Source organism: Bos indicus x Bos taurus, chromosome 2, assembly GCF_003369695.1.
Source record: "Bos indicus x Bos taurus breed Angus x Brahman F1 hybrid chromosome 2, Bos_hybrid_MaternalHap_v2.0, whole genome shotgun sequence".
Classification (NCBI taxonomy): Eukaryota; Metazoa; Chordata; class Mammalia; order Artiodactyla; family Bovidae; genus Bos; species Bos indicus x Bos taurus.
In genome coordinates, this window is record NC_040077.1 from 5304962 (window position 1) to 5542809 (window position 237848).

At 41.7% G+C, this 237848-nt stretch overlaps 2 protein-coding genes and 2 long non-coding RNA genes across 7 annotated transcripts; 2 read left to right on the top strand and 2 right to left on the bottom strand.

The window, feature by feature from the left end:
- The first annotated feature begins 31625 nt into the window (after positions 1 to 31625).
- LOC113880719 (anionic trypsin-2-like) lies at positions 31626 to 34581 on the top strand. Its single transcript, XM_027523241.1, has 5 exons — positions 31626 to 31697; positions 32405 to 32582; positions 32809 to 33058; positions 33678 to 33826; positions 34196 to 34581. Exons 3-5 carry the CDS (start codon positions 32857 to 32859, stop codon positions 34343 to 34345), a joined length of 501 nt encoding a protein of 166 aa, XP_027379042.1. The 5' UTR covers positions 31626 to 31697; positions 32405 to 32582; positions 32809 to 32856; the 3' UTR covers positions 34346 to 34581.
- Positions 34582 to 86506: 51925 nt separating this feature from the next.
- NAB1 (NGFI-A binding protein 1) lies at positions 86507 to 135966 on the bottom strand. 4 transcript variants are annotated; one of them, XM_027555218.1, is made up of 8 exons: positions 135684 to 135958; positions 122481 to 123318; positions 107242 to 107375; positions 104626 to 104677; positions 94950 to 95039; positions 93120 to 93282; positions 90554 to 90678; positions 86507 to 89058 (listed from the first exon to the last, which is right to left on the bottom strand). In XM_027555218.1, the coding sequence occupies exons 2-8, from the start codon at positions 123297 to 123299 to the stop codon at positions 89041 to 89043; spliced, it is 1401 nt and encodes a 466-aa protein (XP_027411019.1). In that variant the 5' UTR covers positions 123300 to 123318; positions 135684 to 135958; the 3' UTR covers positions 86507 to 89040. The 4 variants fall into 4 exon arrangements, with proteins under 4 accessions (XP_027411019.1, XP_027411009.1, XP_027411029.1 ...); XM_027555208.1 differs by having other exon boundaries at positions 90562 to 90678; positions 93120 to 93279; positions 135684 to 135957; XM_027555199.1 differs by having other exon boundaries at positions 86625 to 89058; positions 90562 to 90678; positions 135684 to 135966.
- Positions 134420 to 225888, top strand: LOC113901194. Its single transcript, XR_003513344.1, has 3 exons — positions 134420 to 135675; positions 140923 to 141035; positions 225796 to 225888. It is a non-coding gene; the product is annotated as an uncharacterized LOC113901194 (long non-coding RNA).
- LOC113901192 lies at positions 183164 to 204453 on the bottom strand. Its single transcript, XR_003513343.1, has 3 exons — positions 204334 to 204453; positions 192516 to 192589; positions 183164 to 184203 (listed from the first exon to the last, which is right to left on the bottom strand). It is a non-coding gene; the product is annotated as an uncharacterized LOC113901192 (long non-coding RNA).
- Positions 225889 to 237848: the final 11960 nt, after the last annotated feature.

The window sequence follows — 237848 nt, forward strand, 5'->3', positions numbered from 1 at the left end:
AGGGGAGCTTCCCCAGCTTCCTGGGGAGACCAGGGGAGGCTGGGAAGGATGTCCTCTGAAGGAAGGACATGTAGCTTCTGCTCCCTAACTTACCTCTTTTTCTCTAGCATTCGAAACCCCTTTGCTCCTCAAATAGGAAAACACAGGTCAGTGGATGACATGAAATTGGATTCATTGTTGCCTTCAACTTCCTGCGACTGTCTCTGCCTTCGGTTCAGTTCAGTCTCTGCCTTAGGCTTTTTCATTTCCAGGGTTTTTCTCTAGTCCCTATTTCAGTATTTCCCATTTTATCATTGCGATGTATTTGTTCCTTGACTCATTTAAAGGAGATTTACAGAAGCTTTCTAATTTCCAAGTGAAATCCTAGGCTGTGAGAACCCTAAGTCACGAGGAGAGTTAATGTGCTCTGACGGAGCCTGAAGGCCCCAAGATTCTCCTTCAAAAAACTGAAGGGGTTGTCTTCTCTGTCAAATCCCTTTCTCTCTTCTTGGATTCCCTGTGCGCAGCACATTCTGGAAGTACCTTGACCTAGAGTCTTCCTTGGGAAAGCCGCTCCCTGCATGTGTTTACATCTGGGGCAGCTGCCGGAGCTGCCTGCATTTCCCTCAGTGATGCGAGAGCACTCGTCCTGGGAAAGGGAGTGGGGCGAGGCAGGACGCTCATCAGAGCCTGGGGCGGTACCTGGTGCTAGGTCTGTTTCTCTGTTGCTCACACATTCCTCAGCCTCACCTTACCGATTTTGGTGGTTGTCAATTATTTGACTGATTGACTTCCACTCTCTGTGCCAGGACTCCCCTCCTCTGCTATTCCTGAGTGACATGCTCTTCCTTCATAATTCTTTGCCTCATCCTAAAGCCTTGGATCCAGCTCCTCCCTCCTGACCAACCCTAAAGTCTACACTAGGTGTCTCTTCTTTGAGCTTCCCTAAGATCTTTTGTTTGGGCTTACCCCGAGGCTCGAGGCTTGTTGGTAAAGAATCCGCCTGCAGTGCAGGAGCAGCAGGAGATGCGGGTTTGATTCCTGGGTCGGGAAGATCCCCTGGAGGAGAGTATGGCAACCCACTCCAGTATTCTTGCCTGGAGAAGCCCATGGACAGAGGAGCCTGGTGGGCTACAGTCCATAGGGTCCACTAAAATTTGGATATGACTGAAGACTCTTGAGAGTCCCTTGGCCTGCAAGGAGATCCAACCAGTCCATTCTAAAGGAGATCAGCCCTGGGTGTTCTTTGGAAGGAATGATGCTAAGGCTGAAACTCCAGTACTTTGGCCACCTAATGCGAAGAGTTGACTCATTGGAAAAGACTGTGATGCTGGAAGGGACTGGGAGCAGGAGGAAAAGGGGACGACAGAGGATGAGATGGCTGGATGGCATCACCGACTCGATGGATGTGAGTTTGAGTGAACTCCGGGAGTTGGTGATGGACAGGGAGGCCTGGCGTGCTGCAATTCATGGGGTCGCAAAGAGTCGGACACGACTGAGCGACTGAACTGAACTGAACTGAAGTGACTTAGCATGCATGCAAGACCTTTTGCTTATACTTATCATAGCCTAGTCATTCTGTATTTTAATTGTATCCTGACTACCTTTCCTCACCTTTTCCCCCACCACCTCTCCCCCTACACTAGGCTACAAGCCTATAGAAGGCAAAATTTTTTTTAATTTCTGGTGCTTCTTTCTTTTACTATCTGTAACATTATAGATTCCTTATAAAAGTTTGCCAGTGAATAAATAATATACTCATGCTGGTTTTGGAAGTCTGTTTTATCAGTTGGAAATGATTTCGACTACAAGTAAAAGAAAAGCTTTCTAATTCGTATTGGCTTATATAAATAGACATTTCTTTTTCTGGTATAGAAGTTTTCTTGGAGAAAAGCAGCTGCTGATTGTGGCTTAGAGGTGCAAGAGGTCAGGGGCTCTGTGATTCACTTGGCTTTTCCTTTATGATCACAAGATGGTTTTCGTAAGTGCCCAGCTTTTGCGATTAAGTGGAAAGGGGTTGTTTCATTTTCTATTGCTTTATAACAAGGAGCTGCAAACATTGCAAGTTAACACAAGTTGATCCTGGAGCTCCGACGTGTCAGGAGTCTGGCCATGGTTCATTGAATTCTCTGCTTGAGAAGGCAGGCTGCTGCCAAGGTGTCAGCTGGGACTGCGCATCGTCTGAACCCTAGGGTCCCTTTCAAGCTCGCCAGCTGTTGGTAGAACGCAGTTGTTAGGGCTGAGCTCTTAGCGGCTTCTGGAGGCCGCCCCAAGGCAGTTTGCAACCGTTTGTTTTCCTGACAGGAAGCTGTGTCTCTTTTTAAAGGCTCATCTGATTATGTCAGGCCCACACAGAATAATCTCCCTTTGATTGACTCCAAGACAACTGATTAGTAACCTAATCGTGGGGGTGATAGCTCACGATTCTGCCCATACCCTAAGGCAGGAGATTATACAGGGCCATATATCATATATCAGGGGGCCATCTGAGAAGTCTGCCTGCCACAGGAGTCACGTCAGCTGTGCCTTTCTCTTCCATCTGGAAAGCAACGGCTTCCCAGAATTCCCTTTAGTAGAGTTCTGCTTCCATCTCATTGGTTAGAACTATATCACACGACCACTTCTAGCTGTAAGAAAAGCTGCCAAGAGGCTGTCTAGCTTTTCCAACTTCTATAGAGAAGGCAAGGAAAGGAAAAAGTCTGGCAACGGGTAGAATCAGTCTATCAGTAGGTGAAATCACCCCGTCAAATCCCCTAGAAAACTTAGTTATAGACTGTTAGATCTAGAGAACTAGAATCTTCAGAAGCTTAAGATCATTCAGTACAACTTTCTGTTTTCTAGATAGGGAAGCTGCTGCTGCTGCTAAGTCGCTTCAGTTGTGTCTGACTCTGTGCGACCCCATAGACGGCAGCCCACCAGGCTCCCCTGTCCCTGGGATTCTCCAGGCAAGAACACTGGAGTGGGCTGCCATTTCCTTCTCCAATGCATGAAAGTGAAAAGTGAAAGTGAAGTTGCTCAGTCATGTCCGACTCTTAGCGACCCCATGAACTGCAGCCTACCAGGCTCCTCCATCCATGGGATTTTCCAGGCAAGAGTACTGGAGTGGGGTGCCGTTGCCTTCTCCATAGGGAAGCTGAGGTCCCCAGAACTCATGTGACTTTTTAAAAGTTATGTAATATTTCCTTTGAAGCCCCAAACAGAATTTAGTAACCGTAGTATATTCAGCCGGAGAAGGCAATGGCACCCCACTCCAGTACTCTTGCCTGGAAAATCCCATGGATGGAGGAGCCTGGTGGGCTGCAGTCCATGGGGTCGCTAAGAGTCAGACACGACTGAGCGACTTCACTTTCACTTTTCACTTCCATGCATTGGAGAAGGAAATGGCAGCCCACTCCAGTGTTCTTGCCTGGAGAATCCCAGGGATGGGGGAGCCTGGTAGGCTGCCGTCTATGGGGTCACACAGAGTCAGACACGACTGAAGTGACTTAGCAGCAGCATATTCAGCTTCTTCAGGAATTGAGTTTATTAAATCTCCAGGGGAAAAAGGTACACAAATTAGCTGATGATAGAATAATCTCTCCTGAAGTTGATCATGGAGCCACTTTCCTATCACATAAAACTGGATTCCACCATCATTCTAATCATGATTTGTGAAGCAACTAGCTTGGGCAGGAGGGATGGCTGATAAAGCAGGGGTGAAGAGGGCAAATCTGATAAATTCAGGGAAAGAAGCCACACTCTTGGCCTGGGAAGTCAGGGAAAGCATCAGAGAGGACTGGCATTTGAGATGGGCCTTAAAGGACAGATACAGTATAGTATGAGGAGATGAGAGGAGGGAATTCCAGGAGGAGGGAAACCCAGAGACAGCAACAAATGTGTTACCGTACAAAGCGTGCAAGGAGGGCTTCGCTGGCGGCTCAGTGGCAGAGAATCCACATGCAGTGCAGGAGATGGGAGTTTGATCCCTGGGTCAAGAATATCCCCTGGAAAAGGAAATGGCAACCCACTCCAGTATCCTTGCCTGGGAAAATCCCACGGACAGAGGAGCCTGGTGGGATACAGCCCATGGGGTCACAAAAGAGTTGGACATGACTGAGCAACTGAACAACAACAACAGTTATAAAATGTGCGAGGAGAAAAGACATCAGCTCCGTTTGAACAGGCTGGCTTCAAACAAATCTCACAAAGCGCTGATTTATCAGTCTAGGAACGAGGCAATGCTGACTTGAACCTGGAGGGTGACAGTGTGAATGAAAAGTGGGATGGAAGGAAACCTGTGCAGGACTTTTCACTGAATCTGTAAGTTCAGTGTAGAGAGTGGGTCTTGTCAATGGCCTGTGCCCACACACACTAGGTACTCAGTGTTTTCAGTTAGATTTATGAATGATTTGGGAGAGAAGATAAAGGAAAGGATGGTATCAAGGATCATTTGACCTTGGTTTGGAGATTGGGAGGAGATGCAGACTTGAAAAGAGGTTGCGGAATTCAGCTTTAGACATGTTGAGCTCCAGGTGCCTCCTGAAACCCAGGCGTGACATCTAGGGAGGCACCCAAGAAGCAGATGTGCCTGGATGTGTGTATTTGTGGTTTGCAGCTATGAGTGCAGAAGGTAGTAGAGACCTTTGGTGGGATACCTCCACTGAAGAGGGAAGAGAACAACCCAGAACAAGAGAATGAATAGCTGTGGGACTGACCGGAGGAAAAAGACTGTGGCTCCAAGAAGACAAAGAATAAGGGTGTTTAAAGATGGTAGCCAACAGTTTCTGAAAATGACGTTTTCAGAGAGGATGAAGGGGGAAACAGCGAGAGCTTTGGGAATGAGTGGGAAGGAAAAGAGGCAGCTCGTGTAACATACTTCTAAGTTTGATAAGAGGAGAATCAGAGATTTAAACATTACTGCATGCCTCAGAGACCCCACTAGGGTAAATTCTGGAAAGCTACACGGCAAGGAAATCATTTGACTGTAAGAATCAGGGAAGGTGGTTTGGTTTATTTGCATTTTAGCATTCTAGAATGAGAGTGACTTACACAGAGCTTCTGTCTGGGGGAATTTGTCAGAAGGAAAGGGGAGGGTGAATTATAAAGAGGTCCTGCTAAGAGGGGAGTCATAGCATCTGGAGGGCGTTGCAGGCTGATTCAGAGAGGAGGCATTCGTTGTCTTTTCAAGCAGTAAGAAAAGAGGCGAGGGAAGGAAAGAAGGCTTTCTCCATTGGCCACTGTGTTACCTCCCTGAATCTCAGTCTTCTTGTCTGCAAAGCCAAGTCTTTGGCCTAGGTGGACACACAGTATGACAAATTCCTTCACTTTTTGCCCCAGATGCGTTATTTGAGATTCTCTCCTCTCCCTCACTGCCCCCGACCAGTCAATTGCCAATAACAGTGATGGCAGCAATCACAGCCAGACACTGTTTACTGCATGCCTCAAAGATCAGACCCAGTGAGGATAAATTCTGAACAGCTACATAGTGAAGAAATCATTTGACTGTAACTTGGAGGATAACAGGCATATATATCAGTCAGTTCAGTTCAGTTGCTCAGTCGTGTCCTACTCTTTGTGAGAATCGCAGCATGCCAGGCCTCCCTGTCCATCACCAACTCCCGGAGTTCACTCAGACTCATGTCCATCGAGTCAGTGATGCCATCCAGCCATCTCATCCTCTGTCGGCCCCTTCTCCTCCTGCCCCCAATCCCTCCCAGCATCACAGTCTTTTCCAATGAGTCAACTCTTCCCATGAGGTGGCCAAAGTACTGGAGTCTCAGCTTTAGCATCATTCCTTCCAAAGAAATCCCAGCACTGATCTCCTTCAGAATGGACTGGTTGGATCTCCTTGCAGTGCAAGGGACTCTCAAGAGTCTTCTCCAACACCACAGTTCAAAAGCATCAATTCTTCGGCGCTCAGCTTTCTTCACAGTCCAACTCTCACATCCATACATGACCACAGGAAAAACCATAGCCTGGACTAGACGAACCTTTGTTGGCAAAGTAATTTCTCTGCTTTTGAATATGCTATCTAGGTTGGTCATAACTTTCCTCCCAAGGAGTAAGAGTCTTTTAATTTCATGGCCGCAGTCACCATCTGCAGTGATTTTGGAGCCCAGAAAAATAAAGTCTGACACTGTTTCCCCATCTATTTCCCAGGTATTTAAAATGTGGTAGTATGTATTACCTAAAATGTTACAGCCAATGCAGTACAATGTTTATTTTATTGTTTTTTTCTATTTTTTTCTGAATTCAATCAACTTTCATTTTATTTCTTCCTAGGTTTTTTTTTTCCTTTCCGGTCCATTTCTCTACTTAGCTTTTAAATTTGTTATTCAAAGTGTTGAAGATATATGACTCAGTTTAGACAGTAGTGTTACTTAGTAGTGTTAGGGAGTTTTCTTCTACTTTGCCATTATTGGGGGTAGAAATTTTATTAGTTGAATGGTTCTGGATTCTTTTCTGTTCTAGTTAATTGTGCTTAGATGGAGACGGGGCTGGAGAGGTAGGGGTTGCAGGATTCCTAGATCAAGAGCGCCCTCTTCTGTCAGTGTAGCCAAGTATGGCTTTGGAGGAAGAGAAGGTCTGGCAGATTTCAAAGTTCCCCCCAAGTTCCCCCGAACCCAGTCCCCACCCGCCTCCCCCGACTGATTTTCAGAAGAACCCTCTGGACCCCTTTCCTTTGGACATTTTTCACTCAGAAGCTTTATCTTTCCAAGACCGCCTCCTCACCCCCTGCACACAGGTAAGTGCCTTCCATGTAGTAAGGGCTCCGCTTAGACGCAGGCGCAGACTTTATCTTTCTGGTAGTTTTAACTCAACCCTGAGTTCGCCATCATGGTTTTTCCCAAACTTTGTTTACCTGAAAGGCTTCATCCACAATGTGGGAGGCAGCTTTCTGGGATTTATAGTTTTCTATTTGCAGTTAATTTGAAATTTGGATTTCTGTTTTCTAGTTCTGGTGAGGACACGGGTTTTATGTAGTTTTACTTGATTTCTTGCTCTGTGTGTGTTTTACAGGGGAGGGCAGTATGTCAGGAAATTTAGATTTATGCCGCCACCATTATCTTGACTACCTAGAATTCCTCCATAATGTTTAAGTTTCTCTAATTTGGCAACGAGATACAATAGGAGTCCACTGACTCAAATTATCTCATTCAGCTTTTTAAGCTCCAATATGAGTTAAGAATTAAATTGGGCTGCTAGTGAAGAGACCCAGAAAACAGTGGTTTAAACTGATCAGGGGTTTTTCTTGTGAAACAAGAGGTAGGTGGTAGTGGGCTGTGGTTGGGCAGCATGGTGATCTCAGTGTGGATATCTCTGTGACATCTTAACCTTTCCCTCATGGTTGCCATGGTTACGAGGGCTGCTACACCTTCATCATTACATCTAGAATCCAGCTGGGAAAAGGCAGAATGAGAAGGGCAAAAGGCATTTTTCAGCTATCAGTTCCATTTTAAAGATCTTTCCTGAAAACCCCATGCAAAAGCGTTATGCCTGATTGTCCAGAGCTAGGCTAATGACAACCTCTAGCTGCAAAGGAGAGTGAGAAATGCAGGGTGGTGGGTTTTGTTTTGGGTTTTTTTACAATTTTTTTGTTTTGTTTTCCCTAAGTACATTCGTGCCCACAAGCAAATTGGAGGAGTTGAGAGAGTGAGGGGATATTGAGTAGGCAGTTCTCAATTCTCTTATTCAGCCTGCCAAATTCCAGAGTCAGAGAGTTGCTGATCTCTCACTGTTGACTCAGAGATGATTCCTAGACTGATGGTTCCTGGCCATCTTTGGGAGGCCCCGGGAGAAGCCTAGATCAGGAGAAAGAAGAGAATGGCCCGGGGACTGACCAGCTGTGGAACGGAGCCCGCATCAGGCAGCACTGAGCCTCTGTCCCGGCCGGCTGACCCTACTTCAGGAAAAAGCAAAACGTAAGAACAGCGAGTGATTGTTCTTGAAGCACACTACGGAATGTCTCAGCTTGTAAGCAAGGATACACTTCTGTTTTTCTCCACTCATTCTCTTAATGGAAGTAATTCTATAATGAAACAAGTTCTTTAGGCAGTAAAGTCTAGTGAAGGGTCATCTGCTGTGAGTGAGGAAAGATCTGAAGGGCTAAATTTATTTCCACAATGACACTCAGCCATCTCATCTAACACAGATACACAGACACACACACACACTCCTAGAAACTTCCATTTATGATGCCCTCATAGATACATATCTCCAGATAGTCCATTTTAATAACCTTATTTGCTGAAGTATATACACTTTTGTGTTCACATTGGATACTTTTGTAAGTATACTAAACCTTTGTATAATCCTATGATTCATTTGAATCCTAAATGAACCCTAAGATTCATTTAAAAGTATAAGAAATCAGATTCTGAAAAAATTCCCACACCCAAAGAAAAGCATCCAAGTTTACAGACACATTCACTTATTCCAGCAGGCAGAATCTTGGCATATAATGACCACATTTTGATCCACAGAAAACTCTTAGTGATGTGAACTTCTGGTTCTGCTACTGGCTAAGTGCTGTTTGGAACAATTCACTTACCCAGTCTGAACACCCTCTTTGTTGTTGCTAAGTTGATGCTCTTGCAAGGCCATGGACTACAGCTTGCTAGACCTATCTGTCCACGGGACTTCCCAGACAAGAATACTGGCTGATGTTCCCTTCTCCAGGGGATCTTCCTGACCCGGGGATCAAACCCGCATCTCCTGTTGGCAAGTAGATTCCTTACCAGTGAACCACTAGGGAAGTCCCTGAACAACCTTACTTCATCCTTAGAAGAAAAGAATTGGTAGGAGTGTTTCCTCAAAGTTCTAAGATCCTATGATTTTGGAGATTCTTTTATTCAATTAGCATTTGTTCAGTGTCTGCTATGTGCCAAGCACTGTTCTGTGCGCTATGGACACATTATTGTCTAGTAATTACAGTGGAGGATTTCAAGTCAATTAAAAGGAAAGGGTAAAAAAAAAATACCTAGGAATAAATTTAACCAAAAAGATGAAAGACTTGTACACTGAAAGCTACAAAACATTGTTGAAAGAACTTAAAGACCTGAATAAGTGAAAAGACATGCCATGTTCGTGGGGAGTAAAACTTACCATTGTGAGCATGGTAATCATATCCAAAGCAATCTACAGATTCAACACAATCTCTAGCAAAACTCCAACATCCCTTTTTGCAGACCTGAAAAAGCCAATCTTAAATTTCATATAGGATTGCAAGAGGCTCTGAGTAGACAAAGCAGTCTTAAAAAGAAAACCAGAGAACCCACATGTCCTGATTTCAAAGCTTATGACAAGCCCATAGTAGTCAAAACAGCGTGGTTCATGCAAGTCAGCAAAATAAGATTGATAGTTCACAAACAAACAAACACTATGATCAGTGTTTGGCAAGGGTATTATGCTGGGCTTTGTCGCTCAGTTGTGTCTGACTCTTTGGTACCCTGTGGACTGTACCAGGCTTCTCTGTCCATGGGATTCTCCAGGCAAGAATACTGGAGTGGTTTGCCTCCTCCAGGGGATCTTCCCAACCTAGGAATTGAACCTGCGTCTCTTTCGTCTCCAGCATTGGCAGGTGGGTGCTTTACCACTAACACCACCTGGGAAGCATTTGACAAGGGTACCAAGTCCATTTAATTGGAAAAGAGCAGTCTCTTCTACAAATAGTTCTGGTAGAGGTGGGCCACTACCTCACACAATATACAACAATTAACTCAGAATGAGTCAGTAATCTAAATATAAGAGCTGAAATGATAAATATCTTGGGAGAAAACATAGTGGAAATCTTCATGACCTTAGATTTGGCAATAAATTCTTAGATATGACACCTAAAGCATGAGCAACAAAAGAAAAAATCGATAAATTGGATTTCATCGAAAGTAGAAACTTTTGTGCCTCAAAGGATATTATCAGGAAAGTGAGAAGTAAACCTACAGACTGGGAGAATATATTTGCAAATCATATATCTGATAAAGAATTGATGTCCAGAGTATATAAAGAATTCCAATGCAACAACAATGAGCAAACAACCCACTTAAAAACAGGGCAAGGACTTGAACAGACATTTCTCTAAAGATAGGTGGTGCTGGTGGTAAAGAACCCACCTGCCAATGCAGGAGACATGAGACTGGTTCGATCCCTGGGGTTGGGAAGATCCCCTGGAGGAGGGCATGGGGACCCACTCCAGTATTCTTGCCTGGAGAATCCCATGGACAGAGGAGCCTGGTGGGCTATGGTCCATAAGGTCTCAAAGAGTTGGACATGACTGAAGTGACTTAGCAGTAAAAGCAACAGGCACATTAAAAGATGCTTAACATTACTAATCATTAGAGAAATGCAAGTCAAAATCATTAGAGAAATGCAAGTCAAAATCACAGTTAGTTACCACTTCAAGCCCATTAGCAAGCTTATTATTTTTTAAAAAAGAAGAAAACAACAAATGCTGGCAAGGATGTAGAGAAATTGGAACCCTCATCCATTGCTCATGGTACTGTGAAGCCACTGCGGGAACAATCTGGAGGTTCCTCAAAAAGCTAGACATAAAATCACCGTATGACTCAGCCATTCATCTTGTAGGTATATACCCAAAAGGATTAAAAACAGGAACTTGAACAGGTACTCAGACGCATGTGCTAATTTCAGCATTATTCACAATGATGAAAAGGTAGAAACAATGCAAGTGTGTCCACAATGAATAAACAGAAATAAAATGCAGTGTATCCATGTAACAGAAGTTCCCATACATGCTCCAACAAGAATGAGCCTTGAAAACATTAGGCAAAATCATAGAGGTAGAGAGTAGATTAGAAGGTCCCAGGGGTTGAGAGAAGGGGAACTGGGAGTTACTGGTTACAGTTTCTTTTTGAGTGATGAAAAATCTGGGGACTAGACAGCGGTGACTGTGTGCCCAGCACTGTGAATGTGGTTAGTGCCACCGGATCATATACTCAAAATGGGTTAAAATGGTAAATTGTTTGTTACGTATGTTTTACCACAGTAAAAATAAAGTTAAAAAAAAATCCAAGAGGATAGCTCTGCTAGATATCGAAATGTGGAAGCAAATGGCCATACTTTACAGGATGCTATTGACTGGGCCGTAAGACACGCATACAACTGTATACAGATGTGGACTCACACTCACGTAAACACAGCACAGGTGCCTAAGCACAGGTACCCAGAGAGACACAGGGGTTTATACCTCTCGGAACGTACAAATCTACAGACACGCAACGTGCATTTTATACGCACCGATGGTTGATTTAAACCGCCATCAGGATTTAAGCATCTGCTGATGGCTGAGATGCACACCCCTATGCATTATTATGTAACAGTACACAGGTTAACAGAGAACCTGTTCAACTAAGGAAAGTCGTGTTCTAGATGTGAAAGGAAGCAAAAGCCGACACATACAGAAGGGCATTCCACAGAGTTCCCTGGCGCCTGTGTAACAGTGAAAGGGTTCAAGGGCATGTAAATGGGTTCACTGCTGGGTCGGTGGGAGACGCAGGGTAGTCAAGTGTCGGAGGCTAAGTGTTATAAGGAAGGGAGGATGGCTGATACGTGTGAATGGGAATTAGGAAAACATCACACAGCTTCTTTGTCAAAGAGATTTAACACAATACGCTTGAGTTGCCAAATTTTACTTTTTCTTATTATCTGATGCCTGGGTATCAGAGAACAAGCCATACACTTAGTTACCTTTATAATTTCACGGGTCCCTTCCACTGGTCCCAACACTATTTCAGGATAGTTCTCAGGTGAAGTAAGTGAGCTGCTTTATATTCTTCCTGCCCAATACAGTGAACCCTCCTCACACACTGTCTGAGTTCAGCAGTGGAAAAGCGCCATGACCACGTGGAGAGGAGGGATGACCCAGCCTGACTAAGGTCTTTTTAACAAGGCTCCAACTGAGGAGGTCAGAGGCTGGGAACAGTGTTCTCAGTCTCTGTCGTGACTGACGCTCTGCAACCCCATGTACTGTAGCCCGCCAGGCTCCTCTGTCCATGGGATTTCCCCAGCAAGAATACTGGCGTGGGTTGCCATTTCCTCCTCCAGGAGGGAATGGTGAGTCAGGAGCAAATGATCGGCATTTACGGCTGGTGCTCAATGGGAGTAGCCAATAAGGGAAGACAGACAAGGTCTCCAGAGGAGCAGTAACACTGAGGTATGAGTGTAAGTCCTCCTTCCAGAACACACCTTTTATGCTGGTTCATGTCCTTTGTGGTAGCAAAAGCTGTACCTTAGCAAGAGAGTTATTTATGGCAATTCTTAGCTGGATCCTTTCAGGAAATCTTGAAAGAGGCAAAGGGCCCTGCCAAAGTCTGTTTCCCTTGCCTTTTCAGCTCAGCACTGGCACTTTATTTCCTTACCCCTCAAGGACTAATTCCCTTCTTACTATTGTGCAGTTGCTAAGTCGTGTTCAACTTTTGTGACCTCATAGACTGTACAAGCCAGGTTCCTCTGTCCTCCATTATCTCCCGGAATTTGCTCAAACTCATGTCCATTGAGTCAATGATGCTATCCAACCTTCTCATCCTCTGTCATCCCCTTCTCCTCCTGCCCTCAATCTTTCCCAGCATCAAGGTCTTTTCTAATGAGTCGGCTCTTTGCATCAGGTGGCCAAGGTATTGGAGTTTCAGCTTCAGCATCAGTCTTTCCAATGAATATTCAGGGTTGATTTTTTTTTTTAGGATAGACTGGATTGATCTCCTTGCTGTTCAAGGGACTCTCAAGAGTCTTCTCCAGCCTATTAAAATCCTGAATGCTTATGAAAATTAACATCTTATCCTTCTCTGTTAGGAAAGAGAATTCTTAATTTACTGCTAATCAATAAAGGACAGAAATGGTATGGACCTAACAGAAACAGAAGATATTAAGAACAGGTGGCAAGAATACACAGAAGAACTATATTAAAAATATCTTCATGACCCAGAGAACCATGATGGTGTGATCACTCACCTAGAGCCAGATATCCTGGAATGCAAAGTCAAGTGGCCTTTAGGAAGCATCACTACGAACAAAGCTAGTGGAGGTGATGGAATTCCAGTTGAGCTCTTTCAAATCCTGAAAGATGATGCTGTGAAAGTGCTACACTCAATATGCCAGGAAATTTGGAAAACTCAGTAGTGGCCACAGGACTGGAAAAGGTCAGTTTTCATTCCAATCCCAAAGAAAGGCAATGCCAAAGAATGCTCAAACTACCACACAATTGCATTCATCTCACATGCTAGTAAAGTAATGCTCAAAATTCTCCAAGCCAGGCTTCAGCAGTATGTAAACCGAGAACTTCTAGATGTTCAAGCTGGATTTAGAAAACGCAGAGGAACCAGAGAACAAATTGCCAACATCTGTTGGATCATTGGGAAAGCAAGAGAGTTCCAGAAAAACATCTTTTCTGCTTTATTGATTACACCAAAGTCATTGACTGTGTGAATCACAACAAACTGTGGAAAATTCTTCAAGAGATGGAAATAGACCACTTTACCTGCCTCCTGAGAAACCTGTATGCAGGTCAGGAAGTAACAGAACTGGACATGGAACAACAGACTGGTTCCAAATCGTGAAAGGAGTACATCAAGTCTGTATATTGTCACCCTGCTTATTTAACTTATATGCAGAGTACATCATGAGAAATGCCAGGCTGGATGAAGCACAAGCTGGAATCAAGATTGTCGGGAGAAATATCAATAACCTCAGATATGCAGATGACACTACCCTTATGGCAGAAAGTGAAGAAGAACTAAAGAGCCTCTTGATGAAAGTGAAAGAGGAGAGTGAAAAAGCTTAAAACTCAACATTCAGAAAACTAAGATCATGGCATCCAGGCCCATCACTTGATGGCAAAGAAATGGGGAAACAATGGAAACAGTGAGACTTTATTTTTGGGGGCTCCAAAATCACTGCAGATGGTGACTACAGCCATGAAATTAACAGATGCTTGCTTCTTGGAAGAAAAGCTATGACTAACCTAGACAGCATGCTGAAAAGCAAAGACATTACTTTGCCAACAAAGGTCTGTCTAGTCAAAGCTATGGTTTTTCCAGTAGTCATATATGGATGTGAGAGCTGGACTATAAAGAAAGCTGAGCGCTGAAAAATTGATGCTTTTGAACTGTGGTGTTGGAGAAGAGTCTTGAGAGTCCCTTGGACTGCAAGGAGATTTAACCAGTCAATCCTAAAGGAAATTAGCCCTGATTATTCATTGGAAGGACTGATGCTGAAGCTGAAACTCCAATATTTTGGCCACCTGATGTGAAGAACTGACTCATTGGAAAAGACCCTGATGCTGGGAAAGATTGAAGGCAGGAGGAGAAAGGGAAACCAGAGGATGAGATGATTGGATGGCATCACTGACTCGATGGACATGAGTTTGAGCAATCTCCAGGAATTGATGATGGACAGGGAATCCTGGCGTGCTGCAGTCCATGGGGCAGAAAAGATTTGGGCACAACTGAGCAACTGAACTGTGCCGGGGTCCAGCCCCATTGGATCCAGGGAATTCGAAGGGGAGATGGCTTCGGCAATCAGGTTACAATAGAATTAAAGATATAAAGAGTGGTTAAATAAGGATATCTCAGTGAGAAAATTCAGTGGAGAAAAGAGGCTGAATAACTTGGTTTACATGGAAGGCTAATAAAATTCCAAAATAAGGAATTTACGTCACTTACGTAGGCTACAGGGGTCCTCCCGTTCTCCCGAAGGAGAAAAGATACTAAGGCCTCCCCGGTCAGACCTTAGAAGCCCAGGCAAAATTAGTAGGCTTGACGAGCCTCCACGCTCATGATGGGAATTCAGCCAGAAGGTGAGAGAAAGAACGACATGGGGAAGCCAAGTTTTGGTGAACAAGGCTGGCACTTTATTTTCCAAAGTAGTTTTTATACCTTAAGTTGTGCATAGAGGAAAATGGAGGAAGGGGTAGAGTTAGCAGTAAGCCAGGCTTTCTTCCTGCAAACGTATCATATGCAAAAGTTTAGGTGAATTACATCATCTTCTGGCCAAGAGGCCTGTTAACATTTTAAGATCCTTTCTTCAGAAAACTTATTTTTTTCTAAAGGTGATTATTCTAAAGTCAGGCGCCACCCTCCAAAAGTATTAGATAAAGTTGCATTCCTATAGGGCAAAGGTGTGGTGGGCTATAACAAGAACAGAATTAACTCAAGGGTCCAAGGTTACAAACATTAAAGGTACTACTTTCATTCCTATACACCAATTATATTAATCAATACACTGCCAGGGACACAGTAGGTAAGGGATATGGAAACTTAGCAGCAAACATTGGCCCAACAAGTGAAAAACCCTTCACCAATACAATTTCTAATCAATCTTTTAACTGCTCAAAGGAATCTGTATTTAGACAGTTTAGAACATCTCATGCTTATCACAGTTGGGAGGCTGTGAACAATCACATGTGGCCGGAATAACTTTCAGAGGAGTTTGTAGGTTAAAACACTCTTGTCACACCCAGGAACTTTATCAACTGGAGCTGTAAGTTAACTCTTTTTCAGAGAGAGATGGTGGGGGACAGCCCCCCATAAAGTCAGAGGTGTAGGTGAGAGCACAAAGCAGTAAAGTAGGCAGACTCTGGTTTTGGGGGTAGATGCTCGAAAATTTCCAGGGGGACTCCTGAGGCTCGATCCCGCCTTTGCGTATGCTGAGCCTCCTTCCTCATGACCTTTTCCACAGGCGGAATTCCTCACGCTGGCTCCTGGCATCTGGACTGAATCAGTAAAATCAGAATGAGTTACATATAATTATCAGTAGTTCTTTTTTTTCAACCTGCTTCCAAATACCAAAACAATGGCCTAGGCTAATATAGGCTAATTATAAATCAGCAAACAAAGTGTTTGGTGTTGTCTTTTTTTTTTTCCCTCAGTTTCATAATTTTCAGAAGGGAATATACTGATTGAATAAAAGTGAGTCTTTAATATAAAAGCAAGATTGGCTTTGACTTTTAAGTGTAGGTGTTATCTTTTTAAAAAGTACACCTCTTTGAATTAATTTTGAATTGAATATAGCTGCTATAATTTTAACAGATAGTAATAAAATTTGGGATGTGTGTTTATATGTATAAATAAGAGATGTATGATTTTGCTGAGTGAAGTCTACGGTTCATATAATCACTATTCTCAATACTGAAAGTAGTTAAAAATGTTTTCCTCTTTGGGCTGTTATAAATTCATATTACATTATTCAAACTGTAAAGGATGTTGATTCTTGGATAAAACTATTACGTTCTGGCTCTTCACTTTGAATTCAACTGTGGTAGAATTTCTTTGAAAATGATTTAATGTTTATAAGCATGCATGCATGGATAACTTCAAAATGAATAGTGAACTGGAAAAGCCAAACCTCTCCTGACAGTGGCTTGATTTATTCTGGAAGAAATTAAGAGAAATATCAGAAGTATGTGCTCTCTTTTAGGTGTAACACAAACTCAAGGCAAATATTCTTGACTTGCGCCATCTGAGAAACGATTCTTAGTGTCTGGGCATGTGATTTACATATAACTCACATGCCTACACAAAATATCCCAAGCCAGCTGCCTCTGCAGGTTTCCTACTCAGAGGAAAGAAAGCAGACCATTGTCAGAGTGAGGGAGGTAAGGAATGAAGAGCAGCAGCTATGTATGGGCTCCGCAGTTAGCTCAAGCCGGGCACTGAGACAAGGGCCTACCAAGAACTTGGCTCCCCACCCCCTCCACCCACCCATCCGCACCACGATGGCTGGGGCTCCATCAAGGTGCTCCGGCAGGGGCTGTCCGGAAGAAAGAGCCAGTGTGGGTAACCAGGTGGTATTCTGTTTTTTCTTTGAGATGTCTATGGATTAAAACTCTTGAGTTTTTGTTTTAAACATCAAGCGTTTTCTTTTTTTGCTTTAAAATAAAAAATAAATTTCTTTTTTTTTAAAGAAAAACATCACTTTAAGCAAAAATTATATATATACAAACCTTCTATGTCTAGAATATTCTCATTTTATTTGATATATATATTGTGTGTATGCGTATATACATGTATTTGTTGTTGCTGTTGTTTTAATTCGCTAAGTTGTATCCAACTCTTTTCAACCCCGTGAACTCTAGCCCATCAGACTCCTCTGTCCATGGGATTTTGCAGATAAGAATACTGTAGTGGGTTGCCATTTCCTTCTTCGGGGATCTTCCTGACCCAGGGATTGAACCTGCATCTTCTGCATTGGCAGGTGGGTTCTTTACCACTGAGCCACCAGGGAAGCCAAAAATACAAATGAGAATATTCTAGACATAGAGATTTATAAACAGGTATTTTTACTTAAGGGCTTCCTGGTGACTCAGCTGGTAAAGAATCTGCCTGCAATGCAGGAGATCTGGGTTCACCCCCTGGGTTGGGAAGATCCCTTGGAGGGGGAATTGGCAATCCACTCCAGTATTTTTGCCTGGAGAATTCCATGGACAGAGGAGCCTGATGGGCTACACTGCAGGGGTCACAAAGAGTTGGAGGCAACTGATTAATTTTACCTTCACTTTTCATTTTAACTTAATGTATAAGGAACATTGTTCATCATTACTGAAGACATCTATGGCATCATTCATGATATTTTATTAGAATTACCATTATTAATTTACCTTCAATTGCTGGAGGTATGAAGTGTCATGAAAGTGTTTCCCCTTATTAACAATGTGTGTGTTAGTCGAGTCGTGTCCAACTCATTGTGATCCCATGGACTATATAGCCCACCAGGCTCCTCTGTCCATGGATTTCTCCAGGCAAGAATACTGGAGTGGGTTGTCAATCCCTTTTCCAGAGAATCTTCCTGACCCAGAGATTGAACCGGGTCTCCTGCATTGCAGGCAGATTGTTTACTGTCTGAACCACCTTGGAAGCCCCATACTATAATAAATATACTTGTGCATGCATTTGTTTATATTCAGTTCAGTTCAGTTCAGTCGCTCAGTCGCGTCCGACTCTTTGCGACCCCATGGATCGCAGCATGCCAGGCCTCCCTGTCCATCACCAACTCCCAGAGTTCACTCAGACTCATGTCCATCAAGTCAGTGATGCCATCCAACCATCTCATCCTCTGTCGTCCCCTTCTCCTTCTGCCCCCAATCCCACCCAGCATCAGAGTCTTTTCCAATGAGTCAACTCTTTGCATGAGGTGGCCAAATGTTTATATTAGCTGTTTATTTTCCCAGGATAAAATTCTAGAAATAGAATCACTGGAAGGCCACTCATCAAACACCTACACAGAACTGTCACATATGCAATAATAAATTCCGTTGTCTTAACCAGGGAAATTATAGGAAAATTAAAAAATTCAGATACACAAAAGAAAAAAAATTTCCGGAATTCCAAAGATCAGAGATAACTAATTGTTGCAGAAATCAGTCCACCCTTACGAATCCAAGCTTGCTGCTGCTTTCAGTTAACCCAAATTGGAATTAGTGGCTAAAAATGAGGGTTTGGCAATGGTTTTCTCTTTCACAATCATCATCTTCCTTCTCGAATACCTGTTATAGAAAATAAAATGCTATTATGTATACAGTAATTATCTTATATATATAAAAAACTGTTTATGTGTACAATATATTCTTCTTTACCTTCTTCTCACTCTCAAATATTCATGTCAAAAGGAGTAGAAAACTGACATAAGTAGATATCACTTACTTGATTTTGGATAATGTCAGCCTGTGTCAAAAACGTACACTTAGGTTTAAGTGTGGGACAGTTTAGGTGAGAGACAGTTTTAGCTAATCATTTCATCTGTTCTCCAAATTCCTCAGCTCCTTTGAAGTTTGGAAGACCATGTGATTAGCTATGGCCAATGAAATGTGAGCAGAAGCCACAGGCAGTCCTTCTGGGCAGAGGCAGTGGAAAGCCCACTGAGAATCCCTTCTCTCTCTTTCTACAGGGACCAAGGAGCTGTTGCAGCCACAAGATGGCAGAAACTCCATCATCCTGGTCTTTGAATAAGACGGCCTTCCCATCTGCAATGGGTATGTAACAAGAGCAAGAATTAAATCTTTCTTGGGTTAAGCCACTGGGATTTCAGATTAATTGGGTAACTGCAATGTTAGCCTGTCTTGTCCTGACATACAGGAGGCTCACACATTCTGTATCTGTTCACCCTCTGCATTAAAGGTTCCGAACCTCAAGGAGACTCAAAGCCACCACTCATCATTCTCAGACTGCTTACGTGGAATTTGACTTCCTAGCTCGGCTCTAAGGGTAAAGAATCAGGACTTTAGAGCAGAGAGAGGTGAGTGCTCCCTTCTTGTGAGTGCAGGAGTGATATTAATGCGAATAAGAGGCAGATACAGTTTTGGATGTTTCCAGGCCTGAAGTACAGTATGAAATAAATGTGTATTATGCTTCCATTATGTGAGAAACAATAATAGTATATAGACAGATTGCCCTGCTAGGCAAGTATGTTGTATCACTTGCTCTCCATTAATTAATCATGAAAAGTGATGCGTGGCAAGGAGTGGAGAAGTGAGTTTACAAAGAAGGAGTATGAGATGAAGCACAGACCCTTTATACTCCTTTGGTATCTAATGACTTTAAATGAATTCTCCAAAACTCATTGAATGCTGCTTTTCTCTTCTACCTGAATTTGTTAATAATGATCATGCATTATTTTTATAATTAGGAAAAGGTTTTTGTTTTGAAAAAAAGTCACTGTTGATGAATGAAGAATTAGTTATGGTTTCCTCCATTGACCTGGCACAAACAGTGCCTATGAGCTAGTGCCTTGAGGGCAGATGCAGGGTGTCATTCTACAGGCAAGCACCACAGGGAGGCACATCACAGAGGCTCTGATATGGGAGCTGTGTACCGAGTGGCTACCTATCCTGTGCCTGTTGATCCATCATCTCTGTCATTCTGGGATTATTTCCTTTAGTCTCCAGTGATGTTCTTTGCAGCTTTTGTGAGTTGTGGACTTGCCCATAGATTCACACTTGCCAGGATCTAGAAACGTCATCATGGAATTGCCCCAAACAGTGAACATCTGTGAATTTTTTGTTAAATGAAGTCTCTGTGCATAGATTTCACTTCACCATTATTATTATTCTCCAGTAAAAGCAGGCAAGAAATCACATTGCCTATTCCATGTCTTTTTACTTCTTGTATCACCTGTTTATTTCATGCAGATAAGTATATCAGAAACCATCTTGTCACAGCTGTAAATAAATAAAATCCTTCTTCTTTAGCTCCTATTTCTGTGGAAGTTATTTGCTATCATTTCTTGGTCTGTGAACAGCTGAAGGTCACTTTCTAGATAAGAAATGCAGCCCAACTATCTCAATTTTCCCGTTTTTAAATGGTTTGGACTACTAGCAATGTAAGTTAGGGTAATTTGTGATAATCACCAAATTTCAAGTAAGTGGTAAATGAAAATTGTCTGGTATTGTGTAAGGAGGGAGTAATTTAAAGTCTTTGTGGGAAGCAATTGGTATTTTAAATAAGCCTGTCTGTAGACATCATGTGTCTAAAACTATTTTAAAGGGCTCCGTGGAGCTCTATGCTTTTAAATTTATCTTACTATTATAGTCATTTTACTAGCTAGGGAACTGCAGCCATCTATCCGTGGCTGTCTCTTTCTGACACCCACAGATGTATCCACCCACATGCTCACCCACTCAAACCTACACTCTGACTCACATTCAAAACGATTGTCAAAAAATCCCCACTCCTTGTCTAACTAAAGTGTTCCTTTCAAACACATGCTACTTGTTTGATCTATTTCCACGTATCTGTGAGTCAGCTGAGTCTTGTCTGATCTACCCAGTAGACGAGAACCTACATGTATGTTTTTTCATATGGATTTGGCAAACCTGATACATATTCTAGCTTACTGAAATCATAAAAGCACAGTGAACTGTTTTTTGCTAACAATACTTCTGACACCAAATCTGTGGGTTTTTTCCCTCACACTAGCCAATTTTCCAACCCTCCAGATATCAACGAGGTGCCCCACAGTTTAGTTCTGACAGTATCGAGCGGTCAGTGCAGACCCCACAGGTTAAGGACTCATTCCTACAAGACTACCCCCTCTTTGGGCAACCGTCTCAAGTCCCGGGGCATCTATACTTCTGACTGACAGGCTATAAATCGAGCGTTCCCATTGCCTCCCCCTCAGGTTTCATAATTTGTTTGAACAGCTTACAGAAATCATAAATGGTTGACTTGCTACGACCAGTTTATGACAAAGGAGACAACTCAGGAACAACCAATTGGAAGAAGTGGAAGAAGACAAGGTCTAGGATTGTCTCAGGGGGCTGATGGCACAGAGCCCTCTAGGAATACCACCCTCCCAGCACCTCAATGTGCTCACTCTTCAGGGAGCTCCCTGAGCTTTATCATTTAGGGAATTTAATGGGTTCACTCATCAGGGAGCTCCCTGAACTTTATCATTTAGGGAATTTGATGGCGGTTCCATACATGGTTATGACTGATTAAATCATGCCTACCAAGAGTCACCTTATTAACATATACAACACAGGTATAATTGAAAGGAGTTGTTATTGATTTCTTGGATACAAGACAAAGTGGTTTTTTTTTTTTCACTTTAATACTACAGCTTTATTTATTTATTCCTTCTCCGATATACTTCCTTTTGTTATATAGACTGAGTTTTTGACCCATAAACGAGACAAAATTCTAAAAAAAGTGCTGCTGCTAACTTCAGTGGGCTTCCCTTGTGGCTCAGCTGGTAAGGAATCCGCCTGCAATGTGGGAGATCTGGGTTTGCTCCCTGGGTTGGGATGGTCCCCTGGAGAAGGGAAAGGCTACCCACTCCAGTATTCAGGCCTGGAGAATTCCATGGACTGTAGAGTCCATGGGGTCGCAAACAGCTGGACACGACTGAGGGACTTTCACTTCACTAAGTTCAGTGAGTTCAACTGTCACAGCTGGCTGACTCAATGTCCTTTTTGAAATGTGCCAACAGACCTAGGAACCCTAGTAGGGGCCTTGGGAAAGGGCAGGTAGTTGGGCTTTGCAGGAGGACTGGCCTCTTGGCCTGATCGCCTCTTCATTCCTTGGTTCCTTTTCAAGTCAGGACTAGACAGAAAAGCACCACGCTTCCACCACTTCCATCGCCTTCTCTTCAGAGCTTTTCTAACAGGAGCTGACTTCCCACGGACCCAGGTCGTCTGAGTCATGGGTTCTAGGGCCTAAGTGTAACAGGAAACTGGTATGTACCAAAAATATCTATCAGAATAAAAACAATTTTTTAAATTTGTTTGAGAGGGTGGACAAGGGCATTTAATACAACAGTCAACATCATGGTGTAGAATTTAAATATACAATTTGAGGTAAATATTTGCTCAACAAGAAATACGTTTCCATTTTTAATCACTCCTTTCTTGCGACCCCTGGGTAGATTGCAACTGAGAGACCTATCTATAGGAAACTGAACATTTTCACAAGTAGCATATGAATTTTTCAACGCATTCAAAATACAGATTGGGCTGAGGTTATCAAAATAGAATCATATTTCAAAATAAGAAGTACTGTGAGTCAGGACAGTCACACCAATTATAGCAACCTTGTGTCTGAAAGGCGTAAGGCTTGGGCCAGCCTCCATTGTAGCAAAGCAGTGTTTTATCAAAATGGTGTAATTAGGAATGTGTGACAATATTTTAACCCCTCCTCCCAAGGGTTCCACAATGCTTTTGTAACATGTTTATAAATATTTGCTTTCATGCCATTTTAGGGGGAGCTTTCCATATGAACATTTGGCTTCCAGTGAGTCATCCCCAGTCTGGTTCACACCCAAAAGCTGCTGCTTGGCTATCAGTGAATATTGGGCTCAGTGACTCCTTTATCTTTAAAATTGATTTAAATGAAAATGGAAAAAGTGATAGAAGGAGAAAGACATATTCAGATAGATATAAGAACACTCTTGTTTCCTTACAAGAGTTTGACACCTATGCACCATAATCTAATTACTATTTAAGCTTAGCTAAATGTCCGTATTATGATAGATTTGTGTTTGGCCTTTTAATAAAACATCTAAATAATTTTACCTGATGTTGTTACATTTTTCTAGTCATCATGCATATTTTCTAGCTAAAAACATCTCAGAATTCAAACTATTAACCTGAAATTTAATTTTATTGTTGCAATTACGGTTATTGGATCCTAAAACCATCAACTAAAAAGCAACTAGAAGGATAAATCCCTTCCTACCTGCCCCCCATCTGAGCCACCAGGCAAGCTGTCTTGAGAAACCTGCATGCAGATCAGGAAGCAACAGTTAGAACTGGACATGGAACAAGGAACTGGTTCCAGATAGGAAAAGGAGTACATCAAAGCTGTATATTGTCACCCTGTTTATTTAACTTAATACGCAGAGTACATCATGAGAAACGCTGGGCTGGAGGAAGCACAAGCTGGAATTAAGATTGCCAGGAGAAATATCAATAATCTCAGATATGCAGATGACACCACCCTTATGGCAGAAAGTGAAGAAGAACTAAAGAGCCTCTTGATGAAGGTGAAAGAGGAGAGTGAAAAAGTTGGCTGAAAGCTCAACATTCAGAAAAGTAAGATCATGGCATCCGGTCCCATCACTTCATGGCAAATAGATGGGGAAACAGTAGAAACAGTGGCTGACTTTATTTTTCTGGGCTCCAAAATCACTGCAGTTGGTGATTGCAGCCATGAAATTAAAAGACACTTACTCCTTGGAAGGAAAGTTATGACCAACCTAGATAGCATATTAAAAAGCAGAGACATTACTTTGTCAACAAAGGTCTATCTAGTCAAGGCTATGGTTTTTCCAGTGGTCATGTATGGATGTGAGAGCTGGACTGTGAAGAAAGCTGAGCGCCGAAGAATTGATGCTTTTGAACTGTGGTGTTGGAGAAGACTCTTGAGAGTCCCTTGACCTGCAAGGAGATCCAACCAGTCCATTCTAAAGGAGATCAGTCCTAAGTGTTCATTGGTAGGACTGATGTTGAAGCTGAAGTTCCCAATACTTTGGCCACCTGATGCAAAGAGTTGACTCATTGGAAAAGACTGTGATGCTGGGAGGGATTGGGGGCAGGAGGAGAAGGGGATGACAGAGGATGAGATGGTTGGATGGCATCACCGACTCGATGGACATGGGTTTGCGTGGACTCCGGGAGTTGGTGATGGACAGGGAGGCCTGTCGTGCTGCGATTCATGGGTTGCAAAGAGTTGCAAAGACACGACTGAGCGACTGAACTGAACCCGCCCCCCCCCATATTAGAATTGAAGAAAATAAAGGTCCTTGGGTGAGATTAACTCTCTTTTGAACTAGAATAGCAAAACTTTTCTTTATGTAAATAAGGAAGCTACCGTTATTAAGCATATGAACTAGCACTGAATTCCCTCTGTAGTTCCATTTCCAAAGGGCAAAATTTGGGAGTTGGAGTGAGACAGTACAGATCTTGGGGGGTTGATATCGACATGGAAAGTAAAGAAATTAAAAATTGCTGTGCATAATAATCGGAGAAGGCAATGGCACCCCACTCCAGTACTCTTGCCTGGAAAATCCCATGGATGGAAGAGCCTGGTGGGCTGCAGTCCATGGGGTTGCTAAGAGTCCACTTTCACTTTTCACTTTCATGCATTGGAGAAGGAAATGGCAACCCACTCCAGTGTTCTTGCCTGGAGAAGCCCAGGGACGGGGGAGCCTGGTGGGCTGCCGTCTATGTGGTCGCACAGAGTCGGACACAACTGAAGAGACTTAGCAGCAGTGCATAATAATGGGAATTATAGGTTTTCTTTTAAAAACAATGAAATACCTTACAAATTAAGTAGAATATACTATTTATTCTCTCTTATTGGACTAAGAAGGAGTGCAGACACTAGCCCCCTGTACCTTGAATTGCATGCTGTGTTCCCACCTGTTTGCATGTTATGTAGTAAATGCTCAGGAATGATCTTTGTGCTCTCTTACCTCCTACAAACATCCTTCCATTTTTCTTGAAATGTATACTTCTCCTTGTCTACATTTCATTTTCCCCAGTTTTTATATGGACTTGGATATAAGACTATATCACTTTCTTCTTTAAGAAAAATGATCCTATTCATATATTGATGAATGACAACAGTCATTTAACCTTAGTATCAAAGAGACAAAAGGAGTGATGAGAACTGTGATAAAATACAAAAGTATATGCCCCATCTGAAATGAGTCTCTAATTCTAAACATCAGAAAAAATGGCAATAGGCAGGTCTTCCAAGTTTTCAAAAGAAGGCCTGAAAGTATTTAAAATTTTACGACTAATTCAATTCTTTAAAAACAAGAAATTCCATTTTAAGAGGCTCAAAACACCAATAATCACCATGGGAAAACATGGGACATTAAATATGTATACTTCAACCCACACTAGGGGAAGAGAGATATAGAAGGTCCTGAGAACCTTGGTGTCCTTCACGGCCCATCTTCCACCTTTCAGTTCATCACCAACACATACTCTGTTCCAAGGGACCGTTGAGGGGCCAGTGGTCATCTCTGGTCCTCCTGTAGGAGCCTTTCCCTAATTTGCTCCAAAGTGAACACTTCACATTTGAATTCATTCTTACTGGAAGAGATGGGAAAATCTTAGGAGCAATTATAAGAATAGCAAAAAATAAACTCATATTGAGAGTCACTATTCTTTCACCCAGCAAATATTTACAGACTGTCTGCTACGTGCTAGAACTATAAAGTTTCTGTGACATATTAGGCACGATGTAGGCACTGGAAATGTATCAGTTTTTAAAAAAGCAAAAGAGCCTTCCCTTGCAGAAATTATATCCATTGGGAAGATAGACGATAAATAAAAATGAGTAAGTGTGATATGTGCTAGGTTAGATGGTGATAAATGCCATGGAAGAGTTCATTTCTCTGGGTCCCGCATGTGTAGTTGGAATGGACGTGCTTGGTAACTGGCAGAACCTCCAGTACAAGATCCCTTGTACTATGGGATAAAAGCTGTATTAGTTGGGAAGACCAAGTGAAATATCTAACATTTGCTCCCTCACTGAGATAGTAAATTAAAAACGGTATCACATCTTGGGGAAAGTGGCAAAGATTAGTGCTACCCTTTAAGATCTGAAGAATATAGGATGATATTCCCCATTTATCCCCATTTAATTCACCAGTCTTGCCCTGACAAAACTGTCTGATCCTGGAGAACACTAAACTCAACCGAATAGTTGCCCTAGTTACAGTTGCTATGCCAGATGTAATATCTCTGCTGGAACACATTAATATGGCCTCGTGTACCTCGTGTTGACTTGCAAATGCCTTCATTTCATTTCCACCCCCCAAGAAAAGGGGGGCTTCCCTGGAAGCTCAGCTGGTAAAGGATCTGGCTGCAATACAGGACACCCCACTTCAATTCCTGGGTTGGGAAGACTCCCTGGAGAAAGAATAGACTACCCACTCCAGTATTCTTGGGCTTCCCTGGTGGCTCAGACGGTAAAGAATCTGCTTGCAATGTGGGAGACCTGGGTCTGATCCCTGGATTGGCAAGATACCCTGGAGGAGGGCATGGCAACCCACTTCAGTATTCTTGCCTGGAGAATCCCCATGGACAGAGGAGCCTGGTGGACTACAGTATACAGGGTCACAAAGAGTCGGACACAACTGAGCAGGACTAAGGACAGCAGAGCACAAGAAAAGGTAACAGATGCCCATTAATAATGCAGGCGTTTTCTTTTTCCTTCTGTCATGAGAGAGCCCTAAGAAACCTGGACCACCTGGATATCCTGCATATCATCACAGAGATCCACTATAGTAGAGATACCACGCGTGGTGGTTTGCAAGTATGCCCACAAATCCTTTGGTGTCTCTTCCTTCAAGAGGTGGAGCTTAATTTCTCTTCCCTTGAGTGTGGACTGGACTTAGTGACTAACAAATAAAGTGGTGCAGCGTGATGATGTGTGACTTCTGAGACATCCAGCTCCGTTCCTTGCTCTCTCTTGGGTCACCTGCTATGAGCGAAGTCAGGTTCCGTGTGATAAGGACTCTGAAGTAGCCCTACAGAGAGATTCATGTGCAAAGGAACTAAGTCCTGCTGCCAAATGCCGTTTAAGTGAGCCATTGTATTAAATAAAAGCATATCCTCTAGTCCAGTCAAGCCTTCAGATGACTCAGCATCTTGCCTGTAACCTCACGGGAGACCTTGAGCCAGAATCACTCAAGTACACCACTCCTGAATTCCTGACCTACAAAAACTGTGAGATAATAAACATTTACTGTTTTATCCTGATGTGTAATTTCAAAGAGAGCAACAGATAACTACTCCATCAGGTTAATCAGAACAAGTGATTAAGCTGTGGTGAGAATGTTAGAGGCCTTGTCAAGAAGCATGTGCTCTAGAGGGTAAAAGATACATCAGATTCAGCGGTTCTCCTTATCACTGTTCAGGGGACGGGGACACACCAGACACCCCAGCACTGAGAAGAAGCGTCGTACCCAGTGGGCTCTTGGGGTTCTGGAGTTGGCGTCTTCAACACTTGGAAATACTGCATTGAACCATTTCCTGAGTGGGGTCCAGGATAGGAAAAAGCTCCGAAGAAGTCTCAGGTTATGGTGCGAGGAGTCCTGCTCCTTGAATCTTACAGCCTAGCAGAACTATGCTATTAGAGATATCTGTGATGGGGAAAGAAATTTTGTGGCCCTAGTAAGAGAATACCACATAGACTGTAGAGTTCTGGAACAATGTTATGCCATCTGCAGCAGAGACCATTCAGAAAGTAGTCCCTAATGTGCTACCATGCCCTGGTAGAGACAGAGAACGGATCTTGGAATATCCAGTGACGATGACACCAGAATTGTTCATCATAAGGTGTGTTCTATCAGCTCCACTGAATCATAATGTCATGTGGGCCCCGGCAGAATTCTAGCAGGACAGAAGGGATACACGTAGGATCGGTCCTGGGCAGGGCCAGAGGACAAGGAAGCTGCATGAGCAGATGGCTCAGATGCCTGTGCCACCCGCCACCATGGCACTGTTGCCCCTTCCTCCGTTTACACGTATGCTCGTTTTAGGGGTGGGAGGCAGGGAGATTCCCTGCCTTCCCTTATGACAAGCTCTTGGAAAAGGAAAAACCTGTGCTTGGTATACAGATGGGTCTGCCTGGTATGTGTAAAGTCAGAAATGGACTGCTACCTTATAACCCCATTCAAACATGGCCCTAGAAGACAGTAGTGAAAGAAAGACATCTGTGGTATACCTGGTCATCTACCTTGTGTGGAAAGAAAAGCAGCTGAAATAAAAATATATATGGGACACATGTCAGTGATGAAGACTGTGGCTGCTTACTTTGGAGTTTGGAAAGAGAAAGATTAGGAAATTGAAAATAATTGATTCTAGGGACGAGGCATGTGGATGGACCTGGAGGAAGGAGTCCATTTCTCCAGCTTCTGGAAGTATTGAAGGATTCCCATCTAGAAGATATTTTTTAAAACCTTCATATCTCAATTATAAGAATCGAATTTTTAGTGGATTTGAACATACTATCGAAAAAAGATACATGAATGACAAGTTCGTGTAAAGATGTTCATCATCATTAGTCATTAGGGAATTGCAAATTAGAACAAAAATGAAACACTATTTCACAGTTATGAGGACAGCTGAAATTAAAAGACTGAGCACACTGTATATGTAAAATGAATACAATGTTATCTGTCAATTATATCTCAATTAAAAAAACTTTTTTAAAAGACTGAGCACATCAAGTGTTTGTGATGATATAGAGGAACTGGAACTCTCATACACTTCTGGTGAGAATGTAAAATACTTTGGAAAATAATTTGGCCATTCCGTTAAAAGTTAAACCATCACCTACTATACATAATCCAGCCCTTTCCACCTCTAGTTATTTACCCAAGAGAAAAGGAAGCATATATCTACATAAAGACATACATGTATAGTGATTTCACGCAAGTTTTATTTGTAGCAGCCCCAAACTGGAAACAACCCAAATGTTCATCAATGGGTAAATAAATTAGCAAATTTTGGTATACCAATACAATGGAATATCACTCAGCAGTGAAAATAAATGAATTCTATAGTTACACAATAGCATCTATGAATCTCAAATTAATTATGCTGAGTGAAAGTAGCCAGATTTTAAAAAAAGAAAACATACTGCGTGATTTATCTAAAATTCTAGAAAGTGTAACTGAACCTATAGTGACAGAAACCAGATTAGTAGTTGCCTGGTGAAAAGGTGGTGGTTGAGAGGGACAAAAGAAGGCATTACAAAGGGACAGAAGGAATCTTTTGGGAATATGCTCATTAATTTACCAAATTTTACGCTTGAAACATGTGTAGTTACTGTATGTCATTATACTTCAATTAAACTTTTAAAAGAAGAAAAGATTAAATCTCAAGTCAATGATGTCCAGTACCTCATCGGTGGTTTAATCAAAGACCGTGATCTGGGAATACTGTTCCCAATACAACTCACAGGGCAATGGCCTAAATCAAGTCAGAGAGCATAGATTCCCTGGAGTCAGGTCAGTGTTGCAGGCTGTTGAGGGCTTTAAGTCAAAAGATAAATAAAAAGTGGTATTCACTCATTCATCTAAAAAAGTTGTGTGTGTGTAAAATCTGTGTGGTGCCAGGTACCGTGCTAGGGTCTGGAGGCACATTGTTAAATCAGATATAAATCCTGTCCTTAAGGACGTCAAGGTGTTATGAACCAGGTAAGTAGAGCTGCTTGAGTCTGAGACCTTCCAGAAGTATGTGAGGGTCTGGCAGGATGAGCTATGAGTGTGCAAGTGTCAGACCCAGGTTAGGAAGAACCAGGATTGGGCACCAAAGCAGAGCTACTTTGACCCAGGAGGACCTCTAAGGATTCGGTTTCTGGCCTTCTGACATCCAATCTTGAGCCATGCAGCGGGGGTTTTGGGCAGGGGCAGATCCCCTGACAAAGAGTAGGTAAAGTAACTGCCCCCAAGTATGTCTGTACAATGAGCCAAAGAATGCAAGGAAGCATGCTCAGTAATGGCCAAAGGAAAAAGCACTGAGGAAACTGGCTGGCCTATAGTAGAAAGTCCAAAATAGAGGAAAAAGAAAAAGAATGCTCCAGGAAACCGTTTGGGGATTGGAGGTGATTGTTGATCAGTCCCTCTGTCATGTTCCACTCTTTGTGACCCCATGACCTGCAGCACACCAGACTTCCCTGTCCTTCACTATCTCCCAGAGCTTGCTAAAATTCATATTCATTGATTCCGTGATGCCATCCAACCATCTCATCATCCCCTTCTCCTTCTGCCTTCAATCTTTCCCAGTATCAGGGCCTTTTCCAATGAGTTGGCTCTTCTCCAATACTCTGGAGCTTCATCTTCAGCATCAGTCTTTCCAACTAATATTCTAGGTTGAGGGTTGAAGGGATTGGAGGAGTGGACTCAAATTGGAATCTGAGAGCTCTTAAAATCCAGTCTGAATAAGTGGAGCTCAGTGAGTATCAGACAAGAATCAGCGCAGATAGAGAGCAGAGAGGCAGTGTTCCTCAGTGTGGTTAGTGGTGCGGCCAGATCAGAGAGTGAGTGGGAAACCTCACTTATGGCTATGAACTCAGAAAGCACAGCTAAACATTCACAGCCAATCAGAGGAATGCATTCAAGAGTCAGGACCACTATGAACTCAGAAAAGTGAAAAGTGAAAGTGAAGTCGCTCAGTCGTGTCCAACTCTGCGACCCCGTGGACTGTAGCCCGCCAGGCTCCTCTGTCCATGGGATTCTCCAGGCAAGAATACTGAAGTGGGTTGCCATTTCCTTTTCCAGGGGATCTTCTCAACCCAGTGATCGAACCCGGGTCTCCTGCATTGCAGGCAGACGCTTTATCCTCTGAGCCACCAACTCAGAAAGCACAGCTAAACATTCACAGCCAATCAGAGGGATACATTCAAGAGTCAGGACCACCATTTGACTAAATGCTGGAGGAGGAGCCAGTGCTTGCTTGCCAGCCAGGGTGTGTATAGATGACCTTGAGGAAGGAAGTCAAGGGGCATTTGACAGGAGAAGAAGGTATTCAGATCAGGGCAGAAGTAGGTGCCTGCAGGTTACTGATGGGAGATGCTCAGGTGTGTGTGGGAGCCAAAGCAAGAGGCCTAAAAGCCTGTGATTTCAGGAGATGAGGACAGTGTGACATGAGGAGAGGATGACAGGGGGGTAGGGCCAGTGTGACACGAGGGCAAAGGTCCTCACATGACAAGGATCAGTGTGACATGTGAGAGGGCTCAGCGGGCTAGGTGAAGGGGGCCTGCACCTCACAGAGGAGGGAGTTTATTTTTAAGTTAAGTGCTGGTAAATGTCACACAGAGAGGAAGCGATCAGCCACGCTGACTGAGGACAGGTGAGTAAACCTAAGGGCAACAGAGGGCTGAAGTATCACCAGTAGATGAGGGCAGACAGGACTGGCCAGCTGAGATTTCTCTTTTCCAATAAAGGAGAGCAAAGTTCTTGGCTTACAGCACCTCCCTCTGGGGGTCAGACATCTCACCTTGGATAAATTGCCCATACTGCAGTGGAGTATGGGCAATGTCTCTCTAGAGAGACAGGGACTGTCTTTCTTCCTTCTGATGCCATCCTCCCTTAGTTCAGAGTCACTTGCTCCCTTGAATCTCCCCACCCCTTTGTGTAATTTCTCCCCTTGCAAAGCTTCCTGAGCCTCAGGCTGGTTGGTAATTTACTCCCTTCCCAGGTCTTCTTGCTGGAAGAGGGTATGGAGACAGCAGACATGAACAGCTTCCTTCTAGTCTTCACTATTCTGACAGTGGCTGGTGAGTGCAGATTCCTATTTTGGCTTAAAATTTTGAAAAGGTCATATTGGAAGAAAGAGTAGGAAATGGGTATAGATAACAGAGGTAGCTCAGCTGGGAAAGAATCCGCCTGCAATGCAGGAGACCTGAGTTCAATCCCTGGGTTGGGAAGACACCCTGGAGAAGGGAAAGGCTACCCACTCCAGTATTCCGGCCTGGAGAATTCCATTGACTGTATAGTCCATGGGGTCGCAAAGAGTTGGACACAACTGAGTGACTTTCACAAGTGATCATCAGAAGGTTAAGAGCTCAGGACCCCAGGGATTGGTAGTTTCCTAGAACTCTCAGAGGTAACTGGATTCCACTGACTTTTCCCCTGGCTCCATGACCACAAGAGAAGATTCAGACTGAGATGAGACTTTATGCAATAGAGGGTGGATATTGGCATCAAAAAAAATGTGATTTTGCTATATAGCTAAGAAGGATGTTTGAGGAGAAGAAGGAAGAAAGGAAGGGAGAGGAAGTGTGAGCGAGAGGGAGGACACAAACACAGAGGGGGGTCCAGGGGGAAATTAACAGAAGGGTTCTGAAATAGTTTAACAGTCCCTGATACACCAAAAACAGACGGACCATTTCAAAGCACTTCCACACAAAACATTCCAGACTCCCATCCTCTGGAAAGTCTGCCCCTGCCTCTAAGATTCTGCCTTCCTCTCCCCATCCGACAGTGGCAACAACGCCCGGAACACCACCAGCAGAACAGGCAGACTCAGTCGAGCAATTGTATCAGGAGAACGTCCAAAATGAATCAACCTGTTCGGTCTTCCTGAACTCAGAAAAGGACACCTGTCTGGGGACCCTGATCCACAAACAGTGGGTTCTCACCGCAGCACACTGCTTCTTACCGTGAGTGATGGGGCCCTAGAGTGAGAGGCATGCCCCGCTCTTAGTCGCTGGGGTGGCTCAACCCTGAAGAGACTTGCATGGGGGAACTCTCAAACCTAAGAAGTGGTTGGAAGGAGGCAGGAAATAGATCCTGGTGGTTATGAGTTAGATTCCCCAGTAGGATGATGCAAGATGAACAATAGAATAACATCTATTTCCTCTGCTCATCCTTCATGGCCTGTTCCAGATTTCTTGAGATGGAGATTGCTATTTCAGATGAGCGTTTCCAAAAAGGATGGAGGGCTTAAGACCCATGCTTATTATCCCACATCCAAGTTTCAAACAGGATTCTGCCGAGCATGACATAGTGCTCATCAAGCTGACACGCCCCCTAAAGCTCAACGACCAGGTAAAACTGGCAGCTCTGCCCAGCCCCACGACCAACAGGATGGACGACTGCGCTGTTTTTGGCTGGGGCTGGTCATGGCAGAATTCTGGTGAGTGACCCTCAAGACGGACTCGTAGTGCTCCTTGACTGCCCACTCTGTGAGGGTTGTCGTATCATTGAATTATTAGAGATCAAGAGAGCTGATAGGGTCCTGAGAACTTATACATCTTAACTTCTAATTTTATGAATGTGGAAATTGAGGCCAAAATTGGTCATAGGATAGACCTTGTCTTATAAGGGGTAACATGGTTATGGATGGCTGGAGGTCTCTGGAATCCTGTATTCTTGACTCATTTATCATTCAGATGCAGGTGAAGGGTGGGGGCGTGTATGGGTGAGGAAGGGGTTGAGGGTCATCCTGCTGGTGATGCTGAATGTGGCTCCTTCTTTAGAAACTGACAGAATTCACAAGTAAAGCCGTGCACACCCAAGTCCAAGGCACGCAGTGTCCAGCACCGGAACCAGATGCTGGCTTTCTCGTTTCATCTGTTTTCTTCTCTGGTTCCCTTTCAATTTATTTTTTCTTTCGTTGAATGACAGAGAGGTTAATTACAGATAAGAGGGAGGGGAGGAGAGAAGAGAGGGAGATGAATGTGTGAAGGACCAAAGAAAAATAAACCCTGTCTCTCTCTCCACCCCGCCCTCACCCTGCGTGTGCACGTGCTCAGAGCCAAAGCCTGATGTCAAGATAAACCAGACTGTCTCTTGCTTCCCTAATGAACATTGTGAAGCTTCCCCTATAGGAAAAACGCCTGTTAAGATCACAGAGAACATGTTCTGTGCAGGATTGTCTCTGGAGAGCAAACACACGTGTAAGGTAATTCTTTCCCCTTGGGCCCTCCCAAGTTTGTTCTGGGACACTGTTTGGGGGTCCACATAGCTCCTTCAACACAATCCAGTTTCCTGTTTACATCCAAGAAGAGATCAAGGTAAATGCGGTCCAGGAAGAACCAATCCTGAATGAACATGAATGTGAGTGTGGAGACACCTGAGTGTTTCCTTTCTCTATGGCTTCCGCTGATGTAGCCTAGGGTGAGTGATGGCTCGGGTCCCAGATGGCCACCAGACATTTCTCCCAACCCTCATCACCTGAATCTTTCTGTCTGGGCTCCTCAGATGGGCACTGGGTACGAGGTTATCTTTGTTCTGGCTACTGTGCCTGACCCATCTCTCCTCTTTCTAACAGGAAGTACTTGCTGCCCCAATCCTGTGCCAAAATCAGCTCCAGGGGATCTTATCCTGGTCAGAAGGGTGTGTTCTGAGAGGTGACGTTGGCTACTACACCAAGGTTTCTCGCTATACAGACTGGATCCACAGAGTCATCAGCGCTTACTGAACTCTCCCTGTTCCCTCTCCAGCAGCCTCAGACCTGGGTCTACCATCTGTGACCCTGTTTCCCTCTAGCCCAGAAAAAGACAGGAATAGAGTCTTTGGTTGTAAGAAGGTTTCTCTTCCTTCTGTTCCTTCTTGAATGCTCTTCTCCTTTCTCAGTCCCAACCTGAATGATCATTGAAGGATTTGAGCTGAATAATGTGGCTCAGATGGTAAAGAATCCACCTACAATGTGGGAGACCTGGGTTTGATCCCTGGATCGGGAAGATCCCCTGGAGGAGGGCATGGCCACCCACTCCAGTATTCTTGCCTGGAGCATCCCCATGGACAGAGGAGCCTGGCGGGCTGCAGTCCATGGGGTCACAGAGTTGGACACGACCGTAGGGACTAAGCACACCATGCTGTCATAAATGGGATGACTTCTCACCACTCCTTGCCTTTCTTCCAACTCTCTACTTACCTGCTGTGGCTCCTCAGACCTTCCTGGAGTCATGCTCCCCAGCCTTCCAAAGCACATGTGACAGTAAGACTGAGCACCTCTGGCTGCCTCCTCTGTCTGACATCACTTACTGCTGAGTCAGCCTTCAGTGTGTGCTGTCTCACTCTCTCATATCTAATCAAGTGGCAGTAATGCTGGGATGTTAAACAGGCTGCCGGCAGTATTACTGTTAGAAATGGAAGCTAGAATTTTATGGGGACAAGAATTATAAAGACGTCAGGGACTTCCCTGGTGGTCCAGTGGTTAGAACTCCACTCCCTGCTTTTACTGCAGAGGTCCTGCGTTTGATCTTCAGTCAGGGAACTAAGATTCCCACAAGCTGCAAGGCACAGCCAATTTTTTTTTTTTTTAATTATAGACCTTAAAAAGGTTAGGAGATGAGGGAGGAGTTAAATGGGTCAGATCACCAACAGGAAAAGAGGGACAATCTCCGGAGAGATCTTTCCTAATGCTAAGCAAGAAAACTCCTAGGTGGCTGCAAAGAGAATACTAGAAGCAACGGAGAAATACTGAAATCTGAGTGGCTGTAAGTGTGTCTCTGTGTGTGTGTGTGTGTGTGCATGCGCACACGCATATGCACATAAGCCTGTGTAGATTGGAGGGGGTGTGCCCAGAATGATCTCACTGATCCAAAATCTTTCTTACACCAACTTCCAGTTCAGCTGATTTTCTTCAACCTTGCTTTCCTATCTATAAAGGTAGGAGGCTACCTTTATAAATTATTAAATTGTTTAAAAACTAAAATATGTCCTATATTGTCATTCTAACAATTTATTTTGGAAATGTTTAAGACAAGCAGTTGCAGAAAACATTGCAAAGAGTTTCTGGGTAACTAATATCGCCCCAGTGATAGTATCTCCTATAACCATAGTAACATGTCAAATCCAGAAAATTCACAGTGGCTCAATGCTGTTTACTTACATACAGACCTTATTTGGTTTTACCAGTCTTTATTCACATACACTCTTTTTAGGGGGTAAAATTTGAAGCGTTACCACATTTGTGGATTTCTATAACCGTTGCCACAATCAGAATCCAGAACTGTCCCGATAACAAGGAAGGAACTTCTTCGTGTTACACTTGAAAAACCACCTCAATAATCACACCCTCTTCCAGTCCTAAGGCTTTGAAACCACTGATCAATCCTCCAATCACTGCAGTTTTGTCACGTTGAGAGTGTCGTCCAAAATGCAATCCATGTGACCCCACTGCGTGTTTTCGATAGGTGATGTTCCGGGGGTCCTCTCACTGCCGTCTCCTTTCTGTCTGAAGTTCATTTAGCCATTCTCGTGGAGCAGGTGTGCTGCTAACAGATTCTCTTACCGTTCCTTCACCTTCCTTCCTGAGGGATACATTTTACTTGGTAAAGAATTCTGGGCTGACAGTGCTTTTCTTTCAGGACTTGAAAAATCTTTACCTCTTCCTTCGACTGTCCTTCAAGTTTCTGAGGAGAAATCTGCTGTCATTTGAATCATTATTTCTCAGTAATCCATTGTTTCTCTCTAGCTGTGGCAGCTTTACAAGAGTTTTCCTTTGTCCTACGTTTTCAGAAGTTTGATTATGATGTATCTGGGTGTGAAGGCCTTAAAATGTATTCTATTTAGGGTTCACTCAGTTTTCTGAATCTGGAAGCTTATGTCTTTCACCAAATTTGAGCCACTGTTTTTTCAAATGTTTTTCTGCTCAGTATCCTGTTTCTTCTTTGGAAACTTTGATAATGTGAATGTCAGATCTTCTGTTACTATCCCACAAGTCCGGGGGATCTATTCATTTTACTAAAAATCTCTTTTCTTTCTGGTGCTCATATTTATCATTTCTATTGCTCTAAGTTCACTGATACTTCTGGCACCCCATTTCACTATTGAGCCATTGTTTTAATTATGTTTTTTATTTTTTATACTTTACATTGCTTTCACATCTTGGGACCCTTGCTGACCAGAGAGAGACTGGCCCTCCCAGAGCTAACTAATTCCTTCAGAGAGCAAATGACACTCCTTCACGTGCTTTTCATATTGCAAACCAACCACTCCAGAGCCCATATCCCAACAACCTTTCTCACCTAACATTCACACATCAAGCCAGTATTTCCCCTGCCCTAAATCAGCACCCCTGGGCCAAGTACTAGACAAGCAGAGACCACCACTGTGACCCAGTGGCTATGAAAACTCTCCAGTCCTTACAGCCACTATGGAGAACAGTGTGGAGATTCCTTAAAAAGCTGGGAATAGAACTGCCGTACGACCCAGCAATCCCACCGGCTGGGCATACACACCAAGGAAACCAGAACTGAAAGAGACACAAGTATCCCAATGTTCCACTATTTACAATAGCTAGGACATGGAGCAACATAGATGTCCACTGGCAGATGAATGGATAAGAAAGTTGTGATACATATACACAATGGAATATTACTCAGCTATAAAAAAGAATGCATTTGGCTCAGCTCTAATGAGGTGGATGAAACTGGAGCCTGTTATATGGAGTGAAGTAAGCCAGAAAGAGAAACACCAATACAGTATGTTAATGCATATATATGGAATTTAGAAAGATGGTAACGATGACCCTATATGTGAGACAGCAAAATGGATACAGATGTAAAGAACAGACTTTTGGAGTCTGTGGGAAAAGGCAAGGGTGGGATGATTTGAGAGAATAGCATTGAAACATGTATATTACTGTATGTGAAACAGATGACCTGTTTTACAATAAAATAAATTTTATTTATTAAAATAAATAAATTAAAACACACACACACACAACTATCCAGTCTTAAGATTGCTCAAACTTGCCTGCTCCTTCCTTCTTTTGGAAGCCAAAATGGCTTGTGTCCATGCTGGCACTTTTTCATCTAGCCCTGCATGGCACGACATGTCCCTTAAATAAACTCTTCTTTCAATAGCACTGACTTCTCCATATCCTCACTCAGTTACCTTGGTAAATTAAACCCTGGGTACTATCAAAACACCCACCAATGTGTTTTTATTTCAGTTTTTATATTTTTAAATTATAAAATTCCCAGTTGGTTCTTCTTTATATCTTATATAAATATTTTCTAAGGTTTTCTGTTTTTTTTCCCCCACTTGATTCAGGAGCATGCGTGATAGCTTATTAGAACATTTAATAACTGCTTTAAAATTCCTGTCCAATAATTCCAACATCTGTGTCATCTTGGTGTTGGTAACTCTTGATCGTCTTTTCTTACTTGAGTTGAAATGTTCCTAATATGATGAGTAAGTTTGGACTATATCCTGAGCATTTTTTATTAGGGTGGCCAAAAAATTCATTTGAAATTTTTGTAAGATGGTATTGAACAACCTGAAGGAATTTTTGGCCAACCCAGTATTATAAGACTCCGGTTCTTATGTACATTTCCTAGTTTAGTATTTAGTTAACCTGTTTATATTCAGAATGCATATCCTAGCCTATGTTTGTGAACTGTGGTTCAAATTCAGTTTATGTGGCTTCTACAGAACCATTGCTCATTCTAATCCTCAGACCCTGTGAACATGTTCCCTTATTCTTATATGGAATATCTTTTTATATGGAAAATATATTCTTATTACATTCTAATATATTCTTATATGTTCCCATGGTAAAAGAGACTGCAAGTGTGATTAAGGATCTTGATTATATTGGATTTTCAGGTAGGCCCAATGTAACCACATGTGTCTTTATAAGAGTAAGATAAAAGGGTCAAAAAAAGGAGGGGAGATGTGATCACAGGGTTGGAGTGCTTTGCTTTAAAGATGGAGGAAAGGGCAATGAGCCAAACCATGTAGGAAACCTAAAAACTGGGGAGGAAAAACAAGGAAACAGACTCTGCAGACAGAATGCAGCTCGGTGGACACCTTGGTTTTAGATGCATTCGGCTTTCTGATCTCCAAAACTGTAAGATAATACATTTGTGTTTTCTTAAGCCACCAAAATTGTCGTGATTTGTTATAGCAGCAACAGGAAGCTAATATAGTCAGCATTTTGCCACCCAGCTCCATCACTGCAGCACCACTGGGGCATGGCTTTTTCATAGTGTTCTGTCTCAAGAACAGGCAAGTTACCAATAACTTAGTGGTTTAAAAGAGCATACATTTATTATTTCGTAGTTTCTCTGAATCAAGAGTCCTGTAGGTCAGAAGGCTAAAATCAAGATGTGGGCAAGTTATATCTCCACTTACTTAGAGGTTCAAGTACCGAAAGACCTGCTCCCAACTCCTTCCCATTGCTGACAGAATTCATTTCTTTGCAGTTCTAAGACTGTGATCCCCATCGCCTTGCTAGCCGTCACTGGGGACCAGGCTAAGCTCCTAGAGGCCATTCTCATGTCCTTGCCAAGTCTTAGGACCCCTGTCGGAGCAAAAGAGATCCTCCCTCGTGTTGGATCCCTCTGACTTTCTCTTCTACCACGACCCAGAAAAAATTCATGACTTTTAAAAGACGCATCAGGATCACCTGTATAATCTCCATGTCTTAAGATCAACCATAGCATAGAACAGAGCCTAATCATAGAGGTAAAGTGATATTCCTAGTTCCAGGTCAGAGCATCACTGGTAGGAAATCTGGGGTGATATCTTGGAATTCTGCCTACAGCATACAGCTAAAAGATTTCTGTTTTATAGCTGCCCAGAGTAGGATTTTCTTGGGGATTTTTTTGTTCCTTCCCACTGGTATTTCCATGTTGCAAACTTCTCTCACACACAAACCTAGATATATACAGGGCAAGTAAAATCTCAGGAAAAGAAGAGAAGCTAAGGTAAAGGAGAAAAGCAAAGATATACCCTTTGGAATGCAGAGTTCCAAAGAATAGCAAGGAGAGATAAGAAAGTCTTCTTAAGTGATCAGTGCAAAGAAACAGAGGAAAACAATAGAATGGGAAAGACTAGAGATCTCTTCAAGAAAATTAGAGACACCAAGTGGACATTTCATGCAAAGTTGGGCACAATAAAGAACAGAAACAGTATGGACCTGACATAACTAGAAGATATTAAGAAGAGGTGGCAAGAATACACAGAACTATACAAAAAAGATCTTCATGATCCAGATAACCACAATAGTGTGATCACTCACCTAGAGCCAGACATCCTGGAATGCAAAGTCAAGCAGGCCTTAAGAAGCATCACTACCAACAAAGCTAGTGGAGGTGATGGAATTCCAGTTGAGCTCTTTCAAATCCTAAAACATGATGCTTTGAAAGTGCTGCACTCAATATGCCATTTGGAAATTTGGCAAATATGGCAAATTTGGAAAACTCAGCAGTGGCCACAGGACTGGAAAAGGTCAGTTTTCATTCCAATCCCAAAGAAAGGCAATGCTAAAGAATGCTCAAACTACCATATAATTCCACTCACCTCACACAGTAGTAAAGAAATGCTCAAAATTCTCCAAGCCAGGCTTCAGCAGTACATGAACCGTGAACTTCCAGATGTTCAAGCTGGATTTAGAAAAAGCAGAGGAACCAGAGATCAAATCGCCAACATCCATTGGATCGTAAAAAAGGCAAGAGAGTTCCAGAAAAACATCGACTTCTGCTTTACTAACTACGCCAAAGCCTTTGACTGTGTGGATCATGACAAACTGTGGAAAATTCTTCAAGATCTGGAGATACCAGACCACTTTACCTGCCTCCTGAGAAGCCTGTACGCAGGTCAAGAAGCAACAGTTAAAACCGGACGTGGAACAATGAACAGACTGGTTCCAAATTGGGAAAGGAGTACATCAAGGCTATATTTTGTCACCCTGCTTATTTAACTTTTTGCAGATTACACCATGGGAAATGCCAGGCTGGATGAAGCACAAGCTGGAATCAAGATTGCCAGGAGAAATAACAATAACCTCAGATATGCAGATGACACTACCCTTATGTCAGAAAGTGAAGAACTAAAGAGCCTTTTGATGAAAGTGAAAGAGGAGAGTGAAAGAGTGGCTTAAAATTCAACATTCAGAAAACTAAGATCATGGCATCCTGTCTCATCACTTCATGGCAAAGAAATGGGGAAACAATGGAAAGAGTGAGAGACTGTATTTTGGGAGGCACCAAAATCACTGCAGATTGTGACTGCAGCCATGAAATTAAAAGACGCCTGCTCCTTGCAAGAAAGCTATGACCAACATAGACAGCATATTAAAAAGCAGGGACATTACTTTGCCAACAAAGGTCCATCTAGTCAAAGCTACGGCTTTTCCAGTGGTCATGTATGGATGTGAGAGTTGAACCATAAAGAAAGCTGAGCGCCCAAGAATTGATGCTTTTGAACTGTGGTGTTGGAGAAGACTCTTGAGAGTCCCTTGGACTGCAAGGAGATCCAACCAGTCCATTCTAAAGGAAATTAGCCCTGAGTATTCATTGGAAGGACTGATGCTGAAGCTGAAACTCCAATGCTTTGGCCACCTGATGCGAAGAACTGACTCATTGGAAAAGACCCTGATGTTAGGAAAGATTAAAGGCAGGAGGAGAAGGGGACGACAGAGGATGAGATGGTTGGATGGCATCACCGACTCGATGGACATGAGTTTGAGCAAGCTCCCGGAGCTGGTGATGGACAGGGAAGCCTGGTGTGCTGTAGTCCATGAGGTCGCAAAGAGTCGGAAACAACTGAGCAACTGAACTGAACTGACTGAAAAAACGGAGGAAAGCTATTCCTCAGATCTCACATATTCTCACTAATTCATTTTTTTGTGTGTACTTTTCAGATCTTCCGGTAGGTGTCTTGTTAAGGGTTTGTTTATTATTTCTTTTATTGTTGTTAAGTGTATTCAGTTTACAATACTGTGTTAGTTTCATGTGTACAGCAAAGTGATTCAGTTATGAACACACGCACACAAATTCTTTTTCAGATTCTTTCCCATTGTAGTTACTGCAAAATATTAAGTATATTCCCTGTGCTATACAGTAGGTCCTTGTTGTTTACCTATTTTACATATAGTAATGTGTATATGTTAATCCCAAGCTCCTAACTTATCTCTCCCCCCTTATTCAGGGTTTTTTTTGTTATTATTGTTGTAGTTATTAGTAGGAGGTAGGCCCTTTTCCCATCTTGTCTGGAACAAAAGCCTTTCTTACATTTTAGTTCTGCTAGATATTAGAAAGATGAAAAGCATTAAATTAAGAGGAAACACCTCTGAGCTGAAGTCAGGAAACTTGAGTTCTGGTCCAGATTCTCCTATTGACTGGTACAGTGGTTTAATGTGTGTGTATGAGCCCCAGGAGAATGTGAGAAGTGAACATTAGAAATTTTATTTACAATCATTTTACTTTATCCATTAGATTATTATATTCTGGTGTGTGTTTTGAGATATGACATGCCAGTTCATATATATGTTGTTGTTGGTGGTGGTTTAGTCGTTAAGCCGTGTTCAACTCTTGTGACCCCATGGACTGTAGCCTGCCAGGCTCCTCTGTCTGTGGGATTCTCCAGGCAAGAATACTGGAGTAGGCTGCCATTTCCTTCTCCAATATATGTATATTTATTTAACTATATATATGTACTTATATATATGTTAGTATATACATATATAGATGGTGGATGCTCTAATTGTCTTAAGTATGCTTTGATTTAGGGTGAATCCCCTCAACATGGAACAGATTTTAACTATATTCGTCAATTAACAGTCTTTTATGTCTCTTTAGTTGAAAATATAATTCTTAGCTCAAATAATGCTTCCTACATTTCTTAGAACCTTCATATGGAAAATGATCAAATGACTGTGAATTATTCCTAGAAAATAACTCTTTAAGAATAAAACCCAAGTTCATAAGAGGGTAATATAAGAGCATCAAGATGGTGGTTTAAGGGACTTCCTTGGTGATCCAGTGGTTAAGAATTCCGCCTTCCAATTCAGATTCGATCCCTGACTGAGAACTAAGATCCTGCTTGCTGTGGGGTAACTAAGCCTGTGCGCTGTGACTACTGAGCCCAAGAGCCACAACTAGAGAGAAACCTGAGCACCACAACTGAAGATCCCACGTGGTGCAACGAAGACCTGAAACTAAGATCTGATGCAGCCTAAATAAATAAACGTTTGAAAAGAGATTTTTTTTTTTTAAGTAAATTTAAAAAAAGATGGTGGTTCAAGATGGTGATATAGAAATATCCTGAACTCATCTCCTCCCATGAACACATCAATCTAAAGCTATATTTGGAAAAACTTCCTCCGAAAAAAAAAAAAGAAACAAACCCTGAAAATTAGCAAATGAGAGAAGACCTACATCTCAGTTAGGGACACAATCTCACTTTAAGCCCCACCCTCAGCACAGCTATCCCGAGTATGGAGGGACCTCAAACCCAGAGCTTGAGAAGCAACTCTGAGAAGCAGAAAGTTTGTATTGCTCATCAGCACCCCAACTTTTAAGATCTGTGCTCAAGAGACAGCCTCAAAACTTCTAGCTTTGAAAACCAACAGGGCTTGCATTCACAAGACCCACCGGCTATAGTGATCTGAAGAATGGCTCTTAAAGGGCTCACTTGTCCCCATGACCCAGGGCAGCAGTCATCCACTTTGTGAGGGAGAAGCTCATTAGCTTGTCTGGGAAAATTGACTTGGGGCTTTCCAGTTGGTGCTAGTGGTAAAGAACCCCACTGCCAATGCAGGAGACAAAAGAAACACAAGTTTGATCCCTGGGTCGGGAAGATCCCCCGGAGGAGGGCATGGCAGCCCACTCCAATATCCTTGTGTGGAGAATCCCATGGGCAGAGGAGTCTGGTGGGCTATGGTCCATAGGTCACAGAGTTAGACACGACTGAAGTGACTTAGCACACATGCACAGGCATTGATCCGAGGGGCAGGCATCTGATTTAACACAGGTTTGGGACCCACAGAGGTGCTCTCCAGGAAAGGAGTGTCATCTTTGCACTTACTCTTGGGCTCTCTCCCGTCGGTGGACGCCATCTTTGTTGTTGTTTTATTTTGTAATTTAAGGTTTTTTCCCCTTTCCTTTAGCCAGTGGGTGCCATCTCTACCCCGCCTACCTCACTTGAGCGAGTGGGTGCCAACTTTGCACCTTCCCTTTTTGGTCTCCATAGCGCCAGTATCTCCCAAAAGGGAGCTTTGATACATGTCTTGTGTCCTGGTTTTACATCAGTTTTTCCTTCTGCCTGGTGGCTCAGCTGGGAAAGAATCCTCCTGCAATGTGGGAGACCTGGGTTTGATCCTTGGGTTGGGAAGATCCCCTGGAGAGGGGAAAGGCTACCCACTCCAGTATTCTGGCCTGGAGAATCCCATGGACTGTACAGTCTGCCTGGTCGCAGAGTCGGACACAACTAAGCAACTTTCACTTTACTTGTGCCACCAGGGGTTACCTCTACATAACTTGGCTCTGTTGGCTAGTGGGACTCACAACAGAAGAAGAATTTTTGTGTGTTTTTTTAAGTTTTTTAGAAATTTTAATCTATTACGTTTACTGTAATCACTGGACTACTTGATTTTTTTCACTGACACATTCTTTCAATTTATTTTCATTCTTATTTTCAAAAATCTTTCATTTTTAATTGGAAAGTGAAAGTTGCTCAGTTTTGTCCAGCTCTTTGCCACCCTATGGACTATACGGTCCATGGAATTCTCCAGGTCAGAATACTGGAGTCGGTAGCCTTTCCCTTCTCCAGGGGATCTACCCAACCCAGGTCTCCCGACTTGCAGGAGGATTCTTTACCAGTTGAGCTACCAGGGAAGCAGAGGATAATTGCTTTACAATGTCGTGTTGGTTTCTGCCACACATCAACACAAGTCAGCCATAGGTATACATACATCCAGGACTTCCTCAGCGGCTCAGCGCTAAAGAATCTGCCTGCAAAGCAGGAGATGCAGGAGACACAGGTTCCATCCCTGGGTCAGGAAGATCCCCTGGAGGAGGGTGTGGCAACCCACTCCAGTACTGCCTGAGAAATTCTGTTGACAGAGAAGCCTGGAGGGCTGCAGTCCATGGGGTTGCAAAAGAGTAGGACATAACTTCACAAATAAACAACACAATATATACATATTTCAAAGCTACTCTCTCAATTTGTCCTATTCTCTCTTTCCCCTGCTGTGTCTATAAGTCCATTCTTTATGTCTGCACCTCTATTGCTGCATCTCTATTTGCTTTGCAAATAGGTTCATCAGAATCATTTTTTTAGATTCCATTTATAGGCATTAATATATTTGTTTTTGTCTTTTTGACCTACTTCACTCTGTGTAACAGGCTCTAGGTTCATCCACCTCATGAGAACCGACTCAAATTTGTTCCTTTTTGTGGCTGAGTAATATTCTATCTAGAAATGGTATGGACCTAACAGAAGCAGAAGATATTAAGAAGAGGTGGCAAGTATACACAGAAGAACTACACAAAAACGATCTTCACAACCCAGATAACCATGATGGTATGATCACCCACCTAAAGCCAGACATCCTGGAATGCAAAGTCAAGTGGCCCTTAGGAAGCATCACTACGAACAAAGCCAAAGGAGGTGATGGAATTCCAGTTGAGCTATTTCAAATCCTAAAACATGATGCTGTGAAAGTGCTGCACTCAATGTGCCAACAAATTTGGAAAACTCAGCAGTAGCCACAGGACTGGAAAAGGTCAGTTTTCATTCCAATCCCAAAGAAAGGCAATGCTAAAAAATGCTCAAACTACCACATGATTGCACTCATTTCACACACTAGTAAAGAAATGCTCAAAATTCTCCAAGCCAGGCTTCAATAGTATGTGAACTGTGAAATTCCAGATGTTCAAGCTGGATTTAGAAAAAGTAGAGGAAGTGAACTGAAGTGAAGTCACTCAGTCGTGTCCGACTCTTTGCCACCCCATAGACAGTAGCCTACCAGGCTCCGCTGTCCATGGGATTTTCCAGGCAAGAATACTGGAGTGGGCTGCTGGATTTAGAAAAAGTAGAGGAACTAGAGATCAAATTGCCAACATCCATTGGATCATAAAAAAAGCAAGAGAGTCCCAGAAAAACATCTACTTCTGCTTTATTGACTATGCCAAAGCCTTTGACTGTGTGGATCACAGCAAACTGTGGAAAATTCTTCAACAGATGGGAATACCAGACCACCTTACCTGCTTCCTGAGAAATCTGTATGCAGGTCAGGAAGCAACAATTAGAACTGGACATGGAACAACAGACTGGTTTCAAATTGGGTAAGGAGCATATCAAGGCTATATTTTGTCACCCTGCTTATTTAACTTATATGCAGAGTACATCATGGGAAATGCTGGGCTGGATGAAGCACAAGCTGGAATCAAGATTGCCAGGAGGAATATCAATAACCTCAGATACGCAGATGACACCACCCTTATGGCAGAAAGTGAAGAAGAACTAAAGAGCCTCTTGATGAAAGTGAAAGAGGAGAGTGAAAAAGCTGGCTTCAACCTCAACATTCAGAAAACTAAGATCATGGCATCCAGGCCCATCATTTCACGGGAAATAGATGGGGAAGCAATGGAAACAGTGAGAAACCTCATTTTCTTGGGCTCCAAAATCACCTCAGATGGTGACTGCAGCCATGAAATTAAAAGAAGCTTGCTCTTTGGAAGAAAAGCTATGACCAACTTAGACAGCATATTAAAAAGCAGAGACATTACTTTGCCAACAAAGGTCCATCTCGTCAAGGCTATGGTTTTTCCAGTAGTCATGTATGGATGTGAGAGTTGGACTATAAAGAAAGCTGAGCACTGAAGAATTGATGCTTTTGAACTGTGGTGTTGGAGAAGACTCTCAAGAGTGCCTTGTACTGCAAGGACATCCAACCAGTCCATCCTAAAGGAGATCAGTCCTGAATATTCATTGGAAGGACTGATGCTGACGCTGAAACTCTAATACTTTGGCCACCTGATGGGAAAAACTGACTCATTGGAAAAGACCCTGATGCTGGGAAAGATTGAAGGTGGGAGGAGAAGGAGATGACAGAGGATGAGATGGTTGGATGGCATCACCAACTCGATAGACAGGAGTTTGAGTAAGTTCTGGGAGTTGGTGATGGACAGGGAGGTCTGGCGTGCTGCAGTCCATGGGGTTACAAAGAGTAGGACACAACTGAGCGACTAAACTGACGGCCCCATTTGAGATTTCTGCCTATCATAGATTACTCCCATGAATGTGTGTTTTGTATTCCAGAATCCATTTACTCTCCATCTGTCAGAAAACAGCTCCCACTTTTCATATTGAGATTTACTTTTTCTCCCCCACTTTGGTCCACGTGCTTGACTCAGACTCCACCTTTGTCTTCACTCAGATGTAAAACAGACTTCGTAGGCCTCAGTCAGTTAGTACATCACATCCTCAGCCATGGCGACTGGCTCAGGAATGACCACAAGACTCAAGTTAGCAACTGAGCTCCCAAGGAAGCTGGCCTCCTCTGGCTTTTTGGTCTTGAACGTGAGAGGATGGTCAATCCAGAGCACATCTGTGTGGACCGTGACACTGCAGTCACACGGGAGGCAGTCAGAGGCGAGCAATCAAGCACTTGTGAATTGTTCGGCTGACTCAGGCTGTGCTTGAAGTGCGGAAGCTACATTTGGATCTCTCAGTTATAGGAGACAATGAACTTCCTTTTAAGCCAGTCTGAGTCAGGTTTTCTGCCACCTGTAACCCAAAGAAGTCCATTTATTCATAGAATCTTAACCCGCCCTGAAGGTGAGCTATTTTTACTCATTAGGGGAGGAAATGTGCGCCTTTCTTTCCTGTTTTTCATAATTTTATTGATTTTCAGAACCTTTAAGATTCTTGATAAATAAAAATTTGACCCGTAAAATTAAGGTGGTTTGTCTACAATAGTAATGTATAGTCAAGGCCACCACTTTTAGAGAGACTTTATAACATTCGTGTTCTTTGATAGTTTTGAATTTTCCACAGCTTGTGTATTTTTAGCAACAGTATTGTTGATTTTCCACATTTGTGTGCATTAAAATCTGGTGTTTGACCCAACTGTATCCTCCTAAACCGAAATGTAGTGCAGAAGCAGAGAAACTAAAGGTTTCAAGGCAAGACCCCTAAAACATTAAATGTAGCCTTCCTGTACCAACTTAAAAAGATAAAACTATTTTCTTTAGAGATAATTGAATGGTACTATTTTAAACCCCTTTCTCAGGAAACCATCAATTTATTATATTTGTTCAGATATATTGTTATAAAAATGGATTAAACTGAATCACAATCTTCCCATTTGATCTCACAAATTTTGTCTGGAGGGGCTAGCTATTTTCATTAATTCTACTGAAAATTAATTTTTCTGGAATAAATTGGTTTATTTCACTGCAAGCTGTTTTCCAGAGGCTTTGTGTAGTACACACGTTTATACATTATGCACCTGTGCTCGAGACTTTCATTTCTCCTTCAGCTATTTCCCATAGATGAGGAAGGTGGAACAAAAGTATCAGAACCGTGTGTGAGGGGCGGATGAGAGCTGAGAGTGTAGGTGTGAGCACGGGGGCACGTATTTTTGACCACGTCAGTTGGTGTGTGGGAGCAAAGGTCAAAGAACAAGGATACGTGTTAAACTTCAGTGGCTACTCAAAGCTGTGCATAATGGTTTTATTTTTCATATCAATTTTTAAATTAAAACTCTGCTGTTCTGGTTTTGAGTGTGTGAGTGTATGTGTGCAGCTATAGATCTCAAATTAACATAAAGCAGATTTCTAATAGAATCCATGAAATTTTATGAAAGGGCTACATGGACCTTGATGTAGAGTGTCATCTGTCACCCTGAAAATATAACTGACATTTTACAACTCTATATTACTGTTCTCTAATATGTTTATTTCCAAATTATTTATATCTTTTCCCCACATTCTAGAACTAGAAAATACCCTTAACACTATCATACACTCACCTCAAAAACCCCTGTTCCTGTAGCAGTTTTTTCTTAACCTGAATTTTGATGCTATCATTTTTGGAACGACTGATTTTTATATACATAATGGAGTATATTTTTACTGTGATTCTTTTTTTCACACACAAAAGCAATACATCAAGGGCATCTGTACAAAAATCAATATTCTTGGATTTTACTTCTAGTACTGATACTAACATGGCACACTGTCCTGAGATCCAGGACTCAGACTTCTCATCTAAACTGAGGTGGTTTAATTTCATAACCTCCAGGGTCCTTTCAAGGTCCATGACTTCCTAAAAGAGATGTAACTTATAAATTACAGACATTACCTTGGTGATTTATAGGAAAGAATGTGAAGTACTTTAGAAGACTCACCCAATTATTTAATCTTAATTCTAGATAATAGATTCATACATTTAGTTGGGAATAAAAATGTTTGAAGTTATCTATGAATCTTGCCCTTCTTGTCTTAATTTGAGACAGCCTTAGAGTAAAAAAGGATATTAAATAATTATGATGCATTGAGCTTTGCAAAGGAAAGGGTTTTATTGCAGTCACTGCTAACTCCCCAGTTCCCAGAACAATGCCTGGCACAGGGAAGGACTTAAAACTTGCTAAATGAGTAAACGAAAAAGTGCCCAGATGGAGGGACTTACCTGAAACATAGTGGGAAAAAAGAGTGAAGGCTTTGCAGGAAGAATGATAATTGAGTTAAGTCTATAGGGGGTGAAATGGGCTTCCCTGATGGCTCAGCAGGTAAAGAATCTGCCTACAATGGCAGGAGATGCTGGTTCAATCCCTGGGTTGGGAAAATCCCCTGGAGGAGGAAAATGGCAATCCACTCCAGTATTCTTGCCTAAAAAATCGCATGGATAGAAGAGCCTGGAGGGCTGCAGTCCAAAGGGTCAAAAAGAGTTGGTCAGGACTGAGCGATTAAGCATGCACTGGGGTGAATTAGAGCTTGACAAGCAGAGAAGTTCACTTCAGTTCAGTTCAGTCGCTCAGTCATGTCCGACTCTTTGCGACCCCATGGACTGCGCACTCCAGGCTTCCCTATCTATCACCAACTCCTGGAGCCTACTCAAACTCATGTCCATCGTATCAATGACGTCATCCAACCGTCTCATCGTCTGTCATCTAGGAAGAGGCAAATGTGTTGTGGCAGAAGGTGTGAATTGTCTTTAAATTCCTCCTTCTTCCTATCCCAGGAACAGAATTCCTATGCCCATGACCACTGGAATGAAGACTGTATTTCCCTCCTCCCTGACTGGGTTTTAGCCCCTGGGGTTAGAGCATCCCTTTGAGGTAGCATCCTTAAATGGAGGAGGATGAGCTTTTCTTCCTTTCCTTCCTCCTTCTTACTGGCTGGACTGCAGACATGATGGATTATGGTGACGTAAGATGCGTCAATTTAACCAGCCGGAACTACTTTCCACAGAATTCCCTTTCCCATATGTTTCCATCTAGGGCAGGCCACAGGGAAATTTATGTGGGAGATCTAGAGAGCTTCAGGCATTTTATAGCTCTCACACCTTGTTGCTAATCTGCTGATTTACCTCCTTGCTGTAACGTGGCATTCCATCTTCCCCAGGATTCTCCTTCAGCGGCTAACTCTTGGGCCAGATGTAAGCATTTATCTCTGTGACAACGAGCCTTGGCATGTGCAGGATATTCACACCACCAGGGTCTAGAGGCAATAATAATTGGTAGCAGTTTCAGTCTATCCTCATGAGGCTCAAACTTCATGCTTTTGGGTTTGGCTAGCTCTTGATCTCAGTCATTCCTTCCAGACTGCCTGACTGGTGAACCAGGCTTAAGAGACTTCTTAATAGCTCACACAATTCAGGATGATCAAATTCCTGTGTGTGTGTGTGTCTGTGTGTGTGTGTGTCTGTCTGCATGAGTATATCTATCCTTCCCTGGTGGGATATCAGGCTTCCCTGGTGGCTCAGATGGTAAAGCGTCTGCCTACAATGTGGGAAACCCGGGTTCAATCCCTGAGTCTGGAAGATCTCCTGGGGAAGGAAATGGCAACCCACTCCAGTATTGTTGCCTGGAAAATCCCATGGACGGAGGAGCCTGGCAGGCTACAGTCCATGGGGGCGCAAAGAGTCAGACACGACTGATCGACTTCACTCACTCATATCTATCCTAGTGATTCTTCTTCTCTGATTGAACCCTGTACTGAGAGTGGCAGGCTACCATTCTTGTTGTTTTTTAGTCACTCAGTTGTGTTTGACTCTTGGCGACCCCATGGACTACAGCATACCAGGCTTCCCTGTCCTTCATTATCTCCCAGAGCTTGCTCAAACTCATGTACATTGAGTCGGTGATGCCATCCAACCATCTCATCCTCTGTCACCTCCTTCTCCTCCTGCCTTCAATCTTTCCCAGCATCAGGGTCTTTTCTAATGAGTCGGCTCTTTGCATCAGGTGGGTGAAGTATTGGAGTTTCAGCTTTAGTATCAGTCCTTCCAATAAATATTCAGGGTTGATATTCTTTAGAATTGATTGGTTTGATCTTCTTGCTATCCAAAGGACTCTCAAGAGTCTTCCCCAACACCACAGTTCAAAAGCATAAATTCTTCAGCACTCAGCCTTCTTTACGGTCCAACTCTCACATCCATACAGGACTACTGGAAAAGCCATAGCTTTGACTAGAAGGACCTTTGTTGGCAAAGTAATGTCTGTGCTCTTTAATATCCTAGGTCGGTCATAGCTTTTCTTTCAAGGAGCAAATGTCTTTCAATTTCATGGCTGCAGTCACCATCTGCAGTGATTTTGGAGCCCAAGAAAATAAAGTCTGTCACTGTTTCCATTTTTTCTCCATCTATTTGCCATGAAGTTATGGGACCAGATGCCATGATCTTAGTTTTTTGAATGGGAATAGCTTTGAAACCAAGCAGTAGGTGGAAGCTAGAAGGATTTTGAGAAGCTTTGCAGAGACTGTTAGTAGAAATCTGAACTTTGAGAAAGGGAAATGAAGAACAGCGGAGGAAGGGCGATCCTTGCTACGCTGTGGCAGAAATCTTAGCAACGCTATCCTCTTCAGTTATGTGGAAAGCAGAGAATATGCCTAAAGAACTTGATGATCTAGCTAAGAAGCTTTCTAAGTAAAGTGTTGAAAAGACAGCCTGCTTATAGTAAGATGTGAAAGGAAAGAGATAAATTGAGGGAAGGACTATTAAACTGATGATTTTAAAAATCCTTAGTCTCTTCAGACAGCAGTGGTTGATAAAATCAAGAAATGGTTTTGAGTAATGTTCAGATCCAAGGCACTGCTAGGAGAAAAAGTCTAAAGATAAAGCCTCAAGTTTGCCTATAAATTTTAACCTTTTGTTACGAGTTGGGGCTTCCCTGGTGGTCCGGTGGCTAAGATTCCATGCTCCCAGTGCAGGAGGCTCAGGTTCAGTCCCTGGTCGGGGAACTGGATCCTGCGTGCCACAGCCAAGACCGGCATGGCCAAATAAATAAATGAAAATAAATATTCAAAAACTATATTTTCAAAGATCTAAAGTGGATTCTCAGAGTACAATTCAGCGAACCTTCAAAAAGATGAGGGGCGTGCCTCAGAGAACCCCTTAATCAAACACCACAGTCTCCAAGAAGTTTAAGAACTTGTTCCTCAGCAGTCTCTGCAGGACAAAAGTTAGAGGAGGGATTTTGTAGGTGTGGCTTTTGTCTAACTGATGAGCTATAGTGAGATTCACAAGAGTCCCACAGAGTTTGTGCGAGAATTTTATCTACTAAAACACTGCCAGCTTGGGCTTAAAGGGACTAAAACAGTACAAAACGATGTTATTTTTGTAGTACAGTATTGGATGGTATGTTACCCCAAGTATCCGTAACCAATGGTTATTTTCAAACTAGCTCATTATAAAGGTCAAAACCTAACAAACAAAAGCCCACTTTAGTAACTTCATAATTTATTTTTTAAAATTAGTTTAATAAATTTACTTATTCAACTTAATTTTTTTAAGAGGGGAATTGCTATGGTAATTAAGTAAAAGCACTAGTCCAATATAAAACATTTCTATGCAAATAATAGTCACTCAAGTCCCAAACTCCTCTATCTGCCTCCTCTTGAATTTTCTACACAATTTAATGTACATTTGCCTACACGCAAGCAAGCTTTGCTGCACAAGAATAGCACAATTTAGCAGACTCAAACTGCAGCCTGCTGGCTCTGCATGTACTTCACAGTGCCCTGGAGTGGCTGTTAGAGAAGGTTTTCTCCACTTCCTCATTGCTTCAGCCTCCCCTGCAGCCATGTGAGAATGGAACAGTGTTCAAGGCGAAGGCTCATTCCTGGAGAACCTGGGTAGGCATAGAATATACCAGCAATGGCTGAGAAGAAGAAAGCGATTAATTATATATCCTTTCTGCCCTATTTGTTTTGACTTTCACTGAAGTGAAATTTCTGCAGGGAAAAGTCCATTTTGCTTTAAACCCCAAACTGTCCATTCCCAGTAGTGGGCTGGTGATTGGATAGGAAACATTATACTCAGAGCTAGTGTGTGAACTGTAGCCTTTCTTTACCCCTGTTGTGTGTGGTGTGTGGGATGTGTGTGAAATGGCAATGATGCTCAGCTTGCCTTTTGGAGTCATTGTGGTATCTACATATTTTTAATGACTTTTGATGTAGTGATTTCCAGTAAGGCTTGTTTGCAAAAGTAGAAAGAGAGTCCATTTGTAAATTCAAAGGTCTCAACTGATATTAATCTTAATCAATCATATTAAGTTTGTGCAGCTTAACTTTGCAGAATAGTAGCCCAAAGATTCCTTGTATAATAGCAGAACCCTGTCTTCCTGGGGTCTCTTTAACAATTCAAGTTCAAAGATCTTATTTAATCCAAAATTTTATAAATGTCCTTTTGCAATATGTTTTCTTTCTGAGACTTACTCTGTATCAGATTCTTAAGTTTATGCTTGATGCTAATGTGCATTTGACCATATTTCCCGAAAATCTTCCTATAGTTATTTTTATACCACCACCCACCACCTTCCTTTATGTATTTCTTGTACTTCTGTTTTTCTGCTTGGATTGCTCAAGAGTCTGTTGTGACAGCAGCAGTGAGCTGAGAACTTCACATACTCAAGGTCACTGCCACCAGAAGCTCTGCATTATCGCATGGTATCTGTCATCACTAGGGGAAAATATCGTACTTCAACCTGCCTGCAGCCCAGCCCAACTCTGAAATGTCTTTCTAATCATATAGGATCTCAGAAGGTGTGGTTTGCCTGTACAACCATCAGATAATAACAACAAAAGTCCTCAGGGTCTATGTGAATATACCGCCTTCTTTAATAAAAAATAAGACGACTCTCTTTGGAGAGTCTGGCAAAAGAGGCAGCTAAACTACCAGGACTTTGCAGCGCTCAGGAAATTCACCTTTCCCTGAAGATGACGTCTTTGCATTCTGATCACAAAGAAGTTAGTATTTCCTAGTGCAACTGAAACAAAGTCTTCTGATTCAAGGTAGGCAGGTCACAAGGGGAAACGAAGCACAGAGCCCCGGGAACAGGAAGCAGGGTTCTCCAGAGAGGTGCTCACACAGCTCAGAATAAGGGGACTCACTGGGGCGTAGGCTGAAAATACTGGGGGTTCTCCGTCTGCTTCTCACGCTGTCCTTTGAAACTTCATGTGTATGTTCTGTGATGTACAGAGAATGTTAGTGTAATGTACATGGGCTCCCCAAGTGTCTCTGGGGTAAATAATCTGCCTGCCAATGTAGGAGATGCAGGAGACCTGGGCTGGATCCCTGGGTAGGGAAGATTCCCCTGGAGAAGGAAATGGTAGCTCATTCCTGTATTCCTGCCTGGGAAATCCCAAGGACAGAGAAGCCTGGTGGACTACAGTCCACAGGGTGGCAGAAGAGCTGGACACGACTTAGTGACTAAACAACCACAGTGTACTGTGTGCAACGTGTACATTTGTACACATGGAGTTGAAAATACATGTTCCAGTTTGTTTTGGGGTACACAATCCAGAACATTTGGTAACTACTGGTTCAAGTGTTATATATATGTATACAGCTTATAAACGATGGATGGTTTTCTGTCTCATAAAAAATAAAAATTCTGGTTTAACAATTTGCTCTTGCTTAGTCAAATATTAAGGTCAAAGGAAAAGGAGAGAAAGACTTGTTATTATTTTTAGAGACACACATCAAGGGAGGTGGAAGACACAGTAATCTATTTTTGCTGTAGAAGCTCAGAGGACAAAATATCAATTCTGCCTTGACAGATTGGGAAGGGTTTATGAAAACGGATCTCAAAAGAAGTTTGGCATAAAAAATGGTAATAGAATCTCTACAAGAAGAGGTGGGTAAGGGACCTTCTGAGAGGGAATTGATAAAGGAAAAAGAAAGTGAAAATATCAGGATTCTTCAGAAAGTAGTGTGAGGTTCTGTATGGCTAAAAGTACAGTACAAAAAGTGAGAGAGAATCAGACGTGGTGACTGAGGCCAGTTCATGGAGGCCTTGAATGCCTTGCTAAGCAGTTTAATATTATTCTGAAATCAATGAGAAAAAAAAACTGAAGTTGTCTTGATTTTAAAGCTAGACATTTATTCCACAGTTTACATTAGGAAGATGAACTTGGCAGCATTGGGTATCGGTGTGACTGGGAAAAGAACAATTAGAGGAACAATTGTCAAGAGGAGAGCATGATGGCCTAAATTACAAATATGATGGTGGTGTGAATGCAGAGCACATTCAAGGAGGCATTATAGAGATACATTTGGAAGGACTATCAGCCAGCTGGATGGGAGTGTTTTGATTCTGAAGTGATCAGATTAGGGAACTGGAAGCATGGTGGTGCCATTATCTGAAATCAAGCTTCAAGGAAGAGTAGGTCTTGGGTTAACAGTGAGGGGAGGGTGACTTCAGTCAGGTTTACTTAGATGATGGAAATTTGTATGCAGGAATTTGGGGGAGTTTGATAATTTGCTAGGAGGAATATCCGGGGTTGGTATATGGTTGTACTCACAGATATAATTAATCACAGTAAAAGGATATAAAGAAAAATTAGCAAAAGGCAAAAGGTACCTGGGACAAAGCCAGGAGGAAATCGGGCACGAGCTTCCACGCGTCTTCTTCCAGTGGAGTCACCCAGAATCGGTGAGGCAACACGCATGCAGCGTGCCTGCCAGGAAGCTCAGCAGAGACTTAGTGCCCAGGGTTTTATTGGCGGGTGCTCATGCAGGTATCATTGACTCAGCACACACCAGAATTCCGGACTCCCTGCAGGAAAACGGGTGTCTAGCATAGACCACATTGCTTCCGCAACCAGTTTGGGCACTGTGAGCTGCTCCTGTCAGTTCTGGGAATGGAATAAACCCAAGTTCCCAGATACCAGCCAAGGGCCATACTTCCAAACTGGTGTTTGGAGGATAGCCCCTCAGACCACTATGCCAGCTCTTTTCTGCACAGGGAGAACAGCACCTGTGCAGAAGAAAGGGAAGCAGAACTGAGAAGAGAGAAAATGTAAGCCGTGAAGCAGCTGCATGAAAGGCCTCAATCAATCCCACAGGAAGCTCTGAAGCTGGATGGCCCTTCAAATCTATCTGAAATCCAGCCCTAGGGGCCAGATTTTCCTACCCCAATGTTGACCACTGGGAGCTCCCTTCAGCTGAGAGAAGGAATTCTTCAGGGAAGGAATGAAGGAAGGGAGGGAAAAAGGAGAGGGGAGGAAGGAAAACAGTCAAGCCGTCTGTAGGCAGCCCTCCAGAAAGCTGGATCAGGGAGTGTTCTGTCCCATGGGCAGCACACCCCAGCATCCACCTCAGAGGGCACAATGAACTGAGTGCTGATGCTGGGACCATTCCTTTTTTGCTAATAAGATCCAACCACTTTGAAGATGTCAGAATTCTAAAGCAGAAATTTGAGTTCCAGGGGTCTAAATCCAAGCAATATAATGGTGCATAGATATACAAGACAAGCTACAAGGGTGTGTAGAACAGAAGGTTTCTAAAGCATCTTGGCACCTGAGGGCTCTCAGAACAGCCTCGACTTTTCTCCAGAGAACTGTCTGAGCAGCTTTACCCATCGGGTACTGGCATATGCCTAAATCCTATCTCCACCACCACCCCCATTCCCAACGTTAGCCACTTGGAGGAATTCTACATTGGAATGCTTTGCCCAGGACAAAGGAATCTGTGGCGCTGGCAGACAGAAGTAGCCTTCTATCCTTTAGTTGACCAAAAAAACCCAATTTCCAAGTAATTATGCTCACAATGATAATCAGACATCATTTTACTTGATGTCTTGTTTCACGTCTCTTTTACAGATATTAGGCCTTCTGATTTTGTGTGAATGTCAGCAGGCAGTGTTATAGTTCTTAACACTGAGGAAATTGAGACTTAGGGGTTATGGGGTGAGCCCACCATTCCACCACCAGTATGTAACAGATACAGGCCTGAGATCTGATGAATCTGATCGCCAGCATTCTTTCCACTACTGCACACATCTCTGCCTTACCATCAGATCTCCCTCCTAGAAGACAGAACCAGGGTACCAGATGTGCTTTTAAAGAAACAGGGAAATTAATTTATTTTTAAAAATTAACATTAAAAATTCTACTTTGTTTTATTTGGACCCAAATTGCCAGACTTACTAGCAAATGAGAAACTAACAGACATAAACTTAATGAACAAAGAGGTTGGAGAGGTCTGCAAAGAGCAATTCCTGCTTTGGGAATTCAAATATTCTGCTATATGAGAGAGATTGTGTTCGTTTTGGAAAGACCATGAATCATTTCCCGAAAGAGAAAATAATGGAAGTGTTTCATTCCAAGTTTCCAAGAAATGTTGTCTAAAAGCAGAAGAGACTTGGGAACACCAGGTCACGTGTAGAGAGGCCTTACCTGTGTCCTGGTCAGCAGTGGACCCTTCCTCTTAAACCCTGGGCTAACAGTTGAGAAGCACCTAGTCACCGGCAGGGTCTTCTTCCTCCCATTTGATCATATGGTTAAGGGAGAAGATTCATTTCTTTCTGTTCTCACAGGTTACATTGGTGGGGAATACATTACTCGGATAGTCAGTGGCTGGTATCAGAGTCTGGAGATCTAATTTTCAAAATGTTGGTAAGGGTCTTTTTACCAGGGAATTTCCAGTGAAGTCAGCATGTCTGCTGTCTTCCTCATAACCCCATAAGAAACCCAGAAGTGCAAGATCTGTGTTTGCATCTGTGAGATTTAAGTGCAGTAGATGCTTGTCAGCATCAATAAATCAGAACACAGTCAGCATTTCCATTATAAGCTTCTCGTGTTCCCCTCAGTCTTTAGACATTTGTAAGTCAACCATAAAAATTCACCACATGCTGGAACTTGAGAACTTTCTTTTTAGGCTGGCAATGTTTTTTTTCTCAAATGATAGAGTGGAGATGGCTCTGACATTTCCCAGTGAGCTCCGGGGAAGGAGAATGGCTGGGAGATGTACAGTACAATAAAGAGTTTTTTCTCCAGGACTGAACTTGGGTATGAATTGTGTCCTACAGGAATCATCTTTTTGAGTTTCACCCAGCAGATAGAGAAAATGATGGGGATTCTGTAGGTTCCAGAACAATCTTTTCCCCAGAGGCTCTGGAGCTGTGTTGACAAAGACAGTCTCTGATTTAGTCGTGAAGGACAATCTCCAATTTCTGTCACACTGCCTTCGCTGATGATCAAAATTAGCTTTCTCAGTTTGACTCAAATGATCTATTTGTATTTCTGTGCTATCTTCTTACTGAGGAGAAGCAAAAACTCAAGCTATATTGATTACATTTGGCAAGTTAACTGAGTTTCTCAGACATTGTTGAAATCTTTGTTGCTTTTTTGAACAAAAGAATAGCAAGATGTAATAGCTGATCACATGACCGTAGGGTCAGTTCAAACATAAAAGCATAGAGGAAAGCACTCAGATGTGCTCTCTGTAACCAGGTTCAGCTGTGTCTTTTTATACTGATAGCTGTCTCCTATGCCTCACAAAGCAGGAAGGTGTCTAAGGAGAGGATGGGTGGGATTCGGGGAAGCCTCTCATGATTTCTATACCAAATATGCCTTTAGCAGCTGGTGAGGCTTTAAGAACCTTCTGGCTAAACTGCTTGCCTATATCCTCAAAGCTAGGTAGACCATTTGTTTCTTAAGGTGATACATAATATAACAGCTCGATCAGTGACCTGCAAACCAATGAAGGGGACCTGTATGTTTTCATTGCACCAGGTTTGGGGGCATTAGAGTCAAAATAAACGTTCTGTCCGTGCATCACAAAACTGAAATGGTTAATTGAACATGATTACAAAAATCACAGGCTTCGATTGTAACACTCTGGCAGTGTATTTGTGAACGTTGAGTAAAATAGCAACTTATAACCAGGCAACCAGCTTTTGTATAACGACACTAAAGCATTTTACAAATTCATTCATTTCAAGAAAAGTTTGGTACTTAATAAATGATCTATTCTTAGAGTTGTAAGGAATCTCTTTAGCTTAAACATGTTGGAGTGTTCTTCAAACCCTAATGACTTGCACCACCTGTTCATTCCTGCCAACGTAATCAGGGTGACCTTAGGCATTGTCCCATCACCTGGAAGTGCTCCAGCTCAGAAATGGAGTCCAAATCTCCCCAAAAACAGCCTTCAAACACTTCCGCTGGCCCACAGCTGCTTTTTCTTTGTGTGTATGTGTTATCATTTGGCTCACGGCCTTCTGTGTTTTCTGCTACCTTACTAGCGCTCTCTGCCTTGCTCTTTGCATTCCACGCTGACATGCTGTTCCCACCTTTCGGTCCTCCCAAAGCAATGTTGCGTCTTGACTAGGTGACTTGCTCATGTGGTCATTCAGCTACTCAACAGGTATTTGTTGAACTACCTTTCTGTGAGAATCGCTTTGTTGACCCCTCTGTCTAGAATGTCAGCCTCCTCTCCCACACGGTGCTTCTTCTCTGTAATTCTTACACATTGCATAAGAAACAGTCCTGGAGGCACATTCTGTAAGAAGCCTCTTCAGACTGTCCCTTCCATTCTTCTCCTTCCATTACACTAAGTCACGAGGCCCGTAACAATTCGTGCATATCTGCATCAATGAATCAGTCTGGAATTGTTTGTTTCCACATCCCCCACTAGACCAGCATACTCACTTTTGGGGGTGAGTACAAGGCAGTGGTTAGAGTCAGACAACCTAATGTCACACACTATCCATACTGCTTATTAGCTGTTAAGATTTTAAGCAATTTCTAAACCTCAGTTTCCCCATCGATAAACTTCCCAGGTGGCACTAGTGGTAAGGAATCCACCTGCCAATGCAAGAGACACGAGGGATGTGGGTTCGATCCCTGGGTTGGGAAGATCCCCTGAAGTAGAAAATGACGCCCCACTCTAGTGTTTCTGCCTGGGAAATTCCATGGGCAGAAGAGCCTGGTGTGTTACAGTCCATGGGGCCGTGAAGACTTGGACATGACTGAGTGAGCACAATGGAGATTGTCTGTAGAGTGTTTAGCACAACACTTGTATACAATAATGGGTATAAATGCACGTTGAATGAATAAACATCACAGGAGCACCCTTAGAAGACTCCCTAAAAGGAGAATATTTATCCTTTTAAGCAAAGGACATTATAGTGACAAGGAGCTTGTTCCACTGCTGGGCAACTCTAATTACAGAGTAACTCAAACTATGTGGCTTGACTCACACTGGTCTCATTGACATAAATTAGCCCCTCCCCTCAACCGTCCCCTGCTATGCCTAGGAATTTTGAGACTCTCTGTCATGTGTTTCCGCAAACAGTCCCTTCAGTCCTCCCATTCTGGCCACTATCTCTGGTATAACCGGCTGTAGTGAGATGATCTTTCCTGGGTAAAGTCCTTAGCTGGTGCCCAAGGCTCGCCACCAGGGCCACGGCCTCAGAACAGGAGTCTCCCCACTCCTTTGTACAACTTTGCTCCGTGTGTTGTTGTGAACTTTTCTCCATAATTCTTCCCAGGACATCAGAAGTCAAAATAAATGAGATACTTACGAAATCTTAGGAAGTTCAGGGACAATGAATGGAAATGGGGAACACAGAGTTGATTCTGGAGCATAGGCTCCATCACCCCCAGGAGGAAGCATGTCATTCCTGGGGGCCCACGTGCTCCAGGGAGCACCTCAGGGCCTCATGAGGTGCCCTTCCTGGGACACCTGCTCAGGCTGACTCCAGATCCCAGAGTTCTAATTGCCTGCCCCACTGCTGACCTCTTCTGAGGACAGCTGGCTGTGAGCAGTTCCAGTCCTTCGGGGGAAACCCCACCCGCATACTCACAGGGTGACTCATCACCAGTGCATTTCCCCAAAGCTGCACCATTCAGTCTTACGTGTTGCCACTGTGTTGGTAATGAAAATAGTAGCTACCGCATCTGGTGTATCAAGCAATCCTCGTTCACAGGGGAGTCAAACATGAAATGATTTTATTTTCCCACAGCCACTGCCTTCAGCTCTGCAGTGTTCATAGATGCTGTGCCATCCCCACCCCCCAATCCCATCCCCCGAGAACAACTCAGGCAGATCTTAAGGTTCCCATCACTTTCAGAAATAAAAAGCCCAGTCCAGTCTAATGGGGTTTAAAACTTCAATCTTGCTTCAGTACAATGACCATATCCTTTTCCCCAGCCCTAGACAGTACCCCCGCCAGAGAGACTTAGCACACAGAGGTGTTTTCCAGCTCCTGGGCCCTCCTCTTCTCTGTAAGGAGACAAGGAAGAGGGACAGGAGAGACAAGTGTTTCTTCACTGCCTGGGGTGTTGGAGCCCTCTTGGGCAGTGCTGCTGGCTGCCCTGTCTGTGGCAGACATCCAGATCTGACTCCCTTGCTGCTGCTTACATGAATTTTCCAGAGGCCTCACAGAAGGCCTCCCACTTCACCATCTTCACCATCTGCTCCTGCCCTTGGTGATTCACCCCGCTGTTTCTTGTTACTGGGTCCACTTTCCTGGCAGCCAGTTCTCTTTGGTGGTATACTGGTGAGACAGCCTCAAACCTGGCTGCCTTCCACAGCATCCCTTTGGTCCACCATAAATCCCATATTCATCACCAAATGCTAAGTGCTGGGCATGGAAGCTACTACGCTTTACTCCTTCTTGCTGCTCCACTTTCTTCTTCCAGTTCTCTATTCCACTTACTAAACTGGGCAGAGGCGAACCAGCCCATCTTTGGTACGAGCAGACAGCCAATTGGCGAATGAGCAGGGAGCCGGAAAAGCGTCCCATCACAATGCAGCCAGCCCCGCCGCACCACCCCGCTACCCCCCACCCCCGCCACAGGGATGCAGACGTCCTCCCGGAAGTCTCTCCTCCTGATTCCTGTCTGCTTACGTGGGCTGGAAGCAGGTGGCAGTCTTTACTGGGAAAGCAAAGTAAGTTCAACTACTTCTTGATAAGCCCTGAAAAGGATGTCTGATTCTTAGTCATTTATTATTTATTTTTTGGTCCTTGATACTTACTTTGCTCTCAGTTTTGAATTCCAGTTGTTAATTCTGGAGCAACAGGAAACCTTTCGGTGAACATTCTAGACATCATATTAGGGCCTTTATATATACATATGATCTCATATGAGCCTCAAAACTCTACATTGTTACCTATACTTTATTGGTGAGGAAATAGTAATTCAGAGTTTAAGTACATTTTTCGAGCTCACACAGCTACTAGTGGTAGATCCAGAACTTAGACCCAGTGCATCTGACTCTAAAGCCCTGGTTCTTCTTCCTTTAGGCCAGTGGCCCACACTCACCTGGGAAGATTTCAAACTAAAACACCTGGGCTCACTCCCAGTGTATACTGATTTAATTTGTCTCTGTCCCCAGGCAGAGATGGGGTTGTATAAAGCTCCCCAGGTGAATCTAAGAGGCACGCAGTGTCGAGAACTACTGCTTTGGTGAAGTTCAACTTCTTAGACGCGTCCTGCCCACAAATGTGTTGCATGGTGATAGTTCTTTATTCTGTAAGCTTATCTGCTCTTATAAATCACTACAGTGGATCTCAGGCATTTTCTGTTTCAGCCCCCTCTTGAACTGCCCACTCTTTTCCATTTGGAGAGTGATCCTTGTTCTCTATTAATTTTTAGGGCATTTGTGATTGGTTTACTCTGAGTCCATGGCATAATCAAGTTCTTCCTGACTAGGCCACCAGCTTTGTTTACTCTCTCAGACTCCCTCTGGTGATCCTTTCAGGCAACTTTCCCCTACTGCCTCTGCTTCTCTGGAAGAATCTCTCTCAGTGTCCTCATTAGTAATAAAACTAACATGTCCCAAGCCCAGAAAAGGCCAATTGGCAGTATTCGCACCTCCAGGCTTCCTTTCCACAATCATTCTAGACAGTGCTAATCAATCAGGCGATGAATTTCCCCTAAGCACTGGCTTTGACAGTCTCCTCATTGAAGTGCCACTCAATGCAGTTCAGTTCAGTTCAGTTGCTCAGTCGTGCCCAACTCTTTGGGATCCCATGAACCGCAGCACGCCAGGCCTCCCTGTCCATCACCAACTCCTGGAGTCCACCCAAACCCATGTCCATTGAGTCGGTGATGCCATCCAACCATCTCATCCTCTGTCGTCCCCTTCTCCTCCTGCCCCCATACTTTCCCAGCATTAGGGTCTTTTCCAATGAGTCAGCTCTTCGCATCAGGTGGCCAAAATATTGGAGTTTCAGCTTCAGCATCAGTTCTTCCAATGAACACCCAGGACTGATCTCCTTTAGGATGGACTTGTTGGATCTTCTTGCAGTCCAAGGGACTCTCAAGAGTCTTCTCCAACACCACATTTCAAAGCATCAATTCTTCAGCACTCAGCTTTCTTTATCATCCAACTCTCTCATCCATACATTCAATGCAGTTCAGTTCAGTTCAGTTCAGTTGCTCAGTCATGTCCAACTCTTTACGACCCCATGAATCGCAGCACTCCAGGCCTCCCTGTCCATCACCAGCTCCCGGAGTTCACCCAGACTCATGTCCATCGAGTCAGTGATGCCATCCAGCCATCTCATCCTCTGTCGTCCCCTTCTCCTCCTGCCCCCAATCCCTCCCAGCATCACAGTCTTTTCCAATGAGTCAACTCTTCGCATGAGGTGGCCAAAGTACTGGAGTTTCAGCTTTAGCATCATTCCCTCCAAAGAAATCCCAGGACTGATCTCCTTTAGGATGGACTGGTTGGATCTCCTTGCAGTCCAAGGGACTCTCAAGAGTCTTCTCCAACACCACAGTTCAAAAGCATCAATTCTTTGGCGCTCAGCTGTATTCACAGTCCATCTCTCACATCCATACATGACCACAGGAAAAACCATAGCCTTGACTAGACGAACCTTTGTTGGCAAAGTAATGTCTCTGCTTTTCAATATGCTATCTAGGTTGGTCATAACTTTCCTTCCAAGGAGTAAGCGTTTTTTAATTTCATGGCTGCAATCACCATCTGCAGTGATTTTGGAGCCCCCAAAAATAAAGTCTGACACTGTTTCCACTGTTTCCCCGTCTATTTTCCATGAAGTGATGGGACCAGATGCCATGATCTTTGTTTTCTGAATGTTGAGCTTTAAGCCAACTTTTTCACTTTCCTCTTTCACTTTCATCAAGAGGCTTTTTAGTTCCTCTTCACTTTCTGCCATAAGGGTGGTGTCATCTGCATATCTGAGGTTATTGATATTTCTCCTGGCAATCTTGATTCCAGCTTGTCCTTCTTCCAGCCCAACGTTTCTCATCAATGCAGTTAGCCACTACTAAACAATTGGAACTGCCATTGAAAACAAAGCTGACAGCCTTAAACTCACAGTAAAAATGGCTCTAGTAATATTCAGGGAGGGAAGATGAAGGGCATCATCCTTAAAGTTCAGAGCCTCTTTATTTTTATACCTTCTCTGTAAGGGTGCTCTCAAAACAGAGACATAACATGTCTTGTGACAACTCAGGCTTGGATGTGATGGAACCAGTGATAGTTTCCCATCACCCAGGTCATTCACTAACCGCAATAACACTGATCCTCATAGGACTTGATTGAGGTTTTTGAATTTTGTTTATAGCATAATAGTGGGGTTTTGCTCAGTGTTAAGCTGTGGTTTGCCTGTTGTTTTTGACTGAATGCTTATGTCCCCCACAAAATTCATATGTTGAGCCCCTAACATCCAAGCAATGGAATTTGGAAATGGGGTCTTTGAGAGGTAATTAGGTTTAGATGAGGCCATAAGGGTGGGGCATCCATGATGAGCTTCAGTTCAGTTCAGTTCAGTCACTCAGTCGTGTCCGATTCTTTGCAACCCCATGGACTGCAGCACGCCAGGCCTCCCTGTCCATCACCAATTCCCGGAGCTTACTCAAACTCATGTCCACTGAGTCAGTGATGTCATCCAACCATCTCAGCCTCTGTCGTCCCCTGCATCTCCCGCCTTCAATCTTTCAGTGCCCTTAAAGGAAGAGAAGGACAGAGCTTTCTCTCTGTATACACGCAAAAGGCCTTGTGAGCACACAGGGAGACAATTGGAGGTTTACAACCCAGGAAGTAGGCTTTCGGTAGACACAGAATCTGCTGGCAGCATGATCTTGGGTTTCTAGCCTCCAGAACTGTGAGAAATAAATGTCCACCATTTCAGCCCCTCAGTCTGTGGTATTTGTTATAGCTGCCCAAGCTAACTAAGATATTTATGCCCAGTTACATAATGCTTGAGAGTGGGATAAGACCCCAAAGTAAAATTTAACAAATTAAAGGTTGAAGAAAGCTTTTATCCATCCTTTTTCTTCTTTCTCTTTCTCCCCATCTTTTTCTAGTTTTATTTTCTTCAACAGAAGAATCAAGATTAAATTCTCAATTCTCACTATATTAAGGTTAAGAGGTAAAAAGGGATAGTCTCTGTTAATGATATATTCAGCTTTAAAAATACGTGTAAGGAAAAAACTATGAAATTCGAAAGTCATGCCAACATGCAAGCAGTTTCCTTTTAGGTTGGTGGGGTTAGAATTGATTTCTTTCTTCTTTAGTTCCTACTTAAAAAAATATAATATGGATCTATTATTTAATAATAAAAAATTGATTCATGCTTTGAAATATCAGAAGTTTAAATTGATAAAATTAGTTATCTTTTAAAAAGAACAAAAAGTGTATTTTTTAAAATACGTTCTCTCTTTGTAGGGTTTAATACAAAATATTCTCTGTGTGATAATCAAACAACAGGAATACTGAATTTCAATTTACAAGTGATGATTAGATTAGTTTACCAGGGTTTCATTTTGAGGATCCTGAAGACACCTCCAAAGAGCTTAAAAAATAAGTAAATAAGAAGATTTTCTTTTGAAATAACATGAATATGAAAGCTGAAGAAACAACTGTTTCTCCCACAGTTTTTTTCTTGACTTTACATTAGCTCTGATCTGGTTTAAATCTTTGCTTGGCCAACATCTGCTATATTTTACCAAAGGAAGGTTATACTATTCTGGACTTCTATGTCTTCATGGCTAAAATAATCTTTATCTTGCAAAACTGTTGCACAGTGGAAAAAGTATATATTTAAAAGCATTATATTTAAAGTCTCATATAAAAACATGCCTGAATATAATTCATTACAGTTGCGATTCTGAGATCAAAATCTAAATTTCTTCCAATATTCTAGCACTGTTCAGTTCACTGATGAAAAATCCTTTTTTAAAAATTAATTAATTTATTTTAATTGGAGGATAATTACTTTACAATATTGTGGTAGGTTTTGCCATACATCTACGTGAATCAGCCATGGGTGCATATGTGTCCCCCAATCCTGAAATCCCCTCCCTACTCCCTCCCCAGCCCATCCTTCTGGGTCATGAAAAATCCTTTTAGCATGTATTATGCTTGTCTGCTGTATTTCCTCATCATATTTTTAAGTCATCAGAACTATACTGACACATGTCTCAAAGGAATATACAAAATTTAGGTTGCAAAAAACACATCACTGAAGGAAATGGCATTTCCACATGAAGTTGGTGACCGTATTTTTTCTAGGAATCGTAACTCTAGCATGATTAAATCTTTGGTGTAGTAAACACTGGCTTCTCTATAACTGGATGAAACAAACAAGGGAGCTCATCCCCATTCTGAGTCCACCAGAAATGCCCTGGAGCACCTCCTTGCCCAATTCTCACCCAATATTGCAGTTCCTGCCCAAGCTCTCAGTGGCCCTCAGCATTCCCTTTACTCGTGATTTACTATATGTCATACATTGGTTTGTCCTGGGTTGTTATTATTATTCTAAAGGTACCTAAGAGGACAGCTGAAGCCAGATGTCTGGGTGGCTAAGACTTCTTGAGGAAAGTGTGATTGATTGGATAGCTGGTGAAATGGGCGGGTCTCATCTAAGCTGGATTATAAGTCCTTGGGGATGTGTTATGCTACATATACTTCTTGTCATTTTCTGTATTTGAAAGGAACAGTATTAAATTTAAAGCAAAGAAATGTAAATGAAAATGTCTATTCTGCCATAGTGAAAAAATTATATTCCTATGGAAAGCTTGTGCTATCAAAAATGTTGTTATAAACTTAATTTCCATGGGAGATGGGGTTAGGATCTAGAGAATCTTATACACAATTCTTATCACTTTGATTGTTATTATGAACAAGACAAAATTGGTGTAAGAGATTAACAAAAGAAAAAAAGTAGTTAAATGAGCAGCCAGCTACACAAAGCAGGCATGTATTCCTAGCCTGTGTGAGTCACAGAATTTTCATTTTTCTTATTTTGATGCCAGTTTTTGATTGCAATTGTTATAATCAAAGGAAATCTGTGTTACACAAAACATATTCCCTAATCAGTCGATTGTGTCTTAAGTAATTAGTGTTAAACAAAAGTTGCTCTGAGGAAGAAGTGTCTGTACTTAATATCCATGAATGGAAGTATTGTCTGTCCACCTCATCCCAATCTTTTAAAACAGCCCAGCCCATTCATTGAAGCCATTCAGAATTCCTGTTTTTGACTCTTTGTCCTATTTTGGTTTCATGCCTTCATCCTAGCTTCCCTTCAGGCCCTGAGACTGGTATCCCAATTTTGGATTTAGAATGTCAGAAGCCTCTTTAGGACAGAGTTCCCAGGTATCACCACCTGGTCTCAATCATCCTGACCATGGATAAGAAGAGATGCCCTGCTCCTGAGCATGTGAGATCTGCCACAGCATGTGAGATCCGCCAGGTTTTGTCCAGTTCTAACCTCTTATGGGATGGATGCTGTATAGGGGTGATCAATAAGTAAGGTTCTTGAGAGTCCCTTGGACAGCAAGGAGATCAATCCAGTCAATCCTAAAAGAAATCACCCTGAATATTCACTGGAAGGACTGATGCTGAAGCTCCAATACTTTGGCCACCTGATGCAAAGAGACAACTCATTGAAAAAGACCCTGATGCTGGGAAAAATTGAGAGCAGGGGGAGAGAAGGGGGCAACAGAGGATGAGATGGTTGGATGGCATCACTGACTCAGTGGACATGAGTTTGAGCAACTTCAGGAGATGGTGAAGGACAGGGAAGCCTGGAGTGCTGCAGTTCATGGGGTCACAAAGAGTCAGACACAACTTAGCGACTGAACAACAGTAAGTGAGGAACACACTGCTGCTGCTGCTAAGTCGCTTCAGTCGTGTCCGACTCTGTGCGACCCCATGGACAGCAGCCAAGCCTCCTCAATTCTTTTTCAGTCTCTTCTGTGGATACTTCCTGATATGGATGAGCAGAGCAAGACAGATTCTTATACCTCTGGGAGGTTTGATATAATCTAGTTTAGAAGAAAAGGTTTGCACTAGACTAGAATTTCTTCCCATCTGGTGATTCCATAACCTATTCTTATCAGTGCTTGCAACTACAGAACAGAGTTATTTTGAGCAAGGATTTGTAGTTTACAGCTCAATTCCTTCAGTGTGAACACGCCGAGCTATTTATAGGGAACTCATTTTATTGCTTTAATGTATGTATCTGAAAGAATCTGCTCTAATTATGGGCAATTTTCAGTAGGGAATGTGCTCTCATGCACCTCAGGAGATTCGTTTGTGGCCTCTGGTTTTAAATAGCCCATTTATTCCCCAGTGGGTAGAAAATCAATTTTATGGATCTTCAAACATACATAATAACCATCATGAATAATACTGTTACATATTAAAGTGGCATTAGCACATTATACATTTGCTTTAATGGGTTTTCTTTTTTTAATCTACAAACAAGTTGCCTATGTTTCTACTATGTATGTACTTCCAAGGGTATTTCTCATACAATACAAAGACGAGCTTTGAGTTACTCTATGGATTACTAGTAATCAAGACTGGTTAATGGCGCTGACAGGAGACACAGGCCTCAAGCAACAGACAAGACCCTCTAAGGCATAAGAAATGGTAGAAGTGAATTTCCTCTGACTGCAGATGACCTCAAGGAAACATGATATGTCTAAGCAAAGCTGGCCCTCCCTATCAAGTATTTGATATATACCTTTCCAACCCAGCTTTCTCACTGACACAGAGTTATATTTCTCAACCAAAAGTTGAATGAGAATATTCATCTCCTCAAAAACTGGAAGTGCATTTTTGTTGCTTATAGAATAGTTTGAATCCCTAGCTGACTTCTTTACCCATTTGTTCCCCCAGCAATGCCATATTCACTAACATTTTAGGCCCTGCTTATGTAATTTCCTCTGACTCTAATGCCTTGTCCATCTGTCAAAACCCTGCTTCACATTGAAGGATATTAAATAATACCACCCCCAGGAAACTTTTTCTGATCAAAATCGACCCTCCTCAATTAAAATCAACACCCCTCCAACCTATCAAAGCAGTCATTTCATGTTGTATATCATGACTAGTTGCTGACATATCACCTGTTAATTTCTACACTCCTGGATTTCAGATTGTCCCATTTATCTGTGCATATCCCACAAATTCCACATGTATCCCCTACACAGAAGTTGTGAAGAAGTTGTGTGATTGCTATGTGAGCACAATACTGAGTGGTGGGATAAATATTGAGTGGTGGGGATAAATAGAATATCCCCATCATTATCCCAATCCTATCAAGGGGAAACTTGGAATCCAAAGACTCTGATCAAAGCTGAGACACCCCTCTTAGACAGATGGTATGTTGGCTCATGTCTTCAGGCCAACTGTTTTCCGGCACACAAAAAAAAACCCAGCAGGTTCCATTTTTTAATTTTAAAAGGATATGAAAATCATAGTAACAAGAGAATTATCCTTTCTTCAGTGTGAGTTTAGTCTATATTGTCTCAGACAAAAAACAATGCTCAGACAAAAAACATTAGTGAGGTGTGATTACTTTCTGGCTGACCAGTGGGAAAGGTCAGCTTTTTATTTATTATAATTTATTGTAGTTCTCATGGTCAGGAGACTAACCTGGGATTAGAACAGCTACTTTCACCCTCGTTTAGGGGTAGGCCTGTCCCTTCTCCCCAAAGTTGACTGAATCAACATTAGTACCACACAAAAAAAAACAACACAAAACACCTTGTCAAAGCCTGATGGGGTCAGATTTTCAAGATTCAAAAAGGTTTCTCTGGACAGAGCTTCTCTTCCTCATTGGAAAGAATTTCCCCAGAGAAAGGATGAGGATGGGGGCTTTAATGGTGGAGGGGAGGATGAAGGGAAGAAAGAACAGAAGGATGGACAGAAGACAGTTTCCCTTTGAAGTCCACGCTGGGGAGAGTCTTTGCTTGGATAGGACAAAGGAATGCCTTGGATTCAGCCACAATCGATGCGTCTTTCACACTGCCCCACTACCCTGAGATCTGACACATCCGTGGAAAACAACGACCACACACTTCATATACTTGGACTGAGGCTCTGTGTGTTTGATCAGGCAGGCCAAGGGGTCAGGCAAAGGCAGAGCTGGAAGGAATTTTGTCCCCAAGTGGATTACTGAGAGTGGTCATACCTGAATAGCGGCAGTGATAAGGAGACCCACTGTCTCCAGAAACAGAGAACGTGAGACATAGAGATGGTCCCACTGGACTTCTAGGTGACTGCACTGATGTATCAGCAGTTCAGTTCAGGTCAGTTCAGTCGCTCAGTAGTGTCCGACTCTTTGCCACCCCATGAATCGCAGCACGCCAGGCCTCCCTGTCCATCACCAACTCCCGGAGTTCACTCAAACTCATGTCCATTGAGTCAGTGATGCCATCCAACCATCTCATCATCTGTCATCCCCTTCTCCTCCTACCCTCAGTCTTTCCCAACATCAGGGTTTTTTCCAATGAGTTGGCTCTTTGCATCAGGTGGCCAAAGTATTGGAGTTTAAGGGCATTCTAAAAACCAATAGGTGATGAGTAACAGGGATTCTGATAAGGAAAAATTTCTCATATTTGGGGGCTTAGAATGCATGCATGGAGATTTAGGGAACTCTTGGTGAACTCTTTGCTGAAATAAATCATTTGCATAGAGAGAGAAGGCAAAAAAATCCATGTGGAGGCCATCCTGAAGAAAGCATTAAAGGCTATCTTACCTCCCTTTCCCAGCTGGTGGAATGCCAGAGTTTTCCTATCCAGCTGAGTTGGATTTGTCAGAGGACCTCATCGGCTGCACTGTATGGAGCTAGATATGAGAGGTACCTTTTGGGAAAAGTTCAGTCCAAAGCCAAGCAGGTGTCCAAATTCACTATCAATCGGATAGAGCCGGCAATGAGAAATCTGGTGATGGGACATAGGACAGGTGTGAAGTGCCAGGCGTGAGGGTCCTCTGAGCCAGGGAACAGACTTGGCTTTTTTCTTGTGACCCAGGGGCACTGATATCTGGAGAGGGAGGAAACTCCCAACAGTATTCACTGGCCCCTCCACCCCTGCATAACGCTTGCCTAGGGAATTTGGATTTTATGCTATTAGCAGTAGAAAATCATGGGAATCGTTTGTGGTGCTGTGTTTTGTTTTTCTTTAGAAGGTCAATGAACGACGAAAGTACTGTTGAGGGGAATTATTCCGGAAACAATATACAGAATGAGATGGAGGACAGAAAAAAAGTAGAGGTTGAAATTGCATGAAATGATAAGGGACTAAACTATAGGATGACAATAAGACTAGAAAGAAATGAATGTGTGTGTGAGAAAATACAAATGAAAAATCAACAGGATTTGGTATTTGGCCAAATACGAAGAACAGAGAAAGGTATGTTTCAACGATGACGAGTTTTGAATCTAAGTGAAGATGAAAGTGTTGGCACCAATCGGGAGTAAGAACAGTTAGCCTTTCCATTGTCTCCCCTTCAAGTTCTCCCTGAGCATATTTTGGTGGAAATAACTCACTTTAGGGAAGCCGATAAGCTAAAAATAATCGTATCAGGTAATTTGAGCAGAGAAAGAGAAAGAATGAAACTCTTTCCTGATTACAAAATTCTTCAGCTAGATAGGAAGGTAATATAAGCAGAGTCCAGTGAAGATATCATGCTGCGGCTGCTAAGTTGCTTCGGTCGTGTCTGACTCGGTACAACCCCATGGACTGCAGCCTACCAGGCTCCTCCATCCATGGGATTTTCCAGGCAAGAGTACTGGAGTGGGGTGCCATTGCCCTCTCAGAAGATATCATAAACTCAAGCTAATATTCTTTAAATATTGTTCTATAGGTGTTTAGTAGGAATGGGAATAAACTATTATTTATTAGCAAAAGCTGTGTTTTTTTTATGTTAAAAAGAATTGATTACATGACCTGAACGTAAAAACATTTTCACATTTTATAGTTTTAAAATCATTCCTGCCAAATAACATCATTCAAATTTTATTTTGCTGAACCCATTGGAATGTGCTTTATTTAGGAAAGCACAGTATTCTAGTTTCAATCAGCTTTCAGTTATAGAATCTTCAGAGTCATTATCTGACACAGAAGACATCCAACACTGTTTTATTTGATTTTTCCGCATCATACTCAGAAAATGAAATGTATTCTGCACACAAAAAAAATGTTTACATAAGCAAGAGAAAGAAACATTCATTTAGGGATTTACTCCTGTAGTCAAAAACCAAGACTGAAACATTTTGGCCAAAATAGTCCACATTTCTGTAGTTGTTTGTTTGTTTTGGGTCCCTCTCCCTTCACTTTTCTTCTGCAGTATTTTGAAATAGCACATTTCCTGGGAGTCCTAAGAAGGTTTTAAAATTTAGACGATAAAGCAAACCACTTGTTCTTAGTAACAGCACCGTGCCTTGTAGTGTTAGGTGTCACAGTTTTAGCTGGCTGAGACTTCAGGAGACCGTCAGCTGATCTCATGGTTGATATCCAATTTATAATTGCATAGTGCAACATTCATTTACGTGTTGCAAGATTCTCACCAGAGATGGCTGTTTGATATTTCTACCCAAGAACACCAAAGGAGCAAGACAAGTTATATTTAACCTATTATTCAAGGAGCTACTTAATTAACCACCATGATATTCCCAATTAGGTCCAGTGTGTCCACGTGAATCCCTATTGACTGGAGTCCCAAGATGGTCAACAAGCTAGTTACCTTTTAAACCAGCTCTGAGTTTCAAATAGTTTTGGTTGTGGGAAATTACATAGGAGTCAATCATTAAACAGTCAACTGGTTTGTTTCAGAGAACTCTGTTACAAAATCACTTAAAAATGTGGCCATCGGTCACTAGCTGGGCTGAAGCTGTAGCTTTCTTTCTATTCTATAGCAAAGTGCTTAGCTTTACATGGATAATACTAATGTCTTCTCCCCGTCTCTAAAAAGCCAGAGTTATGATTCAATGAATCTTTCAATCTGTGATATTAGAAAATCCATAGAATTCAGAGACTAAGAAATTTCCTTTGGAAACCAACGTTCTGATATGTCAGTTTTCTGATAATAAAGTACCGCAGACTCAGTGACTTAAAACAGAAATGTATTCACTCACAGTTCTAGAGGCTATTCGTCCGCCATGAGAGTATCAGCAGCGTTGGCTTCCTCTGAGGCTTGTGAGGGTGGGGCCTGGTCCGGGCCTCTCTCTTTGCCTTGTAGGTGGGCATCTGCTCTCGCATCTTCACAGTTTCCTCTCTGCACTGTGTCTGTGTCTAAACTTCCTTTTCTTAGAAGGACAGCAGTCATAGGAAGGCCCACCTATAAGACCTCATGTTAATTTAATTACCTCTTTCAAGACCCTGCTTCCCTAGTGGCTCATGTGGTAAAGAATCTGCCTGCAATGCAGCCCACTTGGGTTCGATCCCTGCGTCGGGAAGATCACTGAGAAGGACATGGCCACCCACTCCAGTATTCTGGCCTGGAGAATCCCATGGACGGAGGAGACTTGGTGGGTTACAGTCTGTGGGGTCGCAAAGAGTCAGACACGACTGAGGGACTAACGCTCACGCTTTCAAGACCCTATCTCCAAATATGCTTACACACTGAAGTACCAGGGTTGAGGAAGTGGTTAAAACTTCAACATGTGACATTTTTAGGGAAGCACAATTCCAACACCTGGAGACGAAGTTTTACGGATCTTAACGACTGTCAGCCCCTGTCTGAGTCAGTGTAGACACTGGCTCTCAGGCAGTGAGCCCCAAACGCGTCCCCAGGTCACACCGGTACTACCTGACATGGGTCCCGGGCCTGCTTTCTCCCACTTCTTTTACATCATCTCCTCACAAGGCTTCTGAGAGAATTCTTCCTGTGGCCCGCCTGGGAGAACTCCCGAGGCCTTGTACAGGGTGCAGGCTCTGCTCCCACAGCTGCCAGAGCTGCCACAGCCAGGCTCCCCACCACTGCTGTCATCTGGGCTCCTGAAGCAGCTGGCCTGTACCCAAAGGCTCAGAGTCTTCTTGACTAACATATTCAGCTCTAGCCTCCAACCGCTCACCACACAGAGGACCCCAAACAGTCCGAGGGGTGTGGAAGAGACTCCATTCTGCCCTCCGCAGCCTTCTCCCGCTGCACTGCAGCCCATCAGTCCCACAGAGTGCCCTCTTAAGTCTCAGGGCAGGGACTCTGAGGAAAGGAAGCAAGCAACCTCTGGCACATGCATATATTTGGGGGCTGAGGGTAGGCAGTGTGGGTGGGTGCATGGTGCATTGCTGTGCAGGCGGGGAGATGGTGTGTGGTGTGCTTGTGTGGATGGACAGTATTGATTATTTTAGCACAGATGTTGATTTTTCAGTCCCAGCTCTCTGATCACCTGTCTACCAACATTTACAGATGTGTTAATTTACAAATGTGTAAGGTTTCTTAAAACTCATCATTTAATATTCCATGATTCTCTTTATCTTAACACATCTGTAAATGTCGGTAGACAGGCCAATCATTCAGAGAACTAAAACTGAAAAATCAACTTCTGTGCTAAAATAATCAATACCGTCTATACATACAAAAACAAACACACTATGGGCTTCCCAGGTGGCACTGGTAAAGAATCTGCCAGTGATGCAGGAGACACAGGAGACTAGGGTTTGATCCCTGGGTCAGGAGGATACCCTGGAGTAGGAAATGGCAACTTACTCTGGTATTCTTGCCTGGAAAATTCCAAGTTCAGAGGAGTCTGTCGGGCTTACAGACCAACGGGTCCCAAAGAGTTGGACATGACTGAGTGACTGAGCATACTGAGTGACTGAACGCACGCGCGTGCGCGCACACACACACACACACATTTATCTTTAGAGTTTATGTGAAAAAATTGGGAGGGAAAAAGAAATATTGTGTCCAAGCTTACATAATAGTTCATAACAGATTATATTTTATAAGTCTGAATGCTGACATATTGTCTAATGATCTGATTCTATGAGTTATAACTGTGTAAAGAGTTTCACATGAAAACACTTTGGAGTATTTGGCTGGTTCATGACATCCCGCTAAAATACACCCACCCGCCCCCCGACCTAAAGCGGATGAATCTCTACCCTCCTTTCCACAGTGAGTTGGACTGGAGTGGACAACTGACCCAGGCTATGCCAGTCAGAACTCCTTCCCTGGGAATCTGGAACTGAACTTGGCGATAGAAAGCAGCAGTCTGTGTGGTCCTATGCAGCGGTCGCGCTCTCCATGGCCAGTACTGTCCAATCCCGTTCCCTCCTTCTGTCGCTCCCCACCTCTGGGGTCAGGACCCACCCTCTGTGGGGAGAGACTTAGACATGTCCTGTTCCACTGAAATGGCTGGCCCACATGGGCAGATCAGATGGATATCCTTAAATTCTTGAATCCAGGAGGCCCCCTTCTGCACCAAGGGGATGTGATGTACTAGCTGCTGTCAGCAGAAGGACCTCTACAGGCAGCAAAGCAACAGAGGCCAGACCTTTGTGGTCCCTGAAACAAGGACAAGCGTGGGCTCACTCCAGTGGTTACCCACGATTTGCGGGCCTGGCTGGGATCTCCCACGTGGTTCCCAGCCCTGCAGACTAAGGTACTCAGAGCTTCTCTAGGCCAACTCTGCCTTCATCTATGTGGATCCTGGAAGGTCCTGGTCCCTCATCCCGGGCTTCACTGATGGCCTCCCTTCTTCTGGGGGTAAGGGACAGTTACACTCAGGGTCTTATTCCAGCTTCTTTCCACTGTATTATTTTTAGGATGTAAACTCTATACTCTGCTTCCTTCAGGGTCTTTTCTTTCATTTCTCACAGCCCCTTTTTCTTTCAACAAAACCAACCACATTCAAATTAAAACTTTGACTTCTATGCATGTCTCCATGAAGACTTTGGCTTCTTTGCAAGACTTCTGTGAAATACTCAAGGGCAATTGTCTACTGTGGGCAGGTATTTGAGAAATTACCCCTGCAGGCGAGGCACTTTGGCGCCTGGCTGTGCTGACTCCTACGGTGGCCCCCAGCACCATACGGATGCCCTCACCCAGTGCTACTGTGCCAGGCCCACTCGATCCAGATCTCTACGCTGCCCAGCAGTGGTCAAACGGTTCCATGACTCCAAGGCCAAGTTCCCACTGCCCTGTAGGCTCCTGTGTCACCAGAACGAACCATGCTCTACCATCAAGAGGCTCAATACACTCTTTCTTATTTTCTTTTCCATTATTACAGTGTATTGAATACAGGATTGTGAATTCCCTATACAGTAGGACCTTGTTTATCCATTCTATATATGTGTTAGTTGCTCAATCCTATGGACTGTAGCCCACCAGGCTCCTCCGTCCATGGGACTCTTCAGGCAGCGGTACTGGAGTGGGCTGCCATTTCCTTCTCCAGGGGATCTTCCCGACCCAGGGATCAAACCCAGGTCTCACGCATTGCAGGCAGACGCTTCAACCTCTGAGCCACCAGGGAAGCCCATTCTATATATAATACCAAACTCCCAATCCATCTTCCTTCTATTCCCTCACCCCCTTGGCAGCCATGAGCCTGTTCTCTTGGCAGTCAACACCCTCATTTGGTTGCAAAGCCTCCCCACTCAAACCTGCCCGAAGGAAAACTCCTTGGGGAAAGGGGGAGAAAGACAGAATGTACAGGAAACTTCTGCATCTTCCTCTCCATTTTCCTATGAATCTTAAACTACTCTAAAATGTGAAGTCTTACCAAAAAGAGTTTCAGCTACTGTTTCTGACCAAAAAAAGCTTATTTTGGGGTGGGGGGGGGAAGCAAGCAAGCATTGACTGTCTTTGCATACTGTCTGGAACTTTCTTAATTCTCTTTGAGGCAGTGTGGATGGCTCTGGAGGAGCAGAAGTACAAAACAGAAACACAAATTCATATTTCAATCACCTCCGAAGTGGGTAAACTCACTATTCTTGGAGGTCATGTTCCACTTTGTGAACAAGGGAACAGGTAAAAGCCCGTTGGCAGGGATGGTAAGAAAGTGTACTTACAAAGAGAAGCAGAGAGGACAGCTGAGGGGAGGACTATGTGGGCTCCTGATGCTCATCAATTTCCTAGTTCCTGCCCAGTTAGAGCTACCTTTTTACCCTCATATTCTTAAACATCATTGTATTTCTAAAATAAATTTCTAATTTTCCTTAAGCTAGCTCAAATGAGCTTAGATATTTAGCAACCAGAACAATGAAAACAAATACAGTTTTATAGTTTCAAAGTTAATCTACATTTTTGTCTTAAAATTTTTTTAAACATTAATAGGTAGTTAAATGGTCCTACAGTTTTTGTTAGGAAAGTCTGTATTATTTCTGCAACTCTGTGGTTAACATTTTCTTGATGAAGATTTCAGAATGTGGTTGTAACAAAAAACCTCAAGTGTTGGGATCCATCTGGAAACAGATACAGACATACCAGACTAGCTCCCCGATGTTAACTGGTAGCTGTGGGCTATGGGTGTCTTCTCCAGATAAAGGCTGCCTCTGAGCGTGAGGGAGACTGGACCTTGGGAGCGAGTGACAGTGATCTATCCTCAGTTACTATCAAATGCTCCTGATGTTGTTGATTCCTTCGCCTTGATTTGAGGTCTGCCACACGCTAGGCAGGCTTCCCCAGTGCCTCAGCGGTAAAGAACGGCCTGCAGTACAGGAGACAGGGGTTCAATTCCTGGGTCAGGAAGATCCCCTGGAGGAGGAAATGCTAACCCGCTCCAGTATTCTTGTCTGGGAAACTCCATGGACAGAGGAACCTGGTGGGCTATCGTCCATGGGGTTTCAAAAGAGTTGGACACAACTTAGCAACTAAACAACAGGAACAATAAATATGCTAGTTTAGAAGTCAATTCCTTTACCTCGGCGACATTACCATCCCATAGTGCAGAAGTTCGCTGTTTACCTCATCGCCGGAGCCCCTTCAAGAAGGCTCAGAAGCACTCAAACCAGAATTGAACCGAAGGTAGTACTTAGCGTCGCCTTATAGAACTTGGGCTTCCCTGGTGGCTCAGAGGTTAAAGTGTCTGCCTGCAATGCAGCACACCTAAGTTCGATCCCTGGGTCGGGAAGATCCCCTGGAGAAGGAAATGGCAACCCACTCCAGTATTCTTGCCTGGAGAATCCCATGGACGGAGGAGCCTGGTGGACTACAGTCCCTGGGGCCACAAAAAGTCGGACACGACTGAGAGACTTCAGTTTAAGGGAAATTTTGCTCTCATAGCTCTCCTCCCTTAAGCTGGAGCAATCAAATCTCCCTGGGGGGAATTTGAGCATTCAAGACTCCATCAATCTTGATAGGGGTCCGGGTGGAAAGTCACTGCTGCGGTTAGCTGGCCAGGAGTATTCTGAGGCAGACACTGCTAGTGGGACAGAAAAGCAGACGTGCAGAGGGAAGGGGAAACTAGCAAACACTTAGCTTCTCTGAGAGGCTGGAAACAAAATCACTTCTCAACCCTCAGCTTCCTGGGCCCTGGTCCCTCCTGAGCCGGCACTGATATCCCGTCCAGGATTCCTTGGGATATACTTGTATTCTTCAAAAAGCTTCCGTATTTGCTTACACTGATTTGAACAGACTGTTCTGCAGTCAACCAAGAGCTTACTGTAGTCATGACATAATTGATAGAGAAGGTGGTCTGTCGCCCATTCACCTGATTCTCAGGACAGGTTATATATAAAAAAGAACATAATCCAAGTTTATTTATTGCCTTTGCATGTATCTTTTCAAGCAAAGAGGAGTTCTTCAATTTCTTTTTAATATGAACAGATTTAAGAACTTGTTATATAAAGTGCCATTGTATTTTAGTTGCTGGCCTAGATGTGTGAGCCAAAAATTATCTGTGCTAAGATATGGGATGACAGATTCAGGAGTTCCCATTTTAAATAATATTGAGGACTTTAGATCCTTTTCTTCACAAATTTCAACTACTTATGGAGTGGCGTTGTGCCAGAAATCTCCTGCCATCTGTAGGATCCAGGCTGAACTCTAATGAAGAAAAAAACTGAAAATGGAATGCTATCTTTGCCCAAAATAGACATAGACATCTTGGTCAGAGCTTTCCTAGACAATTAAACCTAGAAGAGACCAACGAGGTTAGGGATTCTTAACCTGGAGTCCATTCTGTATTAGGTTAGACTGTGTGGTTGTTCAGTCACTAAATCTTGTCTGACTCTTTGCTACCCCATGGACTGCAGCACACCAGGCGTCCCTGTCCATCACCAACTCCCAGAGCTTGCTCAAACTCATGTCCATCGAGTCAGTGATGCCATCCAGCCATCTCATCCTCTGTCGTTCCCTTCTCCTCATGCCCCCAACCCCTCCCAGCATCAGAGTCTTTTCCAATGAGTCAACTCTTCACATGAGGTGGCCAAAGTACTGGAGTTTCAGCTTTGGCATCAGTCCTTCCAAAGAACACCTAGGGCTGATCTCCTTTAGAATGGACTGGTTGGATCTCCTTGCGGTCCAAGGGACTCTCAAGAGTCTTCTCCAACACCACAGTTCAAAAGCATCAATTCTTTGGCGCTCAGCTTTCTTCATGGTCCAACTCTCACATCCATACATGACCACTGGAAAAACCAAAGCTTTGACTAGATGGGTCTTTGTTGGCAAAGTAACATCTCTGCTTTTAAATATGCTCTCCAGGGTTGTCTAGGCTTTGAGTCCACTGAAATTTATGCTAAAGTTAAGGCCTGGGTGCATTATGAGAAGAGGATCAATACACTTAATCAATCACATTATCAGAAGGATATGTGGCACAAAGAATTAACAACCCATGGAAGCCCAACTCTCTTTTCACAGAAGAGGAAATCAGGGTACAGCAAAGGTGTGATCTGACAGGTCACACAGTAAGACATTAGCAGAATCCAGGACTGGAGTCCAGCATCCCTAACCTTACTCAGTGTTCCCTTGCTTTGTGACTGACCCTCCCAGGAGTTAGAATAAAGGCCTTTTTCGTCGGCTTGCAACAAATAAGCAAAGATGTTCTTTAATGGAAAGAAAGTTTGCAGACCCTAATAACTTTTTCCTCGGTAAATATTAGCAATAACTTAAACATTATTAGGATAGCCTCCTGGATTCTTAAGGATACTCATGGAATCACATAAGGCAATGTCTGTACTTTATAAAAGTTGGTGACTATTTTAGCGCTCTGTGTCTTCTATATGCAATAATTTCACTGCAGCCCTGGGGTCTGGAGAGCACCTCATGATCCACTTCTTACAAGTGGGAAACTAAAGGTCAAAGAGCTTTAGTGACTTGTTTGAATGTTCCGTTGCCTGAAGATAAAACCATTTATAAAACAGCGACTCCCTGACCCCCAGTCCTTGATCTGTAGCACTCAGCTTTGAAGTACCAAACTGTACTTCTTTGGATGATGGAAGTGCAGCTATAGATGTAGAGATACGAGTGACTCAGTGGCAAATAAATGGTAGATGAGTCAGAACTCAAATTCATGTTTCCTGAATTTTCTCTAGCCACTAACAGCACAATGTTCTCTGTTTTGTTTAGGGAAGTACTAAAAATCTCACCTAGAGGAGAGGCAGGGTGGTGCAGGAGAGCACTGGACTAGGGAGACAGGGGCCCAGGGGCTCGTCGGGCAGGTGGCTCTGTCACCTGTCGCTTGTGAGTCCTTTGACAAGTCACCAACTGCTGGGCCCAGGTTCATCTGGGGAATAGAGCAGGTGATCTTAACATTCTACCCTTTTCCATCACGGGTCATTAGTAGTTTACAGTTAAAAGCTTGCATTACTGAGATGCATAGAAAAACAAACAAAACCCTAAATGTTTTCTATCTAACTCTTCTGCTGTGAAGTTTGGTGTTCCTGATCAGGTGTTGTGGGATTCTACCTCAACCTTTAATTAAAAAAAGAAAGCATTTAGCTGCATCGGGTCTCAGCTGTGGCATGTGGGATCTTCGCTGCATCCTCGCTGCGGTGCAGGGACTCTCTCTAGTTGAGGTGTGGAGCTCAGTTGCTCCACAGCACGTGGTATCATAGTTCCCAGACCAGGGATCAGATCCACGTCGCCTGAAATGCAAGGCCGATTCTTCATCACCGAACCACCAGGGAAGTCCCTCTACTTCAGCCTTTTGAGATGCAGGCTGTGACAGGGGTTGGGCTGGGCTTAAGTGATCTAGGGACACTGATTTCTGGCTTGCATAGTGAGTGCGATTTCAAACAGCCCCAAGTAAAGCCGTCTAGCCTGTGCTGAGGCAGGAATGTGGTGTTTATTCAAACCTTATGTTTGAATGAAAGATGCCATGAATCAAGGTCACTACTAATTTTCACACTCGATTACTTTCATCAGTATGTTGTTTTACTTTGGTGAATCGCACTGAACAGTTGCATCAGTTCTCCGCCCCCCCCCCCCCCCCCCCCAATTACCCTGTTTGGTACCACTCTCTTAAAAGGTTAACAAAGACCTATTTAACAATCAAATCCAACAGCCTGTTCTCATCCTACTTGACTCTCACCTACTTTGACATGACTGCTGACCTCCTCTGTAGCTTCCTGGATGAATTAATTCTCTCTCCGCTCTTCTAACTGCCCTTTCTTGCGTGTCTGGCAGCTCTTCTCCGTGTTTCTTCCCACCTGCTCCGTGTTAGTATTTCCCAGGACTCTAACCTTCTATTTCCGTGCTCTCTCACTATGATAGCTTCAGCTACCATTTTTGAGACACCAGTTTAACACCCAGATCCATGAACCCTGTCTTGATTGGAGCTCCAGACTTTCCTGATCCCCAGACTTTGTTTCCACCCTAAATAGCTCCACTAAGACAAACGGAGGGCCTGTCAAACTCAGTGTGTCCGTCAGCTCATGGCCTGCCTCCCTACCCCCGCCTCCGTAAGCAGCCTCCATGATGGCTGGCACACATGCCCTGAAGTGACGGCAGAGTATGGGTCTGGATGTGAGCTGTTTGTAATTCTCTTATTCTTTGAATTTGTTCTGAATAATGTCATCTGCTTAGTATTATAAATGTTTCACGTTCAGGAGCCATAATCTTAGTTTGTTCTTATAGTGACCTTGTTCTCAGACGCATGACTAAAAAATGTTCATGGTAATTTTTGCCTTATTTAGAGAACCCTGGAGTTTTAAGAATATACTTAACAAAACAACACATGATTTCTCTGAAGCCTGTCCATTTAGGAAACAAAGTAACAATCTTTATTTTTGAGGTTGTCAGCTCCTGTGCTGCTGCTTTCCTCAACCTTCTTTAACTGTCTCGGCGGACCCCTCACATTGGTCCACGTAAAGGAGCTGGAGGCGACTTTGGGGTTTAATGCACAGAGCTCTTCTTTCATTAAGGACAGAAACCAAAGCAGAAACAATTGTCACCTGCAAATTAATTCCTTCTCAAGGTATCAATGAGCTTCCAAACCTCTCAATGTAGTTTTTCTTTCATAAAAAGAGGAAATCAGTGCAAATTTGCTGGTTTGTGGAAAGGGATTAATTAGGTCACAACTCTAATGATAAAGATAGCCTGCGAGCTTTCAATAAAGGTGTTACTTCCAGAATTTTTCCACTCAGTCCAGGAAAGGAGAATAAACTAGATTTCACAATTATATATATATATACATATATATATATAGTTTTTTTTTTTTTTTTTTTTTACAAGTGGTTTTTTAAAACTCTAAGAATTGGAATTAAGTACCTGGTTTTATCTGTGATAGGTCTATCTCATCAGTCAAGCTGTATTCTCACTATAAACAATCAGAGATGTGCTCCAACTTGAGAATTAGCTGATGCATGCAGAAGTTCCATCAATCAATGTACAAGCATGTTCTGATAGAATAACTGGCTGAATTCAGAAGGGAAAAAGATGACCTTGTCCATTTTAACTGCTGATGGAAAACATCCTCACATTATGTTGTCAGAGACTTAAGGGTAGAAAGTGTTGTACCTCCTCTTTAGAATTTTATACTAAAATGATGAGACGCTGGAGGGCTTACACTATAAGAACATGCCACCAAAAAAAAGATCACTTTGTCTTCCTGGAAGGCTACTAAATAACAGGGTATGGGGCTAGACCACAGATGTCTGGTTTAACAGTTCACAGTTGAGGATGGTACGGAGTCTCAGAAAACTATAAAATCCTCAGCTGAGCCAGTTACCGGTAAGATTCCACCTACGTGTGCACTACTTAAATATCTTCCTACATACTTGAGCCTAAATGACCTGTCAGCAGAGGGTGTCTGTGACAGTTGCAAGAGAATGGCCTTACTTGCTCAGGACTGTGTGTGGGTGTTAAACATGGCACTTTTAAGCATAAATTTATGAGGTGCAAACTTTTAATGCAAAGATGACTCATAAAGTTTCAGAATGTGTAAATATGAAGCACAATCTTAACTTATACCGTCACTGGTGCGCACCCACAGTAAAACTAGCCTTGGTAGATTACCAAATTGTTTGGACTACCAGGAAACTGACAAAAATCTGTCACTCTTAATAGGCTGATGAGAAAAAATTCTTGGGTTGATTGTAACACTTGTGTGGTGGTTATCATCTTAAACTAGTGTTACATGTACTTAATCTGCATTTTGCAATATTATGTTTGACGGCAGCATTCAATTAACTATTTCTGATATTGTGAAGAAAACAATTCTTTTGAGAATCTATACTGGAAAACTTAAGTAGACAGCAATTATACAGTAGAGTAAAAAAATTCGAGGTAAAGACAGGAAGAGTATGAAAGAATAAAAGTATAAGGGATTTTTAAACCAGTTTTGTAAATCAGGCAGTAAGAATAAAACAGAAAAAGAATCATAACTAAACATTTGATCTGAATGTTGCAGTAAAACTAAGATCAGTATTATTTTTAATTCATTTGTGATGTTCCTTGAGAGTTTTATGCAGTTGCTACAAAAATGTCATAAAAATTTCCACTAATTAAGATGAATTGGTAAAAACTAGACCTTTAACCTTATTGGGAGCAATAGTTGGAAGTAGATTATTTAGCTGTCAGAAAAATAACCTTGGAAACTGTGATCAAACAGACACAACAAGGAGACCTAGAATTCAACAGGATATTGTTTTAATAATTCAAAATTGTGGCCCTTAGAAGACAGGAAGAGTATGAAAGAATAAAAATATAAGGGATTTTTAAACCAATTTTGTAAATGGAACCAACCGATTATTCATAGTTTCCTGAAAATTGCTAAACTTATAGACAGAAAAAAATTTATAAGATAAAACACAGTAAGTTTTCAGATTCTAACTTTAATAAGTTGACAGTGAATTTACAAAATAAATTTCTGCTTAGCTTTTTCTGCACAAAAAATTTAAAACACCATAGAGGTGTTTTCTTCTTTTAAAAAATTTTTCGTAGGTCAGTAAAAACAGAGGCCAGAGAAGAGATTTTAAAGCTGCAACTGCTGCATACTCAAAGAAAAACACTACAATTAGCTTTTGATCGCTTCAATGTAAAATAAGAATCATCTTGTAGAGCCACTAAGAATCAACAGTAAGGTTTTCTGAAATTACACATATTTACAATAAAAAACAAATTTCTTGACATTGGATCATTCTTTTATTAAGTCTGGAGGCCCACTTAAGATTATCTCATTTATGAGAACACCCACAGATAGTAACAAATAAATAAGTCTGGATTCCCTGAAACACCACCCATGCACACAGCTGGACCATAAGGTGGTTTTTAGTTAAACAGCAGCTACCATATTTGGTCTTATGCTTCAAGCTGTTACAAACACAAAAATGTTTGCTCAACTCTAACTTCAGCTATTTACTGATGAATTCACTTCCTATAAGAGACAGACCTCCTAGTTTCTCTAGGTTGCTACCTCGGTTGATTGTCTTTTGAAGAGTCAGTGCAGTATTAGGTGAAGTCACAAGCACAATGCGTATTGTGTCAGTAATACTTAGACATCTGAGTAGCCAAGTGAGCAGACCACGTTAGGAAATTCCTTACATGCTTATTTAGGCTTCAGCTCTTAAACTTACTGTAAAGGTTCACTAGGTGCTCATAATCACCAAATCCTAGAGCTTTTCCCCAGGCGGTTTTACTAATTAAGGACAGGAAAAAGCATAAGCCTTAATACTGAGGCCTAGTTACATTAACACTTCGCAAATATTAATAAGTTTGCAAAGCCTTAGATCCTGATATTCCCCCTTTTCATTGATTTAGTTGGTTAGATACAGTGGGTAGTTTTCAAAATGTCTTTGTAACCTTCTCATTAAGTGAGAACAATATAAACCGAAGTCTCTTTCTGACAGAAGAGTCAACTGAGTACCTGTCTGCCAAAAACTTCATGGAAATGCAGGCAGCTGACAGTAATATTCAGTCTTAACACATTAAGCCGCTGCCTTTTCGTAAGTTCAATGGGACTGTCGAAAGAATGATTATCCATGGCAAGCATTATTTTGAAGCATTCAGCTTTGTAACTTTTAAAAAAGTGACCTCCAAGTGAAATGCACGCCCACCACAGCTTTATAGGCACACCCCACATCTTTCCAGTCCTGGCTCATCGCCAGCCTCACTCACTCAACGCGCTTTCTTTCACCTGTAAAGCATTTACTCCCGTAACGCCTACTGAACACAAAATTCACTTAAATGTCAGTTCCTTATTTATCCCTCTGTAACACAGTGGAATCTGGATTTTATCTGAGTGACAAAAATTCCCATTCAACTAGGTATTAGGTTCCCAAAGGGCAAAGTTCACCTCTTATATATATATTTTTTTTCTGTGGCCTCCACCCTCACCCGAGCCACTGGCTCTGCACTGAAGCTATTAATCTACCAAACTCACCCATTACAATTTCACAGCAAGGCTTTTGCTAATTCTCTACCACAGGTTAGTTCAATTTCATATATAGCCCTTAATACTGAGGCCGAGTCACATTAACACTTTGCAAATATTAGTATGTTTGCAGTCTTAAGTCCTAATGTTCCCCCTTTTATTGATTCAGTTGGTTAGACATGGTGGGTAGTTTTCAAAATGTCTTTGTAACCTTCTTGTGAGAACAATATAAACCAAATTCTGACAGCCAGCGTAAACTGAGTACCTGCCTGCCGACAACCTTACAGAGATGAAGGCGGCTGACAGTAACAGGCTTAAGACAGAAGCCCCTGGCCCTGGCACTCAAGCCCAGACCAAACGAGCGGGGAGACAGGCAGGCTAGTACTGCTGTGAGGAATGCTATGCAGAAAACTCTATAAACATAGATGTGTGAGGCACAGAACGTCTTTATTGCCACAGGAAGCCAGTGCACTCATCCCACCTCACCGACAGCGGTTACAGTCACAGAAACGAGGACTTCACATAATAAAGCACAACACAAGACTTGGAGAGAAATGGTCCCTTGGACTATATTGGCTGTAATACTGAGGTAACCAATTGACCTTGTTCAGTGAAAATACCTCGAACACAATGAAAAAAATCGACTAGTTATAACATCCAGTTCATATATACAATTCAAATAAAAATATATATTATTTGCTTCAATGTATAGCAAGTTTAATACATTAGTGTTTACAAAATAAAAACCGTATTCTACTGAAATTTTTCTTGTGCTTCCCCTTACCACTAAGCACGAAAAAAACCAGGAAAGGATGATACTTAAGGAAACTTATTCATGGATTTAAAGATGCAGTCTGTATGGTCGTGAAAGACAGATAAATATTAGTTGGAAGATTACCATATCTTTAAAAATTGTCGCTTATTAAAATCTACAAACTTGAACTGTAAGACACAATTAAAAAAAACCCACAAAATTTCTCAAAATAGATTAGAATACAGGAAACGTTTCATGAAACTACTGAGATACTAACCAGTTCTATGGCTAATATTAAAAACCGAACAATCTATGTAAATCATATTCATACTATTTCTACATACAGTGAACAATACAACCACAATTATCAACCTAAAGCTAGCAACAAAGTTGCAAGGTCCATGAAAAGCTTCTTCAGTGGGCAAAACACTATGGTACAATTAAAACATTTAAGAAGGGAAAAAAGCCTTTTAATAGTATAAAAGTTGTTTACTGGTGTTTCTACTGTAAAGCTATTCTACAAATCAACATGAAAAAGGAATTATATATGTGACAGTGATCAGAGACTACAGTGCAGACATTTCATCTGACATCTGGCTGATGAATTTTAATATAACAGACTGTAACTTAATATGTTTATTCAGTTATGACCCAGAGCAGAACTGAAAACAAAAAACACATATTCCAAGTCAACACACTCTCCTGGGCAATCTCTGGGTTTAAATCTGGAGGAAGGAGGTAAAGCTGTCAAAAATCTTCTCCTCTTAAACCAACAGAAAAATATACATTGGTAGAAGTAGTATTTGTTTTTCACTGTGGATTCCAATGGGAAATTCTGGTAAGTATGCAAGCATGTTATTAACATTTAAGCACACTCTCATATATATGTATATAGCCCACTAACTAAATAGGGAGAATTAAAACAGATTTTCAAGTTAAAATGAGTTTTAAGAAAAAACTGCATTCATAAATCCGAAAAGTATACAAAAATGAAATTGTAAAATAAATAATGAATATAGGTGTCAACTAAACCTTCATAGAAATATGCCTGCAAATGTGGATGCACCGGTCGTCCACAACTGTGAACTGTTTGGATGGGAATATGTTCCCCAGGGAGAACCATCTAGCTTCTCTGACTCTGGTATGTAGAAAAGGATTTTCTACGTACAGGACTTTCTGGATATAAAACAGTGCTTACTCTACTACATATATAGCCTTTGTTAACAGTCATCATTCTTATCACATTTAGGGTTAACTTACTATGTCTTAATCTACATAACACATTCTGAAAAAACAATGTTGAAGTCACGGCTTTTGTGCATGGGTCCATTGTTTCAGGCTCTCTGTCCAAGGAGCAGCTTCCTATTTTTGTCATACTTTAAGTAGCTATCATAGTATGCAACCTGGATCAACCAGGTAGGAGAGATTTCTACTCTATTGCTCATCTTTTTAACTCCACTCCAGTATTTATTAACTATTGCCTAATTAAGCCAGTAAAAATGACACCTGACTGCTAAGAAATGAGACATTTCCTATTTAAAAAAAATCAGTTTTATCAGGTATTAAAACTACAACATTTTCCTTGGCTTAAATTGAGTATCTGCTTTCCATTTTTCCAAAGTCATTACAACCTTGCCAACAACTACATCACTTAAACTTTTAAACTTTCTTTTTTATGACTGCAAAGATTCTGAACTCTGACATACAATAATATTTACGTAAAACACTTAAAGCAGACAATGAAATTTCAAGTAAAATAAACTTTATCCACATCTATTGGTCCAAACAGGTCTCAACACCTAGATTTTACTTCTATAAATTACACAAGTACATTGTACATTCTTAAATAGTGAATGCTTACAGTATTAATTTGTAAGCCTTTCCACATAAAACGACTTACACAGGAATGTGGATCAGTATTTCTGTTACAGATTGCAACATTCTCTCAGTTTACCCCTTTGCGGCTGTGGTTTTGTCTTCCTGGTTTCCACAGACTACTGTATCAGTCCTTATGCTTTGGCTATGAAATCTGTTTGTGCTGAATGAGGCAACATTGGTTATTAAGGCTTATTTCTATGATGGAGCACTATCCTTAACTCTGATGCCATTTCCAGAGAACAGTGGAAGAACCACAGCTATCTTGAATCTTCAGGCTCTGTTTTGATGACTTTCTTTTCCAAAGTAAAAGCTGAGTGAGGATAGTCTTTTAAAATCCCAAGGCTCTCTGTAGAAAAATGGAAACAAAATATATTAATACTTAACATCAAAGGTCACAAAAAGAACAAAAAGAAAACCCCAAACTCAAATCCCAAAACAAGCAGTATCAACTATTCGTAACTGCCAATTCCGTACAAAATTTTTATGTTTATAAAATTGTGAATTGTGTCTAAGATTTTGGATTCCAAGTTACACATCTCTCTAAGCCTTCGTGTCTTCATCTATAAAATGTGGATAGGATCTATACATGGTAGTATGAGACCTAAATTACAAAACGCATGTAAAGCACACAGCATATAGAACCTACTGATTTTTATTTAATGCTTGGTCCAAAGTGATAAATAAAATATCTAAAATAAAACTGGTCGCTCACATACAACAAAGTTACTGGCCAAAATATTTACTACCAATGAAGACATGAGGCAGAAAGTCATTTTTCATGTTTAAACACAGGACTACTTTTAAGTTTCTCTAGTCACAAAACCTTAATGTGGGAGAAACAGGGATAAAAGAATGAAGATTCTATTTTTCATAAGGACTCATTCCTTAAGAGTTACAAGAATAATTATTTGAACCTCAAACACACACTACAGAATGACAATAAAATGTAGTATTTATTTATGTGAAGTATTAATACTGGGGGATACACACACACACATATACACTTTAGAGGATTCTAGAAAAGTAACCAACATTTATAGCTTATCTGAGATTAGGAAGTTGACTTTATGAATTTCCCTCTCTGTACAGAAATTCAGCATACAAAGAGTAATAGTAGCTACCATTTACTGAATTCTTATCAGCCAGGCAATTCATGTAGGTTATCCTGTTTAATCCTCCTAACTGTTCAGTGAGGCAGAAATTATGTTTTACAGATGAGACAACTGACTTCAAGTGACTCCTAAAGTTACTTTAACTCAAAAGACTGAACAATACTGGGTTTTTTCAAATGGTGTTGGTCTCTAATACCTTTACCCCTAACTCACTTTACTTGGATAAAAACATGCAAACGCCAGACTATACGAGAAACAGTTGCCCTTTTATGGAGTTCAGTTTACTTCTGAGATACAAGTATCACCCCCCAAATGCAGCTGCATGAAAAGTTCAGATTTTAGAAAAACACAAGTGGTTTTCTTTTAGCATGACAGCAAACATATAATCAATTTCATATTATGAAAGGCTGGAAAAGGGAATATGATATCTAAAGCCAGTCATTTATTACCTGTTTTACAATCTTGCATAAAGCCACCATTCATGTAATAGGTAATCAAAATAATCTCAACCTTCAAGAGCTTTTCCCTGTCTATTTTTTGGAATATCATGTTTTCAAAAAACAAAACAAAACTGGCTATTAATATGGCAATCTGTTATTTCCAAGGCGAGAAAACTGACCAGTAACAGTATTAGCAATGACCCCTTTTTAAGGAGGGATAAATAGAAGTTAGGAGATTAAAATCAAAATACAGTTTATTCAAGTATTACTCCCTCTAATCACATCCTACATTTTCACCTGATGAGTGGGACTTTGCCTCACTGGAGTAATGTCTACTCAGCTCCCCATCCACCACAAAATGATGGGGTTGTCTGTTCTGTAAATTAGGCATTCGGAGATTCAAAGGTCTTTCTCCTAATGAAAAGAAAAAAAGGAATATGAATAATTAAAAATGCATCACGGCTTTCTTAAAAATAAGTTTCCATGGATTGCCTGAACACTCCTTAAGAAATAAGTGAGGAAAGTCAACAGGCACTGAAGAATTTAAATGCTAGCTGGAGAAATATTTAAGATAATAATTAAGGGAGAAAATGGCAATTCATGCTAGTCTCACAATTTATTGTTCTGTCAGGACATTTTGACAAGCTAATCACAAATGAAACAAAAGACTGAGATTTCCAGGCATTTTCTTATTAGTGCAACCATTTTACCAAGGTAGGTCATTAACCACATAGTAACAAATACTACAGACACAGAAATCTCTTCTGTGGCTCAGATGGCAAAGAGTCTGCCTTCAGTGCAGGAGACCTGGGTTCAATCTCTGTGTTGGGAAGATCCCCTGGAGAAGGCAATGGCAACCCACTCCAATATTCTTGCCTGGAAAATCCCATGGACAGAGGAGCCTGGTGGGCCTCAGTCCATGGGATTGCAAAGAGTTGGACATGACTGAGCAACTAACACTTTCACACACAGACACAGAGATGGCTTCAAGCCAATTGCCAATTACTAGAACAACAGCAAAACCTATGGCAAAGCCAGGAAAAGATGTAATTAGCACAGATATGGTAAAAAATGTCTCATACACCAAATCATATTCCCTATCATAAACCTAAATCCATCACACTTAGCAAACTGCTGCCCTGCACTGGAATATTCTGGTGTCACAAATGAGAGTAATCAAATCTTTCATTAATGTCTTTGATTCTTAACTCTCAGGCTTCCCTGGTGGCTCAGATGGTAAAGAATCAGCCTACAGGGCAGAAGACCTGGGCTCGACCCTTGCATCAGGAAGATCCCTCAAGGGAATGGCTACCCACTCCAATATTCTTCCCTGGAGAATCTATGGACAGAGGAGCCAGGTGGAATACAGTCCACGGAATTGCAAAGAGTTGGACACAACTGAGTGACTAACATTTCTTAACTCTAATCTTAACTGTTAAGGATGACTGGAGAAGTTAAAAAAAGACCTCCACTGAAGTTTCTGTAATATTTTAAAGGAAGAATGTTCTTCACCACTACTCTGATCTGCTAACATGTAATGTTTTACTCTATAGTTGAAGAAGGCGGGTTAGGATGATATTCCTATTTAGAAATCTTACTTTTTTGACTATAGTAACCACTCTCTAAAAAAGCCTAACAGTAATACATAAAAAAGAAGATCCTACAAAGTTGCTTTTCTTCAAACACTGTCACTATTTCAAACTAGAGGATCTATTCTGATACTTGGATGCTATCCATCTTTCTCCAGTCAAGCATAAGCCCCAAGGAGGCAGGGTCTATCCGACTTACCGCTACATTTTCAGTATCTAGCAGCGTGGCACACAGGAGGCATAAACACATATTTGCTGAATGAGTGAGTGACAGGCACTGGGAAGTTTCTTCATGTGTGGATACAAATGAAGGAATTTTAAAAATGGTAAAAATACTCACGAAGCAAAGCCTTTTACATCTAAAGAGTTTAAGAGGACAACTTCCAAAGTATATGCCACACAAAATATCTTCACAGAATCTATAGAACAATGTGAAGCCTGAAAGAAGATAACATTTCTACAAGTCTCTCCCTTCTTATACTCTCTTCAAATCTCTATTTTGTCATAGTATTTTAGACACAGTTACCACATTCTCTGAGGAACCAAATGTTATAAATTTCAGACAAATCTGCTTATGTAGTCTTAAAAAACATACACTTTTAGTCTTTTAAAAAATGATCAGCATCTCCCATGGAATTCACTTCTTGAGGAAAAATGATCTATACTATTTACATCTCCCATTCCCATCCACCCTCTACGAAATACATGTCAGTTACGTGGGCCAGCTCTTGTTTAGGGCTGTGGTGCTAGAGAAGCCTACTGAGAGTCCCTTGGACTGCAAGCAGATCACAACAGGCCATCCTAAAGGAAACCAACCCTGAATATTCACTGGAAGGACGAATGCTGAAGCTGATGCCCCGAGACTTTGGCTACCTGATGCAAAGAGCCAACTCAGTGGAAAAGACCCTGATGCTGGGAAAGACTGAGGGCAGGAGGAGAAGGGGATGACAGAGGAAGAGATGGTTGGATGGCATCACTGACTCAAAGGACATGAGTCTGAGCAAACTCTGGGAGATAGTGAAGGACAGGGAAGCCTGGTGCGCTGTAGTCCATGTGGGTCTCAAAGAGTCAGACACAACTTAGCAACTAAACAACAAGGTTAAAAAAACTACAAATTAAAACTGCAGGAAGAATTCTTTCCTCTTTAGAAAAAGGGAAAATTTTTAAATTTTGATAGAGAACTCTAATAGCATTTTTGTTTCTTTGTTTCTGTTTATAGTGCACCGAGCAGCTGGCACTAAAGGCGAGGTCACTCTAAGGATGTACCTTGTCCCTCAGCGCTGTCTGACATCAAGCCGTTAGGGCTGTGCTCGTCTGAGCTCTGCCTGTACAGTCCTGCAGACAGTCTTCTTTCGGCATGCTGCAGTCTGTCATAGCCAGCTTGGGTGCAGAGGAACTCCATCTGCTTTGCCATCACCTTTTCAGGCTGCTAGTAAGTAAAGCGAAAATAAAATAACTAAAACATCCTAGATTTTTTAATGGTTTAAAGATGCCAATTTCAGACTCCAGCAAATATATTTAGTATTCATTAAAATTAGTTCACACTTCATGTGGTATACACGTTCCATAAATACGCACTGATGTCTATATCATCATGTTAAAACACAGAATGCTGGATTTTGTACAAAAGGAAAAAAAGCTTTCTGCTCAATCCTATAAAGAGAATTCCATTCTAGTTCAAAAGCAGAATAACCTTAGCTTTGTCTTCCAAGGTACCAAGTCCTTTTAAAGATTTTTCTTTTAAAAAGAACCTCAGAGCAACAGCACCATCTGCTATAAACTGCTTCTAACACAGGGTGAAATCTTGGCATTTTTATTTTAGGATTTGGCACTACACAAACTCCGATATGATGACAGTATGTTTGGGGGAGAAAAGGTGTAAAACGGCTGTCTAGAAGAACAAGACAAACACACCTCCCACTAAAATTAAACAATGCAAATTATGCAGAAAAACCTCAGTGCCAACAAGGATCTTCATCTTCATCATGGAATGAAACTGCAGTGTTTTCCAGCCACTCATCAAATGACATGTTTTATTATTTTTTTTCAAATGACATGTTTTAAAATACACAATTAGTTGGCTGACATATAAATTTATCTGTCCCTTCTCTAGGCACGGTTCTAAATTACCTGTGTGTGATATTCAGAGCACTGTATTTGTGCTATTTTGCCAAGGAGGTAATAGTCCAAAGGCACAGAAATGAATCGCTGCCATGCTACATGGAAGATTCATACACAGGCGGCTCATACAAGGAATGTGCTATATAAAATTAGTTACAATAATCCTGATTCACAATAGCAAAAATCAATAGGTGAAATATGCTGACACATAAAATTACTCATAAAACAGAATAAAAGCTTACACTATTTTTCTGAATCAAATAAACCAGATTAAAAGGAATCGTAACTTCTAATTCATTTATTATTAATTAATAAAATTTCAATAAGATTTCTGGAGGAGGAAAATTTATTTTTCATTTTCTCCACATGAAAACACAAAACTTGGCACCACTAAATCTGACCAAAAGCAGATTGGTCATTAGAAGTGAGAAGATCAATAAGAATAAAACCTATAGTACCTACTAAAAGGCAAAAATGACTTTTAAAAACGTTAATTTCTGTGTACACAATAAAATTACTTAGTAGCGAAAGCACCTGAAAGTACATATTAGTTTTTCATTATACATGAATTGAAATGATTAAACAATAGCAACAATGTTGACTATTACTATTTTACTGAGAACTAGAATTGTTTTATCTCACAGCTATAATACACACAGAGTCAACATGGCTGTTTTCCTGGTATCAAGCTGCTGCTTCTGAGTTTTCTTAAGTAGAGAATCTGTCCTACTTCCTACAAAACTTCAAAGAATAAACAAGTAGCAGATACTGGGTTCTGCTCACAAAGCAGACCAAACCTAGCTGATACTGCTATCCTGTTGACACAACTGTGGATCAGATGACATTGTAAAAACAACCGGGAATAAATTTAGTCTTTGGATGAAACTGAATCTAAAACTGAAGCCAGCTGAAGGGGCCACTGAGTTTTTCACCCACCGAAGCTCCTATGAAGTGTTAACTAATGGCTGACATTACCTGTGAGCTAAGAGCAGTGAGCTCCTCACTCTTAGCTTTAGCCTGCTGGAAGAGTGTCTGCACAGAGTCCTGGAAATCTGGAAACCCATCCTGTAGGTCAAAGAATATGTACTTTTTACTTTAAAATAACCATATTATCAAAAACTCAGAAGATGAAGCAAAGAAATCCACCTTAATCCTGATACCTGAATAATCAAGATTAAGATTTTAACATACAATACTTCATTTCAGTCTTTCATAGTACAATTAATTACCTTATTTCCACAGTTGCAACCTCAATAAAACATACATGTTAAAAGATAAAAAAGTTTATACATTCACAGTGTTTTACACTGAAACACAGATTTTATGATCACTGATAATAATAATTATATAACATTTCATCTGGTGGTCTGACTGTTTAATCATCATCTTCATATTGGACATTTAGATTATTTGCCTTATTTTTGGTTTTATGAAAAATACTGCAAAAATACTTTCATGGAAATAACATTTTCTATAGTTTAGATGATCTAATACAACAGATTACCAGAAGTGGAATTGGTACAAAAGGATGAACACTTATGCCCATCACATGTGTTCCTCAAGGGCCTTTACTGCTCTATTGTGTCATAAGCAAAGTATGACAGTTTTCCTCGCCAGTACTGGGTGTTGTTTTCTTAATTTTTGCCAATTTGTACTTTTGTTTTGATAGTCAAAAAAATTTAACTTTACATATTGTAGCTACACTGAATATACACTTAGATTTTACTTTGTGATTTCTTCTGTTACTATACAATTCAAAAGACATTCGCTTTTGGAGATTTGAGAGGAACTCAAATCTACCCTCTAGTTTTCTAAAGTTTTATTCTATTGTTTCTTTCATTTTTCAAATGTTAACTCTCTAACCTATCTGGAATCTATTTTGTTACATGTAATGTGGTAAAGATCCAAAGTAAACTTCCAACCCAGATTTCTGCAGAATTCTTCCAGGCTGACTTAACACTTCTTCTTTACCATTTCACATGACAGACAATGAGGTGAGGAATCAGAAAGACCTGTACCTGTGTTCTGATTCCACCACCACTTACTAACTACATGACACTGGATGAGTAACTGAACCCTTCTGAACTTTAGTTTCTTCATATGGAGAATCAGGATAAGAGAATCTATCTATCAGGACTGTTGTGAGATAAAGCAAATGAGATATTGCCTTTAGCATACAATAACTAATGAATAAATATATCAGTTGGTATTCTTATATATACTTATTTATATCTATTCTTATATTAAGTAGAGTGTACTTGGGGCACTCTACTCTTGGGTAACACTTCAACTTATTTCCATTTTATACCATACATATATACATATTATATACATGCAAATCCATTTACTAATTTTATCAAATTTCTTTGCCTGTTTAGTGCTCCATATAAAATTTATAACTACAAACATCATGATAACATGGTTGTACTAAATCTACTAAAAATTACTCAAGAGATCCTCAAAGATGTTGTCATTAACATCCAAAACATTTTTCTCCTTGTTTGATAAAGCTTTATGTTTGTAGGGTAAATTATGAAAAACTAAAGTTGTTATATAATAACAGCAAAAAAAGATGTAATAATAACAAATTATTTATACAATTTCAAGTATGAAACACTGATTCATATTTTCCCCATCAGGGTCTTTTCAAAAAATTATTTCTCCTCCGCCAATCTCATGTTTTCAAATATTGCGTCTACTAAAATTCATTTCCTAATAATTATTAATAATTGTCCATTTAAAAAAAAATCATAGACATGAAATAAAGTAATTTAGAGTCAAGAGAAAATAAATTTAACATCTTGAAATAGTCTTATGTACCTCCATGGTGGGTTGATATATAATCAGCCTTTTTAAATTAAGAATAGCCACCTTTCTAGGCCTGTACAAGACCGAGGACCCTGGGCTTAAAGGAATGCATAGAATACAATCATTAACTGAACTAGAATGAATTTTATACAAGTGTATATAATTTAAATGAAAAGCACACTTTTCTTAGTCATTCCACTTTTCACCTAAGAATTTATTTAGACCTAAAACCCAGCTTTATCTTTAACAAATCCTCCTTTAAATTCGAAAGTTCAATGAGGTAAGCCAGCAGAAAATAACATCCGTAAGAGCAGCTATCATTTTTCAGGTGCCTACAATCAACCAGTTTCCTAACTATGTTCTGTGTTTTACTTGTATTGTTTCATTTTATCCCACAAACAACCCTAGAGTTCCCTCATTTTATAGCTACAGACATTGGCTTCAAAGCCTATGTCAGAACCGTAAAATCCTTGAGTTGCCACTTTTGTGAAACTAACCAGAGGCATTTATTTCCTTTATTTTAGAAGACAGATACAAAAAAATAATACATTACTATGATTTATGTCAAAGAATGTCCTGCCTATGTTTTCCTCTTGGAGTTTTATAGCAGCTGGTCTTACCTTGAGGTCTTTAATCCATTTTGAGCTTACTGTTGCATATAATGTTAGAGAATATTCTAATTTCATTCTTTTACATGTAGGTATCCAGTTTTCCCAGCATGACTTATTAAAAAGACTGTCTTTTCTCCACCTTATAGTCTTGCCTCCTTCTTGCAGAACTGGCCGTAGGTGTGTGGGTTTATTTCTGGGCTCCCTACCCTATTTCATTAATCTATTTGTCTGTTTTTGTGTGCTAATACCATACTGTTTCGACTACTGTAGCTTTGTAGTGCAGAACCACCACATGACCCAGCAATGCCATTCCTGTGTATGTATCCACAAGAAACAACACTAATTTGAAAAGATACATGCATCCCAATGTTCAGAGCAACATTATTTACAATTATTCACAATTAATTATTTACAATTAATTACAAGGCACAAGAAGCAACCTAAATGTCCATCAACAGATGAATGGAAAGTTAACCTCATTGCTTCCAGTTTTTAAATGGAGATTAAAAAATAGCTTAACTGCTCAACGGAAATTTGTGGGGATTAAATAAAATAATGCAAATGGTAAAGGTTTGGAAAATGCACATTGCTATAGAAATATATGGCTGCACCACTGTCAGGATTATTAACCCTGAGGATTCTGAAAAGCTGGGAGAACCTCAACCTCAACATGGGAAAAGTTTTTACAAAATGAACACTGCTCCATCATTAACAAAGAGAAAGAAAAGCATGCAATAAGCAGTAAACAACACAGGTCAGTGGTCTCTCTCAGCTGGGTTCCTTACTCATTCCAATTTTGTCCCAGTCTTTCAACGGTTCACCATGGATGAGAAAATACTGGACTGAGAGGCCTTCACTTCATGACATATAAAGGAAGTTTAAGGCGCCCCAAAACATGCAACTTAGAAATAAAAGTGAGAACATTCCCAAGAAAATGGTCTCTTTTCAAATCACGTTTGGTACAGGACTCTTAGTATGTTTCTGAAGCTTTTTCCCCAGGAACCAGCTGTACCATGCTATGAGCAATTTGTCTTCCTGCCATTTTTGGCTGCTGTCATTAATCACCGTGTTCCCTCACTGGAGAGACTCTGAGTCTGAGCACTGAGAAATTAAAAGATACAGGGTGGGATGCTGCTCCTGACCTAATTACTCTCATCTCATTGGTCTCCACCCCAACTTCTCCTCATCCTTTCCCACCAAATACTAGCAACTCGCTTTAAAACCACTGCTTGGCTGTCTTTAAAAAGACTTGTTCCAACAGATGTTCTTAGTCTCACACGTGCATTTTCCCTTTTTCTACTCACACTTTCTGTATGAATAGCACATTGTAATGCTTCTGTTTTTCTGATCCAGAGGGGAAGAGTCTACATCAAATTAGACCAGCGTTCCTTTCAACAAGCTTAGTAACAGTGTGGGTGGATACTCTGACCCTCCTCCCCCTCCTTCCTCACTCTCCCACCCCCAGCCCACTGGGACTGCAAGCAGATGTTTCCTCCAAGTCCTTCTTTTTCAAGCCCCAATTCTCTGACTTTCTGGTCTCTATTAACAGACGTCATTTCTTTCATCCAGTTATCTCTGATTGCTTTGCACTCCCAGCCCACACAGGATCAAGAAGGCTGTCACCTCTCATCTCTTTGCCTAGTCTCCAGCAATTTCAGGGAGCGAAGAAAGCTGACAGACGAGACTGAACACTGGCAGTCCGTTCAGTCAGCTGCCACCACTGGGCTAAGACTGGTGCTTTCACTCACCCTCTCTCTCTTCCACGATAATACTTATTACACTGGAGGAAATGGCAGGGTTTGTTCATAGGATGTGCTCTTGATAAAAAAGAAAAGATATCAACTTAACCCACTCAGGATGTTATAACTGAGAGGAAGGCAAGACAAGGACTTTGGCTCTTAATTTTTCATCTCCCTTAACTTGCAATCAAGCCTTCTTAAATACGTTCTGTCACACAGTATAAAAAACTCCAACTAATTTTTCTTGATTTATTCTGCTAATCTTCCCAATGCACCGTTTTTTCTTCAATCTAAAAAATGAGTATGTCAAATGGTGTTATCTTATATTTAAAAACATTTTGTAACTTACATTGTTAAATTTTCTACTCAAAATGTTTGCCTTCCTTGAATTAGATAATAACTGTCATTCTTTCTCCCCTCTGCTAAGACCGCCAGTCTTGTGCACATTTTGCCATTCTTACCATACTAGCAGGAGGAAAGCATTTATCACACCTTAGGTGCTTTGTAAATGATCATTAGCACCCAGGAGAGTGGTACTGCTTTGAAGTTTACAAGTTAGACCTAGATTTGAAGGCCAGGCTCTGGCTACTAGACAGCAATGTTAAAAGGCAGGTAAGTTTCTGAGCCTTTCTGGGTTTCTCCTTGGCTGTAAGTGGAACTCATAAAGCCTTCATACAGAGGAGACAAGGTTTGTGATAATGAATTTCAAATGCCTAGTAGGGACAGGCATATAAGAGATTTAATAAAATCAGTTATTTCCACAAATGACCCAGAGCTAGCTTTGAGGTCTCTGATGAAAAAGAATAAATGTAATAATCCATTAGCGTTTTAGCTGAAAGTGGATTCACAGAGGACGGTGATCTAGCCTCAACAGGAGAAATATTCCCAAGCCTCACTAACATATGGGGCCAAAGAGATTTTCCCCAGAGGCTGTATAATAGGTCACAGGCTACCCTAACAAGGCCTCCGGAAGTCAGCAGGCTTTTTCCTCTGTGACTATCTCATATATTCTAGGAATTATAAAGTTCCAAACTTCTACGTTGTTTAATGTCTTATATCCCTACAGGAAGGAACGCTATTCAAGAATAAGAGATTATCCTGAGTACTTTGCAACATGCATACTAGTTAACTATTAGGGGGAACAACCATATAGATATATAAAAATATATATTTTTATTAAAATATTATATATATATATATATATATATATATAATACATTCTGTATATAATAAGAGAAAAACCAGACAAGGATTTTAACATTTTGTTCCATTCAACCCTTCACCAACAGATCAGGAAAATATGGCAACAGCTACTGAGCCTGAATAGGAGAAGGCAATGGCACCCCACTCCAGTGCTCTTGCCTGGAAAATCCCACAGACGGAGGAGCCTGGTGGGTTGCAGTCCATGGGGTCGCTGGGAGTCGGACACGACTGAGCGGCTTCACTTTCACTTTTCACTTTCCTGCACTGGAGAAGGAAATGGCAACCCACTCCAGTGTTCTTGCCTGGAGAATCCCAGGGACGGGGGAGCCTCGTGGGCTGCCATCTATGGGGTCGCACAGAGTCGGACATGACTGAAGTGACTTAGCAGCAGCAGCAGCAACTGAGCCTGAATAAAGCACTAGCTTTTTAGTGTAGTCTCATGCATTGAAAATGGCGCAAAAGAAAATGTTTCTCTTTCCTTTACATGTCTACTTTGAGTTACTTCTATTTCATCTATCAGACATTACATTTCTTTTTGTTCTCCAATGTTACAGATCTTAAAAATGATCTTTTTAAGATTGAAAAAACTTAGCAACTTGGCATATATGCTCATTGGTTGCTGACAAAAATTTTAGAAAAATAAAGATGAAGAGAAAAAAACTCATTAATTTGAGCCTAGTAATTAGGAATCTTACACTACAATAAGCTAAGCTTATTTTTATATAACTTTTTCTTAATAGAGAATTAATGAGCTAAGAATCACAAAATACTCAAATGAAATAAGACAAACAGTATACTCAAAGAATTCTAAAATCTTTCTCACTGACTTATGATGTCCTTTGTGTCAGCCACATATTCTGGAAAAACTGGTCTTACTGTTCTCTAAACACACAGAGTATTTTCTTACCTCTGTGTCTTTGCCCATGCTGGTATTTCTTTGCAATGCCCCTACACTTTCCACCCCACATCCCTATCTTCTGAAATCCTACCCTTCTTTTAAAATCCAGCTCAGATGGTATCTCTTCGTTAAGCCTCCCCTCATCTCTTCTCATGCCAGAAATTCTCCCCCTGCCCAGCAGCCACAGAGAAGGTAGACATAAAGAAAGCAATGATGCTTGGTGAAGCCTTCTCAGGGGAGCAGTAACCCTGTACTGCCAATACTGACTACCTCAGTATCGGCTTCCGAAACCAAATGGACAGCTCCAGGACCTCAAATCGGACTCAGAGTACAAGGAGAATTTCAAATGCCTAGCGGGGACAGGCACATAACACCATTTATGCCAGTACTGGGTATTTTACAAAGCATCACACACTACACTATACACCTGTGTAGGTATACACACAGGCATTAACACACGTTTTGCATAAATCAATGCTCTGCAATACACAAGTTTAAAGAAAAAAAAACTAAGCAAAAACAGACAAAAAAACCAACACAAGTAAACACCTGTCCTAAATTCAAAGCCAAAGTCCCTATTCATTTCTAAAATCAAGAGTTTATTGTCTATAAGAACACTTGGGGTTTATTAGTCACTTGTCTGTTTAGAAAGGGTTAGAACTGTTATTCACAGAAAAAGGAAACAATGATTATCTTAATTCTAAATCCACAACTGTGCAAATGGCTTTGAGAAGTCTAGTAAAGTAATAAACTAATCTCATATAGAACTAATCAATTGGGGCTTCCCAGACGGCGCTAGTGGTAAAGAACCTGCTTGACAGCGCAGGAGACCTAAACGATGCATGTTCAATCCCTGGGTCGGGAAGATCCCTGGAGGAGGGCATGGCAACCCATCCCAGTATTTCTGCCTGGAGAATCCATAGACAGAGGAGCCTGGTGGGCTACAGTCCACAGGGTTCCAAAGAGTCAGACACAACTGAAGCAACTTAAAACACAGGCATAACTCAAATATCTCTAGTGAACATAAAGGACTGGAAGGGTCGCCTCTAACTTCAACCCAACACCGTGAGCTCCTAAAAAGAAATCCGAAACACTGTAACTGGATACAGAAATAATAAGCTTACATTTCAGATCAGGGCTATTCAGAGGGTCAGAAAGACTTATCAATATAGCCTAACAAGAAAACACTATAGCTCCAAGAGTCCATGAGATTCAAGATCTCAGACTTCAGTGTTCACCGGTGACCTCTGAAGCTAGACAAAAAGAAACCATGGCTTGAAAATGTGAGAACGGCCTGAGTCACAATGGCGTGGAGGGTCAATGGTGAGAAAGAGATGCAGACATATTCTCTAATAACCCAGCAGCTGACTGGTTACCTTTCCCGGCCACAGGGTAGGCTTTGTACCTTCCTGCCTCTAAATCCTCCAATGGCACATGCCCTTTGGTAGTTTCTTTGTTGATCCAGCTTCCCTTCTAGAGGCAGAGTCACTAACAGATAAATCCACAGGGGTCCTCTCTTACTCATTATTTTGAGATGCAACAGGAGAAAATATTTCACCAGTTAGCTCTTTCGATGGCCTTAGGTCATTTCAGTAAGTTTTCTGAGTACTATGTGTGAGGTTAACCCATCTTAAACACTACTCCAGAGTTAACACTGAAGTAGATTACAAACATAAGCATAATTTTTAAAAAGGTGCTCATTTTGGACAACATTTTTCTTCTGTGAAAACCACTGTGTACAGCTAAAGCCTTTAGAATGCAAAGATATTTACTCATGGCCATTCATGATTTCATCAAACAGATTTTAAGTCCTACTAAGTACAAGGCACTACTATAAACTAAGTAAAATAGAGGACAGACAGATAAGAGCTCTATTTTCACCTAATGGGGCAGACCAGTAACAAATCAGAAACACATACATAACAGTTTCAGAAACGGCTAAGTGCTATGAAAACAAGCAAGCCACGCCAGGACAAAGAGCCCAGATGTGATGATGGGGTAACAGTGCCTCTTTAGAAAGGGAAGCAGGGAACTGCGAAGAAACTCAACTACAAGCTGAAGCCATGTGAAGATTTAGAGAGAGATCCAGGGAGAGGCAACAACCAGCCAGTGCTGAGGCATAAATGAGTTTGACGTGTTCCAGCAACAGAAGGTCGGTCAGTGGAACTGGGACACAGTAAGAATGGGGAAGTGTGGAAGCAGATGAGGTTAGAGAGTCGAGTCAGAGTCAGCTCGTGCAGGGTCTTCGGTGTCTCAGGAAAAAGTGTAGATTTTATTCTAGGCACAGTAGACAGCCAATAGATTTAAGCAAGAAAGGGATGTATGTTTTTAAAAGATTAACTCTGGCTTTGGTATAAATGAAAAATTATTGCAAGCAATCAGATGCTTAGCAAGAATAATCTGATTATGGAAATTTAGGATAAACACAGCTTGTTTTCCTTAACAAGAAATTAAATAATGAATGACCAAGAGTAATGACCTCTCTCCCCTGTCCAAGAAAAAAAGGAGCTGCCTGCTCTGCTTCAGACTGGCCTTTAGAAAAGTATCAATCCAAATTAAGGAGCTGCTGCTGCTGCTGCTGCTAAGTCGCTTCAGTCGTATCCAACTCTGTGTGACCCCATAGACGGCAGCCCACCAGGCTTCCCTGTCCCTGGGATTCTCCGGGCAAGAACACTGGAGTGGATTGCCATTTCCTTCTCCAATGCATGAGACTGAAAAGTGAAAGTGAAGTCGCTCAGTCATGTCTGACTCTAGCGACCCCATGGACTGCAGCCTACCAGGCTCCTCCATCCATGGGATTGTCCAGGCAAGAGTAGGGTGCCATTGCCTTCTCCGAAATTAAGGAGCAGTCATTCTGAAACCGGTTCTGAGAGCCCTAAGAAAAACATATTTTTCTTGCTCAACTCACCTTGCTACTCACAGGTCTAAAATCAGAAAGACAGCCTCAGAAGTGATACCCTAAAAGAGGCTTTTAATTATAGTGAAGTTTTCATAACTTATAGCTACTAAAGTGTCACTTCTCTCAGATATTTAATATATAGAAATTAAACTTTAGCTCCTTTAAGTCTACTTGATGACTAATGATGTAAATAAAATCATAAAAGGAACTGTTTAACCAGTAAAGAGTTTTAACCGTGTAAGAAACACCTGTTTACAAATCAACCTTTGATAAACTGACTAGGCACCAAGCTCATCACTGTTGATTCCTTCTAGGAATTTTCTGAGTACCTAGTTCAAATTACTATGGATACTTCAAAGTGACCAAATTCTGTACCATTTTTCAGATTCCACAATTCACACTTTCTCACTAGCTGGAGGGACCATTCTGTCTTTTTCAGTTGAACTAGTAAGCAAACACTATTAGCATAAGAAAAGATAACACATAATCATACCTCTACTTTAATTCTCTTCGGGGATAATTCATCTCTCTCTCCACATTTTGACCTGAGGGGAATGAGAGAGAGAAAAATTTGAGAAGGTAATACATTTTTTCTAAAGGCATCTAAATCTATAAACTTCCACCAAAACAAGTAACTCTGGAACCTTGCCACCAGAAATAAGACATTCATAATGAACATTAAATAATGAAAAAAGGACTTCTCATCATTTCTAAGTTAACAATGGGGAAACAGACAAACACAAGTACATGATACATTATAAAAGGCCACTACCTAAGAATGCCTAACACAGAGAATACCCAGTATTAATGAGGACCACAAAATGAAAAAGGGGGAAAATCGAGGACTGTACTCTATGAGAGCCTTCATGGACCAGTACAATTTAGAATAAAGTGACAACAATGACCATTTAGGATGAATGCTTAAGGCTACATGAGATTAAAGTGCATTTTGTCTACCTATCAAAACCATACATGCATCTTCCATTGATCTTTAGGTACCCCTCTGCTGGGAATCTATCCCACAGAAGCACATACACAAACATCAAATGTAACTGCCAATTCAACCATGGCGAGTCATAAATTTTTAAGTTATACCTCAACACAAAAGATGTTAAAATGTGGAAAAACACATCTCAGAATCAAGAAAATATGTATGAGGTTCCAGTGGTATTACTTATAATGACAAAAGACTAGAGACAACTCATGTGTCCGTCAAGGGACTAGTTAAATGAATTATGGTAGATGCACATAATGCAGTTTCCTGCAGCTGTTAAAAAACAAATAAACGAAAAAAAGTGACAAAGATGGATCTGTACTAATACAGCAAGACCTCTAGCACATGGTAAACCAAGAATGAAATACAACATAATGCAGACACATGCTACTTCCTGTTTTTTCCAAAAAAAAGGTATAAGTGAGAAATACATGCACACAGACAAACACTAGAAGGATGAAAAAGAGACTAACAAAAAGTACTAACAGTGAGAAGAGGAACAGAGGAAGAAGACAGAAACGAGAGCGCAACTTTTGGCATCAGCTCTTTACTGAGTTTCAACTTATAATGTGAAAGTCTTTTGTATTCTAAAATGATTTAACTTAAAATATACAAATGTAAATAAATACTATAAAAAATAAAAATTGCTGAAAGCAGTGGCTTCTGGGTCTTAGTATTCAGAAGGAAGGGGGAGCAGGGTAACTGCTTTGCAATAAGCCTTGTGTACTATAAGACTTCATATATCATGTACATGTACTACTTGGATTAAAGAAAATTTTGTGTAAATGTCAGAAAGAAAATTTTGTATAATACAGTGAAGAAAACCTCACAAAAATCAGCTCTTGAACACTCAACTAAAAAAAAAAAAAAAAAGAAAATCTTATAAACAATCCTCTAATGTTGCTGTATATTCTTACCCTGATTGTTTATTTTGCATAATTTTACTTGTTGCTGATTTCTAAGTATGTGGGCTCTTGACAGAACAGACGACAAAGCCACCATGAGTTAGGGAAAATAATGGTGATGAAACCAAGTGCCTGTCTAGGTGGTTTTCAAGTTTGAACACGCACAAGAATCACAGCAGCTGCTTGTGAAAGTTTGGACTCTAAGGTTCCATCCCCAGAGGATGTGATTTATTAGAGCTGGGAAGGGCGCTCAAGATACGGTCTTTTCAACATACACTCAGTCATGCTAATTCAGCTCCTCACAGCAGCAGTGGCAAACAGCTGATACTGCACTGGAAATCAGGGTCCACACGAAGCCAAGTGAACAAAATCAAAATGTTCCTCTATCTATAGACGATGCTTAGGTTTTAAGTGAGGATAAGATGAAGAATATATTATGTGTATGTTTACATTAAATTTTAAAATCACCACTGCTTTTCAAAATGGGGTTTTTTATTTCAAACACATATTCCATACTTCACTCACTAGTAACCTAGTATTTTCCAATTTTCCTTTGCATACTGGGTAATGAAGTCTTTATCTCTTGAGCTAATCTCATCAGATGGCAAAGTGAAGTTGCTCAATTGTGTCCAACTCTTTGTGACCACATGGAACTGTAGCCTGCCAGGCTCCTCTGTCCATGGGATTTTCCAGGCAAGAATATTGGAGTGTGTTGGCCACTTCCTTTTCCAGGGGATCTTCCCAACTCAGGGATCTAACCCAGGTCCCCCACATTGCAGGCAGATTCTTTACCGTCTGAGCCACTAGGGAAGCCCCTCAGATCGGCAAACACTTTGCGAAAGAAAACACATTCCTTTCAGAGAGAGTTCAAAAAGTTCATGGAGTTTGTGTAGTGTACAAATGTCTATAAATGCTGCTTAACTAAATCCTTTCATCACACTCAAAACCAAAGCATCCACGTGAGAGAAGAATGTTGAGAACCACTACCAGACCAATGCTCCAGTGCTAGGGAACTATCTTTCAAAAGACAGTACAAGACGACTAAACGAATTAACGAAAACCACTTCAGCAACAATGTTTTGAAAATTCACTGTTGACAGAATTATTTAATTACACTTCTACTTTTCTTAAATATACTCTATCAACGAACGGATTGTGTTTCAAGCTCTACTTTATCAAACTGCAAAAATACTGTCAGTTAAACACTTACTTGGTGGTTCGGTAAGTATATTTATAGGTGACTTCTCGAGAAATCTGCCTGGCCAGGGCAAAAAGCTCATCTCTTCTTGTCAGCAGGGCATTATCCTTTACACAGAGCTGAGCGGCTGCTTCATTAACGGTGAGCTGCGTTTCAAAAGTTTCACAAGTTATAAGTATTTTTATTTCATCAATATAGAAAATGTTTCACTTAAGAATATAAAAATGTCACATCATTATGTAGTTAGATCACAATTTATGAAAATCAGAATACCCTTTACTCCTAATTAGTCTTACTGCCTAATTTCAGAAGAAAATCAAGTCACCTACACCTCTCAGAACTCAAACTAATCAAAACAGTCATCTTGGTTTTATGTATTTACATGCTTTATTTATTTTTAAGTGTAAGAATTTATGGAAAATAAGCAAAATAAAAAGTTAAAAAATGTTCTGCATCTTTTTTTGTTTATAAGAAACCAAGGGATCTGATTATACAATATGGTGATAATATTTCCTTAACTAAAACAGAATATATCTCAAAATATACAAGCAGTTCATGCAGCTGAACACCAGAAAAATAAACAACCCAATCCAAAAATGGGCCAAAGAACTAAACAGACATTTCTCCAAAGAAGATATACAGATGGCTAACAAACACATGAAAAAATGCTCAACATCACTCATTATCAGAGAAATGCAAATCAAAACCACAATGAGGTACCATCTCATGCCGGTCAGAATGGCTGCTATCCAAAAGTCTACAAACAATAAATGCTGGAGAGGGTGTGGAGAAAAGGGAACCCTCTTACACTGTTGGTGGGAATGCAAACTAGTACAGCCACTATGGAGAACAGTGTGGAGATTCCTTAAAAAACTGGAACTAGAACTGCTTTACTAGTACTACTACTAAGTCACTTCAGTCATGTCCGACTCTGTGCGACCCCATAGACGGCAGCCCACCAGGCTCTGCTGTCCCTGGGATTCTCCAGGCAAGAACACTGGAGTGGGTTGCCATTTCCTTCTCCAATGCATGAAAGTGAAAAGTGAAAGTGAAGTCGCTCAGTCATGTCCGACTCTAGCGACCCCATGGACTGCAGCTTATCAGGCTCCTCTGTCCATGGGATTTTCCAGGCAAGAGTACTGGAGTGGGTTGCCATTGCCTTCTCCGAGAACTGCCTTATGACCCAGCAATCTCACTGCTGGGCATAGACACCGAGGAAACCAGAATTGAAAGAGACATGTGTACCCCAATGTTCATCACATCACTGTTTACAATAGCCAGGACATGGAAGCAACCTAGATGTCCATCAGCAGATGAGTGGATAAGAAAGCTGTGGTACATATACACAATTGAATATTACTCAGCTATTAAAAAGAATGCATTTGAATCAGTTCTAATGAGGTGGATGAAACTGGAGCCTATTACACAGAGTGAAGTCAGTTAGAAATAAAAACACCAATACAGTATATTAATGTACATATATGGAATTTAGAAAGATGGTAACGATGACCCTATATGTGAGACAGCAAAAGAGACACCGATATAAAGAACAGACTTTTGGACTCTGAGGCAGAAGGCAAGGGTGGGATGATTTGAGAGAATAGCATTGAAACATATATATTACCATATGTGAAATAGATCACCAGTCCAAATTCGATGCATGAAACAGGGCACTCAAAGCCGGTGCACTGGGATGACCCGGAGGGATGGGAGGGGAAGGGAGATGGGAGGGGGGGTTTGGGATGGGGGACATATGTACACCCGTGGTTGATTCATGTCAATGTATGGCAAAAACCACTACAATATTGTAAAGTAATTAGCCTCCAATTAAAATAAATTAATTTACAAAACTGAATATACATCATCTGATAGATATTTTTAAATGTGAACTGACATGAAAATTCTTAGGAAGGAATAAAAAGTAAATGATATTCATTAAATATTTACAAAATCACTTAGTAAAAGATAATGAAGTATTATCACACACGAGGGCTAAAAAGGAAAAACAAGGTCTTGGAATTACCAAATCTCTAAGATTGAGATTGTTGTTGTGTAGTTACTAAGCTGTGTCTGACTCTCTGTGACCCCATGAACTGCAGCACACCACGCTTCCTTGTCCTTCACTATCTCCTCGAGTTTGTTCAAACTCATGTCCATTGAGTCAGTGATGCAATCCAACCATCTCATCCTCTGTCACCCCCTTCTCTGCTTATCCTCAATCTTTCCCAGTTATCCAGGTCTTTTCCAATGAGTCGACTCTGCATTAGGTGGCCAAAGTGTTAGAGCTTCAGCATCAGTCCTTTCAGTGAAAATTCAGGGTTGATTTCCTTTAGGATTGACTGGTTTGATCTCTTTGCTGTCTAAGGTACTCTGAAGAGTCTTCTCTAGCACCACAGTTTGAAACATCAATTCTTCTTTATGGTCCAACTCTCATATCCGTACATGACTACTGGAAAAGCCATAGCTTTAACTATACGGACCTTTGTTGGCAAAGTGATGTCTCTGTTTTTTAATACGCTGTATAGGTTTGTCATAGCTTTTCTTCCAAGGAGCAAATGTGTTTTAATTTCATGTAATTCTACTCTTTTATCTAAGTGTTAAATATTGCCAATATAGAGTTGCTCATTGACCAAACACCAGTTCTAAAAATTTAAGTATCAAATGTTATCCTAAACTCCAAGTCTATAATTTGCTTAATGGACTAGAAAATGTTTTTTCATAAAATTTTGTCAATTTAAACAGATGTAAGAAACTGCCAAGGGGTATATCAGACTTTTTTAAAAAGCAAGAAACCCATTCCAGGCATGATTGACGGCAAACTGACAGGATTTGAAGGCAGAGAGGTGTAGGAGGAGTCTGCTCCATCACTTACCAGCTGTGTAATTTTGGACATGTAAAAACATCTCAGAGCCTTAGTTTTCTCTGAGGCAAAACAGGATAATATCACTACCTCCAAGGACTCTAAGAAGTGAGAAGGCACACTTGCCACAAAGTTGTTTTAGTATCGATTCTCATTCTCCTCTGATAAGGAATCAGGCATTTACTCTTCCTCCCGACCCAGACATCCCACTTTATTCACAATAATTTTTTAAAAAAAGTTTTGAAAAGAGAAGCAAAAGAAAACAAATGCAACATGCATTCCATCCAGAATGACTATTAATATTTTTATGCATATTATTCCAATATTCCTTTGTGTACATACATGTGAACACAGGTGTATAACCTCCTTTCCTTCACTTAACATATGCTGTATTTTTACTTTTTTATGTTAAGGCAGAGACTTGGCTTGTCAGTCTCTGGCATGGGTTGTGAGCTTAATAAATACTGACTAATGAATGTATTTAAGTATTCTTTACATTGTAATTTTTACCACCTAGACACACAAATCACTGCAGATGGTGACTGGAACCATGAAATTAAAAGGCACTTATTCCTTGGAAGGAAAGTTATAACCAACCTAGACAGCATATTAAAAAACAGAGATATTACTTTGCCAACAAAGGTCTGTCTAGTCAAAGCTACGGTTTTTCCAGTGGTCATGTATGGATGTGAGAGTTGGGCCATAAAGAAAGCTGAGCACCAAGGAATTGATGCTTTGAACTGTGGTGTTGGAGAAGACTCGTGAGAGTCCCTTGGACTGCAAGGAGATCCAACCAGTCCATCCTAAAGGAAATCAGCCTGGAATATTCATTGGAAGGACTGATGCTGAGTTGAAATTCCAATACTCCGGCCACCTGATGTGAAGAACTGACTCATTTGAAAAGACCCTGATGCTGGGAAAGACTGAAGGCAGGAGGAGAAGGGGATGACAGAGGATGAGATGGTTGGATGATATCACCAACTCGATGGACATGAGTCTGAGTAGGCTCCGGGAGTTGGTGATGGACAGGGAAGCCTGGTGTGTTGCAATCCATGGGGTTGCAAAGAGTCGGACATGACTGAGTGACTGAACTGAACTGAATGCTTGTAATATGGCTACTAGCAATTAAGGCCAGGTTTCTTATTTTAAACCCATGGCTGAATATAAAAGCATAATAGGAAGAAATTATTTTCAGCCTTCTCCCTCCCATCCTAAAGAATCATCAGTAGATCAATTTCTTCCCGAAGTGCTTTTGATAAGCACAATGTTACAGGAGCAAAAAGTAAAATATACTTCAAAGAATAATTTCCTACATAAATTAACTTCAATTGCAGCTTAGTGGTAGCTACAATGACTTTTAAATATCCTTTTCGAGTTGCTTGTTATGTAGCTGGTTCTTTTTTGTGCTCATAAACCTAAGTAAGTATGGAGAAATTCTAATTGTCAGTAAGATATTTTAATTGACAACATTTCAGAGGTACAAGCTCATGCACAACCATAGATAACAACTTTTCAACATAAATTAAAAACAGTGTTCTAGTATTCCTTCCATCATCCTACCAGAAACCAAGAAAAACAAACAGAACGCAATCTCTGTAAACTGAATTCAGGCTCCAACAGACCAAAAAACTATACTGAACTCCCCAGGCCCTCAGAGAGCCTTCTGGCAGAAAAACCGAAGCTAGAGAAATAACCGTAGCTCACTCCAAGTTGTAATAGGAAGCCAATTCATCAAGCTTTCCCCTCAAAAATGTATTTTCTGTAACTATCTTCTAGATTTCATAATCCTCGTTGCTAATAATTAAATCAGTAACAATGATGCATTAAAAAAAAAAAAAAGTTCTCCAAAACCAGTAGTTAAGTCACTGAAGCACCAAGCTAGCTTTTTAAAAGTTCTAAGTTTCTAATTTTGTTAGAAGTATAAAATAAGATAGTCTCCCTCATTGGTTTACTTACTTCCTCCACTTCCTACTTTCATAGCTAAAAATACCAAAATTCCATTCATATCTTTGTGAAAAGATTTCTTAAAGTTAGCCTTCTATTATTTATAACTAGATTTTAAAACTGTCTTTGCTGGGAATATTTAAAATGATAATCTTTAACAATCAAATGAGTGTGACTTTCAATTAAGCTTCACATAAGTGTTAGCATAAAACTACAACATGAAGGCTAGGTAACAGGGAGGCTCAGAGGGCAATCAAGACTTTCATTTCCAGCACGGGGAGGGCTATGTACCATGCCTGGCCCTTCTCACATTTCTCACAGGAAAAATGTTGACTAAAATAGAAAGAAAAAATATCTTTACATTAATAAGCCAGCAAGACAGTAAGAACTACTGAAGCCAAAATGAATGAAGACCATATCTCAAAAGATTAAGCTGAGGACAGATGTCAAACCAGATGAACTTGAGCTTCAATCTTCACCGCCTTCTTAGACTGCTGAGCGTGGGGAGAGAGTGAGAGAAATACGCCAGAACCCATCAAAGGAGAGGCTGAAGAGTCAAAGACCTTTCCTCCACAAAGGTGAAAAATAATACGAAAGAACTACAGCGAAATGTAAGACAGAATCAGAAATACACCTGTTCACGGTCCCCCCTTGCCCACCGGGAAATGCAAGGAGAATTACCTGTCCTGAACTTTATTACTAATTAGGAGAGAATTTTATAAACCCAAATCAGCTCTTCACATGGATTTTCAGCCCTAATTCACACCAACAGCCTGAGAATTCACTTTCATGGGGCTCCAGAGTTGTAGTGTGTGAAGTACAGGTGCCTGGTAGAAGCAAAAACAAGAAACCTCTAGGAGAGTCCATTTTCTTCCTAACTCTCAAAACATTCCCACAGTTTCAAGAAATATGAGCTCATAGACAGAAATCATTAAACAAAGAAAGAAGGAGTCAAAAGTAAAAACCAGCAGACAGACCCTCAAGGACTTCATTTAAAGAGATAAAAGGAGTTGCAAATATGACTAAAAGAGTAATATAGTAAAAATGACCAAGAAAAATTGAGAAGTCAGAAGGAGAGAAGAATTAAGGAGGAAGAAGAATTGGGGCATAGGAAAAAAAGACGTCTAAAGCAGACAATAGTCACCTAACCACTGGCTTCTAAACACAATGAAAGCTAAAGGCCAAGGAAATGATACTTTTGATTACGAACAGAAAGTAAATGACAATATAGAATTAGATACCCAAAATGAGTAGCAATTAAGAATGAAGGCAAAGCTACTGGAGGAGGTGATGCAATTCCAAATGAGCTATTTCAAATCCTAAAAGATGATGCTGTTAAAGTGCTGCATTCAATATGCCAGCAAATTTGGAAAACTCAGCAGTGGCCATAGGACTCGTTAGTTTTCATTCCAATCCCAAAGAAAGGCAATGCCAAAGAAGCCAAACTACTGTACAACTGTGCTCGTCTCACACGTTAGTAAGGTAATGCTCAAAATCCTTCAAGCCAGGCTTTAGCAGTATGTGAAACGAAAACTTCCAGATGTACAAGCTGGATTTAGAAAAATGAGCAGAACCACAGATCAAATTGGCAGCATCTGCTGGATCACAGAAAAAAGCAAGGGAATTACAGAAAAATATCTGCTTCACTGACTATGCTTAAAGCCTTTGACTGTGTGGATCACAACAAACTGTGGAAAATTCTTAAAGAGATGCGAATACCAGACTACTTTATCTGTCTCCTGAGAAATCTGTATGCAGGTCAAGAAGCAACAGTTAGAACTGGACATGGAACAACGACTGGTTCAAAATTGGCAAAGGAGTACATCAAGGCTGTATATTCTCACTATGCGTATTTAATTTATATGCACAGTACATCATGAGAAATGCTCGGCGAGATGAAGCACAAGCTGGAATCAAGGTTGCCGGGAGAAATATCAATAACTTCAGATATGCAGATGCCACCACCCTTATGGCAGAAAGTGAAGAGGAACTAAAGATAAAGAGCCTCTTGATGAAAGAAGAGTGTGAAAAAGCTGATTTAAAACTCAACATTCAGAAAACTAAGATCATGGCATCCAGTCCCATCACTTCATGGCAAATAGATGGGGAAACAGTGGAAACAGTGCCAGACTTTATTTTCTTCAGCTCCAAAATCACTGCAGATGGCGACTCCAGCCATGAAATTAAAAGACACTTCCTCCTTGGAAGGAAAGCTATGACCATCCTAGACAGCATATTAAAAAGCAGAGATATTACTTTGCCAACAAAGGTCCATTTAGTCGAAGCTATGGTTTTTCCAGTAGTCATGTCTGGATGTGAGAGTTGGACCATAAAGAAAGCTGAGCGCCGAAGAATTAATTGATGCTTTTGAACTGTGGTGTTGGAGAGGACTCTTGAGAGTCCCTTGGACTGCAAGGAGATCCAACCAGTCCATCCTAAAGGAAATCAGTTCTGGAAGGACTGATGCTGAAGCTGAAACTCCCAATATTTGGGCCACCTGCTGCGAAGAACTGACTCATTGGAAAAGACCCTGATGCTGGGAAAGACTGAAGGCAGGAGGAGAAGGGGATGACAGGATGAGATGGTTGGATGGCATCACTGACTCTATGGACATGAGCTCCAGAAGTTGGTGATGGACAGGGAAGCCTAGTGTGCTGCAATGAATGAGGTAGCAAAGAGTTGGATGTGACTGAGCGACTGAACTGAACTGAGAAAAGCTTTTGTATACATATATATATAAATATGTACAACAAATATATTTTAGAAAACATTTTTTCCTAACTAAAAAATTATGACATTTTGGTTCCACTTGTTTGACTCAGTATGAATAAAATGCTAGATTTCTAATTAAAAAATAGATATGCAACAAAGGTCTACTGTATAGCACAGGGAACTATAGTCAGTATCTTGTAATAACTTACGATGGAAAAAATTTCAAAAATAATATATCTGTATTTGTATAACCAAATCACCTTGTGCTGTACCTGAATCATAAGTCAACTATACTTTAATAAAAAATATATATATTAAAAAAAATCAAGATGCACAGTCTGGAAATGGGGCAGATGATTTGTAGTAAGAAAATAACTCTTGAAAATATGCTGCCTCAGATGTATACCCATCAATATCTCAGTACTAATACAGCCAATATCCTCCTCTTCTACCCAAACTTACTGCCACATTTCAAGTGCGATTTATCTGTTGTCAACCCAAGAAAATAAATTGCTTTACTATTAAAAAAAAAAAAAACACTCTCTCCTTGGAAGGAAAGCTATGACAAACCTAGACAGTGCATTAAAAAGCAAAGAAATCACTTTGCTGACAAAGGTCTGTGTAGTCAAAGCTATAGTTTTTCCAGTGGTCATGTACAGATGTGAGAGTTGGACCCTAAAGAAGGCTGAGCACCGAACAACTGATGTGTTCAAACTGTGATGCTGGAGAAGACTCTTGAGAGTCCCTTGGACAGCAAGGAGATCCAACCAGTCAATCCTAATGGAAATCAACCCTGAATATTCATCGGAAGGACTGATGCTAAAGCTGAAGCTCCAATACTCTGGCCAACTGATGCAAAGAGCTGAGGCAATGGAAAAGATTCTGATGCTGGGAAAGAATGAGGGAAGGAGAAGGGGGCAACAGGGGATGAAGTGGTTGGAGGGAATCACTGACTCAATGGATACGAGTTTGAGCGAATTCCAGGAGATAGTAACAGACAGGGAAGCCTGGCATGCTGCAGTGCACAGGGTTGCACAGAGTCGAACACAACTTAGCGACAGAACAACAATAACAACAAAAATGAGGGCAGAATGAAGATATTTTCCAATAGGGTAGGCAAGGAGAGAGTCTGCCTACAGTAGGTCTTCATTAAGAAAATTCCAGATAACGCACTTCAAGCTAAAGGACCCTAGTTCCAGATGGTAAACGTGAAATATGAAAAAGGGGAAGGGAAGAAATACAAAATAAAGGAAATAAATTCAAAACATCAGTCACTGTAATAAATTTAAATGGACCAAATGTTTGCATTAAAAGACAAAGAATGTAATACAGGATTTTTTAAAAACCCAACTATCAGTATTTACGAGAGATATATCGAAAACACAGATTCAGAAAAACCAAAGTAAAAGGATGGAAAAAGAAGTAACAAGCAATTAGTAACAAAAAGAAAGCACATGTATTAATATCAACACAAAAAATTTTAAAAAATGCATTATTAAAAAATCAATAAGGCCACTACATAATTCAAAGAGAAACAGACAACTCCACAATCAAAGTAGGTGATTTTAACACACAACTCAGTTACTGATAGAGCAAGCCGACAAAATAATAAAAGATTCAGTCTACAGAAGTTTTGAATAACAGACCTAAAAAGCTTGTTAAAACAAACACACACAGAACACTCTAACAACAACTGCAGAAGCACATTTAAAACACTGACCACATACGGGGCCATAACTAATATCTCTCCATATTTTAAAGGGCTGTTGCTGCTGCTGCTGCTGCTAAATCGCTTCAGTCGTGTCCGACTCTGTGCGACCCCATAGACGGCAGCCCACCAGGCTCCCCGGTCCCTGGGATTCTCCAGGCAAGAACACTGGAGTGGGTTGCCATTTCCTTCTCCAATGCATGAAAGTGAAAAGTGAAAGTGAAGTTGCTTAGTCATGTCCGACTTTTTGCAACCCCATGGATTGCAGCCTACCAGGCTCCTCTGTCCATGGGATTTTCCAGGCAAGAGTACTGGAGTGGGGTGCCATATCATGCAAATCATGTTCTCTGATCACAATGTAATCAGTTAGAAATCATTAGGAAAAAGATCTAAGGAAAAACCTCTCATATTAGGAAAAAAAAAAAAATAATTTGTGAACAGAAAGCATAAATAAAAAAGAGAAATAATCAGAATTGAAACCTTTGGGAATAATGCTAATTCAATATATAGTGAGAATTCATGGCTTTAATTGCTTACATTAGAAAAGAACAGCTGAACATTAATGAACTCAGGATAAAATGTAAGTTAGAACAATAAACTATACGAAAGCAGATGTAAACAAACACAACATTAACTACAAAGATCAATTAAGCCAAAAGTGCTTCCTAATAAAGAAGTGGGAAAGCTTTTCTGTAAAAGGTCAGATAATAATATTTTAGGCTTTACAGGCCAGTCTGTGTCACAACCACCCAACCCTACACTGTAGCTCAAAAGCAGCCACAGATAATGCATAAACAGAAAGGCATGTCTGTATTCCAAAGAAAGTCTATCTGCAAAATTAGGAAGTGGGCAAAATGTTGCCCACAGGCTTTGGTCTGCAGATCCCTGAAAAGATTAATATAACTGACAAATCTCTGGCAAGACTGATCAGGGGGAAAGAGACAAAGGTACAAACAATATTAGGTTTTAAAAACTATAAACTATCCCAGTAAGTTTGAACACTTAGATGAAATGGACAAATTCTCATTTGTCCATTTGTCCATTTATCAAAAGTGACTCAAGAAGTGACACTAACCTAATAGCCCTATAATCTACTTTTTAAAATGATCGAAAGGAAATATCCAGCATTTCTTTCAAGTATGAGATGTTGAAATTGTTCCGCTCAAGCTGAAGAGTTCAGAATAAAGCATTATAACTACTAGCAGTATGTTGAGGTCTCCCAGGTCCCCTGATTTGACAATCCCCCTCTCTCAAAACTAAAACTGTTGGGCTTCTCTGACACCCTCAGCCTTGCCTTCTCAACATTACGGCGGGAGCTGACCTAAACCATGGCCTATGTATTCCACGGGCCTGGGTCCTTGTTTTTGCAATCTCCTTAGCACTCCAGTTTCTGCAGCATTTCCATTACACCTACAACTTATCCACTGACTCTACCTTCTCTTTTTCTCCTTCCTGTCTTTGAGTTCCAGAGCTCTCTGGCTGGAAGTTGCTATCTGCTGACGAGCATTCTCTATAATGCCGACTTGTCTGTGTGCTCCTATCTCTGAATATTACAAGCCCCTCCATTCTCCATGACCTTGCTAGTCTCAAGTTTCGGTTTCTCTCTCTCTATTTACTGCTTTAAAGATTTGATGCACTCTGCTTACCTAGTTACCACATACTCTAGCAACACGTTTGGGCAGATGGAACTCTGCCCGCCTGGACCTCTTTGTAATCCTGCTCCTGGGTTCGTCCCTTGGCACCTGCCCCACACCAGTAACTAGTGTGGTTCTAGGCCGCAGCCTCTGCATTATATGTTCATGGTCTGACTCCTACCACCAGGCTACACCTAGCCATGTTCTAAGACCAGCACCGATTCTCTAGCTTTAAAAAAGGTGTCTGTAACAATGACTCATTCTACAATTCTCTACAATAAAATGTAATGAATTATAAATTTTACAAGTATACTGGGAAACAAGTACAAAATGCATATAAAAATGAGAATTTTATGTACTCGTGAGTTGAAAATTATTTTTCAGGTATAGATAACTTCCTGATGTTCATCTACTTGTGACCTACTTACATGTCTTCAAAGATTAAAAGAACAGTGTCCACAGAGTTTGTAATACTATACACAGGGTCAGAAATACTACCAAAAGTGGATTAAGAATAAGTCATATTTTTCCTTATTTAGAAATTGAGGACAAACTAATAACCTTCTTTAGTCTTAGGAATTTAGAAAAACTCAAGTCTTTCTCTCATTTTAAACAGTCAAAAAAAAAATGTGGAATTATCACAATACCTAAATGGTACACTTGATGGTAGCTTCTTTAATTCCCTCAGGATTTCATAATTTCTATTAAACTCTTGGATGGTTACTAGTTTGAAGAGAGTGCTCTGATGCATAAACTTCTATCCTAAAATATATTATCGGACCAGATTCACACACTTGACTTACAAATAATAAGTGGTCTAAGTTAAGTTTCAAAAACACAGGCCACATTTTCCAAAGCTCCACCCCCACATCTCCACCTACTGGCACTCATTTTGATTGTTTCCTTCTTTTGGGAAACCCACAATGGTCTCATTACTTAAATACCACCTGTGCCTATTTATTCAAAGAAGCAAAGCGCCCCTTAGGAAAAGTCAAGTGTGAAATAATTCATTTTGGACTTTTTTAAAAGCAGGTTAGGAATTTTTAAAGTGAGATCGATAGGGTTTATTAAAGTCATCTCTGTAACATACTTTTGCTTTAATAAAAATACAGGCCCTTGACTGTGCTTCATCTGCCATATTTAAAAACTATATGAAAGCTGGATTAAAGCGTGAGCCGGAGGCTGCCAACACGCCTCGCCCTTGTTCCCTACTATAGCAGCCTTCAGTAGACTCCTCTGCATCCCGTCACAGGTAATAATAGTGTCAAAGCGTAGCTGAATTATAACGCCACTTGTATTTTCTACATCTATCCACAAGTTCTTGTGAATTCATTATTGTATGCCAACAATACACAACAATTACACAAGGACATGCCCAAAGGAGGTCAAATCATAGAGTCCCTGTGACTACTTTTGCTAACCAATTCTCTCATATTAAGCATCAGTAGACATTCACATCTACAACAATTTAAAAATATCAGATGGTGAAACTGCTGAAAAGAAGATTAATATATAAAAATCGGCCAGTGATAGTAATTTAAAAAGGAAACAATTTCATTTACAATTATATCCCCTTCATATCTTACATATTCATGTATCCATACAAGCAAAATAAATGTAAATGTTTATAATACAAACATTTAATATACACATATATAATATACAGTATTTGGCCTAACAAGAAATGTTCAAAACTATGAATAAAGAACTAAAAAATTACAGAAAAATATAAAAGAGCTAAGTAAATGCACATACTATGTTACTCTATGGGAGTTTTCATTATTGTAAATATATCATTTTCCCCCCAATTAATCTATACCTTTAGGGCATTTCTAATCAAACACCAACAGAAATTTTGGGGAAATTTGACAAATACACTAAAAATTTCATTTGAGAAGGAGAAATGTGTAAGGTTACCTAAAAAAAAGAAGCTACAAAAGAATACTATTGAAGAGGCACTTGCCTTTCCATATATAAAATATACTGCTTTGCTACAGTACCTGAAGTAACTTCATACCAGTGAAGGAACAGAGAATCAGATAAATGAAATGACACAGGACAAGATCAACGACCATTACTACACAGAATTAAATTTCCACATGGCAACCAGTCTACAAGGTCAAAGGACAAATGATAATCTGGAAAAATATTTACAATCTAAGACAAAAAGTTAATATACTTACAATATAAAAGTTTTTAACAATATTTTAAAGGTAAGACAACTCCAACATTAAAACAAAGGATATGAATATAAAATTGGATGTCTATTAACCATAAGAAAAGATGCTCTTCCTCAATAATAAAAGTTACTTTGAGCAATGAAAATTTTTCTTAGACTGACAAAAATTAAAAATGACTAATGCAATATTAGCAAGAGTGTGGAAAAATAGACAGTTGCATATAATAATGATAAAGAAAATATAAACTGTTCTAGCTTTTTTAGAAGGCAATTAAGGACTATCTAGTCAAGGCTATGGTTTTTTCTCTGGTCATGTATGGATGTGAGAGTTGGACTGTGAAGAAAGCTGAGTGCCAAAGAATTGATGCTTTTGAACTGTGGTGTTGGAGAAGACTCTTGAGAGTCCCTTGGACTGCAAGGAGATCCAACCAGTCCATTCTGAAGATAAGCCCTGGGATTTCTTTGGAAGGAATGATGCTAAAGCTGAAACTCCAGTACTTTGGCCACCTCATGCGAAGAGTTGACTCATTGGAAAAGACTCTGATGCTGGGAGGGATTGGGGGCAAGAGGAGAAGGGGCCGACAGAGGATGAGGTGGCTGGATGGCATCACTGACTCGATGGACGTGAGTCTGAGTGAACTCCGGGAGTTGGTGATGGACAGGGAGGCCTGCCGTGCTGTGATTCATGGGGTTGCAAAGAGTAGGACACGACTGAGCGACTGATCTGATCTGATCTGAAGGACCATCTACTAAAATATTAAATCTACATATTCTTTGGGCCCATAATTTTACATGTTGGAATCTATTCTATAGGAAAACATGTACAAATCTGTAAAGGTGTATGTGCAGAATGTTCATGTCTCACCACATATAAAATTTTTTAAAAATGTAAACAACTTAAGTGACATCAAAAAGTGAATGGTTAAGATAACAGCACATTCACACTGTGAAATATAATGTAACCCATAAACGAATACGGCAGCTCTATATGTAACCACCTGAAAATATATCTGATAGTATACTGTACTTTGAGTATATTATTAAGTTTAAAAAAAAAGAGTTTGGAGAAGAGTGTGTAAAATATGACCCCACATTTGTATATGTAAAGAAAAGTAGCTGGATGTTTACAGATTCCATTACTTCACGTCTTTCTGTATAACTGAATGCTTTTTCAGTGAGTATATACTATTTTTTGTGTTCAAGTACAAGACTGTGGGGAATGATCTTATGTTACTAACATGAAATACTGCATTCAACTGAACATTTTTTTCCAAGGATAATTTATCTCTTTCTTCTAATGGATAAATGGCTATGAATTTTAGCTATGAAACAGCTTTTGTTTAAAAAAGGTAATTTTGAAATGCACTTAATTTTCAAGCATTTATTGAGTACATTAGATTCTTAAGATATAAAAATGAATGAGATATAAGTTCTGCCTTGAAGAATCCCAAAGTATACTGTGAGGGACAGACCAATATATTAAAAAGTACAATAAAGTGTTGAAGTTACTGTGACAGAAGTATGTGTAGGGATAAAAATGAAAAGCAAAGGTCATTCTACTTAGGGGAAAACACACTATAAAAGACTTAAGCTCATGCTTGAGCCTTAAAGATGATGTGTTGGCCAGGCGGACAAGAAAAAGGAAGCAAATGTAAAAGAAATATACATACATGTATTCTTCTAATTAAGCAAAATGTTTCTAGATAGAATGCTACAAAAATAAAATGAGGATTTTTAATATCAAATGTCACACCAAAACAATATTCAAAGCTACAATAATTCTTCTAACATCCATCTAATTTTGTTTTCTATGCTAGCTGAAAATCACTTTAAGTTCTGGTTATTCTTTACAACTTTTTTTTCTAAAAAGTCTACAAAAATGATTTTTAAGTTAGATTTAAAATTTCATTTTTAATTCTTAATTAAAAGACAAACTGCCTTGTAAACGCAGACTTTATGCTTTTACTACTTAAACCAATATTATTCTAAGAGTCACTCTACACTACAATTTTAAAGTTAAACATGTTTGAAATCAACACAGAAATACCTTAACACAATAAATATGGTCTATTTTCACTAAAGAGTTACGTTTTGCTGAACCTAAACGTCTTTAATCCGGGGAGTGTATCATCTCTGCTGTAAACTATTACCAAATTAATCTCTTTAAGAGACATGCACACCACATACACACAAAGCTAAATGTGGACTTTTTACCTCATGAAGTGTGAGGTGCTTCCCATCCTTCCTCTTCGAGTCGAATCTGCCATATATTGCACTGTATTTTCGAATTTCCTCTTCTTTGTGTGGGTCGTCATCACTCATCTCAAAGATGTGACCGATCATCTTGGCCAACTTCTTGTTGGTTTTCAGCAGCTCTTTCACTTCGTTCAAGTCACTTTTTGGCAGCGTGGGGGCCATGCGCTCCACACACTCGGCTACAGAGAGCGCAGCGGCAGCATCCAGCACCTCGCTACTTTCTTTTGGGGAAGCCGGGGAGCCAAGGTCAGCTGGGGAGAGGCTGTGCTCACTCTCAGTGGCGTGGTGGCCCTGCCAGAGTCGGGAGTCACTGATACTCTGCAGCGCTAAGCTCCCCACCACGTCTGACTTCCCCGGTCCCAAGCTCTGCACGCACGTGGTGGCAGCACACTTGGGGATTTTTAGATGAGGTTCTCGGGAACTGCTGTTCCTTTCATAACTGCTGCAGGATATTCCCAGCCATGTTGGTGAGCCCTCTGGTAACTTATAGATGGGTATGCTACTGACAGGCAGAGACGTCAGTGGCTGATTGAAAAGGCCAGGGTTTGTAACCCAGTCTCTCAAAGCCTTCTGCAGCCTTCTAACATGAAGGGGCTTGCTAGCCATGCCCACGAGTGCCATGATCTCCAGGAACTCCTCTTCTCCAGCTTCACAGAGTTGCTGGACATCATCACCACCTTGTTGGATGAAGGCATCAAAATAAGAAAGCAGGTTGGCTTTTTGTAATATTCTATACAGCTGCAACTCCCCCAGGGTCCTGGGTAAGGCTGCAGCCATCACTGTGGATGGGCTTAACCTGCAAAAAGAAGAGAGGAAACGCTCATCACACTTGCTAAAAACCTTCTTAAGCCTCTTTGTCGGACACTACAGGGTTTAAGATTGCAGTATGGGAAGAGCAAAAAACAAGGAGCATTTGCACAGCAACTGACTGTTACGGAAGCATTCTCTCTATGCTGTGTGTGTGTGTGTGTGTGTGTGTGTGTGTGTATGTGCGCGCACGCATTCTCTCTATGCTGTGTGTGTGTGTGTGTGTGTATGTGCGCGCATGCATGCGCGCGCACTCGGTTGTGTCTGACTCTTGGCGACTCACGGACTGTAGCTGCCAGGCTCCTCTGTCCATGGGATTTTCCAGGCAAGAATACTGGAGTGGTTTGCCATTTCCTACTCCAGGGGATCTTTCTGACCCAGGGATCGAACCTGAGTCTCTTGTGTCTCCTGCATTGGCAGGTGGATTCTTTACCACTGATACCATCTCGGAAGCCTCTCTCTAAGTTATCTTACTCTCCTAACAATCATAATGATCAACAGTCAGTAATAGTTTCCATTTTAAAGGAAAAAAATATAAAGGCTCAAAGATCAGTAATCTGCCTGAGATCTCATAGGTAGCTAAATAGGTCTAGGGACTTAAGCCAAACATGGCTCACAGGGCTCTGTATGCTGTATTTTTGAGTATTCACTTTGCTGCTTCCATGGTGTGCACACAGAGGAGAAGTGAAGGATGATAAACTTCTGAAGGAGATAAGAAGTATACTCTGCTACTATGCATGCACTGAATACTTGTGTCAGACCATATGATAAATAGGCACTTAACATTACGTCTCATCCTCACAACAGCCCTGTGAGATAGGTGTAAGTGAAGTCGCTCAGTCGTGTCTGACTTTTTGTGACCCCATGGACTGCAGCCTACCAGGCTCCTCCGTCTATGGGATTTTCCAGGCAATAGTACTAGAGTGGATTGCCATTTCCTTCTCCAGCGGATCTTCCCGACCCAGGGATCAAACCCGGGTGTCCCGCTTTGTAGACAGACGTTTTACTGTCTGAGCCACCAGGGCTCAGTATCACAAGCCAGAAGTACTGCATGCACTGAATACTTGCGTCAGACCGTATGATAAATAGGCACTTAACATGATGTCTCATCCTCACAACAGCCCTGTGAGATAGGTATAGTTAGTTCCTATTTTATAAAGAAAAAGTAGCAAGATTAGTCTTGCAGGCAGATGAGAGATTTCAGTATGAACTAGAATTAATAGGATACAAGGTGGTATATTTAGAAACGGAGAAAAAAGAGGCAGGAAAAATTCAGACAAATAAATGGCAAGACTTGGTGATCACTTAGGTGTAAGTGATGAAAGAGAGGAAACGGTTACCATTTTTTAGAAACACTTTCTGTGGTTCCAGAAAGAGACTAATAGGTGACTATGGGATTACCTAGGCATCAGGGATACATAAAACTAGGGATGTTGGAATTCTCTTTCAAACACACAGCACTAGAGAATGTGGCGCAAAGCATAAAGCTGAAGCAGAGTGGTCCTGTTTGCAAAGTAACAGCATGGAACCTAAGTCTGTCTCAGGGTTCAAGAGAGGACGAAGCCAGTGTGTGTGGAAGAGCCCAAGACAGAGCCAAGGAAGTTATACTTCTAGAGCCCAAGACATAGCCAAGGAAGTTATACTTCTAGAGCCCAAGGAAGGCAGAGAAGTCTCCCTTTAAAGAGACAGAACAAGACCCAGCAAAGCACTTCTTGACCTCTTAGCAGTTTTATTGAAAAGTCATTCACAGTTGCCTGGAGACCTCCCACATACATAGAGGAGCTGGCCAAGCACTTCCGTTTAAGAGAAACAAACTTGTAATCAATGCACCTGTAGGATTAAAAGGCTCCTACAGCCCTCTATAGCAAAAATTATAGAAAGCCAAAAGAATGCATACACTGGAAGAAAATGCAAGTACACTCTCAAGAAAGTCAGGAGCAACTGTCAACTGGGAGACTCGGCAAGCTGAGGAACACTGGGAACAGCCCTCAAGGCCAGATCAACAAATCTGGGACTTCTGCTTTACATCATTGGCCAGACTGCTATACAAAATTCTAGTCTCAGTCATCCCGTCCAAGGAGAATGCATTTCCCTACCACCTTAAGGACTGACTCCTGGGAAACCCCAACTCCTGGAACCCCTGTGTCATCCACAGTCTGCTCTCATCAACTACTGACCTCCTCAAATTTTATGGCTCTTTGTAAGTCATGACCTGATGACTTCCCAAGGTATATATTAAAAAAAAAAAATTCAATTTGGGCCCACTAAACTTCTGCTGACAGCCAGGAAATCCCTTGGGGGAGCTTCTGAAAAATATAATTTGCTCGGGTTGCATCTCAGAAGACTCTTGTGATTTGGCAAACCTGGCAAACTACACTGGAAGATCCCTGGTTAGGGCACCCTCTGGGCACCACAAACTCGTACAGCTTTTGGTCACCTTTGTGTTCATGTCATGTTAGTTCTCTGGATAAAAACATCTCTGCACCTTGTGAATCACTCATAAGAGGATTTGTTTTGTCCTCCCACATAAAAGGGAGACTTCTGAGGGAGAGAATTTATCATCCAGCTGAACACTAAGCCACAAAAACAAGCTCTGGGGAGTTACAGACCCAAGTTCAAGTCTATATTGAACAATATTATACCAAATAGAAGGGTTTCTAGAAAGTGTATGAGATAGAGGGAAGGAAACCCATTTTCCCTTCATACACTTAATGCAGTAATTCCACAGGCTTTCAACTCCAGAGTATACACGCACAAAAATATCAATCAGTTCAGTTCAGTTCAGTCTCTCAGTCATGTCCGACTCTTTGCGACCCCATGAACCGCAGCACGCCAGGCCTCCCTGTCCATCACCAGCTCCCGGAGTTCACCCAAACCCACATCCACCGAGTCGGTGATGCCATCCAGCCATCTTATCCTCTGTTGTCCCCTTCTCCTCCTGCCCCCAATCCCTCCCAGCATCACAGTCTTTTCCAATGAGTCAACTCTTCACAGGAGGTGGCCAAAATATTGGAGTATCAGCTTTAGCATCAGTCCTTCCAATGAACACCCAAGACTGATCTCCTTTAGGATGGACTGGTTGGATCTCCTTGCAGTCCAAGGGACTCTCAAGAGTCTTCTCCAACACCACAGTTCAAAAGCATCAATTCTTTGGCGCTCAGCTTTCTTCACAGTCCAACTCTCACATCCATACATGACCACTGGAAAAACCATAGCCTTGACTAGATGGACCTTTGTTGGCAAAATAATGTCTCTGCTTTTTAATATGCTATCTAGTTTGGTCATAACTTTCCTTCCAAGGAGTAACCGTCTTTTAATGTCATGGCTGCAGTCACCATCTGCAGTGATTTTGGAGCCCCAAAAAATAAAGTCTGATACTGTTTCCGCTGTTTCCCCATCTATTTCCCATGAAGTGATGGGACCAGATGCCATGATCTTAGTTTTCCGAATGTTGAGCTTTAAGCCATACATACACATAAATATGTATGTATGCACATACACACGCAAAAGCTTTTTTATAAAAGGGCTGTAACCTTGCAAGATTCATGGTGTCATCAATGACCTCACCACCTATACTCCCCCAAATTATGGAGTAAACTAAAAATTACCTGAGAAAATCTAGAACAGAGTTTTTGAATCTTTTTATAAGCAATAACAAAGAATATATCATGGACAAATATAAAAGAGAAATTTAAGAAGAAGAGAACTCAAAACTCAAACTTAGGCTTTATTCTTCTGAGATAGGCAATGGTTTTAGAAAATATTAATTTTCAATTTTTATCCTTTGTCATTTTTACCCAGGAAAAAAAAAAAAAAAGGAAACCCCCTAGTTTCCTAAGAGAAAGCTCTTACGTTCCAGTAAGAAAGTAGTTACCATTATTAACATCTCCACAAGGACTGACAAGACCAAGTGTACATTTCCAAAGTCAAGACACCAGATGAAAGATAAATAAGTGAACTATTTAGAGTCCCAGGAGACTTGCTAAAGGCCCACACTTACCGCTGGGAAAGGAGTTTTCTCCCTAAGCTTTATTCCTTTAAGAGCACATTTCAGTTTCTCATAAAGCCTGTTGTGATCATTTAAACATCCACCACTTTATATATTAATTTGATTTAAAAGAAAATTTTTATAAGACAAGATTTTCTGTTTTTACAAACTCTGTGTCTACTCTTGCTTCAACACGAAGGTCAAATAAGTCAAAAGAAAGCTGCATTTCTCCAATCGGAAGTGAATACAAAAGGATTCTAATATAGTGCAACATAACATAGGCAGCTAACAGCACAGCAAGTCTGCTCCGCTGCAAACTCCAGTTACCTGGCCTTTGCAAGAGATGCTGGAACAACCATGCTGAGTCTGACCTTTTTATGAATTCCACAATTAAGAGAAATCAGTTACCCATTTTTACTGCATTCAAAACCTAAACCAAAGGCCTGCTGCCTATATACAGCAAACCTCCACTTGCACTAGCTTAAATGTTCTTCAGTCCAGTTAGTCCCAAAGGAAGAGGAATAAAACAGTGGATTCATTTAAGGCCATTTGTTGTTGTTTGCTATTCAATGATCTATTTCAAATGGTAATAATTTGTTCCAGAACCTTTTAACGACAAACTCACTTTGGCTCCTTCTGGGGTAGGATCAGTCATCTGCCAAGATTTAAACTATGCTAAGTGAAGTAAGGAGCTGGTTTGGCTCCAAAAACTTTACTGGTCAACTCCTGCTTTGTCCTTGAACCAAAACACAGAACTCAGTATAAATATGGGAAATACAATTTCTCTTTCTCCAAGCTGGGATGTGGGGATTTAGGGTTAAGACAGAGGTGTTTAATGGTCACAAGGAAAAAGAAGAACCATTCCTTCAAACCTGCCTCAATCTAGTCCAGGAAGCTTCAGCCTGCCTTCTGTCCCAACTCCTCCATCAAAGCTCCCAAGTAACTACTGAGTGATCACCAGCTTTTCTCTTTAACCTCTCTGCAGTTTGACATCACTCCTTGAAATGCTCTTCACCTGACTTTTTTTACTATGTTATGCTGCCTTCCCTTACTCTAACTGCAGGAATTCTCCAAATTTTTTTATTAGATCCCATTTCTACTATCTTTCCATATTCTCCCCTGATGATCTCCGTCCACTCCTAGGCTTCAATATTACCTATAGCAGACTGACCTCCAAACCGCTATTTGTAGCTTGGACCAGTGGTTCATGAAGTCACTGCCAACTGCTCTCAAATCCAAATGCACACCAAACACTGACTCACACATATACATCTACTTTGCAAAGAAAAAAAAAAGAACTTTGTGATTTAATAAAATCTCACTTAATAGTGTGATCAAATTCAAGTTGTCAAAGTATTCTCCATTGATAAAACACTAAAAGCAAACTTAATGAGTACTTGCTATTTTTTTTTTTTAATTTAGAAAGTGATCTTGTGAGAACCCAAATTGTTTTTCTGATAATTCAGCATTTCACATTGGATGCTGTCAAACTTCTCAAATCTGGTAAGCCAAAAAGAAGTATGTGCTGTAATTTTCCTCCCCTCTTCCAGATTCCCAAATCTGTTCTTCCAGCTCTCATTACTTTTAGTTGCACCACTACTCTTTCAGTTTTCTGGATTAATAAAGGATTTATTTTTTTAAATTTTATTGTGATACAGTTAATGTATAATATCATACAAAAGATTCAGGTGTACAATATAATGATTCACAATTTTTTTTTTAATGATTCACAATTTTTAAAGGTCATATTTCTTTTCTGGGCTTCCCTAATGGCTCAGCTGATAAAGAATCTGCCTGCAATGCAGTAGACCCCAGTTCAATTCCTGGGTCAGGAAGACCCCCTGGAGAAAGGATAGGCTACCCACTCCAGTATTCATGGGCTTCCCTGGTGGCTCAGACAGTAAAGAATCTGCCGGCAATTCGGGAGACATGGGTTTGATCCCTTCCAGGGTTGGGAAGATCCCTGGAGGAGGGCATGGCAACCCACTCCAGTATTCTTGCGTGGAGAATCCCATGGACAGAGGAGCTTGGTGGGCTACAGTCCATGGGGTGGCAAAGAGCTGGACACGACTAAGCACAGCACAGCATTTCTTTTACAGTCATTATAAAATACTGGTTTATTTCCTGTGCTGTACAATATATCCTTGTAGCTTATTTATTTTATACATAGTAGTTTGTACCTGTAATCCCTTACTCCTATCTTGCCCGTCCGTTTTTCCCTTTTCCAGGTGGTAATCACTAGTTTGTTATATATCTGTGACTCTATTTCTTTTTTGTTATATTCACTAGTTTTATTTTTTAAATTCCACACGTAAGTGATATTATATAGTATTTGTCATTCTCTGCCTGAATACCATCCAATTCTATCCATGTTGTTGCAAATGGCAGAATTTTTTTTATGGCTGAATATTCCAGGGTGTGTATCTTCTTTATCCACTCATGCTTTTGTTTTCCTCTTCCTTCTTCAAATCTACATGCCCTTAGGCCACATCACCAACCTTTCTCTGCCTCAAAAGCACCTAATTCTAATTTTCCCCTTGCTTCTTGCCCCAACTTTGAAAACAGCCTCCTCACCTTCAAAATATGCCATACTGAAATGTCGACTTCATTGTCCTGAAGTACAGATGTGGCCCTTTACTCATTTATGCAAATTTCCCCACTGGATGGAGGAAAAAATCCAAACAACTCATACAGGTATCCTAGACCTATCCATCTTCCTCTGTAGCCGTTAACCTTCCTCTGATGCTTGTGCCAAACACTGGACTTTGCTCCAGTGGTTCTTCACAGACAGTTAAGAACCAGAAGACAGAGAAGCAGGCACACACTTAAACACTATGCTAAATGCTATGCTAAGTATTAAACATAAAGAGCCATGGAACAGAGAAGCAAACTTACATGGCTCTGTAGAACAGATTACCTCAGGCTTTAAGCTCCTCGATGGCAGAAGCTCATGGTTTAGCAGTAAAGAACCCGCCTGCCAATCAATGCAGGAGAGGTGGGTTTGGTCCTTGGGTCAGGAAGATCCCCTGCAGGAGGGCATGACAACCCACTCCAGTATTCTTGCCTTGGACAGAGGACCCTGGAGGGCTACAGTCCATAGAGTTGCAAAGTCTGACACAAATGAAGTAACTTAGCATGCAAGATGTAGGGACTAGAGTCTCATTCAGCTTTTATCCCTCTCATCTAAGTATTGAAAGAGGAATAACATCTCTGTTAAAAGCCTCTGTTAAATGAAACCCAACATTTGAGTCAGACTCTGATTAGCAGTCTCCTTTTATAAATCAGGGCTTCCCTGGTAGCTCATCTGGTAAAGAATGCCTGCAATGCAGGAGACTCCGGTTTGATTCCTGGGTCTGGAAGATCCTCTGGAGGAGGGATAGACTACCCACTCCAGTATTCCTGGGCCTCCCTTGTAGCTCAGCTGGTAAAGAATCCGCCTATAATGCGGGAGACCTGGACTCGACCCTGGGTTGGGAATATATTCTGGAGAAGGGAAAGGCTGCCCATTCCAGTATTCTGGCCTGGACAAGTCCATGGACTCTACAGTCCATGGGGTCGAAAAGAGTCGGACACGACTGAGGGACTTTCACTTTGTATTCCAAAAGGGATCCCCTCTGTGTTAACTGGTGTCCAATCTAGTAAGGCCCATCCTGCTACTTTACCTACCATCTTTCTCATTCCCTCATCCTCAGTACTTCCCCTTTCTTTAATTATATGGTGGATTCCCATAAGATGGCCAGATGAGCTCCCTTTACCAGAATACATCATTATTAGCCTAGCCCCAACAGCAGCATTTTAAGAAGTCAATTTCAATCACAAGAGATCCTAGGTCTTTTCCCTCTTAATTTCTATGAATTAAAATGTCATCTCCAGATAACAAATATCAATCTTATTAACGATCATTAGATTCAAATGGATTAAAAAACACTACTCTGGAATACTCCTCTTCATGATGCAGGAAATATACAAATGTATATACACAAATGTATATACACACTGTGAAGTCTACGGCATTCCAAAGAAGAGACTCTTCCAGGAGTGGGGAGAAACCAAGGGCAAAATTCTAGTAAAATCTGACTTATGCAGAGGACTATCAGTTCCTGCCTCCCAACACAGTCTGAAAGTTTTACTGTGAAATTATCTAAATTAACACCAATCTCTTCCAGACTTCTAAAAAAAAAATGTGAAAATACTTGGGAAGAGTTAGCTCATGAGTCATTTACAGATTAAGGTGAATTAGTTCCACCAGATTGTTTTCCTCTAACACCTAGATGAGATCGGGTACACACTAAGGGAATGAAAGGTAGAGACAGGAAATGGCAAGGAAGGAAATAGGAAATCTGAAGTGGGTGGCTACATTTAAAACATCTGAGGTAAGGCCAGGTTTGGGAGAATGTAGCCTGAAGGCATGGTTTATCTGGTTGCTCAGATGGTAAAGAATCTGCCTGCAATGCAGGAGACACAGGTTTGATTCCTGGAAGATCCCCTGGAGAAGCGAATGCCTACCCACTTCAGTATTCTTGCCTGAAGAATTCCATGGACACAGGAACCTGGCGGGCTATAGTCCGGAGGGTCGCAAAGAGTCGAACATGACCAAGTGACTAAGCACACACAGCCTGAAGGTATAGGAGCCTGGGGAGAGGGTGCAATGGGTACTTTACAGGTTGAGATTGAAAAGACAAGCCAGAATCTGGATGACCCTTGAGCCTAGGAGTGAATTATTTGAATTTTTTTTCCTAGTCCCAGAACTCAACCTAAAATAACTAAGTGTGGCTTAGTTACATCATGGGTTATTTAAGACTGCAGGGCGGTCCTATGTATGTGTTTCAAGTATCAAATGATTTAACCAGGCATATTTATTGTTAAACATTCAGGAATATATCTTAAGGCAAGATATTTTTGAGAAACCAACATAATACTGTAAAGCAATTATCCTCCAGTTAAAAATAAATATTTTTTTTAAAGCCAAAAAAAAAAGAGAGGTATTTTTGGATCTTATTACTGTAATATCTATGAATTAAACATATATCTTCTAATACATTAACAATAATTTAGCAAACTTAAAATGTTCTCGCCTACTGATTTTTTTCTGAATTCTGAATGAAGCTGGAAAAAATTTCATATAAATCTCTTAAAATTTTAATTATTCAAGGTGTAAGCTTAAATTTATCAGTATTAGGAAAATCAGATTTTTTGCAATTAAATAGTAAGTATGCATTAACTGTGATAATAACAGGTAAACACTAGTATTTCATATAATGACTGGAAATTCTTCAATCAACGAACAATCAAGTTAGTCACCAAACATTAAGTGCCTTCTGAGCATGTGGTGTGCACACAGTACATATAAAATTTTATTTATTTCAGAAATTCCTCTTTAAAAATTATTAAATCAACATGTACTACAAATTAAGATGCAACTCTCTAAATACAATATATTGATAAATAACAAACTATTTGAAAGCTTAATGGTATATTTTAGCTGTGAGAATTCTGACAAGGATTACTATTTTTTCCCCAACATCAACTTCCCACTTGTTTCATATTTAAGAGAATATATTCTACTATTGCACTAGTTATTGAAAATGTCAGATCAAAAGGCAAATTTGCATTTAATATAAGAACTGTACTACTCTTCATTCTACTAAAAGGAATGAACGAAACAGTTAAAACTAAATCCAAAGCACAGGGGCTAGGAACCTTATATTAAGCTTAAGTGGGCATTATTTATTCCTTATTATTTTTAATAAACTTTATGAAATATGCATACAAAGACGATTATACTAAGGAAGATCTTAACCTGTTCAAAAAGTATTATAAAATGGTCATTTCCATGGAAGTAACATAAAATGTATCATACTTCTGTGGTATCCAGAATATGCTTCACATTTAAGGGTAAATTTTACAAAGCTTTTATTCCTAATAATGTACATGCACAGCACCAACAAAAACAATTAGACTTATAATGGACCAGACGAAGCCCAGAGTCTAGGTTAACAGACACAAAAACCTGACATACTTCTGTTGCCATGCAACCATTTTTTACTTTAAATATTTAACGTTCATGCAATAAATTCTTCAAAGGTCTCTGCCACTTTGTCATACATTATAATTTTTTCTTTCAAAACAGCCATGGTACAAATCCCCAAAATCTTTAATAATAAGCCAATATGCTCTTAAAATGTGATTAAAAGAAAATACCTAATGCTTTAACTGATTCTCCAAATAACAAGGAGAATGGAAATATATTAATTTTCTAAAGGGCAATGGATTTTACTAGTCAACAAAAAAGGAAAATTTTTCATTAATTTAACCGAGATTATTTAATTTTGTTAATTCTCAAACAAGGAAAGATATATCCACTGGATATAGCAAATTACTTACTAGCTATATAAGCTCACTAAATTTCCTTGTATCGGCTACAGTATTCCTAAGGATTTCTGTCATGTTCGCTACATCCATAATTAGCAGTAAGAATGAAATCAAAATCTACAATGCCTCAATGTTTTTTTTATTATCAGATTTACTCACACATAATAGGAAATCACCAGAGCCAAGGAAAACAAAATTTTCCTAATACCAGGCTGACATATTAACTTTTGTGCAAGCTGCTAAAAATAATAAAATTAAAACGAGAAACCTTCCAATGGTTCTTTGGTATTTTCTTTCATGACCTGATTTCCCAATAACTAATACCCAAACAGAAATAAAGTAGGCTGACCTTGCAGATATATATAAACTCTCAAGAGAATCCTGCTGCTCAGTCACTCAGTCGTGTCCAACTCTTTGTGACCCCGGGGACTGTAGCCACCAGGCTTCTCTGTCCGTGGGATTCTCGAGGCAAGAATACTGGAGTGGATTGCCATTTCCTTCTCCAAAGAGAATCCTAACATGCACAATAATACCTACAAGGAGAATATAGTTCTTAAAACTTAACGGAAATACAGTATTAAATGTTTCAAGTACTGGAAAATGGAGGAAAAAGGATACCCCTGAATCTAAAGAGACACTTTTACTGGCCCTTAGGCTGGACTAGAAGCAGCTTTTTAAGGTCTTCTGGAAAACATCAGCTCCCATCCAAAATAGAGAAAGTAAATCCTATGCATCTTTTCTCCCACTACTCCTTCTTAAAACCCACACATAAATTCCGACATGTCATAATCTGGTATGGTTTACAGGGAAATTTTTCAAAAAAGTGAAAATCTAAGAAGGTATTTCATTGTGTGCACACTTCTCCAACAAAACAGCCTAGCATTTCCTACGTGACTAATCTTTTTAAAATTCTGTTTCACTGTTCCTATGCAATCTAATATTATCTATTAAAACTGCCAAAATATTTTTAAATAAGATCTGAGTATTTCCCTCTCAGCTCTGATCTTTGCACTCCTTAAGTTTGCAGACATGTCACTGGCAAACCAATTGGTAGTGACAGGTTACTCCAAACCAACTCTTTCTGGGGGAAATTTTAAATTGACAGCTACCCCCAAATTTTCCCTGCCTCCCGAATCTCTCTGAGTGAGGTATTAAGTATATGCAAGTCAAGGATTTCTCCTGATCACCTGCTGCAAAACTTGGTCTGCAGAATCTCTAAATGCATATTCCAATTCAATTATCCTTTCGCCCAAGATCTTACAAAACTTAGGCTCACTCGGAAGTGTCCTTTCACATCTGAGCCTTGTGAACCGCGAAGTTGCAGTCCCAAAGCATTTGACTGCCCTCGCAACGTTTCTCCATAAATAAGGTCACAGACTTCTGCATCCAAGGCTTGTATGTCCCACATGTGTTGGCAAATTCCATACTCGGCCTTAGCGAGCACAAATGAGTCTCTCGCTTCCATCTCACCTCGGTGCCAAGTTTCTGTAAGCCACTTTAAAGCAAAACTCTCCTTCCGCCTTTAAAAAGAAAACGACTACATTCCGAAAGAGAGGATACTCAGGACGAAAATTAAGACTCTAAAGTAAACAAACCAACAAAAAGACTCTGCCTCTGCGGAAAGAGGCTGCAAAACTCCGGGGCCGGCGCGCGCTCCCACCGCGCACAACCCACGAGCGCTCAGCGCCGCGCGCGACGGCCACAGCCGGGTCAGAAAAGTGGACGCCGCACCCCGGGCTTTCTGGGAGCGGAACGCACAGGTCGGCCCCGCGGCCCGGCTCGCCCTCTTCTCGCTGCCCCTGCGCACCGATTCTCTCCGGGAATCGTCCACAAGAGCCCGAGTCCGCCCTCTCCTTCCGGCAGCGGCCGCGCCGAGCCCGCGGCCCTGGACGCCCGCCCCACCAAGTGCCGGCGCAGCCCGGAGAATCCGCCGCCCCAAGTTCGCCCGAGCACTGAGGCATTTGGCACTTGGCGGACAGCGAGTCGGTACGTACTCGGCCAGCTGCTGCAGCGGTCTTGGCGCGCTCTCCCCAGAGGACACCTCAGCCCCAACTCCGAAGTGACGGCCCCCGGCTCGGTCTCCTCGGTCGGCTGCGGCGGCCGGGACGCCCCCGCTCCCATCGAGGTGGGGGGAAGGGAAGGTGGTGGGCGCGCTCTCCCTACTCCCCCCCTCCAGCTCGGGCCCGCGGCTCCTTCCCGCCCGCCAGCCCCGACGGCACTCGCTCGGCCGCGGTGGCGGCGGCGGCGGCTCCTCCCGACTCGGGCGCGCGGGCGGCTGAGGCGGCGGCGCCTCCCCCGCTGCGCCCTCCCCCCTACTCCCCTCCCCGCCCCGCCCCTCCCCTCGCGCGCGGCACCCCCCTTCCCCCGCCCGCCTCCGCCGCCTCCACCCCCCGCGCGCTGTCACGCTGGGAGATTCCGCTCTTGCTACATGCGCCGCTCCGGCTCCCGCCCCCGCGCGGCCGAGTGACGCAGATCCCGGCGTGGGCCGCCGCGGAGCGGGGGCGGGGGCGGCGGCCGCCGGGGCCGGGGCTCGGCCTCTTCCCGCCGCCCCCGCCCCACGGAACCCGGAGGGCGGCCCATTCACGCGGCAGCTGGGAGGAACCAAACGGGCGCCTGGGAGGGGGCGGCTCCCGCGAGCCCGGCGGGGAGAAGGGGCGGGAAGGAAGAAGGCGGGGGTGGCGGGCAGGAGAGAGGGGAGGCTTGCCAGCTGCCGGGTGAACTGGGAAGGTTTGCAATTAAAAAAAAAAATTGTTTAATGTGTGAGGTTCCCAATATAGTATTTCAAAGAGCACACCCCGCCAAATCCAACATCCCCCGGGAGGCTGACTTTAAAAAAAATAGCACGCTTGGCCCACCGATCTGGGCGCCTGGCTCGCCCCGCCCCCGCCGGCCCGAGGCCGGGAGCCAGGTGCCGCCCCCACCCCCACCCCCGGGTCGGCCGGCCCCCGGGTCCTGCGGGAAGTTGGCTGCGGCCGCGAAGCCGGGGGCGAGGGGGGAGGGCTGGCAGGTGCGCGGGGCTGGAAGAGAAACTGGCAGTCCTTGTGAATCTCTGCTTCGCCCATCTTGCCCCCTCCCCACCACCCCTCTGGCATAGGAAGGTGGGAAGGAATGGGAACCCACGATTCCGAAGTGCGACTTTGACAACTGTCTGGCTTGCTGGGTAACTTCATTCCAACCTTGTCAACTCTCCTGAAAACCTGCCTGTTATTTCACTGGTTAATATTTTCTATTTCCATGGTGTAAAAATCCGACGGCGCTAGAACAGCCCTGGGATGTGTTAAAATTGAGCTCCCAGGGCACGCTGTAGAATTTTTTAATTTGGTTTGCGTGAACTTTTTCTAACCAAAGAAAAGTATTAAAACACCTCCAAAAATGTACTTAAACTATTGCCAGAAAATTCGGAAATTTGTTTTAGAATCTATTTTTCCTTTCTTTGCAAAAATGGGACAAGGGAAGAATTCCTTGAATTTTAGGATGGTGTTCTTGAAGGCTAGAGAGCGTTTAGTAAATATAAAACGACTGCAAATACAGGTAAAATTACGTTTTAATGTTCATATACAAACTCGGTTTTATAGGAGGCCATTCCCACATCCTGGCTGGCCTCCCAGAGTGTGCCTACTTTGCTGATGGCTATACAAGGCATTCTTTGAGATGGGAAATTCTTCATACCACATCTTTATGTTGCAGCAATGGATGGGCTGATAACATTGAAAGAAAAAGACCTTATTAAAGTACTGAACCTTTTTCTTTTTGCAAAAGCATGTTATAGGAAAGAGTAATGTCACAATGTAATATATATAATTAAATCTCCTGTATTAGTGGAAGGTTCTGTCAGGAATAGTTGTGTTACTGTATCATATGAATAAGCATGCTTCCTTGAATTTTTCTTCAATTGAAGAATCACTACTGGAAGTGTGTCTTAGCCTCATTGTCTCAGATTTGCAGTTTTGGACCCTGTTCTAAAGAGAAAGTTAACATGGGTTGTAATAAAAACAACTTCTTGGAAAGATACAGGTAAAGATATAGGTTAAATTTGTTCAGTTTTCAAATGAACAAATGAAATCTGCATGATTATTTTCTTCCAGTTCCTCTCTGGAATCTTGATGTTTTGCACACATTACTGGTTCTGAACAGCTAGAGAAAAATTACTTACGTAAAGGTGTACAATCAGTGATTCATCAGTCATGAAATGAGTTGTCTTACCTGAACTATTGAGCCTCCCAGTAGAATTGTTTCCAGAGTTGGAAGAAATGACATGAAATCCTCTTCCCAAACTTGTATCTCTGGCCAGCATAGAATACAGTGCTGAAAAGGAAATGTGTCAGGGCAGATACATTTTCTTCTGCCTTTTAACTGGTTATTTCTACAGTTAAACATGGAAGTCTCTCCTTGTTTGTTTTCTGAGCACATTTAGATAGTATGTTCTTCCCACATTAAGAATGGCATTTTTGGCCCACTTTGCATTGCTTTAAACACCCATGATGCTGAGGGAAATGGTGGGAGGAAGGAAAATGAAGAAAAGAAAATATTTTAAGCTTTTAGCATCCAATTCTGTATGTCTGTATGACAACACTGTAGTTAATATGGCTGTTCAAAAAGAGAGTTGAGACATTCACCTGTATCTGAGACAACTCCGGTAAAGAAGCATTGATTCTAAATAAATTCACCTCCTTACCATTTTCACTGCTAGTGCCACCTTGACGTCTCCCTCACAAAACACGGTCTCCTGCCATGCCCAGGCCCTGGTAGTTTGTTAAGGAAAAGCATTCCATCCTGTAAGGTAACAATTCTGGTTTTGGATTATTCTATATTCCATTGTATTCTGGTTTCGTATTATTCTATATTCCATTCTGTAAGTATGTTTTACACATCTGTTGAATTCAGTAAATGTATGTTTAATAGGATCTTAAAAAGTGATTATTAGAATGATTAGTGCATTTGCAAAAATAAGGAATTTTTGGACAAAAAAATATTTCTGCATTGTGAAACTAAAATAAAGTTTTGAATACAAACTGATGTAGAAAGTTGGTAGTGGTTCTGACATTAGAATGAAAACTTCCCTGGAAGAGCATTACTCGATTACTTTTAGAAAGATTCCTTTAAAATGCTTCAGTGATTCAAAACAACAGAACAAATGATTTTAGATGTTCCTAGAGGAGAGAAGGAATAACATGGCTTATGACCGATAAGATCTGAGATATTGTATAATTTTATCCTCTTTTTCTTCTGTGGTTGCCTTAGAACAATTCCATTGTTGTTTAGTTGCTCAGTCATGTCCGACTCTTTTGCAACCACATGGACTGTAGCCCACCAGGCTCCTCCGTCCATGGAATTTCCCAGGCGGGAATACTGGAATGGGTTGCCATTTCCTTCTCCAGGGGATCTTCCTGACCCAGAGGTCAAACCCTCAACTCCTGCACTACAGGCAGATTCTTTACCTCTCAGCCCCCAGGGAAGACCAGAACCATTCCATACCTAACTGATTTTCTACTCTATGTGGTGGTGGCCCTACAGTTAACTGAGTCCTGTGTAATATTCATATTATCCGAAATATAATTTAAATTTCCCTTATTTTGCAATGTGAAATTTAAAATTTTGGATGTATATGTTGATTAAATTGGTGTTTTTAGTGTGTAGAGGTTTGAATGTTTTAAAATATATGAAGATTATAAACAAGTTTTTTAAAGGTATGCTAATATATAACTGATTATTTCAAGAGTCATGACTTTAAAGACACTTGGTCTTCTTAAAAATAAACAAATCTTCAATACAGGCCAATATAGAATTTTAAGATGTAAAGGACTGTGAAGTTCACCTAGTTCAACTACCTTTGTACATTCAAAATATTTTCAAATAATTTTCAGAAATTCAACATACAACTAGTTTAGTTTCCAATAAGTTGGTTATTTTGAACTCATATTGCAATTCCTGTTGGAAAAGAAAATTGTAGATTCCCAGGATAGGCTCTAAGTCCTTATAGAATGCAAATGAAAACATCCAATTACAGACTTAGTGGGGAGCCAAGTAGGATCTTAGAAGTCATCTAATCCAATTGACTTCTACAGATAAGAACATTTATGTTATACATTGCTGATATAAAGAGCAGAAAAATACTAATATATTAGGCAGTAGATACAAGCAAACACTTAATTGAGTAATTCTGGTTTTATTAACTATGCTCCAATATAAAAAAAAAAAAAACAACGTGTATTCGGGGACAGTAGTCCTCACATTTTACAAATAAAGAATTTTGGAATATGAGAGGGAAAAAGCATTAAATGTTAATAAAAGCTAAAAGTTTGTCTTTAAGACAGGAGAATTTATGGACATTTTGTAGAGATTAGTGCCCTGTTTTTCTTCCTCCTCCATCCTCTCTGGTAGCATCCTCTCTTTTCTTCCCACCTTTTCCCCATTTTCGGGCTTCCCGATGGCCTAGCTGGTAAAGAATCTGGCTGCAATGCGGGAGACTTGGGTTCAATCCCTGGGTTGGGAAGATTCCCCTGGAGAAGGAAATGGCTCCCCACTCCAGTATTCTTGCTTGGAGAGTTCCATGGACAGAGGAACCTGGCAGACTACAGTCCATGAGGTCGCAAAGAGATGGACACAACTGAGCGACTAACACTTCTTTCCCTTTTTTCTGGCCTTCATTGTGTAGCCCCTGTATAGTTAACTGTTCCATGACCCTGTTTCAGGCCTCGTCACACTACCTACTGTCCGCTCATTCCCGGCTGTTAGAGACTGAATGTTTGTGTCCTTACCATATTCATATATGGAAATGCCATCCTCCAGAGTGATGCTATTAGAAGGTGAGCCACGGGGAGATGATTAGGTCACAAGGGTGAGGCCCTCATGAATGGGATTAGTGTTCTTATAAACAAGACTGCTGAGCGCTCTCTTGACCCTGCCATTATGTGAGGGCATAGTGAGAAGACAACCATATATGAACAAGGAAGTGGCCCGTCACCACACACAGAATCATCTGCCAGTGTCTTGATCCTGTATTTCCCAGATTCCAGACTGTGAGAAATAAATGTTTGTTTTTTAAGCCATCCTGTCTATGGTACTTTTTGTCGTAGCAGCCTGAATGGACTAAAGCACTGGCCGTTAATAACTCTCAGCTAGCTACACAAGGCAAAGTGGAAAGTAGGAAAAAAAAATACTCTGCTCAGCCTCTGAAATTAATCCAGACCATCTTCCATTTGCACACTTCATTCTTTTTCTTGTTCCTCACAGTCCTGTGTTTGGCTTTTGCTCTTCTCCACCCGGTTTGCGGAGATTGACAGCAAGTCTGTGCTCACTCTCCCACCTTGTCTCTGCACTTGTCTCGTCAGGCCTACGCTGTGCAGGTAAACGACCCACCAGTTCAAGTCCCCCTTTTAAAGCATCCTTCATGAGAGTGGATGGAAGATTTTGTTTGTTCCCTTAACAAAGGTGTATGGCTCATTAACCAAGACGCGGAGTAAAGGAATAGGAAAAGAGCATGTAAAGAAGGAGAACTTTCTTGAAGTAAACGGGCAAGCGTTGAAAGAAAGTGGGAGGAGATGAGACAAAAAGGAGATAAGTGCACTTGTGAGAAGTTAACTAAAGGGGACGTAACTCTTTGAAGAAGTGGAAAAGCCAAGGGAAAAGTACCCAAATCCATAACTCTCCTGAAGGAGAAAAAAGAAGAGACAGAAAAGGGATCACCCCAACATAAATTCCTCTGAGCTCACCATATTGGTATGCTCTCGACCTGGGACGGATGGCAGGGATGGATGGAGTATAGGGGGTAGATCTGCAGGAAGAAGGGGCAGAGAAAGAGCCGGTGTCCGGCTCTCTTGACTTGCAGAGAGCCTATGCGTTCGTTCCCTTTAAGTTGGATTAGAAGAGGTGTTGAACGTATCAGACACAAGTGCGTGTCACGTAGGAGTGCATATCAGGAAAAGGAAAGAAAAGCAGAATGGGTTCAGAAAGCACCCTCTGCGCCAAGTGCTTTCACTACACTGTGGTTCAGATATGAGGAAATCGAGTGTGTTAATATTAATAAGTTGGGCTAATTGTCACAGCAAATTACTCAACACTGCCTTCTAGGAGCAGACGCTTGGAAAGGACAACGCATGTATTGTACAATAAGAGACTTAGAACTATTGACATAAAAGCAAATCATGTTCACATACAATTGCCAAGTTACAGTTTGAATTTTATTGTTGTCTTACTGGGATTTATACATCATGACTCATCTGCCTGCCCAGGATTGGCAATAATATATGGGAGTCAAGAATGGTAAAGACCTTGACTTCTTAATAATAGAAGCTAGCGCTGCCTTTTTTTTTTTCAATTTGTACTGTAACAACAGTCTCCAATAATGACAGAGTGTGAGTTTTTTCTGACCATAAATATATTTCTTAAATAAAATTTTCCAAATACTTCCAGTATTGGTAAGTTTAGGAGTTCTTGTGTAAATTGCTGGTCAAAAGGTAAACAAACATTAGAAGAGTAACTTGGCAAATTGAGCCAAGAGTTTCAAAGTATTCATACAAGTAGATCCAACAGATTCATTTCTAGGGTATTATCCAAGTTTATAAACATTTAAGAAGATATTTATCACAACTTTATTTACAAATTGAAAAACCAAGACTTGAGATGATGATTTGATTAAATTATAGTACATCAATGTGATGGAATACATTTAATTAATATTTAATAACCTTGGGAAATGATCATGATACAATAGTAGTAGTCAAAATAGGACAAAACTGAATGAACTGTAATCACTCTAGCTAAATATGAAAGGAAATTTACCAAATCTTAGCAGCAGTTATCTCTAGATGATGGTATTATAAATCATTTTTTATCTTTCTTTTAATCAAAACCTTCAACAATAAACATGCATTAACATTAAGAATCAGAGGGAACATTGCAATATTATTTGTGTAAAAAGATCTTGCTTCAGAAGCAGTTTACAATGAAATAAAAATGAAAACAAAATTCTTAGTTTATCTATTTGAAAAGAGCACAAAAATCAGGAACTTATGCAGTGAACATGTATGTATGGAGCACTTCGTATGATATTAGTTGTCTATACTGAACTGTATATTGAGAGCCTACCATGTGTGAGATGTGAATGTATGATATATATTCTGAGCCACTGGGGAAGCCCAGTCTGGTATATATATATATATGTGTGTGTGTGTGTGTGTGTGTGTGTGTGTGTGTGGGTATGGTGGTTTAGTCGCTAAGTTGTGCTCAACTCTTGTGACCCCATGGACTGTAGCCTTCCAGGCTCCTCTGTCTGTGGGATTCTCCAGGCAAGAATACTGGAGTGGGTTGCCATTTTCTTCTCCAGGGGATCTTCCCAACCCAGGAATCAAATCCAACCCAGTCTCCTGCATTGCAGGCAGATTCTTTACTAACTGAGCTACGAGGGAAGCCGTGTGTGTGTGTGTGTGTGTGTGTGTGTGTGTGTGTGTATACCATTTATATATTTATAACATTAGGAGCAGCTTTAATCTGATGTTACAGTCATACCTCTTTTCTTTTTCTGATTAATCTTTAAGGCAGGTATAAACTTGTACCTTCTTGAAGGTGCCCCTACTCCAGGAACGTATGCAGCTTCGGGACTTTGGTAATTCTTCCACTGGGCTTCCACAGCCAAACGGACAAAATTGGCTTCTGGGCAGCCTCTGGTGTCCCCGTGTCTCTCTGCCCCTGTTTTGCTGCAGTGAACTGGGCCCTCCAGCCACAGTACTGGTGCAGTACTGCTGGGACCCTTCTGCAGACTGCGTGGTCCTTTAGGGGAGGAAAGAGGAGCCCAGTCTCCCGAAGTCTGCCGTTCTCAGGACTCCACTCTTCCTTCATTTCACAAGCAACCATCTCCCAAGAGTGCTGCCTCCACACTGACCTTGACCCTCTCTATGCTCAAAGCCACTCCTACCCCCGTCCCAGGGATCAAACTGGCAGTGTTGGCTCCCTTTCAGACTACTTTCTGATATAACAGATCTGCATTTTGTCTGACAGTATCTTTTCTGGATTATATGCACTTTGAGTCATTCTCACGCCCGTCCTTCCAGCCTCTCAGTTTGCCTAACAGTCGTGGATCATTTGCGTAAGGACTATCTACATTGCTGAGAAGGTCCCCGTGCAGGCTGCCCAGATGCGTACGATCCAGACCCTCTGCACGCCAGGGCAGCTGCACAAGGCCCCTCTGTCCCTTGTGGTCGCCCTCCACTCCTCCTCGCACATACTGTGGATGGGCAGGAGTTTTGAAGGACGGAATGCTCCACCTTCCCTGTATGCTAAGGTCAAGAAATAGGTTACTTATAAGGTGGCATTTTTCACACAAGAATGGACACGCAGAAGCAGATGAACAGTGGAGGGGGGGCGATTAGAGGCAGGACAAGATGTTGTAAAGAAGTCAGAGCAGTCTGGGCTTTCCACGCCGTACGGCAGCCTGACAGCTAGGTGTCTTGTCCGAGGAAGAAAGGAAGACCCCGGTGAGGCTGGTTCCCCGCTGCCGCCTGGAGCAGCATGACCACTCCTTTCTCTGCATGGCCTACCCCACCCTGAGGTCTAGACATCATTCTGGCTCCCCCACTTGCCCCACTTTGCATTTCATTCCGCTTCCTTCGCTTGCTTTCACCACCACCACCCCCCACCCCCAACTCAGGCTCCCAGGGTTCTCCTGAGGTCTGAGCTTGGTTTGTTTCCTGACGAGTGGATGGCTCAGTGGCTACAGAATCTGCCTGCAATGCAGGGGATGCAGAAGATGGGGGTTTGAGCATCCCTTGGACAGCAAGGAGATCAAACCAATCAGTCCTAAAGGAAATCAACCCTGAATATTCATTGGAAGGACTGATGCTGAAGCTGAAGCTCCAATACTTTGGCCACTTGACATGAAGAGCCAACTCATTGAAAAAGACCCTGATTCTGGGAAACACAGGGTGGGAGGAGAAGAGGGTGACAGGGGTTGAGATATTTGGATGGCATCATCAACTCAAAGAACATGAGTTTGAGCAAACTCCAGGAGATAGTGAAAGACAGGGAAGCCTGGCGTGCTGCAGTTCATGGGGTTGCAAAGAGTCGGACACAACTGAGCAACTGAGCAACAAGAATAGCAAAGGAAGAATATAATCTAATCCAAATATACCTGGAGGCATTAATTGTGCAGTGTGCCACTTTTCCAAAGATGTGCATACTTGGAGATTGTTTGAGCAACAATTGATCATCTACTGAAGCCTGTACTATATACCAAAGAGAGTTTTAAAAATATGCAAATAAACCTCTGTCCTAATTCCTGGTCTAAGAAGGGGAATGGACATGTAAAAGAACAGTCGTTCTACATTGTAAGATGTTCTCAGTCACACAGTGGAAGGAGTGAGGTTCTGCCTCGGATGAGGCACAGGGGTGAAAGTCAGGAGAGGCTTACACAAAAGTGACGGTGGAGCGGGTCTTGAAGGATGGATTTAATAGAAAGACTCAGGAAGTACAGGCACTCCCCAGCAAGTACTGAGGCAGAGAAACAGCAGGAAACAAGAGCAATGAATTAGGGCAGTAACTGTGCAATGAAACCTGATTCCAAGTGGCTTCAGAATGAAGTGCGAAGAGGACAGAGGCAGAAGATGAGGTTGCAGAGAACAAATTATGCAGCATCTTCACATGATACTCTAAGCAGTGTGCACTTTATCCTGTTGCTGTAGTTCTCAGCGTCACTGAGTACAAGAATCAAAGTAGGAGTGCTAACCTTTGGAAGAGTAGTTCCAGTTAGGGAAGAGGGAGGTGATTGGAAAGGGAGTATTGTACTTCTGAAGTTCGGGCGAGGCTGTCTTTCTTGTTTTAGGCTGTGGTTATGTGGCTGTTCACTTTGTAATTATTTATTAAATCATTAAGTATTTATGATTTCAGTACTTAATGTGAGCTATCCATCTCAATTGTAAAAGAGTTTTCTTTTTAATCAAACTGGGTAATTTGTTGAAAACACAGATTCTAGGGCTTTATACTCTGAGTGTAAGGCCTGGGACTCAGGAATCTGCATTTTTTAAACAGTTAGTTTAGGGCATCTGAAGTCACAAGGGACCCCTCGACCACACTTTGAGAACACTGCTGGGGCTCTTGTGAAGTCATCCAAAAGGTTTAAGCAAGAAATGAAGAACACAGACTCACCTGTCCAAATGGCTGGATTAGGGAGAGGAGTAAATTGAGGATGGCTTCTGTCTTGTATCCAATAGTGCTTGTAGGTCCTATATCCCATTTCCTTTGTGGTTTTGAAAAAAATGTGACAAATAAGGTGATGATAATATATAAGTACTAACTGTATTTTTGGAGATTTTTTTTTGGGAGTTCCTTAAATATGAAAAAAATTCGACCCCCGTACAATTAATTTCTAATAGATTTAAGGTATGGAACAAGCCTCTTGGGTATATATTCTGGGGCAAGGAGCAACTTTCTAGAATTTTTTAAATAAGTGCATTCTCAGCCTATGAGTAATAGTTGTCCAGCTACTGACCCACCATCATTATGTCATGTACTTAGTTTTGATTTGTACTTAGACTGATTTGCATGGGTGCTGCTAAATTCTTTTTCTTGTGCTCCTTTATAATCAGAGGGTTATTTTTGTGATATAAAACAGCCAACATGGTATTCTTCCAAACCCTAATCCCTATGGGGAAAAAAAAAAAATGACAAATTCTGTTGCAGAGTTGTTTTTCCTTTGGTATTCACAGAGTTAGAAAAATAAAGAGGAAACTTTACTTGGCCTTAAACAAAGGATAGGAAAGTCCAAAAATATGACACAAAATGTGTCCAGATTTTTTTTTCTCATGAGGAAATGCCACAAGGCTTTTAAATTGCCAGAATTATTACTTGTAACCAGAGTTCGTCCGTTGATTCATTAGATCAGCAAAGTGTGTAAGTCTGACAACACCAAGTGTTGGCTAGGATTAAGAGCATAGGAACTCATATTCTTCTGGTAAGGGTATAACTTGATACAATCATCTTGGAGAGAAGTTTGGCAATACTTAATCAAGTTAAAGGTGTGCAAATTCTTTGACCCAGAATTTGCACTCCCAGGTGTATTCTCAGAGCGACTCTCTTCCATGTGCCCAGGAATAATCACAGCATCACTGGGTGCTGTATTTAAAAACTGGAAACAACCTACATTATATCAATAAGAATTTATGAGCATGTTATGATACATTCATACAGTGGATATAGCTGTGAAAATAAATAGATCTACAACTTCCATGGGAGTATGTCACAAATATGATGTAGGATAAATGAGCAAGTGGCTATAAAGGTCTACAAGATGATGCCATTTATTATCCAGGCTAAAAACTTGTAAATATTATTGTTGTGTGGGAAATTACCTTGCTACAACGGAAGCCTGTAAGTATAACAGCAGGCAAGCTGTCCAAGAGCTCACAAAGCAGAAGGGCTTACAGACCAAAACGAGATGCTTGAATCACATGGCTTATTAAATCAATTGAAAACACAGCAAGAAGCAAGGTGAGAGAGATGGGGTAGGTTAGCACATTTTAGGTATGATGTAGGGGTCTCATAAGATGACACTATCTGAATACTCAGTCCTGTATTCAGAGTTGAGATTTGAACAAAGTGACCCAATTCATAGAAGGTGCCTGGAGTCAAAACACACACTTGCTTTACAGGTTTGGGAGCAAGTGCTTCTGGCTGACAGCTGCACTGTAATTAGCCTGATGAGCAGTTATGGATTTAATCTTGTATGCATTGTGCAGAGGATGTGAGGAGCCAATGGTCGGCTGAATTAAAATCTCGTAAATAGTGAACTCCTCATGTGCCCCCTGTATCTTAAGTGTGCCATGGGTGTTTGATGATTTATGGCCTCATACATATTTAGCATATTGTGACTATTAAGTATTTCTTGCTCTTTCCATCTGTTTCCAGGTATGTTCATTATAGTTCATTATTTAAGCGTTATACTTACTTTATGTACATCTAACATCTCAAGTTACTGACTTATCTTACATATTTTATAAAACTTGCCTGTCTCATAAGCTATTTCCCTTAATTCTTCATTTTACTTTTCTCCCTGTGCGTTCATTTCTCTTATTTTCCAAAGCAGAATTGAATAGTCTGTGTTAATTGAAATACACTTAACATATAATATTACATAGTGTACTGCATAGTGGTTTGACATTTGCATACATTAGAAAATGATCCCCTTGTTAAGTCTAATAACCATCTGTTTCCATATGAAGTTATTGCCATATTATTGACCGTATTCCTTATGCTGCATATTACATCTCTGTGACTTGTTTATTTTATAGCTAGAGGCTTTTACCGCTTAATCCCCCTCACCTATGTTGCCCACCTCCCCTCCCTTCTGGCAACCATCTAGTTTATTCTCTGTACCTATGAGTCCGTTTTCAGTTTGTTTTTCAGATTACATATAAAAGTGAGATCATACAGTACTTGCTTTTCTCTGACTTATGTCACTTAGTGTGGTGCCATCTCGATTCCTCCATGTTGTCACAGATGATTTCATTTTTTATGGCTAAGTAGTATTCCATTGTAAACATACCACATCTTTATCCATTCAGTTGTCAATGGATACTTAGGTTGCTTTCATATCTTGACTGTTTTAAATAATGCTGCTATGAACGTTAATGTGTGTATTTCTTATAGAATTAGTATTTTTGTTTTCTTTTTTTTAGTATTTTTTTTGTTCTAGTTTTTTTTTTTTTTTTTCCTTTGGGTAAATACCCAGGATTGGAGTTTCTGGATTGTATGGTAGTTTTATTTTTTATTTTTTTGAGGAACCTCCTCACTGTGTTCCATAGTGGCTGCACCAACTTACAAGCCCACCAACAGCCCACGGGGTTTCCCTTTTCTCCTCATCCTCATCAGCACTTGTTATTTGTGTTCTTTTTAACGATAGCCGTTCTGACAGGTGTGAGGTAGTATCTCATTTTGGTTTTGATTTGCATTTCCCTGATCATTAGTGATATTGAGCATCTTTTCAGGTGACTGTTGGCCATCTGTATGTCTTCTTCGGAAAAATGTCAACTCAGATCCTTTGCCCAGTCTGGTGTTTGTTTTTTAATGTTGAGTTATATGAATTATTTAAGATGTTAACCCCTTACTGGATATAGTGTTTGAAATTATCTTGTCCCGTTCAATAGGCTGCCTTTTTGTTTTGTGGTGGTTTCCTTCACTGTGCCAAAGACTGTTAATTTGATGTAGTCCTTGGGACCCAGCCACCCTGGCCCAATTCTGTCCTTTAGGGGAAGATGGTTACCTATTGAGGAGTATGTGAAGGACTTGAACAGAACTGTAACTACAGATCCCTAGGTCAAGGCCTCACTGTAGCTGGGCAGGGGCCAAAACCAGCAAAGGCATTATTGCAGAGTGGACTATGTACGAGTGAAAAAATTCAGAGTTTTCCCTCTAGACCTAGAATTGGAAACACAATTCACCCTTGTCTTCCTTTGGACTAAGTCCTGAGGTCTCAGACAATTTGAGGAGAGTCTTATGTTAAACCTTCTGCTGAGAGAGCAAGTAAAGGTCTAAAAAAAATTATTATAAAAATAAAGATTTGACTCTAGCAATAAAATGGCTTTGTGGGTTAGGTCAGAAAATATTCACTGTATTATGCAAATATTATGTATTAAGTATGTGTTAATTTATAGTTAGATGTTACTTTTATAAGTTATATTGCAAACACCAAATTAACTTAAAAGTGTAACATATAATCCTCAATGCATAATCAATAAAAAAGTACATAAAAGTGGTAAAAATATTAATATAAAGATTTCTATACTTTAATCTTTGAAAATAACATATAACTGGACTTTGACAGTGTCTAGATGAATTTTGACAAATAGGACTTTGCTTTACTGTCAACATAGCCTGGTTAAGAAGTTCAACTTCATATCAAAGTTGATATGTATCATTCTATACAATCAGAGGAGGGAAGTTAAATTGTGTGTGATCTGTTTCATCTGGTTGGATACTAAACATCTTGGAAGATGCTGTTTATTCCTCACCGAGAACTCTATAACACTCATCCAACATCTTTGAAAGAATTTTGGTCAAACCCTAAACATTGAGATTTCTGTAGCTGATGCTCATGCCTAACTTCTTGAAATATGAATCAAATGAAATCTGCAAACTAGGATTATCATTGCTTAACACTGAGGTGCTCACTGAAAACAGTGTTAAACGGGAGTGAATCCTTTCTCCAGTGAGCCTCAGGGAGATGTGGTGCACTTATTTAACTTACTCGACTGAAGCGACTTAGCGGCAGCAGTTCACTTAAAATTATAAGGGACGGGGGAGCCTGGTGGGCCACCATCTATGGGGTTGCACAGAGTCAGACACGACTGAAGCAACTTGGCAGCAGCAGCAGCACATCCAGAGCTCCTAGGAGGCAGGCCCTGTGTCTGAATGGTTTTCAAGCCTCCAACCTTTGACCTGGTATGGAGTCGCTAGCAGCTGCCCAATAAATATTTGGTGAATTAAGTGGTTTTTTATTTGAGGCGGTGCGATTTGGTAGGTTAGCACAGCTGCAAGTGATGCTCTGTATCATTCTTAACCAAAAACATACCTTTTTCTATTTAGATATATTGTAGGATTATGTCTATATTGTAAAATTGTGGAGAGTTTGAATAATTGAATTTGATAAAAAGGACTATAACTGTGCTTTGTTGTCAGAAAATTGTGGAGTCAATATTTTAGGAACGACTGTTAACATTGTGGAGCCTTGCGGTCTCCAGGCCATGGGGTCGCCAAGAGTCAGACATGACTTTGTGACTAAACAACAGATTTAACATTGCATTTAAGAGAAGTGTGCCAAGGGTGGAGGCAGCCCTGCCTCCTGAGGGACTAGAACCAAAAACCAGGGAGCCAGGAGGAAGCTGGGGAGCATGCTGTCTTTCTCCTCTCTGCTCTTCTCTCTATAGATTTCTCTTTCCTCTTTTTTTGCAGGTATTTTTATTGACTCAGGGTGCACAGCCCCATTACTGTTGATCCACAGTTCCTTGGTGCATCTTTTCTGTTGGAGAAACCAGGACAGACTGAGAGGAACATTTTGTCTTGATTTCAAACTCAAGTGAGGAAGACTGATCTGCCCAGCTCAGGCCAGAGTTATCACTCAGTAACTCGTGTGATAACAGACTTAATAGAACTGATTTTATATTTTCAAAGGAAAAAATGTGAATCATGTATGTTGTTAGTTAAAACCATGTTACACTGCTGGGCTCTAAATTCTCAGAAGCCTGGGAGGTTTCCTTCCTTGAAGGGTGAAAACACAGTAATAGATGTCCCCAGGCACACATCGGGTCCGTCTCTCTGGGAACCTAGAACATGTCCTTGACTTCTGTTCTCAGAGGAGACTGACTGAGCACGAGACATCACGCAGACAGTCAGCTGTCTGGGGCATCCCTAGTCCATTCTTGATGGTTAAGTGTGAAGAGCCTGAAGAGTAAATAATCTTCAGAAATGCATTGGTGTCAGAGGAGCTGGTCCACAGTCATGCCACGATGCTCTGGTTTTAAGGACTCTCAGGAACAGCCCCAGAGGCGAGTGTGCAGCTGCCATGGGAGCAGCTGGTGGGCTCGGGGCTGGGCTGCGGGAGGCTGGGCCCTGGGAGTGGGGCAGAGCGTGGGCGAGGGTGGCTGGAGGTGGCCCTGCTCACTGCCGTCTGCTTCGCTCGGCTTGCTAGGTTGGCACATGGATTGAAAACTGTACGTCTGAATCTATTTCTGGCTTTTAAATGTGTGAAGGAAAAACGTAACTTTATTATTTTATTTTTGTCAAGTTAAAGACAGAGCCAGATGCCCCTGAAGCGTATGCATTCTATAAGGAGTTTCTGTTCTTTGGCGGAGCATCTTTGGAAGCAAAAATCAAAGACAAATAGGTCATCTCCTTCCTCTAAGTTTTCTGGAGGAAGACTGGCCAGAAAAAAGAGTCAGCACTGGTAACTAATGAACGAAATAAAGCCAGGGAAGATGTTGACATTTTTAAAAAAGAATTTTTAAAGGAAAAACAATGAAGTAAGTGTTGATGTAATATGAATATGTTATTATTCGTTAAAATGCCAAAAAATACTGCAGATACGAATAACCTTTTAAAATTTAGTGAGAAACATATGAACACTTATATATATTCCCTCACCAGAGGGGTTTGGAAATCTTCAAAGCTTAATACCCTTTTGTGAATGGTCAGTCAGAGTAATTAGGAATGAAAGAAATCTGGAGGAAAAAAAAAACAACACATTAGCAACACAACAGATATATTCCTAGGAGAGGTTGTTACGTTAAATTCACCTTCAACTGTAATGCTTTGCAGTCAGAGAAAATTTTATAAAACAAAATACTGCAGATGTGTGTTTACTCAAAGGATATTTTTAAGCACGTGCTGTGTGCCAGGCAGTGTGCTAAGCATGGGGAATATGCTGGTAAATAAGCTGAATGCTATCCCTACATAGGTATTCCTGCCCAGGTTTTGAGCTGACCAGAGAAAATCACCATCACAATGACCAAATCAAACAGCTGCATGGGACCTAAGAGGTGAGTTCGTCCTAACTTTTATTTTACACAGGAAACTGAGCCCCAAAATGTATAAGCCATGCTGTACTCTTGGCCTCTCTGTTTTTGCTATCAAAAAGAAGCATGTCTTGTCCCATAGGTCCTTCTAAAATGTTCAGAGTATATGTCAGGTAACAAATGTAGATTTTAATCTATTTCAAAATACCCTTGATAGACTGTCAATATTCCTGTGACTTTCTGGAAATGAAACAGGAAATCAAATTTTAAAAAAGCCCAGGGTCCAATTTTCAATATCTAATCCAGTTTCTTCAGGAAGTGTTAGCTATGTGATTTCTATTACCATCAAAAACAGTGATACAGTGTGATACTGACCATCTGTTTAGGAAATGGCAGATACACTCGGAAAATCCAGAGTAACAGGAACTCAGAACCGTCATCGGTTAGAGAGATGATAAGTCCAAGAAGATGCCACTTGGGTCAGGTGTGGATGAAGCGTTGTTAGGTGGGCCATCTGAACTTCATGCATAACTGTCTTCTAGACGTGTGATAACCTTGTGTCCCTTGGTTGTCTGACCTGCAGTTGTACAGCACTATTAGCGCAATGCTTGCTACCCAAAAGGATGTTGTGACACTTGCTAAAGTCAATGCTATTAAGCAGTTTGAGCAATTCAAAAGGGTGCTGCATAACCCAAAATCACTCTACAGGGACACCTCTTTTTTTATATTCCTAAGACTCTTGAGAGTCCCTTGGACTGCAAGGAGATCCAACCAGTCCATCCTAAAGGAAATCAGTCCTGAGTGTTCATTGGAAGGACTGATTCTGAAGCTGAAACTCCAATACTTTGGCCACCTGATGCAAAGAGCTGACTCATTTGAAAAAACCCTGATGCTGGGAAAGATTGAAGGCAGGAGGAGAAGGGGACGACAGAGGATGAGATGATTGGATGGCATCACCAACTCAATGGACACGAGTTTGGGTAAACTCCGGGAGTTGGTGATGGACAGAGAGGCCTGGCGTGCTGCAGTCCATGGGGTCACAAACAGTCAGACACGACTGAGTGACTGAACTGAACTGAACTCTTAATATGGTGATATAATGGGGCATTCCTCAAGATATGTTTGAATGTCTGTGTGTTTCATTTCATTTGTTATTCATTCTAACTTTTACACTGATTATTATTATTCAGTTCAGTTCAGTCACTCAGTCGTGTCTGACTCTTTGTGACCTCATGGACTACAGCACGCCAGGCTTCCCTGTCCATCACCAACTCCCGGAGTTTACTCAAACTCGTGTCCCTTGAGTTGGTGATGCCAGCCAATCATCTCATCCTCTGTCTTCCCCATCTTCTCCCGCCTTCAATCTTTCCCAGAATCAGGGTCTTTTCAGATGAGTCAATCTTCACGTCAGGTGGTCAGAGTATTGGAGTTTCAGCTTCAGCATCAGTCCTTCCAAGGAATATTCAGGACTGATTTCCTTTTAGGAGGGACTGGTTGGATCTCCTTGCAGTCCAAGGGACTCTCAAGAGTCTACTCCAACACCACAGTTCAAAAGCATCAATTCTTCAGTGCTCAGCTTTCTTTATAGTCCAACTCTCACATCCATGCATGACCACTGGAAAAACCATAGCTTTGACTAGATGGAACTTTGTTGGCAAAGTAATGTCTCTGCTTTTCAATATGCTATCTAGGTTGGTCATAACTTTTCTTCCAAGGAGCAAGCATCTTTTAATTTCATGGCTGCAGTCAACATTATAATTAACCTGGCACTAAAGGGAACCTATTTTCTTGAGGCCCCTGTGCTTGTTAATCTGTAGCTAAAATGAATTGGGTCATGATTTCTTAGCTGAATCCAGAGCCAGGGACTCTGATATGTTGGAAACACATGTTTGAGAATCTGTTTGGCTGGATGACTTGGACTGAAACCTCAATATTAAAAAAGAAAGAATGAAAGAAAGAAAAAGCACAACTAAAGACAATCTAATAAATCTAAATACCTGATAGCATTCAAGCTGTCAAGGATGATGGTGACCTAAGCATCACAGATTACTATCTATAGAGCTCTCTTTATTTTTCTTCTTCCCTCCTTCCCTCCCTTCCTTACCTCCGTTCATCCTTTCTCTCTCTCTCTCTTTTTTCTTTCTTTTTTATAATAGGTTTATTGAGATGTAATGCACGTAACAAAAAATTTACCCTTTCAGAGCATACAGTTCAGTGTTTTTAGTATATTCACAAAGTTGTACAATTGTCAGCCAAAATTCCAGAACATTTTTATCAGCCCAGAGAGATTGTCAGCCAAAATTCCAGAACATTTTTATCAGCCCAGAGAGACCCCATACCCATTAATAGTCACTTCCCAGTGTCCCTTCTCCAAACAACTACTAATCGAATTCCTATCCCTATGGATTTGCCTACTGTGGACGTTTTATATAAATGGAATCATACAAGAAGTGGCCTTCAGTGTCTGGCTTCTTTCACTCAGAATAATGCTTTCAAGTTTCATTCATACTCATTCTTTTTACAGCCAAATAATATTCCGTTTATGGATATGCTACATTTTGCTTATTCATTCATCAGGACATTTAGGTTATTTCCACTTTTTAGCTATTATGAATATTAGTGTACAGGTTTTTGTGTGAATGTGTATTTCAACTAGAATTGCCAGATTATATAGTTAAGTCTTACGTTTAATTTTTTTTGGAACTGAGACGGTCTTTCAGAAGACTGCATCATTTTACATTTCTACTCATAGAAAATAAGGGTTCTAATTTTTCCACATCCTTGCTGACACTTGTGATTGTCCAAATTTTTGATTATAGCCATCTTAGTGAGTCTGCAGTGATTTCTCATTATGATTTTGATTTGCATTTCCTTAACGACAAACATCGTTGAGCATCTTTTCATGCATTTGTTGGTCACTGTATATCTTCTCTGAAGAAAGTCCTTTGCCTATTTTTAATTGGGTTATTTATTTTTATTGTTAAATTTTAAGAATTCTTTATGTATTCTGATACAAGTCCCTTAACAGATAAGTGATTTACAAATATTTTGTTCCATTCTGTGTGTTCTCTTTTTACTTTGTTGAAGTGAAGCACAAAATTTTTAATTTTGATGATGTCCAATTTATCTTCTGTTGTTGTTTGTGCTTTTGGGTGTCATATTTAAGAAACTATTGCACAATCTATGGTCACAAAGATTTATTCCTATATTTTCTTCTAAGAATTTTGTAATTTTAACTTTTGTATTTAGGTCTCTGATTCATTCTGAGGTAATGATTTTATATAATGCAAGGTCAGAATCCAACTTAATTCTTCTTCTGTATGTAGATATCTAGTTGTTCCTTTTAATTGTCTTGGTTAGCTCCTTTGTAGAAAATCAGTTGACCATACACATGAGGGTTTTATTTTTGCATTCTCAGTTTTGTTCCGTCGATCTAAATGTCTGTCCTTATGCCACTATCACACTGTCTTGATTGCTATAACTTTGTAATAAGTTTTGAAATGGGAGGAGTGTGAGGAAATGTCTGCAAAAAGTCCAGCTGAAATTTTGATATGTATTATATCAAATATGTAGATCAATTTAAGGAGTACCACCACTTTAACAATATTGAGTCTTGAAAGCCTTGAACCTAGGGTGTCGATTCCATTTATTTAGATCTTCTTTAATTTCTTCCAGTGATGTTTTAAAAGTTTTCAGTGTACAAATCTTTTACTTATTTTATTAAATTTTTCCTATTTTATTCTTTTTTTATGTTACTGTAAATGAAATTTTCTTAGTTTCACATTGTTCACTGCCAGTGTATAGAAATATATTGACATTTGTATATTGATCTTGTATCCCATAACCTTATATGTTTGTTAGTTCTAGTATTTTTTTTAGTAACTTCCTTAGGATTTTCTGTATACAAGAGCATGTCTTTTTTCTTTTCAGCTTAGATCCCTTCTGTTTCTCTCTCTTGCCTAATTGTCCTGTCTTCAGTACAGTATTGAACAGGAGTGGTAAGAATGGATACCCTTGTCTATTTCCTAATCTTAGAGTGAACACATCTGGTCTTTCACCATCATGTATGGTATTAGTTGTGGATTTTTTGTAGTTGACCCTTATCAGGTTCAGGAAGTTCCCTGTGTAGCTCTCTTTTAATGCCACTGATGGGCAGGACTGAATAGAAAACTAATGAGATCTAAAAGTTCTTTTGGGACTCTATGTCCTTTTTAATGGTGTAATAAGATATGGAAACAGTGCCCACTAGAGCCAAGTTATCTTTCTTTTACCCCTCTGGAAAAGGCTGCATGTTGCAGAGGGAACTTTTCTATATTTCAGTTTTCCTATCCCCTAACCCACGGGTCTGGAGAAGGCAATGGCACCCCACTCCAGTACTCTTGCCTGGAAAATCCCATGGATGGAGGAGCCTGGTAGGCTGCAGTCCATGGGGTCGCTAGGAGTCGGACACGACAGAGCGACTTCCTTTTCACTTTTCACTTTCCTGCATTGGAGAAGGAAATGGCAACCCACTCCAGTGTTCTTGCCTGGAGAATCCCAGGGATGGGGTAGCCTCGTGGGCTACTGCCTATGGGGTCACACAGAGTCGGACACGACTGAAGTGACTTAGCAGCAGCAGCAGCAACCCAGGGGTCCCCAACCCCCGAGCCATGAACTGGTACCAGTTCACTGTCTGTTAGGAACTGGGCCACACCGCAGGAGTTGAGCGGTGGGCAAAACTGAAACCATTTCCCCCGTCTACACCCACCCTGCAGTCTGTGGAAAACTGTCTTCCACAAAATCGGTCCTTTGTACCAAAGAGATTGCGGATTGCTGCCCTAAGCATCTTCCTTACCTCCCACTGCATGAGTGCAAACTGATTGTGGCAAGTAAATATCATGGCTTCTCTCCACACTCTCCTTATGCTTGTAGGACACGGTGTATTTGTACCCAGATTTCAGTAGCAGACATTCTGTGGATGATATATAAAATAGACTGCAGGAAAGCCTGTAAAGTATCAACTCCAGAAAACCATCTCGACAAACTTCTAAGGAAACAAGATATTATCAAATCCAACTGAAAGTTTAGGTCTCATGGGATCTGGCAAATTAGGATTTGCTTTGCATCCTGGAAAAAGAATTGCTGATTTGATGATGATTATGACAATGATAAAGATGGTGATGATGCAGCAGCACCAACTGACTGCAGAAGAACTACCAGGTGCTGAGTGGCACCTTTAAGAAGCTGAAGCCAAAGAGCCAGTGCAGCACTGGCCGCCCAGATAAAAGCAGTCACAGCCAGGGAAGACCCGATATGGCAGAATGAGTTGAATGGCTTTGGTTCTATTCTCTATTTTCTAACTTCCTGTTGACTATTAGATGGCCATTTTCCTTAGTTATCAGTGCTAATCTCTCACTCTCAACTTTTAGCCCTGTGCCTTAGCTCTTTATAATGTCTAGAGACAGTAAGCACTGCCCTTGGCTACCCTGTGAACCTCTCCCTTAAATGGCAGAATAAAAACACCACATGTCTCCTGTTTTTGGAACTGACCCTGCAGAACCCTAGGTTTGACTTTGCTTAGCCTTGCATTATTTCTGTATGACAGTTACAATCTGAAAAGCAAACCATAACATCGAAAAAAAATTTTTATGGTCCACATCATGTGCTTTCAGAGCTAAGTAACAAAAGCGTTGCACTCTTTAAGTCTTAATAACAAGACCAGTTCTGCTCTTTGAATTGGGAGCCAGCTTTGCTGCCTCTGATAGAAGAGAGATTATTTCTTGCTTATTTTCATTCTTTTTTAAAGCATCTCAGGTATTTAACTTATTTTTATCATGTTGGATTTTAGTTGATTTGCAATCTTGTGTTATGCTTATTTCCATTCTGCCAACTCCCATCGTTTTAGGCAAGAATTATCTGGATAAAAAGAACTTTAAAAGAACAAAGAATCTTCCTTTGCTTTCAGATGAAACTGTAACCCAATCACAGAGTAAGTTAGAAGTTAGGTAATTGGGAATTGTTTCTTCTGATGTGATGTGAAGTCGCTCAGTCGCGTCCAACTCTTTTCGACCCCATGAACTATACCCTACCATGGTCCTCCATCCACGGGATTTTCCAGGCAAGAGTACTGGGGTGGGTTGCCATTTCCTTCTCCAGAGGATCTTCCCGACCCAGGGAATCGAACCCAGGTCTCCTGCCTTGTAGGCAGACGCTTTACCATCTGAGCCATCAGGGAAGTTTCTTCTGAGGATGACATCATTTAGCTCTATGTAATAACTTCTGCTTGATGGAAGGAAAGGAAGAAGGAATGATCTAAGAAAAATGGATTGGGATACATGAAAACTCACAGCAGTGTTTTACCTTTCGGTTCTCCGTGAAGGAGTTTCCTGTTTCTTGGGAAATGCCATTGATCCCTATGAGAAATGTGTTTGTAGTGGTCCGTGCTAGCTCAGAGCGTCCCAGGAACTGCTAGAGATTGATGGTAAGAACTAAGGAACCACCAGAACAGCTGGCCAAGGGTGAAGAACTGATAGACAAGAGGAGATGAGGTTTGGTTTGTAGTTTGGGCCACACTAAGGAAACAGTGAGGCGAAAGAGTGGAAAGGCAGGGTGATTTTTGCTCAAGTCTTTATGAGCTGTTACACTAATTTGTGGGCAAAGAGGAGAACCGGCTCAGATCCTGGGCTGCGACTTAGCTCTACGATGAGACAGCACATCCTCAGAGGCTTCTTATGTGGCCTCACTAAGAGTCCAGGGAGAGGGATTTTCCACTCAGCTACGTGATAATAAAATTTAAGTCCTGATTTGCAGGCAGTTAAAAGAAAGGACAAAGCTAATGTCCTCGTAAAAGCCCGAAAAAAGGAAACAATTAAGGCAATGATCACGAAAACTCTTAAGAACCATTTCCAAGATTGAATCATAAAAATGTACGCTAAAAACTTAATAGCGATAATCATGGTGATGAGGATAAAGACTGTAATCCAACCAAAGAAGTCGTTCAATTCCCATATGACTATCCTAAGAGAAAAGAGACGCTAGCCTAAAGGAAATATTAAAACTTTTTTTTCTTTGAGTGCATAATCCTGTTATTTTTTTCAGAGAATTTGCATTTGGAGGTTTATTTTGAGTAAATTTCCCCAGAGAAGCGTTATGCTCCCTTTCTCTGAGGATATAGAGAGTACAGATAGTGTCAGAACCAGAAATGGAAATGACACTCAGAAATTAAATAGGGCCCAAATGAAAATACTGTGCAGGTGAAATGTTTTTAAATCACTAGTACATTTTCCTAATCTCTCTGATAGGGGTAATTTAGTTTTGGGTGAGAGTGGGGATGGGATGGGTGGGGTGAGGGTGGGGAGAAATTGTGTTTTGGTACCACAGGACTTGAAAGGGAAAGGAAGAATACCTTTTGTTCCTCCATTTGGATTATATTAAACAATTTTCAAATAAATCATGCCTTCTCAGCAAAAAAAATAAAAAAGAACTACTGAGCTTCCAGACGGAGTCTAACTTCAGATGACCTTGGGAAGACCCTAAGGTAGTGAATTTCAGTTAAAGCTGAAGTGGAGTGGATTACCTAAGGACTCAGAATTGAAATGTTCGTAAATCCAATTATACAAATTATCTAAAAACTATTTTTAGGAGAAAAGTCACAAAATATAGTTCTGATGCACAGGTAAGATTATTAAGAAAAATTTTTTATGAGAAACAAGTCCCGGAGTTTAGAATTAGGGACTCAGTACATGGGTTGTGCATCTGTGAGAGCCAAGGGGGCCACAGGAAGGACACAAAGGTGCAGTTTCCTTCGGCCCAAAAGAGGATGCACGGCAGGGCATACCCTCTGATGTTTGAGGATGTGAGCATATCTCCAGGTTATAGGTACCTTCGTGTTATCTTACAGTTTATGAAGCCCTTCATTTGTATATAAGCGTTTGCTGTTCTAATCAAATGCAACTTGAGATAGACTTTAATTTTAACACATTTAAGTGTTAACACATTTTATTATATACTGGATTATTGCACATCATAATAATTAGACATAAATACTAACTTTGTATTTTTGTCTTCTCATTTTGCCATTTCTTCAACATGCAAAAACTAAGGTCAATGCTTATGTCCCTAATGCCAAGTACAATTTAACTATCATCCTTTTCGGTCCTAACTTTCTCATCAGGTACCTGCTTATTTGGTTTGGTATCTGCCCCTCAGTACCTGAATCCATGCTCCTGGCCTGGGGTTCTCTGTGCCTAAGTATTTTATCCCAGTATCCCTCTGCTATACCTTCACCCCATCCACCCATTCTCCAGGATTTGGGCAACCGCTTTCTACTTCCATTCCTGCTCATTGTCTTAGGGAGCGAGAGGCTTGAAGTGGCAGGAACTCTGGTCCAAGACTTAAACTGTAGTCTTCAACAGAAGGGCAACAGGAATGTTACCAGGTTGTAATTGAGGAAAAGAAGGAACAGGGAAGGCAAAGTGGAAGGTGAAGAAGGGAAGGGATGGGATGGGCCTGGAAAGTATAGGCTGCTTCCTTTCTCAATTATGGTAAAGTGCCCACGGCATCCCAGAACCAGGAGGCCAAAGCAAGCAGGAGGAGACCTCTTTGGGATGTGGTGAATGGTGCAGCATGTCACCCACATCTCCTTGCAGGAATAAAGGCCTTATTTCTCCAAATGCCAGAAGTGCTGGTAGCCAGCAGCCTTCAACTGTCTGCCTTGTTTAGAATTGCCTGGGCTGAAGGGAGCTGTCTCCGCCCTCAGTCATAGCCCCTTCCTGCAGCTCTTTGTATCCAGTGACTGATCAAAATCAAAGGCCACTCCTTCACCCCTAACAAACAATGAACCTCTCTGAAGGTCCAGCTCAGCTTCACGGTAGCAAGGAATTGGTGTTTAATGGATGTGGAGTGTCATTTGGAGATAATGAAAATTTCTGGAGATGGATGGTGATGAAGATGGTTGCACAATAATGGGAGTGTACTTAATGCCACTGAACTGTACACTTGAAAATGGTAAGGATGATCAATTTTATGATATATGCATTTTACCACAATAAGAAGTTAATAAATAAGTTAATTGAGAAAATACAGGGAGTGGTAGGGTCAGGTATGCTTTCAGTTTCACTGCAGTTCTCTTAAGTTACGTTTCCGGCGCACTTTGGGTTGGTGTGGTTTCAGGGGCTAAATTATAGAGCAGTTCTCAATTTTGGCTGCAAACGAAAGTCAGTTTGGAAGCTTTAAAAAAATGATGCTTCAGTACCTCCATGCTGATTTATACATAATTGTCTAGGGACCTAGGTTTGGGTATTTTTAAAAGCTCCTGGTGATTCCAATATGCAAAGCTCAGTTGAGATTTACTGAGCGAGAAGAACTGCAGCCCACACCTTCCCCACCCACTTGCTCTTGCTCCTGAAGATTTATTTGGCCACTTGCATATCTTTCTAGACTATCTTTCCAACTCACCTGCTCTTGCACGTACCCAAGGTACAGCTGAACCCAACGACTTGTCATTTATCCTCTTCTGTCAGAGCCTGTCTGACTTCTGTCCCTTTGCTCCAGTTTCCTCTAGCAAGACTGCCCTCATCTGACCAGTATCAGCCTCAGTGGGCCCCTCCTTTGAGAAGCCTGCCCTCAGCACCCTCATGAGGCCATGCCAGATGCCCTCCTCTAAACCGTGGAAAGACTGCCTGTGGAGACCCCCCCCTGCCCCCCCGATACGGCTGCCCTGATCACAGAGGTGGGAGACCCCTCCCCAGGTCCGGGAGCCAGTCTTTCCTCTTTGTTCCCAAGTGCAAAGCAAGACACCAAGGACGTTATCAGTACACGTCAGTTGAACAAATAGATTTCTTTAATAGGTAATTCATCCCACAATTGAATAGCATTTTTTTTTCTTTGCCACTACAAAACATTTTAATGATCAACTTTGATATCCATTTGGGCTACTTTCTTACTTTTTGAAATATGAACCTTCCTCCCTTTGAAGAATCTGGTCTTCATTATTTTTTAATTAATTTATTTTTTAATTGAAAGATAGTTGCTTTACAGAATTTTGTTGTTTTCTGTCAAACCTCAACATACATGTATCCCCTCCCTTTTGAACCTCTTTGAAGTAAATGCATTGGGAAGAACTTACCAGGTCAGTGTAAATGAGGCAGTTTTCTTTTTACATTAATTGAGCCATTATTATGTTTCTGGGATTGTGCTAAAGCTTTACTTAGAATTCCTTACTGCATCTCCATGACAACCCTAGGAGGCAGGTACTATCATCTCCATGTTATAAATAAGAAACCAATTTCAGACAGGTCAAAAATTTGCCCAGGGGCTTCCCTGGTGGTCTAGTGGTTAAGAATCTGCCTGCCAGTGCAGGGAACACAGGTTCGATCCTTGATCTGGGAAGATCCCACATGCCCCAGAGCAGTTGGGCCCACGCACCACAACTACTGAGCCTGTGCTCTAGAGTCCGGGAACCAAAACTGCTGAGCCCACATGCTGCCACTGCTGAAGCCCACGTGCCCTAGAGTCTGTGCTCTGTGACTAGAGAACCCACTGCGATGAGAAACCAACCCATGCACCCAGCTAGAGTACCCCTAGTCCTTGCAACTAGAGTAAAGCCTGTGCAGCTTTTGAAAAAACTACGAAGACCCACCGCACACAAAATAAATTATTTTCTGAAAAATGCCTAAGCTCAATCCTACCAGGTAACCATTGTAGCCATCAAAAAAGGGGCAGATTTTGAGTTTAAAAGTGGCAGCAAGTTCATAGTCTCCCAGGTCCTCGACAGGAGAAATGCAAATCTTCTCTGAAAGAATGCCTCTTAAAACCTAAGCCTCACACTTGAGAAGAACATTTCCAAGGAATGTGAGCTCACAAAAGGAAAAAAAAAAAAGAATTTACCCAGGATCCCAATGAGTGTACAGCAGAGCTGGGGGTTTCAGCTAGAATACAAGTGATGATTCTAGGTCTTTCCTGATTTGGCGAAATCAGAGCAGAAATGTAGGAGGTCACTGGGAATCTAAAACAAGAAGAGAGACTGTAACTGGTAGGAAAAGGGAACTAAAAAAAAAAAAAAAAAATTGAGGTCACAGACAGAAATGACAAATGTTGAAATCTTACTTCTTTTGCTCAGGCCTCAGCTTAACCATGAGGAGATATTTATTTATTTATTTTTGGTTTTGGATTTTTATTTTTTTAATTAATTAATTAATTTTTTACTTTACAATATTGGTTTTGCCATACATTAACATGCATCCGCCACGGGTGTACACGTGTTCCCCATCCTGAGCCCCCCTCCCACCTCCCTCCCCCATGAGGAGATATTTAAATGACAAGCACCGGGCTGGAAGCTGGGACCCTCGTTCCTCAGATGCACTTCAGTTGAGCTCAGCCCAGCAATGTTTATTGAAGATCTGTCCCACACCAGAAACAGAACCGGTGCCAGAGGTCTGGCTCCAAGCGCAGATGATGCTAGGTCTCTTTGCTCACATAGGGCTCTCACTCTGCTAGGGCAAAGAGGTACACCATTAGCAGTCACTCCAAGTACAAAGGGATGTGTTTTTATTTTCAAGGTATGTTTCTGCAGCTGTAGAAGTACAGGGCCACCAAGTTTTCCAGAGAAATCAGGGCGGGTTTGACAGCACAACTGACATTTGAACTTGGGTTCGGTGTGTGAATGGAAAAAGAGCATGAAAGTTCAGCAGGTGTGAAAGCAAGAATTCAAAAGACAGAGTAGGTGGGAATGGGTTAAGGAGTCAAGGTTATGGTAGGGACTAGTGGGTTGGGAGGAACACAGGATCGCCTTTGCCTAGCTAAGGGATCTGACCTTATCCTGTGAATTTAAAAGCAAGAGAGTAATGGGATTATATATGCGTTTTAGAAAAAATGTACTTTGATGGAGCTGTGAATGAGAGAACGCTTAGAACTCTGACAAAATGCAAATCCTGGAGTAGATCTGCAGTGTTTGTATGTGTGTGCATGTGACAGAGAGGATCTGTAGGACTTGGTAACCAATTTTTGGAAAAGAGAGATAAAGGGGAAAATCAAGGATCCTAGATCTCTAAGCAACTAACTTGATGAGTTGAAGACTGGAACTTCAGGAGCAGTTTTGCTCAGGAGGAATGTGAGGTACCCCAGAGATACTGAAGTGAGGACAGAAATAATATAGGAGGCACGGGGTTGTGACCCAAGATGTCAGGTTAGGGAGGCAGCAGAATTGAAATATTGTCAGTTTTTGAAAAATGAATGCCAAACTGCTAGTTCTATTGTCTAATGTGACATTAGAACACATCTGGGAGTCCATATGGGCTTTGGAGCCGAAAGACTCAGGCTTCCAGACTTGGTTTCTGAGTGCTGTGACCTTGGGAGGTTACCTTGCCTCTGGAAATCTCATATGTAAAATGGAAATAATATTAACCATTGTATTCACGTTAGCAAGGAAGTTTGCGAACTCCTAACAATGCTATTCTGGGTTGGCACATGGGAGTTTTTCTTAAAGTTCATGGATGGAAGAAGTTAGGTTAAATTCAGGAGAGGGGCCTGGTCTGTGTTCAAAAGAAAGAAAAAAATCCAGGGAATGGACTTAGTTAAAGTGGCTAGGGTAAGGCAAGGTGGACTTACCCTCTGTAGAGAAATGGGTCCTTATGATCCATAGCCCTGCTCAGGTCCCAGAAGTAGGTGTTAGAGGCAAAAAAAAAGCATAGCCACCTTTTCCATTTGATTCCCTCTGGCACCCTCAAGGAGTTAAAATCATTGCATTTCAGAGTTACCCTGCCTGTGCCCCTCTCCCACCCACTCCCCAAGAAGGAAAGCAGAAGGGGAGGGGGAGGAGGAAGGAGGCCCCTGTGGATGGAAGGGAGGACCCTCGCCACATGCTTATTCATACTTGAATTTCCTTTCAGAGGATAACACATTCTTCCATTTTACAGTAGAGAAAGAAATTCAAATGAGATTCATTAATTCCAAATTCTAATCAGTCCGCTAATGTACGAGTAAAAAGGATAAAAGGGAGGTCTTTCCTGTTCCAATAAGAGGAAGGAGTGAAGAGGATGGGGAGAACTGAACCGGAAAAGGGAAGGCTAGCTGGCAGAGTTGTTGAGGAAGCGAATCTTTTTTTAATGCGAGGAGGGAGTATATAGGAAACATGCTTCAGATTTCGCCTGCAACTGTTTTCCAATATTTGACAGATGTTAGCTGCATGTAAGACGTGTCCACAGCTGCTAACAGTGGCGGCTGTGCATCTGGAAATTTGTAAAGCTGTTGTTACAGTGGTGTTGACTTTTGTTCGTAAAAAAAAAAACAGGAGCTTTGTCCCCTGAGGCTTCACAGAACTCTCTGCCTTCCTAAGAGCCCAGGCTCCCCAGATATCAGTGTTGAGTGAAGCTCAGCATGCACCTAGGCAGTGCACTCTTCAGAGACCACCCTGGGAGTGAGAGAAATGAAAAGTTTTTGTCCTCAAGGAGCTTCCAGTGTGGAGAGGAGTGGGGTAGCAGCCGTGATGGTGAAAGAGACGAGGGTGAGGGGAGGCAGATGAATAGTGACCACATAAACAGATAACATTTATTGGGACCTTGACCCATTTGAAACCATTATGTAATCACTGAAACAAGTCCAGCTAAATTATTCTAAGAATCTCTAAATGCCAATTCCATTTAATTTTAAATAACAAGCATCCCTGAGAGGAATGATTCTTCGGAACGATGACTAAGGGAAAATATTTTTCCAGCAGAGTTTCTGCACAGGAAAAAATTCATTGCTTCCATCCCCACATCCCACACCCTGCATTCCACACCCCTTGGTGTAAAAATATTTGTATTTAAATAATTTTAAATGTCATGCATTTATAATTAAAAGCAATTCTGTGCTCAGAGGAACAGAAATTACTGACTTCAAATCAATGAGAAAAACTAAATTTTCCTCAAAGGAAAATTTCCTGAGATTCAAAGGTTGTGTACATCTAGCTAATGTAAAATAAGTCTGTTAATTGCATATGGTCTCTGGTGTGACCGCTGATGTAACTAACCACCTCCAGTGGCAGGAGCATATAGGACAGTCCTGTAAGAACTCTCCATTTTCCCCAAAGGGTCTCTCCTTTCTCCATTGTCTTTCATACCTCTAAGTACCCAAGGACTGGATTTGCACAAAATGTTTTCTTTTGCTTCAAAACCACACTCCCCATGCCCTTGGTTGGTGAGATACTTCTAGTTGAACAGCTCCTGATGCCTTCTCAACCTCCCTTCTTAAACACAACAGCCTGTCTCCCCATTCCTGGCCCCAACCAAGGCATTACATTCCCTCAGCCACAGTGACGGGTTCCCCAGGGCATGAACTGGAAGATGAGCCAGCCAAAATCTTCATCATGGAAGATGGGAGGGGTGGATTTTCCTGATAACTTTGGGACACTCCCTGGATTCCACTCGCTGTGGTGCTTAACTTTCTGTCAGCTTCTCTAGGCTTTGCCAGGTTGTTTAGTCAAACACCAGTCTAGATGTCTATGTGAAGGTATTTTTAAAATGTGATCAACCCAGTCAATCCTAAAGGAAATCAACCCTGAATATTCGTTGGAAAGATTGATGCAGAAGCTAAAACTCTAGCACTTTGGCCACCTGATGCAAAGAGCCAATTTGTTGGCTAAGATCCTGATGCTGGGAAAGATTGACAGCAAAAGGAGAAGAGACAGCAGAGGATGAGATGGTTAGCTAGCATCACTGACTCACTGGACATGAATTTGAGCAACTCCAGAAGATAGTGAAGGACAGAGGAGCCTGGAGTCTGCAGAAGGCAGAGGAGCCTGCGGTCCATGGGGCCTCAAAGAGTTGCACAAGACTCAGCAACTGAACAATAACCACAAAACATTTACGTCAACAGACTTGGGTTAAATCAGATTACCTTCCATAATATGAGTGGGCCTCATCCAATCAGTTGAAAGCCTTGAGAACAAAGATAGGTTTCCCAAGAAGGAATTCTTCTCAAGACTACAACACAGAGACACTGCTTGAGTTTCCAGACTACTGCCCTGCAGAATTCGGATTCAAGACTCTTGCCTCATTATCCAGCCTGCCAGCCTGCCCTACAAATTAGCCCACAATCACATGAGCAAAATCCTTAAAGACCTCTCTTCTGTCTCTCTCTCCTTCCTTTCCTCCACCCTTCCCCTGCCTTTTCTCTTCCTGTTTCTCTCTCTCCTGTTGATTCTGTTTCTCTGGAGAACCCTGACTATTACACTAAGTCATATTTTCACCCTCCAAAAACACAGGGTTTCGCTTGTTTAAGCCAGCTTGAGTTGTGCTTCTATCACCTATAGCTAAGAATCTTGAACATTCTTGGGTATAATTGGACAGAGTATCTTATGGGTTGATAGATGAAAGATTCTTCTAGAATTCTGCCTTATTAGTTACTATACAATAAGCTACTTAAGGACTGAGATTGTGTCTGATGCTTTATTCAACTGCCCTTGCTAAGAATTCTTGATACATTGTCTTGTTAATAAATGTTGGTTGAGCTGACTTATGGGCTTTCCTGGTGGTTCAGACTGTAAAGAATCTGCCTACAGTGCTGAGTTATAGAAGGAGGTGACCTGGAGTGCTCAGCTCATGAAACTGTCCAGGTATGTGGGAATACAGCTCCTCTGACGTGTAAAAAGACCAAGAATACCACAGATTTTTATCATTTGGTTATGATAGCCATAGCGGCTTCCCTGGTGGCTCAGCAGTAAAGAATCCACCTGCAATGCAGGAGATGCAGAAGATGCGGGTTTGATCCCTGGTGGGGAAGATCTGCAGAATGGAAGGGCAACCCTCTCCAGTATTCTTGCCTCGAGAATCCCGTGGACAGAGGAACCTGGTTGGCTACAGTCCATGGGGTCGCAAAGAGTGGGATATGACTGAGCACACGTGTGCATGATAACTGGAACAGGTAGCTTCAGCAATTATTATTTTTATGGAGTTTCCTAGAAATCATTGCAGAGTGTTTTTGTTTATGTCCCTACATGTGTATGTCTATTATCAACACACATGGGTTTCATTCTAGGTGTTTGGATTGGATGGTGCACATTTCTTAGCCGCATCAAAGCAGTACCCATGCAGGGAGATCCCTAGTCAAGAGCAGGACAGCTCCTTCATTATTACGTTGTAGTATTAGTTGGCTTGCCCTGTCTTTTAACCAATTACCACAGACTAGGTGGACTGAAGTGACTTAGCAGCAGCAGCAGCAGCAGGTGGTTTAAACAAATATGTACTCTCTCATGGTTCTAAAAACTGAAAGTCTGAAATCAAGGCGTCAGCAGGGCCTTAATTCCTCTGAAGGCAACGGGAAGGATTGTTCCAACCCTCTTTTCTAGTTTCTGATAGTTCCTTGGCTTATGAAAGCATGACTCCAACCTTCTAGTGGTATTCTTCTTGTCTGTGAATGTTCATATCTGAATTTCCCCTTTTTAAGAACACTGGTCATTTTGGATCACAGGCTACTCTGGGGTGAGCTCATCTTAACTAATTACATCTGCACTTATTAACAGAAAAATAAGGTCATATTCTGAGATATTAGGGGTTAGGAGTTCAGCATGTTTCAACCCATAACAATTGTCTGTACTTCCTCAACTAATTTCTGAGCAGCCTTTGTATGAAGACACTAGAGCCATGAGTGACGGGAGGATGGGAATGCTGGCGCCAGGGCTGGGGACACGTTGCTGAGATTCTGGCCGCTCAGTGGCTCTGTGACTGCAGCCACGCACTCCCACCCCAAACAATAATTTCTGTCTGGTGGCAGCAGCTTTGTTCCAGAACTAATACTGATCATCCTCCTCTTGTACTCTCCTCTAATGGATCCTCTTTCCTTCTCTAATATCCTCTAATTGGTTTTCAATCTGTTTCTTCTCCCTCCTTAGAAAACAATAACCAAGAAACAAGAATTAGAAACAGCAAGAAAAGAATGAGAGGAAGAGCAAGAGAGGTTTTAAGAATAACACTGTTAGAGGTGGCAAAGGTACAGTTTTCTGAGACATATAGAGCTGAGGTTGGAAAGCTTCAAAAAGGCATGTTCTGAGCTTCCAGGGTCTTTGTGCCGCTCAGACCAGCTAGAGATGGGGGAGGTGGCACGCGGGGCAGCACCTAGGACCGTGCTCGGCAGTGGGAGAGCGTGAGGCCATCGTGCTGCTGCAGGCTCTGCATCTCAGTGGTGGTGGGGGCCAGAGACAGTTCTTTCGGATGACTGGGGAGAGGGGACGTGACCGGGTGGAGGGGGGGTGGCAGGGAGGCTCGAGGAAGTTGATGAGTTTGTGGAGAAAACCTGCCTAAGGGACGCTGAAAATAGGCCCACGTGCTGTCTTTGTCGTGCCTGCTGTAGGTCAGAGCCACCTACTCCTGGAAAGCCTTCAGTGTGGTCCCTGATGCATAGAGAGCTGTGGGCGCCTGGCCTATATCAGCTGGTAATTTTACATAACTCCCATGCAGCCTAGTAGATCGACACCAGCTTACAGGCCAGCACCCAACACAGAAGATAGAATCTAAAAGCAAGTAAGAATTAAAGTTAAGACTTAAACGCATTAGCAATATTCATATTATCCCTATTTACTTATATTTAACATATTTCTTGTAAATCAGTAGCAAATTCAGAAAACTATGATGACTCACTTAAAGGCCAGAAAGTATATATCTTTTTCCAGAAACTCTCTGAAATTACACATTTCAAGAATTTTACCTGTGATGTTCTTGGGCCTGCCATCCATCCAGCTGAAAATAAAAATTTAGCCCAAGAGAATTTTTTTTTTTTGCCTACTTATCTACAAATAGTAAAACAATAGGGAAAGGATTCTCCCCACATGTTGTAATCTGATAAACCTGGATGTTTGGCTTTATAAAAATCCAGGCTATCTTTTGTAGAGTCCTTCTCCTTTTTCTTGATTTCTGTCCATATAGCTGGAAAAAAACAGTAATTTTGTGGTAATCTTCACTAATATCAAAATAATGGAGAAAGTATTAATTACAACACAATTTAAAAAGATATACAGCTGATTTTTTTTTCAAAATACAAATCTGCTTAAAATTGGCACAAATACTGGGCCATAATCAATATTCAGTAAATGATGGTTTAAATAAATTGTAGAAGGAGGGGGCTTGGAGTGCTCCTACACACATACACACACACACACCACACACACACACCCTCACCATTTATGATGGTTTCCTATTCTTTAGGAGCAAAATACAAGTCAAGATAGGATGTAAACACTAAGTAAGGGTGTATCCTTAAGCTTCAGGTTAAGATATATTACTTCTTAGTCACTCTGAAGTTATGAGGTTTGGTCATAAGGTTATTCAGTAAGATCGTTGTTGCCTGCAAGTTACAGCCGTGCTGGTGGCAAAATAGTTCACGTCTACATAGCCACGTCGTAAAATAGATCTCGATGACTCTATCTCAGTTACATTCAGAATGAAGAGAATTGCTCTCCTAGCTAGTAGACAAAGTGGATTCTTTGAGGATCACAGTTAAAAAAAAAAAAAGTCATTCTGCTAAAATGTGTTTTCAACAGTGTTTCAGAGTAGTTTGCAAAGTTTTGGGGACAAAAGCAAAACATCACTTGATGCTCTTCCACGGGAAGGCTGCAGTACCGCAAGTGATAAAAACGATGACCAAATCAGGAGCATTCTTCAAGACAGATATTTGAATCCAATGAGACATTGTCTGGAAAAGCAGTTCTAAGTTACAGTTTAAAGTGATATTTGTAATACTGGCTTGCTTAGAATAAGACCAGTTTCCTAAAAACACTTGTAGGCATCTGCGAATAACATCCATAAGCAGAATGGCTTAAAGAATAAACATCTGCATCTTTCCTCACTCTCTCTTCTGCGGGAAAGGTCGCAGTCTTCTCTTCCCCGTCGCCAAATGTCCTCATCTCAGCCTCGAGCAGTGATGTTCACCAAGGGAGACTTTGTTCCCCAGGAGACTCTTGGCACTGCTTGGAGACATTGTTGGTTCTTATTAGTACATCTGGTGGGGGAAGGAAGGAGGCAAGGAGGGGAGGAAGGTGCACAGGGCTGCTGCCAACCATCCTACAATGTACAGGACAGGCCCACAGCAAAGAATCATCTAGACAGAAACATCAATAGTTCTGAGACTGAGAAACACTAACCCAGAGGGATAAATGAGGCAGGTGTGTATGTGTTCGTGTGTCTGTGTGTATATATGTGCAGCACTGTCATGCAAACAGGCAGACTCTACCCATGCTTGGACTCTGAAAGCTCACTGAGACCACGTAAACTGGTAGCCTTACCAGTCAGCAGTTCCATTTTCAAGCTAGACGTGAGGCAAGCTCAGAAAGGATATTTTTTATTCTTTGCTCCACCCCAGTTCCTCAAGTAGAAGCTCTAAAGAAAGCGTTGTGGTAAACAAGCCAAGGAACTGCATTATTCTAAGGTTCAACCCATGGTAAACCTGTTGACTTTATTCTAAGGCTTTAGTATTGTGGCTGGACCTTTTAGGTGGAATGCTCCACTTCTGTATCGGGCACTTTCATGAGTTTGCTCCTTCTGTCCTAGAAGTACTAAGTGAGCATTTTAACAGTGACTGCCATGGGGGCATTTTCTCTGTCATCCCTTTTACTCAGTTGTTCTTTTTTTCTTCTCATCCTCTGGGCCCTTGTCCAAGACAGCAGGAGAGTTCGGGTCATGTTTCCTTTCCAGAGAGTTGTTTTGGATAGCAATGGGGTCTTTAGCAGTCACAGGATTTGGAGGGCTTCAGCATAATTTTGTCTTCACATACCAACAGTCCCTTATGGCAAGTTCCTTTTCTCTCTTGAAAACCATATAGCACACTTCTGTTTCCCCATCCAGTCCCCTGTCTCACTGGCCGCAGCTCTGAAATGACTATGTTCTCTACCACGGTCTTCCTGACCATGGAGAACACAGTCCTTCCTGAGCCAAGTCACAGCCTCCTTTTAGGAAAAACGACCACCCATAGTAAACCCACCTGAGGAGGGTTTTGACTCAACTAAAATGTCAACTAGCATCTGCTGCTGCTGCTAAGTCGCTTCAGTCATGTCCGACTCTGTGCGACCCCATAGACGGCAGCCGACCAGGCTCCCCCGTCCCTGGGATTCTCCAGGCAAGAACACTGGTGTGGGTTGCCATTTCAGCATCAGAGCCTTTCAGAATTTAACTGATAGATACTAGAAATGTCCGTCGTTTCGCACCAGAAATTTTAAGCAGATAAAGCACCATTTAGCAAAACTACCTTGGAGAAGGCAATGGCACCCCACTCCAGTACTCTTGCCTGGAAAATCCCATGGACCAAGGAGCCTGGTGGGCTGCAGTTCATGGGGTCGCTAAGAGTTGGAGACAACTGAGCAACTTCACTTTCACTTTTCTCTTTCATGCGTTGGAGAAGGAAATGGCAACCCACTCCAGTGTTCTTGCCTGGAGAATCCCAGGGACGGGGGAGCCTGGTGGGCTGCCGTCTATGGGGTCGCACAGAGTCGGACACGACTGAAGCGACGTAGCAGCAGCAGTAGCAGCAGCAAAACTACCTACCAACATCCTTTTAACAAACAAAAAGGCAAGAGGGAAAAAAAGCAACACCCTATATGATTAATCTGTACAAAATAACACAATCAATGTATTTTTCACCAGTAATAATCATAGACTGCTAGAGCTGGATGGGACATTCTCTGCGGCTTAGGTGGGCTCCCTGGTGTAAAAAGTGCTGGCTTTTTTTTTTACCCTCTTGTTTTGTTTTGGTTGTGACGACTCAAAGACCCAGGGAGGGAAACTGACTTGGCCAAAGTCACACAGGCATCTGGGCAAAGTCAGAACTGGAGACACAATGTGCGTGTTCTTCCGCATAGTTAAAAGGCTGAAAGCAAAAAGGACTGTGGTATTTATATGCATACTTTTCCAGTTGCTTCCAGTGCTTTCCTTTTTCCCCCATTATCTTTTAACCAAAATTTCCCATATTTTGGAAATTAGAAGACATATTTTTAATGCAAATAATGCCTTTTTAAAACAAGTTGTAAACACCCACAACATTTTTATGTTTTGTGACTTGATTGTTGTTGTTCAGTCGCTATTGTGTCTGACTCTTGAGACCCCGTGAACTGCAACATGCCAGGCTTCCCTGTCCTTCATTATCTCCCTTAGTTTGTTCAAACTCATGTCCACTGAGCCGTGATGCCATCCGACCATCTCATCCTCTGTCGTCTCCTTCTCCTCCTGCCCTCAATCTTTCCCAGCATCAGGGTCTTTTCCAATGAGTCAGCTCTTTGCATCAGGTGACCAAAGTATTGGAGCTTCACTTTCAGCATGAGACCTTCCAATGAATATTCAGGGTTGGTTTCCTTTAGGATGGACTGGTTGGATCTCCTTGCAGTCCAGGGGACTCTCAAGAGTCTTCTCCAACACCACAGTTAAAAAGCATCAATTCTTCAGCACTTAGCCTTCTTTATGGTCCAACCCACACATCCGTACGTGACTACTGGAAAAACTATAGCTTTGACTAGACAGACCTTTGTCAGCCGATTGATGTCTTTGCTTTTGAATATGCTGTCTAGGTTCGTCATAGCTTTTCTTCCAAGGAGTAAGCATCTTTTAATTTCATAGATGCAGTCACTGTCCACAGTGATTTTGAAGCCTAAGAAAATGAAATCTGAGACTGTTTCCACTTTTTCCCCATCTATGGTGTGAAGTGATGGGACCCGATGCTGTGAAGTGATGGGACCAGATGCCATGATCGTCATTTTTTGAATATTGAGTTTTAAACCAGACTTTTCACTCTCCTCATTCACCTTCATCAAGGAGCTCTTTAGTTCCTCTTCACTTTCTGCCATTAGGGGGTATCATCTGCATATCTGAGGTTGTTGATATTTCTCCTGGCAATCTTGATTCCAGCTTGTGAGTCATCCAGCCATTTTGTATGATGTATTCAGCATATAAGTCAAATAAGCAGGGTGATGGTATACAGCCTTGATGTACTCCTTTCCCAATTTTGAAACAGTCTGTTGTTCCATGTCCAGTTCTAACTGTTGCTTTTTGTCCTACACACAGGTTTCTCAGGAGGCAGGTAAGGTGGCCTGGTATTACCATCTCTTCAAGAATATTCCACAGTTTGTTGTGATCCACACAGTCTAAGGCTTTAGTGTAGTCAGTGAAGCAGAAGTAGATATTTTTTTAAAATTTCCTTTCTTTTTCTATGATTCACTATATATTATGTTGGCAATTTGATCTCTGGTTTCTCTGCCTTAAATCCAGCTAGTACATCTGAAAGTTCTCCATTTATATACTCCTGAAGCCTGGCTTGAAGGATTTTGCGCATAATCTTGAGCTAGCATGTGAAATGAGCAATTGACAGTAATTTGACCATTCTTTGACATTGCCTTTCTTTGGGATTGGAATGAAAACTGAACCTTTCCAGTTGTGGCCACTGCTGAATATTCCAAATTTGCAGCACTTTCACAGCATCATCTTTTAGGATTTGAAATAGCTCAGCTGGAATTCCATCACCTCTGCTAGCTTTCTTTGTAGCAATGCTTCCTAAGGCCCACTTGACTTGACACTCCAGGATGTCTTGCTCTTGGTGAGTGACCACACCATCATGGTTATCTGGGTCATTAAGAGCTTTTTTGTACATTTCTTCTGTATATTCTTGCCACCTCTTCTTAATCTCTTCTGCTTTTTTTAGGTCCTTGCCATTTTTGTCCTTTATTGTGCCCATCTTTGCATGAAATGTTTTTTGCTCTCTCGAGTTTTCTTAAAGAGATCTCTAGTCTTTCCCATTCTATTGTTTTCTTTCACTTCTTTGCACTGTTCACTTAAGAGGGCTTTCTTATGTGTCCTTGCTGTCCTCTGGAGCTCTCCATTCAGCTGGGTATATCTTTCCCTTTCTCCTTTGCCTTTCACTTCTCTTCTTTTCTCAGCTATTTGTAACGCCTCCTCAGACAACCACTTTGCCTTCTTGAATTTCTTTTTCTTGGGGATGGTTTTAGTCACCACCTCCTGTACAATGTTGCAAACCTCTGTCCATAGTTCTTCAGTCACTCTGTCTACCAAATCTAGTCCCTTGAATCTGTCATCTCCACTACATAATCATAAGGGATTTGATTTAGGTCATTGGTCTAGTGGTTTTCCCCACTTTCTTCAGTTTGAGCCTGAATTTTGCAATAAGGAGCTAATGATCTGAGCCATAGTCAGCTCCAGGTCTTGTTTTTGCTGACTGTATAGAGCTTCTTCGTCTTCAGCTGCAAAGAATATAATCAGTCTGGTTTCAGTGTTGACCATCTGGTGATGTCCATGTGTAAAGTTGTCTCGTGTTGTTGGAAAAGAACGTTTGCTATGACCAATGCATTCTCATGGCAAAACTTTGTTAGCCTGTGAAAGTGAAAGTGAAAGTGAAGTCATGTCTGACTCTTTGCGACCCCATGGATTGTAGCCTTCCAGCCTCCTCTGTCCATGGAATTGTTAGCCTTTACCCTGCTTCATTTTGTACGCCAAGGCCCAACTTGCCTGTTACTCCAGGTATCTCTTGACTTCCTGCTTTTGGATTCCAGTTCTCTATGATGAATAGGACATCTTTTTTTTTTTTTTTTGGTGTTAGTTCTAGGAGGTCTTGTAGGTCTTCATAGAACCATTCAACTTCATCTTGTAGGTCTTCATAGAACCATTCAACTTCACCTTCTTTGGCATTAGTGGTTGGAGCATAGACTTGGATTACTGTGATGTTGAATGGTTTGCCTTGGAAACGAACAGAGGTCATTCTTACATTTTTTAGACTGCACCAAATACTTCATTTCAGATTCTTTTGTTGAAAATGAGGGCTGCTCTAATCTGTGCCAGCTACATATGTTCATGGGATGATGGGTGGATATGGATTATAAATGTCATTCGTATATTCATATACGTTTGTACACCAGATTTCCAAATCTAGTTGCTTCCCCTCATCTCCAGGGAAGACACCACTCCTGACATTTTGATAGCAGTTCTATCATGGGAGTTTGTATTATATATAAGTTGATGATAAAGGTAAAAATATTAGGTCTTGATAGTTTTCTTCCAGTGATACAAATCTTTTTTAAAAAAAACTTACTGTTTTGTTTTTGGCTGTGCCCAGGCTTGCCAGGTCTCAGATCCCCAACCGTGGATTGGACCTGGGCCCCTGGCAGTGGAAGCGCTGAGCTCTCACTGCCAGGAATTCCCACTGTCATCATCGTTTGCTAGGAAGGGCTTCCCTGGTGACTGAGACGGTAAAGAATCTGCCTGCAACGTGGGAGACCCGGGTTCGATTCCTGTGTTGGGAAGATCCCCTGGAGAATTAACTGGCAGTCCATTATTCTTGCCTGGAGAATCCCATGGACAGAGGAACCTTCAAAGACAAGCAATCAATGCTTTTCTGTAGAAAGGAAGGAAAGTTAGACCTACATAAGAATAAGCAGCATCTCAGGCTTGACAAGCTTTTCTAAGAAGTCTTTTTTCCCTTCTCTGCAGAGAACCCCTAACATGGGACATGAGTTTGGTGAAATATGTGCCCATGCAAATCTTTTTCTCTATTTTCTATAATCACCATCTGAAATCAGTAAGTGAAGGACACCACAGTCTAATATATCTTACTATTCATCTTCATACTTTAAAATAAACATGATTTATTGGTGAGTATACTTGAGAAGTTTTCTATTTAAATTGCATATTATGTATGATACCAATTTTTAAAAACTGTGTGTGTGTGCGCATACATAGGGAAAAAAAGTCTATATGTGTGTTTACCAAGATGTTGATTGTTTTCTTTCTTTCAGTAGTATGTATGACTTCTCTTTATACTCATCTGTATTTTTTACAAAGATTATTGATTTCTTTAATATTTAGAAAATTGCTAATTAAACACAAAATGTTTATGTATAGCCTTTTCAAATGGCCTTCCTTGTCTCTCTGATTCACTGGAGTTTGTACCTATTCATTCAATAAGTAATGAATACCTGTCGTGTTCAAGGTCCTGTGCTAATGGCTTAGATAGTTTTGCTGTTTTACAAAACCCAAGCCCGTCAGCTCACAGATATTCAGAGTGCCTGCGATGTGTTCATAGCTGCCCGGTAGGAGCTCTGTATCCAATAATGAACAGGAGAGCGTTCTTTCTCCGGGAGCTTATATGCTATAACCATGTAAATGGATAATAAGTCATAGTGTGCAAGACATATGTTATGAAGAACATTTGGGGGTGATATCACAGATAGTGACTAGGAGGGTGGGGCTGCTTTAGCTGAGGGTTTGTGGAAGGCCTCACCTGATGGCCTTCAACCCAAATGTGACTGAGAAGGTCACGTTTGGGTTGAAGCTAAATATTAGGAGAGGCTTTGTGAAGATATGACCTTGAGCAGAAGGAACAGCAGAAGGGAAAGACCCAAGATGAGAGCAACTTGGTTTGTTCGGGGAAAACAACAAAAGTTGGCAGAGTACCGAGAAGGAAGAGATGTAAGCTGAAGCCAGTAGCACAGCCTTCCAGGCCACGGTACAGCATTCAGATGTTATTCTCTGTTGCAACGAGAGGTTTACGGTAAGTTCTAACTAGAGAAGTGATGTTGCCTCGTTTGCATTTGAGAAAGAGTCCTGCTGACTTCTGGGTTAACAGTTAATTTGGGGGAGGCAGAAGTGGTGGCCAGATGCTATTGAGGACACAGCTAGAAGTTGCTGCCTAAGGATGATAGTGGAGGAGAGATACTAAAAACTTAAAATGGGAGAATGACAGATATTCCTGGGTTCCAAAATCACTGCGGACAATGACCATGAAATTAAAAGACTCTTGCTCCTTGAAAGAAAAGCGATGGCAAACGTAGACAGCATATTCAAAAGCAGAGACGTCACCTTGCCAACAAAGGTATGTGTGGTCAGAACTACGGTTTTTCCAGTAGTCATGTACGGATGTGAGAGTTGGACCATAAGGAAGGCTGAGCGCCAAAGAATTGATGCTTTCAATCTGTGGTGCTGGAGAAGACTCTTGAGAATCCCTTGGACAGCAAGAAGATCAAACCAGTCCATCCTAAAGGAAATCAGCTCTGAATATTCATTGGAAGGTCTCATGCTGCAATACTTTGATCACCTGATGCAAAGAGCCGACTCATTAGAAAAGACCCTTATGCTAGGAAAGATTGAAAGCAGGAGGAGAAGGGCCGACAGAGGATGAGATGGTTGGATGGCATCACGGCTCAATGGACATGAGTTTAAGCAAACTCTGGGAGACGGTGAAGGACTAGGAATCCTGGTGTGCTGCAGTGCATGGGGTCACAAAGAGTCAGACATGATTTAGCAACTGAACAACAACAACCTCCTGGTTGGAACAACAACACCAAAAAAAGTGCTTTACCATTGTATAGCTACTCTTCTGTTTGAACTTTTGTCAGAGTGTGGCTGAGATTGCTGTCATCTCGTGGTATCCTTTCTCTTCTACTTTTGTATGAACTCCCTGAGTTCTAGGTAGACACATGTCTATTGGGTTGTCAACTACATATCCCAGTTTTCCTTGTTACTGGGAGGGACCTTGACCATTTAGACCATCGGGAAATGAAGTAATGTATGCTCAGCCTAGATTATCTCAAGGACACAGCCCTTGGTAAACTCGTCACTCTTCCCTTGGGCTGAAACTCAGACGTGGCTCAGCAGGGCGTGACCCCAGGGCATGAGAACATCACCCTAGTGCATACCATGCAGCACCAGCTGCGAGGACAGACTTCCCTGAATGACCTCATGGGACAGCCCTCTGTCTGGCCTCAGCGCTTGCCTTCAATCTGTATCACATGAGCAAAAGAAACTTTTTTCTTCTTAGAGCTCTTCTGAATTCTAGGGCGTTTTGGTTAGAACCGTTTATATCCCATACCTTCAGTAAATGGGGAGCTTTGGGGAAGCCAAAAGAAGTATTTACAGCAGAGAAATCAGGGAATGGCATATGTCTTTGGGCTGATTAGTGCCCTCTTGTTTGGAATAGGAAAAAAGCATAACCAAATGAGAAAAACTATATATAGATACTAATCTACTGCATCTACTCCAAAGCCCTAGGGCTATACCCAAGCCTTGGGAGAGTTCTGACCCCCCCAGCTAAGATTTAGGGTGAGTAATAAAGGAACATTCTGGTCATGAACTCTTTATAAAATTGTTTGTGATAAACTGATTTAAAAAAAAGAAACAAAAATAAAACAGGCTTGTTTTCTTTACCAGGTATTTTAAAGAAACTTTACATTTTGAATTAATTATTCCAAGTGAAGAAGTATGTATAGATGACACATAAATGGAAAATACACCAAGTTCTATATCAATGGAGCACGTTTCCACACAACCCTTATTCCTGCATCTGTACTGGGTGGCTGCAGCCAGCTGTTGTCATCTGGTTACAGGGTACCTTAATTTGGAACCTTACTATTTTTTTTTTAAAGCCTATATCAAGATTATGAAGCTTTACACGCACACAAAGTGAATTAAGTAACACTGATATTACATTAGGTAAGAAATACTCTTCAACATGGAAGAAACACAAGCTCCCTTAGAGGGTTTTTTGAGAATTAAAAAAGAGAATATACGTTAAGCAGCCAGCAAAAAATGTTGTTGTTAGTTTCTCCCTTTCCTATACATACTAAATTATTTGGCTTTCAAATTCCAACATACTCTGAAATCTGCCATGAATCCCTGAAAGAATGATCATTCCCAGTAAACTGGTAATTTGGCTTTTCTACATTTCTCAGTATAGGATTGGAGTGAAAGGTGGGAGGCAAGGGACACTAACATTTATGGAGCATCTACCTTGTGGACACTTTAGGTTGGTTATTTCCTCTGATTCTCATAATTCAATGTGGTGACACCATCATTCTTTTTTTGTAAATTATTAAAGTGTAGTTAATTTACAATACTGTATCATTTCAGGTGTACAGCAAAGTGATTCGGTTATATTTTTCACATTATATTCCATTAAAAATTATTATAAGATAATGATTATAGTTCCCTGTGCTCTTCAGTAGGTCTTTGTTGCTTATTTATTTATTTTATTTTATGTGTAGTTGTTTGTATCTGTTAATCTCATACTTAAAAAAGTGTTTTTTAATTTTTATTGGAATATAGTTGATTTACAATATTGTGTTAGTTTCCCGTGTACAGCAAAGTGAATCAGTTACATATATATGTAATATATGTGTGTAATTTATGTATACACACACACACATATATCCACTCTTGCAGATTATTTTCCCATATAGATCATTACAGAGTATTGAGTAGAGTTTCCTATGCTCTACAATAGGTCCTTATTGGTTATCTATTTTATATATAGTAGTGTGTATATTGGAGAAGGCAATGGCACCCCACTCCAGTACTCTTGCCTAGAATATCCCATGGATGGAGGAGCCTGGTAGGCTGCAGTCCATGGGGTCGCGAAGAGTCAGACACGACTGAGTGACTTCCCTTTCACTTTTCACTTTCATGCATTGGAGAAGGAAATGGCAACCCACTCCAGTGTTCTTGCCTGGAGAATCCCAGGGACGGGGGAGCCTGGTGGGCTGCCGTCTATGGGGTCGCACAGAGTCGGACACGACTGAAGTAACTTAGCAGTAGAAGCAGCAGCAGTGTGTATATGGTGAGGAGGGCATGGCAACCTACTCCAGTATTCTTACTTGGAGAATCCCCATGGACAGAGGAGCCTGGCGGGCTGCAGACCAGGGGGTTGCAAAGAGTCGGGCACAACTGAGCGTCTAAGCACAGCACAGCACAGCACAGTATGTATATGGCAGTTTCACTCTCCTAGTTTACCCCCTGCTTTCCTGCTGATGACCGTGTTTGTTGTTTATGTATGTAACTGTTTCTATTTTGTAAATAAGTTCATTTTTACTTTTTTTAGATTCCACATATAAGCAATATCATATCCCATACTTTTTAATTTGTCCCTTCCTTCCTCCTCCCTCCCTCTCTTTCCTTTTCTTTTCCTTTCCTCTCTTTTTCTATGTCTCTGAGTCTGTTTCTGTTTTGTTTATACATTTATTTGTATTATTTTTTAGATTCAAAATATATGTGATATCTTATTTATCTTTCTCTGAGTTGCTTCACTAAGTATAATACTCTCTGTGTTCATCCATGTTGCTGCAAATGGCAATATTTCATTGTTTTTATGGCTGAGTAATATTCCATTGTGTATGTATATATTTTTATATATTTATATATATATATGCTACATCTTCTTAATCCAGTGATCTGTTGATGGGCACTTGGATTGTTTCTGTGTCTTGGCTATTGTCAGTGGTGCCACTATAAAAACTGGTGTGCATTTATCTTTTTTAATTAGAGTTTTTGTTTTTCCCAGATATATACCAGGACTAGGATTGCTGGATTGTATTATAGCTCTGTTTTTAGTATTTTGAGGAATCTCTATACTGTTCTCCATAGTGGCTGCACCGGTTTACATTCCCTCCAACAGTGTAGGAGGACTCCCTTTTCTTCACACGCTCTCCAGCAGTTATTATTTGTAGGCTCTTCAATGATGGCCATTCTGACCAGTGTGAGGAGCTATCTCATTGTAGCTTTGATTTGCATTTCTGTAATAATTCGTGATGTCAAGCATCTCTTCATGTGTGTGTTGGGCATCTGTATGTCTTCTTTGGAAAAATGTCTGTTTAGGTCTTCTACTCATTTTTTAATCAGGTTGTTTGTATTTTCAATATTGTACTGTATGCACTGTCTGTATATTTGGAATATTAAGTTCTTGTTGGTAGCATCATTTGCAAATACTTTCTTCCATCCCCCAGGTTTTTTCATTTTTTTGATGAATTTCCTTTGTTGTGCGAAAGCTTTTAAATTTGATTAGGTCCCACTTGCTTATTTTTGCTTTTATTTGTTTTGCCTTGGGAGACTGCTCAAAGAAAATATTGCTACAATTTATGTCAGACTGTTAAACGCCAGTTCCTCTTTTGACAGTAAAGAAACCTGCTTTGACAGAGGTTAATAAATTCCTTGAAGTGAAGTAAAGTGAAGTGAAGTGAAGTCGCTCAGTCGTGTCCGACTCTTTGCAACCCCATGGACAGCAGCCTACCAGGCTCCGCCGTCCATGGGATTTTCCAGGCAAGAATACTAGAGTGGGCTGCCATTTCCTTCTCCAGGGGATCTTCCCAACCCAGGGATCAAACCCCGGTCTCCTGCATTGCAGACAGATGCTTTACCCGTCTGAGCCACCAGGGAAGCCTATCATATAACTGATAACTGGTTGTTAGTCATTGAGCTAAAATTCAAACCCAAAGCTATGTGGCTCCAAAGCTTACCTTTCTGGCTGCACCTCTGGAGTGTCTGAGCCTCACAGTGCCCAGAATGCAGGGTTGTATGCACCAGTCCCAAACGTGGTAGTAGACCCCAAAACCACTGTCTACTCTCAATTTTCTTTTTTAATCCCAGGCACAATTAATCATTTTCTCCTCTGTATTCCCATGTGACATCTTTAAATTTTTTAAAATTCTATTTATATGTATTTACTTTGGGTGTGCTGGGTCTTCGTTGCTGCTCAGGCTTTTCTCTGGTTGTGGCGAGTGGGAGCTGCTGTCTGGTTGCAGTGTGTGGGCTTCTTTTGCGGTGGCTGTTCTTCCCGTGGAACATGAGCTCTAGGGCATGCGGCCTTCAGCAGTCCCAGCTCCCAGGTTCCAGAGCACAGTCTCAACGCAGTGGCAAAGGGGCTTAGTTGCTCCTTGGCATGTAAGATCTTCCTGGATCATGGACTGAACCTGTGTCTCCTGCATTGGCAGGTGGATTCTTTACTGCTGAGCCACCAGGGAAGCCCCCGTTTAACATCTTATATATCTTATATGTAGAATAATTACTGGTTTACAGACCTATTAATGGTTGCCTCCCATGGATTGACAGCTTTACATCAAACATTTAGGCGAATATTTTGACATCTGTGTATTCTTCGTGTCTCATTCAATACCTGCAGATAGCAGGTACCTAATGAATGTTTCGGAGAAGGCAATGGCAACCCACTCCAGGACTCTTGCCTGGAAAATCCCATGGGTGGAGGAGCCTGGTGGGCTGCAGTCCACGGGGTCGCACAGAGTCGGAAACGACTGAAGTGACTTAGCAGCAGCAGCAATGAATGTTTGCTGAAGCATCAACAGATTCCCCAACAGCAATAATGTATTATCATCCAGCTGTCCATGACCAGTCTCAGGTCTGTCTTTGACTTATCTTCAACCCAGGCCCCTAAGCCTGGAGGAAAGCCTCAGGGTTTCCATGAGTTAGCAGCTGTCACACGTGTGTGAAAGCGTGCGAAGCACTGCGTGTCAGAATTGTTACACATCAAGTAATATACACAAAGGCCTTTTGAAGTTGTGTTTTAAGGTAACTGCAGAAACCTTTCTCAGTAAATGAGAAAACAGCTCTCTCCCTCTGCCTTGATTTGACGTATTAAAAGGTTCTGAAGGGCAGTCCGTGTGCGCACGCACACGTTCACACGCACAGTGAGAGCTAGCATTAACCCTCCAGTATCAGGGACCTCCTGAACTATAATCTCACTGCATGAAGTCTGAGTAACAATAGTAAACATCAGAGGAGCTTTCACAACAAATTCTTTAAACAAATTCACAGCTGTCAGCCATGATACGAGATTTAATTAGGCCACCCTGAGTTGTGCTGCATACAATCTTTACTGTAATCAGGTTCTTTGTTGTACCCACTGTGTGGCCACTGAGGAAAGGTCCTTAAGAGGCACACTCTCCCATGGGTAATCACACCCGGAGCCCAATAAACCTGACGGCAACTGGCAAAGAAAATACACGGTTTCTTCCCCTGCATGGTAATACGAAAGGAACAAGTAGTGCCTGGATCCTACTCATTTTCATTTTTTTGGTCAAAATGTTCTTTGTACAATCTTGCTGAGTCCACAAGAGCACGTAACAAAGTTATCACTCTCGGTCTGACAACACGAGGAAGAAAGTTAGGAAGTCGGCCTCATTTCTGTAGAGCTCTGCGCTGTGATTGCTGTTCAGTGCTGGCATGGTGTCAAGAGCTCTGAAGAGTCTGATACTGTGCTCTGCGAGCTGGCAAGTTAGCCTGCCATAGTTTCAGGTGTTCTGGTAGAAGAAATAAGAAAAGAAGAAGAAGTCAGAGACAAAGGACAATTTATTATTCATAGCAATAGTGGGCAAACCAACTGTTTTGGCCCGGGTTGCTATTAGGAGAAAAGTAAAAGCATCTTACCTGGGAATGGTCAGGGAAGAGTCCTAAAATTTTTAATTAGGACTCTGTGTGTGTGTACGCACACTCAGTTGTATCCAACTCTTTGTGATCCCGTGGGCTGTAGCCCTCCAGGCTCCTCTGTCCATGATTTTCCAGGCAGGAATACTATAATGGGTTGCCATGCCCGACTCCAGGGGATCTTCCTGACCCAGGGATTGAACCATTCTCTTGCATTTCCTGCAGTGGCAGGTGAATTCTTTACCACTGCACCACATGCGAAGCCCAGATAGGACGATATATTGTGCTAATAACTTCCTACCCCTTTCATCCTAATCATTACCCTGGAAGCAACTGAGAGAAAGTGATCCCCTTCTGGGGAGAGTTGCATTTAGTGATATAATTATCTTCCTAAGGTATGTGGACCAGGAGGAGGTGAAGGAGTTAGAGTTGGAAATATTGTTGAGTCAGTTATCTAGGAGCCCATTTCAGAGTTCAACAATACCAGATGCCTGTGGATGGCAGGAAGCATGGAAGGTCCATCAGATACCTTGACTGGCCAGCCCATTGTTGAGTGGCTTGTGATAAAAAGCACACCACTGTCAGACTGTAGATGGTCCAGAGAGCCAAAAACTTCACCTGGATTAGTTTCAAGGGCCACGGTAGGCTCAAACACATCTTTATTAATTAAAATTGGAACCATTACAATCAAAACATTTTTGCCACCGAGAAATGTTTGCTTATTCCTGTAACATAAACACCTGTGCTTCAGGATTCGATGAACTCTTGGAAAGCATTTTCTGTATTCTGCTGGTTGTGGAAGCCTTTTCCTGCAAAAAGTTGTCCAGATACTTGAAGAAGTGGTAGTCGGTTGGCATCAGGTGAATATGGCAGATGAGGCAAAACTTCATATCCCAATTTATTCAACTTTTGATGTGTTGGTTGTGCAATATGCAGTTGACACCGTCATGGAGAAGAATTGGGCCTTTCTGTTGACCAATGCTGGCTATAGGCATTGCAGTTATCAGTTTGCTGAGCATACTTCTCAGATGTAATGGTTTCATCAGGATTCAGAAAGCTGTAGTGGATCAGACCAGCAGCAGACCACTAAACGGTGACCATGACCTTTTTTTGGTGCAAGTTTGGCTTTGGGAAGTGCTTTGGAGCTTCTTCTTGGTCTAACCACTGAGCTGGTTGTTGCCGGTTGTCATATAAAATCCACTTTTTGTCACATGTCACAATCCAGTGGAGAAATGTTTCATTGTTGTTGCATAGAATAAGAGAAGACAACACTTCAAAATGACATTTTTAAAAATTTTCTATCAGCTCATGAGGCACCCACATATCATAGAGCTTTTTCACCTTTCCAGTTTGCTTCAAATGCCTGGTGACCATAGAATGCTCAACATTGAGTTCTTGGGCAGTTTCTCGTGTAGTTTCAGGAGGATCAGTTTCGATGATGCTCTCGGTTGTTGTCAACTTCCGATGGCCAGCCACTGCCCTTCTCACCTTCAAGGCCAGCCCCTGCCCTCCTCACCTTCAAGGCCCTCGTCTCCTCGGCAAAAGTTCTTGAACCACCACTGCACCGTACATTTGATAGCAGTTTCTGGGCCAAATGCGTTGCTGATGTTGAAAGTTGTCTCCACTGCTTTACAACCCATTTTGAACTCAAATAAGAAAATCACTTGAATCTGCTTTTTGTCTAACATCATTTCCGTAGTCTAAAATAAATATAAAATAAGCATCAAGTAAAACAGTAAAGAATCTACCTGCAGTGGGGGACACTTGGGTTCGATCCCTGGGTTGGAAAGATCCTGTGGAGGAGGGCATGGCAACTCACTCCAGTATTCTTGCATGGAGAATCCCCACGGACAGAGGAGCCTGGAGGGCTGCAGTCTGTGGGGTTGTAAAGAGTCAGACAAGACTGAGCAACTAAGCACAGCACAATGTCATTAGCAAAAAAAAAAAAAAAGTAAAAAGGAGAGATGTGCATTAAAATGATATGTAACATAACCACATTTATTTAAGAATGTATTCCATATCAAATGGCAAAGTTCAGCAGTGCAAAACTGTAGTTACTTTTGTACAAAGCTAGTAATAGGGCATAAAGTTTCCCCTAAAGGAACAGGTACCACTTCTACGTGTAAAATCTAGGTGCTGTGGAGGCCAAGCTGGTTGTGTTCTTGAAGGTGCTGTTTTCATTTGACAAGTGAAACTTATCGGGACTGTCCCCCTCTGTTAGTCATTGAATCTGAGGTGACTCACCCAAAATAGGAATATCACATCAGAGAGTCACAAGGTTTCCATGGGTCAGGCATTCAGTGTTGATAAGAGCACAGTGGCACGCTAAGAGCTACTTTTTAAAAAGAAGATCTTTGGTGGTTTCATCAGGGACATAATGAATCTAAAACGTCACAGGAGCATCCCTGGGTGGAGACAGCCTCCTTTTGCTAGAGGCTGCAGTCAACAAAACCATTAGTCACAGAATTTTGTAACTCAGAGGGATCATTAGAGATTTGGGCCCCCAGATTAGAGAGTGTGTTATTTCAATAACTTTCCATACAGCTTCCAAGGCAGTCTCTAGGTTTGGGCCTCATCCAAAGGATGCTAATTTGCAAATTAGCGCATGTAAAGAACCAGATACCGTCTCCAATACTCAAGCTGTCCCACATGGGCCTCCTTTTTGGTGATAGAAGGGCAAAGAGACAGCAGGTTTTTGGTTTTGTTTTGTTTTGTTTCTGCCAGAGATACTGAGTATTGTGAATCTACCCTCATTGTTTCAAGAAACTTTAATTGGTCATCAGACTCCTGAATTTTTATCTGGATTTATCAATAAGTTTCCACTTTATCAATAAAATTGCCACGTCTGTCAATAGGGATATGATCTATATGCAGGTCAGGAAGCAACAGTTAGAACTGGACATGGAACAACAGCCTGGTTCCAAATAGGAAAAGGAGTACGTCAAGGCTGTATATTGTCACCCTGCTTATTTAACTTCTATGCAGAGTACATCATGAGAAACGCTGGGCTGGAAGAAGCACAAGCTGAAATCAAGATTGCTGGGAGAAATATCAATAACCTCAGATATGCAGATGATACCACCCTTATGGCAGAGAGTGAAGAGGAACTAAAAAGCCTCTTGATGAAAGTGAAAGTGGAGAGTGAAAAAGTTGGCTTAAAGCTCAACATTCAGAAAACTAAGATCATGGCATCTGGTCCCATCACTTCATGGGAAATAGATGGAGAAACAGTGGAAACAGTGACAGACTTTATTTTTTTGGGCTCCAAAATCACTGCAGATGGGGATTGCAGCCATGAAATTAAAAGATGCTTACTCCTTGGAAGAAAAGTTATGACCAACCTAGATATCATATTCAAAAGCAGAGACATTACTTTGCCAACAAAGGTCCGTCTAGTCAAGGCTATGGTTTTTCCAGTGGTCATATATAGATGTGAAAGTTGAACTGTGAAGAAAGCTGAGTGCCGAAGAATTGATGCTTTTGAACTGTGGTGTTGGAGAATACTCTTGAGAGTCCTGTAAGGAGATCCAACCAGATCCTCTCCTGTAAGGAGAGAACTGTAAGGAGATCCAACCAGTCTATCCTAAAGGAGATCAGCCCTGGGATTTCTTTGGAAGGACTGATGCTAAAGCTGAAACTCCAGTACTTTGGCCACCTCATGCGAAGAGTTGACTCATTGGAAAAGACTCTGATGCTGGGAGGGATTGGGGGCAGGAGGAGAAGGGGGAGAAGGGGCCGACAGAGGATGAGATGGCTGGATGGCATCACTGACTTGATGGACATGAGTTTGGGTAAACTCTGGGAGTTGGTAATGGACAGGGAGGCCTGGCGTGCTGCGATTTATGGAGTCGCAAAGAGTCAGACACGACCGCGCGACTGAACTGAACTGAATACTGCAGTAAAAGTAGTTGAACTGAGGCTTCTGACTTGCCCATTGACAATGCATCATGTATAACAGGTGTCCGCACTCTCCAAGATTTAATGATCTGATGATCTGAGGTGGAGCTGATGTGATAAGAATAGAAATAAAGTACACATTAAATGTGATATACTTGAATCATCCTGAAACCATCCACCTGGCCTGCCCCAACAGTAACCCTCCCCCCACCCCCGCCCCTGTCAGTAGAAAAATTGTCTTCAGTGAAACTTATCCCTGGTGCCAAAAAGATTGGTGCCTACTGACTTATGTATTGAAAACTTTGGACATCGGAGGGTAAAGGCACTCACTAAATGCTGGAAAATGTCCTGGCAACCAAAATCAGCTGTTGCCCCACAGCGTCAACTTTGCTAGACGCTGTGACTGCACCCAAATCTATTTTACAGATTAGTGGCATGTTACAGACAAATGACGCCACACCACTGGCACTTGATCAAGATCAGTCTCGTTTGCATGGCAAGGCCTCCGTGTGTGTTTAGTGCTTCTCCAGGGATACCAGATTCCCCTCGGCATCATTAAAAACGTTTGTGTCCTATCAGCATTCTCTACATGCAGCTCTTCTCAATTGTGGAGACTCCTCTCTGGCACTTATGAGAGAGGGAAGTAAAAGCATCAATTCTTACTGACATAAAGATGTAAAAGCAGCAACATCTGTACATTAAATTGACTCAAAGTGCCCCACCCCCAAAGTCAGACTAGCTTCTCCTTCCCCTCTGTGAAGGCTGCCCAAACCCCGTTAGCTGAATCTGCGTGCATTTTCCTCCCACATGTCCAGGTGTAACAGTGTCTTGGACTCCTGTGTTTAACAGAGCCGTAAAAGTTTGATTCACTCCGAGATTCCCAGCTTACTGAGATAGATGTGTGTGGCCTTCGACCTTCCTTGCTGCTGCTGCTGCTGCTAAGTCGCTTCAGTCATGTCTGACTCTGTGCGACCCCACAGATGGCAGCCCACCAGGCTCCCCCGTCCCTGGGATTCTCCAGGCAAGAATACTGGAGTGGGTTGCCATTTCCTTCTCCAATGCATGAAAGTGAAAAGTGAAAGGAAGTTGCTCAGTCGTGTCTGACTCTTCACGACCACATGGACTGCAGCCTACCAGGCTCCTCCATCCATGGGATTTTCCAGGCAAGAGTACTGGAGTGGGGTGCCATTGCCTTCTCTGTCGACCTTCCTTAGGGATGGGAAAATATTGACCCCCATCTCTAACTGTTTCTCCCCAGTGTGGCTGAGGTCTGAAGAGGTAGGATGACATCATTTCCTCATTCATCAACATTAGATACCCACTCCAGAGTACTGGCTTGTTGTCAATGCCATATCTGTGGTTTCCCATGGAGTTTTTCTGTGTCAGAAAAAAATCTCCCCATGAAGGTCAGTGTTGCCTTATAGAAGCCAGAATCCACTGCAGAAAAAGTCTGAGACCTTTTACTGTCATCTCCAAATGGATCAAAAGTTAGCATTAGAGGTTGCAGGAGGATTTGTTGTGAGAAAGCCTAGTTGTCATTCTTCCTTAATAAACTTTACACACTCCACATCCTCAACTCCTAAGCAAACCAGCCAAAGCTCTATATTTGTCTGGTTTTTGCTCATAATGATAGCAGTTTTTCTTCCTTTCATGCTCAGTATGGATGTGGGTCCCTGTAACTTGTCTGAATGCAAGTGGAACCTTCTGCCAACCGAGATGAATCTTAGTGTTGTTGTTTATTCAATTCACTAAGTCATGTCCGACTGTGTGACCCCATGAATTGCAGCACGCCAGGCTTCCCTGTCCTTAACTATCTCCCAGTTTGCTCAAACTCATATCCATTGAATCGGTGGTGCTATCAAAACATCTCAACTTCTTCCACCCCCTTCTCCTCTTGCCCTCAATCTTTCCCAGCATCAGAGTCTTTTGCACTGAGTTGGCTCTTCACATCAGGTGGCCAAAGTATTGGAGCTTCAGCATCAGCATCAGTCCTTCCAATGAATATTCAGGGTTGATTTCCTTTAGGATTGAGTTGTTTGATCTCCTTGCTGAGGAAGGGACTCTCAAGAGTCTTCTCCAGCACCATAATTCAAAAGCAGCAGTTCCTCGGTGCTCAGCCTTCTTTATGGTCTGACTCTCACATCTTTACCTTTCTACTACTGGAAAAACCATAGCTTTGACTATTCATACCTTTGTCGGCAAAGTAATGTCTCTGCTTTTGAATACATTGTCTAGGTTTGTCATAGCTTTACTTCCAAGGAGCTGGCATATTTTAATTTCATAGCTACAGTCACCATCCGCAGTGATTTTGGAGCCCAAGAAAATAAAATATGCCACTGTTTCTACTTTTTCCCCATCTCTTTGTCATGAAGTGATGGGACCAGATGCCATGATCTTAGTGTTTCGAATACTGAGTTTTAAGTCAGCTTTTTCACTCTCCTTTTTCACCCTCATCAAGAGGCTCTTTAGTTCCTCTTCACTTTCTGCTCTTAGAGTGGTATCATCTGCATATCAGGTTGTTGATATTTCTCCCAGTAATCCTGATTCCTGTTTCATCCAGCCTGGCATTTCTCATGATGTACTCTGCATATAAGTTAAATAAGTAGGATGATAATATACAGCCTTGAGTACTCTTTTCCCAATTTTGAACCAGTCTGTTGTTCCATGTCCAGTTCTAACTGTTGCTTCTTGTCCTGCATACAGATTTCTCAGGAGGCAGATAAGGTGGTCTTGTATTCCCATCTATTGGCTATTACAGTGGGGTAGATTAGAGTTTGACCCCTGGGTTGGTGAGGAAAGTTCCTTCACCCAGAGAAGAGTTAGCAATAAGCAGGGCACTCACTGGTCAGGCAACTGTCTCTGAAACTCCTTCCTAATAATTCAGCCTGCAAGTACCTACCAAATTCCTTCAATTTAGCAGGAAATAAAATAAAATTTTAAAAAAGACAAGCAAACAAACATTTATTTCCTAGTTGGCCATACCATTTGCAGTTCAATACTGATTCCCTTGGACTTTCCTCAAATCCCGTTAATTGGCCTGGGAGGCCCTCATGCTTCCTGTTTCAGAAAGCCACGTCTTTGTCATCGTCCCACCATCATTGCCAAAACTGTCAAGAACCCTAAAGGGTCTGCACTTGCCCTCCTTGTAAACCAAAAAGTTAGCCTGCCACAGTGTCATGATGAAAGCCTGCGATTCCTAGGTCAAAGATGAGGTTTATTACAGCACTAGCAACAACCTGAGCATCAGCATTTTTATGTCAGTTCCCAGTTCCCATGGGGGGATGAGAGTAGGATCAGGTGACCTCTGCCTGTGCAGTAGGTCATGTTACAGAAAGACCCCAAGCTCAGGGACTCAGGATCTCTTTATAATGCCAAGAAGTATGCCCGCCCTTTGTTCCAGAGAGAAACTACCTTCACTTCCAAGGCTGCTTGCTATACAAAATCCTTTTAAAGGAACAAAGGGTAACCCGGTGCTTTGCTCACAGGTGTGCAGAAATATGAGAAACCCTCAGAGAACTGTCTCCATTAGCAGAAAGAAATAACCAGCAACAGCAATAGGGGAGCGGCACTCAAACACCTGGCAACTAGGGATTACGTCCACGGCTCCTGTCCTCCTGTGGACTACAGACCTGGAGGTATTGGGAGCTGATGATCACACAACATTCTCAACCTTCCACAAGAGGTTGTGGAATAAAATAAAAATCCTCACAAGAAGAGGAAGAATCTGAGAATTTCAGACATCGCAGTGACATCAGAAGTCGAGGTGTTTTTTTATACTAAATTAAACTCAAGAGCTATTGAAAACTGTTGAAGCAGTATGATAGGTATTTGGGGATGCTTTTTACTGATCACTCTATAACTATGTGTTTTAAAGTTTTTTATAATAATTAAAAATTTCTTTAAACAATGTGAAATTAACAGAATTCTCCATTGAAGAGAAAATGCTCAAGATAAAAACCTCTAATAGTTGAATTTGGTATAGAATATTTCTCCACCAGAAAATATCTACTGTGGTAGGGAGAAGAAAAATATGTATTTTATCCATAGATATTATTGAAATTTTAGTTTTAGAAATGCTTGAAGTATTTTGAATATGGGGACAAAGACCTGGGATGAAAGAAAATTGAAGAATTGAATTTTATTGGATAGACTTAACTGCTGAAGAGATCTGGCGTCTAAACCAAACATCACTAAGATGCCAGTGTTCACTGAGAACAAGGAGAAGAAGGAGCTTGCACATGTTTCCAGCAGAGGCTGCTTCCACACAGCAAATGCAGCAAAACAAACTGACCGTAAGAGGACTGTAGGTATTCGTTCTTTCACTCAGTATCACCCGAGCATCACCCCTGGGCTCGGTGAGTTTATCTAGAAAAAGAGAACAGATTTAAAGATTTATTTTTTAAGAGAAGGGGAATGAAGTCATCATCTTCAGTATTTTTTCTTAAAATTATATTATCCTTACATTGTGATAGTTCTTGATTAGGATTTAAACATATTTACAGAAAGGAAGTAGAGAATGAAATCTGAAAGGGGACCTGGACAGGTGATACAGGTCTGAACTGATATAGATAAAAATGAAATGATACCTCATCAAGCTTGGGAAATGGTTAGAAAAGTAGCTAGTAACTCTGCATGGGCCATCAGCAGACAGTAAGTGAGTCTTGGGAAAATTAACCTAACCTATGGTCCTAAAATGGTCCTCTCTGAATTATTGAAATCATTAGAAATCCTGGAAATAGAATCGTTACTGCCCTGTTCCTCTGACCCCTGTTTTATAACTGCCACAACCCCACATCCCAGGAAAGACAGAGCAGGGTCAATAGGCTCTAAATTAAGAATTAACGGAAAGACTAAGATCCCTTAGAAAGATGATCACTGAGAAAGGATATTATCAAAATATGTACAATCTTGATGAACCCAGGAGCGCTGTGTAGCTCCGTGCCAGCTGCGCCCAGCAGGGCAGCAGATAAGGGCATATGAGGGGCAGGGAGCCGGGAGGAGACCCAGCCAGGACTGAAGCCATGCTCGGCTTACTGGGCTGTGCACTTGCTCCAAAAAGGGAGTGCCCATTCCTCCACTCGAGTGCCCAGAGGGCATGGCTTTCCTTACCCGCCTAAAGCCCTGTCTGTGCTAGCTGTGGCTCTCGAGTGAGAGCATCTCAAATCCTGGAATGTTTCCGGGCATCCATTGAAATGCTATGAAAGTAGTTTAAAGACAAATAAAAGATGGCATTACTTTATACAGTGGGTAGTAAACATATGGAACTCATTATCCTCAAGATGTTGCGTAGCTTACAAATATAAATAGGATAAATGAAGATTTAGATAAATTCATGCTTGTTTGATTCATATGAGCTGCTAGAGCATTGTTAGAAATACACAGGGAACGTCTCCAAATGCTTTCAGGGGAAACACCGTGTTTATCTTCGAAATGTCCTGGAGTGCCAGTGCCGTGAATTGAACAGGCAGCTCTCGGACTCTCCGAGTTTCTCAGCACCCACGGTACTCAGGTTAGATTTCAAGTAACTGAGGGCTAAGCTTCTGTATCATAAGGATTTTCTTTACATTAACAAATTACATAAACATTTTTCTCAATGGTGGGTATGAAGTTTCATGTGACCTTAAACCTTTCCCTGAGAACTTGGAATTGCCGTGACAACTGTGCATTTCATACTGGGCTGTAAGAGAGTGCTGTGTTAGGACCCAGCTCAGATGTGTGCTGGGCTGTAAGAGAGTGCTGTGTTAGGACCCAGAGAGTGCTGTGTTAGGACCCAGCTCAGATGTGTGCTGGGCTGTAAGAGAGTGCTGTGTTAGGACCCAGAGAGTGCTGTGCTTGGACCCAGCTCAGGTGTGTGCTGGGCTGTAAGAGAGTGCTGTGCTAGGACCCAGCTCAGGTGTGTGCTGGGCTGTAAGAGAGTGCTGTGCTAGGACCCAGCTCAGGTGTGTGCTGGGCTGTAAGAGAGTGCTGTGTTAGGACCCAGCTCAGGTGTGTGCTGGGCTGTAAGAGAGTGCTGTGTTAGGACCCGGCTCAGGTGTGTGCTGGGCTGTAAGAGAGTGCTGTGTTAGGACCCGGCTCAGGTGTGTGCTGGGCTGTAAGAGAGTGCTGTGTTAGGACCCGGCTCAGGTGTGTGCTGGGCTGTAAGAGAGTGCTGTGTTAGGACCCGGCTCAGGTGTGTGCTGGGCTGTAAGAGAGTGCTGTGTTAGGACCCGGCTCAGGTGTGTGCTGGGCTGTAAGAGAGTGCTGTGTTAGGACCCGGCTCAGGTGTGTGCTGGGCTGTAAGAGAGTGCTGTGTTAGGACACGGCTCAGGTGTGTGCTGGGCTGTAAGAGAGTGCTGTGTTAGGATCCAGCTCAGGTGTGTGGTGCTATTTCACTCTCACCTAGACCCACAGACTTTTTGTGGTTGTATTTTTCATTTCTTTCAGTATTTGTGCTTCCTTTATGTAAGATTTTTAAAATCTTCTCTCCTGTTTTTCAGGCTTCTCTTTTCAGCCTTCTGAGTGGGCTTGCAGGGAAAGCCCTTTCACTCCTAATATGCAGCTCCCACCTCTTTGACTTCAGAGCAAAGCCCCCAACTCCCTTCTGTATCATGTCATCTCAGCTATGCAGCAGACCTCCCCTTAACTCACTGCAGCCCTCAGAGACCAGGCTGCACCTTTAACAAGCTTAACTGAAGTGTGGGGAGTAACAGAGGAGAAGGACATCATAGCCCCGCTGCTGGATTTGGCTCCCCGGTCCCCAGCCTCCGGGACCTAATGCCTGATGATCTGAGGTGAAAGCTAATATAATAGAAATAAAGTGCACAACAAATGTAATGCACTTGAATCATCCTGAAACCATCCCCTCTGCCTCCTGGTCCATGGCAAAATGGCCTTCCATGAAACCAGTCCCTGGTGCCAAAAAGGTTGGGGACCCCTGAGCTACCAGATGAGCTTACCCCAAACCCAGCGAGGCTCAGACCCATTCTGAGTCCTCCACAAAGATTTGCCTGTGTAGCTCCCATCTCTGTCCTGCTCAGGCCAACCCCAGAAGCAGGTCAAAGGTATCCACAACCCCAAGCACAAGCCCACTGCCGAACTCCAGACATGGGAAGGAGGTGTTTCCTTCCCCCGGTTTGGAGCCCACTTCTCCAGTTATCATTGGCTAGCGACTGATTACTTTTCCTAAGATGACAGACCAACAGAATCATGAACTTGTCTCATGGTTCCCTGTAGGATAATGCATCAAAACATACCAGTACAGTATCAATACATTCTAGATTATTTGACCTTATGTAGTCCACAAGGCAATGGCACCCCACTCCAGTACTCTTGTCTGGAAAATCCCATGGACGGAGGAGCCTGGTAGGCTGCAGTCCATGGGATCGATAAAAGTCGGACACGACTGAGTGACTTCACTTTTACTTTTCACTTTCATGCATTGGAGAAGGAAATGGCAACCCACTCCAGTGTTCTTGCCTGGAGAATCCCAGGGACAGGGGAGCCTGGTGGGCTGCTGTCTCTGGGGTCGCACAGAGTTGGACACGACTGAAGCGACTTAGCAGCAGCAGTAGCAGCAGCCCACAGACAGGGCTTCCCGGGTGGCGCTAGTGGTAAAGAACCTGCCTGCCAATACAGGGCGTAAGAGACTCGGGTTCGATCCCTGGGTAGGGAAGATCCCCTGGAGCAGAGCATGGCAACCCGCTGTAGTATCCTGGAGAATCCCATGGACCCTGGGAGCTGGTGGGCTACAGTCCATGGGGTTGCAAAGAGTGGGACATGACTGAAGCAACTTAGCACACACACAGCCCACAGACATGAACAGTCTGGGCCCGGTTTTCTGTCCTTGGCAGGGCTGTCCGCTAGTGACATGCAAACTTGCCTAATCCTTCTCCACACAATCTCTAGATTTTGCTTCTGAACAAGAGTGTACAGATCTCCAAATGAATTAGTGATACTTTATAGGTACAATAAAGCCTAAATTCACTCTTTCACGATAATAAACATTTATCAAGGGAAATACAATGTGCAGAGATGTAATTCTTCAGATTACAAAACAGACATTTATTGTTGAGTTATAAAACAAAGATGTTTAGCAACTCAGAGTCACCCTGATTGAAAATCACCAATTCAGAACAAGGCCTTTGCTTAGATTTGACACCTAAAGGACTCATTCTGTTGAATTTTCCCCAAATAAGAGAGAACAGTCTAGCCTGAAGGTGAATTCTAGCTGTCATCTCTAGGGAGAAAAAAACTGACATAGCTTTTAAATCCCTTTTCTCCATCCTCTGTCCATCAAGTTTTCAAAGATCTTTAAGGCTAAGTTTTAGTGCAATCTCCCCCTTAGGTAAGTGTCTTTTAATAGATTCTAAAACACACTTATTTTATCTTATTCATTTTAATTTTTACATTTCAACATCTCTGAAATCAGGATGCAATCCATGACAGTCACACTTTAACAATCACACTTTGCCAAGCCGTGTTCATGACATAGTTGCCTACATCCATGAGAAATTAGTCCATTAAAAAATGAGCCTACTGAAAATATCATGACTTGGCTGTTCCCATCAGGGCCTGATTGGACAACTGCAGAGCTTCAGACAGCAAATCGTTTGAGGCTATCTGAGACAGTATAAACCTGTTGTCTGAAAACCTTCCAGCAACTCCCAGGAGGATTCATAAAGCTCCACATTTAAAACATGCATAATGGGTGTTACTGGTTTGGGAAAACTTGTTGAGCTAAAAATGGAACACTTTTAAGAAATGCTGCCTCCCCCATGCTCTTGGTGGCATGGTGTCTGTAGAAAATCACAGATACCAGTTACTGATTCAAAAGTGATTCAAAACAATAAGCCCCTACATGTACAGAAGTTTCAGAGAATACTTTTTTTTACCAAAATATAGTTCATTTGCAATGTTGTTTTAATTTCTGCTGAATAGCAAAGTGATTCATTTATGCATATATATACATTCTTTTTCCTATTCATTTCCGTTATGGCTTATCATGGGATATTGAATACAGTTCCTTGTTCCATATGATAGGACCTTCTCGTTTATCCATTTTGTGTGTTCCATTTTGTGTGTACTGGTTTGCATCTGCTAATCTCAACCTCCCACTGCATCCCCCGCCACCTTGACAACCACAGGTCTGTTGTCTATGTCTGTGGGTCTGTTTCTGTGTCATAGATGTATTCATTTGTGTCATATTTTAGATTCCACATATAAGCGATATCAGATGATGTTTGTCTTTCTCTTTCTGACTTACTTCATTTAGCATAATAATCTTTAGGTCCATTCATGCTCCTGCAAATGGCACTATTGCATTTTTTATGGCTGAGGAGTATTCCATCGTGTGTATGGATCTCACCATCTTTATCCGTTCATCTGTTGATAGACATTTAGGTTGTTTCCATGTCTTGGCTGTTGTGAATAGTGCAGCCATGAACATAGGAGTGCGTGAATCTGTTCGAATTAGAGTTTTGTCCAGATATATGCCCAGGAGTGGGATGGCTGGATCGTGTGGCAACTCTATTTTTAGTTTTTTGAGGAACCTCTGTACTGTTTTCCATAGTGGCTGTACGAACTTACATTCCCACCAACCTTGTGAAAGGGTTCCCTTTTCTCCATGCCCTCTCTAGCACTTGTTATTTGTAGACCTTTAAGGACCATTCTGACTGGTGTGAAGTGGTACCTCATTGTAGTTTTGATTTGCCTTTTTTTAATAGAATACTTTGTGTGCACCCTGAGTTGCTTAGTTGTGTCTGACTCTTTGCAACCCCATGGATTGTAGCCTGCCAGGCTCCTCTGTCCATGAAATTTTCCAGGCAAGGATACTGGAGGGGGTTTCTATTTCCTACTCCAAGGGATCTGCCCAACCCAGGGGTCAGACCTGCATCTTCTCCATTGGCAGGCAGAATCTTACCTCTGAGCCACCAGGGAAGCCCTATGAAATACTTTAACTGATTTATTTTGATTAATTTACCCTCTTCAGCATGCAAAAGAGTAACAAAAGATTTTTAAAAATCTGTGGTCTCAAATAACTCATTCTGTGCTATCAGTTCAGTTCAGTCGCTCAGTCGTTACTGACTCTTTGCGACCCCATAAATTGCAGCACGCCAGGCCTCCCTGCCCATCACCAACTCCCGGAGTTCACTCAGACTCAACGTCTGTCCAGTCCGTGATGCCATCCAGCCATCTCATCCTCTGTCGTCCCCTTCTCCTCCTGCCCCCAGTCCCTCCCAGTATCAGAGTCTTTTCCAGTGAGTCAACTCGTTGCATGAGGTGGCCAAAGTACTGGAGCTTCAGCTTCAGCATTAGTCCTTCCAGTGAACACCCAGGGCTGATCTCCTTCAGAATGGACTGGTTGGATCTCCTTGCAGTCCAAGGGACTCTCAAGAGTATAGCCTAAAGGCACAGTTTGACAGTGTTTCCCTCCCCCACCCCCAGCTTAGACACATGTAAATAAATGGTTCATGTGACTGAAGAGTGTCCTCACCTGTCTGTGCTCTTTCTAAATAGACTGTGCATGATACCAGTTCTGGCCAGAGGATGTGGATGGAAAGTGACTTGTGTTCCAAGAATAGGAAAACTAGGTCTTGATTGCCAGTCACTTTTCTCACCTAGTAAACCCTGAACCTCTCATAGAGACGATGGGGCCTTTATCACTCATGGCTCCTGAGTGACCAAGTTGTACAGAAGCCTCAAGGGACTCTCCTTGTAGCATGAAACAAACTTTTGTTGTGTAAGCCCCTGGCGTGTGGGGTTTGCTTTCACCACACCCTGAGTCTAGCATATCCTTACTGTAATATAACCTATAGTAACCAATGATAGCTTACACTTGGTGAGATACAGTCCAGGCATACTTGGTGGTGTGCAAGTGCTCAACAGCCAGCACCCATGGGGGTGAGAGGAGTCCTTGACATGTAGTATTCATCTGTTTTTGTGGTGTGGTGTAAATACTCCATCATGTCCAATTTTGAGTTATCAATGTGACATCAACCAGCTTTCTAAACTCCAGCGAATTTAATAACTGACTCCCATGAACCAATATACGTGGACTCCAGCATGCCAGCAGACATACGCTGCAAACCTCCCCAGTTTACATCTTCTCATAGAATATCTCTTGGTTTTTAACACCCAACTTCACAGAACATACATCACTCTCAGCATATCATTTTGGGGCTGATATTTTTATGGGGAAAATATATGCTTACATACTCAAACCTCAGTAGAACATTTTTTAAAAGCAAATATGCAGGGAAGTAACTGATAGAGGCTTCCCTGGTGGCTCAGACGGTAATGCGTCTGCCTGCAATGTGGGAGACCCAGGTTCGATACCTGGGTCGGGAAGATCCCCTGGAGAAGGAAATGGCAATCCACTCCAGCACTCTTGCCTGGAAAATCCCATGGATAGAGGAGCCTGATTAGGCTACAGTCCATGGGGTCGCAAAGAGTCGGACACAACTGAGCGACTTCACTTTCACTTTCTTTCTTTAACTGATAGAATCATGTGCACAGACTTTTAAAAGTGCACATCATCAATAAAGATGAGTTTCTGTGTCACTGGTACTAAGATGTGAAACTGATACTAAGAGCAGCTGGTAACTTCTGTGTCCGTTCTTTTATAATCAGTAAGCTTGCTGAGTCATTTTACTTCATAATATGTCATTTGTTACTTACATGTTCACATCTTACTATGGTTTCACTACGTTTTTAGAAATTTGGTGGTGGTTTAGGGCCGATGTGTGACACGTTATAATTTTCCCCATTTGAAATAATGGGAAACAGGAGTCCAGTCAGCTTGTTTCATGTACAACAGCTGATTGTCAGTAATGAATTACCGTTGTGAGGTGGGAGATGTCGATTATGTAAATTCTAAGATCTTTAGGTCTTACGAGCTTCCATGTGAATGTAATGACATCTATTTGCCTACGAGGGGAATTTTTTGCATAATTCTTGGTTTATAGTTGTGTTCCAGATGGACAGTACTGCTGGGGAGCTAAGTTGTGGATGGCTGAAGCAAAGAATTCCTACATTTATAATATAGTTAAAAATATATGGTACAACATTAGTTACTATCTATTCTGAGGTGAGAAACAGGGTGGAATCTAATTAGTTCTGATTCATTGATGCAAAATAAATCAGTCACCATTGAGAAGATGGTTAACAACCTTTGCTAGTTCATGTGCTCAGATGTCTTTCCTTTGGACTGAAGCTTCCATCTTTTGACCTTCTCAATCCTGAGGAGTCAGAATGAGACCGAGACCCTTCTCAAGACTTCTCCCAGCACTGTCATTTCCCCCACTCCTTTCATCCTGGGTAATGTCAATCTGCAGAGATGTGAAAAGGCCATTTAAAGCAAGTCCACCTATTAAAATATACTTTTCTACCTGTCACAGGGTCTGACATTTTCCTGATAGTGCCTTATCCTTTAGTGTCCTGAAGATGTGGAGTCTTACAGATTCCCCAGGGAAAGGTTGCACCTTAAATTCCTTACCGTCTATTTCAATGGAGGATATTAAGATAATTAGTTGAGGTCGAAGCCCTGAGAGAAAAGATCAAGGTAGCCTCTTAGGGAAAAGCATGTTCTAAGAAAGGAAAAGACAGGTAAGAAGGGACTAAAATATACTTCATTTCCTTGTCAGTGTAGTTTGGCATTCTCAAGACTTTGCTGACATTTACCCTAAGAGACCACGTTATCACTGCTCTAGTTGAAAAATTTGAAATGTGTTGGACTTTTTGTGACCCCCCGACCATAGCCTACTAGGCTCCCCTGTCCATGGAATTCTCCAGGCAGGTACACTGGAGTGGGTTGACGTCCTTCTCCAGAGGATCTTCCTGTCCCAGGGATGGAACCTGGGTCTCCGGCATTGCAGGTGGATTCTTTACCATCTGAGCCACCAGGGAAGGAGATGTCAATCCAGCTCCAGACAGATTTCATACTCCCTCACATAATAAATTTTGGCCAGTAAACAGAGACATATTATGGTTTTCAAAGGGCATCACAAGGCTCTGTTCCTTGTATACTATGGGTTTTGTGATTCCATGCACGGGGTAGTGTTGAACCTTATGCTCCTAATGCAGCGTGTGCCCTTGCCTAGGCAAATAGGTGAATACCTGCAACTCCCTCAGCGCTTTCGTCTACATTGTAGATTCTACAGCCTGGCTTCTCTGAGTGACCTGTGGACAAGTATCATCGGTATCTCTTTGAAATATATTGAGGGGCTTCCCTGGTGGCTCAGTGGTTAAGAAGCTGCCTGCCACTTAGGGGAAACGAATTTGATCCCTGATCCAGAAACAAAGATCCCACAAGCCACAGGGCAACTGAGCCCATGCACCGCAACTACTGAGCCCGAGCTCTAGAACCCAGATGCCGCAACTATTGAAACCCATGTGCCCTGGAGTCCGTGCTGCTCAGCAAGAGGAGCCACCGAAATGAGAAGCCTGTGCACAGCAACTAGAGAGGAGCCCTGCTTGCTGCAGCCGGAGAAAGCCTGGGGCAGCAACAAAAAGACCCTGCACAGCCAAAAATACAATGAATTAATTAATAAGTTTTAGAACACATCATTTGATGCATGCTTAAAAAAAGGGAACTATTTCGTATATTGACTAGAATCTCAGGCTCACCCCATGCCTACTAAATCAGAATCTGCATTTTGATCCATCCCCAGGTAATTAAAAGGCACACTGACATTTGAGGAGACTTGTCAGCAGTACTCGGAAAGCTAAGGACGCTCTAAGGACTTCTTGCTGCTGCTGCTAAGTCGCTTCAGTCGTGTCCAACTCTGTGCGACCCCAGAGACAGCAGCCCACCAGGCTCCCCTGTCCCTGGGATTCTCCAGGCAAGAATACTGGAGTGGGTTGCCATTTCCTTCTCCAATGCATGAAAGTGAAAAGTGAAAGTGAAGTTGCTCAGTCGTGTCCGACCCTCAGTGACCCCATGGACTGCAGCCCACTAGGCTCCTCTGTCCATGGAATTTTCCAGGCAAGAGTACTGGAGTGGGGTGCCATTGCTTATCCGAAGGACTTCTTGACTATCTCTCAAATGAGCACTTCGTAGTTATCTGTACTTGGTGCTTTGCAGACATCTGACAGTTTTTTTAAATCACTGAAGAGAACACCTGTGGTCTTCTTTCTTGCTAAGTCGCTTCAGTTGTGTCTGACTCTGCAGGCCTGCGGACCATAGAGCGCGAGGCTCCTCTGTCCATGGGATTCTCCAGGGAAGAATACTGGAGGAGGTTGCCATGCACTCCTCCAGGGGATTGTCCCCACCCAGGGATCAGATCCTTGTCTCCAGCATCTCCTGCTTTGGCAGGAGGATTCTTCACCCATGGCACTGCATCGTCTTCTTTCAGGACTACACAAAGTTGGACTGCATGGCTCATAAGAATCGAGGCTATTCAGGAATGACTGATCAGAGTTCCAGCCTGTTTGCATTGAATACTACCCGCTGGTATATGACAGGGCCTTCTTCTCTCTATTCAGTTTGCTTCAGGGTTACTGTGGAGTACTTGGGCCTCAAGTTCTCTCTGTATTTCTGTGCTGTACATACAGCCTGTCCAATAACAGTGCTAATCACACAGAGACATTCTTTGTTAGTTGACCATTTAATACTATGATCATTTCATATCTAAGGCACTTTAATGTTTGAAATAATTCTGTATTGCTTAAAGCATTGTGTAGTCCTAGAATCATAACATCTCAGGGTTTTTACATAAGTCTTCAGGATATCTTAAATACACATCTCATTTGCTGCTAGACACCCAACAACTGGTCCTCTTCCCTCTATTTGAACATATCTAATGACATGACAGACAAATACCGCTGAAATTGCACAGTTCAGATTGAGCCTTGAACCCACACCTGGTCTCAGGACTTAATGAAGCCCAGGTTCTTTATGTCTCATTGAAGAAAGAATTCAGTGAGAGACAAAGTGATAGGTTAAGAAGTGGATTTATCTACAGAGATACATATCCCTTAGAGAGAATGCAGTCTGTCTCAAAAGGTAAGAGCAGCGTTGAAATATGGAGTGGTTAGTTTTTGTGAGCTGGGTAATTTCATAGGCTAATGAATGGGAGGATTATTCCAACTACTTTGGAGAAGGGGCAGGGACTTCCAGGAATCGGTCCACTGCCCACTATTTGGCATTTTATGGTCAGGACTGTGCATGCGTCATTTAGCATGCTAGTGTATTACATACAGTAATGAGGCTCAAGGTCCACTGGGAAGTCAGATCTTCCACCATCTTGCATCTAGTTGGTTCTAACCAATTTATGTCCTATAATCTTTGACTATGTCATTCTTTCAAAGGTTAAGCCCTGTCCCCTTACCTCCTGTTTCACCTCCTCCTAGTTTTGAATAGTTGTAATTCATGAAAATTCTTTCTCACACTGGATTAAAATTTATTATCTAGTTGTCTTTATAATTATTTATTCATTGCAGTTATTTTACATTATATTTCCCTTAGCTGGTTGATGTAGTCTTTCTTCTTACTAAGAAAATTGGGAACCAAGACACAGAAATATTACAGCACGGTTCCAAAGGCCATCAGAAAGCACATGAAAGAAACCAAAACAAGAAACTCTTTTCTTTCTAATTTATAGTTCTATTCACCAGACTGTCTGCCAAGAAATACTGCTCTGTGACCAACACTATGATAATAACGCAAGCAAAAACATCAGTCCCTGGGAAAGATCATGGATCAGGGTGTGGTAAAAATCCAGTAACTGTGTCCCTCCCTTTTGGGGTCAGAAATCTGGCAGGGTAGGATCTGTGGCCAGAATCCAGCGTGGGGAGCTGATCCGTTCCCACAAGGAGATCTGACCCTCTGGCAGCTGGCAGTTCTCCTTTGTGAAATGGGTGTTCCTGGCACTCCATGAAAGTCCTCCCAGCCTCCTCACTCTTTTTTCTCTCCACCCTCGCATTCCACACCCTGCAGCACACACCCTCCCACGCCTACATCAATAAAACCCCTCCCTAACATACCTTCTGCACACGCACATGCCCCCACAGCTTCCTCTGCAAACATGCCCACGCCCCTCTAGGAGGCCCACCAGGCAGCCCCAGGCTTTCTGTCTCATGCCCTCGTCCGCGCTTCCACTCAGCCTCCACAGGGCACCTTATACCACACTCACCACCCCGGCCTCCAGTTCTCCCATCGTCTCTGTTTTACTTCGGGGTTTTCCTTCACCTCATCCCAGCTCACCCCGCTTGGCTCCCAGGGCCTGGGAAGGCTGGCACTGTATATGTGTCAGCTGGAGCTGTCACAGGCAAGAGCTGTCAGCCTGCGTGTGCCTGCCTGTTCTCCCATAGCCAGTCTAAGGCAGAGGATGGCAAGGAGCTGGCAGTCAGTCCTGTTTCTGGAAACTGCAAGAACTCTTGTTTTCCCTCTTGAAATTACTGGTGGGACCAGTGCTGGCTCTATGGTAGTCACCATCATCCCTCCTTCCCTCTAACTCTGTCACAGGCTTTTCCGACCCTCCTTCAGATGCCTTACCTTATGGGGCCCGGGGGTGGCATCTGTCACATCCTGTCCATTATAACCAATCACTCAGGGTAGGAGACCCTACAGAGGGCAATGAAAGAGGGGAGTTAGTTTGATCATGTTTAACCAGATCTTTAGATAATTTAAATATATGCGAGTCTTCTGGAATCTACCTACAGTTATAATACTGAAAAAAAAATGCTGAAATCAATGAAATACAGCATGTATCAGTTTACAGAACTTCTATGCTGTAGTACCTGATATCTTCACTAGGATTTTAAAGTGGCATTCTTGGGCAAATGATTTGCCACAGTTGCTTCGGTTTCTTATTTTTCCTGGTGAGGCAGATGATAGTTTAGCTAAATAAATCTTAAGAACAATGGGCATCCTTTATTCCTTCTATACTAAGAACTCTTGAATTTTTAATAACAGCCGGTGTTTACATCAACTAAATATTAAGCAATAGCCTACCAAATTGCATTAGACATTAAACAAGCAAGTAAAATAGATATTGTTTTTGTTCACTGAAAATTTACTGTCTAAAAAAAGATATCAATAGGACAAAAAAATGTGAATAAATAGCCAGAAACAGCTTTGATCACTTTCTTTTCACATTAAAAGGAAAAAAATTATGAGCTTGTGTTTTCCAAAGAATAAAGTCCTAACATAAATTTGGTATTCAAGAACCTACTGATTTGAGTCCCACGCTCTTCTTCCATTTTCCCCACCAATATAGTAGTCTACACACTGGACTCATTGCTTCATAAGCATCATCTGTGCTTTCCCACACACTCCTGGGGTCCTGTCGTTTACACACCCCTCACTGTTCCAGCCACCGAGTCACATGTCATTTTATAGTTGTTGAATAAATATTTGCTGAAGGTAAGCTTCATGAGAATAGTGCAGTTGTATATGGGGTGGGGGGCGGGGGAGAAGTAGAACTTGCAGCTCCTGGAGTCAAAGAAAGGCATGTCATGCCCTCTGAACTTTCACAGTGCCTGCTGTTTCCTTACGTTAAGCCGTCGCCCTTTAAGCGCTCTTATTCACCAACACTGTTTTTCCCGTTGCCATAACTGCCCCATAAGGTTAATACAGTTCATGGCTTTAATACATGCTTATTCAGCTCCACATGTCCAGGCTTCGCATATCTTTGGACTGGGTTTTACCAGAGACTTAACAGGTTGCTATCGCCACATGTATCCAAAACACGCGGAAAACAGCTCAGCAGAGCACAAGTAGAGACTAGAACCAGACCCCGCAAACTGGTTAACTCATCCGCAATTCAGTCCATCGCAGAGACACTGTTTTCATGGGTATACAAGCATTCAACGTTTCCTTAATTTCTTCCCTCCAAGGGAACAGTTCATCTCTCCCATCCTCTTAATGCTTTGGTGCATTTTTTTGCTTCCTGCTTTATTTAATATCTATATTTATTAATTTAATACTGATAAAAGAGTTACATTTATAAACTGGGCACAGTAAGAAATTAGAGATGATTTAATAATAGAACAGTTACAATAGTATATTTTAGTGAAAGTTGTGTGAATGTGGTCTCCCTCTCAAAATAGCTAAGGCTTTTCTGTCTTCACTGAGTACTTATCAGGTACTATGGCTATAACTTTTGCAGTTTGAGGTGCCACCACAAAACTAGCATGAAATTCTTTTTCCTGCTTTACAATCTCACAGGTGGAAGGTTCATTCTTACCGTACGTGTTGGGACCCTTTGCATATGATTGTGTTCTTTCCTTATTAAGTCAAGAACTCTCACTTTTTCACTTAAAAGAAGCACTCTCTGGCTTCGGTATACTCGAATTGCGGGCATCACTGCTTTTGCGCCTTGGGGCCATCAAGTATACTAAGGGTTACTTGCACAGGGGCACAGCCGCAGAACAGCCACCGCTGTTGGTCTGATCACCCAGGTGGCCTCTCCGTGACAAGCAGGAGGGACGGGCTGAACAAAGGGATGATTCACATCCCGGGCAGGATGCAGCTGGATGACAAGAGACTGTCACTCTGCTCAGAGTGGCACACAATTTAAAGCGTATGAGTTGTTTATTTCTGGAGTTTGCCATTTAATGTTTTTGTACCTTGGTTGACTATGGGTAACCACAGAAAACATAACCGTGGGTCAGAGGGGACTACTGTAGTCTTTTTAACCATTAATGTCAATGTCTGCCTTTTCCTAACCAACACTTTTAAAAAATAAGAATCATAAGAGAGCAATTTTAATTTCATCTCACCCACTTGACCACCTTATATCACGAGTTAGAGGTATTTACAAACTGTGAAATGGATCATAAGGGAATAACGAAAGAGAAGAAAAAGTTTTGAAAGTTCTACGGACTAGATGATCAGGTCACGAACAGATGAGAGCTTTTTAAAAAACTGTATATTTTGTGAATCTTTAGTAATATATCACAAGGAAATTCTAAGTTTTTAGTAGAGTAAGTAAAAAGTTCCTTGGACTGCAAGGAGATCAAACCAGTCACTCCTAAAGGAAATCACTCTGAATAATCACTGGAAGGACTGATGCTGAAGCTGAAGCTCCAATTCTTTGGCCACCTCATGCAAAGAGCCAACTCATTAGAAAAGACCCTGATGCTGGGAAACATTGAGGGCAGGAGGAGAAGGGGGCAACAGAGGATGAGATGCTTGAATGGCATCATTGACTCAATGGACATGAGTTTGAGCAAGCTCCAGCAGATGGTGAAGGACAGGGAAGCCTGGTGTGTTGCAGTCCATGAGGTCTCAAAGAGTCTGACACAACTCAGCAACTGATCAATAACAGCAAAGAAAAGAGAATTTTAGTTTCTTACACCAGATACTTTAGAATTTAAGCTTTGGTGTTTTGTTTTGTTTTTCTGTCTTCAGCAATATTTATTAGAGATAGCAGAGCTTCCTATTGGAAATGTTTCTACATAAAGCAGAAAGATTTGCCTTTCACTTCATGTGATCCACTGTTGATCACAGGAGATGCATCTGAAGCAGCACATCAAACCTCTGAAAGAGTCTGTACAGCTAAGATAAATAGAACTCTGGATACCTAGCAGGACTTTAATGACCGATACAAACAAAAAGTCTAAGAACTGAAGCTTCAATTTAAAAATAATCGAACAAAGCTTTGCCGGGTTAGGTGTGAGGCTAGAGTGGTAAGACGGTACGGCAAACCATTTTTGGGGGATGGAGGGGAATTGAAATTCTGGGAAGCACTGTAAAAAGAGCCAGAGTCCTGAAAGTAAATTCCTAATTGTCTGGGGCTAGAGGGTGAGGTGGGGTGGATGGAGAGATTCGAGTGATGGCTGAGAGGTGTGGGATTTCTCTTTGAGGTAATGAAAGTTGTCTAAAATTGATGGGGTTGATAGATAACACAACTCTGTGACAGTTTTAAAAGCCACTGAATTGTAACTTTAAATGGTTGAGTTGAATGGTATGGTTGAGTTGAATGGTATGTGAATTGTATCTTAATTGTTAAAAGACAGAAAGAGAGTCAGTAAGTGTTTGGTTTGAGAATTTAATCCAACTCATTCCAATCTGACTCATTCCACTCCAATTTTGAAACCATTCTTTTCTTTCTTATTTTTAATAGGAGTATAGTTGCTTTACGATGATGTGTTATTTTCTGCTGTACAACGAAGTGAATACACATACGCCTCACTCCCGCCCCCCCCCCGCACTCCCGCCCCCCCCCCCGCACTCCCGCCCCCCCCCGCACTCCCGCCCCCCCACCGCACTCCGGCCCCCCCCCCCCGCCCCGCACTCCCGCCCCCCCCCCCGCACCGCACTCCCGCCCCCCCCCCGCACTCCCGCCCCCCCCCCCCCGCGCACTCCCGCCCCCCCCCCCCCCCCCCGCGCACTCCCGCCCCCAAAGTCATCACAGAGCGCCGAGCTGAGCTCCGTGTGCGATATGGCAGCTTCCCAGCAGCACTTGTGTTACACACGGTGATGTATGTACGTCAGCGCCGCTCTCCCAGTGCGTCCCGCCCGCCCCTTCCCTTCCATTCTCTATCTACATCTTTGTTCCTACCGTGGAAATAGGATACTGGTGAAACCATTTTTTTCTTTTTATAAGTATATAAATCTTAACTTCTGTCAGGAAAACCGTAGAAGGTATCTGAGTTCATATTGTTTCTTCTGTGGAACAAACAGGGGCTTGAATAGCAAGCTACTGTATCTTTGATTCAATTTCTGTGTATCTTTCAATAAGTTTAAGACAATAGAAGTTTTGTTGCAGGATTAAATATAAAATTTAGAAAACAAAAGTAAAAAGAAAATTCACATAATGATGTAAGTAGTTTAAAAATTGTGCCATAGACTTCCAAAGGCAAAGAAAAAAAGATGGAAGGAAACACGCCAGATTTGAATCCCAGCTCTGCAGCTTTCTAGCTGGATGATGTTAGGCAAAATACTAACCGTTCCAAGCTTTGTTTTTCTCCTTTATAATGGAGGCTTTTATAATATGCAGGGTTATTCTGAAGATTAGAGATAATGTGTAAAATTGCCTGGCAAATAGAGGGCATTGAATTATTGAATAGAGGGTAGTAATTATTATTATAAAGGACATATATTGAATGCCTATCATGGGCCCAACATCTCATTCATGTTATTTTATTAATCCTGAGAAAATGTGCAGCAGTCAGAATAGGCTTGGTTATACTGCAATAACAGACAATGTCAAAGTGTCAGTGGCTTAAAAAACACTCAAAGACTTATTTCTTACTAAGTTCACGAATCCATCACAGATTGGCTTCAGGCTTTGCTCCGTGCCACCCTTAGTCTAGGACTCACTTGAAGAGCTGGTATGATCGGAGATAAATAATCCACCTGCAGTGCAGGAGATGTGGGTTCGATCCCTGGGCTGGGAAGATCCCCTGGAGAAGAAAATGACAGCCCAGTCCAGTATTCTTGCCTGGGAAATCCGATTATCAGAGGAGCTGGGTGGGCTACAGTCCATGGGGTCGCAAAAGAGTCAGACATGGCTTAGCAACTAAATGACAACAGATGATCTGAAGTATTTCCAATCATATGGCAAAGGCAAAAAAGAACGTGGCATATAACACACAGGTCCTTGAAATGTATGCCTGGAGATGACACTTGTTACTTTTGCTTCCATTTCACTGGCTAAAGAAAGTCACATGGCTATATCTCTCTTCAGTGGAGCAGGAAATTGCATTTTTACCCTGTGTGTAGCAGATGGTAAAATAATATCTGTCAACAATCTTAAAAAAAACAATATTTATCAAGAATCACAATCTTATGAGGAATTTTTTTTATCGTCAATTTTAAAATAAGGAATTGAGGCACAAGGAACTTGCCTACAGCTGTTTAACTAGGAAGTGGCAGAATAAGAGATTCAAACCCAAGTCTTGTGTTTCCTGATCACTCCACCCGGACCCTGAAAACTGAAAATATTCTACCTACAAGGATATGTGAATATGTCTTCCTCCCCACCCTCATAGAAAAATATGCACATTTCCTTTGGGAACAAATTGATACAGCCTTCTTAGAAACCAATTTGGAACAAAAACATTAAGAATCATACACTGTTCACATACCCTTTGACCTAGTATTCCCAGTTCTGGGAATTTTCCTAAGGGAGTTGTTCCAGGAAGATTAAAAAAATATACACTTATGGAAAAATCTTTTGTGACATTGTAAAGAACTGGACAGAATCTACATTCTCAATAATAGGAAGAGTCAAAGCATTATTGATTATACACACAGTAATCATGATAAAGCTGTTGCTTTATAATTTTGAAGACCATGTAATAACATGGGGTAAAAGCTTTTGATTGACATAATGTTAAGTAAAAAGCAAAGTAAAATGGCTTTTACTGTATCACAACTCTGTGACACATTTGTGTGGCAAAGCTACACACTCCTCATTTGTTCTCTCTTTCCTCCTTCTGGTAAAAGAAACCCCACCTCCAGTTTTAGCTGGTCCCAGCCACGGAGGACATTTCCCAGCCTCCTTTGAATCTAGGTCTTGCCCCGTGACTAGGTCCTTACCAACAGAGCATAAGCCGAGGATATGTGTACACTCCCCAGTTTTGACTAGAAATGTTCTCCATCCCTTATTAACCCCCCTCTAGGAAGGAAATGGTGACAACTAAAGCAATTGCCTTAGGTTCAAAAATGAAAGTAACACATTAATGGAAATAGGAATTTTTTATTTTTTATAAAACTTCTTTAATATAATTTACAGCATATTAAAAAGCAGACAGTCCTTTGCCAACAAAGGTCCTTCTTGTCAAAGCTATGGTTTTTTCCGGTAGTCATGTATGGATGTGAGAGTTGGACTATAAACAAAGCTGAGCGCCGAAGAATTGATGTTTTTAAACTGTGGTATTGGAGAAGACTCTTGAGAGTCCCTCCAACTGCAAGGAGATCCAACCAGTCCATCCTAAAGGAAATAAGTCTTGAATATTCATTGGAAGGACTGATGCTGAAGCTGAAACTCCAGTACTTTGGCCACCTGATGTGAAGAACCGACTCATTTGAAAAGACCCTGATGCTGGGAAAGATTGAGGGCAGGAGGAGAAGGGGACGCCAGAGGATGAGATGGTTGGATGGCATCACCGACTCAATGGACATGAGTTTGGGTAAACTCCAGGAGTTGGTGATGGACAGGGAGGCCTGGCGTGCTGCAGTCCATGGGGTCGCAAAGAGTCAGGCTGAACTGAAAACTTCTTTAATATAATTTTTGTTATTTTTAGAAGGTAAGAAAGTGTTTTAGCTATAGTCTTAGTGTCATTAGTAGTCAAAACTTAAATTTTGTCTTTCTAAAAGGAAAATGGGTCTCATATTTGTGGAGCTGTTCGAGGAAAACCTAAAACACGTTTCAGCTGGCTTCTCGTGGCTTCCCTGGCGGCGCTAGTGGAAAAGAACCCACCCGCCAATGCAGGAGACATAATAGACAGCAATAGTCCCGGATCAGGGGAGATCCCCTGGAGAAGGAAATGGCAACCCACCCCAGTATGCTTGCCTGGAAAATCCCATGGAGTCGTAAAGAGCTGGACACGACTGTAGCAGCTTAGCATGCATGTAAATGACGTTATTGCTCCCGTCTGGGCAGTTTATAATTTTGAACCACCAGAAATGATTAGGAACATGACTGGAAAGGACGATGGATGCAGAAGGCATGCCGCAGTGTTAGGGGTAAAGATACCCAGAATCTGTGCTGCCCTGGGGCAACGTGAGACTGTCAGGCTGTGGCGGGGAGAAGAGAGGCGGTGATATCATCAGTACAGGTTATTAAGGGAGAAAGTGGGAGAAGGGGAGGGAAAAAGAGACAAGCTAGTTACTGCTCAGTCTTACTATGTTGCCTTTCCTTTCATAATGCTACTGTGGAACATAACATTAATTAGTTCAAAGCCCTGTGGTTTGTCTTCAGGGATCGGCATTTTTAAGTTATCTACCAATGGATGGAGGAGCCTGGTGGGCACAGTCCATGGGGTCGCAAAGAGTCGGACATGACTGAGCGACTTCACTCTCTCTTTCTCTTACCAATGCAAAAACTGGCAAATTTTACATATCTGGAAGAATTCTTTTTTAAAATTGTATTTATGTATTTATTTTTGGCAGTGCTGGGTCTTCGTTGCTACACACAGGTTTTCTCTAGTTGCGGTGAGCAGGGGCTCCTCTCTGGTTGTGGTAGGTGGGCCTGTTGTGCTGGCTTCTCTTGTTGCAGAGCGGGGGCTCTAGGGTGCATGGCTTCAGTAGTTGAGACTCTGGGGCTCTAGAGCACAGGCTCAGAAGTTGTGGCGCATAGGCTTCGTTGCTCCGTGGCATGTGGGATCTTCCCAGACCAGGGATTAGACCCATGTCTCCTGCATTGGCAGGTAGATTCTTTACCACTGAGCCACCAGGGAACCCCCAAAATTCTTTAATAAAGAAGATTGTCACAGTTACCTCTGGTTTTAAAGGAAAAGATTTTAATTTAAGCTGAAGATATGTTGGGCTTCTCAGGTGGCTCAGTAGTAAAGAATCTGCCTGCCCATGCAGGAGACATGGGTTCTACTCCTGGGTGGGGAATATCCCCTGGAGAAAGAAATGGCAACCCAACCTGGTATTCTTGCCTGGGAAATCCCATGGACAGAGGAGCCTGGCAGGCTACAGTCCAGGGGGTCGAAAAAGAGTAGGACACCACTTAGCAGGTAAAACAAACAAAGCTAAAGATATATTGATAGCTATCATTTACTAATCACTTACTATTCCAAGTACATTATATATTTTAACTCATTAATTCTTCCAAATTCCTATTAAATAGGTATGATTATTTTTATCTCCACTTTACAGAAAAGGAGACTAAGTCACAGAGCACTGAAGCAATTTTCTCAAGTTCACACAACTAATAGACGGAAGTCAAGCAGTTGCTTCAGAATCTGTTTTACCTCCTAGCTACACTCCCTTAATCATTGAATTATTAAATCCAACAAAAATATATAATCAAAACTTCAATTAATGAACTTGCTAATTAGTCTTCCTTAATACATATTATGTCATCTTTTCTGGCAGTATATATGAAATAATGAATTGACAGATTGCTTTTGTTTGAAATGAATTACACAGCAATTACTAAAAGCATGTTGTAAAGACTGCTGTTTCCCTACCAAATACTCATTCTCCTCTGTCAGATTAATGAAACTCCTAGCTCAAGCTAGACATCGTGTCACCTGCCTAAAAGATCATAACTTGCTACTGAGTTTCCAGCTATTGGTCATGTGACTGCATTCCGCATAAGTAGACTTAAATGGGGATAGGACAGTGATTTCTACCAAGTCTTCCTAAGAGATAAAGGGCACACCCGTTCCCGCCTCCATCCTGCTCTTTGAGGTGTGGGTGTTCTGGCTTTCATTCCCTGAGCCTTAGCAATAAAGCAGCAGGATCCTTGATTATTATGAAGCCACCATGCTAGCCTTGGGTTACTTTCTCCAGAATTCTTTTTGCAAGAGGGAGTAATCTGATTGTTTAAACAACTATCTTGGGGTCTCTATTAAGTTACTTGTAGCTTAATGATTCAAAATCATACATAAACCTGCTGCTGCTGCTGCTAAGTCGCTTCAGTTGTGTCCGACTCTGTGTGACCCCATAGACGGCAGCCCACCAGGCTCCTCTGTCCCTGGGATTCTCCAGGCAAGAACACTGGAGTGGGTTGCCATTTCCTTCTCCAATGCATGAAAGTGAAAAGTGAAAGTGACGTCACTCAGTTGTGTCCGACCCTCAGCTACCCCATGGACTACAGCCTACCAGGCTCCTCCGTCCATGGGATTTTCCAGGCAAGAGTACTGGAGTGGGGTGCCATTGCCTTCTCCGATACATAAACCTAATGCTACATAATTTCCAGTCAGATGTGGAAGACATTGAAAACCATCTGAAGTCATGCAAATTAAACTATTCTTTTTTTTTTAAATTTAATTTTATTTAACTTTACAATATTGTATTGGTTTTGCCATATATCAAAATGAATCTGCCACAGGTATACGTGTGTTCCCCATCCTGAACCCTCCACCCTCCTCCCTCCCCATACCATCCCTCTGGGTCATCCCAGTGCTCCAGCCCCAAGCATCCAGTATAATGCATCGAACCTGGACTGGCGACTCGTTTCATATATGATATTATACATATTTCAATGCCATTCTCCCAAATCATCCCACCCTCTCCCTCTCCCACAGAGTCCAAAAGACTGTTCTATACATCAGTGTCTCTTTTGCTGTCTCGTACACAGGGTTATTGTTACCATCTTTCTAAATTCCATATATATGCGTTAGTATACTGTATTGGTATTTTTCTTTCTGGCTTACTTCACTCTGTATAATAGACTCCAGTTTCATCCACCTCATTAGAACTGATGTACCACAGCTTTCTTATCCATTCATCTGCTGATGGACATCTAGGTTGTTTCCATGTCCTGGCTATTATAAACTGTGCTGCGATGAACATTGGGGTACACGTGTCTCTTTCAATTCTGGTTTCCTCAGTGTGTATGCCCAGCAGTGGGATTGCTGGATCATAAGGCAGTTCTATTTCCAGTTTTTTAAGGAATCTCCACACTGTTCTCCATAGTGGCTGTACTAGTTTGCATTCCCACCAACAATGTAAGAGGGTTGGAAGCAACTTTCTTCAGACTTTAAAGAGCTGCCAGTCTTTACAGTGGATTTTTATGGCACCTGTTAAGGAAATGCTTCCCAACCTTTTTCATGACAGGGCACTCAAAGAAAAATTATAATCAGCATTCAGATCTGCATAAAACAGGCTATTCCTGTCCAGAGGCTAGTAATTCAGGGTGCCTGCCTACCCTAAGCAATGCAGGGATCAATTTCTCAACCCCCCTTCCTAAGCATTAAAGCTGAGCTTTAATGGGAAACCACAATGGATAAATTGGCTCTAATTACTATTAGATAAAATTTGGATCTGGAACTTTTTCAAAAATCAGTAAGGCTTGAGAAAAGTCATGTAAGTAAAGTGTGTATTGCACATTATTGTTGAAAAAAATAGATTCATTGCAAAGCTAGCCAGATTACACAAAGGGTATTTCTTATTTCACATGGGATATTTTTTAATGACTTCATTATATATGTTCATGCTAGGTATTCCTTTTATATCCAAAGTGTACTGGGAGGGTCCTTGTGAGTCAAGCAAAGAGGCGTTTCAAAGAGTTTATGCTCCTGAACACTAGTGCCTGAGTTCTTCATCTATGAGAGGAAAGAAGGGAACCTTTATTGATCATTTTCAATCCACCAGGAGCTTCCATATATGTTTTCTCATGAGCTGCTTACACTGTGTAAAGAAGATGTGAAAGATTTCAAAGATGAGGAATCTGCAAGCAGCAAGGCTTAGGAATCAAAGCCCTTCCTAAGCGTCTGCATGCCTGAATTCATTCCTGCAAATTAATTGTTTTATTTTTATTTAAAAATTTTATTCAATGTAATATTGTCACAAGTCTACAAAATCAAATTGTTTTAATAGCGAAAATCAACTCCGGTTCTATCATCCCCCCCAGTCCCCCGGAAAAAACTTTCAGACTTTCCCTTTAGTTTTTATTTATTAAGTTATACTTAACATACAATATTAGTTTCAGGTATACAACATAATAATTTCATACTTTGTACATTACAAAATAATTGCCACAGTAAGTCCAGTTACCATCCATCACCAAAGTTGTTAAACTCTTACTAACTGTATTCCCTACGTATTCATTACATCCCTGTGACTCCCTAGAGCTTTTTAAAATGGTTGCCTCCATAACTCAAAAATAATATGCATATATTATTTTTCTTTCTGAAATTGTTTATATTATTTTCATCTAAGTTACAAGCGTACAGAGTTTAAAAAGCCAAATCTCTCTTCAATGCCTAAAAGAAAAAGAGATCACCTTTCCCTGAATCGTCTGCAAGTTCTAGTTCTAATTCCATCCCCAGAGCAACCACACTCACTCTCAGCCGTTTCTTCTGGTATTTATCTCCACATTTCTAATGCTGTTTCTTGATTTTTCAAAGTTCCGGGTGTTATCTATTACTCTTTTCCATAGCAGATGTGGATTTGGCCTCTTATACCCTCCTCTAATTCTCCCAATATAGTTATATCACTATTCAGTGTTTATATAACGAGTGTGTCTGACTCTTTGTGACTCCATGGACTGCAGCACGCCAGGCTCCCCTGTCCTGCACTGTCTCCTGGAGCTTGCTCAAATTCATGTCCATCAAGTCAGTGACGCTATCTAACCATCTCATCTGCTGCCGGCCCCTTCTTTTGCCTTCAGTCTTTCCCAGCATCAGGGTCTTTTCCAAAAAGTCAGCTCTTCTCATCAAGTGACCAAAGTATTGGAGTTTCAGCTTCAGCATCCGTTCTTCCAATGAATACTCAGGGTTGATCTCCTTTAGAATGGACTGGTTGGATCTCCTTGCAGTCCAAAGGACTCTCAAGAGGCTTCTCCAGCACCACAATTCGAAAGCATCGATTCTTTGGCACTCAGCCTTTCTTATGGACCAACTCTCACATCCATACGTGACTGCTGGAAAAACCATAGCTTTGATTGTAAGAACCTTTGTCAGCAAGGTGATGTCTCTGCTTTTCAATACAGTCTAGATTTGTCATAACTTTCCTTCCAAGGAGCAAATGTCTTTTAATTTCATGGTTGCAGTCACTGTCCACAGTGCTTTTGGAGTCCAAGAAAAGAAACTCTGTCATTGCTTTCACTTTTTACTTTTCTATTTGCCATGAAAAGGCATGGCAAATGGGGTTTCCCTGATGGTTCAGTGGGTAAAGAATCTGCCTGCAATTCAGGAGGCACAGGAGACATACGTTCTATTCCTGGGTTGGGAAGATCCCCTGGAGGAGGAAAATGGCAACCCACTCCAGTATTCTTGCCTGAAAAATTCCATGGACAGAGGAGCCTTGTGGGCTACAGGCCAAATGGTCGCAAACAGCTGGACGTGACTGAGCGACTAAGCACACGGGCACAATGAGACCAAATGCCATGATGTTAGCTTTTTGAATGTTGAGTTTTAAGCCAGCTTTTTCACTCTCCTCTTTCACCCTCCTCAAGAGGCTCTTTAGTTCCTCTTCGCTTTCTGCCATTAGAGTGGTATCATCTGCATATCTGAGGTTGTCAATATTTCTCCTGGCAATCTTGATTCCAGCTTGTGATTCATCCAGCCTAGCATTTCGCATGGTGTACTCAGCATATAAGTTAAATAAACAGAGTGACAGTATATAGCCTTGAAGTACTCCTTTCCCAATTTTGAACCAGTCTGTTGTTCTAAATCCAGTTCTAACTGTTGCTTCTTGACTTGCATACAGGTTTCTCAGGAGACAGCTAAGCTGGTCTGATATTCCCATCTCTCTAAGAATTTTCCACAGTTCGTTGTGATCCACACAGTCAAAGGCTTTAGCATAGTCAACGAAGCAGAAGTATATGGTTTTCTGGAATTCCCTTGCTTTCTCCATGATCCATTGAATGTTGGCAATTTGGTCTTTTCCAAATCCTTTTCCAAATCTAGCTTGTACATCTGGAAGTTCTCGGTTCATGTACTGTTGAAGCCTACGTTGTAGGATTTTGAACATAACCTTGCTAGCGTGTGAAAAGAGCACAGTTTTACAGCAGTTTGAACATTCTTTGGTATTGCTCTAATGAGGAACTCTGTGTGTGTGGATGGGGTTTATAGGGTGATAGTTCACTTTTCGGAGAAGGCAATGGCACCCCACTCTAGTACTCTTGCCTGGGAAATCCCATGGACAGAGGAGCCTGGTGGACTACAGTCCATGCGGTCGCTGGGAGTCGGACACGACTGAGCGACTTCACTTTCATGTTTCACTTTCATGCACTGGAGGAGAAAATGGCAGCCCACTCCGGTATTCTTGCCTGGAGAATCCCAGGGACAGCGGAGCCTGGTGGGCTGCCGTCTATGGGGGGTCGCACAGAGTTGGACACGACTGACGCGACTTAACAGCAGCAGCAGCAGTTCACTTTTGGATGGTAGAGAAAACATTTTGTTTTTTCTCTGTCAGGAAGCATTTAACAGGAGGCTTTCTGTGTACTGTTTTGGATCTGTCAGGAATCCTCTGTTCCTTATTAATTCCTGAATATTCAGGAATTAAGAGGAGAGGCAAGCCTCTCCCAGGGCTGAGGAATCCAGGCATTTCCTTCATTAGTTTTTCTATACGGTTATAAGTACCCTCTTCCTTCTTGTGAACCATATGGTAAAAGTGATTATTTACAACTCTCTCTCTCTCTTTAATATGGATCGCCTATGTTTGTTAAGTCTGGAATTTTAATCTTTATCTTTGCTGAAAATAACTACAGTATATATGCCCACACCATGTTGATTAAAACACCTTTGCTCCATCAGAGCTCTGGTCCCCGTGTCTTTCTCTTTCTTTCTCTCTCTCTCTCAGGCTATTTCTCTGCAGGCTCTCTGAGTTCACTTTCCTGCCCTGGCTTCTAAAACCCTCTCTAGAAGGTGCTCTGCACCTTCACCCCATCGAGAGGGCGCCTGAGGCCTCCGTGAACAGAGCAAGCCCCATGCCAGGGGCTTTATTGGCTTCCTGTGTAAACCAAGGAATATCAGCCTCTTTCTCTCTGCTTTACTTTCTTATCGGTCGACTCCAGACCACCAGGTTCTGGTCCATTAAAGGACTTCAACACTTCTCTGGGTCTGTTTAGCTTTTTTCAGAAAAACATTCCTGTAATTTCTTGCCTCAGGAAGTGACTTATAAACATTTTTGGCAAAAAGAAATCATTTTTCATCATGTTAGTTCACATATATATATGTACATTTATACAAGGCATGCCCACGTGTGTGTGTGTATATACGTATATATATGTGTATATATATATGTGTGTGTGTTTATGCAGAAAAGTTTCATGAAACAATATTTATCTCTTCTACATGCACTCTGATATTTTCTGTTTAGTCTGTTGAATTTTATTTTCTTGAATGTTTGTGACAGACCTTGTGTTTTACCAGTCATATCCTCTGCAGTGACAGCCTGGTTGCCCCAGTCGCTGAGGACTGCTGGTGGGCAGGCTTGAGCTGTCAGCCCCTCCAGGGATTCCCTCGGTTCAAAGAGTTGACATGCGCAAGGTCATACGTCCAATAAGGGAGGAATATATTAATTTTCTAGGGCTACCATAATAAAATACCGTAGACTGGGTGACTTAAACAACAGAAATGTATTTTCTCAGCCTTCTAGGGTGAAGATGTAAGCATTTTGTTCTCTCTTTTTGGCTGCACTGTGTGACATGAGGGATATCAGCACCGCGACCAGGGATTGAATCCGTGCCCCCGCAGTGGAAACACGGAGCTTTAACCACTGGACCAGCAGGGAATTCCTTTCCTTACTTTTATTGTTTGGACGCACCGCACTGCGTGTGGGATCTTGTCTCCTGAGGCCTCTGTCCTTAGCTTGCAGATGGCCGCTTTCTCGCTGTGGCCTCACGCGGCCTCTTCTCTGAGCAACCCCCAGATGTTTCCTTCTCTTCTTGTAAGGACGCCAGTCACATGGAATTAGGGCTCTGCCCTGAGGGCCTCAGTTGAACTTACTCGCCTCTTTAAAGACCTAGTCTCCCAATCAAGGATAAAGGGGATAAAGGCTGGCCACTTTGGCCTGACTGGGGACAATTCTGAGGAGCTGTTTTAGCTTCTGTGTCCCCTGTGGGCTTGGCTGAAGTAGTCACTGGACCTTGAATCACAGCCCTACTTTCCCTTTTGTCTAGTTCTTGTTTCCTTCTACAAGTTCTGATCCCAAAGTCTCTCCCTGATGAATATTCTTGGGCTTCCCAGGTGTCAATAGTAGTAAAGAACCTGCTTGCCAATGCAGGAAACATGTAAGAGACCCAGGTTCCATACCTGGGTCAGGAAGATACCCTGGAGGAGGGTATGGCAACAGACTCCTGTATTCTTGCCTGGAGAATCCCATGGACAGAGGAGCCTGATGGGCTACAGTCCATAGGGTTGCAAAGAGTGGGACATGATTGAAACGACTTAGCATACAATGAATGTTCTAAACTCTCAGTCTGTCTCAGAATCTGCTTCCTGGGGAGCCCAACCAATGACAGTGTTTATTATGACCCATTAAACTGATTTCCTAACCCACAGTTTGAAGAAGCCTGGCCTCAGGGTTAGTTTCCTGATTAACAGTGCTTTGATGATACGGCAGTGGAGAGGGACAGGTGATCCAGCCATTCCCAGTGCAGGCCTCCAGTTCACTTGGCTGTTTACATCCCCATGCCTTACCCATGTCTTCTAGAGACCTGATTTCTCTGATGCCCAGGCCTTTCCTACTGAGTGTCTCCAGGAAATAAATCCCTCCTCCTCCTCAACTTCCCTGGTGGCTCAGATGGTAAAGCGTCTGCCTACAGTGCCAGAGACCTGGGTTCAGTTTCTGGGTCAGGAAGATCTCCTGGAGAAGGAAATGGCACCCCACTCCAGTATTCTTGCCTGGAAAATTCCATGGACAGAGGAGCCTGGTAGGCTACAGTCCATGGGGTTGCTAAGAATGGGACACAACTGAGTGACTTCAGTTTCCTCCTTGAAGAAGGAAGGAGTAGCTTGGCTCCTGATTTTCTCTGCCTGGGGTTGTAAGAGTAGGTGACTGACCCATATATAAGGTTTCAACTTCCGCTTTACATCCCACACCTTACCCTTACTTTCTGCCAAATGTGGTGACTGCAAGTCCTGAGCCTCCTTCAGGTTCTTCATGGTGAAATATCTTGCTTATCTTCAGCATCCCCAAGTACACATACTTTAGACTGTGACTTCCTTTCCCATTGGGCCAGTTAAATTTCCTCCATCCTCTTTCCACCAAATATTTATTGAAATCTTGCATCTATTTATAACCCCTCTTCTGATTTCTGCTGAGAAGAGATAATGTGCTGTGTTCCTTTTACCATCTTTAGCTGGAACCTCACAGCTGGAAACAACATTGTGGCAGTCAGATCGCTGTGGGGTGGCCCAGGAGACATTTATTTCTTGCTTTTCATACTTTGCTTGCGTCTTTCTACGTGAGGAGTTTTTTTTATGTAGGGATCTTTGCATAGGATGTATAAATCATATAGAGATTAACTTAAAAGTCCTTATGAGCCATGATGAGCTCTAAGATTAAATATGATACAAGAGAGAAAGTGATTAGATATGTTAGACAGTAGACCCAACATTGTGGAAATTTAAAGGAAAAAAGTAGTTATATTCAACATAAAGAGTAAAATAATGGTGGATGAAAAGTAAAATAAAATTGGCTCTAAAGGTTTAGTATTGATAAGAGAAATTACCAGGGATAGGCAGCAATTTTCCAGCCTTATTAGGCATGGTACTTTGGCCACCTGATGCAAAGAACCAACTCATTGGAAAAGACCCTGATGCTGGGACAGACTGAGGGCAAGAGGAGAAGGAGGCAAAAGAGGTTGAGATGGTTGGATGGCATCACTGATTCAATAGACATGAGTTTGAGCAAACCCAGGGAGATAGTGAAGGACAGGGAAGCCTGGTGTGTTGCAGTCCATGGGGTCGCAAAGAGTCAGACATGGCTTAGCGACTGAACAACAGCTCAGAAATATAAATAAGAAAGAGAAATGGTCCTAGCCTTCCTTCAAGGAGTGCACTTCAACTTAATATAGAGATAGCCAAACAACGAACCAAAACCAAAAAATATCAACACAAATTCAATTGTGTGCTTCTTAAAATCCACCCTAATGCTCATATTTCCTATTAAAGAGTGGATTTGTAATATTGCAGAATAGATTCTGTTCACACCATGTGGCATATAATCTGAGCTCCTTGGAAAGATAAAAGTAGTTGCCACAAATGGGAAGAAACTCCAACAGCCTCTTTCTAATTCTTCATACTTTAAATCCTGAGAAGCTTCAGGAATGACTCTCTAATGCTGGGATTGTAGACATGGCAACACCGGGGTGAGGATGATTTGAGGAAGGCCTTTCTAGTAGCCTTATAAATACACACAGGGAGTACAGGCTGGCCTCCTCGCCTCCTCTGGGGCCTGCCTCCCCAAGAGTATGCCTTGGCAGGCTTTTAATGAGTGGGCTGACCCTTGTTTCTGGCGTTGGCTCTGGAGTTGCTCTGGCATGATCCACAGCCAATTAATCTTGTCAGGCAGCCTGTTGATTCCAGCTTTAGCTCAGGTACTGGCATTACAAATAACCATCCCAACAAGCCACTGTCTCATTGGTATACCCATTCACTTCAAGATGTGAGTAAAATATTTCAGTGTGGACAAAAGATAAGGACAAATATTGTCACTGAAAAAAATTGCAACATGAACATACACATATATTTTGGTAGGGTTTTTTTTTTAATAAAAAACCCCAATTATCGTGTATGAGGGGGTTTTGGAGGAGTAGTTTAAGAATCAAAGAACTGTTTGTAAACTATTCATGTGTGAATAGAGCTTGCTAATTAAATAAAACATGATGATCATTGGAAACATTATTCTTCCCCTCCCTTAAGCCATGCTTGTGCTTTGGCTGCTGAGCAGTGGAAGCATGAATGTGTCTACCTGTGTGAAGGAGAGCAGGTGCGTGGGTGGACTTGTAGGAGAACACAGGAGAGCTGGACAGTGGGTGCCAGGTCACTGAGTGTGAGTGTGGGCAGAGCCTGGGCCTGTGAGTCAGCAAGGAGGAGGAGGCCAGGCATGTGTGGGCCACAAGTGGGCGCAAAGAGAAAACAGTACAAAGCCATTTTGCAAATGTAACTATCTTAAGAAAATATCCATCAGTTCAGTTCAGTTCAGTCGTTCAGTCATGTCCGACTCTCTGCGACCCCATGAACTGCAGCATGCCAGGCCTCCCTGTCCATCACCAACTCCTGGAGTTCACTCAAACTCATGTCCATCGAGTCGGTGATGCCATCCAGCCATCTCATCCTCTGTCGTCCCCTTCTCCTCCTGCCCCCAATCCCTCCCAGCATCAGAGTCTTTTCCAATGAGTCAACTCTTCGCATGAGGTGGCCAAAGTACTGGAGTTTCAGCTTTAGCATCGTTCCTTCCAAAGAACACCCAGGACTGATTTCCTTCAGAATGGACTGGTTGGATCTCCTTGCAGTCCAAGGGACTCTCAAGAGTCTTCTCCAACACCACAGTTCAAAAGCATCAATTCTTCGGCACTCAGCCTTTTTAACAGTCCAACTCTCACATCCATACATGACTACTGGAAAAACCATAGCCTTGACTAGCCGGACCTTTGTTAGCAAAGTAATGTCTCTGCTTTGGAATATGCTATATAGGTTGGTTATGACTTTCCTTCCAAGGAGTAAGCATCTTTTAATTTCATACAAAAAAGCATTAGAAAATAATTTATTAGCAATTCTAATTTTGAAAAACAAAGCATTGCTGATAATGCCATCTCACAGATAGTCATTTTGAATTTTTTAGATGACGTTTTTCAGAATTATATGTGTGTTAGCCCGACGACAAACCTAGACAGCATATTAAAAAGCAGAGACATCACTTTGCCAACTAAGGTCCGTATAGTCAAAGCTATGGTTTTTCTCACATATGGATGTGAGAGTTGGACCATAAAGAAGGCTGAGTGCCAAAGAATTGATGCTTTTGATCTGTGGTCCTGGAGAAGACTCTTGAGAGTCCCTTGGACTGCAAGGAGATCAAACCAGTCAATCCTAAAGGAGATCAAACCAATCAATCAAAGGAAATATTCATTGGAGGAACTGATGATGAAGCTGAAGCTTTAATACTTTGGGCACCTGATGAGAAGAGCCGACTCATTGGAAAAAAACCTGATGCTGGGAAAGATTGAAGACAGGAGGAGAAGGGGACAACAGAGGATGAGATAGTTGGACAGCATCACCAATTCAATGGACATGAGTTTGAGTAAGCTCCAGGAGATGGTGAAGGACAGGGAGGTCTGGCATGCTGCTGTCCATGGGGTTGCAAAGAGTCTGACATGACTGAGTGAGTGAACTGAACTGAGTTAGCTGGATAATTAGTGGTGAACCTGCCAGTGTCACTGAAGGAGAATGTTTCAGGTTACATGTAGTTCCAGCAGTGAACTCTCTCAGAGTTGCCACTATAAATGAGTGGCCCAAGGCAGAACAAAGGAGCAAGTTGAAGACCCACAGGTAATCATGAGATATGCTTAAATTTTCTACCTAAAATAAGCTTAAAGAAGAAAGGTGGTACTTTTCTCCTCCTATCTGTTAGGCAATGGTATCTATATTGAGTTTCTTTTGTAATTGTACATGGGAGTTTTTTTTTTTTTTTAATCTGCATGAAAGTGTGAAACTGCAGAATAGATTCATATAACATTAGGGTGAAGAGGAATCATAGAGATCATCTTGATGAACAACCACATCTCTAGAATGAAGTACAGATTCAGAGAGCTGAAAAGGAGTCGGCCAAAGAATAGAGTGGGGAGTCTAGAGAGTTTGATAAATCAGTCAACCAATTGGAAACAAGGGCACTGGCCCCCACCCGCAGCAGCCTCCTGAAATAAATGTTAAATGGGAAGCTCAGAGGCAGAAGCTGGGAGTGTTCGCAGCTCCACAGAGAGGAAAGAGGCAGGAGGAGAGGCTTGTGGACTGGCGCTGCGGGATGCAGACTAGGAAGAGCCCCGTCTGGTGCTACAGGCCCGTCTGTGGACCACAGGCCCGGGAGGAGACACCCAGTCCATCTGTAATCACAGGAGCTTCCTGGCTGAGAAGTGGCCTTATCAGACCAGAGCTTAGCTAGAGTTCATGTCCCGTTGCTACTGTTCTTAGCCTGTGTTTTTCCTCTGAGCTAATTCCAATCTGCTGGGCTTGCTTCTTGCTGAACTTCCCAAAGAGAGAAAGGGCTTGTCAGATTTTTTTCTTTTCAGTCAGCCCAGTGAATCCCAAATAAAAGATTTCTTGTCTTTCTCTTTTCTTTTACTGAAATCTTTTAATTAACATGTACCAGCTTTTCATGCATTTTTTTGTGTGTGTGTGTTGAGGACATCCAGTCAAGGGTAAGATGAAACAGTTGGGCAGCAGTTAAGTATACAGTACTTTTTTTATAAGTAAAATAAAAAACTAAGACCTTCTTATTCTTAAAAAGTAAAGTTGGTAGCCTCCAAGACTCTCCTGGGGTGGGGGGGGGGCACTAAAATGGAAAATCTATCTATCCAAAATACAATTAAGTAACTGAACTCATTATATTATGAGAATAGCTGTGATGTTGTTTGTAATGCTAGTATTTTGGCATTTATTTTGTAGAACATAAAAATGACTGAATTTGATTCCTTTATAAAAAATAAACATAAATGGTGCTGTGGACTAACCTAAAACAAATAGACTGCTAGTTATTTCTGCAGCAAAAATGGGCTTATTTAGTATTAACAATGAGTTGCAGTTCACAGTGTGCAACCATGGTGAGCCTCACATGCAAGTGCCCCACAAAAATGGAGAAGAGAACTCTTATGGTGGGGAAGAAGTGCGGGGGCAAGCAGGCATAGTAAGCAGAGAGTCCATGGCTTTTCAGCGGGTGAGTTCTGACTGTCATGGGCTGGGCTCTTAGCAGGGAAGAAGTCTTTCTTCTTCCTATTGGGCTCATCCGAGGGCGTGAGAGCTCCCCCTTCTGGTCTCTCGACTCTACTTAACTGAGATTTCTCTTCATTAATTTTTTACAGGCTGAATTTTGTCTCACCTTCATATGTTGAAGTCCTAAACGCGAGTACCTCAAAATGTGACTGTATTTGGAAATTGGGTCTTTAAAGAGGTAATTAAGTGCACATGACATCTTATGCTGCTGCTGCTGCTAAGTCTCTTCAGTTTGCACATGACATCTTATGCTGCTGCTGCTGCTAAGTCTCTTCAGTTGTGTCCGACTCTGTGCCACCCCATAGACGCAGCCCACAAGGCTCCCCCGTCCCTGGGATTCTCCAGGCAAGAACACTGGAGTGGGTTGCCATTTCCTTCTCCAATGCATGAACATGAAAAGTGAAAGTGAAGTCGCTCAGTCGTGTCTGATGACTTATGAGTGGGCCCTAATTCAGTCCAACTGGGTCTCCTTATAAGAGATTAGCACAGAGACACACACGGAAGGAAGATCCCATGAAGACACAGGGAGAGGTTAGCCGTCTACAAGCAAACGAGAGAGGCCTCAGAAGAAATCAACCCTGCTGACATCTTAATCTTGAATGGTAGCCTGCAGAGCTGCGGGAAAATCAGTTTCTGTTGTGTGAATCACCGGGTCTCCAGCACTTGGTCTCGGCAGCTTAGCAAACTACTGCCGATCACGACGTGCTACGTTCTGCCCTCAGGTGTTCTCTATCTGGGGGAGGGTGAAAGTTCAAGACAGAGATTACTCTCTCCCACTTATCGGGCCTTCTCAAGTGGGATGATTGGAGAAGGTTCTGTTTGAAATAAATTATCCTAGGAGAGAAGGGGACAGGCTGCAAGAGAATGAATGGTCCTGAGGGGAGCAGAGAAAATCTGGCCCCAGGGAAAGGGCGTGCAGGCTCCCAGGAAACAGTGGTAATGGGTTGATGGGTCCTGGGAACCTCATTGCCTCTTCCTTCCCAGTAACCTCTCTAACCCTCCTGGAAGAAGCATTAAAGTGTTTTCTGAATGAGTACAGTTCTGTTCCATTTGAAATATTAATGAAGTATATAAATTCTCTGGTTACCTGAAGTGCAGTGCAGTAGCGGTTGTGCAACCAATTTAGTGGATTGCATTAACTTTTCCTAGATGAACGAGGTTAGGGTGGACAATATAAAGGTAAGTAAAGTTTCATCAAATTTTTATTTATATCAGGAACCTCAGATATGCAGATGACACCACCCTTATGGCAGAAAGTGAAGAAGAACTAAAGAGCCTCTTGATGAAAGTGAAAGAGGAGAGTGAAAAAGTTGGCTGAAAGCTCAACATTCAGAAAACGAAGATCATGGCATCTGGTCCCATCACTTCATGGCAAATAGATGGGGAAACAGTGGAAACAATGGCTGACTTTATTTTTCTGGGCTCCAAAATCACTGCAGATGGTGATCCAGCCATGAAATTAAAAGACGCTTATTCCTTGGAAGGGAAGTTACGACCAATCTAGATAGCATATTCAAAAGCAGAGACATTACTTCGCCAACAAAGGTTAGTCTAGACAAAGCTATGGCTTTTCCAGTAGTCATGTATGGATGTTAGAGTTGGACTATAAAGAGAGCTGAGCACCGAAGAATTGGTGCTTTTGAACCGTGGTGTTGGAGAAGACTCTTGAGAGTCCCTTGGACTGCAAGGAGATCCAACCAGTCCATCCTAAAGGAGATTAGTCCTGGGTGTTCATTGGAAAGACTCATGTTGAAGCTGGAACTCCAGTACTTTGGCCACCTGATGCAAAGAATTGACTCATCTGAAAAGATTGAGGGCAGGAGGAGAAGGGGACGACAGAGGATGAGATGGTTGGATGGCATCACCGACTTGATGGATGTGGGTTTGGATGGACTCCGGGAGCTGGTGATGGACAGGGAGGCCTGGTGTGCTGCAGTTCATGAGGTTGCAAAGAGTTGGACACGACTGAGTGACTGAACTGAACTGAATATATAATATGCATATGAATTGGCATGTAATATGTATTTCTTACTATAGATGGTGTTCAAGGAAATTCAGAACCATTCCTCTAAGACAAAACTGACCCGTTCCCTTTCTTTCTTGAAATGCTTTATTGGACCCTCAGTGTCTACAGAACAAAGTCCAGAGATTCAGCAAAACTTTCAAACTCCCAAGATGGAGCCCCAGTCTACATGTCTGTATTTCTTCTTATGCTTTCAAACTGAGGAGCACTTTAGGAGTATGTAATGTGCCAGGAGATACTAAGAGCCATCCGAGAACAGTCTGTGCCTCCTTATAACAAAAATTTTACTTGCTGATGTGTATGGAAAATATGCTTTTTGTATTCAATAGCACACATATATTGTGAAGTAGAATTTAAAAGTTGCACGAGGGGCTTCCCTAGTGGTCCAGTGGTTAAGAATCTGCCTTCCAGGCGATGAGGCAATGAGGTTCCCAGGACCCATTACCACTGTTTTCCTGGGAGCTTGCACGCCCTTTCCCTGGGGCCAGATTTTCTCTGCTCCCCTCAGGACCATTCACTCTCTTGCAGCCTGCCCCCTTCTCTCCTAGGGTAATTTATTAAAAGGGGACACAGGTTTGATCCCTGGTCAGAGAGCTAAGATCCCACATGCCCCGAGGCAACTAAACCCAAGCACGCTGCAACTCCTGAGCCCACAGACTCTAGATCCTGTACTGGGCAACAAGAGAAGACCAAGGGCCACAACTAGAGAAGCCTGTGTGCTTCAGTGAAGACCCAGCACAAACAAAATTTTTAAAATAATAATAAAAAGTGCATGGATTTTAAGGTAAGAGATTAGCATGCGATAAGAGGCTGCCTGGAGGTTGGGACAGGATTCTCTTCTCTGCTGTTCAGAGTATGCCAAGTAAACCCCGGAAGAGCTGTGCTGCAAGCTCCAGAAGTGCTGACCCTGTCCTTTCACATCTGCCACGAAGTGAAGCAACTCATGTCCAGCAACATGCAGGTGTTGCGATGCCACGTGGAGCCCTCTAAGCGCTGCAGGTCACACAAAGCGCCTTCTGGCACTGACCTTAGCTAGCAGGCAAAAGCAAACCACAGGCGCTGGAGTTTAGAAACTCAGGTTCAAATGCCGCTCTGTCTCCTACGGCTCTAAGGGGCTAGACAAGGCTCTTGGCCAGCCTGTGAGGGAGATCTGCCTGCAGCACCTGTCACCCTGTGGGTCCTCAAGAAGTATTTGACCATAGAGCTTGCCAAGCAGTTTCCACTTCCTCCCGTGTGGCTGCACAGGGATCTCTCCCAAACTGAGCCCTCAGAGGACAAGTAAACACGTAGACGGGTTAAGAGTCCCAAAGCCAGTGTCTTGAAACAAGTCTTTTAAGTCCTCTAAGCTGAACTGCTTCTTCTGAAAGATGGGACTCATAACAGTACCTCTCTAAGAGAGTTATTTTGAGGATGAAATAAGATAACATACATGAAAACACTGTGCAAACACACCTCCTTTTTTACTACAATGAAAATTATCATTTCTTTGATCATCAGCTTATACTTGCCTTATACCAAAGGTTTATATAAGGTTGGTTTCCATTAATACATGTAGCACCGGTTCAGAAACAAAGAAATGTTCTCTCTTTAATTGCACCAGAAGTAAAACAAAAATTACATTGCTCCAAAGTGCTTAGGATTTTATAACATGGAGAATACATTTTCTAAACCCTGCTGAAGTTATAATAAAATTATCAAAGCTTAGGAAGTTATTAATAATTTTTGTTCCTAATTCTTGTGAAAATCTGGGCTTTACTTAAAGAGAGTAGTTTATGTGGTGGGCTCTAGGGAGATGACTGCAGCAGCAGTGTAATTTTTAATCTAAATCTTAACATAAAATCATAGAGAACAACAACTTAGCAAAACTTAAAATCCCATGGACAACATTTATACTGATGCTTGGCTACAAGGCATCTATACAAACTTCAAAATACATGTGAGTGAGGGCAGACAGACCACCAACAGCTGCAAAACCTGAATCCTTTCAACACGTGGGCAGGAAAAGCCGAAAGAAGCAGTGAAGTTTGACGGACTTTAGTGGACTTGAGCAGAGAATCCCTAGATAGCAAGGGCTGTTTATTGGAAAGCGAGTGGGCACGTTTTGTCCAATCCAGTAGGTGGTGAGTGCAAGGGGTCTGCTAAAAGACTGAAGGCGCTTAAGCTGCCCTAGAGACTGACCTGCCTTCCAGGACGGAGGGTCACGCTGAAGGGAAATGCTGAAAGTGGAGTCAGAACTGAGCTGGGCAGAGAACAACAGAGAGGAGGTCAGATAAAAGTGGTGGAAGGGAACAGAATCTGGAAACCTCATAAAGCAAGGTGACTCTTCGTAACACTTCTTGAAAACCACAGAAGAGTTTGTGCAGTTAGAAAAGTCACTCAAAGCCATGTATCCTGCTAAAAGTTCTGGAAAGCCATTTTTACATAAAAATGAGGAACAGATAAGTATTGAGGCCAAATGTCTTGCAAAGTTATGTCTAAGAGAAACAATGAACAGGATAATATCTCTAATTTTTGAAGAAGAAATGCAAAATAAGGGGACAAAACAAATACTAAAAATTATAATTAAAGAGAAATTTTCTTTAATAAAAAACTATATGAAGTCATATATTTAAAAAAAAAAACCATACTGTGTAGCTGAGAACGTTGACCCAGAATTATCAACACCAAGACATATTTCTAGCAAAATGAATGAACTTTAAAGAAAAAAACTTTCATTGAGTATCCAATCAAAACCAAAAGTGACTTAAAAGGTGAAAAAATGTAGATTATCATCAGGTTTTTTTGACAGCTATACTTTATGCCAGGAAAAAATGGAATAACGTATTTAAGAGACACAAGGAATAAAATGTAAAGCAAGGATTTTATATACTGCAAAACCGACTTTCAACTATAAAAGGCACAGAACAACAGTTATCATTATGCAAGGATTCAGAGAGTATTGTTCACATTAGCCCTTCCTGAAGAATCTAGAGGAGGATGAGTTTTAAACAATCAAAATGATTAGATAGACATTAGTAGAAGAATTGGTGGTGGACATAAAAACAGTTATCTGAAGAACTAATGCTAAATGAGAATTAAAAGAGTATAATATGTAAAAGCTATATTTGCACATAATGTAGATATAGTATAACTATAAAAATAGGATGAGGGTGAGGAGAGCATATGAAAAAAAATTTAAGCCATTGTTTTATTTAAAAGATTTTTTTAATTTTTTTAATTTTTTTTTATTCAATTTTAATTAAAAAAAAATTATACATGTGTTCCCCATCCTGAACCCTCCTCCCTCCTCCCTCCCCATACCATCCCTCTGGGTCGTCCCAGTGCACCAGCCCCAAGCATCCAGCATCGTGCATTGAACCTGGACTGGCATCTCGTTTCATACATGACATTTCACAAGCCAGAAGGACAAACACCAATATAGTATACTAACGCATATATATGGAATTTAGAAAGATGGTAACGATAACCCTGTATACGAGACAGCAAAAGAGACACTGATGTATAGAACAGGCTTATGGACTCTGTGGGAGAGGGAGAGGGTGGGAAGATTTGGGAGAATGGCATTGAAACATGTAAAAGATTTTTTTTAATGCGGACCATTTTTAAAAGTCTTTATTGAACTTGTTACAATATTGCTTCTATTTTATGTTTTGTTTTTTTGGCTGCAAGGCATGTCAGATTTTAACTCCCCAGCCAGGGACCAAACCAGTGTCTCCCACATTGGAAGGTAAAGTCCTAACCACTGGACCACCAGGGAAGTCCTGAGCTGTCCTTTATAATTATACTGGTGGTGGTGATATGTGTGTAGTTATTCTAAGCCTGTTCTGTATGCAGTGTGGGATACTGTAAATGAGTGTTATGGGATATTACAATTCCACCATCTACCCTACCCTTGGAAACTAGAAATCTTGTTACGGAGGAAGAGAGAGACAGATGAAGTAAAAGTATAAAATTGACTAGGTTAAAATCTCACAGTACTGACTTTTGGCTTCCCAGGTGGCGCTAGTTGTAAAGAACCCGCCTGCCAATGCAGGAGATGCAAGAGATGTAGGTTCGATACCTGGGTCACGAAGATCCCCTGGAGTAGGAAAAGGCAACTCGCTCCAGTACTCTTGCCTGGAAATTTCCATGGACAGAGGAGCCTGGCGGGCTACAATCCATGGGGCTGCAAAGAGTCAGACACAACTGAGCAACTAAAAACAGCACTGACTTTTAATTGGAAATATCAGTATTTTATTTGTAAAATTGTACCTATATGTATACTAATCAATAGATAGATTCCCTAACTCTGCCACTGAAAAGGCCAAATAGCAATAAGTAGCCAACTCAGGAGCAATAAGCATTACCACCCAGATTGTGGTCTAGAAATCATAGAAGAAATCAAGACTTATGGAAACAGGACTGAGTTCTTGTCTGGCGCAGGATGCATATAAGATGAACATAGACATCTGTTATTAAAAATCAAGGAAGTTATCAAATCAAGTCATATGGAAAGGACTCAGAAGCCAACCTGAAGAGAATCCTGCTGGCCAAAGATAGGACAATACGAGCAAAAACATAATAATAATAATAAGTAATAATTGCTATTGATTGAAATTTTATCAAATATGTTGAAATCATGAGTTCATGACAATATTTTTAAAAACAAAAGAATTGGTGACCTTTAGAGGAGGACAATAAACTGGTGGAGAAAAAAACCTGAGCACCTATCCTACATTTTCCATGTGAAATGTTATCACTGGGTAACCAAATAGTAGATGAGAGATAATGTCTCCTTATCAAAATATATCAGCTAATAGTGAAAAAGAAATGATGGAATTTGAATGTCACCATTCTGTAACCCCCAATGGATCTAGATACCAATAGTTAGAAGTATCACAAAATAAGAATAAACCAGACATTGTATGATTCCTCAGGAAAGAACACAACACACCTCTAGTCTTACCCAAAGGAATAAAAGCAAGTCCAGGGAAGTCTCTGAACCCAGGTGCCAGTTTGCAGGAAATACCAAGGATAGAAGAGTGAAGCAGTACAAGAGAGACTTAAAAGACATACCCAAAACAACTTTTTAATGGGTAAAAGTGTCTATGGATGTGCATTTGGGTGCCATAAACTGTAAGGAAACAAAGGAAATGATCGCTGTGAACATCAGGATGGTGAATGCTTTGAGGGGCAGGAGGTGACTTGAATTTGGAATGAGGCACATGGGGGACTTCTGAAATACTCTTGGCTACAGGCGTACTGGCCTTATAACAACTCATTGGGCTATCCATTTATTTTGCAGTGCTTTCTAAATCTTTTGTTTTACAGTGGATATTTAAGTATTGCAAGTAAAAAAAAAACCTGTTTAACATAAAGGATACCTATTACACAAAAAGGAGAACTTCAGTAAGAATCTGTTTTAGGATTAAGAGGTTACTGTCTTTGCCTTTCATTTCACTATCTCTCCTGGTTCTTAATTGACTTTTCCTTGTTTGTCCCTCTATCTACTCATTACTAGATATAATAATCACTGGAAATATTATAGATTCTTTTTGATACTTTATCAATGTGAATAATATATGTGAGAGGATCTTGTTGAAATTCTCCTTTTTGTGTAATAGGTATCCTTTATGTTAAACAGGTTTTTTTTTTTTTTTTTTTACGGAGAAGGCAATGGTAACCCACTCCAGTACTCTTGCCTGGCAAATCCCATGGGCGGAGGAGCCTGGTAGGCTGCGGTCCATGGGGTCGCAAGGAGTCGGACACGACTCAGCGACTTCACTTTCACGCATTGGAGAAGGAAATGGCAACCCACTCCAATGTTCTTGCCTGGAGAATCCCAAGGGTGGGGGAGCCTGGTGGGCTGCCATCTATGGGGTCGCACAGAGTCGGACACGACTGAAGCGACTTAGCAGCAGCAGCAGCAGCAGAAGTATATTGGTTGAATTATTTATACTTTCCACAAACTATTGAAATGTGACCAATTTAGAAATTATGGTTTTGTTATAGAAACTACTCAGAACAGATAGACTTTCTTGTGTCAATTTTCTTCAAAAAATAAAGTATTATTTTATTATAAATTAAACATAAATTTCTTCCTAGCAGTGGTTTACACTGTCTTTCCACGCCCATGGTCACTATAACATCCTGGGAAAATAAAGAAGTCAAAAATCTGTATAACAATTCCATAATACACTTGGGTCCAGCCAGATACAGAATACGAACAGACAGTAATATTGGAAATGGAGGCTCTTAAGGTCTGATTTGGAGAGGGGAGAGAAACAGCAGAAGAACAAAATCTGAGACTATTTATCTCCATGTCCCAGCTCCACATACTCTTTTTACAAAAGATTTAAGTTCTTCCAAAAACACATGAAAGAATATTGATTGAAGGATTTTTCTGAGTAGCCTTTGACCACGGGGGAAGTTCTGACGTACCTAGTGGACACTGAAAACAAGAGGAAAATCTCTGTTTGAGCTGAAGTGAAGTTGCTCAGTCGTGTCCAACTCTTTGAGACCCCATGGACTGTAGCCTGTCAGGCTCCTCTGTCCAGGCAAGAATACTGGAGTGGATTGCCATTTCCTTCTCCAGGGGATCTTCCCAACCCAGGGATTGAACCTGGGTCTCCTGTATTGCAGGCAGACTCCTTACTGGCTGAGCCACGAGAGAAGTCACAAAGGTTAGCCCGCTGCGTTGGCTGGGAATCGAACCCAGGTCAACTGTTTGGAAGGCGGCTATGCTCACAACTATACCACCAATGCTCCTTAAATACACACAGATCTTCTACATTGTCAATAAATGACTAATAAAGGCAGTTAAAGAACTTAACTGAAAGGATGGGTGCATGTGGGCTAAGTCACTTCAGTCATGTCCGACTCTTTTCAACCTTATGGACTGTAGCCTGCCAGGCTCCTCTGTCCATGGGGATTCCCCAGGCAGGAATACTGGAGTGGGTTGCTATGCCATCCCCTTCCAGGAATGCGACCAGAGAGCGAACCCGGGTCTCTCATGTCTCCTGCACGGACAGGTGGGTTCTTTACCACTAGTGCCACCCAAGGAAGCCCATCTGAAAGGATATCTGCAGTTTAAAGCTTTCCTTGAAAGAAGAAAAGCCTTTCACATTTAGTTATCTCACTCTAAATTGTTCTCATAGTGACTACTCCAGAGGGGTGGAGGGGGGCGGCTCACCTAGATTGTAGAGAATAGCTGATTAAGAAAAAAAGTTTCCTAAGGGTGAGTTGGCAGAAAAGAAAGCTTTGGCAGAGATTCTTTAGGAACAAGTCAACTGGAGTGTGGGATTGGATGGTATCCATGTAAGAGATAAACTAGGATCCCAGTGCTGGGAAAATCTATCTATTAACACATGCAATCTTAAGCTTACTCACTGCAATTTAAACCTATTTCTTTTTTGCTCATTTCTTTGAAAACATAACATAACTGTTGACTATTTTTCTATATCTTAGTTCCTTCAGTTAACTCTTAGAAAACTGCAACTCTTCTACCTTTTTTTTCTCAGATTAACCAAGAACATCGTTTCCTATAGATAACTGTTTTCCAGCCATCGTCAACTAATCATCAAACACTTGAATATTTTTTCCCCACGACTTGTACAGTATGGTCTGAAGACTATTTGCCTCAGAATTGTAAACGTGGATTCCTACGTCATTGCACGGACCTAATAAATAAAGATCTTTGGAGATGCAACTCAGCCATACCAAAATCTGAGAACCACTACTTTAAAGAATACCACAGCTCTCAATTTGAACAGAAAGATTGCATTTGACCAATTATGTTTTATCAAGGTCTTTAGCAATTTAGAGAACATATGATGTATTTCTTAATAAATTATGGTTATTCTAATCCTTCCCAACATCATTTATTCATACTGAAAAGCTACCTATCTGATGTGAATTATTAAAGTTACTGAGCTAGGATATGGCAAGTCAATTTCAAAGTATTTTCTAGATGAAATATGCTACAAAAAACATGATCCAACAAGTCAGTGTCTCTTTCTATTCTTTTATGAGAAAATCTTGAACAACCTGTTTTTTTCTCTTGATGTATAAAATTCTAAAAATGGGAATTGTTAAATAAATGATGACATACAGCTTCTGTAATCTTTGTGGCATTGCTGGGTATCATTACAGTCTTTCTAAATCTTCCTTTATGGAAGAATCCAAAGTAACAGAACTTTGCCTGTTTTCTTCTAATTCATTTAATTAAACCTTCTACCAACCTAGAAACCAAGTGAAAGTTCCTAAATAATTTCTGACATGAACTAAATTTTACTTCTGATTCATAATGACTGATTATAACCCTGTGACAGTTACAGAAAATTAATTACAAAGACCAAGAACTCCAGAAATAAAAACGCAGAGGCTGAAATTTGAATTGCAGTCTTTATCACATTATGTGAAAATAGTCAAATGGAATTAAAGAACTTGGGTCACTTATTATGTATTGGTTTTTGAAAAAAATAAGTAGATGTCATATTCTAGCAATATAAATTACATAAAATGCACACACGGTATTTTAGTTGTGATTACAAACTTGCCCCAAATTCTACTTCCAGTCAAGCATGAAACTTATAAAACTCATAGTCCTAATATTTTTTAATTACTTGGGGTAAATATTAAGAAGAGACATTTGGGTCTCTATGCCAAATGGACTGAGTCTCAGGAGGGTATGTCCTGGGAATCTGCCTTTACAGCGTTAAATATTTAAATATTACCCACACCACTAGCATTCTGCCGAGAGTTCTAACGTCTTCCTCATCTATGAGTTCCAGACAGGCAGTGCTTTGTTTGTCTTAGAGTTTGCCACAGAGTGTTTACTGGAAATCCATAGCTGAAATCTGTAGGCAATACAATTGGGCAACTTCTTCAAATAGACAATGAGTTTTGTCCTTTTTCAAGCATCTCTTTTGGGGTAGAAATGTATTGGCTGGTGTTAAAATCTAGGTACAATTAATTGTCTTATATCACCTGGGCAAGTATAATGGCAACCCCCAATTACAACTTTCTTACCTCACTGATCCACTAATAGGCCAACATATTCTGTTTTCTAACAGAAAGATAGAAAGCAAACCTGTATAATATCCCAGAAAGCTTTGAACAGAAGATTCTGCAGGAGTCTTGTTTATATGGATTTGGTATTGGTTTGGTTTGTTTAATCAGTATCATTGTCTTCTAGAAAGGCACCACAAATGCTGATGTAATTTAAGCACAATAGACTGCACTAATCACAGATTGTTAATCCCATCTGCTTCTCATGAAAAGGAAGCAGTATTCCATAATGATGTGAAAGAACTCCTGAGTTTTCCTAAATCTGACCACTCTCCTTACTCTTAATCTTACTCTCCTTACTCTGTCTTCTTGTATTTCTCTCTCCACAGTTCTTTAGTATCTTTTTCCCCCCTTCATTGCCACTGTCACCACAAAGCTTATCTATTTTCATATGAGCGGTTTTCATAAGAGAGAAAGTTTTGGGGAGGTTTAGTTTAATTTCATCATAGTCCCCCAGTGATAAAATGGTCACCTTCTAAGATTCTGTTATCTCTAGGAAAATATTGCTATCCTTTAAAGCGGAATGTGGTGTTTTGATTTAGCTTCCTTAATAAGCTAAAGATATTTATTAAGAATATTCTACATGAATAGCACTTAAAATATTAATTTAATACACACTTGTTTCCTTTTATTCCTCTACTTGATACAGATGTAGGAAAACATTTCTGTCATTTGAGAATATACCTGTTTCTTTTAGCCACATTTCATAATGCCATTCAAAATTAGACTAAATCAAAATAAATATGGTTAGAAAAAAGTGTTGTGCAAGGGGCAAGTGGGGTTAGGGTCTCTGCTATTTCTCTGGAGGTAGTCTTCAGGGTCAGACAAGATAGGAGTTCAAATAATAACAGTTTGTTTGTAAAAATCATCCTCCCCAAGAGCCCCTTACAAGGAGATTTCTGAACTCTACGAGTTCTTTATAAGATTTCTGAATTTGCAGAAAGCAATAATTGGGTGTACACATGGCACCAGGGGTTTGAAGGCAGTTGGTTTAACTTTACTTTGAAGCCAGGGAAAGTCTAGTGGGTTTTACTCAGACCTTTGGGGGAAATGAGGCTAAACTATTTTTAG

Excerpts from the sequence above, each read along its gene's own strand:
- NAB1 (XM_027555199.1), bottom strand. The coding sequence starts at position 123,299 with ATGGCTGCAGCCTTACCCAGGACCCTGGGGGAGTTGCAGCTGTATAGA. Across the intron at positions 104,678-107,241 it reads TATACTTACCGAACCACCAA|GTCAAAATGTGGAGAGAGAG; the intron begins GTAAGTGTTTAA and ends CATTCCCCTCAG. Across the intron at positions 93,283-94,949 it reads TCACTGCTCTTAGCTCACAG|CAGCCTGAAAAGGTGATGGC; the intron begins GTAATGTCAGCC and ends TTTACTTACTAG.
- LOC113880719 (XM_027523241.1), top strand. The coding sequence starts at position 32,857 with ATGGAGGGCTTAAGACCCATGCTTATTATCCCACATCCAAGTTTCAAA. Across the intron at positions 33,059-33,677 it reads CTGGTCATGGCAGAATTCTG|AGCCAAAGCCTGATGTCAAG; the intron begins GTGAGTGACCCT and ends GCACGTGCTCAG. Across the intron at positions 33,827-34,195 it reads AGAGCAAACACACGTGTAAG|GAAGTACTTGCTGCCCCAAT; the intron begins GTAATTCTTTCC and ends TCTTTCTAACAG.